The sequence below is a fragment of the Podarcis pityusensis genome (assembly GCF_964106645.2).
Source record: "Podarcis pityusensis genome assembly, chromosome: 10".
NCBI classification, from domain to species: domain Eukaryota; kingdom Metazoa; phylum Chordata; class Lepidosauria; order Squamata; family Lacertidae; genus Podarcis; species Podarcis pityusensis.
The window spans coordinates 71,189,546-71,409,572 of record NC_138035.1 but is presented as its reverse complement, the minus strand read 5'-3'; the positions used below and the strand labels follow the sequence as shown (position 1 = coordinate 71,409,572).

At 42.9% G+C, this 220,027-nt stretch overlaps 4 protein-coding genes across 28 annotated transcripts; 1 reads left to right on the top strand and 3 right to left on the bottom strand.

Annotated features, from left to right (window-relative positions):
• Nucleotides 1-7,511: 7,511 nt before the first annotated feature.
• On the bottom strand, nt 7,512-74,171 carry CD36 (CD36 molecule (CD36 blood group)). Of its 6 annotated transcripts, XM_081023734.1 has the most exons (15): nt 62,657-62,742; nt 53,707-53,833; nt 41,714-41,947; nt 27,437-27,597; nt 26,746-26,890; nt 24,199-24,381; nt 23,330-23,421; nt 21,683-21,729; nt 18,068-18,137; nt 17,133-17,320; nt 15,713-15,831; nt 14,070-14,143; nt 12,721-12,775; nt 10,975-11,139; nt 7,512-9,268 (listed from the first exon to the last, which is right to left on the bottom strand). In XM_081023734.1, the coding sequence occupies exons 3-14, from the start codon at nt 41,831-41,833 to the stop codon at nt 10,975-10,977; spliced, it is 1,419 nt and encodes a 472-aa protein (XP_080879860.1). In that variant the 5' UTR covers nt 41,834-41,947; nt 53,707-53,833; nt 62,657-62,742; the 3' UTR covers nt 7,512-9,268. The 6 variants fall into 6 exon arrangements, with proteins under 6 accessions (XP_080879860.1, XP_080879862.1, XP_080879863.1 ...); XM_081023736.1 differs by lacking the exons at nt 53,707-53,833; nt 62,657-62,742 and adding an exon at nt 74,073-74,171; XM_081023737.1 differs by lacking the exon at nt 53,707-53,833 and having other exon boundaries at nt 62,657-62,758.
• Nucleotides 74,172-75,382: 1,211 nt separating this feature from the next.
• Nucleotides 75,383-130,840, top strand: LOC308486675 (guanine nucleotide-binding protein G(t) subunit alpha-3). 9 transcript variants are annotated; one of them, XM_081023812.1, is made up of 10 exons: nt 75,383-75,493; nt 75,641-75,729; nt 79,909-79,958; nt 121,077-121,119; nt 122,358-122,499; nt 124,329-124,486; nt 126,011-126,139; nt 127,677-127,806; nt 128,032-128,185; nt 129,174-130,840. In XM_081023812.1, the coding sequence occupies exons 4-10, from the start codon at nt 121,115-121,117 to the stop codon at nt 129,362-129,364; spliced, it is 909 nt and encodes a 302-aa protein (XP_080879938.1). In that variant the 5' UTR covers nt 75,383-75,493; nt 75,641-75,729; nt 79,909-79,958; nt 121,077-121,114; the 3' UTR covers nt 129,365-130,840. The 9 variants fall into 9 exon arrangements, with proteins under 9 accessions (XP_080879938.1, XP_080879937.1, XP_080879939.1 ...); XM_081023811.1 differs by lacking the exon at nt 79,909-79,958; XM_081023813.1 differs by having other exon boundaries at nt 75,384-75,729.
• A 42,333-nt stretch (nt 130,841-173,173) lies between these two features.
• LOC308486673 (guanine nucleotide-binding protein G(i) subunit alpha-1) lies at nt 173,174-194,311 on the bottom strand. 3 transcript variants are annotated; one of them, XM_081023803.1, is made up of 9 exons: nt 193,590-193,723; nt 192,015-192,124; nt 184,355-184,397; nt 184,131-184,272; nt 182,376-182,533; nt 180,888-181,016; nt 179,730-179,859; nt 178,715-178,868; nt 173,174-176,016 (listed from the first exon to the last, which is right to left on the bottom strand). In XM_081023803.1, exons 2-9 carry the CDS (start codon nt 192,088-192,090, stop codon nt 175,826-175,828), a joined length of 1,023 nt encoding a protein of 340 aa, XP_080879929.1. In that variant the 5' UTR covers nt 192,091-192,124; nt 193,590-193,723; the 3' UTR covers nt 173,174-175,825. The 3 variants fall into 3 exon arrangements, with proteins under 3 accessions (XP_080879929.1, XP_080879927.1, XP_080879928.1); XM_081023801.1 differs by lacking the exon at nt 193,590-193,723 and adding an exon at nt 192,226-192,257; XM_081023802.1 differs by lacking the exon at nt 192,015-192,124 and having other exon boundaries at nt 193,590-194,311.
• Nucleotides 194,312-200,594: 6,283 nt separating this feature from the next.
• Nucleotides 200,595-217,886, bottom strand: LOC308486947 (maestro heat-like repeat-containing protein family member 2B). Of its 10 annotated transcripts, XM_081024177.1 has the most exons (6): nt 211,665-217,886; nt 207,025-207,179; nt 206,659-206,794; nt 205,982-206,191; nt 205,136-205,356; nt 200,595-204,097 (listed from the first exon to the last, which is right to left on the bottom strand). In XM_081024177.1, exons 1-4 carry the CDS (start codon nt 211,665-211,667, stop codon nt 206,108-206,110), a joined length of 378 nt encoding a protein of 125 aa, XP_080880303.1. In that variant the 5' UTR covers nt 211,668-217,886; the 3' UTR covers nt 200,595-204,097; nt 205,136-205,356; nt 205,982-206,107. The 10 variants fall into 10 exon arrangements, 3 of the variants coding, with proteins under 3 accessions (XP_080880303.1, XP_080880302.1, XP_080880304.1); XR_013991400.1 differs by having other exon boundaries at nt 205,136-206,191; nt 214,590-217,886; XR_013991402.1 differs by lacking the exon at nt 211,665-217,886 and adding an exon at nt 210,382-210,846 and having other exon boundaries at nt 205,136-206,191; nt 207,025-207,224.
• Between the last annotated feature and the right edge of the window lie 2,141 nt (nt 217,887-220,027).

Sequence of the window (220,027 nt, the reverse complement as noted above, 5' to 3'; positions counted from 1 at the left end):
CACCCAAGTTTCTGATCAGGTCCATAGCCACTTTGCCAACTCAGATGCAGCCCTGGTAGAAATGAGTTGCTGAAGAGAGAAGGAAGTATGCTTTGAATACTTTTAGAACAGTTCAAGTTCAGAGGTGTGATTCTTGAAACAGTCTCTAGATGGGGCTGGTGCCAAATGATTTGCCAATGCTCCAAAGCAGTTCTGAAAAAATAAGCAGGTAGATTTCCAAATAGCCATACAAAGCAGAGGGTGAGGGGATACCATCTTCATCTAAGGATCATAGGGTGGTTTACAATATAAAACAATTTTAAAGCAAATTAAAAGTGGTAGGGGGTTATTTTGGAGACATTAAATGAGCTGGTACATATATTTGCTTTGGGGATTCCAAAAGAATGAATTATGTGTTGCTTGGTGTTTGCTTGTTTGTTTTCAATTTAATGATTAAGATTACTATTACTTATAATACCGTATCATTATATAAAATAAATAAATAATAAATACCTTATTTTTGGAAGAAGCTTAAACTGCCACCCTATGCTCACTTACTTGGAAGTAAGCCCCATTGATTTCTAGCCAAACTTACTTCCGAGTAGACGGACACAGGACTTTAAAACAGGCATCCCCAAACTCGGCCCTCCAGGTGTTTTGGGACTACAACTCCCATCATCCCTAACCACTGGTCCTGTTAGCTAGGGATGATGGGAGCTGTCGTCCCAAAACATCTGGAGGGCCGAGTTTGGGGATTCCTGCTTTATAAGGATTGCTCATGGTTTTACCTCAGCCAGATCTGTATTTGGTTCTGCGTCATCCTTCATTCATTATCCAGTGTGGTGCAGTGGTTAGTGTTGGGCTAGAACCTGGGAGGTCAGAGTTCAAATCCCCACACAGCCACAAGGTTCAATGGGTGACCTTGGGCCAAGCACTGTCCGGCAGCCTGACCTACCTCACAGGGCTGTTTGGAGGATAAAAAGTGGAAGGGGAGACACATGCAAGGAAGTCTATATTTCATCCTCTATGTGCATCTTTAATCTTCAGTATGAACTTGCGGTATAAACATTTATATCTAAGAATTCAAAGAGGAAGAAATTACCTTTCTGGGGGTTTTGATCCATAAACCTCACAGCCACAGAGAGCTGCCTCAACATCCAGCTGCTTGGGGAGAGGGAAGCAAGCAAATATTGTTGACAGGCCTGTAAGGTGAAGAGAGACCTTAAGAGAAGTTTTCTAAGTGGATTGTCACATATTCAGTTTGTTTTCCTAGCACTCCTACAAAAAGGGGGGGGGGGAGAAAGCCTATCCAGATTGCTGTCTGCTGTCTTCATCATTTTAGTTCCAAGCAAAAACTAAAAAATTAAAAATCCTGGAAGCAGCTCATGGCCAAGAAGAAAAGCCCAAAACACAGGTGTTGAAACCCTTCGGCTTTGGGAACCTTTGTCCCAGGGACCAAATTAAACCTCCTAGGGCTCCCCATTTGGCCTCACCCCTAGTCCAGAACGGGCATGGAGAGAATTAGCCCATTTCAGAATCAAGACTTGACTCTGTCTGCCATGCACATGTGAGAAAGGAAGCCAGTTGCAGTTCCTGAAGAGAGTCGTACAGAATAGGTCACTGGGAGATTTGACCACCCCAAAGGCAGAAAATCCAGAAAATGTAACTCTCGCTGGAAGGGCACCAACAGCATGCTGGCTTTTAAATGGTGGCCAGCACCTGCTGTCCCAAGGCAGCTGCTTCACTCTCTCATGGTTATTGGCAGGGAAGAGGAGAGCTTTTTGAGTGCCATATAGACTGTGGGAGAAATTCAACATTGCACTCTTCCAGCAGCTAGAATCAAGGTCACTCAGATGTACTTCCAAGGGCCGTTCCTCATCCCTTTGCCTCAGGAACCTCCCACCTGCTTCCTCTCTCAAGGATGCATATCCTTCAACATTTCTCCAACAAAAATAGGGATGTCCCATTCCATAATAATAATTATAATACCCCGCCCATCTGACTGGGTTGGCCCAGCCATTCTGGGCAGCTTCCAACATCTATAAAAACATAACAAAATGATTCAGGGCTGCCTTCAGATGTCTTAAAAGGTTGTATGGTTGCTTAGATCCTTGGCTCAGGTGCCACATAACTCCATACACTCCAACATTTTTCTGATGAAAATAGGGATGTCCTACGGAAAAATGAGACATTCTGGGAGCAAATCAGAAAGTGAGGCAACGTCTATAAATCTCAGACTGTCCCTGACACTTGGAGGGTCGGAAGGATGAGGTTTTGCCTAAACAACCTACATAGGCTGAGGGCACACTAATGGAGAACAGTCCAGTCCAGGTTTCTGAGACAAGTGACTACAGTGCCTTCATTATACACCTTTAGGCACCAGGCAAAAACGTTCCTCTTCAAGCAGGCCTTTGGTTAATTGACATTCAATGCCCATTTAAAATGTGTTGAGGGTGGGTGGGTTATTGGGTTGTTCTTGTTCTTATTTTGATTATGTATTTTGTGTTTTTATATTGTGGTTTTATCCTGTGAACCACCCTGAGACCTAGGGCAGTATACTATTACTACTACTACTACTACTACTACTACTACTAATACAATGTCCCTTGGCTAGCCAGGCCAGGGCTTAAGAACCTAGGAGGAGCCTCATGGATCAGGCCAGTGGCCCATCTAGTCCAGCATCCTGTTCTCACAGGACCTGAGGGCAACAGCCTTCCCTCCCCCCTTCTAAGATTCCCACTGCCTCTGACTTATCCTCTGTGAATTTGGCTAATCCTCTTTGAACGCTGTCCAAGATGGTGACCATGATTGTCTTGTGTGGATTTTATGAAGCTGTTGTCCAGTGTCCTCTCATCACAGCCATATTTCTGAGGCATCACCTTCAGTGGTGAAATGGCTATTAATGAAATATACTCAGAGTCGCAAAGTGATTTCATGCTCTTTATTCAGCTCATAGTGGTGAGGAGGAATGAATGAATGTCCCCTCAAAGTATCTGCTTTATATACATTATTTACACAATGGGCTGCACATGATTGGCTAATTCTGGAATTCTACTGTAAGCCAATCAGGTTGTGGATTCACTTATATCTGGAGCATGATTGGGTGGTTCCTGCCAACCAATCATACTGCTGCATTGTTCTAGGACCAATCAGACTGCTGCATTCTGAATCCTATTGTTCTAGGACCAATCAGACTGCTGCATTTTGGATCCTATTGTTCTAGGACCAATCAGACTGCTGCAGTTTGGATCCTATTCAACTCAGTACATAACAATTAACTAGAAAGGCCTATTTGGGGCAGTTTAAGAAAGCGAAATTGTTTCATAGAATGAAGTTTACTATCCATAACTATCCAAGGAGAGCTATGTAGACAAGCCAATCTCAGGATTCGGTGCACTTTGCACCACAGATTGCAAGATTGTTATGTCTGTCTGACCTTATGGTTGTTACTTGAAAGCACTGCATAATCCATTCTGTCCAAACCAAGGAGGTGGGGTGTGTGGATTTAGTATCCCTTTGGGATGGTGATGCAACCATATGAAAGGGTGGCTGCTGGCCCAGTGATCCAAGTGGGCTTGTCACAAAACCCGGTCATGTTCTTCTGTTCTAAGACCCAAATCCCCTAATTCCTGCTGGCCAGTTTTGGTCGGTGTTTAAAAGGCATCCCTGTTATGAAGTGCTAATGCAGCTGTGAACACTGGGCTTGGACTTCCCCCTCCTTGCTCAGTTGGCTCAGCGCTCTCTGCAGCTGGTGTTTGCTGACGGCCGTTCTTGGAGGTGAAGAGTTTGTCCTGCACATGCCGAATGTGTTCATTTCTCAGGAATCAAATGACCACGCCAGGGCTAAACAATGTGTGGAGCGGACAATTTGTTTTGGACTCCTACTACTCCAGGTGCTCAAAGATGGTGTGTCTTGGTAAATCCAGGACTAAACAAAAGTGCAGGCAGCTCTCAGAAGGAATCAATTCTTCCCCAGAGTGTTATTTTGCATTTTAGCAAATGCCAGCAAGCAATCAGATTTAAACCACTTAGTGCCAGGCGTTTTAAGCATCACTAGCTAAAGCAGAACCAAAATATACTCTGCACTATCTCTCCTTGCCCCCAAATCAATTGGCATCTGCTTAGATAATGATAATCCATAGTTTCATCGAAGCAGCATTGGAGAAGAACGAGAAGACCATCTGGTCATTACTGGCAGAGCAGGGCATGTGATTTTAGGGGGTGAAACTCATTTTTTGCACATCCCTTCAGTAAGGGATCTTAAAAAGATGCCTTTTGGTGCGAGCGATTCAAATCTGCTTTTATTTTTGAGATTGGACATTTAGCTTGGTAAGTCTTTGTTTGGTTAGGGAGCAAATAAACTGCTCTTGGAAAACCAAAGAATTTTAGTTTTACCTTCTGAGATGTCAGGTAATAACATAACTGGCAATCATTTTTAATAATTTCTATGCAATGTTACGGGACACGGGTGGCACTGTGGGTTAAATCACAGAGCCTAGGACTTGCCAATCAGAAGGTCAGCAGTTCGAATCCCCACGACGGGGTGAGCTCCCGTTGCTCGGTCCCTGCTCCTGCCAACCTAGCAGTTTGAAAGCACGTTAAAGTGCAAATAGATAAATAGGTACTGCTCCAGCGGGAAGGTGAACGGCATTTCCGTGCGCTGCTCTGGTTCGCCAGAAGCGGCTTAGTCATGCTGGCCACATAACCTGGAAGCTGTACGCTGGCTCCCTTGGCCAATAAAGCATGATGAGCAACCCCAGAGTCAGCCACAACTGGACCTAACGGTCAGGGGTCCCTTTATGCAATTTTACACACATTTTACTTGCCAAGCAAAACTGAATCATATTCATTTAACCCAAATATCTATTGAATCCCTAAGTCATGTTACAACTTTTTAGCACCCCTCATTTTTGGAATTTGAAAGTTGAAAAATTCAACATGCCCTATTGGCAGAATAGCAAAAATCACCCAGAAGCCTTTCCCTAGATCTGAACCATAAAATGTGCTGCAGACAACAGGTACACAGTAGAAAGGTGCTTATGGAGCGATTAGAACAGAGACCTAGGAACCTAAACTCTTCTGAATAAAATGATTACAGCCAAGAACAGGCCAACTGCTTTGAATAATCTGGGGTTTGGACAAGTGTAGAATTAATGGGCCAGCATGACTTGTTCATGTTCCTCAGCAGAATTCAAAACTCTTATCAGAAAGGGAAAACTCACATTATGCCACTACAGAAATTCCAGTTGCACAACATATTACATAGCTGTTCAGTGTGCCTAAGTTTTAAAAGTAGAGTTAACCTTTAATTGCGCTGACTTCAGATGCAAGAGGTTGGCCTTCAGTATTGGGGCAAAGTTGTTGGCTGGCGGAACTAGTTCAAAATGAAACATGGAGGGACCACATACTGTTTCGACACTCACCTTTAAAGGCATAATACTTGCACGAACCTGATCTTGGATTAGATTATAATGTAGATAAAGGGACCCATGGCCATTAGGTCCAGTCGCGGACGACTGGCGTTGCGGCGCTCATCTTGCTTTACTGGCCAAGGGAACAGGCGTGCAGCTTCCGGGTCATGTGGTCAGCATGACTAAGCCGCTTCTGGCGAACCAGAGCAGCACACGGAAACGCTGTTTACCTTCCCGCCGGAGCCGTACCTATTTATCTACTTGCACTTACCTCCCCATTTATCAATCATAAACCCACACATTTTGTGGGTTTCCGCAAACTACCAATAATCTGTTTCTGCTAAAGTGGATTTGTTGTGCCAGAGTTTTAATCCATTTTAATTGCAGAACCCTGAATTTAAAGCATGCAGTTGAACTCCTCCCACAAAATACTGAGAATCTGGATGCAGCCTAGTGAGATTATGGCAGAGAAATCTGGCTTGTCCTACTGGTTCTATCCTGGGCATTTTCACTTAAGCTGTGAAAAACAGGGACTGGCTCAGCCTTAACTTGTGTTAACTACTACCTAACTACTTCTCAATATTAATCCTGTATCTTTTACTTCCTTTGGAATCTGTCCATTGGCATGTAGTATTCCAAATCTTTCAACCTCATCATTTTGCTGAGGTGATGGTGTTCAGCATTCTGGAAAATGTGCAAGATTTCATCTGACTAGTATGGAAGAAAATAGTTGACTTTGAAATGCGCCATTGCCACCTAGCGGTCATTGCTTAAGTTGCACATATTCAACATTCACATTTCCCAGATAATGTGAAAATGAGAGTTCCAATTAATTGATGATGTCATATTGTGGCTAGTTAAAAATGGAAACATGTCTTATTACTTCGCCACAGCCAAGATTTGATTCTGGTGCTGAGTGTACAAGCCACAACACACAAGCTCTGAGAATCTCAGGCAACAAAAATGAAGTCTACTTGTCCTGCACAGAAGTGAATTATAGTTGTGCATTAGCAGGACCAGGTGGAGAAGATGGGCAGCTCAAATTTCACCTTAGCCGCTAAGGTTGCACAGGTTGTGGGGAGGCATGACAACCAGGGACAGGGCCTTCTCAGTGATAGCACCCTACTTATGGATAAACCTCCTCCGAGAAGCTTGTCTGGCACCTTAAATACAGTCTTCTCAGCACCATGTGAAATCTGAATTTTTATCCCACTGCCTGTATATTGCATTTTTATTTTTATTTTAAATCTTTATTGTGGTCCAAAGATCCATAGAACAAGTACAGAACAAAATACAGTTAAGACAGCCAACCACAAGAGAGAGAGAAACCGAGGCAGTCATTTTGTTATGTCTCAAGCATGATGATCTTTGTTTCTTTTAACTTCCAAAACAAACTTTGCCACAGGCAGTGTAATATCATTGGACCTGTCCTCCAGCAGATATTTAATATGGGAGGCTTCAGACTTTCCCGGCAGATTTGCCAGTAGGGGGTTGATCAGTTGGTCCCTCGCTTGCTCGTACTGCCCACAATGCCATAAGATATGCTTCATGCAATTGACGTCCTGAGAACATAAACAAAGCCTATTCAGATAAGGGATGCCTGTCTGACGTCTACCATTTAGCACTACATTGCATACTTACAGTTCAACGGTGAACTTGGATTTAGGGTTTTCTGCTGGATATTTTTATTATGCAACTTTCTTATACTTTTAATATCCTGTTTTTATCTTTGTGATCTACCCAGATCTGTTAGTAGATGACCAAGAGAACTACTGTAAGCAAGCAAATAAAAACTCCATTCTTTATCCTCAGCCCCGTCATTTGCAATATGGCAACTGTAGCTGAACCATCACTGGGTTTGTTTTGAGGACCAGACACAAGAGGCCTGCTGCAAGAACCAAAGGCGAATGTAAGTGCAGTGTCCCACTTCTTATATGAGATGATGTATGTATATGAAAATGGATGTGGAACACTGGGCTCCCCTACCTTCCCATGCGAAGGTCTGCAGCAGCACAGATGGGGACTTTGAGAGCTAAGACACAGCTAGTCCAATGGATGCCATTTGGATACAGTCTGACATTCAATCATGAACACAAAGACAGAAAGGAAAACAAAAGCAGGGTGTTTTAAGAGTATTTTATTGAGATTACTTTTAATATAGGTGCACCTGAGGAGTAAGTGGTCTGAAACAAAGGAGGCAACAATCCTTGGCCTCAAGAGCATTTCTTAGCCTGCAAGCAGAGGGAGGGGTGACCAGGGAAAGGCATCTGCACTGCTGACACTTGCTCTTCCTTCCCTTAGACCTGCAGCCACCTCCAGATTTAATACCTCCCAATAATATTTGCACTGGCCACATACACCCAAAGGCAGGGAGAATTTTGTAAGTATTTTCCAAATCAAGCTAATTTTATTTATTTATTGCAACCAGTATATCTGGTGAAGAGAAGTTCCCAATAGGCTAGAGAGTCTACTTTTCATGGCTGCAACACAGCAACAGGGGATAAATTGGATTCCTTGCACATTTAAAGGTGAACCTACCAAAATTTGCCCTTTCTGAAACATGACACCAACTGAAACCTTTGAAATAGGCATTTCTTTGGATTTGACAATGCAGTTCTCCAGCCAGGTAATGTGTGCTAAAAGCAAATGTACATCAATATGTGTGTATTAGTGAAACTAACATACAGTGGTGCCCCGCAAGACGAATGCCTCGCAAGACGAAAAACTCGCTAGACGAAAGGGTTTTCCATTTTTTGAGTCGCTTCGCAAGACGAATTTCCCTATGGGCTTGCTTTGCAAGATGAAACGTCTTGCAAGTTCTTGCGAGTTTGTTTCCTTTTTCTTAAAGCCGCTAAGCCGTTAATAGCCGCTAAGCCGCTAAGCCGTTAATAGCCGCTAAGCCGCTAATAGCCGCTAAGCCGCTAATAGCCGTGCTTCGCAAGACGAAAAAACCGCAAGACGAAGAGACTCATGGAACGGATTAATTTCGTCTTGCGAGGCACCACTGTACATGAATACACAAAATTGCTTTGCAAAAATGTGTTACATTAGGCCAAAATTGTAAGCAAAGGTGCTTATTAGGAGGAATTCTCTGGTGAATTTTCACAAGGACTTTAAAAAAATAATAATCCACAAGCTGGTGTGGAGATGTGGGTAACTGAACTAAAATGCAGTGGAGGTGAAATGGAGAAACTGAAATTAGCAGATTTACCCATCCCCACTTTGGCGGTGAGCAGGAGTGTGGTTGCACATAGACTTGCAAGCGTGGGTACAAAAACAAGGAAATACAGACAGTCTTTTTGACAAACCCTTTACTGAAATCCATATGTTACAATTAATAGTGTTTTACATTTCTCATCTTCTAAAATCACATCTTTGGAGGAAAAAAAAAAGAACAGCAGCTTAATTTTAAAGGCTTCTTCAACTTCTTGAAGGTGCGGATGAAAAACAAATGATTGAACATGTTTGAGAGCAGGATTCTGTGCTTTCTGGACACAGTTAAGGCAAAGAACTTCTCTTCCCATTCTTGAATTCCCCAGGTGGGAAGAGACTGTGGCAGCAGCAGCAGCAGCAAGCTGCATAAACGGTAGCGCAGGTTTGATGGGTGTCTTATAAAAGGCTCGTAGAATGCCAGAAAGTCAGATTTAACGATAGTCTTTCTTCTGAACATCTTTGGGGTTCTGGCAGGCAAAGGCACATACTTCACTCAACACACTGAGGCGAGGCTTCTTCCTAAGCTGATTTGCCACATACAAAGCACAATCCAGCAATGCCATCAGGAAGGTTCATCCGGAAGGTTCATTACCCTCCCTTGCTTAAAGTCTGAAATGACTATTGCCTACATCTGCAGTAGCTTGATACCTGAAGTAGCTTGATACCTGAGAACAGAAATCACCCCAAGTTAGTTCAGCAGATCCAGGGTATCTGGATCAATTTCTCATGGAAGGCTTTAGCAGACATATCACAGCAGAGGTTGTGGTTCTATAATAGAACCATAAAGGCCTTTTGATCGTTTATCGGAAGCATCAGATAGCATCCTCTGCATTGTATTAATTGAGCTAAAGATAGAAACCCACTTAATGTGAAAAGCAACATTCCTTGGGGAAAGGAGTAACCTTTCTGAAATTTTTCGAAACTTGTATTGCACAGGGCCTTCATACCATAGGCAAACTCTGTTAAGTATGTTTCTGACTTTTGGGGAGAGGACAATGGCTGGATTTTTGCGTCATAGTAAATGTTTTCCTATGAATATGCAGATCTCTCCCACATCACTCTTCCCCGATAAAAAGCGAGAGCGAAGACAACAATTCTTGACTAAGCATTACATCTGAATTGGGAATTGTGATCTGAAGCCAATATTTGTTCTTGGCTTGCCATGCATGGATCATTTGGCACCCCAGTCCCCAGGTCAGATGTAACACTAAGCCAAGGGGGGGGGCGGGGGTTGCTTCCACTAGCTGCTAGGGGGAAGCATAGCAGAAGTGATCTGTGTATTAACAGTAAACCATGACTTAGCATGATGTGAAAATTCAGCGACAGAACTATGAATGTCAACACTTCTTATAGGCCAAAGCTTGGAGAGCTGGAGATGATCCGCCCCACATATATCAGGAGCTGGAGTCAGTGGCTGTTGGTAGTGGTTGATGGGGCAACACTGCTTGCCCGACTTCCCATCACTGTCATTGCTGTGGCTTACCAGGAGGGGGAGTGGCAAGGCTGGCACAGTGCAAATGCAATCGTGGATCTGGTGCTCCCACTGGTGCCCTTCCACCATGCCAAGCTCACTGCTGCCTCAAGCCCAGTGGATGGGAGGTCAGGAAAGCAGTGCTCCAGGACCAACTACTACTATCTATATTAATACCTTGGGTCCCCAGATGTTGTTGACTACAACTCCCATCATCACTGGCCATGCTGGCTATGAATGATAGGAGTTGTAGTCCAACAACTCATAGGGACCAAGGCTGGTCTATATGGATTTCCCGAAGGGAGTGGTGAGGGCAAGAGAGGGGTAGGTTTGGAAGCAACCCATATATCATGTGGAGGCAAAACTTGTGATTTTTACCAGCAAATCCAAATTTGCTTCAGTTTTCCAGCTTCCATTAATGTACAATCACTGGAAAACTGCAGCAAATTTGGATTCGCTGGTAAAAAATGTATTTCTTGCATTCTGTTTCTAAATGAATGCTTATTTAAAGCTGAAATTTAAGAGGATTGTGTGAAGACACACACTAAGCCTTAAGCCACTGCATAAGGATATTGGGAGCCCAAGAGGCCACTGGAAGTTTCATTTCTGAGCACCATCTATGTACAACCCTTCTAAAAAGCTATCTGCTATTGACAGTACAGTTTCATTGGATATACCACCCGGTGTCTGGAATCAGAGTAGCAGCACATTTAATGTTCACCCAAGGTATAGATTTGCTTGATAAAAATCAATACATCTTTTTCCAAGCCTTGCCTTCAACATGTGCAAAATGGTCTCATATACACAGAACTGTGGGTGCTCAATTGCTGGTATTATTTCAGCCAAAGAATCTCAGAAATAATCATCAAAGGAAATCCTGCCAGAGTCCTGTTTCCTTACTTATTTTGATTTCTGCGCTCGGCATACTAAGAACGAGACGAGGAATCCAAGGAACATCACGCTGCCGGCAATGATGAGCACCGCTTCCAACAGATGCAGAAGCTTGATCTTATTGGTCACTTTCTCTCGGAAAAACTCAGCTTTCTTATCATCAATAATGGCCGTCTGGAGGAAGAAGAGGGAGACCAAGAGCAACATTATTCCACACAGAAGTCCACAAGCAGTTTCCTCCCCACATGTGGAAACTGCAATGTCAAGTTATTTCCATCTTGGATCTATGAAAAGGAACCTGCTTACATCCCTGATTACACCCAGTTCCATTGCATAAAAATAATAATAAATGGAATGGTGAAAGGAGGAGGTAGAACAACAACCAGCTGATTGTCCCATCTTCAGAAGCCCCTTTCAAAGTGCTACCTAAGGCCTGCAAACCTGCTCGTGGCCATCAGGTTTTTACCTGCCCCACACCCGGCATCATGATGGGCAGGTGGGTTTGGCTCAGTGAATACAGCATTGAAGGACAACTGGGGAGGCTCAGTGGGCCTATACAGACTCATGTGTTGGAGATTCCCCACCCAGGAGTGCGTGCAAGAAGAGAGTCAGGGACTTAAGTGGTTATGCATACACTGCTCAAAATGTTTTACCAACACATGCTGCACATAGTGCAGTGCAAGATAAATGTCTTCTATCTTCTTGATTGAAGTTATTCCTTTGGGAATGTGGTTTCCAGGAGGCCTCCCATCTGGGCAATGACCCAGACTCACACCTGCTTAGTCAACAAAGTGATGGTCTCAAGGCCACACCCTGGGAACCCAGGTGCTCCACAGCAGCGTTGGCCTTCAGGCACTTTTGGGACTTCCAGCTAGTATGGCCAAGGATTAAGGATCATGTAATTCAGCAACTTCTGAAGGGGACCAGATAGATAAGACAGGCAGGCAAGACAGCTGGGGTAGCCAAACACAGAGGAGAAGGCTGTGGTAAACAACTCTAATAGGGTAGCTGGTTTACAACACAAAGCATTCAAAAAAGATGAGCCCCTGAAGGGAAGGGACACCATCCAAGATTGTGCCACTTCAGTTCACCCAACGGTGTTGGGATACGGCAGGTTGGATTGGAGAGGGTTAATGGAGCCAGGATGACTTCAGGCCAGGCATGGCCAAACCTGGCCCTCCAGATATTTGGGGGCAACAATTCCCATCATCCCTGACCACTGGTCTTGTTAGCTATGGCCGTGCCTGCTTTAGGCATTTCTCATGCAGTGAAGTTTGCAAGGCACATCTTCCACTTGGGAAGCAACAGAAAAGTGGCCCAAGGCGACACTTGAAGATAATGACTCAGACTTATTTGTCCATATATCCAGCCATATTGCAAGCAAGTCTAAGCAGAAAACACAGTAGAAAGAATTTTGGGAAGAAGCTTTACTCTGAGTGAGGCCTCAGAGAGAAACACAGGAGAGTGTCCTTGGGAGCAGCTGCTGCTCCTCTGGAGATCTGATGGGGAGCAGGTGGATTTGCTGTTGCCAGTGCCTCAGCTGCAAATAACCTCAAATATTAAAAACTAAATTCCACCACTGTTGCACCCATGGAACTCGTCAACACTAAAGAAGTAGGACAAGCATAGTATATAGATTAACTGTGATAGAAAGGAAGTCTTGGCCAACATTTTTTAAAGGGGTAGGAATAGCGAGTTACAACAGTACTTATATAACTAATGAAGAGCAACAGAAGAACAACAAACAGAATTTACCTCATTCAGCCACAAAATAGGAAAGAGAAATGGCAACTTGACCTGTTTTAGGGCGCTGCAATAAAACATATGAAAATATAATTAGAATGAAAAAATTGGGCAAAGATCCGTAAGTCAGAATAGCATTTATGCAGCAGTTTTTGCATGTTCAACAGGAATAAACCTAAAAAGAACTACATACATCCTGATATGTTCAGATGATCACATCTTATGAAGCAGTCTTTAATAATAATTAAAAGCCCACACACATACCCTTTTCACAGTGTGAGCCATCAAACCATAAAAACTCTAACCTTAGTGTCCGAGGCTGGTAATCATAGTTCCCTGCTTTGGACAGAAGAGGAGACTAAGGTTCCAGAGGTTTCTTGGTTTGATTGATTGTGTTGCAAAGGGAGGAGCAAAGGTCCTGTGACCAGGCAAAAGACTCATTCATCTCTCTAATAAACCAAATTATTAAATTATTTGCATACATATATGGCTATGATCATTGAAACCAGCCCAGTATGAACCAGCCCTAAAGAGAATGATCTGTATTTCCTATTGCATTTTAGACAATATTGTCACTATTGTGTGCTGTCCTAAGGATAGACCTGAATATTCTTCAAGGCAGCATGGAAGAAAAGAACTATATGACTTGTCACAAATTTCCTCACATTTTTCACCAAGTTAAAACCTAAAAAAAAAGATTCTCCCAAAATTTCACTTCAGCATGTCTGGTGGGAAGCTACAGATGTCCAGAGCACATGTGATGCTTTTCCTTTTGTTTTCCTCAAAACGATGTTGCGTTAAGCAGGAATAGAAGTTATTTCTGAAGTTTCATCTTCAGTAGAAAATCTAAAGCAGCAGGAGCCAATTGGGTACCCTACAGATGTTGCTGGACTCCAACTCCCATCAGCCCCTGCTGCCATCACAGGATGGACGGGCTTTGGTTTGTGTATCGCTTCAGAAAGTGCAACTTCAGCAAGTCTGGCTTTAACTGGAAACTGTATCTGATTTCTCTCCATTCCTATTCAAGCCAATAATATTGACTTGAATACTGTGTATTCTTCAGAAAGGAGTGAAGTACCAGGAAACTTCTGTCTTTTTCCTCGTCATCTAAACTCTACCGTAGATTGCAGGGGACCTGGGATAGAGTTGGGTCCAGTTATGTCATGCTACAAATTGGAATTAACTGTCCAGACATACAATGAGTGATAATTTCTACTGTATCCATAACATGTTGAGGAACAAAGTGTCCACCCCTGAAAATGATCAGGTTCAAGTATGCAGAGGGACTTACAAACCCAACACTGAGAATTTACAGAGAAGCACATGCACTACTTTTTAATTCAATTAAAACAGCAACTTACGTAATTTTTGTAGTAGGCCTCACCAACAAATTGATTTGCAGTCTTTTGGCAAACTGCAGTGTAAACCCTGTGGTCTAAAAAACACAACACAAATAAATATGAAGTGCCATGAACAATTGATGCTGAGGGGGCGGGGGGGGGACACTAGTAATTAGCAGCATTAAAATACAGTAACATGTTTTTATTTGGATCCAAAATTAGAGCATTTCCTATTATAAGAGTAGCTGAACAGGAAATGGCCAAAGTTACGTGACTTATCTTTAGCTGCAACTAGACATTGGCAATCACAGCACCACTGCAATTTCAGATTTCCCTAGTTGCTCATTTTTCCAGTCTTAGTTCTGGTTTTTCACATTTCCACAGCATTTTGAAACTCTCATGAATGTTTGTCAGCATTTATGTGCAAATTTCTCCTAATATACATGTTTGCATGCAATTTCCCCAACTATAATGCGTCCTTAAGATGCTTTTGGCAATATATGCATTGATACGTAGACTTAATTGTCGTATATGCATTTCTGTAGACAATACTTGGCAAGAGAACTACATTGCAAAAATCTGGAGAAGAGCTATGAAGAATTTTGAAGGAGGGCTGTGTTTCAGTCCACTTTTTCTTTTGGGAAGAGTGAAGTCCTAGCTGCAACACCTTGAACAGAGGCCATTTATCATGATTCCACATGAGTTACATCAAAGTAGCTAGATTCTTGTCTGACCTGAGGGTTATATTCAAACCTCCCAGGGCTAAATGCCTCCAAACCTGCACTCACTTGCTCCCCCCCCACCTGCCCCTGTGCAGTGCTGGGTGGGGGAACACAGGCAGTGAACCCCCCATCCCATCTGCATTGCTGGCCTGGAAGTGCTGTGACAGGGAGGAGGGCTGCCATGCCTGGTCCAGCTTGCAGGACATGGGCTTGCCCGCCCCACACAAGAGGAGGTGTGCATGAGCTCACAGTGCAAAATTCGGCCCTAAAGTGATGGCAGCCAATTTTAAGACATTTCCCTTTAAGATTTGTTTCAGGCTTTTGTTCAATATGGGAAGGACTTTGTGTGCAGGTCCAATCTCTGGCACTGCCAGTTAGGGCTTGAAATATTCCGCACCTGAAACCACGGAGAGCTGCACACAGGCGGCGTAGTCAGGACTGAGCTAGATGTCTCACTTGGTCTAAAGTAGGTTCCTATGTTCTTTGATATCAAGAAATGGGGCAGGGGAGGCAGGGGAGACCTCTGCCAAGAGTGGAGAATAATTCTCCCTTGTCTCACATGGCTGAAGCAAACTAGGCCCTGCCCAGCTTCAGAAACATCTGGCAACAACAGGTCCCTCAGGGAGCTTTTCCTGAGGCAAACACTCTGGCCACTCTTTCACGAACCCCAAAAGTTAATCCCAAGATCACATGCAGTATCCATAAGTTACAGGCTGCTACTGCAGCAGAGCGCTGGTGCCAAAATCCTGTGTGACAAGACAGAAGATGCTGAGATCCCACCTCACCCCCTTTGTGGGGCTACATTTAAGTTATGTTTAAGTTATGCATGTAAAGGATATCAGTCTGAGCTCTACTGCAAGCCAAATCCTAGTTTTTCTAAATGACAGAACTGAGGCACTTAGGGAGGGGGAGAGAGCGAAAGGGTACAGTGTGATTACTTACTGGCTCTACATCCAAAAAGGTCATATGCTCAGGTGGATTTGGGTGCAAGCCTTCAACGCCTTGAGCAATTTCTTCACTTGCGTAGAGGAAGTGGGGGAGTGTGACATATACAGGTTTTCCTGCGGAGGAAGAGGAGAAAAAACATCAGTACAATCCCACGGCAGTAAGCCCTTCTCTTTCTAGCACCTAGCATGCTAAAAACCATGCTACTCAGCCTATATGGGGAAAACTACATCTGTTCCAGGGGCCGCCACCAAACAGACCCTATTCAGCAGCATGCCAGGGGCTCAGAATGGAACTGAAGGCCGTTTTCTTCATGCTTGCAGCTGCCAGAGTGCCAACAGTGGTCAGGTTAATTGGGTAAGAGGTGGAGGGGGCTCAAAGGTATGCAGGTGGTGAGGAAAGAAAAGGCAGAAGTCCTTGAGTTATTCTCATTTTAAAAAACTGAGTTGGAAAAGGATTTTGGACTCACAGTACGCATTGTGGCAAGTATAATGACATCTCTACTTAAATTGCACAAGACGTTGCATTGTGCAACAGTGACAATTTAGATGTACATTAATTTATACTGTAAAAAAACATGATGCAACCACAGATGATAAACCTTTGACATTCAACCACAATTCAGGTCTGTTTTGCCCCCACCACACGATCAGATATAAGTTTTGAATGTGTAGTGCCAGTATAGCTCAGGATGCTAACATGGCTTAACATCAAAAAAAAAAAAAGAAAGACTTTGCAAATTATTTTCATCTCACCTTTTCTCCAGTGGGAGTCCAGGCACACCTGCAATTCTTATGAGTAATGTTGTACAGGTTGTTGTATATGCAAGCAAAACTTTTACAATGTGGAATTCTGCTCCGTGTACACATGCACACACCTATATGTAGATGTATGAATGTGTGTACATTTTAAGTATCAAAAGTTTGTGTACAGTGAATGAAATCTGTTGCATTTTAAATGATAAAAACAAAACTCTCACAAGTATTTCAGTTCTTTTTTCAATTTACACCATTGTTGAATTTTACTCAGCTTTACATTATAAAGCCTCAATCACAACGCGCCCTCGCAAGTGAGTTCAGATGCAGCCCTTAATAGATTTACTCTTAATAGATCAACTCCATTTTAGCAGTATTGCTATAGAGAAAGGGCTGTTGGTTCCCTTTTGAATCTAATGGGACAACTTAAGACATGACTTAAGCTCCAGTGAAATCAGTGAGAACTCAGTGCAAGTAACATAATTTGGACCCAATACAGAGCCTTGCCCCTGGTGCCTCCGTTCTCACCAAAGAGCTGTTAGTTGGACCACAGAGGGCACAGCCTATGGCAGGACCACTTCCCAAGTTCATATTGTCCAGACCTCCAAATCTTTATATTAACCACTCCAGTAGCTTGCTCATCTCAAATTGCAGGCAGATACCTTGTTTGCAAGAACTGATGTCCAGTGCCCCAGCTAATGTGCAATTCTGGGATATCTCTTTCTCTGTGCAGAAGCAGATGTTGTCAGGATTGACAAGAGGAGATGCAAAAGCACCTGGAGGGACAATGAAGCGATAGAGTGGGATGTCCTTCACAGTCTGTTCACTGTCAAAGTTGCTGTAGATGGATCTGGATATGAAGTGGGACAGGAAGGTAGCGTCTTAATTTAGGAGCAAACATACAGGCACCTGTAATTTCATAATTTCTATTATCCTAATTTGCTATCCATATACTTACCATACATTTGGTGGCTATCTGCAAAATTAAAATACGAGCCAGAGATTTCAACCTGCCCATTATTTTCAAGCTGTGCCCATTACTTTCAATGTGTTTTCAACACCTCTCCAAAGGCATGAGGTGACCAAAACAAGCCTGAACACATTTGAAGAGCTAATTTAAATTTGCAACCCTTATGGATGATTTTCCTCCTGGGAAGGCCTGAAGAAATATTGCTTCAGTAGTACTACCTCACAGCAGTTTTTGATACAGTGGGACCAAAAATTTGATGGGCTGCCATAAAAAATAACTGGTGAAAAGAATGGCACCAGAGGAGTTAACACACTAGTTTTCCATATGGCTAACTTTGGGGGATGGTTTCTATTGGCAAATAGCACTGTAGTTGTGTGATTTGGGGCATTCTGTGCCTGCCTTTAACTTAAAAAAATGTGGAAGAATTTGGTCATTGATCTCTCATATGATGCCCAAATTTGGCCCAAACAATGCAGAAGCTTTGCCAGATCAATGTTGGTTCTCTTCAGTGTTACCCCAAGCTGACTATAAGCCAGATTTTTTTTATATAAAAAAACAAAAACAAACTTTTAATCATTATATCCTTCCTAACTCAAGTATAGAAAAGGACTTTATGATGCTCTTTACCTGCAAATATCAGAAGAAAATAAGTCAAGTCTTGCAGTCTTTTGGACAAAAGGGGGAAAGGAAGCCCCATCTGCAAATAAAATGAGAAATATCATATAAATTCCCAGCTTGCGCTCAGGTTTGCACAACACACATGTAAGTGCAAAACTCAGCTGCCAGTTCACTTGTGTTCATCTATCTCATCTGGCCAATTTTCGCAACTGGATTAAGAGACACTGCAGACAGATGTTTCAGAGGAAGGCAAGAAAAACATACATCTGACATCTTCCCAAGGCTTTTAACATTAGAGTGCAAGATCTGAAGCTTTTTAATGGTACTTTTAAAAATATTGTCTGAGTTAATTTGGAAACCACCCATTGGTTGACCTGAAGCCAAGATACAGAAAGTCATCTAAGGTTACACAGAGTCCATGGCAAAGAAGAAATCATTCCTTGGATTTAAAAAAACACAACCCACATCTTGTTGACTAGCAAGTGAGGCTGATTCCACCTCTCAGCTATCCCAGATATCAGGGAAACAGGATAATGAACAGACCAGTTCGCATGTTATTGTAATGATTAGGGGTGACAGATATTTTCTTATTTTTCTACTTCACTGCCTTGGGGGGGGGGCAGGAGGGGAGACATCCAATGACTTGAGACATGGATCATAAAAAGTAGGCGAGATACATTCTGTCCACATAGGTAGGATCTTTTTAATAGTTTAAATGAGTTTGTGCTCTCCAGATATTGTGGACCACAACTCCCATCATCTCTGGCTATTGGCCATGCTGGCTTGGGATGATGGCGGTTGTGATCCACAACATCTGAAGGTTACCACATCTACCTCTTGTTTAAATACGAGCACAAATCCCAGCAAAACTGCAGTGCTTACTCTCAAAATGCTGACCAGCCTGCTCTTGCGTATGGCACTGAGCTATTGTTCAAAACTCCAAATGACAAAATGGTGAAAGGAGTGCAGAGGTATGTTGTCACTGTTTTTCTCACCAGCTGTTTAAAAATATCAAGCTTTGGTCTGCAACTCCTGAGGGCCTGAAGGAACAATCAGACTTCCCTCAGGTCCTCTCCCAGGGGTTTTAAACAGCCCCCGACACCCAGCTCTTCTACGTCAGATTAACCCACCCACCCACTCCATTAATTTCATATTTCACTTAATGAATTGGCCTTGCTATGGGTGGTGCGGTCGCCATATTAGCGGGGCCAGGTAGGAATTTGTCTATCAGGCGAATTGGCTATGGCCTGGAGGTTTTGCCTACCTCATAGCAATCATCACAACTTTGGCGGTTTAGGCACTGGGTAACCTTAGTCCTGGTTGGAGGAGGGGTTGTACCCTCGCTCCCCCCCCCAAAAAAATAGGGTATCCCATTAAAGGGATCCCATTAAAGGAGTTGCTTCTGTCCATATGCCCTGACAGGGTCTTTGGGCCTCAGCAGCGATCCTTGTGGGGATCCCTCTGTTTGATGTAAGTCATAGGAATTCCCACTATTGGGTTGACCCTGATGTCATTTCTGGCAGGTGGGTCAGAAATAAATGGTTACCCATTGCCTATCCCAAGCCTCTTCATCTGTAGTCAATACAATTGTGGCCTGACTTCAACTCTTGTGTCTTTTACTGGCATTTTATTTGAGGGGAAAGTGTGGGGCCTAGGCCTGCACTTAAATAGTCACAGGATAGGAACTAAAAAGACCTGTGGTAAGAGAACTCGCAACCTCCTGGTGTGTGTTTAAGAAAAGCAAGTAAAGAGTGCTTGGAAATCATTCACTGAGCACAACTACCAATTTCAAATGGTAACACCATGCAGAATGACAGAAGGGACTGTGCTACCTTCTTACCACCCAAAGCCACCCTTATTGTAGGATATAGGGAGAGCGACAGCAATTGCTCATATCTGCAAACGTTTTCAGTCATGCTATTTAGTGGCTTGAAAATAGAGGAGGGAAATCAAATGTACACCGACAAAATTGGAGGAAAGGCTATCATGACCCAACATGCACCTACAGGAAAACAATCTACAGTAGAATAAGAAAACTGATGTCACCTGATAATGCTAGGTTAATTTATTGGTGCCAATCCAAGAACTAAGGCTGGGTAATTTAGAAACCCCAAATAGGTGGAGTTCAGCCAAGTAGAAATTTCATAAGCATTCCTAGATGACTCATTCCTATAAGTGAATGGGACTTTACTACATCATTGAACTAGACTTGTGGGTACTTGTTTGACTGGAGCATTAACAACTCATAATTGGTGCCAACAGTAAGAACAATTACCATTCTCTAGGTCAGAAGTACTCTGAACCAATTCCAAGGGTAAGAAGTGTTCCTCTTTGTGATTGTTGAAATAAATGAGCTGCAGAGGTAGCACCAGCTTTTTTGACCACGTCTAAATCTGAATATTCTCTGTGATTTCACAGCAGAGCTATGGCTGCCAGCCCCATGGCATAAGGAGCACTGTCTCCATTGACTAATAACAAACACACACTCCTTCAATTCCCACAGGCTTCCATGGCCTGCAGGGAACACACAGCCAGTGCATCTGGCTGAAGGACAAACACAGCACACAGGAGCTCCCAAGAGATGGTGCTGCAATAAAATCTCAAAAAGTTTGTTTATTGGCACTTGTCCGCTTTTAGCTTAGTTGTCTTGTTGCTCCATTTTTCTCTATCCCTCTCCCCCGCCAAGAAGACATCCTGGAGGTGAGGCATGTGGGATAAGAGGCATCACCGGGCATCTAAGGTACAAACGTCACCAATCTCCCGTGTTCACAGTGCATTTCTGCACGTAATAGGAGTGGCTTCTGCCCAGGAAGACCTTTCAAAGCTTTCACCCCAGACCTTGTGTACTACTTAATATTATTTGTTATATTTTTCCTACTTGCCCTGCACCAGTGAGTCTCAGGGCAGGCCACAGCACATTAGGGACTCAGCTACACAGCTACACTCAGCTAAACATTTTAAAGGTGTTGTAATGTACAATATACAAATGTGACACTAGAAGGCGACAGTGAGCTGTGGAAGATTCAATGTATTTTTAAAAGTCTTAAAATAAAGGATCTCTGCAGCATTTTTTATGTGTGTGTGGATTCCACCAAAAACACAATGCAAGCAGCAGTGCAGAATACAAATTGACAAATTAAAAAAACCCTTCTGTGCTCATCAATGCGCTTGAATTGATCACCAGGGGAAGGCCCTACCAGCACTATTTTTTGTGCCCCTAAATCCAAAGTTGTAGAAGAGCGCTCCTGTGTCCGTACCCCCCCCCCCCGCCCATGGCCTTATTTTCAAGCAAACCTCTTCAGGGTGTGGAGCATCAGTTTGTCATGCACAGAACTGTGGGAACAGGCAGATCTGCTGCTCCACCTTCTATCTACAGAGATCCGCAGTGCAGCCCACAAATAACCCCATGGATATGACAATGCATTTGCAGGACAGAGTCTGTCTTTGCAAGGTGCATGACATGTAGGAATGTGCTTGGTGGCAACCTGAGACAGATCCATATCGAAGAACCATTAAGTGTACTGACAATGCAGAAGACTTGAGCTCTTATCCCTCTGGCTCAAGATTTTTAGTAAGAAATTGGTCCTAAATATCAGTAGTTTACACCCACCCACACTTACTTACCTGTGCCATTGATCATAGCACAACCTCCGGCCCAGTATGAAAGGGTGCTTTAAAAGAAAAAAAGAGGGATGATGCAGGTCAGGTGACAGAACTTCAAAGAAAGATCCATTTTGCTATACATTTTTCTATATTAATATAGGAGTCAGATTCATGCCACAGTGCTCTCTTTCTAGAAGGATTCTCTGACGCAATCCAAGGCCGGATTCAATTATGCAGTTTCCTAACCCAGAGTCTAGGGCTGCTACAGGATTCACAAGCCTGGCTTACACTGGCAGGTGTCAGCCATGTCAAGCATGGACAACCCGTGTCATGCTTTAGGCACAGCTAAATGGAAAGGAGTCGTGCATGTTGGAGAGCTCAGTCAGTAGAGCATGAGATGCTTAATCTCAGGGTTGTGGGTTCGAGCCCCACATTGGACAAAAGATTTCTGCACATAAAATAATATATCTTATATAATTTATTATTTATACCTCGCCCATCTCACTGGGTTTTCCCAGCCACTCTGGATGGCTTCCAACAGAATATTAAAATACAATAGTCTATTAAACATTAAAAGCTTCCTTAAATATATATAATATAATTTATTATTGCAGGGGGTTGGACCTGATGGCCCCCTTGGTCCCTTCCAACTCTGCAGTTCTAGGATTCTATGGCCTACTCGCAAGAAGGTACATATGCATCCTCACTGCCAGAGCCTTAGCATTTGGAGGCTGTGTTTACATCTTACTTGTTAGTGAGGGAAGCCACTTCAAGGCGATTATTTCCCCATTGCCCTCTACACTACTTGCTCTTTCAAGAACTGTGAAACCAGCCTAAGTGAAACATTTAACTGAACAGAACTGCCCAAACCAGTGCAGAGATTTTAAAATTAAAATCTCATCTGTATCCCTCCCTCCAAAGAAAGAACTCAGGAACGTGTACATAGGACATTTGATTTTATATTTAAAACCATCTTGTGAGGTAGCCTATGCTGAGAAGAAGTGATCCCCTTAAAGTTAATTTTTGCACCAGAACCTTGGTGGTAGCAAGTTTCATTCTCCTCCATAGCTTCAAGGCAGGGAGGCATATGGACCCAATGACAATCATCTTGGCCCTGTATCTGCTCATAAAGCCAACAGAATATATTTAGCCCGAACAAGTGTTGTCAAACACATCTCTGCAATAGAGTAGTTTCAAGCCTAGCAATCTCCTATGTTCAATCTTTCTGCACTGAAATAACAATCTGAGAAGAACCTGCTGGATCTGGCCCAAGGTCAGCATCCTGTTTTCCCAACCAGGTGCCCATGGGAAGCCTGAAAGAAGGACTTGGGCACAACAGCACCCTCCCTGCAAGGGCCACTCAGAAGCATCCGGCCTCCAACGGTCAAGGCAGGACATAGCTTTACCCCCAATGTCCAATCCTCTTTCAAAGCCACCCAAATTGGTGGCCATCACTGCCTCCTGGGGAGGAAATTCCATATTTCAACCATGTGCTGTGTGAGAAAGTCCTTTATTCTATCCTGAATTTTCTAACAGGTGGCTGCAAAAGCATGCAGAGACACGGATGTTTGCAACAGCAACGTGAGAAAGGATCCACAGTACATGATTACTGGATCTTTTACAAAGCATTGAAAAAAAATCTATGCACATTTTTCAGATATACATTACGTTTTGTTTTTATAAGCCTTGATGAGTGCCGTCTTGCTTGTGTCATTTTTCCCATTGTGGATTCTATAAAGGCCGTCCAATGTCTCATTATACTTGAGAGAGGAGAGAAAATACACAATTTTCAGTACAAACGGGTTTGATAATGAAGGTAAATCCCAGGGTTCTTTTCTATGTTCAAATAAATGTACACCATTCCTCATTTCATGCTTCTTAGCAATCAATTTATATCTCTTACACATTTTTGCATGCAGACATACCATTCTAAAGTATGGATTTGCCAAAACTATTTAAAATGGGTTAGACACCACCAAGAATTTGCATCTTTTAAAAATAACCCACAGTAAGATACTGAAATACTAATGTTCAATTTAAAGCCTCAGTCAACAGGATGACACAGAAATGAAAATCACTCTATTCATTTCTCAAGGGTGGGCACTAATGGAATGAGACCACCTGCTCCTTTTGCATCAGAATTAGCCAATGGGGTGGACTTTAGATGGTGCTGGACTACAATTCCCAACATGCTGGCTGAGGTTGATGGGAATTGTGGTCTGGAGTACGTGATCACTGTTTAGTCCAGCGGGGGTGGACTGAGGCAACCTAGTGGCCTGTGGAAGGACAATCCTTGCCGCTGCCCCCAGCAATGGCGGAACAAGCTCCTAAAGAGAAGGTTTGCTACTTTAAGGCTGAGAAAGAGCAAGCTCAGCCGAGGAAGACACAGCTGAGTTGTTTCACACTCCCCTCCCCTTCTTCGACCCTACCCTCTCCTTTTCCCCAGCCTGGTTGTAAGATCAGATTTCTAAGGGCCTTTCCATTCTCCCCCAGCACCAAGACAAGTGGTTTATTTCCCTTTTGGGACACATACGTACAGGAAGGAATACGCCAACAACCCTTTCAACTCCTGGAAGTGGAATTTTCTTCAAGAAAGGATCTTCATAGCCCCAGAGTATTTCTTTCACAGTTCTGTTTTGAAGGAATTGGGACTTCGATGACTTCACCCAAATGTCCAACAACGCTTGTATGAAGCCACTTTGATACAAAGCAGGTGCAGCCTGAGACAAACACAAACACATATACAGTCATACCTCGGGTTGAATATGCTTCATGTTGAGCGCGTTCGAGTTGCGCTCCGTGGCAACCCGGAAGTAATGGAGTGCGTTACTTCTGGGTTTCGCCGCTCGCACATGCATAGATGCTCAAAATGACGTCACGCGCATGCGCAGAAGCGGCAAAAAGCGATGTGTGCGTGCGCAGATGTGCCGTTGCTAGTTATGTTTGCTTCTGGATGCGAACGGGGCTCCGGAACGGATCCCGTTCACATCCCGAGGTACCACTGTATTCCCTCTGACTAACCTTCTTGCATTCAGGTTGCGACCAAGATGCCTCCCCTCTTTTTTGGAGGGAGGCTGCAATAACCCAGCCAGAGACCAAGCAATGAAAACTTTTGAACATTAGTGATAGGCATTACGGTTGATTGGAATCAGAGCAGCGACATGGTTCACATTTTGGTGCACTGTCTGCTGTATTTCATTTTGGAAGGAAATCTTGAAGCATTCCCCAATGTTTTAAAAGCCCACCATGTACAAAAAGAACTGGAAACCTGCCCTAGTCTTCTAGGAAAAAAATATGTCTGGATTTTTAAACACACACACAAATCGAAGATCCTTCCAACTTCTGATTCTATAATGAATCTAATTGCTTGACATGATTTCATGCTATTAAGTATGACAGAATATGGTGGTTGTCTACATTAGGGATATCTAATCTGTGAGAAGGAAAGAGGAAACTGAGGTTTAAGGCTCTAAGTGTGGAGCCACATGATACACAGCTTCACTGTTCTCTTCCATTTGCTACAGAATTTATTTATAGGCTGTACAGTATTATGAAAGTTGCTCATCATTCAGACAACGAAGGGCCAGGAGGAAACTTCTATGTTGGCAACTGCAAGGCCAGCTGCAAACTTATTTCTCCCAGGGTACCGTGATAGACTAAAGCAATGAAACTGGTTTCTCTAAAGAGCATATTCTTAGGGCCTCACAAAATTACAAATTCCAGGATTCTTTAAGGGGAAGCTGCTAGAGTCAAGATGCAATGAAACCTATTTGTAACAGAAAGGCAGCGTCAAAACTAGGCTCATTTTCACCTGGGTCAAAAACCCAGTTTGGCTGGAAGCTTCAATGGTGCTCCTCTGGAGTAGCCCCCCCCCCCCCCGTAGCTACGGCTCTGCGGAAAGGTGCATAAATCCCACCTTTTCTCCAAGAATTCTAGCCAATATGATTCTCCCCACACACTCCCTTGTGTCCCCACAACAACCTGAGAGATTGGTGAGATTGAGAAATGGCAACTGGCCCAAGGCCACAAGTGAGCTTCATAGCTGAGTGGGGATTTCAGGCTTGGTCTCCCCACTCCTAATCTGATGCAGAAACCCCCACACCATCCTGGCTCTCCCAACTATAATGGAGAGCCCACAACACCTTTCATTTCTGCCCCTAAAAATAGAATGGAGCATTATAATTCCTGAAGGGATATTTCTGGTAAATATTGGAGAAGGGAGAGACAGCCAATCAATGGAGCAACTGCACCACAGTTGACAATCCAATCTTACCTGCAACACTTAGCTACTACTTTCTCAGCCTCAGAAGAGAGAGAAGAAGGGAGGGGCCTATTACAGGGATGCTCAAGATTTCTGAGATAATTTCAAGCCCTTCACATAACTATATTCACCTAATCATCAATAACTATGCAGCTTTAACATCAGTTCACAAAGAAAAGTAGTCTCATTAGATCAAGATAATCACCAGATCTCTAACCTCAAATTCTAATCTGGGAAAATGAAAGTTATTCCCAGCCCTACCTGTTTTAGCAGTCAACTTTGGAAGAAATTAGCGCTACTGTGGTGCACTCAGATGGTTTTAGAAGGGTGAAACACTCTTCCCGTATAAAGAAACAAACAATTCAAATTGATGCAAACATGCAGTGTATCGTTCTACAAATCAGGCCCCAAGGGGGTTTGGCAATGTGCTTTTCTTAAGAGCTACAGTCTCAGTAGGGCTGGATGACTCTGGAGATGCCTCACTCTGGCACTAATTGGCACCATTGTTAGTAGCCTTGTCATAGAAGCCAAGTATAGGCTGGACAAGGGATTTGCGAAAGGTTCTCTATCCCCAGCGGCCAAGGCAAAGAGGGCTCAAGCAGCAGAGTATGGCTACAATCACGCAAACTCCACACAGTGCCTTTTCTGTGGTGGAAAAAGAAAACAAAAAGACAACCACACTATTTCTTAACTGATTTAATTTTGTAGCTGGAGGACAACTTTTGTCCTCATTACTCAACCTGTGCATTTGTGAGAAAAAGGTAATCTGAAGATGAGAAAGTTTGAATGTTACATAATTAGGAAATTTGCCTGGCTTACGTACCACAACGGCAAGGTTGACTATTGTGAAAGTGTCGTTTTCTGGCCCAACTGAGAGATCAGGCTGAAAGAGAGCAATGTTTGGCTGGTAGAAAGACACTGTGGAGTCGTTATGTTGAGTGATGTTTTCTTTCTGCAAATAGCGCACCCTTAGAAATCAAAGAAGAAATTTAACTGCAAAAGCTGAATTGAAAGAATGCCGATTTAACACCAGCCAGCTGAATCACCATTTCTTCCCAGTGCCAGAGCATTCCCTCTACCCAACACACTCAACATCTTTAGGGTTCCTTTGGGTATAAGTTTTCATTGCAGTGCTTTGTACAAAAAATATATATAGGTGGTATCCAACTAAGTTTTACTCAGAATAGACCCACTGAAAGTAATGAACATGACTTATTTTTATTATTGATTATTGATTAATTTCAATGAGTCTGCTCTGAGTTAAACTTAGTTGAATACCACCTTATGACAACACAGACATCACCTCCAAAAAGTGCTCCTATGCTTTATTTTTATTCTTACCCCGTTACGGTAACTGTGACTCATTTTTCACAGAAGACTTTTGTGTAATTGGAGAAGAGGTTTTTGGCACAACACTAGAACCAGCAGATTTGGAATAATCAGGTCTGCCCACCAACCCACCCTCAAAAAAGAACAGAAGGAGACACACATTTAACACAAAAAACCTTGCCTACCTGTAAGTGTAAGGCCCTTTCTGCTTGAGTATTGGATGCGATCCATTTTCCATTACTTCTTTTGGGTTTTGCACATCAAAGAACCAAAATTGCCTATAGACTGGACTCCCGGGTACAAGCCAGTTCTCATATGCAATTGTACCATTTTCAATGACTGTTTCCTGGAAGAAGAAAAGAACAAGGAGAAAAGGAGGAGTGTTGTGTGCTGTGCTCCCTCCAATCAGGCTAATACAGTAGTGTGAACCTTCATACATTTCAACCTGACGTAAAAAAAAGTTACTTTTTTTTTTTAAAAAAAAGGACACAAGAATTGGAAAATACATTATAAAAGTAGATTATAATTGCTCAAACTAATAATTGATTAATACATCTTATGAAACATTTTAACTAAGTGCTCCATTTATCAGTGCAGATTTAAACTCTGTTCCTTTTGATTCCAGGTCAATATGTAGGTGTGAGAAGGGAAGAAAGGGCAGGGGGAGCTTCTAGTGAAGTCAAGAGAAACTATTTCAACTACTGTACTGCATTAAGGAATAGTGGCCTTAAAATTATCTTATTTGACATGCAGTAGGAGTTGTGGTGGTTCTAGCAAGATTCTCCTTCAACATTCCCTAAAATAGTGCTCATCAATTATAAATAGCTGTTCTAGGACTGGTCTTTCCCAAATCAGAGAAACACACTTTGTCAGGATAATCCTGCAAGTTAAGAGAATAATAAGAATTACTGAAGACTCTGAACTAGTAATGTACAGATATTGATACAAAATCTCATTTGAAGAAAAGAAAGTGAAAACTTAAATCCACGATTTTCGAAGTAGACTTTAGCACATTGCCTGAAAGTTAATTAGACCTAATTTCTAAATTAGAAGAAGAAAATAGCAGATCAGAATCTTCTGTGCAGACAGAAGGGCTAATACAAACAACCCCCCAAGGCTTTGGCCTTAGCATTTTTAAAGTGATATTAAATACATAACTTTGGCGATACTCATCTTGCCTCTTGGCTTCACTACTCAAGTGACAACTGAAGCGTGGAGATAGGATAAACTATCATTAATTCTATAATTTATTCATTTTAACAACTTAAGCAGTTCATTCACTTTCATTTCCCATTTAATTCAATGGACACCCCACCAATCTTCTGTCACTTATAACTTTTGTATTTTAGATCCCATGAAATTCTGATCAAACTATTACCCTTCCGAAGGATCAAACCTGAAAAATTTCAGTCCTATTTTATATCTATTCACCTCTCCCCCTCCTGACACCATCTTTTCTGACCTGTATATAGCTGGTTTCATTTCTTCATCCCAATAGAAAAATCGGTTTCCATTCAGAAATCATTTGTCTGAACTACCATTATTTTTTTTAAAGCAACAGGAAATGAAGACAGAGTGGAAAAAAGGAAGGATTTTCACATGTCTTTTCAAAGTTTGCAAAAGAGCAACTTTTGAGCAAGTCCTCACAAGGCTCCTGTGGGAAATTGCTTCATCTTTTTTGCCAAGGACTTAACCTTCACTCCAAAATATGCAACCAAGGATTGTGTCTGTACAGCAGGCATACACTGCACTGAGCTGAACATCAGCTATTCAGGGTCAGACAATGCACTTTGTGTGCGTTTCCCAATGCTGTCAAAACCTGCTAAGCAAATGCCACAACTCCATCGAATGCTGGAACCACTGCACTTCAGAGTTCATAGTCCCTTTACAGACAGCCAGACAGAAAGGAAATGTAAGATGCATTGGGGGGGGGGGGGAGGTAGCAGAACTTGATAGAGAAGGCAACCCATTTTTGTTATTTAAAAAGCTTTGTCACAGGATCTGCCTGAAGTGCTCCAGAAGGCAAAATCCTGATGGCAATAGACTTGCTTGTTCATGTACTCTCTTACAAACTCGTGTCACCCTGACTCAACATTTGCAGCTTTTCAACCCTGAGCAGGTCCCAGGAGGCCAGGGATTATGTGGAGCACTGAGAAAGAGGAGGAGGAGTTGAAATGAAAAGTCGGGAATCTACTGGGGAAAGGTCAACATGCTTTGTCTGGGACTTTGGATAAGGCCTTCAGAGGGAAAAAGGCCATCTTTACATGACCTATGAGACACAAACATACAGAAAGTTCACTGGCACTAACTGCGGCTAAACAGCTGACAGCCGTTTTCTCCTATTGCTCATCCCATGTTAAGAGGTACAGTTAATTCCTTGAGCGGGAAGTCAGGCTGTTTGGTAAACACATCTGGCAGCCTGATTTGGGCCACAACTGGAAGGGATGGAGCAACAGTCACCCCGATGAAAATTCAACATTCAGAACCAGCCTATAGCAAAGGCCTCCTTGCCCTTTCCAGAACAACCCTTAATCTCCACAAACAGATTAAAAGGGTGTTAACAGCATCAACATGAAGCAATAAAAAGCCAGGGTGCACATGCTAGCACTTGCCATTCCGATCATATCCCTGAAATATACATCAAAGAAAATGCTCCCCACTCCCCTGCCCTGTGAGGTTGGACAGGAAATTCAAGCCTTCAGTCATTTTATTTAGAGAATTCTGTGACGGTATTCCTGAGACGCAGGTCTCCCACTTCAAGGTGCAGGTGGGACCTCAGGTTTTCCCTATGATCCACACAGAGAAAAGCAGCCTGTTAGGAAGAACAACTTTCTCCTAGAGCTTTTTCCTATGAAAAAGGTGTCTAGATTTGCATGGGGAAACCTGCAATAAGTAGCATCTCAATTACACCATGCACCCTCAGTGAGAATTTATATTATATCCTTATCAAATTACTTTTCCTCTTCTAGAACTTGGGGACATCCAATGAAGCTGAATTCAATTTTTTAAAAAACATAGTGGCTATTCTGCTTCATCTCCTGGCTTATGTAAACAAAAGCTGGGACTAGTTCTAAACTGGCCTACCAGGGAAGGAAACACATTTCAAGATGCAGAGGAAGTCAAGAGGAAGACCAGCCTAGAGAGACCCACCTTCTCAAAGCACTCTTTGTGTCAACCGTCCACTGATGTTGCACAGTGTGTCATTCCTATCCTACAGAGAGACATCATCTTTTCCTTAGCGGTCAACTCAGAAGCCTTGTTGGAGTCAGAGAACTCAGGGTGGGTGTGCAAGGCAAGTCAGAAACCAAGCAAGAGGGAGGAAGCACCCAAGATACAAGGGAACATTCCATCAGTGAATGTGGAACCAGGGAACCTGCCTTATATAGAGCCAGACCAATGGATGAGTCAGTGTTTCCTGCACTGACTGGCAGCAGCTCTCTGAGGTATCAGACAGGAGGCTTACTCAGTCTGACCCAGAGACCTTCTGCACTCCAGCACTGAGGGTTGGCCTTTGACTGAGTTGGTCAAGTTAGCAACATCCTTATTAATTCTGAACACTCTTAAAGCAGGATAAATATAAAGGCTGGATCACATTCAATGCATCACATTGTGTGTGTGTGTGTGTGTGTGTGTGTGTGTGTGTGTGTATCTGTATCTGCACATACACATGCAGCTCCTGTGTATCCTATTTTTCCTCTTTTTTCTTGAAACAGTGAAACTGTGGCAGAGGTAAGTGGGCGAGAGAGACTATTGTGTTCTTGCAATTCCTGGCAAAAGGGCTTTGCATATTCTGCAAGACCAAGCATTTTTATGTGGGAAGAAAAAAATAGTAAAACAAAATTGTTACTTTCTACTTGGAAGTTACTTATATGCCATTTTAAAATAACCTGCTAGTAGTGATGGCTATTGCCTGAAACACTTTGAGGCTTGCATTCCTGTGGCTACGCTAAATGTTGTCAGTCTCTCATATGTAATAGAAATCTCAAAGAGAAATAAACTAGGATTGTTAGGCTAAACCTGGGATGGGGAACTTGTGACCCTCCAGGTTTTGTTGAACTTTCCATCAGACCCAGCCAGCAAGCCCAGTGGTCAGGGATGAGGGGAGCTGCAGTGCAGAACACCCAGAGGGCAACAGCTTCCCCTTCCCTGAGCCAAAAAGGCACCCAGTGCCAGAAAGAGGGCTTGTTCTAAACTCACCGTATTTTTCGCTCTATAAGACGCACCAGACCATAAGACGCACCTAGTTTTTGGAGGAGGAAAACAAGGGGAAAAAATATTCTGAATCCCAGAAGCCAGAGCAGCAAAAGGGATCGCTGTGCAGTGAAAGCAGCAATCCCTCTTGCTGTTCTGGCTTCTGGGATAGCTGCGCAGTCTGCATTCGCTCCATAAGACGCACACACATTTCCCCTTACTTTTTAGGAGGGAAAAAGTGAGTCTTATAGAGTAAAAAATACGGTAATTTAGATGAGCATTCTGGGTGCCTTCCTTATTTACTCAGCACTGCCAGAAGCAACTCCAGTTCACTGTACATCTAGCTATTGACCTACACATGAGTTTTTTTAGTCTGCAGGGGAAATCCTACTGCAGCAGTCAAAAGTGGGGGATGGGGGCACCGCTAGCGCCCTCCCGACTCGTGAAGGAGCCTTTTTAAAGGCTACGGATCGGGTGCCGGGGAGAAGCGTGGTGCTTTGAGTCCTCTGCTATCCCTGCCGAGCGAAGCCGCATGCCATCCGGCGGAGAGCGCTGACTTCTTCTATTGAAAATTCGGACTTCTTAACAATAACCCGTGAGTAATTTGGAAACCGGGTTCAAAAGGAGAAAAAAAGAATTTTTTTTTCCGGATTGGACATGAGCGGGGGGGGATCCAAAAAGGAAGTCAGTCCCCCTCCCTACTGTAAACCTTCCAAAACAAGGATGGGGAAACCAAGGTCCAAAAAGATTTGTATTGCTGATAAAAACTAAGAATTCCACGATGGGGAACTACAAGAACTGTGCTGGAGGAAGAATTGAGGGAGAAGGGAAACGTAACCCCCCCCCCCTGTGAACCGGGGTGATTGAAGAGAGAGCCTGGTGAAAAGAGTCGGAGATTTTGACAGCTGTCAAAGTAGCTGTCAAAGTCGGAAAGCAGAGAGGATTTTATTATGAGAACTTTGCTGGTTAAATTTGTTATAATTTGCTATAACCCGTTAAAACTTGGATACAAAATGGCGAAAACATGGATAACAATCGGACTTTTGGACTAGAGAAAACAAAGTTACAACAATCCCCCTAGAGGAATTTCGGGACATTACAAAGATGGTCGTAAGTGGAAAAATACCATTGGAATTTTACAGGACTGGTTATCTTCTGGGAAAGCTGCAAAACGGAAATAATATTTTGTCTACAGGGTGTTCAGCTAAAGGAGACAATAGAATTTTCTATTGAAGAAAGGAAGGGACTGAACGCAAGTTTTTGTTCCTGAATAACAATAATCCCTGCAGAGTTACTAAACTTCTGAATTAGAACGTTTCAGCAGCGGAACAAGAGGAAATTGGACTACAACTTGGAAAGAACAATGGGGGGAGTTTTATTAAAGATTTGAAGTTAAATGTCTTAAAAAATAATTATAAAAAGAAAAAGCCAGCAAGGAGTTGGTGGAAATAGGTGATTTATGGACTTTAAGAATTCCAGGCAGATAACATGGTTTGGTGGTCAGGGGGAAATTAAACCGGGGACAGGGGGGGGAGAACTAAAATCCAAAGGCTCGTCAACTTTTTTTTCTGAATTGGCTCTTTCTCATCTATTATACTTTTTATTTCTTACTTTTTATATTTCTATTGTGTGGGGTGTCCTTATCATTAAAAAAAGGGAAATTGTGGAATGAAAATGGGGTGGGCCCTGGGGAGAGAACTTTTGTTTTTTATTAGGGGTATTGATGAGGAGTGTATAAATTTTAAATTCGAATAATGGTCTAAACAAATTAAGTTTCAATTAGAACTGAGAGCTTGTGGAGCCAACAATATGAAATGGGAATATGGTAGGGGTGGGGGAAGGGGGGAGTCCCGGAAAGTGGATCTATGAAAATAAGGCTTTGAATGTACTTTAATCTTTACTTTCTGTATTTCTGAAAATCTTAATAAATATCATTAAAAAAAAAAAAAAAAAAGTGGGGGATGGGTGAGAAATTTTATTCGGTTCACATTCAAATGTAGATCTATCAAATTTGCACTTGCCAAAACCATATGAAAACTGCCATCTTTCAAAATTTGCACTTACAAGTTTTGCAGTGCAGCTCCCCAACCACATAATATTTACAAAAATGCATATTTTAAGGGAAAGTGTGCAAATGTAAAACTGAAAGTAATAGTATACAAAAATGCATTATATATTTGGGGGAATGTGTACGTTAGTCAAAATCGCATGCAAAAATGTGTTGATTAGGAGAAATTTATACTAAAATGCTGGCAAATTTCCCAGATTGTTTTCTATTTTTTAAAAGTTGGCAATTGTTCAACCATGTTCACTTGGTGTATTTCCACAACACACGTAGCCATTCTTCACAGGTGAGGAGTCAGATATGTTCCAAAATGTTTCTGAAGATCTTTTAACATTGCCAAAAAATCCCTCCAGTTTTCAACAGTGTCTTGATACTCCTTGCAAAAATGTACATTTAACCTATAACTGATTGTTGCTCCGCAAAAGTTGCTTTTGTAAAATGAACTATATTAATATGTGAAACAGCAGCAAAGTTGTGCACGGTGCTCAAAGGCTCCTACAGCAATCCTGTCATGCCGCAAATGAAGCAAGCCAGAGTCTGGCTTGTTGTGTCATCTGAATTTGGGCTCATGATTGGTAAGTCAAGAACAAACCTTGGCTACTGCTCACAGTTTGGAGAGAAATGAGCCAAGAGCCCAGATTCAGTCTGTGGCTTCTTTCATCTGCAACATTGCAGCAGCAAGTGTAAAGGAGAAGCACTGCAAGAACTTCACATTAAACTGTGGCTTGTTTTAAGCTAGTTTAATGTGACAGTTGTTCTGGGCTGCATAGTAGCACTTGACTCAGTGCCAGACAGTGCAAGACTTCTCAGAGGTCCAGAGAGGCCCAGGCCACTTCCAGTCCTTAAGGTCCCTTGCCACAATAAAAATAAGAAACAATGACTCAGGACTTTACTGTAATTTTACTGATGTTAGCCACCCTGAGCCTGGCTCTGGCCAGGGAGGGCGGGGTATAAATAAAATTGATGATGATGATGATGATGATGATGATGATGAATGAAGACAGAATAAAACTGCAAAAAAAAAAAAGACTGGGAGACATACTAGCTAAGAGAATAATTATGCCTTCTACCAAATCACATCTCTTATTTGCTATAATTTGCAGCTCAAAGCTGAGAGACCGTGTCACATTTTGGTCCAATGCACATAAAAACAAGTCGCAAAACTGATCAAATGCCAAAACATTAACAAGTGTCTACATTTGAGGTCCACTTTTGAGCTTGAGGCCCTGGTCAATTGGCCCTCCTGCCGGCCACTCTCCCTGAATTGGCCCTGGATCTAAACCACAGAGCCTAGGGCTTGCCGATCAGAAGGTCGCGGTTTGAATCCCCGCAACGGGGTGAGCTCCCGTTGCTCGGTCCCTGCAGTTTGAAAGCACGTCAAAGTGCAAGTAGATAAATAGGTACCACTCCAGCGGGAAGGTAAACGGCATTTCTGTGCGCTGCTCTGGTTTTGCCAGAAGCGGCTTAGTCATGCTGGCCACATGACCCGGAAACTGTACACTGGCTCCCTCGGCCAATAAAGCGAGATGAGCGCCGCAACCCCAGAGTCGTCCGCGACTGGACCTAACGGTCAGGGGTCCCTTTACCTTTACACACCCCTAACAGAAGCAAATATGGAGATGAAATGGAGGAAGAAGTGGGGAATCACCCACAATTCCATTATATAGAACTACACATGCCATCGTATTTCTTGGATCAGGAGTCTGATGCAGGACACTCGTGAGCTGCTTTTTCTCACTTTTGTAGAACAGAGATGAGTTAACTGTTACAAGTTTTGGTAGGGGCATCTCAACTACATCCCCCCCCCCCCAGTTAAACTGAGTAACCCAAGTCAGTTACGCAACACAAGTCGTTATCTCAGAATAGCTTGCAGTCATTTTATTTATCTAGCCAAGGGCAAAGTCAGGCCACTTTTCAAATCAGTAGATAGCAGTGTGCAGAATAAGTTTTCATGAAGAACTGCATTCTTTGCAAAACAAAAACCTCACCAGATGCTGCCTATCAGATATGAAAATCAAGAAACTGACCCGAGAGTGCTATGGATAATATTGCTTGTTCTGTCTTGCTTCCTTTAGATTGTGACACTTAAACATGAGTGTCAGTATAGTGACTAAAGGGCTTGGGCCGTGTTGTCCCTGGTAATCCGTAAAGCTAGTCAATCTTCAGCAAGCCACTATTTAAAGATCAGAAGGGGAGGCCAAAACTGATAAAATAGCACCACACATTGCAATACTATTGGTATGCCTTCCAGTAGTGCTAAAGAATTATCTAGACTGACAATAAAAATTTGGCTACTTGGCTGCTCATTCTGGAGTAAGCAATTCAAGGAAATATGACAAAAATGCCACATTAAAAAGCCCCTTTTGCCAACCCATTTCTAAATGAGAACACAGGAACTCCATCCATCTAGTTTAAAACCTTTGTGCCAATTCCACTTAGCAATCTCCTACCCTACTTCCAAAACCCCAAACAAGCCCGTTTCAGTTTCCTTTACATTTTCTTGCCACCAGCCTCCGAAACCTAAGCTGGTTAAAGAAAATTACCCCTTACTGGGAAGCTTAATTGCAGTTCAGCCTCTTAAATAATAGAGATATGGGCACACCTTAGTTTCTTGGATGATACTCTATACACACCTGGACATTTCAGGTTGCCCTGGAGTCCTACGCTTTAATTTGAAGCTTCTGTTCAGAACTACCAGCCTGCTATATTGCATTTGTTTAAACACAGTCAAGTATTGCAAAGTCTCGGAGGACAGTGTTGCTTCCAGAGTTTCCCCAACACAGATTCTCAGAACAAGAATGAAGGCTGGACATTGAAGACCTTAATGCAGTGGTTTTCAACCCATGTACCTTGGCACCCTGGGGTGCCTTGAAGGTTGGTCAGGAGTGCCACAGGCAATACTGGCCTCTGTCCCTCTTTCCTTCCCTCCCTTCTCCAATGCCCTCTTGCGTCTCTGCCTCCCAAAGGCTTGCACAGCAACCCTGGCTATAAGCTCAGCAGGCAATTGGTGCCTCTGGGAGGTGCCTCTCTTTAGGGTGGGGGGGGTGAAGCTCAGAGACCAGGGATGAAAGCAGGAGCTGCCTGAAGGACTCCCAAGGAGAAGGGAGAGGAGGCTGAGAGAACATCCCACAAGGAAGGGTGTTTGAGAAAAGGTGAGAGGCTGCCAGCTCTGCAGGCAAGGGGTGACACAACTGGGCTCCTGAGCCCCACAGGGCTGCCACAGAAATAATGCAGTTGGTCAAGGGAGCCGTGGACTCAAAAAGGTTGAAAACCTCTGCTTTAATGTATGCAGCTCTATCACCATGTGTGATGATTTACAGAACATACAAATGCAAAGAGCCCAATTCCTGCTCTGCGAAGCTTACAATCTATATTTAGACATTTCCAAGATGGCGCAGAACATCTAAGCAGAAATCACACAGGTAGATGAAGATGGGGGACTGGGTGGAAGGGGAGGTGGGGGCAGAAAATCTGACACATTAGCAAAGCTGTGTTTCATCGGCACACAAAAATCACAGGAAACAAGAATAGTACAGTGGAGCCACAGATGACTTAAGGAAGTTCTATGCTGAACAGACCTCAGCTTCCTTTGGTAGAAAAGCTGATGTCCTACAAATAGTTCAAAGATTTCCCCTAAAAATACTGGGCAGGATTCAACAAGTCCCATCAGGGGAAGCCCTGTGAAATGGCATCTGCTTGAGCAATGGGGTTTCCTCCTCTCCTCACACCATGTCCTGCTGTGTCCCTGAAATTGACTTGGGGGGTTGGGGAACCCCTGGAACAGAACACAATCGGAGGAAAGCTGGGATAGTTCCATCTGACAAGCAAAAATGCTTACCTTGGCAGAAAGAGCACCTTAGGACAAAGTTGACTTCTTCCCTTTGAACTTTTTTAAAAAACAAAACAAAACCCAAAGTAATTTAAATTGCAAATACAAGAAAGCCCCAGTAGAACACAATTTCATCAGTGTTTGGGCAACACTTCAAAAGTATTGACTGAGTGACTGTTCAAGAGCACAAACACAATCAGCCAAGAGATCTGTACAATGCTGCCAATCCACTTCTGAGTCCTAACACCGAAAGACTGCTCTTCATGTGGGTCACAGTAAATATTTTAAAATGTGCTCTTTGTGGGTGTGTTCAGGTTCTAAGGTCTACTTTTTTCCAAGCACTGTGTCTCCCTGCTCATACCAACTCTATTTCCCACATGCAGTACCAAACATTTTATATGGAACCCCAGTATCTAAATGTGGAAGAGGTATAATACAGTTTTTGGATTGGCAATGGTATACATCTTAAATGGATGATTCCAGACCCCATAAGCACCACTGTCATATTACAGAGGTCCAACTAGAAGTCAGGTGTTTAGTGTCGCTGGTCAGGATCAGCCTGGCAGGTCAACTTTGACATGTGGGAGGGATCACCCACCTGTCAGTCATGTGATATCATCATTGTGTGGCAAGATTGGCATGTGGATGGGACCCTCACCACAGCACTTGGGGAAGACTGTTACTTGCAAAAGCAGTTCTTTTTCTACTTTCCTGGGGAGCTACATGCAGTAAAACTGAGCAGAACTTAACCCTTTTTCAATACATGCCTCCTAGGGAAAGGAGAACAATAAACCCTTCTGCACAGTCCAGCCTCCCCAAAACAGTTCTAAGGAGATGGTACTTCTCCTTTCTGCAATGATGTCTGCTTGCTTTCACCAGTCGCCCCTTCCCAGAGATCAGGTGCATGCAGTTAAAAGCAAGCAGACCGGGGGGGGGGGGTTGCTGCTTCCTTTGGCTGTGTACATTTTCCCCAAAGATGGCTTGGCCAAATTATGCAGGGCTAAACCATCACCTGTAGACTGCTAAGCTGTTTAAATTTTGCTGGGATCAGACACCCACAACAGTGCAGAATTGAGCCCCACATTCCCACCCACCAGCTGATATCACAAGTGATGTCAACTGATTGACAGGTGTGCGTGGTTTGGGTGAAATGACCTCACAAGCCATATTGGATCCCAGGGGGGTGGGGGCGAGACTGATCCATGGCTCCCCTCCCCCTGCTTTAATCGACTGTGCATAAGTCATTCTGGGAGCCTTCTTGGCTAAAAAGCAGGCAGCAAATGCTCTAAACAATATTAAAAACAGGTAAACATAAAATATCATGTGGATGCTTCAAAGAAACTTTAATGCTTGAAGAACACTAATCCCACAACATCCACCCTCTGGGAGCACCCGGTGTGTTTCAACAACAAAAAACATTAAACAAGTAACTAACCTGCTGAGTAACATTAAACAAGTAACTAACCTGCTGAGTAAAGCTTCCTGGGAAGTGTTCTAGGAAACATATAGTTCATATGGAGATCTGGCCAAGCTTGTTGGGCGTAACGATCACTTTGCATGAACTGAGAATGCATCCCAGAATCCTCCTCCTCCTCCTCCTCCTCTTCCTCCTCTGAGAAGACTAGTAATTATAGGCAAACCCCTTTGATATTGTCATTGGAGGAACTCCAAGCAGTTTAGAGTAAGCCCAGGGTTTTTTTTAACCCATTTTTTAAAAGCCCATTTGGAAACCACTGTTCAAAGAAATGTATTTCATATCAGGAAGGCAAACATACATCAATAGCAACAATATTCTAGCCTCCAGCCTGAATTTAGCTTTCTAAGATTTTAGGATGCCTCAATGCTTTAAAAAAAATATCCATGGCATTGGAACTCATTTTGCTCTAAGAGCAAAAAGAGTAATTGAAATCAAAAGTTCTTTATTGGAAAAACACTTTAGTAATAATTCTGCCGCAGCTAATATTGAGCAAAAACCCATTTTATATAGTATCCCACCAGCTGATTCCATCTTCTCAGAGTGAAACCCATTTTATCTGTATTTAAAGTCAAGTTCCCTAGCTTTTATGACAGTGTTGGAACCAACCACGGAGTGTTGTGCCATAAAGATTAGCTACTGATAAAAAGGTAAGTGTTATGAAATGTTGGCTCTTGAACAAGATACCAGAGAAATTCAGCACACAGCAGTACATAAACATGCACTTTACAGTGGGGTTTTTGGGGGGAGGGGATAGTTTTTAAATTGACTATAAACTCCACCCCCTAAGATCTCACATGGCTTGTAACCGGGTTTCAAAAATTTCAAGCAAACCACTTTTCAAATGTCATCTACAGCGCCATAGGTGCCAACTCCCTGGGGCTCTGGATGCCTAAGCACCCACAAATTTCAGGGCCAGGGCCATGCATGCTGCACGGCAGCCACAACCCAGGGCAGCTACAGTCGCAGGGTGAAGCTGGCACTCCGGTACAGTGCTGATAAAACGGGTCAATGCAGGCAGGCAGAAGGAAATGAAAACTAGCAGATCCCAGATTCAAATAAAGCTTCTGTTCTGTCAGTGTCTTTAGCAACATGAAATAATGCTTTATAAGGCTGTTAAATGATGATTGAGAAAGCATGTTGCTGTTGGCAACTAATATATATTTAAACACTCCATGTGATATCTAGCTGAGACCATCCACCAGCAGAATGGACTTCACCTGGTGAAAGAGGACTCTCCTTCCTCTCTTCCCCATTGAAGCCCCTTGTGTCCTTCTAAAATCAGCTCTGTAGGGGTAGCAGACCCTCCAGAAAAGGTTATGGAAAAGATAGGAAGGCAAGTCTCATTGCACAAGTGGACTTTCACTTACAGCATTCAATGATCACCCCAAGTATTCAGTGTTTGAAGAAAGTACCGTAGCTGTCAAATTAACTTTCTCAATAACGTGCTCTTGTTAACATACAATTGAATGGTCCAAGGCCTGGAAACGATGCCTTATGAGGAACAGCTAAGGGAGCTGGGCACGTTTAGCCTGGAGAAGAGGAGGTTAAGGGGTGATATGATAGCCATGTTCAAATATATAAAAGGATGTCATATAGAGGAGGGAGAAAGGTTGTTTTCTGCTGCTCCAGAGAAGCGGACACGGAGCAATGGATCCAAACTACAAGAAAGAAGATTCCACCTAAACATTAGGAAGAACTTCCTGACAGTAAGAGCTGTTCGACAGTGGAATTTGCTGCCAAGGAGTGTGGTGGAGTCTCCTTCTTTGGAGGTCTTTAAGCAGAGGCTTGACAACCATATGTCAGGAGTGCTCTGATGGTGTTTCCTGCTTGGCAGGGGGTTGGACTCGATGGCCCTTGTGGTCTCTTCCAACTCTATGATTCTATGAATGTTAGGCTGTAGTGTGTACAGTGAACATCTAAACTCTGGTGAACACTGAAATTCACATGTGAATAAATGCCAACAATCCCAAATGAATTTCTCCAAGGACCAAAAATAAAACAAATTCCTCAGTTTGATCTGCACTGATCTGGTGCCAACCAGAATTCAATGAGAGTCAACATTTATCATGGTGTTCAAGTTTCTGAACATAAGCAGAGATTGTCAGGGTTGACATATGCATGCCAACATTCAGTTGGGGGGTGGGTTAGGAATATGCCCCAGGTTCCAGTGCCCAGAAGAAAGTTGTGTGGAAAGTTTCGTCTTGTCAGCCTGAAACTTCAAATTTCATTAAATGCATTCCAAATTCATACCAAAGAGCATGGAATGGGATATTAAAGTTTTGATTTTCCGAGCTGAATTTTCCCAGAAGTCATTTTTATATTATTTTCTTTCACCCTCCTCAAGAAAAAGGGCCACTTCTCACTGTTTCCACATGCCAAAAAATGCCCCAGAATGACACTACATGGTGGGCTCCACTTGCAAGGAACTGTTGAATTTCTCCTCTATCTGGATAGATTTGGTAAAATGGTCTCCCAACCCTCTACCCTCTACCCTATCCACGAATAGAGTACTGAAGTCTCCCTCCCTCATTCATAGGTGTAGATTGATTTGGGGAAAGTTCCTTTATCTGAATATCACAAGTTACATTGGCTGTCATTACAGGACACCGCCCCCCCCCAAAAAAAACCCCATCGCTGGATCAGAAAGATGAGAGGACTTCAAGCTGGAAACCCAAAGTCCACAAGCTAAAGCAGAATGCATAACAAGGGCATAGAATTGGGACACTTCTGCATGCATCTCAATCCTGGAACTCATTTTTAGTATTGGAACAGGGTTTACTCTTTTCACACATAAACCCACTTTTGTTTTAGGTGTGTTTGGGGGATGGCACTGTAATAAGGAGACCAAGGAGGGCATTAAAACAATAGCAAAAAGTACAGGATTTATAGAAGCTCATTACCTTTTTTACTGTCTTCTCAACAAAATAGTTTCCAAGTGGTATCAAGGCACCTCCAAGGATGGCTAGAATTGCTCCAATGACTGCTCCACTCAGCAAACCACAGTTCAGCAAACCGCCCATCCTTCTGGTCTGCAATTTCTTCCACCTCTGGGAGCTCTTACAACTTTGTCGTCCAGGAACACATGCACCCCTCTTGGCAGCAGCAGCCTCTAACACAGCAAGTTCCTAAATGAGCTTTCAAAAGAGATCAAAGTACAAAGTACAGTATGAGCAACAGCTGGAGATATCACCCAACACACTCACATCAATCTAACCATTAAAAAAAATTGTTGCACACACACACACTTAATCGTTTTCTTGCAGGTTGTAGCAGAGAATTCAGTTATGCACCCTTTCGCTTGTATTATTACATTTCGCAACACAGAAAAGTAAGTACTCAAGCACAGCAAATACTCATGCATACTCATGTGCCGATTGTTGACTACTTAGTACTAAGCCCTCTCTCCACACAGGAAATTCTGTACCCAAAACTGGAGCAAGAAGCGTCAGAAAAATGAATCAAAAGATTGGTCTTAGGGGGCCAGGTTCACCTGTGGTCACTCAACACTCAACCTGCGGCTGAACATGGGGGACCAACAACACTGAAAAGGCACCGTGCTTAATAAAGCATTTAAAGCTCCAGTTTGAACTATGGTCTTATAACCTGCACACACAATTCTTCATCAATTGCTGCATTCTTCAGCAGGTCTGTATTAATTATTTATTAAATTTATACATGGTGCTAGAGGAGACTCTTGAGAGTCCCTTGGACTGCAAGAAGATCAAACCTATCCATTCTGAAGGAAATCAGCCCTGAGTGCTCACTGGAAGGACAGATCCTGAAGCTGAGGCTCCAATACTTTGGCCACCTCATGAGAAGAGATGACTCCCTGGAAAAGACCCTGATGTTGGGAAAGATGGAGGGCACAAGGAGAAGGGGACGACAGAGGACGAGATGGTTGGACAGTGTTCTCGAAGCTACCAGTATGAGTTTGACCAAACTGCGGGAGGCAGTGGAAGACAGAAGTGCCTGGCGTGCTCTGGTCCAGGGGGTCACGAAGAGTCGGACACGACTAAACAACAACAAATTTATACACAGCCATTCATCCAAGGACCACAGTATAAAGAAATACATAATACAATAACAAACAAAGCAATACCCAACAATAAAAATATGGTTTAAAACACCATATATTGTTGAATAAGCCTGGTAGGCGAGGAATGTTTTTGCCTGGTGCCTAAAGATATGTCACAAAGGCACTAGGTGAGCCTCCCTGGGGAGAGGATCCCACAAGCAGGGAGCCATTGCAGAAAAGGCCCATTCTCTTGTTGCCCCCACCCCCCCGGACATCTCCTGGAAAGAGCACACTAAGAAGGGCCTCAGATTATGAGTTCAGGGTCTGGGTCAGTTCATACGGGAACACACAGAAGCAGATATCTGCATGCTAATTTTCAAGATTACAGTTGAGAGTTTTTTCCACAGGTGTAGCGTTGCTTCCTAGCAAGAACGGAGCACCAAAATGTCTGCTGCAGAGTCAGAGGAGTTAAAATCTATTTTTAAAGTTAATTTCAAGATTCAAATGCCGCACTGGAGATTATGATTATATACACTCCAAACTGTACTTGTGTAGCTTGAGATGCAGGGACATAATTCTACAAAGATGTTTATGATAGAATCATAGAAACATAGAATTATAGAGTTGGAAGGGACCCTGAGGGTTATGCAGTGCAAGCCCCTGCAGCGCAGGAATCTCAATTAAAACATCCATGGCAGATGGCCATCTGACCTCTGCTTAAAAACCTCCAAGGAAAGAGTCCACCACCTCTTATGGGAGTCAGCTCCACTGTCAAACAGGTCTTACTGTCAGAAACTTATTCCTGATGTTTAGTCAGAATTTCCATTCTTGTAACTTGATGCCACTGGTTCTGTTCCTGGTCTCCAGAGCAGCAGGAAACAAGCTTGCTCCATCTTCCATGTGATAGCCCTTGAGATATTTGACGTTGGCTATCATATCTCCTCTCAGTCTCCTCTTTTCCAGGCTAAACATGCCCGGCTCCTTCAACTGTTCCTTATAAGGCTTGGTTTCCAGACCCTTGATCATCTTGGTTGCCCTTCTCTGCACACATCCTTCTTAAATTGTGGTGCCCAGAATTGGGCACAGTATTTCAGGTGTGGTCTGACCAGGGCAGAAAAAAGTGGTACTATTACTTTCCTTGATCTGGACACTATACTTCTGTTAATACAGCCTAGAATAGCATTAGCTTTTTTGCTGCTGCTGCATCACACTGATGACTCATGTTCAGCTTGTGGTCCACTAAGACTTCTAGACCCTTTTCACATGTACTACAGGCAGGCCAGGTGCCCTCTCTGTGCCACACCCTTTGTTACCTTAAAGACTAGATGCTGGATTTAGAAGGCAGTCTCAGGCATGCAGCCTAACCACTCTCCTAAACTCAAAACAGCAGTGGCAGACTGTGGGGGCCTCAAATTTCAGCAGCGCCCTATGTGGTGCCAAAATTTGGGGGCCGTGCCTGCCTCTCACCTTCCTTTCTACATCATAGTTGTAGCACCCCCTGTGGCACCCCAAAGTTCCATGCCCAGTGCAATCAAACCACTGATGACAGCGTAGTGCAGACGGGACCCCAGCTGCACCCAGCAATTCCAAACACAGGCAACAGACAAGTCACTGTAAGGACCACTTGTGAAGTGGTGATATGGAGAAAGGAGAGGAGAGTCCCCCCCTCAGTGTTGACCTCCATGCAGTCACCCAAACATGTGAATGAAGTGTTTATCCAGTTGCACAGTGGGTGAACCCACAGTTATATGTGCACAAGGCCCCCGTTGGATCATCGTGTAAAAGTTAGGTACAGCAGGTGTGATCTCAGTTCTCCTCCTTATAAGTGCACACCTAATAATAACTACTTATTGGGGTCCATGCTGTGAGATGCTTAAGCGGCAATTTGATAGATTAGGGAAAGAAGTCTCTATCCGCTGTTCATTTTTTAAAAAAAGTCATCTTAACTTCAGGAGAAGGAAACACCTTTTCCATATTTGTCTACCCAACACTCTCCTGAACCTGCATGGTAATATACTGGCACACAACCTCTTGAAAAACATATTGGTACTAGCAGATAACCTTCTTTTCAGCTACATAATGCAGGGCAGCCAGTCGAGACTCATCCTTCAAGTTACACAATGTTGATTAATGTTTCACAATAGTTCAATGTATTCAGATAGTAACAAGGTTATTGATAACTGCAGTTGAGGGTCAATAAGAGACCATTAGTGATTGAGCTACTGACAACACAGATAACTGTTACAAGGAGATTAAAGAAACAATTCAAAAAATAAACAACCACTGGGGTAAAACTCACAAGTATGCAAACCTTGGAAGGTTTCAGAAGATCTTACAGAAAAGTAAGGAAAGTAAGTAAGGAAGCTTTTAGTAGAGTCTCTGTATTTCCATACAGAATTCTTGTGACAAAGTCCAGAGAATCCTACATGATTTTCTATCTGGACAGATATTCATTTAGCTGCCACAGCACTATGGGGTCCCTGCCAATCATTTGAGCCAGAGAGCATATTGCAGAAGGCTTGTGCAAACCTCACGTTTCACAATATTTATGCATTAGTTTTACTCAAGAAGCTGCAGTCATCTATCCCCTCATTAGTGATATATGCTGCAGACATCCTTGGTAGAATTTCAGGGACACCTTCTCTGTCCCTTGGCTCTATTTAATAGGTACACTTGGAAATTGAAGCCTTGTAGGGTCTGATTAGATGAGGACTCCTGTACAGCTAAAAGAATTGTACAGCTGGCGCCCACCCCTTTTGACAAGTAACACCTATCTATTCTTTGAGTAGATCTATAGCTTAGTGGCAGTATGCATGCTTTGCACACAGAAGGTCACAGATTAAATACCTAGCATATCTTCCAGCCCTAGGTAGGAGACCTGCTGCCAGTCAGTGTATGAAATATGGGGTTGTGTGGACCAAAGGTCTGGCTCCTTAGGAAGCAGCTTCCTCTGTTCCTACAAACCCTGTCTTCCTTTGCACCTGAGAAAGCCAAGTACATCAGGCAGCAACAAAGGGCTAAAATGATATCTGTATATACCTTGAGTTTATTTGTTTTTCTTATAATAAGTATAAACAAGTTAAGGTGTTGCCATTTTATATGTGAAAATTACAGCAGCACTAAATGGAGTATTTAGAAAGGTTCCAAATTCTGAGCAACAACAAAAGAGTTTCCAATCCTTCCATTCAAGTTTTGGATTCAAAATCAAAGAGCTCCAGACTTCTGGGCATATCTTGCTTTAGCAAACAAATATGATCTCTCAGTTGCCAAATGGTCAGTAACAAAATGCCAGTACACATAAGCTGCCCAAAACTGAACCCAAATATCCCAGGATATTAAATACAAGTACGCAAATAAAATTGCCAAGCATTTCTTGAGTATTCAGGGAATAATCCAAACTCAAAGAAGAATTCCCTCGGCACAGAAGGTGGGGGAGTCTTTAACTGTATTTCTCCAATTGTCTAAAATCATAAAGGAACCAAGGATAAACACATAGAACAAGCCTACCGAAGCTGCTTAAATAGCCAGATGCCTTCCAAATAATGCAGAGAAACAATTTTTCCAATATATGAAATATCCTAGAAGTTGCCACAAATACTGAATATGTTTAAACAACTTCTAAACACCAGCATAAGAAACTCCTTACCTCTAGAGAGAGGAGACCCCTCCTTGTAAAGGAGTTTGAGAGAAACTTTGTCAATAGAACAAATGCATATCCTTACTAAAGACAAAAATAAAATCCATTAACTCATGGGGTAGATGGCTGATTTGACTTCTCCATTTATTGCCAGAAGATGCTCTGAATGTGCATTGCCATTTAATGGCTATTTATACCAGCGAAAAAAGCTTTACTGACAGTGTTGCTTTTTGCAAGGAGGGGGCTGAATTGGTGATCCAAGTAAGGCAAGGGCCAGGGTGAGAGAAGGGAAACTCCTAAAGCAGACCAGTTGTCCCTGTAAGAAGCGTCACACCCAAGGCTGCTTCCCTCTCACACAGTATAGTAAGATGTTCCACTTTCATGTTCCTTTCAGACAGTTTCTGGAGCTTTGTAAACATTTGTGTAAGGCCATTGTTTTGCTAGCTAAACAGAGCATCCTGCAGGCAACCACAGTGCTATCTCAACTCCTTCTTTTGTCACAGAAATGTGATCAAATTCCTCCAGAGTGAAAGAGCCAAAAAGGAAATAAGCTATTGTCTCTCTGTGTATATATCCATCTGGCTGCTGTGTTAATTTAGCTAGTCACATGCTTTTGCCCCCCACAGAAAGTTTGAACATGACAGCACAGGCTTCCATTCTGGAGAAAATGAGATTCCTCCATTTTTAAAAGTTTTGGACAGAAAAGAATGTTTTTAAAAAGCACGGTAGCAATGGGGGGGGCGGAACGGTGAACGTTTCTAGGAGTTGAGGGAGAAAACCAGCTTCTTGAAGTCACCTGGGCTGGCAAATGGCACGTGAGTTGCTATGCAGTGCAACATAGTTTGTGTGCCTTGAAGGCTATCCAGTTTGTGCAAAATGCATCCTAGTGGGCACAACTGTTCAAACTCAGACATTCTATTGGCATTGAACAAACTGCACCTGCTGCCAAATTATTTCAAAGCCCAAGTCAAGGTGCTGATGTGGATATATAAAACCTGCAACATCTTGGGACCTAAATATCTGAAGGAGCACTTCCTTTCGTACCGACTTGCCCATGAGTTAAGATCCCTCTGGATACATAAACTTTGGGATGCGAACGCGACAAACCCAGAAGTATTTTTCCAGGTTTCGCAGGTGCGCATGTGCAGAAGTGCTTTACGCTCCACACGCATGTGCAGAAGCGGTCCTCTAGTTGCGAATTCCTTGGGATGAGGCCAGACCTCTGGAACAGATCCCATTTGTAACCGGAGGTATTCACAAGGATTTTAAAAGATGTATCACCAAATGTCGCAGAATTATGGAGAATTGGATTTAAGATTGGAAAAGTGAGAAACCAAAATTTACAGATTTGGCTACCCTAACATGGACAGGCTTCCTTTGTGGTGGCTCCCTGTCTTTGGATCCTCCACCCACCTGCAAGGAGTGTTGTGTGCAGATTATGCTGCCCTTTCGCAGGCAGATAAAGGTGCAGCTACCTTCCCCATGGCTTCAGGAGGGGTTGAGGTTTTGTCTTAGAGAAAGCACTTCTGCTTATGCAAGGCAGGAAAGGGCACTCTCTTTATGCTGACCTCTCTCCTACTTAACCTCTTTGATTCCAAGGAAATGGAAACTATTTGGAAAGAATAGGTTGTGGCACAAAAAGTTGGGTGCGTGTGACAATATCAGCACATCAGATGTCTTAACTTGGGCACTTATCTGTAACGAAAACCATCATTGGATAGAAACACACCGGGGGGGGGGGGGACACCTGCAAGAATAAGAAGTGTTGACGCTGGAAGAACCCTTTGAGCAGATGTAGCCATTGTGGCGGCCCACCAGAAGTTGCTGGACTCTAAGTCCCATTGGCCACAACCAGCATGTTCAAAGATTATGGGACTGGTAGTCCACAACAACTGGAAAGCACAATGCTGAAAACCCGTAAGAGTCCACAAGAGGATAAGGGCCATACATACAAAGTCATTTCTCTCCAGTCAGATTCTACTTTACTTTGCATAGTTCCTTTATTTAAAAAAATCCCACTGCAATATGCCTAAAATATTTCCAGGTCATTGTTTTCCTGCGGTGACCCTCCCATATGCAAAAGAAATATTGAATACAAGGGATTGACTCTGCCCTTCCTAGTTTTACGCTTTCCTGTGAGTGAAAACGCTTTTTAAGATGGTAATCTAGCTGCATCGTTCAAATTACATGTTTTAAATTTACTATGTAGTTATAAGGAAGAAAGGCTGGAGAGAGAATAAAACTAGAAACAAGGGGAAAACTTTGCATTGCTCAATCATAGATTTCAAAATGGTACTAACTTTGTAGCAGGCATGTTTAGAATTGCAGCATCACAGATTCACAAAGATAGAAAAGACTGCCACTTGTTCATACACTCATTAGCTTTAGAAATTAATTAGATGAAGTCATTTAGCTCAATCGGATTAGAAACATTAGAAACAAATTAAAACTTAGAATTTGAATGCATCTATCGACACTTGTTGACCTCTTAGAGTAATTTTAAAAACATTAATGCATACATGATTACCTTCAGGCCCAAATCCAAACAATATTTTGACATAAAAAATACACCTATTCCCAAGTATCAAGAGGAGCACATAAAGTTATATGTACGTTCACGTGCACACAAGTTAACATTTTCTCTTAGGAGTCCTCACATGTGAAGTTTCCTTTCATTAGAAATTTAGCTTTCTAGATGAGTTTTGACACCTATCTCCCAGTCCACATAGCCCCTTTGTAGACCACTACAAAGCTTATCCATTAGTTGAGGGCCTGCACCATCTTTGCCTGAAGATGCCAACAAACCTGGATGAAGAATGGATGAACTTCTCTCTCTCAATAGCCCTGCCAAAAGGAGTTGTAGAGTTGCAGAAAAGCTTGCCGAGCCCTTATTCACAGAGAAATTAGGTTGCTGTAGCAACCCTATAGCAACCTAGGGCACCACAAGACTGCCCAGTTCTCCAAGAGTCCGTTGATCTTTCATCAGCCTCAGTAGGGACAAAAAAAGGCAAGTTGCAGAGACTTAAATGCCTGAGTGGCTTAATAGTCTCCAGAGATCAAGACTTACTGCCAGAAGTCAGGACAGTAAACCCTTTCCCCTACTTTTCACAACAAGCACCGACCACAGCAGGGGTGGTGGTGGAATAAGACAAACTCACACTGCATCCAGTTCTCTTCTTCCAGTACAGTGGCCTTTAACCAAAAGGCAAGGTATCAAGTATATATTGGATTGGACAATCCAGGAGAACAGGTTTGAATGAAGAAATTTCACTAATCACACTCAACAATTATGTGGCACTTTTGGTCTACAAAACTCTTCACAGATATTAACCTTAATACTTCACTAATCCTCTCCAATATACATGGGAGGTAAACAAATAGGGAAGGTACAATATTTATTTCCACACTCAGTATACTAAAGCCTGCTCAGGTTACTACTTGAGAGAGGGGGGAAGACTGAGAGCACAAGACACATGGGAAAGCAAGGTTGCTGTACTGAAAAGTTGGCTTGGTAATAGTCTGAAGCTTAAGAACTTTACACAAAATTAACACGGCTGCCATCCCTCCAGTTCCCTGGTGGTCCATTACCAACCGAGTCAAGGCTTTCCCCCACCCAGTCAGTCTTCCTTAGTGTTAGCGTACAACTGCTACTTCAATCCAGAGAACTGTGATCTCTCCTGCACCTCCCAAGAGATTTAGGCGGTCTGATAACTCTAGGGTCCCTTGAAATCACTTGGAGATATGGCTGAAGGGCACGGTATTATAGCAACTCTAGTTCTTCATGGGACAGTAAGTTTCAGAAGGCAGCACTGGGAAGCTATTTTGACACCCTATTGGAGTTGTCTTTGGTCCTCCTCAGGGTACCATTTTGTCTACTATGAAGCCTCTAGGCCAGCTTGAGGGCCACCTTCCTAAGTCTAGATGCCAGTGAAGAGCAGAAGCAAATGTGGACAGAGAAACAAATGTGAATTTTAGGCTACTTTCTAGCCTAAACACATACTCCTCTCTATCCAGAACAGCAAGACTTATCAGAATTCAAGGACACATCACAGCCATACAAAAGCACAAGTTGTAAAGCTGGACCAGCAAGGGTTGTGGTTGTGGCTGCGGGATTGCTCAGAGCCAAACTGCAGCCCTATCTTTCAGTTCCCAAGCCTGATATTCCCCACCCATGAGATTCCTCTAGGTCACATAGTTTGAAATATCCAGCCAACAGTATGCTGATTATTTCCAATGCCATTTCCCTTTTCATTGGATCTGGATGGAGCAGTGAAGTCCCTGAACATGTGCCAGAATCACTCATGCTCCAAACAACTGAGGTAAACTGAGGTTATCACACCTTGATAACACATGAATTAGATGACTGCAATGCACTCTTTGTGGGACTGCCCTTCAAGAAAGTTCCAAAGCTTCAATTAACATACCTTTTCTCTCCAGCAACTGCTTTGGCTTCCAGTATGTCTCATCAGAGGACTCACCTAGACTTACTTTTGTGTTGCAATTCTAGGCACAGGTCCAGACTTTAAAGCTCCATGTCTGAGTGGAGTGGGGCTTTTTACCCCCTCCCAGTGCTCTCCCCAGGAAAACCTGTGTTTTACCACTGTATCACAGACCTGTACCTGGAAAGCGTAGTACAAAAGGAAGTCTGGATGACCCCTGAGTCAGTTCACTGGGTCCATCTAGCATGCCATTGTCTATACCAGGCATCCCCAACTTGTGGCCCTCCAGATGTTTTGGCCTACAAGTCCCATGATCCCTAGCTAACAGGTCAGGGGTGATGGGAATTGTAGTCCAAAACTTCTGGAGGGCTGAAGGTTGGGGATGCCTGGTCTATACTGACCAGCAGTGGTTTTCCAGGTTTTCAGACAAGGTTCTCTTCCAGCCCCACCTGGGGGTTGAACTTGGGACTTTCTGCAGGAACATGTGCAGAGAAGGGCAACCAAGATGATGGGATCTGGAAATCAAGTCTTATAAGAAGCATTTGAAGGAGCTGGATATGTTCAGCCTGGACAAGATTAGACTGAGAGGGGATACAATAGCCAAGGGCTGTCACATGGAAGACAGAACAAGCTGGTTTTCTCCTACTCTAGAAGATAGGACTCGAACCAATAGCTTCAAGTTACAAGAAAAGAGATTCCAACTAAATATACAGAAAATATTTCTGACAGTAGGAGCTGTTTGACAGTGGAACCATCTCCCTCAGGGGGTGGTAGACTCTCCTTCCTTGGAGGTTTTAAGCAGAGGTTGGGTGGCCATTAGTTGAGGATGCTGTAGCTGAGATGCCTGCATTGCAGGGGGTTGGACTAGATGACCCTTGGAGTTCCTTCCTATTCCATGATTCTTGCCTTTTTAGTCTCTTTTTTGGTGGGGGGGGGGAGAAGATCCTGCTTATTGTTTCACCTTGTTGTAAAGCACTTCGTAAATTAAAATTTTGAAAATTTTGAAAATCAGTTTTTAAAAACAACTAGACGAATTGAGTACCACCACATTTTGTAGCTCTATAATGCTGCTGGAAAACATTTGTCTTCCTTTTCAAAATGGACATATTCCAGAAATATCAAGGAAAACAAAAGGATAAGATACAAGGCAGGCATATTTAAAAAGAGACCTCTATCCACCTGAGATGCCTAATATGGCAGATGGTTGGTACAGCATTTATTCCTTTTAGGCACTTTGTTCATTTGTCATAAAACAGCAGTGCAGAACTTCTTCCATGTGGGCCTAATTAGTCTGCCATTGAGTTGGTGAGAGTTTTGGGAAAGCCCCACCCCCCTGCCAAACATAAGATGCAAAGACATTACTTATTAAAAAGGGGGTTGCAAGTACTATCAATCAGCTGATCTGCACCACGGTGTAGAGTACCCTGTGTAGCTCTTTGGGAGTACAGACAAATCAGGAGATGGTCAGGGCTTGCAGAGAGCCCTGCACAGTGCTTTGAAGCCCCAATGATCAATAGATTGTTGGGCCTTCAAAGTGCCACACACCATGCATAGTTTAATTTCGAATTGCCCTTGTAAAATTCAGTCAGCATCAGATTGACAGGTGGGGCTGCCAATCTTTGCCCATGGGCAACAGGAGAGATAAGGATCTTGCCCACAGGCCAGATATAATATTCCACCTTGCCAAGCAAAAGCATGTGTTACATGTAAGCAAATGGTTGAGCAACCATGGAAATCATTCAAGAACCATTTCCTACAAACCCACAGCCAAGCTAGACTGGGCACATTCAAAACAAAATTTGCAGCCACTTACCCTTTAAACAGTTCCACTAAAGCTTCATTAATTTTTTTTCCTAAATATGGGGATGGAAGGAATTTGGTACTTTAAAAACAAGAAGGAGCATCCACAATTTCAGCAAAGGCAATAATAGGTCAGGAGTGCTCACAATGGTAAAATTAGCAATTTTTCATTGTCAAAGTTATTACAAAGTTGTAGAAAAGTCTATTTTAAGTGTCAAAACAGTATGCCGGGTCCATGAGCAGTGAGCATAGGTTCTTCTGGTCCAGCTGTTCCTTCCCAGATGTTCACTTAACCAGAGAACCTTTTTGATGTTTCTCTCTCTTTTCCATTTCCATTCATTACAGTATGTTGTATCTAACCCAAGTCACCTTGTTGGCGGAAGGACAGTCACTTGTACAACAGAATGTCCCTTCCCTTCCCCATGCTCTCCCTATACATCCTCAAATCTGTTCCAGATAATTGAGGGAAGAGACATTCCATGGTGTAAATGCCTTGCACAAACAGGGGAACTTCATTGGATAGAACCAATGCTTATATGTCACCCAAAGGTTCTCCAGGCAGCTTCCAATGCTAATGCAGGATCTGAAACCACTGAAAAAGAGAGAGCAGAAAACCATATGCAGCAAATAAAACCAGGAACACCAAAATATCATACACCTTAAGAATTCCAAGAACACCCAAAAGATCTTCAAATATTACTATAAAATGTTTCAAGATAGAAAAGATTAGAAGACTAGAAAAGGTCTTCACCATAAGTGCTAGTCTTGGAAGTTAATTGCACAGCCATGTCCTACCACTGCAAAGACCCTCTTTTCTAATTGCCACCAGCACATGTCCTTTGGTGAGAGCATCCAGAGAGGCCACACAGGTGTGCGTGGGAGGAGGTGATCCTTTAGGCAACTGGGTCCCAAGCCAACTCTCTGTTTACAGAGAGAACATTACCACTGTCTCAAGTAAACACTCTCCCTTCCCCTCCTTACAGTGTCCTCTTAAGAACCCACCAGCAAGATTGTCTCCAGTCCTCTTCCTTTTCTCCACTAACTTCACACTGGAGGAGAACTGTGGAGCTGCTGCTTCCTTCAAGGAGGCTGATTCAGTTTTGCCTGGAGACTCTGGTCCACAACAGCACTGAGAGACAAGGAAAGAGAAGACACACCTGCTCAGACCAGATGAGCAGGCTGAAGCAGCACACTTGCTAGCCACTCACCTACCTGCTGAACAGCTGCCAAAGGAAGAGATTGCTGCCTAGAGTGATAAGATCTGATGGGAGCAAAGGATGCATCATAAGAGGAAATGGAAGGAAGGAAGGCACAGCAACTCAGAGAAATGTCTTGACAGAGACACTGTACGATCCTCTCTCAGCCTGGCTGGCACACAATCTGCTCTCTTCTGCCCTTTTTTAAGCATTCAGTTAAAATGCAACTGAAGATGAGACTGTTTGGGAAAAGGGGGTGTCATTATTCAACTTCACTTTTTGAAATTATATGGGGGGGGGGGAGAGAGAGAGAAATGAGATGAAAGCATAATGAACTGACTGCTCCAGACCATAAGGTCTTGTAGCCTGCTTGCGGTGTGACAAGCAAGAGCTCCCTGTAATTACATCCCTGTTCCCAAACAGACACACCCTCTCAGGAAGCAGTGGTTACAGCCACACTTTTGCAATGGCATCGCAGTGGGGAGAAGTAAGCATGCCAGCAAAGCAAAGCTGGCTCAGGCTGTGACAGCAAGAGAGACTTTTAAGGAAAGCAAAGTCACAAGATCCCTTGGCTCTAGAGGGAGTTTCCTCTTTTTTTAAAAAAGGAAAAGGGACATAAAGCTTTTCTCTCTAGTTAGGGTTTTGTGTATGATACACCATCACCCCACTCAACCTTATTTCATACATGCTATCACAGCTGCCTAAATCTGCACAGTTGCCCTTCTGAAATTCTCTGTTTCCAATTTTAAACACACCAATTTTGCTTCCGCAAATAAGGGTGCCAAACTGGAAACAGCTGGGGTAGGTTGAAAGACAACAACACCCTAGCTCAAGAGACCTCTTAGGAACCCAAAGAACGTGGATTTGCAGTGGTGCAGCCAGCTCAGGGACTTGTCAGGCCGTCATGTCTAAAGCCATAACAAACATGCTCAACAATTACTCAGGTCATGAGAACAGAAGAGCTCTGCTTGGTCAGAGAAAAGGCAGTTCAGCACCCTGTTTCCTACGTTGGACAAAGAACAGATAAACCCAGGATACCAAATAAACACCATTATATTTCTATCACGGTTGCATACACAATGTCTGAAAGTCAGTGTTGCAAAGTTAATACGACTGCTTTTTTAACATTAACGCTATGCTATGCTGCAATTAACAGACTGACACCTTTTCCCCTACAAACTTGCCTAAATCTGGAGAACGGAATTTAAACTTGGGGAAAAATGAGAAACTGGGAAACATCAAAATTGACACATTTTCCCATCCCTAGTGATTACCCAGTATGGACACACAAATTGTGTGACTCACCAATCTGAAGGCAGCCCACCAGTCATGTGCTTTATGACCTGCCAGGGCTTGTAAGCTGTCTCTCATATTGTGATTATATCACAAACAACTGGCAGGTCATTAAATGTTGATGCTTCACAAGGTCCAGATGGGTGCATAATGAAGACTCCACAGACTGTAGGGCTATGGGGTTTGAGGGCTATCGACCAGGAAATGGCAACTACTAAAAAAAATCCACTTCCATAGGAACCAACTCCTAGGGGCTGAGGTCCCTTCACCCGCCAATAAAATATTTGAGAGGGCAGCCCCAAGTTGATGGGCACTGCCATCCAAATGGCATGCATGCGTCATGTCTTGTGATGGATTATGTTGCTCCCCCCCAAATATTTTATTCAAGTTGGCACCCCTGTCCACTTCTGTAGTTCAGGGGAGAGGAACTATTACCTAGCCCCGTGGTATCTCTGCTGTGTTCTCTGTTTTTATATTGTTCTAATCACCCACCTCTATTTTTTCTTCTATTTAAAGGAAGTTGACTCTTTCTGCAAACATCAGAGAAGCAATGAACTGTCAGAAAACTGTGAGAAGACCTGTTACCACCTTCCCTTCGAGATATGATACAAACAGGACAATGAATTCATTTCAAACAGGATAAAGGGAGCATATAAAGGTCAGCACTAGTTTCCAGAAACAGCTGGCAACCAAGAAAGGGGTCTACTTGCAGTCACACCTCTAGAGTGCTCACCCCAAGAAAGCTGACCTAACCTTATCACCTTTAAAAACCTTGTGTCTCGTGATTTTACACAATTGGTATGCTTTTACAATTTACTTCTGCTTTGTTTTTATGCTATTTTAACATTTGTTACTTCAACTGCCTGGATTTATTAGCTACTTTAAAGGCATCTCTGCTGAAAGGCAGGATAAAACTTAAACTTTGCTTAAAATGGAATGAACTTAATTCAGTGGTATAGGGACGACCAACCTGTGGGATGTATCTGACCCCCTAAAAAAATAGGCAAAGGCCATCAAGGCTCCCCCAAGCTTGTCATTTAAAAATAGTTTTATTCTGAAAAAGATTAATATTTCTGGAGATCCCTCATAGTGATACCAAAGGTGTTTTGCAGGGCCCCCAAACTGTCTCTTACAAAACAAAACAATGAGCAATAAAATGGCTTAAAATACTGTTGAATAGCTGATAAGATCTTCTGGAAGGCAGCTTTGAGAACAGCAGTTCTTGCCATGCCTGTTTCTATTCCCTGGCCACACCAACATATCGTGGGGTGTATGGGGTGCTAGGGAAAGAGTAGTACCTCTGGCAGGGGACACGTTCCCCACTCCGGATTCAGCTCTCACTTGTGGTTCTGAGAAGCTGTCAGCAGGCCACACCCTGGGAAGTGGCTTCTACTGGCCAGCTAAACCAGGTGAGGGTAGCTGATGGGTCTAAAACCCGGGGTGACTTCCCCCTACATGCAAATAAAGGCTCTGGTGGATTGAGCGGAGGAGACCAATAGTGGGTCCAAGTCAAGAAGGTGGTTTCTGAATGTGCTGTAGAAGAAATTGAGGGGCAGATGGGGCTTGTCTGCCTGAGAAGGCAGCTCAGGGACATCTTCAGGAGAAGAAAGGACTGAGGAGTAAACCCTACACAAATCCAAAGTGGAGTGCCTAAGATGGTTGAGTGGCGCCTTGCACGCTTCCTTCTGGCAAGTCCTTCAGCCAAGCTGGTGCCAAACATCTTGCTCTGCTTTCCTTTGGACCACATCAGTGAGGCTGAGGAGGGTGGGGTATCGTGTGGGCAGCCCAGGACCTCCATGCCCAGCCTTGCACCCCAAGGAGGTCACTTTGGTGCTGCTATCACTCCATTCACCTCAAGACAGACAAATGCCAACAACTTATGATGTTGCAGCCCTTAGTCCCCCAAACGTGCTAGCTACCTGTGCTTTGATAAAGTAATAAAATAATTGTCATCAGTACAGAAATTTGATCACTTCATCTTGTGCTTTTATCTTGTATTTTTATGCTGTGAACCGCCCTGAGATTTATGGGTGAAGGGAAGTGTACAAATTTAATAAATCAATATAAATCAATAAAAATTTAAAGGCATCTACCTAATTTGCACTTTTCAAAACAAGATGCAAACCGAAAAGAAGCCATTTAAAATTCACACAGCTCTGAGGCATATAATTTGGACAAGAAAATTGGCTTCCAGGTGGAAAAATCAAAATTAGAAACAGAACTGTTAGAACCCAAAACTAAGAATTTGTCAAGAATGTATAACTTGCTGCTGAAATGGAATACCCAGGATGAAACGGTGAAATCTGCTATGATTAAATGGGCACAGGATGTTGGACATAATATTATGTTTGCTGACTGGGAACAGTTATGGACCACAGGTATGACGTTTACGGCATGTAATGCCCTAAGAGAGAATATTATGAAAATGATATACAGGTGGTACATAACCCCAGTCAAGCTTGCAAAAATCTACCATTTGCCCGATAATAAATGCTGGAAATGTAAAGAAACTGAAGGTACATTCTTTCACCTTTGGTGGACGTGCCCAAGGATTAAGGTTTTCTGGGAGATGATTTATAATGAATTAAAAAAGGTATTTAAATATACCTTCTTGAAGAAACCAGAGGCCTTCCTCCTGGGCATAGTCGATCAATTGGTGTTAAAGAAGGACAGAACTTTCTTTATCTATGCTACAACAGCAGCAAGAATACTTATTGCAAAGCATTGGAAGACACAAGATCTACCCACACTGGAGGAATGGTAGATGAAAATGATGGACTATATGGAATTGGCGGAAATGACTGGCAGAATCCGAGACCAGGGAGAAGAGTCGGTGGAAGAAGATTGGAAGAAATTTAAAGACTATTTACAGAAATATTGTAAAATTAATGAATGTTAGAATGATGTTGGATTGAAGTTAAGTGGTTTCTAGCTGTAATGGTATAAAAGAATATGGAAAATTGGTTTTTAATATCTAAAAACTTAATGTTATAATATATCAGGATTAAAGATTAGGATTAAAAAGGAGGGAAAGGAATCGCTGGATTAATAAATTGAATTGGAAGGGAGGTATGAGGTGGTCTGGGAAACAAGTAAATGTAAAAGAAGTGATGAAAAGATGGAATTGTTTTTAATTGGTTTTTATTTTTTGTATTTTATATTTTGTATTTTTTCTTTTTACTGTTAATTTTCTTTTTAAGGTAATCTTTTCCTTTTGAAATTTTAATAAATATCATTTAAAATAAAATTCACACAGCTCTGAATTTTGCAATGCAGCTCTTCAGGCAAACAATGCATAAAAATGTGCATACTGAGGTACAGTGTGCATAGCCATGTACATATTAGTGGAAACATACATGCAACACTGCACAAAATTGGGGAGCATAGCTTTGCAAAAATTGTATGCATTAGGCATACAAATATTAGGAGAAACTCACACTGAAATAATGAAATTTCATGAAGACTTTTTTAAAAAGCAATTTGCAATCTGATGCAGAAATGTGGAAAACTGAAGACTAGAAAAATGAGAAACTGACCTATTTGCCCACCCCCAGTCAAGAGCAGGCGGGGTAGGCTTCTAGCCCTCCCATATCAAGTGCTAATAGAGCCAGCATTTTTTAAAATAAAAATAAAAATAATCCGTTCTATGGGAAAACGTTCTGAATATGCAAGACACGTTTCTACATGCAACCTATTCCTGTTGAATCCAAGTTGCCACAGAATAGCCCAAAGTGAAAACAAACAAGGCCATTCCCACAGAGTTCCCACCAGCAGATATGGGATTTTAGGCAACGTTTAGACCACATTCCCTTAATAGTCTGGAGAACCTGTATTTCTTACAGACACTGCTTTGACACACTTGAGTGGCTACTAGGGATGGTGGATAAATTCAAATCGGGTTTTATTTAAAGGCAAACCTACCTAATGTGCACATTCCAAAACAATAGGCAAACTGAATCTCTTTAGAGCCAGTATGGTGTAGTGGTTAAGAGCAGTAGTCTCGTTATCTGGGGAACTGGGTTCGCCTCTCCACTTTCCACATGCATCTCTACATGCGTCTTCCACATGCGTCTCCGCTCTTCCACATGCGTCTTCCACATGCGTCTCCGCTCTTCCACATGCAGCTGCTGGGTGACCTTGGGCCAGTCACACTTCTTTGAAGTCTCTCAGCCCCACTCACCTCACAGAGTGTTTGTTGTGGGGGAGGAAGGGAAAGGAGAATGTTAGTCGCTTTGAGACTCCTTAAAGGGAGTGAAAGGCGGGATATCAAATCCAAACTCCTCCTCCTCCTCCTCCTCCTCCTCCTCCTCCTCCTCCTCCTCTTCTTCTTCTTCTTCTTCTTCTTCTTCTTCTTCTTCTTCTTCTTCTTCTTTAAATTTGCCCTTCTCCTAGGCAGTTCTCCAGACATGCACACAAAAATACGTCATGTTTTGCAAAAATACGAAGATTAGAACAAAGTTGCAAATGTTTACAGGAGGAAAACTGTTCTAAAATGCTGGTGAATCTGCCAGAGAACTTTTAAAAAATAAACTGATGTGGAAATGTGCAAAAGCTGTATTTGAGACTGGAAAGGTGAGAAAGCAAAAGAAAGCAAACTAGTAGATTTGTCCATTCCTACTGGATACTGGAGCAAGTTAAACAGGGCAAGTACTATGTCTTCAGCAAGAAGGAAGAGCTGTTTACCTGTGTTGGCAAAAGGAAGAACCTTTTCCCCCAAGCCGATTTCTTTAACATAGACCATAATGACAGATATGTTATCAACCACAGCTATTCAACACACGTGTTTTTATTGGGGGTATTGAACAGCCTTTGAACTTTGGCTGGAGCCATGTGCCATTGCATGGCAAGAATTGGTACCTGAGGCAGCTTTTCTCCCCATCCAGATTTCATTCCGTATTCTGTCCATTAGACCATATAAAGTTATGTTACTTTAAACTGTGAATTGCTTTGAGCACAGACAAGCAGCATACATGAAACATGCAAAGAAAGAAAGAAGTGCTTTGACTAGGTCTCTAAGAGCAGAGGCCCATTTAGTCCAGCATCCTGTTCTAACAGAGGCCAGCAGAGGCCAACGGGAAGCTCAACAGCCCTCCTCCTACTTGTGGACCACAGCAACGGGTATTCAGAGACACAGGACCTCTGACAGTGGAGGGAGGACATAGCCAATGTGACTAGCCTTATCCCTCATGAATGGTCTTACATTTTGCTTCCCTGAAAATGCTTCCACAGCTAAAACAATTTGTAGTAACCTAAAGTAATCATTAGGGATGCGGGTGGCGCTGTGGTCTAAACCACAGAGCCTAGGGCTTGCCGATCAGAAGGTCAGCGGTTCGAATCCCCGTGAGGGGGTGAGCTCCCATTGCTTGGTCCCTGCTCCTGCCAACCTAGCAGTTCGAAAGCACCTCAAAGTGCAAGTAGATAAATAGGTACCACTCTGGCGGGAAGGTAAACGGCATTTCCGTGCGCTGCTCTGGTTCGCCAGAAGCGGCTTAGTCATGCTGGCCACATGACCAGCTGTATGCTGGCTCCCTTGGCCAATAAAGCGAGGTGAGCGCTGCAACCCCGGAGTCGTCCGCGACTGGACCTAATGGTCAGGGGTCCCTTTACCTTAAAGAGATCAGAAGGAGAAACCCCTTCAGCAGTCCCTCGGTTGACAGTATGCCCACACTGCAAGGCCCTTTTCACTTTGTCAGAATTTGGAGCTCATTGGGGAAGCGGAAACACTGTGGATATTTTCTTGAAGTGGCAATGAACGATAATCGGAGGACAGGCCAAGATTTCGCAAGAGGTCATTGAGACATGTTGACTTGGCTCTTCTTAATCATCAAATTCCAAGCATGTGACAGAAAGCAACACAGAGGCATTATTGCTTGTTATTAAAAGCTCAGAAGAGAAAGGAACAGATTCAATGAGGTCTGCAGAAAATCAAACCACATTTTTTATCAGGCGCCTGAAGAATTATAAGAAAAACATTCAGATAAGTGCTGGGGCGATAAGGCCTCTTAACAACATTCATCTTTAAGAAATCATGGAGCAATAGGTCCAAGTATCCAAGTAAAGTTACTGGTAATGAATGCATAGTTAATCTACAAATTTTCATGCACTTGCACCATCCTCAAGATAAGGAGGGAGACCTCCAACTCTCTGCTCTTCCTGGTCACCTGGAGGAAATTCTTACCACTGCAGGTTAACTGCCTATTTTTTTATGGGTTAAAGTAATGCCAATCTAAATATGCTCATTTTCCTTGCAATCCAGCCACCACACAATTGGCTGAAGTGATTTGGGTACAATATATGCTGCCCTCACTGCAGGATTTCCCATCTTTTGGATTGTTTCATACATCACATGGACATGGCAAAACCTTTGTTAGCCAACAAGCCTCTGCTTGTCGTAAACTCCCCATTTTCTGCCTCATTTACCCATGTAGTGCACGTACATACAGAACAGGCTTTTTTGTGTGCTTGCAACATCGTTTTACCGCCCACATTTTACAGGCACCCTTAAGGAAACAAACCTAGGCTGTAAAACAGCCCTCAAATATGGAGAAGAGTACACTTACCATTATACAAGTGTCAAAACATGTATGATGTGCATAGATAATTTCTGAAGAAAACAAGATGGAAAGAGTGAGCTGGATCTTATTTCCATTTGGACACATGAGAGAGTGGGGGAAAGCCAGTCGAAAAGCCAGAAGCATTTTCTTACCCCTTTCATGTCCTCTGGCATAGTCATAAGTTCAGAAATTTGCAAAATGAAAACCGGATGGAGAGGAAAGGGTAGAAGCAGAAATCCAATGCTTCCTGAACTAGAAAATGTGCTAAGTGGGACAATAACATTGAGGAACACGTTGTCCCCACCCCTAACATTTTTGGTCTAGCAAAATTTGATCTCATGAAATAATACTATATCAGACGAAGCGAAAAGGCAAGAGGGAGATTCTATCGGGGGAGAATACAGCCCAGAAACTATTTAGTCTTTCGTTAAACAGCTAAACCAAAAACCGAAAGAAAACCACCAAATGCCAAAGCTCTAGTAAGCAGCAGCTAATGAAACAGAGCACTTATTCCCTAAATGTTTACTTAATAAACTGGGCTGGAAAAGCTTCTGCAATCTAATGTGCGGAAAGAAGATGCACACAATATATCACCAGGGAAACCCAGCCAGATGGGCGGGGTATAAATATATTATTATTATATTATTATTATTATTATTTGTTCAAAACATCAAACCATCTTAGGCAAGTGGACAGGGTCACCACACCTCACCTCTCTTCTGCAGATGCTTAGTACACAATTGCAGAGCTCAGGGAATCATATCACCTCCAGCAGATCTTACATATTTCTCCCAGAAATAGTCAGAGACCCTCCAGCCCAAGGGAATACTTCATTCAGCAATAAAGTTCAAAGCCTTCATTGCTCACACAATATACATGAATATCTACTACAAAACAAGACTGTCTCACCAACTCTACAGCTCTCGCTGAGAGATCGATCAAATCTCCAAACAGGTTAATGGTCTGGTCAGGTTAATGGTCTGGTTAAAGGACCTCTTGCTTGGTCCTTTCTCTTTCCCCCCTCATGCACTACATTGGTGATATAACCCCTTCAGGTCTATTTGTTGACCAATGAAATTGCTAGCAATGTGACACATGACATGCAGTTCTGGTTCAGACAGATAATGCCAGGCGTATCAGCTAACAGATATCACCCTTGCTCATCTGGAAGTTCCTTCACTCTTAGGTAATAATCAGGTTCAGCAGAAGTCCTCTATTTCAGATAATTTTAGGCAGTTATGCAAACATTTATATAAGTTTGGCAGAACCTGTTACCTAACTAAAGTATTTATGGATTTATGGACCCAAAACATGATAGGTATGCATCCATTACAAACTAAAAGTGACAGCTGACCCCCTTTCACCATAAGTCGTTCCCCATTTTAGGATTCCTCTCCCCTCTTATGACACCCCCAAAAAGATTCCCTTGAATGGTATGGCTTTGGAGGGGTTTTGCCCCCAACGTGGGTTTGGAGGTGGGCTTTTACCCTCCATGCAACTGTTGTCTCAACCCTGCTCAATAGGTATAGGCTTTGAGACCCCAGATTATTTGCATTTCTAATTAAAACTAACCATTGCATTTCAGCCCATTTAATAACTTATGTTAAATCCCAATGTGGATTAATCCAAAAGCATCTATTCAATTAGAGTCATTTAATGAGCATGTGAGTGGATGGCGGAGAAGCTATGACTCCCTATAAGTGTAGGAAACATTCCACGTAAATGGAAACCTATGACATGCACTATCACACACACACACACACACACACACACACACACACCACACACACACACACACTCCTTTGTCATGGAGAGGCTGGATGAAGTGATGAGAGGCACCAGCTGGGGAATCCCAAAGGGAATGCCCGGGGGGGGGGGAGGCTCAGAGCCAAGGGATTGGTGGTGGGATGACAATGAATGGTCAGAGGGAGAAGAGGGAGCAGACCAGGAGGAGGAGGTGTTAGAAGCTGAAGAGGTAACAGGGTTTAGTGAGCAGGAAGACACTGTGGCAGAGAGCAGTCCGGAATCAGAAGCTGGAGAGGAGGGGGCAAAGAGGCAAAGATGAGGCAGGTTGCTGAAGAAGCCAGGGGATCTCCTCCTGCTGCTGTGACAAGCTCCCCTCCCCACTAGTCTCCTAGAACACACAGAAAAATGATGGCGGTGAAGCAAAGAGTCAAGCAAAGGAGCTTTAGGCTGCTGGGGAAGGAACCAGGGAAGAAGCCTTAGGGAGCACTGGGAAGGCAGGAACCTTCTGTCCTTGCAGCTGCCTCATTGTGAAGAGTTGCTGGGATCACTAGGCCTGCACAGTTTTGGTTAACTTCATTGACACTGTGTTTTTCTTTGATTAATCTACCATTGACTCCAGCTCCTGACATTTGCAGACCTTAAAACTCCTAAAGCAATAGCACAAATGTTTAAAGAAATATATTAGACACATACACAAGTTTAGAAACAAAAAAAAGCACCTGTTTACCAGGCCTATGGAACAGAAAATACTAGAGCTGTGCTCCTTTCCCAATCCAATGAGAGACGCAGATCACCACAACCTAACCTGGGGAACACCTGAGCTGAATTTTATTGGGAGCAGAGCTAATTAGGCTTATTAAAACCCTGCACCTCTTCCCGACATCCTAACCATGGAGAGCTGGAGGGTGCTGTTTTGCAAACTGTGAGGTTAATTGAAATCGCTTCTTACAGCGGTTTCACTTCCTGTTTTCTTTCTCCAGCTTGAGATCCTCTTTAGAAATGAAAGTTTCCAGTAAAAAATTTCTTTTTGGGTCTACAATTACTACCCACAGTGATCTGTGAAGGCAGCTACTCCTCTTATTTTTCTAGTTTGCATGCCCTCTCACTTACAGTGTTACCCATCACCACCAATACATCCCCCTCTATACTTTATTTTATAGAGTTAGCATCCTTGGATACTGAACTATCTCCATTCTGACAGGTTTCTGTTTTACCACAGAGCCACCATGAAGAAGACCTCACTTCATGTTCCCACCATGCAAGGTCTGCAAGCAAGGCCTCTGCAGCTGGTCATAGGGCTCAGATTGGGGGCAAATTCTCCACCAACCATCCAAAACATTATTGGCTATTACAGAAGTTATATAACTCCCCCAAAGGGCTGTAGTGAATTAGTTTTAAAACACCTAACAATGTAATGGGCTACATCCAAGTATGGCTGTGACCCAACAAGTTGTTGCTATACAGTGGTACCTCTGGTTAAGAACTTAATTCGTTCTGAAAGTCTGTTCTTAACCTGAAACTGTTCTTAACCTGAGGTACCACTTTAGCTAATGGGGCCTCCTGCTGCCGCCGTGCGGTTTCTGTTCTCATCCTGAAGCAAAGTTCTTAACCAGAGGTACTATTTCTGGGTTAGCGGAATCTAACTTGAAGTGTCTGTAACCCGAGGTACCACTGTATAAGATTTAAACTGCAGGCTTCCTTATAAAAAACAATTTGGGACAATTTTCCCATGACATATTCTGCCCTCTGGAACATATGATAACATAAAACAATAGACCCAGGTGTTTGAAAGCTGACAGATATGGTTCCTGGTAACCCTGAAACGGGAAGAAGGTCAGAATATTAAGTCCATTAAATAGAAGGGAACTGCTGTCTTATAAACTTTTGCAGGGACAAAACAAAGCACTGGGGTGGAATCCTAACAGTTCCTAAAGTACACAACGTCATATCCATTAAGCAATCTGTATTAAACCATAATCGCCCCAAGGACTCCACAACTTACAAGGACAAAATGTCTCCAAATGCTATTGCAAACGTGCACACCAATGGCCTTTTCAACAGAAAAATGCAGGAATACAGAAGTTCATAAAAAGAGAAACCAGCATGCAGAATGGGCAACAATACACCCCTCTCATATTTTTTAATGTTTTTACATTCCATTTTAATACAAAAACATTGGAAAAGGAAATGTGAACAATATGTTTCACTGGCCCTAAGTCAGCCTTCTGAAAGAGAGAGATTAAACTGATTTTTTGAAGCAGGTATAACTGTCTCCCTTGCAGCATTTATGTGCCATAGTCATGCTGGATGGAACTGATGGAAATTTTGGTCCCAATACATCTGAGGGGCTCCAAGTTAGCCAAAACGACAACCTACAACTAGCAAACTACACATTATAACATTATAACTTCCTCACACACACACCCTTAACCATCCCAAAAATCTTCAAAGGCTTTTTCTCCACTCTGTCAATGTAGGGGTTTAATCGCTGGGATCTCTTGTATGTGAATGCTAAACACTGTAATCCAACTGATGTGTTTATAGAAGCAAAATAATTAAACTCACCTCATCAGCCACCAGAGTACCAAGGTCTTTTTTTTCCACAAGAAGACTTCCGTGACTTAGTGGGTGAGTTATGTACCAATTCTTCTGTAAGACAACACCATCCAGCCCTATCTAAGAAGCACCTGACTATTGAACTGATAAGGAACTTATTGGTAAGAGAACTGACCAAGGCTGAAGAAAAGCGAGAGGCTTGCAGTCGCAGTTACAGGCAGCCAACATACAAATGTACAGCGACTTTGGACTTGACACAGTAAGATTGAATCCCTTTTTTTTTTTTTATGGAGCTTAAAACAAAATTTTAAAATCTTCAAGAAGTCATATAAATATGAGAGGTGCCATAGTATTGCAGGCAGTTAACCAAATTTGCATAGGCTTCATTTACAGTCAATTGACTGAACAACAATCGTGGAAATATTCAAATAGCTTGTTGTGCTCGGTCTATTTTGAACTATAAAGCCTACTAGACACAAAGAGCAAGCCACCAGCCTTTTCTTTTAACTCCTTTGCAGGACTCTTGTGCCCTTCTACAACTTTTCAACTTATCTTTGTGGCTGAAAATCTCTACATGCTTACCTTGAAGTGAGAAGTATTAAACTTAGTTGTGTTTACTTCAAAGTAGATGTTCATAGGATTGCACTGCAAATCTCAATGCATAGAAAGAACGTCACCTGCTGAATCTTGTATCATTCAGTGAACTGTCAAAGTCATTGAAGCCTTGCTGGAAAGTAGGGTGACTATCCTGCCGACTACCTCCAGTCTAAAATCTCTTCCCATTCCTCTTCAGGTGGCCCAGGGCAGGGGGGAGGAGAGATCTACTGCACGGTGAAAACTATGGCTGTAAGACGAATTCCTAAGAAACCTTGAGCATTGTGCTAGAAGGCACTCGGAGGACAATAGAAACCTTTGAAATAATTAATCAATCACTCTCCTTGCCACCATCCTTGCTGATATGGAACAGAGAAAGAATAGACCTTGGAGAAAGAGAAATAACTGCCACATTTTCCTGTTTAATCATGATACATGGCTTAAGCCACATTTACAGGGTGGAGTGGAGATGGTTTCATGGGGCCTGGAACTGCAGCCTATTAGAGGGCCCGAAGAAATGGCTTCTGAACACAAAGAAAGCTGCTCGTCACCAGGTGCTTGGCGCCAGGAAGTTCCCTGCATCTGCATCAAGTTCAGAATGGTACAACAGGATACCTCCCTTAAACAAATCAGTATGAAGTAGGCAGGAGTAGATCTTCCCAGAAAAGCTGTCAGCAGAGGGAGAATTAACCTGCCACTAAATTCTAATTTCAGTGTATTTTAAATGTAGACTCTTCGAATATTTTGTGTGTGTGTGTGTGTGTGTGTGTGTGTATCTCATATCATTTCAATTGTTACCTTCTTACCAAAGTATAAAATCCATCACTAAAGTTTTGGTTCAATGTGGTGGCCACACCTAGTCGCCTGTGGAGTGTTGTTAAAAGGTTTCACCGCACACCCTTTGATATAGGGAATAAACAGATGGGAGAAATTCCAAAATGCATGATGCACATTGACTTCCATCTTCCTCTCTTGCTGAGTACACAAAGCTGAAGTAGAAGAACAAACAGAACACAGCTGTGCCTAACCACACTTCTAGTTGTTTGGGTATGTAACCTGCACCTGCACACAAGCAGAACCCAAGAGAAAACCTGACGTGTGGCAGGGGCCCAACACAGGAGAAGACTCATCTCCTTGGACTCCCCACCACCAACCGAGGCTGAACACCACCTGAGACCAGCAGTACAAAACAATTTCCCCAAGCAGGGGAATCCAAGGTGGTAGCTGTGACCCTCTTGGGGTGTAAATGCTGTGAACCCATCCATCATAAGCTCGGGTTGTATATATATATGTGCCATGTATCATAAAGACACCATAGTCTGCATTATACCTCATTACAAAGCAAACACGAACACTGGGTAAGCACCTGGAACTGCTAGAATCTTGCACCACTGAAACACCGGGTTGGATGCAACAGTATGTTATTCTCACTAATAAATGCATTTTATGCACACTTGGCTTGGCTTGCACTTTTACAGAGGAAGAGCGAATGTCAAAGAATGGCTGCGTTTCAGTTAGCATATTGTTTCAGAAAATGTGAATTAGGTAGGTTAGTCTTTAAAGGAGAAGTGAATCGACTTCCCTGCCATCCCTAATGATATCCTTGTGGCCCCAAAATGCCAATGAAGAAAATGATGGCACTCAGAACAGGGATAAGACGACAGACCAGAAACGAGTCTTGCAGTCCAGTGCAGGAGAAGTCCACCCCAAGCACAAGAGGGTGCACTGCCAGTGCCTTCCTGGTCTGTTGCAGTGGCTCCAAGAGAATTGGGGAAAACCAGAAGCCTGCCCCCTTTCTCCCCAGTAGGATGGGTCCCCACTTGAGCAGCCATTATGTTCTGTATACAGGTTTGATATTAATGCCTACACACAGAGAGAAAGGCATTTCAGCACAAGAATTTTATAAGTTAACCTGTACACAAGTTTGGAAACCTTATCCAGCACTTATCCATGCAGAACACCATGCAGTTTAGACGCCTGAGAGAGAGTCCTCATTGGCAACAGCTGGGTAGCATTTTAAGGCTCGGTTGTTTGTTCCAATAAATCTTTAAATTATACAGAAATCGAATATGCTCATTTAGCAGGCCTTAGAATATGGTCAGGAAAAGTCCTGCAGCATCTTGGCTTGCATCCAAAGGAGAGAATGGAAGCCCTAGAAGAAGAAATCTAGACTGAAAGAATGGGGGGAGGGATTTTGTTTGGTAGAGACAGAGTCCTTTTGAATAGGGAAAACAGAAACAAACACAGTGAAATAAGTAGGGTTTAACCACTGCTTTTCTGTGGGGGTCCTCAAGGGTACGCAGTACCAGCACCTCTTTTTCTAGAAGAAAAGCACTGTGTTTAACATTTGAGCCATGTGCCTGCTGTCAGTCACAGATCTCCCATCAAAGGACTTCATCCACAGCCACTTTTGCTAGCTAGCGGTAGATGCAACCTTACTGTATGCTTGTGAAACGTGGACCACTTATAAACACCATCTCCAACTCCGTGAAAGATTCCATCAACAGTGTCTCCGAAAAGTTTTACACATCACCTGGGAAGACAGGCAAACTAATGCCAGTATACTGGAAGAAGCAAAGATCACCAATGATTCTTCAACATCAACTTCGTTGAACTGGTCATATTGTGTGGATGCCAGATTATTGTCTTCCAAAGCAACTACTCTATTTCAAACTTAAAAATGGAAAGCATAATGCTGATGGTCAACAAAAGAAGTTTAAAGACTCTTTCAAGGCATATCTAAAAAAAATGTAGTATAAACACTGACAACTGGGAAACCCTGATCTGCGAGTGCTCCAATTGGAGAACAGCCTTTACCAAAGGTGTCATGGGTTTTGAAGACACTCGAACTCAGGACGAAAGGGAAAAACAAACTAAGAGGAAGGCACGTTTGGCAAAACCTCTCCATGATCAACTCCTGCCCAGAAACCCATGTCCCCACTGTGGAAGGACGTGTGGATCCAGAATTGGCCTCCACAGTCACTTACGGACTCACTTTTAAAACCGTGTTTATGGAAGACAAATCTTATTCAGCTACGAGTGACCGCCAAAGAAGAAGAGATGCATCTGAGCAGAGGCGTACCAATTTACTAGTTCCACCCCTACGTCTTCAGCCCATAACCCCACAGAGTACAGCAGCTCCCCAGACATTTGGAACTGTGGTTCCTACTGTTGACCATTCTGCCTGGAGCTGACAGGAGCTGAGGTCCAACAACATCCAACCAGAGAGGCTGCAGGAGTCTGGTTTCTTGAAGCCCAAGCCAGGAAAAGCTTTGCTGGCTTTCTGTACTTCAGGCTGCTGTTGAGTTTAAAAAGTGGGCAATTGTATTTCTGCTGATTCATGTTTATTCCAACTCAGCAGTAAACAGTGGGTTTTCCTGGGGAAAGCAGTGGGGCAAACTGAAAAACGCTCAGAACTGTACCTAAAAAGCACGGGGAAACAGGAAGTGCTGATTTCCTCCATTTACACCTTGTTCCCAGGCCCCTGGCTGTTTAAAAAAGCCAGAGAACTTGATTTAGCCAGTCTTGCAGATGCTGCTTAAAATTTTATTCATTTTATTTTATTAAAATTTTATACCACCCTCCATCCATAGATCTCAGTGTGAATCACACCATAAAATTACAATATAAAACGGCACTTGAAGTCATATTTAGTGTGACTCACAGCACCACTGCCTTCTGGATCCACCACCTCTTGTCATTCAGCCAGGAAACAGCAGACTGCTTTTGAAAAAAGAGTTTTGCCTTTCCATTCCCGAATGAAGGCCATTCATTCTCTCCACACACACACCCCATGCAAAATGTGCACATTCTGCTGCAAGAGAGTGACGTCTTTCAAGGCTGCTTCTTGAGGGGGAAAGCAAAACTTGAAAACTGAAGAGGTTTTCACAGTTAGTAAGGCCACGTGTCTCTTCCACTGTACTCCCAATGCCTCATTATCATTTTTCCCCCAAACCAGAAGTGAAGGCATTTGCCTGGCCTGTCATTTAACAAGGAGCTAATGTTTTGCAGCTGGCTGGAGGAGAGCTTGCCTGACTCGAACGGCATGAACTCCCACGTAAGCTGGCCTCCTTCCTGCCCACAGAAACTCATTTTATTGGCACTAGAGCCTCAGAGAGCTCAAACCATACACATCATTTCCCACCTTGTGATGTGTTTTCCAAAGGTGTGGCAGAACAGCCCTGGCTCCTTTCAAGCCACTTCATAGGCGGCGCTCATCTTTCACACCCACTGGCCCTCTCAACAGAGTTCTCCCATGCACATGTTCAGTCACCTAAGCATATCAAAAGTGCTTTGCTTTTCCTTATCTTTGACCTTAACATCACATCTGCTGCTCTTGCACCCAAAATATGCTAGTGTCAACCACAAGCCCACAAGCGTTGCCCAAGCACGCGGAGAAAACTCCCCAACTTACATTGCCTACAAATGCCAAGTTTCACAACGATGTTCCATCCCTCCTGATCTTGTGGGTTAATAAAGAAATGCTCTGGACATTCAGGGTTCTTACACAGGCCAACCATCTAAAGACCAGAGTTTCCCCATCCAAATAAACATGACGAGGAGGGACACCTAGGTTCACCACAGCAGTCTTAACCCTTCCCAGATCACTTCACCTACAGTTATTATCAGAGCTTTTTTTCCCCAGACAGAACTCGACAGAACTCAATTCTGGCCCCTCTCAGGTGGGCACCATTGCCACTCTAAGAGAACAAGGGAGGGGTTCACAGTGAGTTCCAGCACCTCTTTTTCTAGAAAAATAGCACTGGATATTATGCTCCCAATCTTGCTTTGTGTTCATGGGTACAACAGCGTTCAACGCTGAGCTATATGATTTGAGTTCAAAGGTTCTCCCCAACAGTAGAATTGCCAAATTTTGTCTAAAGTGAAATTAAGAGACTATGAACACTCCCTTCACACCATTAAAAAATATCTAATGGCCTTTGATAGAGCTCTCTCCCTGAATTTGTCCAATCCCCCTGTAAGCGTCCGTGAAATCCACAAAGACCTGTACATCTGCAGAAATGGGGACAAAGTTCCAATTCCTTAGACTGGAAGTTCACTAGAGTACACTGAATGTTAACAGGAGAAGCACATGACAAGCAAGATTAAGGATGACTCGGGCTCATAAATCAAAGCTTGAATTGCATCTTAATTCCTCTTTTTTGTTTACCATTGCAGCTTCAAAAACCTTCTATTTTGTTCCTCTTGCTCTCCTAGTTACATCTTGCATTTTCTTATCCCTTCCTGTAACTAGTGGCCCGGTTAGGGCAAATCAGTCAGGCCTAGGGGAGAGGCACGACCAAAATAACTACTGGAAAGTCTCAGGCAGATAATCGTTAAATCATATCGACAGGCACCGTTCTCAGGAAGTCCACTGTACCAGAAGTATATTGCATAAGCCTTTTAATAAGTTTCTTGCATTTATGGAGCGGTTTTCCTCCCATCCGTGACACAGCTCATGTGCTGATCAAGAAAAGAAAAACCAGGAAAAGGTATTCAGCAAACCTTTTTTCTCTCCCTTCCCACCACATGTTGTTCAAGAGACACAGCTGTTGTACATGGCATTTCTGCTTATTTGCGAGCTTAACACTCCCCTGATAACTTTGCAGATTTTGATAAAGGGACTTAGAAGCAGCCTCTAAGGGGTAAACTGTCTGCAAATGTACATATTAAAGAGTCCCAGGGCTTTTCTGTCCCTGCCCAACCTCAGTCTTCATGATGTGGGGGGGATTACATTTAGAATGTTCTCAAGCTTAATATCAATTTGCTAATGGAATAAAGAAAGCGCAGGTGAGGAGGTGTTACACCCCCATTACAACTTCTCATAGGAGCCAGCTCTTAGGGCCAAGGTCCCTTCAGCCCCCAATAAAATATCCGAGGGAGCCAGGCCTGCCCCCACCCACAATATTTTATTCAATATTCAGTATTATTCAATATTTTATTTATGCACCTCTGCAACTTCTCCAGTCTCAGCTGTTCCCTCCCCAAAGAAACTTTTCTAAAGGAAAGGAGACTGTAATGAGGGCGGTATCGGTAAGTCTATTTCATTTTCTCCTTTTTTCCAATTCTATGTCCTGTTATTAACATTTCCGCTTTAGTTTGAGGGTGGGTGAAATTTGCATGAACTGTGTCCTTTACTCATAAAGGGTACATTTTTAAATGCCCTTTTGCCTAGCAATTTCTCCTAATGTAATCCATTTTTACAAGCCCCTTTCACATTTTCCCCTAGTACACGTTTCTATTTATTACTTAGGGGTTTTTTGCACTTATATCTTTCCAACAACCCTGTGAGGTAGGTTAGGCTGAGAGTGAGTTTCATGGCTGAGTGAATCCCGTTCTCCCAGGTACTAGTCTGACACTCTAACCACTATACAACACTGCACTGTTTTCATACACACTCTGGGGTCAGGGAACTCAAAGGATTACTGCATTTCAGGTCACTTATTGTTTCAGAAGCATGAATTTGGTAGGTTCACATTAAAAGGCAAACGGAATCAGATTTATCCCCCACATCTAGTGGCAAGTTGACCACTCTAATCCCTATACCTCATTTGATAAGCTCAAGAAAACTAACATTTAGTGATATTTAACCTTGTTACTTTATGCAGGCCTATAGACAATTATCAGTTACTTTGCGGCACACACACAGGGTTGTAGCCACATAAATTCTACTCAGAGTAGACCCACTGGAATAGACATTACTAATTTATGCCAATTAACTTAAAGAGGTCTACTTGGAACCCTTGGAATTTATCTCAGATGCACATCTAAAAATAAAAGAGCTTGTGAAATTGCTCTTCAGCCACTTTGTCTTTTAACTAGATAAAAAGCAAAAGTTACTCAAGACAGATTTTTCCCAGTAAAAATTGAGAACAAACAACTGCCTCTTTGATGAACTCTCCCCAAGATTTCTGACGTGTGTGTGTGTGTGTGTGTGTGTGTGTGTGTGTCAACCACCACTGTGTCCAGACAATACTATGAAATTGTATTATGGAAACAAGATGTGGGCAGGATACCCGCACAAGCACAGCAAAAGCAGAACAAAACTTAGGGGAAAGTGGGGAGGGGACCCAAAACTAGACTGTTCTCAAGCCAATGGCAACATCTACTAAGAAGAAAAAAGTGTCACAGAAGCCTCCTGGAAAACGTTCACCAAACAGTTTGCCAGGTGTTACTGCTCAAAAATAGCATGAAGTTTTGAATAAACCACTCTTGTTAAGCTTGACTTTTAACAGAGATTTATTAAAGCATAAGCATCCATAGAGATAAATCAATTACTTTGGCCTACTTAATAATAAATCTCAAAATCATACACGAAACAATGCTTGTCTTAATATATTATTAATAGCTGTTATTTTCCTAAAATGCCATTTCCCCTCGATGTGGAGAGATGCACTTTTCCAGACCTTGCATCACAGTAAGTACCTACCTTACTTCAGGCCTAGCAGGACATGAAATACACATATCACTCTTTCAATCACCAGACTACTACAGCTCGCCTACTAGGGAAGTTAGCCGTGTCCTAAAAGTTTCTTTCTCAAGTACTTAACCTCCTCCATCTGGGTCAAATGCTAATCAAGCTTTACTCAGCTGCACTTCCAAGAAATCTACAGAAAGATCAAACTCTGCAACAACTTGAGCACATCAGCTGGCTTCTCTGTTTTTTTTCTGCTTACAGAGAAATGTTTAAGGCTGCAGTCCTAATCCTGCTTACCTGGGAGTAAGCCCCATTGAATTTAATAAAAGTTTTGCCTGAGTAGACATGGTTAGGGTTACAGCCTAAACCAGTAAAGCAGATGTGAGGAAACTGACAACCGCCAGCTGCTGCTGAGGTACAGCTCCTGTTAGCCCTAGCAAGCATGCCCAGTGGTCTGGGATGATGGGAGGGCTCAAGTTTCCCCACACTTGCAGTAGAGCATGGTTAGCTAAATCTAGGGTGGCCAGGTCCAGACCCCCAAGTGCCATAGGAAGTAGAATTTCACCAGGCGGAGTTTTCAAAAACTGGAGAAAAACAGACCAACCCACGCTGAGTGCAACTTCCCCCTCTGTGTAACTCTTAAACCTGATTCTCTTGTGCCTGTTAGTCACTTGGTGACTTCAGTATCAAGTGATGATTTGTGAGAGAGTGAGAAAGTGAATGACTCCTCAGAAATCTAACCCCATATATGAAACTTTTTCTGGTTAGAAAAAAAAAATGAAGTGCTGATACTCATATCTTAATAAAAGTGCAGTGCACAAAATGGCTACCTGGGGGGCAAAATAAGAGGAGACAGTACTCTGTACTGGTGAGCACCATTGCACAAAAAAACCTCTGCCTCCCATCATCTCAAAGTACGATGCTGTGGTCCATGCATTTTGTCAGAGAAGCTGCTGGTACCTGTAGAGCAGAGACCAGGGACCATTTTTTTCATTCCCAATACAAATTTGTAACCTGCCCCCTCCACTCTCTCTCTCGTACACATATAGGAGCCAACTCCTAAGCGCTAAGGTCCCTTCAGCCCCTCCTAAAATATTTGAGGGGGGCACTGCCATCCAAATGGTGTGTCTGCGTCACGTCGTGTGATTATGTGGGGTGGGGCTTGCCTGCCTCCCCCCAATATTTTATTCAAGTTGATGCCCCTGCACACACACATACCATGACCCAATTACACACAGATAATCTCATGAGTGGTCATTAGGAGGCTGGGGACAAGGTGCTCTCAATCTGCTGATGACACTCAGCTCTGTCTCTCCATAACATCTGAATCAGGAGAGGCCGTGCAGTCCTTGGATCAGGGCCTGGCCACAGTGGTGAGATGGATGAGGAGAAACAAGCTGAGCTTGAATCCTGGCAAGACAGAGGCACAGGGGGTGAGTAGCTCCCATGCCCGAGACGGTGGTCAGCTGCCTACCTTGGGGGAGCTGCACTCCCTTTGAAGGACCAGGTTTGCATCCTGGGTCCTTCCATGGCAGTCAACGTTTCCTTTTTTTAAAGGGAAATTCCCTTATTCCGAATAGGATTCCTCACAAGAAAAGGGAAAAGTTGACAACTATGGGTCCTTCTGGAGCCAGCACTGTCACTGGAGGCCCTGGTAGCAAGATATAAGGTAATATCCAACAGTCTTTCCAATATTTCTTTTCAACTTGTAGCATCTGTTAATATTTGGTTTTCAAACCTCACTATGACTAAGGATGGGCAAATTTATTCATTTCAGTTTATTTCAGTTTCTTATTTTCCACTCTTAAGTTCCGTTCTCCACATTTCCACATCAGTTTGCAAAAAATTTTTTTTGAAAATTCATCAACATTTTTGTTAATTCTACAAAAATATATATTTCTATATGCCATTTCCGCTAATACTGCATAAATGTTTTTGCAAAGTTTCCTCCCCAAATATAATGCATCTTTGCTGGCTATTTTCACTAATGTATGCATTTCTTTACACACTTTACTTTATTCACACCATTCACACACATTACTTGACAGGAGAACTGTATTGCAAAATTCAGACAAACATGAATTTTGAAAGTTTCCTGTGTCTCAGTTAGTACAAATGAAGCAGGTTTTCCTTTAAATCTGGACTGAATCAAACCAATCTCCCATCCCTACCTGTGACAATAATTGCTGTAATTCCTCCCACTGGCAGTAGCAAGTTTTATGTTCTGTGTTCTTTTCATGTGCAGGAAGTCTATTTATGAATGTATTTGTTTATGCGATTTATATCCTGTCCTTCCTCCCGAAGGAGTTTAGTACCTAGTTTACACAGTGTATTTTCTCCCACAGTTAAGGAATACTGTCGCACGCCACGCCACCCTCCAAGCGGTGTGATATTCCAGGGGTTCCAGGCGCTTTCCCAGGACTTGTGTTTCCTTTTGATTTGATAGAATTGATTTGATTTATTGCATTTCTACACTGCTTTGCATTCAAATGAATATTTTGGAATGAGGGGCAGTGGAGGCTGTGGCGCCTTTATGATACATGGTTTATTTACACATATATACAACCTGGGCCTATGATGGAGGGCTTCACAGCATCAAGACCCCAAAAATGTATTGTTTTCACATAGCCACAGCCTTGGATTCAAGCAGAAATAAGCCATTGTTCTGCCTCTCTGGTTTTCCAACTTGCTGCTTTGTTTCGCGGTCCCATTCCTGCAAAACTCCCCTTCAAACTCTGGCTTTGTCTGTCCAGGGAGGGGGAGACCCACCCATTTGCTGTCTTGCACTGAGCTTTTGTTCTCTTAGTGGCCCTTCACTCAGGCAATCACCTCAGCACAGGAAGCCAGCCTATCTTATATTTTAACACTTGCTGGGTCCAGGGGTTAGATGAAAACAATGCCCGACCTGAAGAATTAGGAGCAAATGATTCAGACAAGAAAGGAGGCGGAGTGGCGTTATATGTCAGGGATGTGTATACCTGTGAAGAGATCCAAGATTTAGAACCTCAAAGCCAAAGTGAGAGCATTTGGGTCAAAATTAAGGGAGAGAAGAATAACAGTGACCTCATTGTGGGAGTTTACTATAGATCCCCAAGCCAAACGGAGGACATAGATGATGCCTTCCTGGAACAGATGGCCAAGCATGCAAAAGGAAGGGAGATAGTAGTAATGGGGGACTTCAATTACCCGGATATTTGTTGGATGTCAAACTCAGCCAAGAGCATAAGGTCAAACAGATTCCTGACTGGCCTTGCAGACAACTTCATTGTCCAGAAAGTGGGAGAAGCAACAAGAGGAACAGCCATTTTAGATCTGGTCCTAACCAATGTTGATGACGTGGTTAGTGGGGTAGAAGTGGAAGGATCATTAGGCGCGAGTGATCATGCTCTTCTGAAGTTTACTATACAGCGGAAAGGAGCAGCCAAGCATACTAGGACTCAATTTCTTGACTTTAAGAAAGCCGACTTCATAAAACTTAGGGAAGTGCTGGGTGAGATCCCATGGACAGTAATACTAAAAGGAAAGGGAGTTCATGATGGCTGGGAGTTTGTTAAGAGGGAGATAGTAAAAGCACAACGTCAGGCAATACCAATGAGACGGAAACATGGAAGGTGCCTAAAGAAGCCAGGGTGGCTATCTAAAGAACTTTTAACTGAGTTAAGATTTAAAAAGGATGTGTACAAAAAATGGAAAAGGGGGGAAACAGCCAAAGAGGAATTCAAACAATAGCCAGCACGTGTAGACACAAAGTCAGAAAAGCTAAAGCACAGAATGAACTCAGGCTTGCTAGAGAGGTTAAAAGCAACAAAAAAGGCTTTTATGGGTATGTTCGTAGCAAAAGGAAGAACAAAGAAACAGTGGGGTCACTCAGAGGAGAAGATGGTGAAATGCAAACAGGGGACACAGAAAGGGCTGAACTCCTCAATGCCTTCTTTGCCTCAGTCTTCTCCGATAAAGAAAACAATGCCCGACCTGAAGAATTTGGAGCAAATGATTCAGCAAAGGAAACACAGCCCAGAATAACTAAGGAGATAGTACAAGAATACTTGGCTAGTTTAGATGTATTCAAGTCTCCAGGGCCAGATGAACTGCATCCAAGTGTATTAAAAGAACTGGCAGATGTGATCTCAGAACCTCTGGCAGTCATCTTTGAGAATTCCTGGAGAACAGGCGAAGTCCCGGCAGACTGGAGGAGGGCAAATGTTGTCCCTATTTTCAAAAAGGGGAAAAGAGAGGACCCAAATAATTACCGCCCAGTCAGTCTGACATCAATACCAGGGAAGATTCTGGAGCAGATCATTAAGCAAACAGTCTGTGAGCACCTAGAAAGGAATGCTGTGATCACCAACAGTCAGCATGGATTTCTGAAAAATAAGTCATGTCAGACTAACCTGATCTCGTTTTTTGACAGAATTACAAGCCTGGTAGATGAAGGGAACGCAGTGGATGTAGCCTACCTTGATTTCAGCAAGGCATTTGACAAGGTGCCCCATGATATTCTTGTAAAGAAGCTGGTAAAATGTGGTCTTGACTATGCTACCACTCAGTGGATTTGTAACTGGCTGACTGACCACAAAAGCTTATGCTCTAGTGAATGGGTTTGCTTTTAAAGTGTCATGAGATATGTTGCTGATTTTGCTGCAAGAAACTGACGCAGCAAATTTTCTGGAAACTAAAATGGCACAAACTCAGCTTTTTTTTTCTAAAGCATTACACTGGAGTCACAAACCTGATGCATTCAGCAACTTTCCTTCATCATTAGTTGCCACAGGCATGGCCTCTGTATTAACATTATTGCTTTTATGCATCTTCTTCCTTAGTTAATTTATTGCTTGAGCCAAACTGCAGAAGGGCATTGCATGATTTGGAAACCCAAAGGAATGGTTTGGGTTGCTTTTTGTATAAACTCCCTTTCTCTAATGATTATGAGACACCCCCCCCCCCTTCCAGCTATGCACAAGTAACTCTAGGACTAAATAGTCATGAAAAATCATGTCACATAGGCTGCCACTCACTCTGGCTCCACCTGCTGTTGACCTCCTGCCTTACACTCTACCTACTCCATTGGACACCAGCCACCACAGCTGGGTTTGTACTCTTCAACTAGGACTTATGGTTTGAGAGAGTGGGAAATGTTAATCTTTATATGTGCTTTATAAGCACATTTTGAAGTCCTGCGGATGCTGCCCCCCCCCCCATTTTTCCAAGGTGCTACACCAACCTCCACGCCACATGGCCCCTCCACCTCTCCCACCCAGTAAGCAACAACAGCCCAGCTCATGGGAAACTAGTGCAGCTGTTCCACTGAACTAAGTGAGCTGCTTCTGGTTCTCAAGACCAAGCACTATCAGCACCCCAGTGCGTCTCCCCTTCCCCAGCAGTAAAACATACAACAAAAATAAATGAAACAACTGTCTATCTGCTGGCCTTCCATGACACCCAGACTTGGGTGCCCGAGGCAGCTGCCTCACTCAGCCTAATAGTAGGGCCATCCCTACTTTACTGTAGTTAGTATGATAACATGATGGGATCCCAAGTCCCTGTGTATTTTATGCACTCATCTTTCCTCTACTGTGCTTTATTATCCAAAATATTACTGTTATGTACATGGATGGTGGATTATTATGAACTGGATTGGGGGCTAGTTCTCTTCTGATGTTAGGCAGCCAGAAGATGGCTTTTTGCCATGATCCCATGGATACATATGTATGAAATCTGTTTAAAGGGTATATTGATGTATGGGCTTTCATTATGTGGCAGCAAATTTAGGTCTGCATCTCTCTCTCTCTCTCTCTCTCTCTCTCTCTCTCTGTGTGTGTGTGTGTGTGTGTGTGTGTACTGTATGCAGGGCTTTTTTTCAACCAGAACTCACTGGAACTCAGTTCCAGCCCCTCTCAGGTAGGTGACATTGTCATTGTAAGAGAACAAAGGAGGTAATAATAATAATAATAATAATATTTATACCCCGTCCATCTGGCTGGGTTTCCCCAGCCACTCTGGGTGGCTTCCAACAAAATATTAAAATACAATAGATATTAAAAGCTTCCCTAACCAGGGTTGCCCTCAGATGTCTTCTAAAAGTCAGATAGTTGTTTATTTCCTTGACACCTAATGGGAGGGCGCCATTACCCAGTTCCCTGTGTCTTCACTTCTGGTTCCCTGTGTCTTCACTTCTCGCACTGAGGGAACTGCCAGAAGGCCCTCAGTGCTGGACCTCAGTGTCCGGGCTGAACGATGGGGGCGGAGACGCTCCTTCAGGTATACAGGTATTCATGGTGAGTTCCAGCACCTTTTTTTCTAGAAAAATAGCACGGACTCTGTGTGTGTGTGTGTGTGTGTGTGTGTACACACCCACCCACACTTGACAGCACTCTACAACTGATTTCGGATCTCTTTGTACACTTGACAACATATTATAGTGGATTTTGGATCTGTGTTGAGCGTACTTAAATAATACATGTGCTATATTATGCATATGAATAAACAGTAACCTGGCATGTCCTTCCAACATGCGTGTTTCAGTTACATATTATATTTTTAGGTCTGAAATAGCCAACGTGGTACCTTTCATATGCTGATAGATTGTAACTACCAACATCCCTAAGAACGTCTGGACAGCACCTCATTGGCTATCCCTCTTCTGGGTGCACATAAGGTGGTGAGATGCAAAAGAGGACACCAGAACAAGCTGCATTTTCTGACATTTTACATTTCACTCAGCTACTAAAGGTCTCCTCTTTTGCATATCACCACTTTAGGTGCACGCTTTTAAAAAGGTATACTACGAAATGCAGGACTTTTCAGCTTACACTTGCTTGAAAGTAAATCCTGCTTGATACCATAGGACTTACCTCTGAGTAGAAGTGCAGATTGTGATGTAACAGAGCTAGTGTAGCATAGCTGGTAGGGCCACAATCCTATATACAAGGTGGGGAAAACCGTGAGTCCTCCAGATGTTATTCATTTATTCATTTCAACAGTTTATATGCCACTTCATTACAACAGTGGTGTGCAGAAACTCAACACAATAAAGATAATGTCATTGACCTACAACTCCCATCTTCCCCAGAAAGCATTATCACATTCTGGGAAGTCTCATTTACCTTCTGCCTACCTGGAGGTTTTTAGGAGGAGTCTCCTTATGCCTCAGAGCCACAGAGAAGATTCTGCTTTAATATGGTTCCCATTCTGCCCTGAGGAAAGGGAGGAGAGACACATATTAACAAAGGCTAAGCTCTTTGCTGGGTTGCTGAAGTGTGGAGAAATTCCTAGAAACTTCTGCAGAAGAAAGATCAATAACAATTCCAAGAGTTCAAAGCACATTACATGCATGATCTAGTTCAGGCATGGGCAAACTTGGCCCTCCAGATGTTTTGGGACTACAACTCCCACCATCCCTGACCACTGGTCCTGTTAGGAATGATGGGAGTTGTAGTCCCAAAACATCTGGAGGGCCAAGTTTGCCTATGACTGATCTAGTTGTATTCCTTACAGCAAGGGCTACCAAGCTTTTGGTGACAGTGGGCATGTTTGCAACGGGACAGGCTATTATGGGCACCAGAAACACAGAGACTGCAGCCAGGCACACTCCAAAGCCTAGTCCAGATGTTTTCAACTTTTTTGCACCCATGGTTCCCTTGACCAACTGCATTCTTTCTGCGTCACCCCTGTGGGGTTCAGGAGCCCAGTTATGTCACTCCTTGTCTGCCTAGTAGCCTCTCACCCTTTTTCGAACACCCTCCCTTGTGGAGTGTTCCCTCAGCCTTCTCTCCTCTCCTTTCTCCTTGGGAGTCCTCTGGGCAACTGCTGCTGCCGTCCCTGGTCTCTGATCTGCCCCCCCCCACCCCAAAGAGAGGTTCCTCTCCTTCACCTGCGGAGCTTATATCCAGGGCTGCTACAAGAAACAGCTGTGCAAGCCTTGGGGAGGCAAGAGGGCATCAGAGGAGGGAGGGAAAGAGGGACAGAGGCCAGAGGAGGGAGGGAAAGAGGGACAGAGCCCCCCCCCCGGCATACCTTTTTTTAAAAAAGTCACATTTCAGCAGGGGAGGGGGCCAGGCAAATGCCAATGAAGGACTCTGTGAGTGCACTTGCGCCACCACACTGGCAATCTCTGCCTTTCAATAACCGTGAAAGGTAAGTCGATATGATTATTGCAGATGCAAGTGAGTGAGGCAGCTTTCCTGAGGTGGCAGCTTGCCTTTGGCCACCTACTAAGTTGATGGTGGAGGTAAGAGTTGAACCAGGGCTGCGTCCAGCCCCCAGTGTCCCCATTTGCACCTCTTCCTACAGCAGCAGAGAATATCTTTTATAATTTTATAATTTAATTTAACCCTAACCCTTGCAAAGGTTTTATGAGGACATCAAGCACAATCTCTAACAGCACCCTAAATGGAAACTGTATGCACCCTAAATGCAACCATAGCAGGCACTGAGATGAGGTAAGCAGAGCAGATCCATTCTGGCTCCTGGAAATCCATGTATGCAGAGACCATCCAATGTTGTTACTACATCTCCCATCATTCCTGAACGTTGGCCATGCTTGCTGAGGCTGATGGGAGTTGAAGTCCATGACATCTGGCGCCATATTATCTTTGTTGTTTAGTCATTTAGTCTTGTCCAACTCTTCGTGACCCCATGAACCAGAGCACGCCAGGCACTCCTGTCTTCCACTGTCTCCCGCAGTTTGGTCAAACTCACGCTGGTAGCTTCGAGAACACTGTGCTGTCCAACCATCTCGTCCTCTTGTCATCCCCTTCTCCTTGTGCCCTCCATCTTTCCCAACAACAGGGTCTTTTCCAGGGGGTCTTCTCTTCTCATGAGGGGGCAAAAGTACTGGAGCCTCAGCTTCAGGACCTGTCCTTCCAGTGAGCACTCAGGGCTGATTTCCTTCAGAATGGAGAGGTCTTGCAGTCCATGGGACTCATAATTCAAAAGCATCAATTCTTCGGCGATCAGCCTTCTTTATGGTCCAGCTCTCACTTCCATACATCACTACTGGGAAAACCATAGCTTTAACTATATGGACCTTTGTCGGCAAGGTGATGTCTCTGCTTTTTAAGATGCTGTCTAGGTTTGTCATTGCTTTTCTCCCAAGAAGCAGGTATCTTTTAATTTCGTGACAGCTGTCACCACCTGCAGTGATCATGGAACCCAAGAAAGAAAAATCTCTCACTGCCTCCATTTCTTCCCCTTCTATTTGTCAGGAGGTGATGGGCCAAGTGACCATGATCTTCGTTTTTAATGTTGAGACCATATTATCTACCCCTGCTCTAATGCTTTGCATCTGCAGTCTGGTCACAGGAAGCCACTCTAACCCACACACACCCAGAAAAACCAACAGGCTCCAAATTTTATTGTGTACAGGAAAAGAAAAATAGCCCTTTGGGGGGTGGTTTTCTGAGCCCATTTCAGAATTAAGAATTCGCTCAGCACTAACAATAGAGAGAAACTGTAAATGTGTGGTGTGAAAAACCAGTATTTTTAAGTGCCTCTGGACTAATCTGCTCAGGTTGTATATGACGATTTATACATCTGAATACTGTTCCACCAGGGATGACCCACACTGTCTCCTGCCTGAGGTGAAATGCGAATGTGCCCCCCCCCCCTTTGTAGCCTCACATATTGTGGTCATGTGGCAGCAGTGAAATTTTGCTGGAAGCTGCAGCTGCTGCCACTGCCACCAATACCATAAAACTCTGGCAGCAGCCAGGGTGGGGTTTTCCTGTGGGGGCACTGCCCCATGGGATCCTGCCACCCAAGGCAAACTGCTTTGCCTCATGAGCCAACTGGCCCTGTGTTCCATACAGGGCATACAGAAAAATAGCATACAGAAAAACTGAATACCAAAAAAAAAAAAACAAGTCTGGAAGAAGGTGGACTGAATACTTCTCTGTGGCAAGCTATGTACTTCCTGTGAGAATGACCCAAAACTGATAAAGCACGAAGTAATATATTCCATAAAAAGCCATCACCCACCATCATTTGGACAGCCAAAGCCCCCACCCACCTTTGTCAATAAGCCCTCTTCTTTGGGGAGGTATGCGTGTAAATAGGAAGTAATGACAATGTTAGGAAATTGCCTCAGGTTAATAGCGTGCATGCTTTTATAGAACAAACGTTATTTTCACCACCTAATGTAAGTCGAAGTGCAGAGACTCTGCAAAAACACTATCAACATGTTGGCTGTAGTAAGCAAACAAAAGAGAACAAGCTCAAGTTAACCATGCCCATTCAGCAGTCAGAAAATTCTGATCTAATAAATATAATGCTTTAGGGTTAATTCATGGGAACTTTTTCTGACACACACCTTTACAGAGAGTAAACCCTTTTGCGTTGAGTGGTAACACAGCCATGTTATCACACCAGAACCAGTGGTTTCTAACTTGGCCAGGGGGTGGGGCTCAAACGGCTGATCAACCTTTCTGTTCACTTTGTAGTAATGGATGCGCTACTCCCCTCAGATCTGAAGGCAGCCCAACACACACCTCCCACATCCCCTTTCCTCCATCCACCAATTGTTCAACTTTCATTTCAGTCACAACATACAACTAAATACCTAGTGACTCCCCTTCCATCCTTTTCCTGGTTTCTTTACTTTTCTACTAGTTTCCAAATTTGTCATCTTCAAATTTCTTCCTCTGTTAAATTCTACTAGCTCCCATTCTGCTGGATTTACTCAAGGCCCGTTATGTTATTTACATTTTTATACTGGTTCTTAAAATAGTCAATAAACATTTTCCAATTCTCCTTATATTCTTTATCATCCTTTTCTCTTATCCTATTTGCTGTACCTGCCAATTCAGCATATTTAAGCATTATAAACTGCCGCTCTTCCTTAATGGGTACTGTACTCATTCTCCACTTTTGTGCCAGTAAGATTATAGCCGCAGTGGTAGCATATAATAATAAGTTTGGTTTTTTAGGGACTTCTGTTGTTACCATTCCAAAAAGGAATGTATCAGGCTTTTGTGGGAAGGTGTTGTTTTTTTTAATATCTTTGCTTAATTCATTGTAAATTACTTCCCAGAATTCCCTGATTACTTTACAGGACCACCACATGTGGAAAAAGGATACCGCTACTTCATTGCATTTCCAACATGTATCTTTTTCTTTTTATCTCTAGTTTGGGAAGTGCTGAGTAGCATCTGTGTGTCATTTTCATCATATTTTCCTTTAATGCATAACATGCCATAAAATTCATGTTTACCGTCCATAGATTCTCCTACAGCTCATAATCAATGTTATGGCCCACATCCGGTGCCCACTTAATCATAATTGATTTCACAAATTCCTCTTTTGTATCCCACTCTAGCAGCACTTTGTACATTTTTGATAATACTTTTAACTAATAAATCCCTTGTAAATTGGGAAAATCCAATTTTTTATGCATCTTAAACAGTTGGTTAATCGGATGTATCTGTAACCAATCTGTTAGTAATTTTTTTAATTCCTCGGGATTTTTCTTTTTTCTTCTCTTTAAAAATATTTTATTTTTTACCAACCACCAAAACACAAACAGTGAAACCTCCCAGGCAGCTGATACATTGGGTATACAATATTCAATAATATACATATTCAATAATATTCAATAATAACATATTCAAATTAACCATATGCTCACGTCTATATACCTTAACACTCCTCCTTCCACAAGGTTTATTTTACTTTTAACATTTTAATTGCCCCAAATTGTTCCAACCTACTCAAATAATTCAATATCTTCTCAAACCAATCCTCCTCTTTCTCACTGACCTTAAACCCTTTCATTCTATGCATCTTCACAGTTAGGTACAGTGGTACCTCGGGTTAAGTACTTAATTTGTTCCAGAGGTCCATTCTTAACCTGAAACTGTTCTTAACCTGAAGCACCACTTTAGCTAATGGGGCCTCCTGCTGCCGCTGCGCCGCTGGAGCACGATTTCTGTTCTCATCCTGAAGCAAAGTTCTTAACCCGAGGTACTATTTCTCGGTTAGCGGAGTGTGTAACCTGAAGCGTATGTAACCTGAAGTGTATGTAACCCGAGGTACCACTGTATTCTAAAATTATAATATTATTCACTTTTTTCCTCCATTGGTTCACCCCTAGCTCTTCTGCATTTTACTCGCTATAACCTGTCTGGCTGCAATTACTATCAATTTTACCCATTTGCATTCCTCTTTTGTTTTTAACTTGGTACTACTCAGGGTAATAAGAACCATTAATTTAGTTATTTCCATGTTCCTTCCCACAATTCCCAATATTTCTATACCAGTCTGTTTCCAAAATTCATTAACTAACGGACAATCCCACCACATATGACTGTACGTTCCCATCACTCCACATTTCCTCCAACAATTCTTACTTCCAGATTTTGTAATATGATATAACCTTACTGGTGTATAATACCATTTTTGTACCAGCTTCAACCCCTGTTCCTGGATTATCCTAGAGGTTGCAACAAAGGGTGGTTCTCGAAAGATTCTTTCCCAATCTTCATCTAAAATCTGTTCCTGAGTAGCTAACCTCAAATATTCTTACAAACTTTCCTTTGGTGATTTTCCCTTGTTTAATAACACCTTATACTGTACAATTTTGAAACTATTTTGGCCCCATCTGTCCTATATCCTTTCACTAATTCTTCAAAGGATGTAATAATTCTTTTACTACATTTTTAAACTTCTTTTTCCTTTAGCAGAGAGGAAATTTGTCTTTTCTGTAACCAATTCATTTTATTCCAAATACCACTTTCCTGTTCCATTGTACCTTCTATTCCCCAACTATTCTCCATCTCTATTCTCCATCTCCTCAATTCTCCATCTCCTCAATATCTCCTTTAATTTATCCCCTACCTCCTTTGGGACGAGCTCCTATAATGGGGCCATTTTATCATAATACCACATTTTGGTAAGGGAAGAGAGGTCAGGAAAAAGCTCCCTTTTCCAGTTCTCCCATACCCAGATGGACCCCGTAAATGTTGATATTTTATATACTTCCCTTTTCCTTTTCCTCCTATCAAATATTCTTATTTTCCCTCCTACTACTTCCAAATTATCCCGCTCAATACACCCCAAATCTTCCCCCTGTTCTCCCTCCAACCAAATCATAAGATGCCTCAGTTGGTAGGCTTTGTAATATAAAACCAAGTTGGGAATCCCCCATCTTCCATCTTGGATCCTATGATACCTATATCTACCTGCCGTCCTTGGTTTCTTAGATGCAAAAACTAACCTATCAATTTTCCCTTGCCACCCTTTCAATATTCGTTCCACTATGTGCCAGGATAATACATAAAAAAGATACATTAATCTGGGTAATAAAAACATTTTAACTAATGCAATTCTTGTACTAATTGATTCCTTCCTTTTCTCCCATATTTTCAATTTTGACTGAATAGCACTCCAAGTTTTTTTATAATTATATTCAAATATTTTCTTCACATTTTTAGTTATCCTTACCCCTAAATATTTCACCATCCTATTTGCTATAGGAATACCCAATAATTTAGAGGCTTCTAGTTGAATTTTAGGTTTCACATTTAAACACATCATTGATGATTTGTTAAAATTAACTTTTAACCCTGATACTTTTGAAAATCCTTGCAAAATTCTTTTTAATGGCACCATTGCGGTCCCCAGGTCCCTAACCGTCACCATCATGTCATCCGCATACATTGTCAATAACTCCCCCTCTGTTCTCCCTTTCCCTGGGATTTCAAATCCTTTAATCTCATTATTCTTTTTGAGTTTAATTGCTAATGTTCCAGTGCTTAAATAAAGAGCATCCTTGCTTTGAAAGTGGGCATCCTTGCTTTGTACCACTTAAACAAAAATATTATGAATTTGAAGGAAAAGGAGGGAAAATATTGGCAAATAAAATTAAGAATTATCAGGTAAGGAAAAATATTAGAGCTATTAGAGATAACAAAGGGGAATTGGAAAAAGACCCTAAGAAAATATTGGAGACATTTTTAGCAATTTTGTGAAGGATTGGAACTCCCAGAATTAAATGAAGAAAATAGAAGGGAATTGGATAAGGATATATCAGAGGAGGAAGTTAGATCAGCAATTGACTCTGTGAATGTGCAATCGGCCCCAGGACTGGATGGGTTCAATGTGGTGTTCTATAGGGATTATAAGGATATAATTGTTGCCACATATGACTGTACTGTGTTGATGAACCCTACTCAGCTTATTTTGCTAATGCATTACCTTTTGAGAATGGGTCACACCCACTCTGATATGATCTTCTATTCTTTGAACTGGAACTTGTTTTCTGCTTGACACACCTATATCCTGAATGAGGATCTGACCTCACTTTGTAGATAATATGTGTCTGTGTATTGATCAAATGATGGATCTCCATGAAATATACTCGGAGTTAAGAGTGGATTTCATGCCCTTTATTCAGCTCATAGTGGGGAGGAGGAATGGAAGTTCCCCCAGAATGTCTGCCTTATATACGTTATTTACACAATGGGCCCCACGTGATTGGCTAATTCTGGGATTCTCCTGTAGGCCAATCAGGTTGTGGATTCCCTTCCACCTGGAGCTGGATTGAGTGGCTCCTGTGGACCAATCAGACTGCTGCATTCTGGATCCTATTGTTCTAGGACCAATCAGACTGCTGCCTTTTGGATCCTATTCAACTCAGTTTATAACACTCCAGCTGCAGAAAACCCATCTGTCAATGTTGGCACTATCCTACAAAAACTTATGCTTTGGTATATTTGTTAGTCTTAAGACTCTATGGGTGCTTTGTGATGGGCATTTACTGTTTATTGTTGGATCAGTGCTCATCACATAGATAATTTTTTGCAGTGTCCATGATGGATAAATTTAAAAGGGGTTCCTAGACTGGATGAATCCTTCACAGAAACCCCAAAGAAAAGGGCACAGGCTCCAAGTGAAAGAATAGGCCTTTATTGAATACAAATGTATGTAGGATCAGCTTCCTAAAATAAATCAGAAAGCTGCTGCCAAGAACCATATCCAAAGCAATGATCCTTATTCACTCCCAGATTACACATGTAAATTCTATTCACTAATCAAAGGGTCACAACAATCTTCCCATAGCAGTTGTAACTCAGTATCATCATCCTGAACCAACTAAAATCATTTAGCTCTTCAGATAAGCTCTTATCATATCATATGATTACATATAACCATTTTCCAGTGTTTTTCTTTATTAATACTTTTTTGCTTTGCCTCCCTCTTCCTCCTGCCTGAAAGCTATGAGCTCTGGGCTCATCCCACCTCTGGGCTCATTCATGGCTGTCTGTACCTAGTTCATCAAAATCCCATCAAATATGCCGAATTTAGCTGGGGCCTTGGCCTAATCAGGGGCCCAGCCCCAGTAAGTGAGCAAAGGGTATTGCTACAGTCCTAGCCACAAATATGCCATTCTACTTTTTCTTTTTTCTTTTTAAAGTTCCTCAGAGGGGTGGGCCTCATGTATTTTGGACAGGAAACACATTATTCCTGCATCTAAGCATTCAGGGAGGCATAATGCAATGTTAATTGTTTTTAGGGATAAGTGGTAAGCTTTTGTTTTCATCTGAAGCTGCAGTGTAACACTTGTGGGCGAAGGCCCCCCTGAGAGGAAATGTTTCCGTCATGTTCATTGTCATGGTAGATGCTGTAGACAGGAATGTGGGAAACATTCACTGGGATCGGGGCCAGGGATGTCCATTTTAGCAGGACTGGAGCAAAGCCAAAGTGGTGACACTTGCACCCTTGGACAGCTGCCAGGGCTCACTGTTGATGCTTGCCCGGCTCTCCCTTGAAATATACAGATATGAACTCCAAACATTGCCATTCAGCTGGCTCTTTCTTCTCTCTTCATTTCCCTCAGGGTCTCTGATGTAGCACTGATATGGTGAGTTGTGGGAAATGAAAAGGGTGGCTAAGCACCCTTTAGTGAAGCTTGGAACGATGCCACTGCAACCAGGTAATCTCATCTGGGTTCACCATCAGAGGAAGCGGGTCCATCAGAGGATGCGTAATGCTTTCTTAGATCTCAAGCTGACCCTCCACAGGCCATGGGCTCCACGGCAGAGCATCAGCCTTACCTGCGGAGGTCACAGGTTGAATGTTTCCTGCCTGAAATCTTAAGAGAGTAGCTGCCAGTCATTGGAGACAATACTGAGCTGCTGAGGCAGATAGGACAATTGTCTAGCTCATTGTATGGGCCATTGTATGGCAGCTTCATCTATTCTTAACCAGGCAGGAGTAAAATGGGAAACCACCTTTGGCAGGGGAGAATCCTGAAAAGGGATCTGTTTCAGCAATTCAAGGCTGTGTGTTACACTGTTGCCTTGAAAATAATTTGCTTGTGGACAGTGTGAGTCACTGACAAGGATGCCCGCGAGGGATAAGCAAGACCAGGCTTGACCAAACTACCAGCTTCACCTTCCCACGTCAGCTTACAAGAGCTGCCAGGAGTCTATGGCCAACAATACCAGAATGGTTCAATGGGTCCCAGCTGTAATTATCTACATGCCAGCAGGAAGGCAGAACTCATTATTCCTGGCTTGAGGAAGGTGTGGCAGGGATAGAGAGAGAGAGTTTAATGCCAGACAATGGAGAAGGCACACCTTTCTTGAGGTTTTGGTGGCCCTGGACATGGGCGAGGGAGAAACAATAATACTTGGCACCAGTTCAAAGTGTTTCACATGCACTTCTTAAGAATCCCTGCAAAAGCCCCATAGATTATCCCTATTAAATATGGAAGGCTGGAGCTGCTTTATGAAAGCACTTTATGTTTTTTTTTTGTTTTTTTTTATAAGATATTTATTAAGGTTTTCAAAATATTACAATATAGAAAAAGAAAAAAGAAAAATGCAAAAATGAAAATAGTTAAAAACACTTCATTCTTTCCATTACTTATCCTTCATTTGCTTATTTCCCGGACTTCCTCATGCCTCCCTTTTTTGTATTCCAATTCAGTTTGTTAGTTCAACAAATCCCTCCCCTCTTTGTATATCCTAGTCGTTAATCGTAAAGTATTATAATTTTAAATTTTTACCTATTAATAATCCATTTTTTTCATATTCCCTTATAACATTTCAACTAAAGACCACTTAGTTTCAATCCAACATCATTCTAACATTCATTAATTTTGCAATATTTCTGTAAATACTCTTTAAACTTTTCCCAATCTTCCATCGACTCTTCTCCCTGGTCTCGGATTCTGCCAGTCATTTCCGCCAATTCCATATAGTCCATCACCTTCATCTGCCATTCTTCCAAGGTGGGTAGATCTTGTGTCTTCCAATACTTTGCAATGAGTATTCTTGCTGCTGTTGTGGCATACATAAAAAAAGTTCTATCCTTCTTTGGCACCGATTGGCCGACTATGCCTAGGAGAAAGGCCTCTGGTTTCTTCAAAAAAGTATATTTAAATACCTTTTTCAGTCCATTATAGATCATCTCCCAGTGAAAGCACTTTATGAAACCACCTGCTAAGTTCACAACTAAGGTGAGGTCTGAATCAAAATTTCATGGCTCATACAGCTGGCAACTACCATATGCTTGCTCTGAGAAGGTTTGCCAAGACATGAGCACGATCCAGATCCAGTTGCAGTAGTGAGTTTCCCTGTTTATTTACTTATAAAACCATTTCTATGCCATCCTGCCACAAAATATCATGGCTATTTGCAATATTCAAACATAAAACACCATTTCAACAACAACAACAACAACAACAACAACAACAACAACAACAAAGTACAGGTCATTAGGTCTGCTGACACAAAATGGTATTCAAAAGGCACCTGAAAGTCAAAGGGGAGGCAGCCTGCCCAATCTCTGCCGGAAGAGTGTTCCACAACATGTGAACAACGTTGTGAATTGCCCAAATTCTATCTGAGACCAGTTGGGCCTCCACAACAGGAGGAACCACTAACAGTGCACCTCTTGATGCTGAGGTGGTCCTTAAGTGGCCTTGGCCCACGTTGTTCAGGGCTCTGTGGAGCAACTCAGGAGTCTCAGATATGTCCCAGGAGCATAAAGGAAGGGCCCAATCCCTTTTATTGCCAGGGCAAAAAGTGGCAAGGGATTTTTTTTTCCAAATTGAGGGCCTTCAGGGAGCTACATGACAGTAGTGGGCAGGGACACTTCCACAGCAGTGCAAGTGGGGTGCAAGGGGGCAGTGTCTCAGCCTCTCACACCACTTGGATTGCTAGCTTTCATTTTTTAAAAAGCATGTTTCTAGCATTTGTGGAACCTGAGATATGAGGGGAAATGTATAGGCACTATTCTTCTCTTCTTCTTTTTTGTAAAATATTAGCCTGTGTTACCCTTTCAGTGTATTACTGACCTTCCCACAGGAGAAAAAAATCCCATGGATGCATCTCTCTCTCTCTCTCTCTCTCTCTCTCTCTCTTTCTCTTGTACCCTTCCCACATGCATTCCTACACATTCACACGCAGTGCATGCCCTCCAACATTTCTCTGATGAAAATAGGGACATCCTAAGGGAAAGCAGGACATTCCAGGATCAAATCAGAAACCAGGATGGCTTCTCTAAATCAGGGACATCACTGGAAAATAGGGACACTTGGAAGGTCTGATAGTGTTCACAGAAATCCATGCTCACGCAAAGCCATGTTCACACGTGTGTGTGTGTGTGTGTGTGTGTGTGTAGTGATCTTTGTGGAGATGCCAACATAGTATTTTCCTATGTTTCTATATATGCTGTAAGCCACCCAGAGTGGCTCGGGGAACCCAGACAGATGGGCGGGGTATAAATAATAAAATATTTATTATTAATATTATGTGGGAAAGGAAGGGTTAATCCATTCCTACTAACTGTTCTCCTCAGAGCTCCCCCCACCATTCATGTGGCAATTAAATTTGAAAACAATTGCCATGAATATTCAAGCCTAATTGCCACCCTGAAGGGGGTGGGCAGCGGAGGGTCGCAATGCATACGAAGGAAGGTGTAATACCATTTAAAATCCACCCCATGCTCTGCCCTCATCCAAATGATCTGCATGGAAATTAGGTTTAAGATCAGCTTCCAATGGAGAAGCCTCATTGCTGTGCCCGGAGCAAGCTAAGAAGGGGAGTCTATAGGCTGGATTGTGGGTGGCGGGCAGCTGTATAAGCCGCATCCAGCCCCCAGGACTGAAGTAAACATAAATGTAAAGATGAAATAACTTCTTTAGATATGGAGAGCAATGAATGAGCTATGCCTAAACAGCATACTTAGAAATATTTGTGCCCATTTCCCCTCACGTTATTGGAGGAAAGGTAAGAAGAGGAAAGGCTGTGTTCTTATTGTTCCATTTTGTGTACCAAAGTACGGTGGGGGGACTGATGGATTGCACAGCCTTAGGTGCTACAATGGGAATGGGTGTATTCCGGAAGTAGATGTTCTTTACACGGCCCTTTCCCACCGCCCTCTTGTAAATATACCAGTTAACTGCAATCTTGTCTGAAGGCTTACACCCAGACCTGCCGCAAATACAATGCAAATGCGAGCCTAGGAGGATAAATGCTAGCTACCTTGAAGCAACAGGAAAGGCTCATTTCCCTCCTCTCAAAATAAGACCGGAAAACGTACCTCAGGAGCAGCACAGCAGCTAATGGTTAAGGCCCAGCCTTGATCATCTGGTCCAAAGGTTAGTGGCTTTTTCCCTCCATAAATGTCCTCAAAGCTATATGAGGAGCTCCATTCAGAACCTTTGCCACAAATTGCCCTAAATTTTATGTGTAAACCAGAGGAGTTCTTCTTCTTCTTCTTCTTTTAAGTTGTTGACTAAGGTCACTTCCAAGCAGCCTGTTTATGGAATATTCCTGCTGGTTAGTTTGCACAAATTTGCAGGGAGGTTAAACAACATTGGGTATTTATTGAGTGTTCCTTCTGATTTGTTTGTGAGGAGGTTATATGATAAGGCATCAAACAATCATTACCCCATAATTTCCAGAGCATTTCCCCCTTCTCTTTCCTCTTTGTGAAATGTCAGAGTGTGGGGTCGGGGAGGGGGACAGTTTTGCTGTGTAAGATGCCAAATCAATCTTAACTGAATGAACTGAATTTGTTGGCATGAGATTGAACCCAAACCTTAAAATAGTGACTGCCTGGAAGCACCCTAAATGCAGGCTTTCTGTGCATGTGTCTGCCTTTGGATTGCTAGACAAACTTCAGGGGATCCAGAACATGGCAGCAAGTTTGCAGACTGGTCAGTATGAAATTATTGTGACAGTACTTGGACATTTTCATTGGCTTCAGTCACAGGTGGCTGGTGCCCATCAGAACTGGTAGGGCATAAGGCAGAAAGATGGAGCTAGAGTCAGTGACAGGCAAAGCCAACTAATTGTAATGTTGTCCCCATTTTCATAGAATCATAAAATTGTAGAGTGGAAGAGACCCCAAGGGTCATCTAGTCCAACCTCAGGAATCTCAACTAGATCATACATGACGAATGGCCATCCAACCTTTGCTTAAAAACCTCCAAGGAAGGAGAGTCTATCACCCCTTGTAGGACTCCGTACCACTGTCAAACAGCTCTTACTGTCTGAAAGTCATTCCTGATGTTTAGTTGGAATCTCCTTTATTGTAACTTGAATCCATTGGTTCTGGCCCTAACCTCATGAGCAGGAGAAAACAAGCTTGCACCGTCTTCCATGTGAGAGCCGTTGAGATATTTGAAGATGGCTATCTTATCTCCTTATCAGACAAATTGCCTCAACCATTTCTCATAAGGCTTGTTTTCCAGAACTGTCATCTTGGTCACCCTCTGCACACATTCCAGTTTGTCAAAATCCTTCTTAAATTGTGATGCCCAGAACTAGACACAGCATTCCAGGTGTGGTCTGAACAAGGCAGGCAGAATAGAGTGGTACTATTACTTCCCTCGAACTGGATGCTTCTGTTGATGGTGTTTAGAATAACATTAGCTTTTTTTTTTTTGCTGCTGCATCATGTTAAGCTTGTGGTCTACCAAGACCCCTAGATCCTTTTCACATGTACTGCTAGTAAGTCAGGTGTCCCCCATCTTATATTTGTGCAGCTGGTTCTTCCTGCCTAAGTGTAAAACCTTACATTTGTCCCTACTGAAATTCATTTTGTTAGTTTTGCCCGGCTCTTAAATCTGTTAAGGTCATCTTGAATCCCAATTCTGGCATTGGCTCTCCCTCCCAGTTTGGTGTCATCTGCAAATTCGATAGGCAGCCCCTTGATACCCTCACACTAGTTATTTATAAACAACAACGGGTCCAAGGTGGAACCCTGCGGCACCCCACTTGTCACTTGTTTCCGGGATGACGAGGAACCATTGATTAGCCAGTTCCACCCTCTGGGCTGGTTATAAGAAAAAGGCAGGCATGTGGGGTCTGAATGAGGCCAGAATGACGTTGGTGTGGCAGTGCCCCATTGCTCTAGTGAACCAGCCTCTTGACTTGTGTGCTTACCTGAACTTTTGTAGAGGCCTGCCCACCTGTCCCTTTTAATATCAGCTCTCATGAACTGAATGAATTTAGGCCTATTGTCCCAGGAGAAGCTGCAGGATCAAGAGTGGGAAGAATCCATAAATGAAAGCCTGGCTAAATCCAGATGGTTACAGGAATTAAGACGGCAAGAGGTTCGTTTCAGGGAGTTGCGTCTCATATACATAATGCTTTGACCTATTTCCAGCAATAGCAACTACTGCTGGAGGAGTGAAACCAAAATACAAATAGGATTCTTGAAGATATTAATTAGATGAGGTGGAGAGAATATTCTGGGCATGTGATACTCTCTTCAGATTACTGTCTGGGTACTGAGATGACTGCTACTAGCAACTACAACTGGCTATATCATGCAGTGGGTATGTTCATGGACTGTAAACTGGAAAAAGGGATGGGCAAATCTGTCAATTTCACTTTATCTCCATTTCTCATTTTTCCAATCCTAAATTCTGTTCTCCACATTTCCACAACAGTTTGCAATGTTTTCTCTTTCATTTTTAAATATATTTGTTAGAAAAGTCCTTTTGAAAATTACCAGAATTTGATGCAAATTTCTTCCACAATGCATTTTTTTGCATTTTAAAAAAAATAATATTTATTACTTTTCCAACAATTTAAACACACAAAAAATAAAAATAAAAAAGAACAATACAATACAATACAATACAAAAACACTACATAACACATTAAACTAATAGAACAAAACAAAAACAGTTTAAACGACATCAAACAATTTCAATATCTTATCTTTCATTCACTTATTTCAGTGACCTCCTCACACCTCCCTTTTTGTCTTCCACTTCTGTTGGGTTGAAATAAGCGACAGACGAATGGCAAGGTGTCATACGGGAGGCATCTCTCGAGCATGTGCTCGGGAAGTCCCTTTTATTGAATATTACAGCATTTCCACGTATGTGCTTGTTGCTGATTGGTTAACATGAATACAATGCAAGGGCATTAATCATGAAGGTTGGGAAAGGAAACACTAGTGATTGATATTGCATGACTTGAAAGAACATAACAATCGCAGTCTGTAGATGTGGTCAACAATGCGTTAAGAACAGGTCAGGGTACTGAACTCAATGTGAACTGATCAGAACATTCTCAGACTCATGTGCAGAGGCAAAAACTTCCCAGCATCTCCCCCTTTCTTTTCTTATTTGCGAGGTGTTACTATATGATTTCTGGGTGAATAAGACAAAAATACTTCGGGATACGTGGTATGCCAGCGCATGCCCGAAATAAGTTCTGCCAGGGTGGACGGGACAAAAATACTTCGGGATACATGGTATGCCAGCGCATGCCCGAAATAAGTCTGCCCACATCTCCCCTATCATTTACAGTTGATGCTGTAATCATCAAAGAGGATTCCTTCTTTGGCCGCAGAGAATTTGGGTAAAATTAAGCCTGCGACCTTAGGTGGTAGTGGGCCCGCCAAATGAGTGGGCATGAGCACAATTTCACCAGGTAAAACAGTGTCTTTGGTTTCCTGATTAATTAAATCAATGGTGAAATCAGAGGGTGTATCATTAGAAAAGGTCTTAACAGTGGAGACTAACGGTGGAGGGCTCTCTATTTGTCCTGGCCCGAGAGCTGGGCCCCCCATGGAGTTTCCCGAACTCCTGCACTGATTTGCCCAATGATAGCCTTTACTGCATTTTGGGCAATTCTTGGAAGGCTTAGCCTTATTGGCATCACCATTCCTGTTTGCTCCCCCGCCAGGGGCTCTGCATTGTTTAGCAAAATGACCTGGGCGTTTGCAATTGAAGCAATTGCCCATGGGCTTATTGCTAGCCTGGATTGCGCCGGCAAGCAAGGACATCGCATGGCTCTGGCTGCCAACATCTGCACAGGTTTGAATCATATCAGCCAGGTCATATTTAGGGCGATGTATGATTGACTGCAAAGCCTTCTTGCAATCGGTGTTTGCATTTTCAAAAGCCAATTTTTTAATCAATTCATTTTGAGCTGTAGTGTTATCAATCTGCCTAGTGATTGATTCTTTCAGTCTATCTATAAATTGATGGTAAGGCTCCGAATGTTGTTGCTTAATATTAACAAAGGAGCTCAGCGGTTGCCCTGAAACAGGGACTTTGTGAAAGGCGTGTTGTACACAGGTCGCGGTGCGACTAAAATGTAAAGGTGTCAATTGCGCCTGGGCTGGTATATTATCATACGGACCAGCACCAAAGAGTTGGTTGGCTGAATGCTGTGGATCAGCCAGGGCTACTGCGCTATGCTTAAATTCACTCTCAAAAACCACATACTGAGCCGGGGATAAAAGCATGTGCATCAGATCCTTCCAATCTTGAGGTAGCATTGTATAACCAGTTGCGATCCCCTCCAGCATCCCCAGCACATAAGAAGATTTTAGGCCAGAATCAGTAATGGCTTTCCTTAATTCTCTCAGAATAGAATAAGGAAGTGTCTCATACATAACTTGTTGTTGTGCCGTGCCGGGGTTTGCATAGGAGATAGGGAAAGCAGATGGCATTTCACCAGCCCATTCAGTCTCTTCCTCTAAGGACAGGGTGCCTTGCTGCCTAGCGTGAGTAAGAGCGGCGCGCACAGCTCCTGTAGGAGAGCGCACAGGGGCTGAGGCAGGTGAAGGAGGGAGGGAAGGGGGATGGGGGGTGGCTGTGGGCTGAGGCGTAGGGGGGATTAGGGAAGGTTGCGATGGGGGCAGAAGCTGTGGGTAAAGTGGGAGATTGTCTGCAGCGGCTAGAAGGGCAGGGGCCGACGGAGACGCCTGAGGTCCTAATTTAGCGACGGCATCTGCACATTTCTGCCAAGTGAGCAGGCAATGAATCGGAGCCCTTGGTTCTGCGAAGAGGGTTTTTCCGATCTTTTGCCAAGCCTCTATTCCCAGAGAGCCAGCCTCCGGGTACCAGGGGCATTGGCAAGCAATCTGACATAACAATCGTTCAATTTCTTTTAAAGAAATATGCGCACCCACCACCCTCTGTCTGACCAGATGGAGCAGCTCCTTGGCATGCTCTTTTTGGGACCTAGTTAGTCCCCCCCCCATACTCACGAAGTAGCGCACTGAGACTTTTCCAGTCGAGTGAAGTATCGAGGCTGCGTAAAGGGATCTGGCACGTCGGGGTCACCAGATGTTGGGTTGAAATAAGCGACAGACGAATGGCAAGGTGTCATACGGGAGGCATCTCTCGAGCATATGCTCGGGAAGTCCCTTTTATTGAATATTACAGCATTTCCACATATGTGCTTGTTGCTGATTGGTTAACATGAATACAATGCAAGGGCAGTAATCATGAAGGTTGGGAAAGGGAACACATGGTTACTAGTGATTGATATTGCATGACTTGAAAGAACATAACAATCGCAGTCCGTAGATGTGGTCAACAATACGTTAAGAACAGGTCAGGGTACTGAACTCAATGTGAACTGATCAGAACATTCTCAGACTCATGTGCAGAGGCAAAAACTTCCCAGCACACTTCTGTTGATTGTTTCAGCAATTCCTTTCCATCTTCCTCTGCTTTCTATTCTTTAATTATCTTAACAGATTCTAACCTTATTTTTCCCTTTAATACTCTATTAATCTATTTATACTTAATTCCTTATAACATTTCTACTAAAGCCATATAACTTCATTCCAACATTTTTCTAACATTCATTAATTTTACAATATTTCTGTAAATAGTCTTTAAACTTTTTCCAGTCTTCTTCCACCGACTCTTCTCCCTGGTCTCGGATTCTGCCAGTCATTTCCACCAATTCCATATAGTCCATCAATTTCATCTGCCATTCTTCCCGAGTGGGTAAATCTTGTGTCTTCCAATACTTTGCGATGAGTATTCTTGCTGCTGTTGTTGCATACATAAAAAAAGTTCTATCCTTCTTTGACACCAATTGGCCAACCATGCCCTGGAGAAAGGCCTCTGGTTTCTTCAGAAAGGTATATTTAAATACCTTTTTCATTTCGTTATAGGTCATCTCCCAGAATGTCTTAATCTTTGGGCATGTCCACCAAAGGTGAAAGAATGTACCTTCAGTCTCATTACATTTCCAACATTTATTGTCGGGCAAATGATAAATTTTTTGCAAGCTTGATAATGCAAAAATGATAAATTTTTGCATTTTTGTCCAATATGCACTTTTTAACAAGCAATTGTCCCTAATAATGCATTTTTGGTATGTTATTTTACTAATATATGCATTTTATGCACACCTTATTTGGCTGGAGAACTGCAGTGCAAATTTTGGAGAAATATGAATTTTGAAGATGACTCTGTTTCGGTTTGCTCATTGTTTTAGAAAGTCCAAATTAGATAAGTTTGCCTTTAAATGCAAACTGAATTGAATCCCTCCACTCACTCCCTAGCTGTAAATTCCCAATTCAAATTTCACATCAATTGTAAATTGAACACTCAGATTCTTACTAAGTACACAGTATGAGAGTAACAAAATTAGCATGTTGTTGTTCTTAAAAAATTAAATACTAGTTGGAGGTGGTCACTAGTCTTCCCCACAATATGAAGGGAGAAGATGTTTAAGTTGTCCTTCTCCTTGCCACTGGTGCCGTATCATGCAGGGAGAGAATATTTATTACTAAGATGAGGTGAAGATAGCGACAAGGAAGCCTGCTTGTCTTTGAGGTTTGCCGTCTGTTCTAGTTAAATTTGTTTTTTAATAGTTCTAGTTGCCTTAGCAGTGTTAATTGTAACATACAGGCAAGGAGTGTATCAGTTTTATCTGTTTTACTTCTATGTGGGTTTAATGGCCATATATTTTAAATGGAGAGGTGATGGGAAAACAGCTGCTTCAGCTCGGTGTTCAGCTGATAAGGAACGCTTAACCACCCATCTTGCCTGAAGGATACGCTGCAGTTTTGACACTTTCATCATGATTAACATGCTAGCACAGACCTACAGTGCTTCAAACAAGTCTTCCAGGACTCCATTGCCAAATTTAATACAGAAGTTTATGCTGAACTATGACTCAGCAGCTGGAGCAAGGAAGGCAGTGAGTGGTATCTGCAAAGCAATTGTGGCAAAAGGTACTTAACCTGTTTTATATGGACAGCCTTGATCCTTTACATTGGCAAGTGTGCAAGGAATGGGGCTGGAGGTGCCTTATTCAAAATAAGAGGATTTGCTACATACTCCTTTAATGAAAGGTTAGCTAACTAGTCAGTTGATCTGGATTTATTAGGAGCCGATACATATGTTCCCAGGCAAACGCCAACTTATTCCATATAATGAAACATCAACTGTGTGTAATAATAAACTTGGCACAACAGACTTGGCCACAACAGAGACTGAAACTCCCTCACTATGGGAAGTTTTATGCAACCAGTGTCTCCTGTCTAAACAAACAGTAAATCTTTAGCAGAATGAACACATTGGAAAAAGAAGTTTCAGGTTTGAATGCCATAAATGGTACATTGGCCAGGTTAGTGGAGACAACAAATTATCACTGTATCACCACAGCAAAGACCTACCAGCAAAGAAACTGAAGTTAGTGAAGTTTTGAAGGTACATCAAGATGGGGATGGGTCTGAGCTCGGTAAGTCCCTATGAAATACAGTAGCAAAACAATTAAATGATATCTATCAAGATCTGAACCTGAACTCGGAAACTTGCTTTCACATCAGTATGAATGCTCAAGAGATGGGCTTGGAGGAGTCGCTTTCCATTCTTAACCTAACCCCTCTGGATCCAAGGCTATAGACAGGAGAGGAGTAAAGTGACCACCCACTTGCTACCTTCCAAGGAAATGATCTCAGCCCTTCACCTAATCTGATTTGTTCAAGCCCCAATCAGGCGTGTTTTAATGGAACTTTGGGGATTTCAGATTGACACACCTCATTTCCTGCCCTACAGTGAAGACTGGAGGGAAAAGCAGCAAATGGTGGAAGAATAAACATACTTGGAAAGGAACTGAACAAGGGGGAAAGTTCAAATTCCAATGGTGATTCTTCTAGGAAGAGGGCCCCAGATGATCTCGCGGTGATCATTCATAACAGGCCAGTGAAGAAATCCAGCAGAATAATGAAAACAGAATCTGAACTGATGAATGGAATAAATTTTGGTTTCTAATTCATATGTTTGCTGACAAGATTGCTCAAATAACCCACCCACCCAATGGCAAGTTGTACCAACTAGAGCAGGGGTCTGTAACCTTTAAGACAAAAAGAGCCACTTGGACCCGTTTCCGAAGGAAAAAAAACTGGGAGCCGCAAAACCATTGCGACATTTAAAACAAATATATCTCCGGAGCCGCGATCTGACAGCGGGCGGGAAGGTGACGTCGGGACGGTGCGTGACTAACGCACGCACCGTCCCCATGCGACGTCACAGCCAGTACAGCGCCTGCCACAGTGGGGAGTGTCGGGGCGCACAATGCGCCTCCTCCCCTCGCTAGTATCCGCCCTGGAGCCGCGGCAAAGGTGTAAAAGAGCCACATGCGGCTCCGGAGCCGCGGGTTGCAGACCCCTGAACTAGAGAAAGAGAATTGCAATCTGGAAAAGGCAACTTGAGAGAAAAGAGCAGGAGGTTTTTGAGCCATAAGACTCCTGAATTTGTTACCCATCCTAATAATATCCAGATATGCTCCAACAGAAAAGAAGGGAAGATTTGTGAGATGGATAGATGATAGATATAGATAGATAGATAGATAGATAGATAGATAGATGATAGAGAGATAGATAGATAGATAGATAGATAGATAGATAGATAGATGATAGATAGATAGATAGATAGATAGATAGATAGATAGATAGATGATATAGATAGATAGATAGAAAGATAGATAGATAGAAAGATAGATATATATTGAAATATATGTGGGTTTTTGATAATTTTATATATATATAACTTAACCATACTTGATGTTCCTGGTTTCGGATCTTCCCCGGCAGTTTCACCATCTCTGCGTACTCCATCAGTTTCATCTGCCATTCTTCTTTTTTTGGTATTTCTCCTTCCATCTCTGGGCTAGTAGCATTCTCGCTGCCGTTGTTGCATACATAAAAAGTCTTTTATCTTCTCTTGGTAACTCTTCACCTGTTATACCTAGTAAGAAGGCTTCTGGTTTTTTAACAAATGTATTTTTAAACATTTTCTTTAGTTCATTATATAACATTTGCCAGAAAGCCTTTACCAATGTACATGTCCACCACATATGGTAAAAAGTAACCTTCTTCTCTTTACATTTCCAACACAATTTTGAACTTGTTTTGTACGTTTCAGCAATTTTACCAGTGATATATCATTTTCACATAGTTTTCTTTCAATGAACAGCATGCAGTAAACTTTATTTCTTCTTTCCATAGCTTTTCCCAAGATGAAAGTTGGATATTATACCCAAAAGCTCTAGCCCAATGTATCATCACTGCCTTGCCTTCTTCATCTTTTGTATGCCATTCTAAAAGTAATTTGTACATTTTTGATAACACTTTGGCATTATTTTCCAACAGATCTATTTCAAACCTCAATCTCATTGTATCAAAACCATTTTTATCAACCTTAAACACATCATTTAATTGGTGATACTGAGGCCAGTCCATTAACAATTCTCTAATATCTTCAATTCCCCCCCCCAATTTTAATTGGTTTCCTGCCTCTTTTAACAACTCTCTATAGGTGGCCCACTTGCCTCTCATGTTTACTTTTTTTACTGAAATTGCTTCCAATGGAGAGAGTCACTATGGTGTTCTCCATTCTAATAAATTCTTATACCTATCCCATACCTTGTAGATCAATTTTCTTATCAAATGGTGCAGGAATCCTTTATGTACTTTCATTTTATCACACCACAAATATGTGTGCCACCCAAATCTATTATCGTGACCTTCCAGGTCTAGTAAATCTGTATTTTTTAACAAAATCCATTCCCGCAACCAGCAGAGGCAGGACGCTTCATAATATAACTTCAGATCTGGCAGGGAAAAGCCCCCTCTTTCTTTAGAATAAATTAGTAATTTATATTTTATTATTGGTTTCTTCCTCTGCCAGATACTTTCTGCCATTTGTTATATTGATCCAAATGCAAGTTTTGGAAGAAGTATGCCCAGGTTAGAAGCCCTACACTCCTACCCTGCTAGCAATTTATTTTCCAGAAATCAAAGGGATTATCCATTAACAAATGCCCAGGCCTAGGGATATTTATAGAAAAGCAAATTATTATGCCTTCGGCTGTCCTTTAAGATAACATAACTGAGTAGTAAATATCAAGAAAGGTCTTACTGTTCTTTCCTGGAACCGTGTGGGTTGAGGTAATGAAAAGGCAGTCAATGATTTTATTTGTATTATTCAACAATTTTATATAATATGTTTGCAAGAGACTTGGTCCCTCTCAATATTTGTTTGAATGTCACAGAAAGCTGCCCTGGCCTGCATGGTGGCAGGAGATGCTGCAGAAACCAGCACAGCCTAGCAGAAGGCTGCACCAGCCTACACGAAGTTGGGAGACATGTGTGATGTCATGTGATGCATTTCGCACATATGATGTCATACATGCACTACATGTGCTGGGCCTCCTCAACCTTGGGGGCAACCTGTCAACCTGATGAATATCTTGTGTGCACACATCCACAAACCTGATATTCAATTTTTAGAAGACCAGTAACATGTTTGCTAGTCCCATAATATACAGTTACAGATGCTTAGGCCCTTAATGGCTCTGGGCGAAGCATACTCTTCAACTTTCCCCTTTTATAAGGTGGTGTTAAATTTGAGCCACAGGGTTATCATTAAAAAGGGCTTAATAGGTGTGAAGTACTTTGAAAGTTATATAACTGCATAGCCTGCAATCCAACACACACTTACTTGGGAGTAAGCCCCACTGAACTCAATGAGGCTTGCTTTTCGGAGTAGGCATGATTTATGATTGCAACGCACTGTTGATTAAAATGTGAATTGATGTGGGGATTAAAATTAAGTTTTTAAAGAAAACGGTTAAAGGGGCCAAAACTCTTTTAGGGTGGAGGTGTTTTGTCGCAGGACACAAAATGTTCCTGTGACAGGAAATTCATGTCAAGCAATTGAGAAAGGCGGGGCCTCTCTAAGACTTCGTTTAGCTTCCTGAGTCCTCATTTCACTAAAAGCTTCAGTTGCCAATTTTCCCACTCATACCCCAGAGAGATGGGGCAGCTCTTCCTCCTCTCCTCAAACCCACAAGTCAGATTTTTTGAGCTCTCAAAAGAGCCACAAAGGAAAACAGGGAGCAACAAGGGATTAATGGTGGTCCCCCCCCCCCCGCGCAATTACTAAATTCACTTCTCCACATTCCACATCAATTCATGGTGTTTTTTTATTTAAAAAAGGAAGTCCTCAGTAATAATTATAAGAATCTTGTGCATATTTCTTTTAATATACACATCTTCGCAAGCAATTCTCACCGATATAATTTATTTATTTCATAAATTTGCACACACAAAAACCTCAAAGCGGCGTACCAGGGATGAAACAGCAAGATCAAGAAAAAAATCACAACCATGCTTTAAGACATACAAAAGTCAAAATACTAAAACAAATGAAAATTACCTCAGCTTTCTAAGTGTCTGGGTAGGCCTGTCCAAACAGGACTGATTTTAGCAGGTAGCAAAAAGAGTACAGTGAAGGCACCAGCTATATCTCAATAGGCAGGGTGTTCCAAAGTTGATGCACTGCCACACTAAATGATCCAGTTCTTACAAATGCAGAAAGGGCAGTGGCGTAGCGTGGGTTGTCAGCACCCGGGGCAAGGCAAGTAATTTGCCCCCCCAACCCATGGATTTTAGCACTCGAGTCTCTTCCGCGCCCCCCCCCCCGATGTTGCGCCCGGTGCGGCCGGCCCCCCCTGCACCCCCCCCGCTATGCCACTGAGAAAGGGTATTCTGTGGCATCTGCAGTCGTGCCTGTTCTGCGGATTGAAGCGGTCAACTGGGCACATGCAGAGTAAGGCGATCTTGTAGGTAAGCTAAGGGCTTTGTATGCTAATAGTAACACCGTGAAATTGGCCCTGTAGCAAATTGGCAACCAGTGCAGCTCTCTGAGCACACGTGTTACTCACTCACAAGGCCTCACTCCTGTCAGCAATTGTGCTGCTGCATTCTGCACTAACTGAAGCTTCCGGACTGAAAACGAGTTGCACCTGGTAAAAGGCAAAACTCTTTTAGGGTGAAGGTCTTTTGTATCAGCGTCTTTTGAGCCAGTGTGGTGTGGTGGTTAAGAGTGGTGGACTCGTAACCTGGTGAACAGAGTTCGCTTCCCCGCTCCTCCACATGCAGCTGCTGGGTGATCTTGGGCTAGTCACACTTCTCTGAAGTCTCTCAGCCCCACTCACCTCACAGAGTGTTTGTTGTAGGGGAGGAAGGGAAAAGGAGATTGTTAGCCGCTTTGAGACTCCTTAAGGAGAGTGAAAGGCGGGATATTAAATCCAAACTCCCCTTCTTCTTCTCCTCTCAGGACAATGTTCCTGCCTAGAGCTGAGCCCACAGATAATGTTGCAAGATTTGGAGCCAGGCAGCATCTAATGGTTAGCTGCATTCTGTTTTTGCATTAGTGTAGGAAGTAGGGATCAGGTGAGAGTTGCACAGAGGAGAGTTTCTGCAAGCTTCTCTATGGTAAACACATAACCACACATAAATCCCTTTGCTTTATTAGAGCAGGAATGTTGTGGTGCAAGGAGGACGGGCAATAGCACAGCACCTGTTTTGCAAACAGAAGGTCCTAGGTTCAAACCCAGCCTGAAATCCTTGAAAGCCACTGCCAGTTGTTGCTGTTGGCATCCCTCTGTCTTGAGAGACAATGGAGTGTGCCTCTGGGGGTGAAGTCAAACCAGAAACCAAAGTGACTTCCCCGGGGCACAAGCCTGGGCAGCGGGTATGGAGGTCCTAGGCTGCCCAGACAGCAAGACTCCCTTCTCGGTCTCACTGATGTGGTCCAAAGGAAAGCAGAGTAATCTGTTTGGCACCAGCTTGCCTGTGGCAGGCGTACCAACCTTCTTAGGGACTCCACTCCAGATTTGTGTAGGGTTTACTCCATGGCCTTTTCTTTTCCCAAAGATTTCCTCAAGGCAGCAGAGAGATAGGGATGGGGTATATTCACAACGAGGGGAACTCATGATGTGAACGTTCTGAATTCAAAAAGTCTGACACCGGGTTGAGCTGGGCCCATACCCCTCTGAACGGAAATATGCAGTTCAGACATTCTTAAAGAAGGCTGTGCTGTATTCTGTCCATCTTCTTTTGCTGTCCTTAGATTCTGGGTGACAACATATACCATCAGCAGAAAATATACCCCTAGAGGCCCAGAAATACATTCTAGCCTTGGAATGTTAATGTTGTTGGCACTGTGATCCCTGAAAATTATAGGTACAAAATAGCTTTAAGTAGTGCGCGCATGTGCGTGTGCACACACGCACATATATATTTTGCACTGTTGTTTTACTATAAGTGTGCAATCTTCCTGTTTAAAAGACTGTGGAAAGCAAATCCTGTTGCAACTTGCAAGCATCTATATTCAGTTCAATCACCTAATGGATTGAGGAACAAATTTATGGAACATTCTGTATCAGGCATTGCCCCACGTACCCACGCAGTGATTCTTGGAAACAGCATGTTGCATTGCCCCAGATGCTGATCACTATTAACACTTCCTTCAAAATGGAAACTTTGCACTGTTTGCCACCCATTGTGATGGCCTGGGACCCGGGCTCAGACTCAGAGCCAGAGGAGTCTCAGTCCGCACTGGATCCTTTGCCTCAGGCGGCAGCTGAACCAAGTCTGGGGCCTGATTCTGAAGAGCCCCAGTCTGCACAGGTTCCCCTGCAACAAACACCAGCTGGGCTGAGTCAGGGGCCTGAGCCTGCCCTGACTCCAGATGCGGGGATGACCTCGTTGCCTTCAGCTGGGCCATCACTTACAGCTGCTCCACTACCGGTTGGGTCAGGGGAGGCTGAGGCGGCCTCTGGGTCTAGTAACCCACCGACATCTCCCAAGCTGCAGAGACGCAGGTCTGAGAGAAGGAGAGACCTGAGTACTCACAGGAGGAGTGCTCGTCTTCAGGCGAGACAGGAGGTGAGTCACTGGGGGATCAGGACCAGCTGTTACCCTGACAGAGATAAAAGGCTGCTGGACCCTGCCCCAGGTTGCGGGAGCAGCGTTGCTGTTTGCCAGAACCTGCCTGTGAACCTGTGCCTGACCTTGCCTGGTTTTCTGCCTCGTGTCCTGCCTTGGCCCTATCGGACTGACTCCTCATGGAACCCTTGGATTCGGGTCCGGACCTGGACCGTGTTGCTTGGGTTAACCCCGGGCCTGGCACACCCTTTAGCTTTTCCTGTGTACCTTATGTAGTTGCAGCCTTAGGGCTTACCTAGAAATGAGGAGAATCATTTGCACTGGGAGGAATACTCCAGATTTTCACCGGAATTAGCAGGACAGAGTGCACGCCCCTCTGTCTACTCTGAAATAAATCCTTTAGAATTCAATGGGACTTACTCCCAAGTTGGATTGCAATCTTCACCCTTTACCTCCAACAGCTCAGGTAGAAAACAGAGGGCCAGATCCTTACTTCTCTCACTGACAAGCACCAACTTTGGCAGGTGGGTGGGACAACCCACCTGGCAGTCATCTGACATCATAAAGGCATCAGGTAAAGGTAAAGGGTAGAGGGACCCCTGACCATTAGGTCCAGTCGTGACCGACTCTGGGGTTGCAGCACCATCTCGCTTTATTGGCCGAGGGACCCAGCGTACAGCTTCCAGGTCATGTGGCCAGCATGACTAAGCTGCTTCTGGCGAACCAGAGCAGTGCATGGAAACGCCGTTTACCTTCCCGCCGGAGCGGTACCTATTTATCTACTTGCACTTCATGCTTTCGAACTGCTAGGTTGGCAGGAGCTGGGACCGAGCAACGGGCGCTCGCCCCATCACGGGGATTCGAACCGCCGACCTTCTGATCGGCAAGTCCTAGGCTCTGTGGTTTAACCCACAGCGCCACCCGTGTCCCAAGGCATCAGGTAATTGACAGCCATTCCCAAACGCCTGGCACCCAGCACTGCTCAAAGGCTGTGCAAGCCCTGTGCTCAGTGCTTGGGAAGGGCAGAGCTCCCTACCTGCACCTGATACCAGGTGGCTCAAATGAAAAGACACGGCAGACCAAATGGTGTGGAGGTTTTCCACATTCCAAGTTAGATATAGTTGTGTGGGTTGCCTGCTGTTCTTGTTTCAAAAAACAATATGAACATTTTGAGTGAATTTAAAAGCACTTCGCTCAGATAATATTTGTATTGCAAAATGCATATATGTCAGTGATCTGGCTGCATACAGTGTGTCAGTTTCCGCAGCAATTATCTGCAGGTGTTTATCCTGCCATCTAGTGCACAACAGCAATATTTTGTATCAGATCTTCAGATGACAGACTTAAGTTATACTGTACAATTAAGTTGGGTTTGGTGCACTTGTGTAGCAGACCAACTAATGAAACGAAACATGGATGAAAGTGGTGAGAAAAGAGCTGGGAAAGTGGGAGTGATGGTGAGGCTGTATAACTGCAGTACAAACAAATCAGGATGAAGGCTGAGTAAACCTGAAAGAGCTCTGACTTTGTTTTTCATGGAGATCAGGACTGTCTCTAATTCTTTTTTTAAAAAAAGACTCTTCTTTTAAGTAAGGCCACAGTAAAAATAGGAAGCCGCTTTAAACTGAGGTAAGCCATCAGTAAAGTCATCCAGGACTGTGGAGGATGCTTGGCAAATTCAATCTTTGTGAATTCTCATCCAGATTGATGGGCAAAGGTAGGGTTGCCATACGCCTGGAATTTCTTGGACACAGCTGGGATTCAGTTGTCGGAAATAATGTCCGGCCGTAAATTGCTCAAATGTTCGGGTTTTCACTTTTTGGAATATGTGTCCGGATTTTCACTTATTGAAGGATGGCAACTCTGGACAAATGTGCATATCAGAACTTTGTTACATACTGTTCTAACCCAGTTCTTGACCCAAATGAGCTCTCAAAATGCATTTGAAAATGTGTATTTTGAGAGAAAGCAACATAGAAAAACACAGTCTCGGGGGCTTCCAACACTTGGGGCTCGTGGGCACATTTGCAAACCAGAGAGCATGTTGTGGGCATCATGCTCACTCTGCAACCACACATTCCCACTCTCTCGCCTCTCCCAAAATTAGGCTTGAAGAAAGCTGAGGTTCTAATGCTGTTGGGCCAAATCTGCCATGTAGGGCTCCTGAAAAGAATGTGGCGAAGGCAGGAGACCAGGGGAGTGACCCAGGAGAGGGGACCAGTCATACCACCCACAAGGCAGGAGCCAGGGGAGGAGGGAGAGTCAGGGCAGCCCAAGGCAGAGGAAGACGCGCAGGATGTAGCTGAGGAAGAAGGGACAGTTCAAGCAACGGATGGGTCAGTAGATCCCCCACCTTCCCCCGCTCCAGTCTCCTGGAACCAGGAGGGGCTTGAAAAAGGCAGAGCAGCAATGACTTCCATGCAGGAAACGTCTCAGGTGGGTGGGCAAGGAGCCCATCGGAGGAGGGTATATAAGCCAAAGGAGCAAAGGGGCCCCACTGTTGCTGCAACTGCTCCATAGGGCCCAGACCTGCGGACCACAGGCGAGAAGCAGGCATGCGTCGTGTGAATCTGGAGCACCACGGAAGCTGCTGCAAAGGTTTCTCTTGCCAATAGACTTAAATATCAGGCGTGTGCTTCTTCTTTATCTGGGATGGGCTGTGACATGCCATCCCACAGGCACTCTATCCTAAATGATGACATCCCAGGATCTCCAGGCCCATACTGTCATTTCAATTTGCTTAAAGTGAAGCCATGGAAAGATTTTCCAGTGTTCTGCTTTCAGTGAAAACCACTGAGTTCGCACCTGTGGCTCAAAATGGCTTTTGGTGCACCAGCCACCAAATGCAAATGGAAGAGAATAGAGTCATCATTTCAAAATGACATTTGTTGTGTAGGGTTTGGGGGGGCAGGGTTGTATGGTGTTTTAGATTTGCATGTTTCAAAGATGATAAATGTTGGGTTTTTTTAAAATGGTATCCAGATAATACACCAGCATTTCTGATCAGGCACCACGTCTACAAAAAAACCAGAAACATTTGTTCCCAAAGTTTGCCATGTGAAGTGACAGGGTGACTGAGAGTAGCGGGGGGGGGGTGAGGGGGGAGCTCTTTTGACTGACAGGATTAACTTCTAATCAGAGGAAATAATTTTACTGGGGCTCTTTAACTGCAGAAGTTTGGGGCAAAGTTGTTGAAGCAATGTATCACTTTGGACTCAGCTAGATTGATAAAGAATAGGCATTTTATGTGTGATATAACACTGTGACACCAGGTGGCACTGTGGAGTCCCGTCTTTCCCTACTGGATTTCCCTGTGTGAGTTTACAACGCGTTTAACTGAATTGCTTCTTTGACATGGTCTAAATCCAGCCTTGTTCTTGTCTGTTTTGTGCTCTTTGCTAGTTCTGCTCATGGTTTGGGTAGCACTGGGCTTTCCAGTCCTGCCTGGGTGCCAGAGGCTCACATTTCTGCTCCTGTCAAATCTGCAATTTAGTTTATGTGATTTTTGGTGCCAGCTGAGCAGAACACAATCCTGAAGCTGTTTTGTTCCACTCATTTTAACTCCCTGGTCCCTGCCCTCCTCTTTCTGAAATATTGCAGGTTACTCTTCCGGCGCATCTCTTCATTGAATGCCATGTTCATCACAGAAAACCTTTCGCTCCCCCAAAAAACACAGGGAGAGAAGGGATACCCCCAAAATCCACTTTAAAGCACCCACCACAGCCCCCTTTCATCTCTTTGGCAGGATTATTTTTTTCTATAGGGGCACTTCTTGGATGTATATTACTATACAAATTGCTAAGAAACAATAGGGAAGATTAAGTGAGTCCTTTTTTAACCATCTCCAAACTTTAAAGGCTGTCCTTGTGAGAAAAATCACTAGAGTTATCTTTCTGAAACTTGACAGGATCCATATCCTCCAAAGAGGCAAATTTCATTAGTTTCTGCCAAAAATGAAAGAATAATAAATAATAAAAGTATAGCAGTTCATGGAACAAAAAACCCTGGACCTATTTCTCGGACATTTGGATGGATGGAAAGGCTACTGTGCCTGCAAAGTCTATCTAACACTCTAAAAGGGGGGAGGGGTATAGTTGTTTCTAGATTTCCCTATAGTGCATTGGGAAGTCACCAAACTTTGCTTTTCGAAACTAGGATTTGGATGTGGAGTGAAACCAAACCAGGCAGCTTCTGAAGCACCAGACCAAATTAGCTGTTTTCTGAAGAAGTGAGGTCCAAACCAAATCTTGTGGTCTGTTTGTAATTTTGAAAAATAAATGAAGCCCCCAGATATGCTTATCACTGCACTGTGCTTTCAAACAATGCAAATAAGGATGCAAAACCTCAGTGGCGTAGGATGACTGGAAGCAAGGCAGGCAAGGCATGGGCAATTGCCCCTCACAGAGCCGGCTGCTTGTATGCTGCTGGGGTTCCAGGTCTCCATTCCTGTGCAAAGGCCCAGCTCCTGCTCTTGTTGTGCACTGAATATTGCCTTCCATTGACAGCAGTGGCTAAGAGGGTCACTCTGATTCTAAACCTCTCCTGCCTTGTGGGACATCTTCAGGAGAAGAAAAGGCTAAGGAGTAAACCCTACACAAATGCAAGACGCATTGTACGCCTCCTTCTGGCAACTCCTGCAGCCAAGCTGGTGCCAAACAGATTACTCTGCTTTCCTTTGGACCACTTCAGTGAGGCCGAGAGGGGGGTTGTGTCATCTGGGCAGCCCAGGACCCCCAAACACACTGCCCAGGCTTATGCCCCAGGGAGGTCACTTCAGTGCTACTGACCCAGTGGTTTGACCTCACCCCAGAGGCACACTCCATTGCTTCTTGAGACAGTGGAATGCCAACAACGTCAAGTATAGGTGTTGGACCAATGACGTTGTCACTTTCCCACATGAATACCACCTTTTCTCCTTCTGGATGAGATTTGCAAGAGAAACAACTGCCTCATTCGCCACATGCATGCAGAGCAGCATGGGCAGGAAGAGTTTTGGGGGAAGACAGAGCTCCCACCCTGTTGTTGTGTAGCCTTCTGCCATAACTGTGAAGTTTAATGAGCTGGCCTCATTGAACAGGGAGACACCAATGGAGCTGGTTTACCTGCTGACAGAGAGTGCTATTCCCCCCTCAATAGCAAAGGACACAACCAGACAAAGGGACACTCCAATCACTTTAAAGGTCCCACTGACTTCTGTGGTCTGACAGTTGTTGTTGTCATTAGTGAACCATCCAAGTATGTATATGACATTAAATTCCCCAAAACACAAATCCCTGCCCCAAAGAGCTTACAATAAAGAACCAGTATGGTGCAGTAGCTCTAGCGTTCGACTTCGGTAGGGGGGCCCAGGTTCAAATCTCAGCTCAGTTATGAATTGCATTGGGGCGATTTTCAGCCAGATATTATTCCTGCTCAGTCAAACCTGCCTCACGGGGTGGTTGTGAAGAGTACATTTGGAAAAGGTAAGCCTTCTGTGTCATGGAATAAAAACGCGGCTGAATAAAAAGCAAAAATGTGGGGGTTATAAAGCCAAAAAGGGAGGGCAAGGATAAAAAGGCATGGAGGTGAACACATTCAGCTACATGTTCTTCAGCTTCATGTAAGTTGTTTAAAACTTCTGTGTTTTAATGTTATAAGCTGCCCTTAGATAAATCAGCAGCAACAGAAGCATCTGACATGGTCCCTGATTTTCTCATTCTGTTAAGCATGTGCCTAACTGTTTTGCTCAATGGGAATAAAAAATACTGCTTTACTTTGGTTGCACCATATTTCCCCCCTCCCCTAGGAAATTGCTCTGCCCTGCAAGCCCCGCTGGTGTCACTCAAACACCGAGTCATTGCATTCGTTGCTGTGCTTTTTACACATGCTTTTCCAAAGGTAAAGCAGCATTGTGGTACATTTACATGTCTGACATCATAGCAAGCTGACTTCATAGGCATCTACAAAATCCCTTCTGTCCTGTCCTCTGAGACATGTGACAGACCAGAAGCCGCTCTTTGGAGTGAAGGCAGCCAGAAAGAAGGCTGACTAGGAAAAAACTAAGCTCCATTGTAACTCTTCTGCGCTAGGCTCCTTGTGATTAGACATCACCAGCTTGCTTGGACAATAAGCTAATAATTTAGCTCCACAGTTATGGGCAGTGGAGTCAGCTCTGAGTCTAAAGAATCAGCCAAAAGGTCACGGGAACTTGAAAAAAGACTCCAAGAAGATGCCGTGAGAGATGCCAGGACAGTCAAGTTGCTCTTGTTGGGTAAATATGTGTCATTTCATTCATGAAACGGCTACATTAACCTTTGCATGAATGGGAGATGTTGTTTGACAGTCAGAAGTGTTCTGAGCTCCTACTTTGGGCATGCCACTTATTTTAATCATGAAATCGAATGATAGAGACTGATAGAACTGGAAATGAGTGGTTTTTGTTTTCAGATATTGGCTGCAAGTCACAAGCCACTCATCAGCCTGGAGATGATCCAGTCACTCAGACCAACAATGGAGGTATTTGTGTGGATGCAGCCTTCACAGGTGCGCTCCCTTGTTGGATCTGCATGTGCAGAATGGACGTGGATGCACAATCCATATCAGCGAGTGTGACACTGGGGGTGGCATTCAACTAGGTTTTACTCAGAGTACACCCACTGAAATTAATTGTCCTTAACTTAGTCATGTGCTGACTTAGGGTGAAACTGAGTTGAATAGCATCCTTGACATGGAAGATGTCTATTTAAAAAAACCAAAAAACCGCTTGTGGTATAAATGTGCATTTCCTCCTGCATCACAATGGGCTGAGCACATGATAGTGCATGGATGATTCTGGGGACAGGGCCACAGAGTTCAGTTCCGGAGAACGTTCAGAGTGGACGGCCCCTGTAGCCTTGATATGAGATAAATCAGGAAAAGAATGTGCACACAGGAAAATAAACAGTTTCAATAAATCTAAAGAGACTTGCTTGCAGATCATGTTAGCCAAATTGTGGCTGTTGATTTATATGGTTTCCTGTGTGCACAGGTCTGAAAATGTGAATTTGTGAATAGAACAAATTGTGAACAGTATACTGTCTGGATAATTATCTGATAGTAAAACTGTCTGCTTTTGGGGGGAATATATAGCATATCACCTAAAATACATTCTAAAAAGTTAAAAGCTAGCACTTGTAAATGTTTTTAATGGTTTCTCTGATTAATAATAATTTAAAAAAGCACCAGATGCTACTGGTTAGTTTTATAGTTTTACAAAGCTGTTACAGTTTGTTGAATCAAACACTTAACAGATGATATAGTGAGGGGAAATGCACGTTCTGCCTGCAGCTTAAAAAATCTTCAGCTCAAAATATTTTGCTCAAAAGTTGCTAACTGCAATCCTGAAAATCTTTATAGGCATGTTCAGCCAGGAAGCATTCAGGCTGGAGCTCCATGGAAATGAATGGGAGTGCCACATGTGGATCAGAGTAGTGTTTGTTGATGTTTCAGTAACTTCAGCTGATCTGGGGTCATTATTTTTTTCATTTTTTTGCTGCATTTCACTCTGATTATCTTATTGCTATTTCTTCTTAAAGAGTGCATATTTCCAAGCAAGGGTTTGGTACTTTTATGCCCATATACTAAGGATGCAGCACTAAGGATGTGTGGAAACCTTGTTGTAAATTTCACTAGTCTTAGACCTTTGGCTTCTTTAGAATTCCCAATCAGATTTGCCTTGAAATGTTTGCTTTATGTGAACCTTGGTGGGATGGGAGAGGTGTGTATTCTGTGCCAGAGAAAAATGGGTTTGTTGGGCTATTGAAACTCTTCTTGCGTCCTGTGAAATTTCTTCCATTTTTTGCCAGAGTAAGAACCTCCAGATTTAGGGGTAGCTCTGGGACACTTTGTAGATGGTAATTATATTTCCTTTAGACAATTTGTGGTTGCTTCTGATTTTTTTCTCCTGTATTTTTTTACTTTGTGGTGGGTGGACACCAAAGAATTCATACTCAGTTTTCAATATTGCTTGCTAGGAATGATCTCAAAGCCAATTTATTCTGCAATAGTTTCACAAGGATTATCCTGAGCTTAATGCAGAAGGATGATTACCACACTCCCATGTCTTATTTTACCACCGTATTAAGGACCAGATGTCAGTATTGTTCCTGTAGCAGCAATAAAGCACCAGGGAGAAAAGATCAATGACTATTGACTAAGAGTCCTGGTATACGTAAGGAAAACAGTACACTGTTTATATTGCTTCTAGTTCTGAATTTATGAAAGGGGTCATTTGTAGCTGTATTAATTTCTGTCATTAGCATTTTTTTATTTTTTATTTTACTTCAGATAGGTTGGGGGTTTTTTCCTGCAAAATTTAGGGAGTCTAATTCGCCAGCAATCCATTGTCTATGGTAGACATGACTCGGAGGATGGAATCGCACCCCAGGGATTTGAATAGAATTATCACAGCTACCACATGGGAGCTTGACATTTGATGTTTCTTTCAGGCAGCTCACACAGACCCTTTTCATCACACCAAAATGACGCCTGTCAGTGGAAAGGGGAATTTGCCTGTGGAATATTTATTGCCATAAAAAAAGTGGAGTGATTCCATCCTGAACTTCTGGAGCAAAAGATAAGGAGGAACTATACAGCTGTCATTTTATGGTTCCCTAAATTTTACAGGACAGACAGCTGCTTCCTTATCACAACCTGAAGTTTGGTTGACAGGTGCAGCAGAATCAGGTGGTAGAATCCAGACTCTACCATTCCAGGTTGCAACATCATTTTTAAACCCTCCTACAAAATGGGGTTTGTTTGTTTTCTAATCCCTACAGCTAAAACAGGGGTAGAGAACCACATTCTCTCATAGAGAACCCTTGGGGGCCACTTTCCCAAAGGTGGACAGAGACCAAGGCAAAAGTGGGTGGAGCCAGAGGCAAATGTGGGCAGAGTGCCAGAGGTGAATCTTCCCCTTGCACTCTAGGCCACATTCCACCCACACTAAGCTGTGGCCCTTCCCCACTGCGCACTGAGAATTTCCCACTGTTTCGTTGTTGCTTTTACTTCAGTTCTTTCAGCTCGTTTATAACTTGCCCAATTTAATTCAAGGATGTACGTGTGTGCATCAAATGAGCTCTGCAAAATTAAAATTGTAATAAAGGTGATTGTACATATGGCTGTAGCAAGATTCTTCCTCTGTGGTGGTTTGACAAATGTGGAGTGCATCGGCACACCAGAAGTGCACAAAAAGTGACATGAGCATAATCATTCACTGTTCTTCTTCGGAGGGACTGCTCTGCAGTCTCCTGCCTTGAGGTAAGGTGTGTGTCCAGCTGGGAAACAACCTTCCCAGTAATTGCTCCAATGCTGTAGAAATCCATTTCCTGGGAATCCCATTTATCTCCATTACTTCCTGTTCTGCACTGCAGATGGTACCCAGCAGCTGGCAGGAGACATAATGTCCTCTCCTATTGGCCATTGGGAATTCAATTTTTTTTGCCTGCCTGAATTTGGCCAATCATAGGCAGGCCTGGAGATGGGCTTCTGGGGAGCGGACCTGATTGGTCCAGAGTCAGAGTCTTCACTCAGGTCTGCTTAAATTCAACTAAAATTTGGCTTAAATTCAACCTGCCTCCTCTCCTCAGTGCCACAGTTGTCATGTGATCTCCCACCCACACCTTTCCTTCTTTGCTTGTATTGCACCCTCTCCTCAAAGGGCGGTCTTTTGCTACAACCTTGATATTCTTCAGCCACCATATTTTGGAGCCAGGGAGGATTCCCCCCCCCCCCGCCCACAGACTTATTGCCTCATTCTGCAGGTTTTGCCTCCCTCATCGCAATTGTCACAACTTTGGCAGGGTAGGCATTGGGTATGATCCTTAGCCGAGGAAGGAGCGGAGCTTGTATACCTCTGCCACCCCTCCAGGTTGTAGGGTATCCTGCTAAAAGAATCCTAGGAGAGGTACATCTGTCCAAATGCCCAGGCGAGGCTGAGGCCCATAGCATTTGCTAGCGAGGTGATCCAGTCAAGATTGCACCTACCTGATGTATGTCATAGGCTAACCTCATCCCAGGATTGACCCCAAGAAATCTTCTGGCAGGTGGGTTGGATGATATGGGAGATACCCAAGTTCCTCAGCCAAGCAAACCTCCATCTGTAATTGTTAAAACTGTAGCCTGATTTGAACCAAAACAAGTGTCAGTGTGTCCTTTATTGCTGCAGACACAGCATTTGATGCCCTTTGGGGCTCATGGCACCTGTGCACACAATCTCATAGCACATTCAAGAGCTTCGACACACAACCTGGGAATTACCAACATAAGACTTACTGTAGTTTAGCGTTGCTATTCAGATGCCCAGGAAAGGGCTTCATTTGCTTATAATTTTTGCTGTGATTCTTCAGCCTTCCCTGTACTTTGCATGTATATGATGCTCATGTGCTCTTTCTGCTCCACAGTAAAAACATTGTGCCTAATGGCATTTGTGTTTATTCAGAAATGCATTTGGGAAATAGCAGGGAGCAATTCTGAATTTGCAAGTCCCAGATGCAAAACTTTTTTTGACAAAGTTGTCATTATTTATACAAACTTGGCAGGCAGGAACTTTGCATAATCATGGAACCTGCTGCTTGTGTTTCTCTCTCTCTCTTATATCGTGGGTTTTAGGGATCACTTTCCCTATATTTGGTCATTTGTCATGATTCATTTGCTTGAGGTAGGGCAAGCTACATATTACATGCAAATTCATATCATGAAGCTCAGCCTTTTAAAATGAATGAATAAATAAAAGGTAACCTCAGCAGCCTCATATTTGGAGTGAAGCCATTTTTCTACTCAGTGCCTCCCTTTCACCCCTCAAGCTGCTCTCACCATCACCGCCACCGGATCATAAATATGCTCACTCCTGTAAACACATGCCTGGAACTCATGGCGAGGAAATAAAGCTGGAGAGATGGAATGGGCTGGCAGGGAAAGGGTTAAGCATCACTTGACTTTCCCCCAGCTCAAAATCTCAGCCTCCAAAAGGTTTTTCATTTAAAAAGAAATAATACCGTTTCTTTGTTACATACATTTTTGTAACATGGATCATTTGTCCCTTCATCACTCACAGCTGACTGTTGCTAAGTTGCTGAAATCTGTTTTCAACAATATTTTTTGAGACTGTTCCATTCTAACTAATGAGGATGCAGGGCTGAAAACGTTTTGGAGGTCATCCACCCCAGTCTCCTTTCCCTACAACTTTAAACTAAGTGGGTCCTGAGCCTGGGTCCCTTCCACTAAGAGTGAGGTCTCACATACATGCTGCAGTCCTTGAGTGATGGCTTGCTGTGTTTGAAAGCAGCAGTGTGGATGAACACCACCTACAGAACTCCCATATTGCATCTCATTCAGCCATTTCCGGTGGAGGCAATTCTGCCAGAAATTAATAAGTGATGAAACACTGGATTGTATCTGACTAACTCATACTCAGAGTAGACCCAATGAAATCAATGGACTTAATTTCATCATGACTAACAACCCATAAAGTACCTGTATGTGCAGGTGAGTCCTAAGTTTGTGGTTGTAAGTGAAAACACTGGCAGCATCAATTTCATGGTGCTTTACAGAGTGCCATAAACTGAGATCTATCAGCGAGAGATTGAGAGTGAATGGTCATCAATAAGCAGACGACACCCCGCTCAATCTCTCTGTTCCATCTGAATTGAAGGAGGTGGCTAAGCTGTTAGACCATTTCTAAGATGTGGTGATGAGCTGGACTTGGGGCAATAAACTGAAATGGAATCCTAAAAGACAAAAGTGTAAGGGTTAGTTTTCTAGTCCAGGAGGTGGAGAGGCAGCCTGTTCTGGATTAGGATTGCACCTGAAGGAGCAGGTCAGTAGCTTGGGGATAGCCCTGGTGACTGGGAGTGCCTTTTTCCAGCTCTGGTTGGTTTGCCAGCTGTGGTCTCTTTTGAACAGAAATGACTTCGCAGCTGTACTCCATGCTCTGGTAACTTCCAGATTGGCTGGCATTCCACCTAGATGTCCTCTGTCTCCAAATTTAAAAATTACATGGCTGCCAGTTCATTTCTGGGCCCTTAGCACTACCCTAGTGTTTAAAGCCCTAAAGCATTTAGGCCCCAATATCTGAAAGACCATCTCCTTCCCTACAGTTTAATATCAGCAGAAGAGGTCCTCCTGGTAGTCCCACTGCCTTATAAACTTGGGGGGGGGGGTGACTTGGGAAAGGGCATTCTTTGTGGCAACCCCTAAGTTGTGGAACTAGTTTTCCTCAAATGCTGAAGATGCACCTCTTTATCCTGACTTTTGAAACATGAGATGTCTCCCAAGGAGACCATCTAAACAGGAAATAATAGGGGAGACAATGTACTGTAGTACTGGAAGGTACTGTCATGGTACCCTCCAGATGTTGTTGGACTACAACTCCCATCTTCCCTCACCTTTCGCCATCATGGTTGGAGCTGATGGGGCTTGAAGTTCATCAATATCTGGAGGGTATTTTTCGGACTACTCTGACATTCCTAAACTAGAACAGAAGGAATTTCCTCTTTTCCACTGCAGTTCTGTGAGTAAGGTCAAGAGATCTCTTAATACATATGCTAAATAAAAATGTGCTCAAGATTTTGCATTAATGTCAGATTTATTTATTTTTTTAAAGAAAGAAATCTGTACTTAGAATGAAATCCTTAAACCTGGATTGCCACATATGTCTAAAGACTTGGGGAGTCTATGGTGGAAAATGTTTAGATGTGATTATCTGAGATTTCTGGCTCATAATATGTGACAATTTAGGTTGAACAAAATGAGAAATCGTTGCCGTGCTTTTTGATTCTTCAGCTCCATAAAACTGCCGTTGCAATGGTTTCTCTGCCCAATCATTCTCTGTTTTGACTGCTTATGGCTGTCTTTTCAGCTACTGCAACATATAAATATATATATATCACTAATATTAAAGTGGGTTTTTTTTGGGGGGGGGGAATCGATCTGACAGTGCAGTGAAAGCCTTTCCATTTGATCCTTATCTACATCCACCCCCACAATCATATCAGAAGAAATCTAGGGAGTAGTAAAATAAAGACGCTTAGATTTCTGGTCCAGCAGGTCTGCACTTTCCCCATACATTCGCCCTGTAAGATCAAACACTTTTATTTGATGCTTATCAGAGCTTGATATGCTCACAGTGGCTTCCATAAACTGAGTGCTTTTGTTTGGAGTAGCTAAATGTGTTGTAGCTACAAATCAGCATGTTTCTAGAGGCAACCCATACTCCTCTAGGGTTTGCTAAATACCCTGGTCCATAAACAAATGTCCCCAAACCATGGCTAGCGCAAGTTGCCCATTTGGCTAAAGCACACGCACTGCTTGAGGGACACACACAAAAGCCTTTGTTGGACCAACATGTGCTGGTGAAACAGAATGCCTCTTTTCCAAGTAGAAGTGTTTTTTTATTTTAAAAAAACAAGCAAACAAACCCACCACTTTTGCATATTTTTATGTGCTTTTTTCCTCCATCACTTACTTTCTTTGTCTTGTTTTCCCACTTGGCTCCTTTTTAACAACTTTAAATGTGACCAATATGTGCATGTTCTTTGTCTGCAGGAGCTGGAGAATCAGGGAAGAGCACTATTGTGAAACAAATGAAGTAGGTGCATCAATATTCATGTCACATTGGGTAGCACAAAGTGCTACGTGAAGCACAATGCCAAAGGGCATGAGGTGGGGGAGCGATCAAACAAATCAAACTTGACAATCTAACCCTAACAGATACTGTACATGGGGATGTAAAAAAGCAATCCTTTATACCTCATTCACTAACCTGATGTTTTACCCAATATATCAATATGTGCTTGGCCTCTTCTATCTGAAGCCAAGGATGCCAGTTTAAAGACAGAGGGACAGCTAAAATAGGTATCAGGGTGGAGGGGAAAGGCGCCACATACACAAACACATAAGCACACACACCACACCCTTTCCTAAAAGCTTTGCAGTTATTTTCCTGCCATTGAAAGTCATATTCACTGCTCAATGTATTTATCAACAAAAACAAATATGCCTTTTTCTTACACTGGCAGGACTTTCCGATGTGTTCAATGGCATATTAGTTCACATCTGAACACTGTAATGCTTGTTCTCATTAAAGCACATGGAAATGTGCATATGAGTACATCCTTCCCTTGGATTATTTTTTAAAAGGAGTGGCACAGGGCCAGGAAGTGTGCAGGTATCAGCAGTGGCGGAGCTTCATGCTCTGGCACCGGGGAGCGGAGAACAGGCAGGGGCGGGGCTGGCATACGTCCTGGGGCCGTGGCATGCCACCTGTGGGGGCGTGGCACCCAGGGCAGGCGGGGGGCAGCCGCGACGGCACCCGACTGGGATCGCGCTGCCAGGGGAGGTGCGCTCCCCTGCGCTCCTCTTTCTCCACCAGTGGGTATCAGGGCTGGGGCTGGATGATGTGGTTCTGCTCAGCACTTTTCTTCTAGGGAAAAAGGTGCCAGTACTGGGTACCCCTGAGTACCTCCAGAAAGCAAGCCCTGGTCCTGCTGACTTTAAGCATGGGCAGGGCTCGTGTTCCTCCCCAGTGACAGGTGTGCCAGATGTCATTGCTTAGAGCAGGGGTAGCCAATGCGGTGCCCTCCAGATGTTGATCGAATACAACTTGCATCTGCCACAGCCAGCATGACCAATGGTTGGAGATGGTGAGATTTGTAGGCCAACAACATCTGGAAGGCTATTCCTTAGATAATGGGACATTCAAATCTGATTATGCAGCCATGTCTATGACTGCCAGTCTCTCCCCAGTTCCAGTTCTCAGAATCCTGCCCTCTCACTCTCTTCTTATTTTAGATTATTGTGAGATTTGTCTCCTTCTTTGCTTCCTAGGATCATCCATAAAGATGGCTATACAGATCAGGAATGCAGAGAGTATAGATCTGTGGTTTACAGCAATATGCTACAATCCATTCTGGCCATTGTCAAGGCAATGTCCACATTAGGAATTGAATATGGGAACTCAGAAAGCAAAGTGAGTATAATGTCTCTCTCAACTAGTATTATTTTGTCTCTGAACCAGTGTCACCCCAGGACACCAGTTTTGAATTCTCACATCAGAACCTCAAGATGCTCTAACATGGGAAGATTGCAGCCTTGCTCTCCTCCTGCACAAACTTTTCTTTTTTCTTTTCTTTTCATTTTTTGGTCTTTCACAGCAGTGCCATAATTCAATTCACCTCTGGGAAGCGCAGCTGCCATTCTGTTGAATAAGGTCCGTTTCTGTTTATTGGCCCTCATCCAGCCATTCAAGCACATTCTCCCATTCACAAGCTTGCCTGAGACATTCTGCCCAGACAGTAACAGCCTCAGGGTCGCCAAGTGACCATTGCTCTGAAAAAACCTTCATTCTCATATGTATATATTTCTGTATATGAGAGCAAAGGATGTCATAGTCCTTGTGCAGACCTTTATTCTTATGCAATATACAAGAGTTAGGGTTAGACATGGGCAGACATGACCCAACTCCTTCAAATGAAAATGTGAAGAAGTTGTGGCTTTGAACAGACCTCATATTATTGCAGCAGAGATAAGACATCAATGAGAGATTTCCTTATCCTTTTGAACACTGTTTTGAACATATCGTATTTTTTGCTCTATAAGACTCACTTTTTCCCTCCTAAAAAGTAAGGGGAAATGTGTGTGCATCTTATGGAGCGAATGCAGGCTGTGCAGCTATCCAAGAAGCCAGAACAGCAAGAGCGCTTGCTGCTTTCACTGTGTAGCGATCCCTCTTGCTGTTCTGGCTTCTGAAATCCAGAATATATTTTTTTCTTGTTTTCCTCCTCCAAAAACTAGGTGCGTCTTGTGGTCTGGTGCGTCTTATAGAGCAAAAAATGCGGTAATTTCAATTATTCACATTCGGCTATGGCTGTCAGTTTAATCTGAAAGACCCATAAACCATTCAGATAATGAGTCAGAGCTGTACAAAAAAAAAACAAAAAAAAACAATGCTAAGAAAGGATTGTTGCTTGCAGTCACAAGGTGACAGAGTACTTTTAGTGACCTCATAGATTTAGATGCAGAACTGTTAAGGGTGGCATTAAGCAAACCTGGTAATTGCCATGACCTTTCTTCAAAACAACTGAGGAACAGAGGTTCACAGCAGTCATGAATAAGGCTGACAAGATGTTGTGTTGACTGCCAGCTTGGATGGCTTTAAAAGAGAATTAGACAAATCCGTGGAGGTCTGGACTACCAGTGACTACAAGGCCTGATGACTATACTCAACCTTCACTGATGGTGGCAGCATCCTCTGAACACCAGCCGCCTGGAATCACAAGGGGGGGGGGGAGATGGCAGGCTTCCCATGGGCACCTGCTGTGAGAACAGGATGCTGAACTAAATAGACCTTTGGCACAATCCAGCTGGCCTGTTATGTTCTTATAAGTTTATGTATGCCAAGATGTATGCTAGGCACCAGGGTGGGCTATGGCCCAGAGCCATATATAGACCACTGTTTTTCTGTGACCCCTTATTTATCCTCCCTGCTGCTCTTCTGAACCTGAGAAGACCAACGGAAGCAAGAGATAGCGCTGTGGCCCAGAACAACAACAAAACCACAAGGATATCTTCTTATCTCTAAAGATAACAAAAGCAAAAAATGAGCTTCTGCATTTGAAATTCCCTGATGAAGAACCTGATAAATGTGTTGGATATTTAACTTTTCTCCCTGCCCTTTTGCTTCCTGCTTCCCTCTCCCCACCTCCCCATATTCATAACATGGTAGATCATTTTTCATTACTTAAAAAATAAAGTATCAGCCCCAATGGTCAAGCCTGATTCACAGAAATCTCGTTTCAGGAAGATGAAAGGCAGCTTTTGGCAATTGCAGATTCCATGGAAGATGGCACCATGTCTTCTGAACTAGCTGGGATCATCAAACGTTTGTGGAAGGATTCAGGGATTCAGGCCTGCTTTGAAAGAGCATCAGAGTACCAACTCAATGACTCAGCTGCCTAGTAAGGGGCCAGTTTACAACTGAATTCTGTAATCCTAAACCGTGTGTGTGTGTGTGTGTGTGTGTGTGTGTATGTTTAATGCCTGTTGCTTTTCACAATATGCTTAGAACTTACGTAATTGATTCTGCCTTCAGGGTGCTGGCTCTGTATTTATGGTATTAAGCAATTGTTATGATGCTATTAAACTAGCATAAACACAACAGAATTACACAAATAATTATCCTCTTCTCCAGTAGAGCCTTGTAAACCACCCTCCAAACATCCCAGTTTTCAGTTATCAACTGCACTCTTCTTTCCTTCAACAACTCCTCCTCTGTCTTCATCTTCCTCACATTGTATGTGCCTGTGGCAGGCAGCTAAAGATGACACCTAGCGCAGGAATCACAAATCAAATTGTACCTATAACCTCTCTCCCTCCCTCCTTCTCTCTCTCTCTCTCTCTCTCTGTGTGTGTGTGTGTGTGTTACTGAATACATGTATCTCTGTATCTTTGAGACCATTTCCATTATGGTTAATGCTACTATTTTGCAGGTCAATTTTTTTATTGCTTATGGCCAAAGGCCTTTACAGCTGCAAACATTCATACAGGCCAAAAGGCATACAGCACGAGCCCATGCTGAAATACCAATGTTGTGAGTTGAATCCAAATTGCATGAGAAGACTTCTGCTCACACAGTGGGGCTTCACTTTGCTCCTCCCCCTTGCAGCCCCCTGCACGTCTCCCAAAATCTTCTCCAGAGAATCCCCCAACCCTCCACACTTGGGAGTGCACAGGGGACGGCAGAGGGAAGGAGAGGAAGGTAGAGTCTTCTTGCCTGGATGGAAGTCTATTCTCCTTGGGAATGACCAGGTTTGATACAAGCCAGTGAATACTGAACACAGTAAATAAACTGCAGAATTGAATTAAATAATAATGAGGAGGAGGAGGAGGCAATGTGAGAAGGGATATGAAAAACAAAGAATAAAAAGCAGTAAAAAAAAATATATTTTTGACATGACTTTGCAACTGATTGTTAAACCTTTCTGAGAATTGTAGCTCTGAGGGGAAGAGAAGTCTCCTAACAACTTTCAGCACCATTAACAAACCACATTGCCCAGGATGCTTTGGGGGAAGCTATCACCATTTAAAGTGGCATGGCACTGTTTTAAATGGAGAGTGCAGATGGGCCAGTAACTCAGAAACAGATCGGATTTTTTTTTAATGCACAGATGCAAGGTGGATCCTGGCACTATTACATACCCCTGGCATGAATGTGTATTTTCTATACGTGACTTTCCCCAAAACTTTTGTCATGTAGAACCATCCAGTTGCATGCAGATTTGGTTTCTTCTTTCTGCTTGTGCCCTATTTATGGCTGACTTGTATTGGCCTACCCTTATCCCCCAAGCCATGGCGTTGGACTTCCAGATGCTGCCCTAACCTCACCTCCTCATGCACAAGAGTGTCCCTGTTTCCACCTTGCAGGAAGATGGAGCCTGCAATGCTTTGTCTCTCTCTCTCTCTCTCTCTTTCTGATTCTGTAGCTATCTCAATGATCTGGAGAGGATAACAGCTCCTGGCTATGTCCCAAACGAGCAAGATGTCCTTCGCTCACGAGTAAAGACAACAGGAATTATTGAGACACAGTTTTCATTCAAAGATTTGCACTTTAGGTATGACAGCTGTTCTTCCGTGTTTCTTCCTAAGTATGATAGATATGCATGTGGTTTGAGATTAGAGGCCAAAGCAGTCTACCTGATTCAGGCTGCTGGATTTCTGACATTTTAAACAGCTTAAAGGGCAGTTGGAGGCTTTGGTATGGCTATGGTCACAGCCAGCAATCTGAGCCTCCCACATCCAATGTTCTACCAGGAAATCTTGCAGTTTCCCCAGCTGTATTCATTTTGTAAATGCTCTCTCTCTATTCCACCTATGGAAACTTTACAGCTGTACACAGTCAGCTTCCATGATGTTGGCGGGGGGGGGGGGAATAGTAATAGAATTAAAATTGTGGGTTGTGGCACATGGGCTACTGAATTCGGAAAGTCTCTGAATCTCCGGCTGTTCTCTTCTCAGCTGCTTTACATATTATGGTTGAGCTGCGCAGATTACTTTACATCGGGCCAGTCATGTGGATCAGTTCAAGATGCAGATAGGTGATTTTCCTCCAAACTGCTGGAGGATTTAGCTGGTAGGATTTGATGTAACATGGTGGAAACTGCCCAATTCATGAACTAAGATGCTGCACATAAACAGCTCACATGCAGAGCAGTCTCAGTTAGCTTATTTGTGGTAGGGAACAATTTAAAAGCCCGTGCTCAGGAGAAACTCAAACCATTATTGGAACTGCAGGCTTGCACCTAGCTCATTTCGTCCCAGTCTTACCTCTGTACTTGTCCATAACTTGCAACTGTTTATGTACACCTGTGCAGCCTGGTGTCATGTGCAAATCCATTCCCTCCCATCCCCTCTGATTTTTGCCTGGTAAGCTCCATGGAGCAAACTGTTTTGCCTGCTGTATCCATCATGCTGTGTGAGAGGCATGTTGGATTTCATGCAGAACGTATCATTTCCAATTCTAATATTTGAAAAGTGGTTCTTGTTGGAGGTGGAAGCAAATAAATATTTGTGAAATGCTTTGCATGCTATTTACAAATCTAGGCAAGCAAATAGCAAAGAAACAACAAACTGCCATGCAAGAGGCATGGATTGGTTTGACAAAAGCTCCACATTTGAGTTTCAATAGCACTTCACATAGATGATTTGTGATCAGGAGTCCCATATTCGAGATAGAAGGATTTCTTGGCTCACTGTGTACAGTGGTACCTCGGGTTAAGAACTTAATTCGTTCTGGAGGTCCATTCTTAACCTGAAACAGTTCTTAACCTGAAGCACCACTTTAGCTAATGGGGCCTCCCGCTGCTGCCACGCCGCCGGAGCACGATTTCTGTTCTCATCCTGAAGCAAAGTTCTTAACCCGAGGTACTATTTCTGGGCTAGCGGAGTCTGTAACCTGAAGCGTGTAACCTGAAGCATCTGTAACCTGAGGTACCACTGTATACAATACTTCTCATGCAGACACCACACAGCAAATCTCTGAGACTTGTAGTGATGAAAGAATCCTGACACACACACCCCACATGCCCAACATAACTAGTGTCAGAGATGCAGTGAATGGACGTACATGTTTATCTTTGTTTCATTTCCTAGGATGTTTGATGTGGGAGGACAAAGATCTGAGAGGAAAAAGTGGATTCATTGCTTTGAAGGAGTTACTTGCATAATATTCTGTGCAGCTTTAAGTGCTTATGACATGGTCCTGGTGGAAGATGAAGAAGTGGTGAGTCAGAACAGCAAATGTGGGGGGCAGGCGGGACAAGGGAGTTGCAATTTGTGGAAAGCATTTAAGGTAACCTTGCATGGTTCCTTAAGAACATTATTCACATTCTCTGCTCTGATAACCACAACCCACTGAATTCCTATTTCGTTGATTAAAAAAGAACATTGGACTTTGCATGTCACCAGGTAATGGGGCCTAATAGCCACATTTCCCCGCCTTTTACAGAACCGAATGCACGAGAGTCTTCACCTGTTCAACAGCATCTGTAACCACAAGTACTTTGCAACCACTTCTATTGTGCTCTTCCTAAATAAGAAGGATCTCTTCCAAGAAAAAATATTGAAAGTTCATCTCAGTGTCTGCTTTCCAGAATATGATGGTAAGTTTAGAACCTGTGGCCCTCCAGATGTTGTTGAACTCTCATCGGTTCCAGCCAGCAGGGGCAATAATTAGGGATGATGGGAGTTGCAGTCCAGCAACATCTGGAGGGCCACAGGTGAGCCAGTGCTGGCTTACACATCCCACTTCTTTGGTTTCTGAAGACTGCTCATGAGGAACATAGTCCCCGGATTGAAATGATTTCCCACCACTGAATTAAGATACATGTTATTGAGACTGCTTTCTTAAGCCCTTGGTAAAGGTAAAGGGACCCCTGACCATTAGGTCCAGTCGTGACCGACTCTGGGGTTGTGGTGCTCATCTCGCTTTACTGGCCGAGGGAGCCGGCAGACAGCTTCCGGGTCATGTGGCCAGCATGACTAAGCTGCTTCTGGCGAACCAGAGCAGCGGATGGAAACGCTGTTACCTTCCCGCCAGAGTGGTACCTATTTATCTACTTGCACTTTGACGTGCTTTCAAACTGCTAGGTTGGCAGGAGCAGGGACCGAGCAACGGGAGCTCACCCCGTCGCGGGGAATCGAACCGCCAACCTACTGATCGGCAAGTGCTAGGCTCTGTGGTTTAACCCACAGCACCAAAGACTAGGCTGTGTCCAGCTTGGTGAGTCCAGCTGTGTGGGCCATCTCTGGACACAGTTGTGCATTTTCATGACTCCCATAAGAATAACGATTAAAAGAATGCAAAGGGATAGTTTTGGGAAAGGGAAATAATTTTTTAATCTTACTCATGGTTCATTTCTATATGAATGAAAAAGGGATTCCTTGCATGCAGTAAATGAGAATTGTAGAGACAGTTACATGTGCACTGAAGATTTCATGCACGCCATACTTTTTGTTTGGGGAGGAGGGCAGAGGTCAGTGGAGGCTGAACTCGACAGATTGTGTGCCAAGGGAAGGGAAAGGGCTATTTCTAACAAATTAATTAGTATGGCATTTTACTGACAGTTCCTTCTGTCTTCCTCTGACTAGGATCAAACACATTTGAAGATGCAGGAAATTACATCAAGAACCAATTCTTAGATCTGAATTTAAGAAAAGAGGACAAGGAGATCTACTCCCACATGACCTGTGCCACTGATACGCAGAATGTTAAGTTTGTGTTTGATGCTGTGACAGATATAATCATCAAAGAGAACCTGAAGGACTGTGGGCTCTTTTAGCTCTTCACCCTGTGCCACCTTCATCCTGCTGTTTCTCTCTTTCATTTGTAGGATGTTTCTGGTTAAGGATGCCATCTTGCACATACATTCCTGAAAGTAAGCTTTCATTGCAACCTCTAGGGCTTACTTTTGAGTAGGGATGGATGGATCAGTCTGCTACTAATTTGTGTCAGTTCCCCGTGTGTGTTCATAAGTCTCTTTTATGCCATTTCTCAAAAAAAGTGATTTTTTAAAATATTGAAAGTTCATAAATATGTATTTGAACATGTATATTATCACAAGATACATATTTAAATACATCATCTATCTCAAATGCACACCTTTCTAATCACATATAATCCTAAAATGTGCTCTTTGAGCATTTTTCAGCTGACCTAGCAAAACTCAGAGAACTGAGAAATCTGAAGGATATTTACATTCTGATCCATGGATTAATCTGGAAGGTAGGTTGATTTGCTTAAATATGTGAGTTAGAATTTTTTTCTTCCATCCCTAAAAGGTAACGGTAAAGGTACCCCTGACCGTTAGGTCCAGTTGCAGACGACTCTAGGGTTGCGCGCTCATCTTGCTCTATAGGCCAAGGGAGCTGGCGTTTGTCCGCAGACAGCTTCCGGGTCATGTGGCCAGCATGACTAAGCCGCTTCTGGCGAACCAGAGCAGCACACGGAAATGCTGTTTACCTTCCCGCCAGAGAAGGTATTTTCTCTACTTGCACTTTGATGTGCCTTCGAACTGCTAGGTTGGCAGGAGCAGGGACTGAGCAATGGGAACTCACCCCGTCGCGGGGATTCGAACCTCCGACCTTCTGATCAGCAAGCCCTAGGCTCTGTGGTTTAGACCACAGTGCCACCCGCGTCCCACTTCCTCCATCCCTACTTCGAAGTAAAAATGCATTGGTCTGAGCTGCAAAAGCAAAAAGACAGCAGTAGACACAATATTGCAAATACTAGTCCTTTTTGACTTGCTAAAATGTTTGTGTCAAATGACAATTTAACACAGCCAAATTGGGTAGAGTAACTTCATTGCAGGCACAATGTTCTCCCTCCCTTCTAATTTAATCTTCCACAATTCTTTCGTTCTTACTGAGAATTTTTGTTTGCCGGTACCCTACTGCAATCTGAAATTCTAAACGTTTCCATTGGCAAATTTGCTTACAATGCCAGAAATCTCTTTCTAAAATGTTGACACGGAGTTGTGATTGGCATTGCTTCATGGGTGTCGATTAACTGGTGCTACAAGCTTCATGATAAGTTGTGGGGAAGCAAAATATATAAAGAACACAATTCTGCCAAAGTTAAGCACTGTTAAGTTCAGTTGATCACAGTGGAAGACAATGAAGCCCGTGCTTAACTTTCCTGGTGAAATCCATTGGATCATGTCCTAATTTTTTTCCTTGCAGATGCTGAAATAAAAATGCCCTTGCTATCACATCAGTGGGATTAATAGAAAAATGATAAATAAAAGAAATTCTTCCTGTTTGTGATATCATCCTCTGGATAAGAGGCAGCTGTCTTCTGCCCCCCCCCCCCCGCCCCCCGACCCCCTTGTCTATCTGTTGGGTTAAATTTCATAGCATGGTCTCTCTTAATAGAAAACCAAAGCAGTTTTTCTCAATAAAATGTATGCAAATGTTGCTCTATCACCAAAAGCTTGTTTGGTTAAGTAGGTTTTAATTTGCCTACAGAAACTCTGTAATGCCAGAGCCCGTCAGAGGGGATCATAGAACAGGGAGCATGATAGATAAAGTTGTGCTTCCTGCTTTTGCTAAACTTACAAAAACTCATTGGCTGAATCTGAAACAAGCAGGGGGTCCCTCTATGGAGAAGTCAGCACTAAGCTGTGCAAGCATTAGGCTGGTTTAAGGCTTCAAAGAGTTAAATTGAGTGCAGAAGCTCATAGGAAGTCAACATGACTTGAAAATAGATCTGATTGATTCACAGCTGTTGATTCACATCAAGAGACAGATTGCTTCATTCTTCACTTATTGCAGTTTCTGACCACTCTTGAAGGACAGCCTGACATAACATAAACAGTGGTACCTCGGTTTAAGAACAGCCCTATTTACGAACTATTCAGTTTACAAACTCCGCAAAACAGGAAGCAGTGTCCCGGTTTGTGAACTTTACCTCGGTCTAAGAACGGAAGCTGAATGGTGGAAGGGCACTGGCAGCAGGAGGCCTCATTAGGGAAAGCGCACCTTGGTTTAAGAACGCTTTTGGTTTAAGGACGGATTCCCGGAATAGATTAAGTTCATAAACCAAGGTACCACTGTATCACAGTAGTCTATTACTGAGGTTACAGATGCATGGACAACAGTGGCCAGATCCTCGTCTTGTAGTAAAGGTTGAAGATGTAAGATGATGTATAATTGGCAAAAGACGCTTGGAGCTACTGCTGCCACACAGCCTTCCATATACTGCACCAAAACCCAGATCACCTGATGCTCCATAGGAAGAAAAGACCTCATAGATCAAAATTATGTCTCCTAAGTCTAAGGATCCTAGAATTACCATAATTCTTGACTATATTGAACTCAAGGCTGTTTTTTCCCTATCCAGTCTATTAGTAACCACACCAGAGATTGGGAAATCCATGGCCCACAACCTATTGTTGGGGTACAACTCCCATTATCCCAGACCATGGGTAGGCAAACTAAGGACTGGAGGGGTGGATCTGGCCCAATTGCCTTCTAAATCTGGCCCACAGATGGTCCGGGAATCAGCGTGTTTTTACATGAGTAGAATGTCCTTTTATTTAAAATGCATCTCTGGGTTATTTGTGGGGCATAGGAATTTGTTCAATTTCCCCCAAAAAATATAGTCTGCCCCCCCCCACAAGGTCTGAGGGACAGTGGACCGGATCCCTGCTGAAAAGGTTTGCTGACCCCTGTCCCAAACCATTAGCCATGGTGGCTGAAGCCAACATAAATTGTAGCCCAGCAACATCAAGGAGGCCATAGGTTCCCTGCCCCTGCCATATACAACTTTAGGATGGTGTTATGGAGACCAAAAAGAATAGAACTGGTTGTCATCAGCATGGAAATGACAGCTCACTCCAAAACTTCAGCATATCTCTTGCAGCAGCTTCATATAGATAGAAGCAGCAATGGATATAGATGACAACCTGTAGAACACAATGTTGCACAGCAACATATTGCAAAGCAACTGCATGTATGGTCCTTTGGCTCTCAAGGAGGACCAGACCACCTGCAGAGCAGCCATCAGCATTAACGAAAAAATCCCCGAGAGAGTTCTAAAAACCAATCAGATCTCTCCATCTCTGGTCATTTACCCCATGGATGCATTGAGGGGACTCTAATGTCTGCGACAGAGGTGATAGCATAACACTCTTCACGTCCTGCAGGCTGGTAGAAAATAGTTCATATTGTCAGTTTGCCCTGGAGAGTCTCTGTGGGATGAACTTCTGCTCTTCTTCCACATGCAGAAGCCACCTCCAGCCAGGGGAGGGAGGAGGAAAGACATGCCCCTTCCAAGAAGGAATCAATCCCATCAGCACCCAGGTCATGACACTTACGTGGGAATTTCAACTGGACAGAACAAGTCCCTCTACCAGATTCAGCCGATGAGCAGTTGGGATTGGGACAAGCTAAAGGTGGTCAACCTGAAAGCCTTTATGAAATCAGTAGTCCCATTTACAAGCTTTCATTAGTGCTCAAAGGGCTTTGAAGATGGGCATAGCTTGGGGGAAAGGAGCTCTGTCTTCACAACCAGGGGGCAATGCCAGGGCATGTCTCTCTCTCTCCTTACGTTCTTCTGCAGTTTGTAGCACAACGATGGGAGAGTTATTCAGCCGACTGGACAGAGAGCTCTCCCACTCATCTGGTACAGCACAGTGTGAGTTGCCCGGTTGCCAGGCAATTGGGTGACCCCTTGTCTCTTTCAGTGCTGTGCTGCCTGTCTCTTCTTCTTCTTTGGTGGCTGAAGAGTTTGTGAACATTCCTAGAAGAAGCAAGTTTAAAGGCAGTGCAGGTGCTTTGGGGGGCATTTCTGTGCCCCCCCTGTGCCCGTTTCACTCCTGTAGAAACTTAAGCTCAGCCATAGTGTTACCTGACCAGCTGTGGACAACACAAACAGTGCCGGATTTACGTATAAGCTAAACAAGCTATAGCTTAGGGCCCTACTCTCTTGGGGGCCCCCAAAAAAATTAAAGGGAAAAAAACTGGATTTACTTTGATAAAATACATATTTTGTTATGTGCAATTGGGTTACCCATTAGGTCCACAAATTACCATATAGCATATATTCAACACAAAAAACAGCGACAATTTGTTGTTGACAAAGGACAGCTGGACATATAAAAGGCCCCATTGCCTTCAGTAGCTTAGGGCCGCACCAAACCGAAATCCGGCCCTGGACACAAACAAGGGCCATGTGGCTAGTTAGCCTTTCATTCCTTGCTGAGGTGGTGATGCAGAGGCAGAAACCCTGCCATTCTTTCAGTCTCTAGTCCAAGACCCAGCACAAGCTCTGGTCCTGACACATGCACAACAGTGGTGAATTGATAGTGAAAGGGCATGGTATATGCTAACCCAAGTGATCTCTGCCACATCCGCAATATGCACACCTATGAGCTTTTGAAATCCAGCACTTTCACTGATTTATTATCTGCTTTGCTGAATGCTGTTGTTCGATTAATTATTTCTAAAGTAAATACTGTCAATAGGAAGTTTCCTTAAAAAGCCTCCCAGTATAAATATTTGAATACCACCGTAGCATAGCTCAACAGCGTGTAAAAGGAACTGCAAAACCCAACATTTTGACTTCCTACTGCAATGCTCTTAATGCAAAAGAATGATAGTCGGGTTCCATCTACATTTTCATCATTGTGTAGCAAACTGCACTCAAGTAAATCTTTATTAAAATAGCTATTTTAAAAAGGAAAGAAGAAAGAAAGAAAGAAAGAAAGAAAGAAAGAAAGAAAGAAAGAAAGAAAGAAATGAACAGCAGCCTTATTCAAATCGTTACCACATTTTGTCAAAGATAAGCATATGCCCAGAATAAGTATCTGCCTAGTTATGGAAAACACATTATAATCCTGTTTGCCAGGAGTGCAAAGCATGACAGGACTGCCGTAGTCACTTGACCTCTGGCTGGTTGCTTCACTGGTGCTCACTAGGAGAGAGATGGGCAAGGTGGCTGTGAGGTTGGTGTGCTGCGAATGCATGCCACGAGCAGTGGATTGGCTCCAGTGGATTGGCTCCAGCAATGCATGGTACTGTGCTGACCAAGCCATCAGCTCACCCTCACCCCTACTTCTCAGTAAGCAGCAGGAGCGACAGGACCAACTGGAGGTCAAGTGAGCATCACTGCAGGACCACACCGTCAGCTGCTGCTCTGTGAAATTTTAGACAGCTGACCAGTGGGTCTCACCCGGTTTGGAGATTCCTTTGCTTGTTGTCTTTAGTAGTGTTCATAATCATGCCAGTTTTTTCCACCAAAGCTCTGGGGGGGGGGGATAGGTGAGAGCAGATCTTGCCCACTGACCCACCAGAAGCTATGAGGATGTTCAGACAATGTCCTTAAAGTATTAAAAGCAGGCAGGAGAGGACCATGGGGCTGCTGGTGCCCCCCATTAAACACCCCTCCTAAACCATATGCATATTGGTCAACTGTGAGAAAGGACCCTATGCACGTACCAAGCTATGTTTGTAGAACTTCTCCATGTGAGGGATCAGTCCATGTGTGCACAGGAACTCTTCACTCAGTCCTTATATGAGCAGCTGGCAGGGCCTTGGCTAGTAAGCCTGCTGGCACAGGGGGTGGGGCTAATCCGTGCCATCCTGCTAATTCCTCATGTGTTGGGTTGTCCCATGGGAGATAGACTCCGAAGGTGAAGATGTCTTCCCACCTTCTAGGTGAGGCTAACTGAGAAGAAGAGCTCATCATACTCTGTTAAATAAAACTAGAAATAGTGTATTTGCTGTACTATTTAAATTTAATTTGAAATGGCATCAGAAGGCTGCAGAAAAGTTGGGTTTCAGAGAAAAGGAAAACCTCATATAAGCTCTTTATTAGTACAGAACACTGATATTGTGAAATGCATTTTCTGGATAATGAGTTCAAAACCTTCGATTAGAGAACAGTCAACAATGGCGAGATATAATCACTGGTGGAGGAAGGCAAGTGCGGTGCGCACTGTGTGTCAACCATGAGGGCAGGTGACATTGCCGCGCCACCCCACCCCACGCTCATTGCACGGGCAGTGCCCGCAGATGCTCGCTGCACGGGCGGCAGACCGCTAGGGACATTGCTGCCGTGGGCAGCTAGTGGTGCCCCCCACGCTCTCTGTGAGGGACAGCAGGTAGCTAAGGATGCTCACCGCAAAGACGTCGAGCGGAGCCCCCCCACGCTCGCCATGGGGACAGCTAGCCCCGCCCCCGCGCCATTCTGGGCAGGTAGCTCCGCCCCTGGATGTGATGAACTAGGCAGGAAGAGTTGAGTTTAATACTTTAATTAGTTATCCATACTTTGACCTATTCACACACTAATGTACATCAATTAACTTTTCTGCACTTGATTACTAAAATAATAATGACAAGCAGCTGAATGTGTTAGGGTACTCCTTTGGAAAGCATTACATTTTAGGATAATGAAGTGTCTATAGTGTAATATCTGTGATATCTCATTCATATACACATATATTATCTGTTGTCACTGTGGTCTTTGAGCCAGCCCTTATGCAGGAACATAAAGGTAAAGGTAAAGGGATCCCTGACAGTTAAGTCCAGTCGCAAACGACTCTGGGGTTGCGGAACTCATCTCGTTTTACAGGCAGAGGGAGCAAGCGTTCGTCTGCAGACACTTTTTCTGGGTCATGTGGCCAGCATGACTAAGCCGCTTCTGGTGCAACAGAGCACGAAAAGCAGAGCAGCGTACAGAAACACTGTTTACCTTCCCGCCGGAGCGGTACCTATTAATCTACTTGCACTTTTTGGTGTGCTTTCGAACTGCAAGGTTGGCAAGAGCTGGGACCGAGCAACAGGAGCTCACCCCATTGTGGGGATTCAAACCACCAACCTTCCTATCAGCAAACCAAAGGCTCAGTGGTTTAGACCACAGCGCCACCCACATCCCTTTTTATGCAGGAACATACACAATTGCAAATTGCAAAGGAAATGTGGAAACCTGAATTAAAATTTGGAAAAATGAGAAATGTAGAGATCCAAAATCAACAGGTTCATACATCCCTACACAGAACCAATATATGAGTCTAGTATTTGTCCAGGAGGTCTGGGCCAAGAGCAGGCCACAATTTGGTGAATTGGTACATGCTAGGGAAACTCCAGGAGGGGTACCAAGCACACAGAAACCTCTAAGAGCACATCATTTCAAGTTGTTACTTGCAGGAAAACACATCCAAAACATGTCCTGCATATCATAGATGGGGGAAGAACAGGAGCCTGTACAAATGGCAAAAGACAGAAAGCGAAATTATAAGACAAGATTCTTTATCAGTATGGATGAAGTTACATGGTTCAGCCACAGGAGGGCGAGCTGGCATCATCCATGTTGCACACTCTCCCTTAGATTTCTCAATTGTTTTGGTAACACCAGCAGTTATTCTAGGAACCATGCAGTGAAAAAGATCACAAAAAAATAAGCCAATCAACAGTTGGCTGAAAGCTCCCCCGCCCCCTTTTGTCATTCTAGAAAAACAGATCATGGGCCTCCGGAACAGACCTCCGGAATGAATTAAGTACTTAACCCGAGGTACCACTGTATAAGGAAGCTATATAAGCCCTGTATAAGGAAGCTTTTTAATGTGTAGAAATCAAACTGCAGACACAATAAAAACAAGAAAAGAAAAGAAAAGAAAAGAAAAGAAAAGAAAAGAAAAGAAAAGAAAAGAAAAGAAAAGAAAAGAAAAAGAAAATCATCTCCTTCCACAATCACATTTAAAAGGACATACACTGTTATGAACATTTCCGCCTGGAGCCTAAAAATATATAACAAAGGCACCAGGCAAATTTCCCTGGGGAGAGCATCCCACAAATGGGGAGCCACTACAGAAAAGGCCCGTTCTCCTGTTGCCCCCCTCCAGACCTCTTGTGGAGGAGGCTCATGAAGAATGGCCTCAGATGATGATCGCAGGGTCTGGGTTGGTTCATATGGGGAGAGGCGGTCCTTGAGGTATTGCAGTCTTCAGCCTTCTAAGGCTTCATAGGTCCAAACCAGCACTTTGAATTGGGCCCGGAAACTAACTGGTAGCCAGTGCAGTCAGACCAGGATCGGTGTAATGTGACCATGCTGTCTTGCTCCGGTGAGCAACCTGGCTGCTGAATTCTGCATCGGCTGAAGTTTCCGAACTGTCTTCAGAGGCAACCCTACGTATAACACTTTGTTTGAAATAAGCCCTACTATGCTGAATGGGTATTATTCCATCCATGTACATGCAGGACTGTTGCATGGAAGTCAATGAGACTTCACTGTATCCTTAAATGCTTAGGTCCGGTTGTTTTCTTTGGCATACAGGTTCTTTTCTATCCTACTGCAACTGTCCCCAAAGTCCTGCTCCTTAAACTCTTGCTCCAACCTGTTGTCCCAAAGAGTCCACGCTAGTCCACCCAGGAGGCAATGTGAAGATCCACAAGGACAGCAGGTCCCAATGTAGAGCTTTATTCCCCCCCCCCCCGTTTTTGTTGGTGGGGAGGGGGAGGCATTTTGCAGTTTCCTCAGGTGCCAACGTGAATGGGTCCGGCCCTGAAAAGCATGACTTTGTTCTGTTTTGTTGTAAAGCTCCCAGAGAAAGCATCCCCACCTCTTCTCAACTGGGGTCTGCCGAATGCATTGGTAGGCAAACTAAGGCCCGGGGGCCGGATCCGACCCAATCACCCTCTAAATCCGCCCTGCGGGCAGTCTGGGAATCAGCGTGTTTTTACATGAGTAGAATGTGTCCTTTTATTTAAAATGCACCTCTGGGTTATTTGTGGGGCATAGGAATTCATTCACCTTTTTTTCAAAATATAGTCTGCCCCCCCCCCCAAGGTCTGAGGGACAGTGGACTGGCCCCCTGCTGAAAAGGCTTGCTGACCCCTAATGCAAATTGCCCGTCCCTCCCGGTGCTGCCCTGTAGGCAGGGACTCTTGCTTGCTTGCCTGTGTAAGCTGAATCCTGAATTTCATCTATCCATGGCTAGATCTCCTCCCAGTGTGTAGGTTCATGAGAAGTGGACTTGACAGGCCCCAAAATGTCACAACAATGGGGAAACTTTTCAGATCCCACTACATTCATACATCATTTCCTCAGGTTCTGAATTCCCCCTCCCCGACAAGACTTCAATGTTGACATCGGTCACCATGGAGACGAGAACCTTAATACTCCTCTTTAGTATCAAGCAGAGCACTCAGGCAATCAGATTCTTTTTCATGGTGGGGTAAGCAGGGGGGTACCTCCTGCATCAGATACAAGATCAGGTTTTTCTGGAGAGTCATTGTGAACTCAGCTGGGGAGATGAAATAATAACCTTTTTTACCAGCGTCAGAACAGCAGGCCTGTTTTGTAAGTTCAAGTGAAAGACTGTGCCAATTCCTCCAGCTTTCTCCTGAGCTGCTCTGACAACCTGAAGGGCAGATCTACACCTTTTATTTCACACACACACACACACACACACACACACTGCTGGATTTACGTATAAGCTAAACAAGCTATAGCTTAGGGCTCCACTCTCTTGCCCCCCCCCCCAATAATTAAAGAAAAAAACACCTGGATGTACATTTCCAAAATATAAGATAAAAAATAAATAAAATAAAACCTACATACAGCAACTGTGTTTTGTGTTGTGTAGGCTCCTATGATGTAAGAAATGGGCCCCGCCTGTCAGCCTGCTCCCTGTGGGTTAAACCACAGAGCCTAGGACTTGCCGATCAGAAGGTTGGCGGTTCGAATCCCCATGACGGGGTGAGCTCCTGTTGCTCGGTCCCAGTTCCTGCCAACCTAGCAGTTTGAAAGCACGTCAAAGTGCAAGTAGATAAATAAGTACCGCTCCAGCGGGAAGGTAAACGGCGTTTCCGTGTGCTGCTCTGGTTTGCCAGAAGCAGTTTAGTCATGCTAGCCACATGACCCAGAAGCTGTATGCCGGCTCCCTTGGCCAGTAAAGTGAGATGAGCACCGAAACCCCAGAGTCAGCCACGACTGGACCTAACGGTCAGGGGTCCCTTTACCTTTACCTGTGATGGCCTGGGAATCCGATTCAGAGGCTGAACCGGAGGAATCCCAGCCTGCACAGGAGTCCCCGCCTCCAGGGCCAGCTGAGCTGGGGCAGGGCCTTGATTCTGAAGCTGGGTCCAGTAACCCACCGGCCTCTCCTGAGCTGCAGAGGCTCAGGGCAGAGAGGCGGAGGGAACTGGTTTCTCTCAGGAGGAGTGCTCGCCTTAAGGCCAGGAGAGGCGGGTCACCTGGGGCCCGGGACTGCTCCTGGCCTCAGAGAAGATAAAGGCCAGTCAGCCTGGTCCCAGGTTGCGGGAGCAACGTCATTGAAGAGCTGTTTCAGCCAGCACCCAGTCCTGTTCCCCCAGAGTTTCTGTCCTTGCCCGGCTCCTCGCTGTGGACCCCGCTTCGCCCGTGGAGGACTGTCTGCCGACCCTCGACTCAGGTCCTGGACCTCGCCCCACGGTAACCTCCCCCCTGGACCAGCACATTACCTATATTTGGGTGCCTACATTCTGCATGGACTGATTGCATGCCAACATGTGCAAATGGCTTTAGAAACCTATTAGGTCCATAAATTACCATATAGCATATATCCAACACAAAAAACAGCGACAATTTGTTATTGACAAAGGACAGCTGGACATATAAAGAGCCCCATTACCTTCAGTAGCTTAGGGCCTCATCAACCCTAAATCTGGCCCTGACCCCATCTCCCAAGAATCCTGAGAAAAACTTCTCCCTCACAGAGCTACAATCCCCAGCACCTTTCACAAACTACAGTTCCCACGATTCTTTGGAGAGAGCCATGAATTTTAAATGGGCATTTGATGCGCTTTAAATTTATGCTACAGATCTCCCCATTGACTCACGGTTTAGAAGCCCTGAGGGCTAGCAAGTTATGATGGATGGAGAGTCGGGTTTGGACCAGAGAAACTCACCAAATCCTAAAGATTGTTGAGTGTCTTTCAGCCACTCACAATCTCTCAGCCCAACATCCCCATCTGTCCCCACCCCACCCCAGGCAGTTTTCAGCATAAAATGTGAAAACCTGTTCAAGAGATCCTGAGCTGCTGTGAACAAAATGTTGGGTACAAATCTGATAAAGTAAGAGTGTTACCTGCGTGACAGAGAAGCCACTTCTCCTGGAACAATCGCATTGTCTAAGCATATTGGATTGTTTCGTTTCTCCGATAGCCTGCTCTCGCTCAGAGCAGCATATAGCAGACTTTTTTAAAATATGAATAGTTTTCTTGCCCAGGGCCTCACAAGGAAATCAGATGGTTTGATAAAAGAGACCAAATGAACTTAAATGACACTATGAACATTAGATTGTTGACTATATATAAAATATATAAAATATTATAACCAAACAGTACCAAAAACCCACCAAAGGACAGCCCTTTTTCCAAGCAACTACCTGTTTATTGAAAAGGTGCTGCATCAGAGCAGTATGGGCTGGCTGGGGAGCACAGCTCAGTTTTATGTGAGGTGCTTATTTTATTCATTAAATTTCTATACCACCCTTCATGCAAGATCACAGGGTGGTTGGTGGTGTTTCTGAAGCTCTGCTTAGGAAGTAGATTGAAGTGGGAAACTTACTGGCCTTCCAGGTGTTGCTGAACTACAATTCCCATCATCTCTGACCATTGACCATGCTGGCTGGGACTGATGGGAGTTGAAATCCTACAATACTTGGAGGGCCACAGGCTTCCTATCCCTGAAGAAGATGGATCCCCATCCCCAGACCCTGGAATGGTTTTTTCTCTTCTGCAGCAACAGTGTTGACATCAGAAAAGGTGGCACAGATTTAATCAAGCAGAATGGGGAGCAGAAGCAAAGCGGTTTGTTTCCATGCTAGTGCCTTCAGCTCCAAGAGAGATAATGGTGAAGCAGCAATATTAGGCATACCATCATTGCACCATTGAACCAGCTATAGTGTGATAAAAGAAGATCAGCAATGTCCCTGCCAGGCCATCAAAAAAATCAATGCATATGCGTGCACCTTTGATTCAAAAGTTAATTCTGCTATGATTATGGTAGCTATAATTGTGTCCTATATGCAACATTTAGGGAGAGTGCTGCTGTTGCACTCAAGCCCTGCTTGTGGGCCTCCCATAGGCACCTGGTTGGCCACTGAGAGAACAGGATGCTTCACTAAATGGGCCGATGGCCTGATACCTGGGAGCTCCCAGAGAGGAGCTGACAGGTACTTTGCTCCTCTGTGGTCTTTCCTGCTGCTGCAGCGGCTGCATTAAGCCAAGCCAAAGTTTGCCTTAGCACGTCGACTGTCTTAGTCCACAGACTTAGCAGCGAACACCCACCTGCTAGGTGTTCGGAAACATCAAATGACCCTTGATACAGAAAAGCATTTTCAAAGGCTAGCTTCAGTGCTTTGCCATCAGTAGTTACATAAGGTTTTTCCCAGACCAAGTTGGCACCTGAGAGTTTGCCCTTGAAAAAGTGGCTCGCTTTCAACTTTAGCCAGTGTTCTCCTATACTGTGATTTTTATAGGGATATAATATCCCATTTTATATCTCATTGACTTTCACTATACTTAGGGAACTCATATGAAGTTTATGTCTCCATTTTAATGAGAGAGTCCAACCATTACAGATCACAGGAAATATAGCAACATTCCTCACAGTAGCCATCAAAACCAGGTCACAATTCTTAAAGGGAAGATTTTTGAGTCATTTTAAATATATATTATTTATGGATTTTGCTATGCTCTCATTTTAAAAGACACCAATTGTGTGTGCGCATATTCTCCCCCTCCTCCTCCAATAGCTGCCTTGAAAACACTACACTGTATTAGATGTTTATGGTCTGCAGACCATAAACTGAAATGAATTTATTGGCCTTTGCATTCAAGGACAGCATTGCATAAGCTACTGCAAATCTAGCTTCTGTGGTTTTATTTTTTCTCTTTGAGCAATGCTGCTGATTGAATTCAGAGTTACTCCCCAGTCTCAACAATGTGATGCACCCGTCTGAGTTCCATGCAGTCACAGCAGTGACTAAGGATGGCTGAATCTGTCAATCAATTTGGGTTTCTCTCCATCAGGGCAGGTCCACCCACAAGGCAAGGTGGGGCACTGCCTCAGGTGGCAGGATCCACAGGGACAGCAGATTTGGCTTCCATGGAATGCATCACCTTCTGCTGCCGTTGCCATGGTGACAGTGACAGCTGTGGCACCCTCCCCCCGTGTTGCTTCTACAACAGCCTCTTGGTGACTAGAAGGCGCCGCTGGTCTCCTCCCAGCCTGGTTCCCAGTAGATCTTTATTCCCTCCATGTTGCTAATATAGATCTCACCCCTTCTTCCTTGGCAGTGGGAGGTGGGGGCACCTCAGGTGCCAAAATGTCTTAGGCAGGCCCTGCTGGCCATTTCTCATTTCCCCCCATCTTACGTTCAGTTACTGTGGTACCTTGGTTCTCAAACTTAATCTGTACTGGAAGTCTGTTCCAAAACCATAGAAAGTAAAGCAAAATGGATTAATCCGTTCCAGACTTTTAAAAACAACCCCAAGACGGCAATTTAACATGAATTTTACTATCTAACGAGACCACTGATCCATAAAATGAAAGCAATAATCAATGTACTGTACTATAAAATAAATAAGACAGTGTTGTAGGTGATAAAAATTAAAATTAACTTTCTTTCTTACCTATACTGATGATAGTCATTGTTTGGATGGGAGGCTTTTATCCATTTCCACAGTCACACAATCAATCAATCAATCAATCAATCAGTAGCTGAACTGAGTTCCCCACAGTCACAAAAACAAATTAATCGAAAAAGCCTCAAAAACACAAAATACATAGCAAAAACAAAAGTGCCAAACTGAATCAGTTCTGGAAGTCCATTTGAGTTCCGAAATGTTCAAAACCAAGGCACAGCTTCTGATTGGTGCAGGCGCCCCGGAAACAATACCTGACAGCCGCACCGGATGTTCGACCTCCGAAAAACATTCGAAAACCAGAACACTTACTTCCAGGCTTTCGTAGTTTGAGAACCAAAGCATTTGAGAACCAAGGTACCACTGTATTCACATTTCCACTTCAGTTTGTCAGTTTTTAAAGTCCTTGTTCATCAGCATTTTATGTGCATTTCATCTAATAGACACATTTTTGTATACAATTTTGCCTACTATACACATTTTTGCAAAGCAATTCCCTCTCATTCGATGCATTCTTGTATGTTATTTTCACTAATGTATGCATTTACATGCTCATGTAACCCAAGTGTATGCATTTTCCTACACATTACGTTGCTGGAGAAATGTATTTCAAAATTCAGAGAAGTTGTCATGTTGCTGGACTCACATGTGCACAGTCAGCACTCATGTCTGGTCATATGCTGAGAGGTTTAGGATCTTTTGCTGGAGTTATAATTTGCACTTGTTAGAGATGTGTGTTAACCCTTGAATGGGGGATACATAAACTGAGGCCAGGGAGGGGCCTCTCTGTTGCTGCAACTGGGTGTACACCTAGGAGTAGCTGAGAGATGAAGGGCTGATGGACATGCCTTTTCCTAACTTGTAAGTGTACTTTTGACAACAAAGAGTTTATTCCTCACGCTGGACATTTCTTGCCTGACATTGCCGTGAGAGTAGTGCAGATTTTGAAGGATAGTTGTGTTTGGCTCATGTATTAGGTAAGTTTGCCTTTAAATGTGAACTGAATTTCTCTCTGATCTCTAGTGACTGAGAAACTGCTTTGGCTACTGCCTAGTAAATGTGTTTAAGAAAAGGCACCTGGGTGTGTTCTCTGAAGTTTATCTGAGTATTGCAAGAACATCACCACTTCCCTTAATTGTCAACAGGCAAAAGCCAAGACTGGGGGTGGGGGGACTTGTAACCAAATGTGTTTGCTGGTGATCAGTACTTTGAATGAGTATATTGGTCCATTAAAAGGTAAAGGTACCCCTGCCCGTACGGGCCAGTCTTGACAGACTCTAGGGTTGTGCGTTCATCTCTCTCTAGAGGCCGGGAGCCAGCGCTGTCCGCAGACACTTCCGGGTCACATGGCCAACGTGACGAAGCTGCTCCGGTGAACCGGCACCATAGCAGCACACGGAAACGCCGTTTACCTTCCCGCTATAAAGCAGTACCTATTTATCTACTTGCACTTAAGGGTGCTTTCGAACTGCTAGGTGGGCAGGAGCTGGGACTGAACAGCAGGAGCTCACCCCGCCGCGGGGATTTGAACCGCCGACCATGCGATCGGCAAGTCCTAGGCACTGAGGTTTTACCCACAGTGCCACCCGCGTCCCGAATCGAATTGGTCCATTGTAACCCACCAAATCAGAAAAGTACTCCCTGGGCCAAGATCCTGATAGAAAAGAAAAAAGAGCACAGAGGGGCAAAGTACTGTTGTGCCCCAAAACTAATCAGAGCTAAATCACCCACCACAGGAAGTCCTTCTGTGAAGAGTTTCCTGTTCCACTTCCTCTATGAGTTGTCAGCATTGCTGGGTGGGCCAATATGTAGACACACTTGTAAACTCCATCACCTGTGAGCAATATATTCTGGGAGCCTCTCTCTCTTTCGCTCACCACACACGCAAACAAGCAAATGCAGCTGGTATCCTACAGGCATAGGTTTGCTTTCCCTGCTGAGTCACTAAGGAAAAACACAAACCATCTGCAATAGATCTTTTGTCCCCAGCTCATTCGTTAAGTATAACGTATCATTTGCTGTAGCCACAAAAATTATAGTATGTGCAGCTGGAAGCTGCTAGCCCAGAAACATGCATGATATGCAGCTCTGGACGCAAAATATTTTGAAGATTCGTCTTAAATATAGCTAAGGGGTTTCTCTCGTCTCCCTTACCCTATAATAAAGAGCCCAGCTTTATGTTCTCAAATTGCAGAGTGGGCTTTCAGAGGAACAGAGCTGTTGATTTACTTTATAACATTCTATTTAGGTCTCTTGTCTTGCATAGCTCGGAAGCATGCAGCCCAATCCTATGCATGCTTCAGAAGAAGTATATTGCATTGACTCCAATGGACCTTACAAACAAGTAAATGCATGCCCTAAAATGGGCCAATTTACTGGTGAGCAGAGTAATCCTAGATAAGGGCTGCGGAGGACGGGAGCAGCAGAGATGCCACCACCACATACACATTCTGGCTTGGGCAGAAGGCTCAACATTTGAATTGCCTGAGGGTCCCCCCCCCACACACACACCATGGGTGTCAGCAGAAATGATTAGGGGGTGGGGAAACAAAGTCTATGACTGGTAATGACAGGCTGTTTACTATGTGCAGTCTTTTTGCGACTGAACCTCACACACCATTACATTGTGCCAAAGAGAAGCGACAAGGGACAGTGGTGGGCTGCGCCTGTTGGTGATTTACTGTATTGTATTGTACAGGGCTGTACAATGGGACGTGGGTGGCGCTGTGGACTTACCAATCAGAAGGTCGGCGGTTCAAATCCCTGTGACGGAGTGAGTTCCCGTTGCTCGGTCCCTACTCCTGCCAACCTAGCAGTTTGAAAGCACAAAGTGCAAGTAGATAAATAGGTACCGCTCCGGTGGGAAGGTAAATGGCATTTCCGTGTGCTGCTCTGGTTCTCCAGAAGCGGCTTAGTCATGCTGGCCACATGACCAGCTGTACGCTGGCTCCCTCGGCCAATAAAGTGAGATGAGCGTCGCAACCCTAGAGTCGTCCGCAACTGGAGCTAATGGTCAGGGGTCCATTCACCCTTTACCTTTACAGGGCTGTACATTTCAGATCTAACTTCTCACAAATTGCTTTATTCATCAATTTAAAAATAATGGAGTGATGTACAGGGTTGGGATGGAGGACAGCCTCAATCTGTCCATTGAACAACAATATAGTAGGTCTCCAAACAACATTTAAAACTCCTAAGGCTGAATTTCACACCTGGGTGTTATTAAAAGAAATGAATACATTCAGGATTCCAGGAGTTGCAAGCACCCTCCTTGACCCTGTGTGGGCACCCAGGCCACCCATGGAAGGTGGTCCACTTCTGGGTCTAGCACTCCTTCAGGATCCAGTTCCTCACCCCTGCTAGAAGTTCTCCCCAGAAAGTGGGAATAGATGTAATATTTCCTATGAAATTGTGATATTTCTCTTCTAAATGTTCCTCCCAGAGCCTTAAGCACTAGGTGCAATTTAGATTTCCTTTTACTGTTGCATAGCTCTCTCTGTTCCTCCCAGCTGACTGAGATAAGGGAAATAAATGCAAGGTGCACTTGGTTCAGAGCGAATGAGGAACTCTAACTGGCTGACCTTAGAGCAGTTAAATGACAGTTGGACTTTCAACGGCAGGGTGAGGGACAGAGATCTGGAGGAGTTTGAGGGAGATCATGTCTCCTGATTGTGTGGAGAGCCTATGCCTTTTCAGCTGTGCATGCATAGTCTTCCATTTCAGGTGTTGTGCTAAACTAGAGATAGGCAGCAATGGTACCCTCAAAGATGTTATTGGACTACCAGTCTCAGCCAACGTGGCTGGTGGTCAAGGATGATGGGAACTGTAGTCCAACAAATATGTGGAGGCTACCAACGGGCTCCTCTGTGCTAAACACTTGGATCGCAGAGGTGGGACTGACCTGGTGGATCCTGTCAGGGATGATCCACAGGGACAATCCTACTCACTTTCCACAGGTGTGCTGTGACCATGCAAAAGTGCTCCTGATAATCCTTCTCCAACACTTCTTGGCCCCTTTACCTGGCCCATCACCATCAGGAAGATCTGGTTTGCATGTCCTCCTGGAAGACTTGGTGCATTAGCAAGCAATTGGCCCTGATATGGCCTCCCCAATTCATCGCCTTGGTTTGCAGTTGGCAGTTGCTTTTGTATTGCTATGGGGATGGGTACTGAAGTGTAATGTTCCCTGGCCTTTGTGAGGGAACATGTCTATTTGTGTAGATGGCAGCTTTCTTCTTCCTCCTTGTTTGACTTCACCCCCAGAGGCCCACTCCAGTGTTTCTCAAGACAGGTGGATACCAACAGCCGTTAAAGCTTATACTACTTTAACAGTCATGGCTTCCCACAAAGGATCATGGGAACTGTAGTTTGTTATGAGATCTCTCTCCCTGCTCCTTCAAGCCTGCACAGGGAAAATGTGTTTGCTAATTTTTGAGTTGTGGCTGCTTGTACAGTGGTACCTTGGGTTAAGAACTTAATTTGTTCTGGAGGTCCATTCTTAACCTGAAACTGTTCTTAACCTGAGGTACCACTTGAGTTAATGGGGCCTCCCGCTGCCGCCGCATGATTTCTGTTCTCATCCTGAAGCAAAGTTCTTAACCCGAGGTACTATTTCTGGGTTAGCAGAATCTGTAACCTGAAGTGTCTGTAACCTGAAGCACCTGTAACCCGAGGTACCACTTATTGAGATCACTCTCCCCACTAATTCTTTTTTTAACCCTAGCATGCATCTTTTGCTTTCTTTTCTCTTCTATTTCTGACAAGAGGCTTGATCGCTGTGCCGGGGCAAAGAAGACCTTTCAGAGTGTTTTGTTTATTGCTTTGAGGTAATCTTTGTGACTCACCCAGAGTTCATCTCTCCAGTTGATTTTCTATCTTGAAGATTCCTCTGTTTGCACAGCAGAAGGTAGTACATTTTTCATTATCTAGGAGGTAGCGCCTGGAACTGCGTTAGAATGCCTGGCAAAACCAAGAATCATGGACAAGCAGTTTGGTTTAAGCCAAGATTCTTCCTTCTTGTTTGCTACAACAGGGATCCGCTTCTTATTGAGTATTAGAAATGGGTCTCTCCACTGGTTAATCTAGATTTATCTTTAGGGTTGCCAGCTGACCAGAAAAAGCCAGCCTGGCCTGCTCTTGACTCTTTAGTAGGCTCTTCATCTGAAGAAACCAGCAGCCAAACTTTCTCATGGTATAGAGATGAGCAACATTGCAGCAATTGTGAGTGTAGCTATAGCTGAAGGGGATGTAAATAAATAATAAATAAATAAAAAAGTTGGCACCCCGACTGATGTTTTCCAATCCCACATGAAAGTTAGGATGATTGACAGATTTTGAATTCAACTGACTCCATTTCTGTCAGAAGATCAAGAACAAAGGAACTTGAGGGTGTGGCGCCACGCCGCTCTAGTAGCTTTGCAGCCTTGTGCCTTGCGGGGCTAGCATGATGGGCCTGGAAGCTGCTCTCTTGCTCAGATTTTCATCCAAGATGAAGAAGACCTTTAATGCACTCACCCACAGGCTCTCTCACAAGCCCATCCCTTGCCTTCACTGCTGCTCTAATAGGAGTTTCCCTCCTTCTCTCTCTAAAGCCAACTCCACACACCTGCAAAACACACACAAACACACCTCTGCATGTTCAGTAGAAGATCTGTATGCAAGTCATCGCCCCATCATTCTGCTGAAAACAAACCATGAGAAACAGCTGCATTTCCCTGGAAACAGAGCTCGCATGATCATTAGATCCTTACACAGCAAGATTTATTAACATATGCCATCAGCAATGAAATAATACTTTAAATATATCAGTTGTACATTTTCGTCATCACAATTCCCCCCCCCCCCCATTAGCACTTAAAATATGCCCTTGGTGCTATTTTGGAAATGCCTTTGTGTTCAGGCCATAGCATTTCCAAAGGCTATATTTGGCCTGTGTCCGTCATGGCTGAATTTCATTTAAATCTCTCTCTCTCTCCCCTCTCCCCCCGCATCCCATTTAATTAAGGCATCTTATGATTCAGCTTTCTTTCTTTTTTTAAATTCCATGATAGATTTTATAAGTACATGCCAGAAGGTCTTCAGACAGAATACACTAATTATAAATGGTTCAACCTAATTACAGAGGATTGCCAGTGTTCTTGCTATGAACAAACAGGGTGTATTAAAAGTGCCTGTAAGAGGCACGTGTTTGGTTACACTTCTTAGCCTTAATGAGAACCAATTAGGGCCTTAAAAAAGCATTGCTGAAAAGTATTTTCATAGCATACAAAGAATGTTTTTGAGACTTGAGTGTCTCAAGTATATTTTGTCCTCTACAGATCCTTGAGAGGTTGCTTTACAGACTCCCACAAGAGGCGGAGGACTCTCCTTCCTTGGAGGTTTCTAAGCCGAGGTTGGATGGCCATTTGTCATGGATGCTTTAGCTGAGATTCCTGCATTGCAGGGAGCTGGGACTAGAAGACCTTCAAAGTCCATTCCAACTCTAAGGTTCTATGATTCTTTCATCCAGTAAATTCCCCTGAGAATTGCAGGTGATGGCTCTTTTTATCGTAGAACGAAGAGAAGGGTTAGAGTCCTGCACTCCAAAAATGCTGTTGCAGTAAATTTTGAGTGTTTTGAGTGGAAGGACTATTATTATTATTATTATTATTATTATTATTATTATTATTATCAATTAATTAATCACCTGCTACACAGTCATTTCAAGGTGATGTGCAATAAAACAGCCGTAAAAAAAGCAGTTAAAACACAAACAGGCAGCTGATGCCGTTAAGATAAAACTGAGACAGTACAAAATAGATACTCATGACCAAGAGCTGCAAAATCTGGTCAGAACAAAAATGTATTCAACTGTTTCTGGAAAGTGAAGATAGTGGATGCCTGCCATATCTCTGTTCGCAGAACTATATCCCTATTCACAGAACATATCAGTGTAAGGCAACATGGTAAGGCTGAGATGGGGCAGAACTTAAGTACTGCTTGCATTTTAATCAGAAATTATCTCATTTGCACTTCGTGAACCAGTGCAGCTATCTTTCTACAAAGTGCAGCTATCTTTCTACAAGCTTTGGGAGTTCTTCAGCCAATGTCTGCAGAAGTGCACCTATGGGGGGGAAGTGTGTGTAGATATACACATCTTTATTTTTTAAAAAACAAGCAAATATGCATCTCATTATGGGAAAGTGCTTGGGGAAATGTGTATATTGCCCAAAACTGTATAAAAATATGCATATTATAAGGAATTTGCACTACACACTGATGAATTATGAGGATTGGTTTAAGGTTGATGTTTAGATTTTAGTTTAACTCTTAGATACTGAATATCAGTTACCCAAAACTCCTAGAAACCAACTACAATGTTGTCTTCGTTTTACATGTAAGATTGCAGTTTAATCCATCTTGTTTATCGGAACTTTTCATTATCAGCATGTTTTAGATGTCCTCCTGGCTGCCTACATCAATGAAGTTTGACAGTGAAAGAAATTAGAAACTGCAAGTCTAGACAGAGACCTAAACACACAGGAGATTAATGCCCGAGCTGTGTGCTAACAGGGAACAGCTAATGTGCAGTGAGAAATGATTTCATCAATGAATGGCTCCTGGTAGACCACTGGACTCCCCCGGAAAATAAGCCGCCTGATGCAGCTCTCTGTGATTTACTGCCCAAGCTTTGCCTCCACCCAATCAGCCTGTGATAGGGATAATGTAAATCATTCCATCTCTGCAGCATTCGAGTGACTGGAAAGTTCAGTCGCTAGAATATCCATCATAAACGCAGTAGAACTGCCCAGGTTCAGAGAAGGCGTCTCCAGAACATGTAGGGAAATAGGAGTAGCTGTGATTCCCAGCAATGAGACGTCATAGGTATCCTGTCAGTAGAGAAGATGGAACACAGTGCATGGCTAGCAGCCATTGACAGCCTTATTTGTCTAATCCTCTTCTAAAGCAACCTGAAGATTTGCCATTTTAAACCAGGTTTGGACCAGACAGCCCTTAAAATAGAGGACTTTTTTAAACACAGGACTGAAAAGCAGAATGCATGGCTACTCTGTTCCAGAGCCACACAGCATTCTGCATATCCATTTGTCACAACTTGGATGGGAATGGCATTAGGTAGGATCAAAACATAAGGGGTCTTGAGAAGGTGTCCTAGTTCCAGCCTTGAGCTCCCGTGGGCTGGACCTGATGCCACTCATTTCAGGTTACCAGGCAGATTCTAGTCACATGACATGTACCACGCTGGGCCCTTCTAGGCTGGTCCACTACTATGGCATTCCCCAGCAGCCATGCTGGGATGGTCTATTGAGTTTCAGATCAGATGTCTTACAGATTCTGACCCAGTGCCATGCCACCCCTTATTTCTTCACTGTACAGTGGTACCTCTAGTTACGAACTTAATTTGTTCTGGAGATCCATTCTTAACTTGAAACTGTTCTTCACTAGAGGCGTGCTTTCGCTAATGGGGCCTCTTGCTGCTTCTGTGCCGCCGGCGCACAATTTCCGTTCTCATCCTGGGGCAAAGTTCTCAACTCGAGGTAACTCTTCCAGGTTAGCAGAGTTTGTAACCTGAAGCGTTTGTAACCTGAGGCGTTTGTTACTCGAGGTACCACTGTAGCCAATAAAAAGTGGCCAGTCTTCCCCCACACCTGTCCTGAGTGTTATTTACTCACACTTGGCTCAGGTACCCACAAGACTCCTGTCACTCACAGTTACAATTTGACTGAGCCGCTGATTGCAACTTTCTAGAAATTTGAGCACAGCACTTCTTAACTTCCACAACTACACTGCAAATAGAACATAACTGTGTCAAAGAAACTATAAAGGGTTTTGGGTTTTTTTCAAAAAAAAGTACAATTGGAACTTTGATATGCTTGTTTTAATTTCTTGATAAAATTACTAAGGTGTTTTTTCAAGGAATAGAAAACATTAAGTCAGAAAGAAAGCAGATGGATTGCTAGTTGTTTTTAAGTTGTATACACACACATATATGCAGAGCTTTTTTCTGGGGGGGACACGGGGGGGATGCATACCCCTAAACATTTTGTGAAGCTAAGTTTGGCCTCATTAAGGAGTAGTATTTCAATATGCGTAGGAAAATAAGAGTACCCCTAAACATTTTGTACACATTATCCCCAGAGCATGATTGTCTTCAGAGTGCCAGGAGCGCACAGCCCATGATAATAAAGATTATGCATCATCTCCATTACTAGCAATACTGATTCTATAATGCCAACTATTCAAGAATGAGGAAATGTGTTCTGAAGAGCAAACTAATTGCCTACAGATGGGTTACAAGGGAGGCTGTCAGATTCAGAACTGTTTAAAATCCTTCATTTGGAAAGAGAAATCGTTTCCTCCCTAAAAGAGGGCACGTGTTGCGGTGAGACCTGGAGACTGACACCCTGTGTTGTGGGTGGGTTTATTGGTTAGCCACAACACCCGATTGGCAGGTCCCTTGTTGCTGGGTTTAATCTGGCCAATGGGGTGCAGTCTAAATGGACCGAGGGACCTATATATACCTATGCACGTGACCCAGAGCTTCTTCTTTCGGCTTGTGCATTTGGAACACCCGCCCACCTCTCCCTACTTTTCAGGCTTTGCGCTTGACTTTGTTATGCTGTCGTCTGTCGTTGGGACAGGGGCATGGCAGGAATTTCTTCATTTCGCTGTTGCCATTTGGGTTTTGCCTGCCGCGCAGCAATTCGTCACAACTTGTAAGGTTGCGGATAGGCACTGGTTCAGGTGATAGGGATGGGAGAACGCTTTCGCCATCCCTATGTGAAGGGTATTCCATTAAAGGAATCCAGGGACTCAACTGGTTTGGTGCCTGTGCCTGAGTCCAGGGGGGCATCTGGGTGGTGAACATAGTCTGTTCCCAGCTTTTTGCCTTCCCAGGTGTTCGCCCTTGGCTGACCTATGATAGAGCTCTGGGTCAGCGCTGCCTGTGAGGGTGCAGGGAGCTAGTCAAACTAGAGCCTATGCAACCACTCACTCTCTGTAATCAATAAAGTTGTGGCCTAAATTCTGCCAAAAACCAAAACTAAAATTTGAGTCATGTGTGAATTTATTTAGGGGGGAGGTCTCTGGGTCTGAACACGCAAAGCTCTTTAGGAGAAACATAGACAATGCATGCCTTAAATCTGCGGTGAGGAACACGCAGCCCTCTGGATATTGCAAGATTACAGCTGCCCTAACGTCTGGCCATTGGCTATGCTGGAGGGAACCAATTGGATAAGGAGTCCAGCATCATCTGGAGGCTCCAGGCTCCCTTTAAGTAACTGCTTTTAGTTAGATTTTTGCAAATGGAATATTTATATGGATTGGGATAGCAGTCCCTAGCTATTACTTGTTTCCATTTCATGATTATTATATTTTGCTCAAGCTATGGGCATTCTTAAATCAAAGGGCAGAACCACACAGTGCATCTCCCATACAATCCTGGTAACCGTAGTTAAGGGTGCTGAGAACTGTAGCCCTGTAAGGGGAAACTATGGTTCCCAGGCGGAAGTTGTGCCCTGGAAATGTGCATTGAATGTGCTTTAAATGTATGGTGTGGGCCTGCTCTGGAGCAAGTTGAAAATGAAAAGATCCAGGTCTAAGATAAACTTTTCCCTTTCCACGTGCTTACTTGGAAGTCAACACTTTTGAAAACATTGGCACTTTCTCCCAAGGGAACTTGACTGAGAGCAATATAGTATGCATATTGCATATCGGTTCAATAAGTGTGCATTAGCTTCTCATTAAAATGCAAACAAAATCCCATTTGTCCCTCATCCCTCGTTGTGATGTCCAAAGGGCACCAAAGTTACCCCAAGTGTTAGAACGTAAAACTGGTGAAACTGCAGAACTCCCACCCCAACACCAGTGGGCAAAGATGTCATGCAATGCCACGTCCTCAACAGCAAGCTATGCCACACCAAGCAATGCCAGCTATCTTCTAGCTATCATAAATCTGCATGCATTAAATGGCTGGGGCAGTGATGCAAATTCTTAGGAAGCACATTAACTATGCAAATTAACCAATGCCTGCAAAACTCTTTTGTCACTCACCACTTTGTGCACACCGGATAAAATGGATAGTTTTCCCCCTAGATTTCCTAGTGCCATATCAAGAAAATAGGCATGCCCAAGTCCCTCTGAAAATCAAGTATACAGTGAAATCCAAGCCTCTCGTGTGATTTGCTTCCCCTTCCAACTTGTTTCCTCTTGGCCATTTCATCATGAAAGCTTCACTTTTACCTGATTTTGTTAATTGCACAGAACAGTGCAGATACCTGCATTGTGAACAAGTTGCAGACCAATGTCCCCTTGTCATTCAGTCCCAAATTCACAAGGTTGTTCAGTCCATTCACCGGCCCGCGTTGAAAGAGCAGAAGGCAATAATTCCATAGTGAACACAGAGGTCTAGTGTCAGGATCTGGGGCACTTCTTTTATCTAAGAAACACAGGGCATATTCCTTTAAGAATTCAGGCGTGAAAATATGCTTGTCCTGAGGGCACTTTCTCGATCACACTGAGAACAAGGAATGATAATGTCCATAAAGTGATCTTATGAATGTCAAATGAAAAGCCAAATGTATCACTGCCTCAAGCTAGATAGAAAATAAAAATAAATATACAAGTATGTTTAGCCAGAGAGAAAGTATCTTGAAATGACTTGCAGTATCACCATCTGTTTATTAAGGAATTCTTTTTCTACTAATTTTGTGTGCCTTTATTGAGTTTAGAAGATTTTTTTTTAAAAAAAAAGAGTGGTGCAGTGTCTTCCTTCCACTTACCGCTTTAAAAACACTAGAGAATTTTGGCTGAGTGAAATCTCTTACCAAGGTTCCAGCTACATTATACATTTTTAAAAAATATAATACCACTTTAAACAGTTGTGGCTTCCCCCAAATAATTCTGGGATCTGTAGTTTGCTAAGTGTGCTGAGAGTTGTGCAGCAATAAAACTGCTAGAACATTTGCAAACCTAATCAGAGTCCAAAAATATTTTAAATTGGATGGGGGGCTGTTATGTACTGAAGTTCTCACCCTGGGCCAGCAGGGGTATACTGTAGATAGTTATGCAAATGAAGGATCGAAAAGTGATGTTCAGTGATTGGATAGTTTTGTATGCAAATGAAGGATCGAAAAGTGACGTTCAGTGATTGGATAGTTTTGTATGCAAATGAAGGATCGAAAAGTGATGTTCAGTGATTGGATAGTTTTAGAAAATGGCAACAGTTGCATTGTTCTGGAGCTCTATATAAGCAGGCTGACTGAGCTCCTCAGCCTAGTTCTGTTCTGGCATCTGAATAAAGAAGAGCTGTTTGAAGAATCGCTGTGTCGTCTGACATGTTCGCCCACAACTTAACAGGGATGGTGCATTGCAGGTTGGGCTGGATGGCCCTCCAGTTCCCTACCCAATCTACAGTTCTATGATTCTATTATTCTAATCTCAGAGAACTACAATTCCCAGAATTCTCTGTGAAGAGGTATTTGTTAAAGCACCCTGAGAACTGTTGCTCTGTGAAGGAACTAGGTGTCTTCTAGTCACTCTCAGCACCTGTAACAAACTACAGCTGCCAGTGAAGGAGCCCATGACTTTTTCAAAGTAATATGATGATGATGCTTTAACTGCATAGTGCAAAGTCAGTCCAAGACACTTTGCAGCCCAAGCCAGAACAGCAAATGCTTTCTCCCGTCTTGGTACCCAGGGCTGGTGAAGTCATTTTGACTCTCGAGGCAGAAAATTCCCACCATTACTTCTCTCCTGCATAGGCAGGGAAAATGAAAAACAATAGCCCTGTATTAAATAAAGAACTACTTGCTGCCTTTCCATGACACCCCAAATCATTCAAGTCTAACAGCAGGGATTTCTAAGCGATTTCAACATATCAAGTCAGCACTTCTTGCTACACAGCCTGGTATATGCTTTTCTGCAATCTTCCTGTTTTAGACAGTGCTGTCACCTTTATATAAATCAACAGAGTTGTCTGCTTTAGTAAAAAGAAAGAAAGGTGAAGGCTTATAAACCAAGTCAGTTTGCTGTATGCAAGGAATAACATCTGTCGCTTCAATGATACTGCGTTTCTTGAGGATTTTCAAATAAAAATCCATGCACTAAGAAAAGCATCTTTCACAATTTTGCAGAGAAGAAAAGAAAGAAGTTATCAAGTTCTTTGCATGTTGCATGCACATCCCTTAATTTTTTTTTATCTGGCCTTGTATGGACGTGTGTGTGTGTGTTTGGCGTGTGTGGCGTACCCGTGCATTTAGTATTGGGAGCTCTTAAAACTATGCAGTCGGCAAAAGCAGAGTTCCTTCTCAGATGGAGAGAGCCCTCCCTCCACATGACCAGCTGCCGAAACAGAGGGTCTTTCAGACCTTACAATGCAAATGGGGCGTGCCTGATCCCTCTCCCTTGTGCACACAATTGGAACGAGCCACCTTGGTAATTGTATGATTGATGTCAGTCAGCTGAATGCATGAACCGACAACATTGTAAGGCATTGTGTTTGAGGTGATGCAGAAATGTTTTGCCTATCACGCTGCATCTGTGATGGCCCATTTCACACATCCCTCGATGTCTGAGTTATTGTGATGACCATGAACCACAGGAGACATTTTCGCAGTTTATGAAAATGACTGAGTGTGCCATTTTGAATAGACCTGGTCTTGAATTCACGAAGGAGTCTTGTGGCACCATAAAGGCTAACACTGAATGTCTTTTCATGGGGACGCAGAATCATACCTGTTGAACTGCATGTCTGCAGACTTTTGAACAACCTTAAGTTTATCAAGATTGAAAAAAGAGCTTGAGGATCCTTGCACGAGAGTTGTCAAACCTAATCTTGGCACTTAAAGGATCCTTTTTAAAGATATGAGGTCTAAGCAGTGGAGTAGTGACAGCTATTCATGACAGGCTGCTGATTTCGGTGTTCTTTTGAGGATTAAAGGACCTATTTCCTAAATAACTCATCCCCTAAGCTAAGCTGGTTTTGTACTTGCATGCAGTTAAGGTATAAATCCTGGCCCATATAAATATTTTAGAGCACTGTCAGCCAAAGGTGAAGGCTGGTCAAAAACGGTTTGGTGGAATTAGATGCAATTTAATCATCTCCATAAAGTTTATTGTTGCCATTTTGAAGTATGAGGCTTTGTGTAGATCTAATAAACAGAAAGGGCCCACAGTATATCACAGGGCATAGTTTACGAGAGCATATAATACTCTGGAAATAAGCCTTTCCCAAACAGAGCCATCTTTTTACACTTTTTTATGGCAAAGCAACTTGCAGAAATGGTTTTTTAAATCACAATTGTAAAATATGCAGATATATACTAACTAGTGCTGATACAGATAGTCAAAATACTTTTCATATTCAACAGAATTCTCGTATTAGTTTTCCCACTGCCCCAGATTCAAAGGCAGGGGGTTGTTTAGATTATATTTGATACCCCAAGCCGCAATGATACCCAAGGCCTAGCTCAGAATACTAACTAGTCTAGCCTGTAATGCTGGGAAGATAGTGGCATTTGCCCCCCAATGTCCTTCTGAAGCTCTGCATTAAACAGACTGCCCAGATAATATGGTGGCTTGAGCGCTGCCCAGGAAGTGTAGTTCTTAAAGGCGACTGAGTCCTTAAAGACCTCAGGTGCACTGGAAACTGCTTGCCCCAGAGCACCTCCTGCCTTGAATGCTGCCTTTGGCGTATTCAAAGTATCAAGGGGGGAGGGAGGAACAGAGAGGCCTCCAGCCTGGCTACCTGCACTGCTAGGTAAAGAGGAAGGAAAGCAGGCAGGGTCCATAAATTTGTAAATTGGGGAGGATCACAAATCGCGTCCTCCTCCCAGAGAGCATGCATTGCGGTGAGATAATCAAGACTCACCTCAAACTATGCAGTGGGTGGGAGCGATTGGATAGCCACAACAACCTGATTGGTGGTCCCTTGGTTGCTGGGCAGATCTGACCAGTGGGATTTTTTGTGTATTAACCGAGGGACCTTTATATATACTGCTGCACGTTGCGTAGAGCTTTGTCTTTTCACTTTGTGCACCGCATCACCTGCCCACCCTCCCTATATTTACAGTTCATTATGACCTTGCTCTGCCGTTGTGGGTCATCTGTTCTTGGGACAGGGGCCTGGTAGGAATTTTCCCATTTGGCGGATTGGCTGGTGCCACTTGGGTTTCACCTGCTGCTTAGCAAATCATCACAACTTTGTAAGGTTTGGCGGTTAGGCATTGGTTCAGTGTGTCACACTTGTCCCTCCAATGCGCGAAAGGGTATTCCGTAAAGGAATCCCGGGCCTCGCCTTTCTTTTGTCCGATCCCCTTCCAGGGGTTAGGGCCACGCCAGAGCCTCTGGGAGCATCTGGGGTGATCTTGAGTCTGAACCTGGCCCAGTGCTCCCCCAGGATGTTTTCCCTCACTGACCTCTGCCAGAGTCCAGGCGTCAGTGCTGTCCTGCTGAGCTCAGGTGCAGCTAGTCGGGAACCGATGCCTAAGCAAACCACTCACGATCTGTAATCAATAAAGTTGTGGCCAAAATTATGCCAATAACCTTAAACTAAATTCCGTGTCAATTGTGCCTTTATTTATTGAGGGAGGTCTTGGGATCTTAACACACAAAGGGTGGGAACAAACCTTTTCATGCTTCTAGTATCAACAGAAATACAACAGGTTTCAAAGTTCATATAAAAGGAGAAGGTGCTAATGACTTGTGGTGGTTTTCTTGTGTGTGTGTGTGTTGTGTGTGTGTGTTTTTGAGGGAAGGGGAAATTTGCCAAATCCAATGCCAAATTGAATCAATAGAAGTTTACCCATTGCTATTCTCAAGACGGCAGTTTTCAAATGTTCTCCTTCCATGAATCTTTTTCTTCCCATCAGGATTTGAACTTTGGCCTTTGAGTTTTCTTTTCAGTGCCTTCGCTGTACGACCTGGGCATCTGACTTTTAAAATGACTTCACTTTTTCCACTGCATGTTGACATTTGAGGATGAGTGTTTTTGCAGGCGTTTCCTTGTTGTCTTTCAGGATTCTATTTATATAAGTACAGTGTGTGTGTGTGTATGTATATATATATATATCAACAACAACAAAACAACAACACTAGCTTTACCCCCATAAGAGCATTCCTACATTGTACTAATAGTCTCACATGCATGTACACACACAAGCTGTTATTTTGCATGTTTAATTTGAAATATGATCCAATCTAAGCATAATTTGGAAACCTGAAACAAATTGCAAATGCAACACACACACATATGGAATTGCTCGCTGTAGCTATTTTTCTTCTTAAAAGCTCTTGGTTTGTCATCTCTTCTCTCTCCCCCTCCTCCATTTTCTTCTGGCTTTGTCGAAGGCAAACAGCCAGGCTCTTCTTTGCAGAAAAAGCTTTTCTGGAAAAGACACAGAACGGGGGCGGGTGGTGGTGGACAGGATAATAGCATTTATTAACTAGCAAAAATGTGAGGGAAGCTTTAGGCCGGAACCACACTTTATGAGGAATGTTTGCCTTCTAGCACTAGTGTGAGTTTGGGAAAGCAGTTTTAGTGCAGAACATGTTTCATTTTCCCCACAGCCAGATCCCAAGACTAGGAATAAGGCTGGTTATGGGGGAAGCCTGTGTGGAAGAGAAACAGAGTGCATGGTGAAGAATTGAGACTATAAGGAGAGTTCTGCAGGATCAGACCAAGGGCCTAGTTAGTCTATCATCATATTTCCTACAAGGCCAGTCAGATGTTACCAAAATCACCTATACCTCACACCCACTGATTCTCTGTGCAGATGCTCTCTCACTCCGGCCCCACTCAATTCAAGTATTTATAAACCATACTCATGTTACCCTGGCAAACATGGTTTGTGGAACTCATACTTGCTGCGGTAATGTGTAGCACTTGCCTCAGTTTTGAGAGACTTGACTTACCTGTCACTAGATTTCATGCCTAAGCCATGGGCACCCAAAGCCATGCCTTCCAGATGTTGTAGACTCCCATTCCCAGCAGCTCCAGCCAGTATTGCCAGTGGTCAGAAATGATGGAAGTTGCAGCCCCAACATCTGGAGCGTGACATGTCAGCTACCCATGGCCTAGGCTCACTGAAGGAGAAAGGAAATGATTGGCCTTCTGAGGCTAAAGCCTCGTTTCAGCACCTACTGAACATTAAGCATGTGAGTTGTCCCACTGGCTCATTAGAGAATGGCACCCAGGCTTGGCTAGAACTGGCTCTTCCATGTGCTGCCATTCCCATCTAGTCTGACCCTCCTACAATGCAAGAATCTTTTGCCCAAGTTTTGCCACCTGAAATATACTCAGAGTCGAGTAGTGATTTTGTGCTCTTTATTTCAGCTCATAGGAACAGTCATTGAAATTCCCCCCAAACCTCTGGCTTTATATACATTATTTACATAATGGGTCCCGTGTGACTGGCTGATTCACTTCCTCCTGGGGCCTAATTGGCCTGCTCCTGCCGGCCAATCAGGTTGTTGCATTCTAGGAGCCTACCTGTGTATTGTTCTGGGATTAAAGCTCAGTACATAACACTACCCCTTGGGTTTTGGGGAGGGAAATGTGATGATTCTGCTACACCTCCTCTGCTTTGGATGCTCATAGAACTTTCTGAAAGGAGAAGGGAGACTGAGATGCCCTGTGGCCATTTGCCTCCTAGAGCAGGGGTGTCAAACTCAAATTCATCGGGGGCCGCATCAGCAGTTTGGTCACCCTCAAAGGGCCGGTTGTATCTGTAGGACTATGTGTCCACTCTTTATTATCATAAATTACTGTCACTGCATTCAATTATTACTGTTTTTTGTAATAATGTAAGTAATCACATTAATCACAAACATGTATTCACTTTCCCATCTCTCCTGAAATTGCCTTCCCTCTGCATCAACTTTTCTTTTCTTGGACATTTTTGGGTTATTTGATTGTAGTTTATGGTCCCTATACCACTGTAAAGTGACACGGAAGTGGTCAGTATATCCAAAGTTTACTGCTCAGACTTTTAAGCAGAATAATAAGCAGACCCCCCCTAATAAGCAGACCCCCTCCCCCCCCACATACATCATATGTACTTACAGTACAGGAGAGAAGGGTTCAGGCAGCCGTTGGATCTGTCACATCACAGGATGGCATGCGCTCAATATAAAAACAAGTGGAGGTTTCCTGAATGCATGTAAAGTGGAGGTTTCCTGTGTAGAACGGCCGGCGCCGCTAGAGGGCAGATGTTCTCTGGCTTGTAGGCTGCTGCGCATGCGCTGAAGAGGCGGCTTTCTTGTGTCAAAAAAAAAAAAAAGCGAGAATAAAAGGTGAAGGCTGGCAGCCGGCGGCGGCTACACGGGCCACATGACGAGGTCTGGCGGGCCGGATTCGGCCCGCGGGCCTTGTGTTTGACACCCATGTCCTAGAGGAAACACTAGGAAGCTGCTCTGGCCAGGGAGGGGCTTTGGGAAAGTGTGTGGGGTGGGGGTGCTGAGCACAGCATTATCAGAATCGCCACCCTCCCCCCCCCCACTTTATTGTTCCCAAGTTGTTGCTGGGGTTTGTGGGGGGGTGTAGAGAGCCCAGTGCAGCCGCAATAGCATTTTTATAACATTTCCCCAGATTGTTCGGGGTGGGGGGCATCCAATTCGTAGAGGTCATTATTTTCATTGCCTGGTCCAGTCAGGAATTGTTTCCAATATTTTTTGGGGGAGGGGAACATTATTATAGTCACATTTATTCTGCATCTCCGCTTTAGCCTATTAAAAGAAAGCTTGGCTACAAGGAAGCTGCTGGGAGATTGGCTACGTAGAATGACACATTAAAAAGGAATAAACATGGCTTGGGTCTAAATATGCCCTGACTTTAAGAGATGCTATTCTGAGACTTCTTAAATAACTAAAGCCAAGGCTGACTAGAATACAAGATAAGGGCACAAAAACCAAGAGCTTAATAAAGAATGACTCATGGCAAATGGCTAAAGCTTGTCTTGTCTGAGTTTTGGGATGCAACTGTAGAGGATCCTGTGTGGGGCAGCTGGAGCAAAACGTTAACAGCAGCTCAACTGGAAAGAGTCACCTTTTAATAAGTTTCAGGAGAGGGAAGTCAGAGCAAACATTCAACACAAAGCCCTATCTAGGGCTGGGACAACCCTAAGCAAGAAAAGGGGAGATATCCAACCACAATTAGTAAAATTAATCCCACAATAAAGAAATATTATTGTAAAAACTCATTTGAATAACACAGTCTCAAAATTACACGGGGTAACTGATTATAGACATTTAGAGAAGCAAAACAGAAGCCATTCTCTGGAATTTAATGCGATGCTTGAATTTCAGCCAAACTTTGACATGAGTCTTCTCTATTCAGTATGACAGGATACAATGGGGAAGAGAAGAGAGTCGTCCATTATCCATTAAATGGGAGTCACTCCATATTCACTGTGGCTTCTGTATCATCTAAGCAACGAAAATACACCCCAGTATTATGGCAGCACTTTACAGCTTCTTTTCACAATATACTAGATTAGAGGGGGAAAGAAGCAAAAGCTTTTACGGAAGTCAGTGGATATGTGCAAATGACACATGCACATTTTACAGTAATGGGACCATGTGCTGGTGGTGGGAGGAGTCATTTGGTCTTTATCAATGTCAATGGAATAACGTGCAGAATAACTGGCTTTCTTGCCAGTGCTAATCAACGATTGAATCATAAGAGGCCAGCAACTTTATGAATCAGAGAATCTTCTGCCGCTTTGGAATATTCCTTTTCCATAGAAATTGAAATCAACTCTAATTTATTCCTGTGCACCGGCTGTCAAGAGATGATTAGTCTGGGGAAACAGATGCAACCTCCCCTTAATTATTAACATGCCATTAGCCCTGATTTGTTAGTTTGATCAATGTACAAACATAATGGGCAGGAAACTTGTTGCAGCAAGAAAGCAGCTCCTAATTGAAGCCACTGCCACCCTATTCCTGGAGGAGCAGATCAAATATTTACAGTCCTTGAATGGTGGAAGATCAGGTTCACCCTCTTCCCTTCTTCAATGCAATCTCCCCTTCCATTTTTGATGAAATTAAGCATCTGTGTGATTGGGCATTCATGTGGAATGCTAACATCGTCTGTGATGTTATGTGCATGTGTGGTGCATGGGAAAGTCCTTCATATATATGAAGACTCTTGCCAGCCTGCCTTTAAAAATGCCATAACCAGGCCACAGAATTTGAATGAGATGTGAAGCTGGCCAGTTTAAAAGCAGCTTTTAGAAAGGAAAAACAAAATTTGTAAAAATAAATTGGTTTATTTTATTTTATTTTTACTGTGCCTTGATTTAACATTTGAACTCCAGAACAGAGTCCAAATGAAATTGTAATGCATGCCACTTCCCCCTTTATCTCAAGCATGGATGAGTGTGTTCCTCACAGCAAGCAAACAAAAGACAGAGGGATTTGTTGCTTTAAAAATGGTTAACAGAAATTTAAAGGTGCACAAATATCTTAGGTGCTGGGAATGAAAAGAAACAAGACATGAATATTAATCAGCAGCCTAAAAGGATAAAACACTGCCAACAGTATAATTAATTCCTAAGACTCTTGCTGAGCAAAGACTTTTCGTTCATCCATCAATTGTGTGCAGCAGTTTCATTGATGGGACTCCTTCAGAATACTGAAATGAAGTTAATCACAAAAATCCAGCCTTTTAAATAATAATAATCAAAGTTATGTCTGAATTGTTAAAATAGAGAGAGGTGGCAAAACCTTATCCAGCAGTGATTATGATGGATTCTTGCCAAGAACCTCCAGCAACTGCAGTCTACGCTATAGCAGTGCCTTTAGACATGACTAAAGTAGTATGAGCCATCTAGGAAGGATAATTAGAGGTGTGATTTGGAGACATTAATATGATAGGATTAAGTTCCTGACTTTTCCCTTGTTTCTTATGCATCAGGTTTTAGCACTGTTACTTTTAAGGCTATAATGTCAGAGTTAATGGTCCAGCAACAATGCAAGTCAGACCAGGTAAACAGGGCAGCAAGCTAGGTGGAGGACATAGAATTACAGAATGGTAGCGTTGGAAGGGACCATGAGAATAATCTACTCCAACCCCCTGCAATGCAGGAATATGCAGCTGTTCTATACAGGGATTGAACCTGCAACCTTGCCATTATCAGCACCATGCTCTAACCAACTGAGCTAATAATAAACCTGTTTTTATCTGTTGCATTCATGGAATTGAACCTCTGTGTCTGCCTATGTTGGGTGTAGTGAAGGGTTAACCTTCTATGCCTCGAGCCTGAAGGGACGGGCTTACAAGGGAAGTAAGCCAGGACATGACGAAAGGAGTGGAAATCGAAAGCTTTCAGTACAGACGCTGCAAGGAGAGAGAGAAGATGCAGCTTAACACGGATGGCTGTTGGAGATTGTAAATACGCTATTTGTTTCCAATAAAGAGATATTAGGATAGAAGAAACGTCTGGACTTATTTACTGCCCTTTCGACACACGACTGCTGTGTAATTCTGCTAATTGCTTTACGACCGCTCCAAAGCCACACTGTGTAAACAAGAAGCTTCAGAGACTTGCAGGGGAAGCGTGGCTGGGCCCCAAACAATAAAGCAATAAAACTATCCAAGAGCCTACGTACTTAAATGCTGTGCAGCATTTGGCTGGATATTTGGCAACTGGCTTTTTAGTTTTTATATGAAGAATTCAGGTGCTTCTGCATTCCTAGAGGGCGGAAAGAATTAACATTAAGGCTCACTTTGGGTCATAGCAGTTGATGATAATTTTGGCTGAATTCTTACGGAGAATTGTCTGCAGGTCTAAGTTAGTATTCTACAGTGCAATCCTAACCATGTCGACTGAGAAGTAAATGCTATTGAACCCAAAGCTCTGTTGAATTCAATGGGGCTTACTACCAGGAAAGTGGGGTTGGATTGCAGCCTTAGGGAGGGATCCTTTTCAGCCTCTAGTGTCCTATGCACACTTCTAAATGATGCTGGTGCATCTTCCACCAGTGACAAAACAGGACTTAGAAAGGCCCTTCGGTGGAAAAACATAATGTCCATTGGTTGATTGCAAGTTCTTCTAGATTGGCAGTTCTTTGAGTGAAAAACACCCATTGTTTGCAGGCCTTTCTGGAAATATGCAGAGACAGCTCAAGTCCATCCAAAATGGAACTACAAATGAAAGGATTTCTGCATCTGCACTCCTCTCTGGATCAGATGTGCATGGGAAAGCTCATGCCAGTTTCTCCAGTCTGCTGTTGCCAGCCGCTCTTCTGCTGCACAGCTCAGCTAGTTCTGATGTCCCTTCATCAGTGTGAGTTGCTGGGGGAATTCATGGCCCATATAATGTTCCTGCTGCAGTCCGTGATGAAGAATTGGGGTAATGAAGTGGTGGACAGAAGCAGAACCAAGCTACAGGCTGGAGGAAGAAAAGGGAACAGCAGGGAGATGAGGGACAAAGTAAAAACACGGGAAGTAACAGAGATGGAGCTGCAGAAGGGCCTGTGGTGGTACAGAGAGAAGAGAAAGTGTTGTGTGATGCAGAGTGGGGAAATGGATTGAACTGGGTTACAGAGAGATTGAAGCAGAGAAAGATCTGGCAGAGGGAAAGAAAGAGGAATGGCTGAGAGAGTAGAAGGCTGCAGAGAGATGTGGAAGGTAAGAGGAAAGGGATATAACAGATATGGGGACAGAGAGACCTGTGGTGGAACAAGGAGAAGGGAGGGCTCTAAGATGGAGTGACTGGGAGATCTGGCTTCAGAAAGATGGCTGAGTCAGTAATCCAAGTTTGTGGTGTTAGCAAGAGATGACAGTCATGGTTTCAAGAGAAATGAACACACAAGAGGAGAGAGTGAGAGAGCATTCTGCAGTGGAGGAAGAAAGTGATGGGAGTTTTAAAAGGAGATGGTTCCAAGAGGCCTGGAGCAATGCAGGAAGAAAAGTATGAAAATGCTGATAGAAGTGGGGAAGAAAAGAGGGTTAAAAGAGGATGGTTGAAAATGAGTCAGAGGCTATATTCATATCATTTAAAGCTCCATGATACCACTTTAAACAGCCATGGCCTGCTCCACAGAATTCTAGGAGCTGTAGTTTGTTAAGGGCACTGAGAGACGCCTATTCCCCTTGCAGAACTACAGCTCCCAGAATTCTCTGTGAAGGATTGTTTGTTAAACCATTCTGGGAATACTAGACTACTAGAGTGCTTTAACAGTCAGTCCCTCTAGTTCCACAGCTGCATACTCATCACCTGATAACTGCAACTTCAAGTTATGACTGACATGGCTGAAGAGATCTGACAGATGTAATGTCATGGCTGGTACACCCCACATTTTCTCAAGCACAACACTATTCAATGGAGTTAGCTCATCTGGCAGATCTCTCACATATATAGCAGTCAGTTTAGCACTGGCATCTCGGCAGAAGAATGGAACTGAGATTCAAAAGGTTAATCCTAACACATTTTGCAAAAGATTCTAGAAATGACTGTGACCTTTTTGGTGCGCTTGGTCTGATTGGAACCACATGGCACCTGTTCCCTGTGGGTTTGTGACTCTGTTACGGATCATGTTATAGAACACTACAAAGGTCAGGATTACACACACAGAGGCACTGGCACATTTTCACAGTGCAGGAAACACTACTTTTCTGGTTTTCTTGCAAAAACAATAAAGCTAGTACCTGGGGTGCTTGCAGAGGGCGACTTCATGTCACAAAGTTCAGATCCAAATGGCTTGTGAGCAAAATATGAATGCACTAGGACTCTTAGATCCTCATCTGAGGCCCTTTTCTGGAGCCCTGAGACTCAGAGGGTGATAACAAGGGAGAGGACCACCTTAGTACTGATGTTGGGAAGCTGCTCTAAGAGCCTTTTTGGCTAAAGGGTGGGGACTAGGTGCCTAAAACAAATAAGCCATGGTTTTCCCCTTCAAATGAATGGAGAAGTCCTTGTAGGTAGGGAATGCAATGCAAAGAGTCTGTGGTTAGATATGAAGAGCAACAGTGCATGTTCCCTTCCCGCGTTCTTTACAAATGGACTGGGCTGCGCTTTCTAGAGTGTCTCCTTTATAGCAGCTCAGGGTCAACTGCAGGATCTATATCTTGGCTTGCCCGGCCATGCTCTGCACCTGTTATGCCAGTGACCCTTGTTTTGCTTTTGTACCATTCTTATCTGCGCAATAAGGGAGGAAACGAGATCTGAGCTTAAGTCTTTCATTCAGAGTCAGCTGGAACAGTAGGTGTCTACAGTGGTACCTTGGGTTAAGTACTTAATTCGGTCCGGAGGTCCGTACTTAACCTGAAACTGTTCTTAACCTGAAGCACCACTTTAGCTAATGGGGCCTCCTGCTGCTGCCGTGTCACCGGAGCACGATTTCTGTTCTCATCCTGAAGCAAAGTTCTTAACCCGAAGTACTATTTCTGGGTTAGTGGAGTCTGTAACCTGAAGCGTATGTAACCTGAAGCATATGTAACCCGAGGTACCACTGTAGTTCCCTACATATTGTTATGGGCCACCCCAGTCTCTGCCAAGCAGAGCACAAGATTCAAGGGGTCTTGGCACTTAACCCAGATTTGTGTTTCCTTCAGAAAATTAAAACACAATGGAGGCTAGTGTGTTCATGAGATATGGTTCATTTACCCACATCTACAACCTGCATCTTTCAGTGGAGGGGGTGTAGAACATTACATATCAAGAGTAGCTCTTGTTGGCAAAGGTTTTGCAGAAAGCACATCAAGGGATACATGAAGCTAGCATTCCAAGGTTGGGTGACCCTGTGACCCTCAGGTTTGAGGGTCTATTGCTCCATTTGTGCGGCACTGCAAAATGTGGGGTTTTCACTACTGCAAAAACTTGGCACCATTTTTGAGAGGATCCCATATTTGGGGGTTCATAGTTAAAGAAGCTGATACAAATTTAAGAGTCCCGTTAAAGCACTATGCTCAAATAGGGAATTAGAACACAACTAAGGGGCATGGTGCGATGCGGTGGTCTAAACCACTGAGCCTCTTGGGCTTGCCAATCAGAAGGTCGGCGGTTCAAATCCCTGCAGCAGGGTGAGCTCCCATTTCTCAGTCCCACTCCTGCCAACCTAGCAGTTCGAAAGCATGCCAAAAAGTGTAAATAGAAAAATAGGTACCGCTCCAGCGGGAAGGTAAACGGCGTTTCCGTGCGCTGCTCTGGTTTCACTGTTCTGTTGCACCAGAAGCGGCTTAGTCATGCTGGCCACATGACCTGGGAAAACTGTCTGTGGACAAATGCTGGCTTCCTCAGCCTGTAAAGCAAGATGAGCGCTGCAACCCCAGAGTCGTCTGCGACTGAACTGTCAGGGGTCCTTTACCTTTACCTTTTTAAGGGGCATGGGACTGTGCACATCACCTCTGCCCCTAGGATCTGCATGCATACCAGGCCTACCCCTAACTTTCCTGTATTAAGCTGGAAGGTCTGAAGGGGTTTTCTAAGTGTGTTAAGTTGAGGCAGGATTCCCAATTGCAGGGAGGCTTCTAAGTCCAGGGTGGAGACAGTGCACAGGAAACAATGGGGGCAGGGATGGTGCATGCATCCCCCCCTCCATGAGTTTAAAACTGTCATGCCTGAAGTGGGCTATCTTTGGATCATTCACCCAATTCAGCTCTGGTTCCAGATCAAAGAAAGTGATGTGCACATCTTGCCTCCCATTTAGAGGGAATACGGAGCAGATCAGCTACAGCTTCACTCAAAAGTGCAGGAAAAATATGCCCAATTCATCAAGCGATGCACATAGGGAGGCCTACCTGCAATTACAGCTCTCCTTTGACAGAACAGTCTTTTTATGAGCAAAAAATGTTTTCCTGTAAAATGCCTAAAATAGCCCTTCTCTAGTTTGCTTTCATGCTAACATCTATTCAGTCTGCTAAATGCATCAAAACAGAGAGCTGCCCGATATCTTATCTGGTTCTATTTTTGTGCATGATTGTAGCAAAGAAAATAAACAGTCATCTTCTGATGCCCTCGCCCACATCTTTTATGGATTTGACATCATTGCAAATTCCGTGAGAGTTGACCAAAGAAAGATAAAGTTTCCTGTTGAATGCCATAATAATCAAATTTTCAAACCGTGTGCACAGGATTGCACAGGGAAAAGATGTCCTATTTATAGAAATGACCTTGAGCGTCTTTACCGGCAGGCATCTCTATAGGCAAACAATGCTTTGCTCCTGCTCTCTCTCTGATTGATCTGACTGTTTTTCATTATCAAAGAGCATTTCTAAAGTCTTATACAATGGTCCGGCCAAGCACACCTGGATAAAACCTAGTCTAATCAACCTAATGTTTTTAAAAGGGATGAAGATAAAAAGAAATTGAGGTCAAGGCTTAACATTTCCATCATCGCAAACTCACAGCTGGAACTGTGCAAATCTTGTCTTGCCAGATCCCGGTCATGAAGAGGTTTTGCAACCCAGGATTCTGAGCAGATTCCCAAGGGCAGCAAAGAGGAGTCATCTTAAGTCAAACTCAAACAAAAGACCTCTTTTTAAAAAAGTTGGAGGGGCCAAAGCTGGGTGGTAAAGCACGTCCTTTGCTTGCAGAAAGTTCAGAGTTTGATTCCTGGCCTTTGCAGTGCAAGGATAAGGCAACAGGTAATCGTAAATATCTCTGTCTCTGTGGAGACCTTGGGCAGCTGCTGCCAGCCGATATGACATTCTAGAGCAGCCATTATGCGATTGTGCATTCCTAGCCAGGAGATGCTATCGATTGTCTGCAATAGTTATGTGCTTCATATTGTCATGATGCAGCTAGGGGAAGAACTTTATGAGCATCAGCACATACCAGACATTTGAGTGTCTAGGTCAACACAGAATCTACTATGATTAGGACTGGTGCATGCCAAATACTTCCGGCTCCACCTATGAAGAATTAGCTCTTTTGTAATTGCATTGGTAGCCAGATGTGTGAGTTCAGAAACTATGATGGAAGGTCTTACAATGGGTGAAAGCACCAGTCTAGAGTGAAATAAGAATGAGAAAGGTGATCCGAAGTATAACAGTGGCTCAGACAAATGGGTTCTGCTGAAGTTCTGCTAAAAGAGACTTCTCAGCAATGCAAGATAAAGAAGGCATGGCCTACCACGAAGTTCCAGTGTGTATTTACATGTGAAATTGAGATATATACACAGTGTTGTTTTCTTGCACTCTTAACAAATCTAGGCCCATCAAGCCACAAAGGCTTGAAGCTGACAAGTGCTTATGCTGTTGTATGGGCTGCCTTGCTGCACTGAGGTAGTAAGATGCTTTCTGATGAGGTGCTGAAAGTGCACAAACTTATAGGGCCTCAGCACAAACTTACAGAATCTGATTTCTGCATTCAAGCCACTCCAAATCTAATGCCTATGTGGGATGCAACCTTTTCTTCCAACATGAAAATATGCGTCAAGTTGCAAATCTCATTGAACTCAGTGGGATTTCCTGCTAACCATTTCACTCATTTATTAAAATTCTATCCTGCCCTCTCTCCCAAAGGAGCATGGGGCAACAATGAGCAAAACAGCAAAACATAATCAAAAAGTAAAAAATCAACTTTTTTTTAAAAAAAGTCACCTCTCATAGCTAATATTATTCAAGGATGCCAGGAACAGGATTTCAGTTGCAAAACAAACAAACAAATTTCAGTGAAGATGAAGTACATATGAATAACATGCATATGGATCTAAGTCCTTGAGCCTGAAATCATGATTTTTACATCTTCTAATTTGCAGCCTTAACATTTAAAAAAGCCTTTTTGCTGGAAATAAAGCATTATATACTTTTTAATTTTATTTTCCCAGAGCTGTGACTGTCTACAAAACATGCAATAATAGATACTCAAGTAAGGATGCAGTCTGTTCCCTCTTTCTTGGGAGTAAGCCCTATTGAGCTCAATGACACTCACTTCCGAGTAGAAAAAAGTTGATGGTGCAGTCAATGTGCAAAGCTTCCACCTACAGGCTTGGCTTATGGAAAGACAGAAGATTTCAAATAAAAATGCTATAGCCCAATACTCAAAATAAATGGTACAACAACTTTCATAAATTAGAATAACAAAAAAGCCTGCATTGCAATAGTTGACAGCCCATTAAAAAGAAAGAATTCACTAGAAACAGAAATACTCAAGTTGTGGTTTTTGCTTTGACTTCATCCATAGATAATATCCTTGAGTGCATTTCACTGGACCACCATTAAATATTTTATTGGCTTGCATAAACACCAGAGTACTGTTTCCAGAGCTGGCATTTGCTTTTATGAATATTTTTCTTGAATGGCTGCTTCAAAGAACTGAGGACATTTTATATTGTCTGCTTTGAATTTCTTGCACCCCACAAGAGTGACTATTGCAGTGAATATTCAGTGAATATCTCTCTATATGCACCTGGAAGATCCATGCTTTTCAAACGTTAACAGTGCACCAAATGTTCACACACACAAACTGTGACTCCCCAGCCTACCCAAACATTTGTCTCTTTTCAGGCTTCTTCCTAAGCAAGCTCTGCTATTTCAGCAACTTCCTCTCACCTCCTCAATGCTTCTTCCCATGATCACTGTGATCCTGGTCAACCAAGGATGACTGAGTGAGCAGGATAATGGCACAGCACTGCACACCATATAAGATCTGGTGCTTTGATGCCACCCCTGAAGGCAAACAAAGCCAAAATAATGCCTCCAGCAAAAGCAGTGCTTCCTGCATCACATTACCTTCACTCTGAATTGTCTGGGGGTGGTGGAGAAGCAAGATTACAGCCTGAATGGGAGGAATGCCAATGCCTTGATCATCAAAGCTAGACCAAGCAAATGCTTCCACCCGAGTCTGCCTCCCTCCAATTAAAATGTTTTCCAACCATGTCATATAAAACGAATGAATACTCCTGCTCATTTTTTCTACAGAGGACAAATGCTTTACAGAAAACTGCCTCCGATATATTTCTTCTCCTGAGGAGCTGGATCCCCAGTAGATGAAGAGATTACAGCTCAGTTTCTATCAATACAATTGCAAAGGTGAAAGCCATACAAATCACTTGAATGACAGATGCTGTGCAAAGCAAGCTGGGAAGAGATGTGACTGGTACTCACTCAGCTACACCCAATCTTTACGTGGTCACAAATACTTTCTGACTATTTGGTGGGCAGCATGAGAGTATTTAACAACTACAACACAGCACAAAATCAATTCTGAGGCAAATTGAAATTAGAACACTTTTGGCAAGCTCACATAGCCTAATGGCATGATAGTCAGTAATGTTACTTAAATAATTCTTCAAAATCACTCATACTGGGATAATGATATGTAAGTCATCTATAGTCATGCAGGCCTATGAGTATTCAGATGATTACTATATAGCGTCTCCTGAATATCACTGCTCAATCTATGAGGCCCTTTCAGACTTTTCATGCTCTGTATTTCCCCACACATTCTTGCAGATCCAGTTGTTGGTATGTGTCCTATTAGGGGACATAGGGTAACAGATATTGGCAAGTGGTCACTATCTGTTCATTCTAATACTTCCAAGTGTTCACAAATGTGAATAATGAAGACTATAATTTTTTGCTAGCTCTTCCCCCATGTTTGTTCAAATAAGTGTACCAACCTTTAGATATGTCTACAGAACTACCGTGAAGAGTAAATAAATTAGGTTGGGATACGAATTCCAACCATTTCAGGCCGCATGCGTTAAATTTCTTATCCAAAGAACAATGCGGGGTTAGGAAGATACCTTCTAAGCCTAAAGGGAATCCTCCGCAGTTGCTCCAATTGGGGCATAAAATCCCCACCAAGGACTACAGACGCTGTGGGAAATTTATGATTGAACTGCTCCACAGTAGGGTTGTTAGATCTGACCAAACCTGGCTGTCAGTGTCAGATTATAAGTAGAGGGGAGGTAGACATTTATATGGAAAAGAAAGATTCTTAGGTGTGGAGAGAATAGTAACAAGTGTAACTGCAAAGCAATCGCCATTAAGATATACTTATCTTTCCAAAACAGCATTTGAACTTACTCATATTTTTATTTTGTTTGCACTTCACTTATGGTTACAGAAGGCTTTTCACTAGTTGTGCTCAATGAAAAAATATTTCTTTCGACAAGGCACAAATAACTTAAATTGAAATTTTCTTGTAGTTTAATCTTGTTTTAAAAAACTGCAGTAATGTACAAAATCTAATATTAAGGATATAGATACATTTACTACCAAATACTTCAGTGACAGAATTAAACAAATAAAGCATGATGATGCACAACTCTGGGAGTACACAAACCACTTTTTTGGGTGCTAATACTTCAAGTCTGTTTAGACTTGTTCCGTCCATTTCCACCATTTCACTGCCATTTTGTTTTCTCTATTAAACTTGTGCTTTCAAGCACATGTACACTGCCCTCAGTTTCTTAGAGGAAAGGCAGGATGCAAATGGGATTTACACCAATAATTTAAATATTCCCCAGAATGGAACATGGATGGCAAGGTGACTATTTAGATCAATACTGAAAAACAGTAGAGATCTTGTTATGTTTGGGCTAAACCCTTCCGAACATAACACTAAACAGGACCATGTTCAGAGTTTTGTTTGATTTGGACAGGGGAGAGAGGAATAGACAGAAACATAGAACACATTCTCTGTGGGAAATCTACCAACATACCAAAAGAAAACAATATTTGCAACTTGGCTACATCAATATTTTAGGTGACAGAATGATAGAGAAAGCCAAGTCAACGTTTATTTACAAAGCTCCTTATTTCATGTTTATGTGTGTTTAGAAATCTGTATAGACATTACAATCAGCCTTGTAGCATAAAGCAATGTAAAATACAGCTGCAATTCAAAGTAACCTTTTAGTTATCAGTAAGGCACAACATAGTAAGTTGAGCCTGTTTTTGAGACTCCTCCCGTAGCAGCTCTAACTGCTAAAAAGGCAGGCCATAATGGTTTGCCTCTTTGGGAGCAGAAGCAAATGATGATGAAACCTCCATGGGATCTACACAGGCAAGGATTCAAAGCTCCCTGTGCAGTGCACCACTCATATATGGGGACTTGCCAGCTTCTCCCTTCTAGCAGGAGCACTCTATGCTCCACAAATGTTAACTCTGAAGGTCGGAGGCCCTCAAAAACAGCACCTGCAAATAAGGAACCTGCTGCCATAAGGGAGGGGAAAAGATGCCACATCTTGTCCCCTTGTGTGGATGGAAGTGCCTTGTACCTGTGTATGGGCCTCTCTGGATCCCAGTAACTCTGCATGTTACTGTATGACACAAATGATACTTGTTGGACAATATTTTCTTTCTGAAAGCATGCAAAAACCCCTATTTGCATATGTATTTCAATTACAATGGATAATGTGCCCACTGCTCTGAATGAAAATTTCTTTGTGTTTAAAAAAGTTGGCATTAAGCTTTCATGGAACACATATTAAAAGTAGAAGGCCGTTCCCCTGAGAAAAGGCAAAGAAAATTTACATTGGTAAAACTGCATGAAGCTTGAAATGTTCATTTCCATCCTTTGGATGGTATACACAGCAAATTCTACTCGGAGTACGCTCGAAGTTAATAAACACGACTATCTTAGGTTCATTCAATTCAGTGTGTCTTCTCTGAGTAAGACTTGGTTGAACACAACTCCTTGATTTTAATTCAAATACTTTTTCTTTTAGTATGTCTCACGAGACACACAAGCTAAAAGGAACCAATAAAATATAAAACAAGTAAAAAAATATGCTTACATCCAGGGAGACACAATCAATGCTATGGATTTCTTCTAGAAGGAAATCTAGAATGTCTTGGGCATGTACTTTCTGAGGATCATGATTCTACATGCTGAATCACAGCAAGAATTCTCCTCTAACGGTTAAAACATTTGGCATAGAAGTATGCAAGATGGGAGAATGGCTTGTTTGCTGTAAATCTGAAATGTTCAAAAGTGGTTCTCTAAAAGTTTGGGAGAAAATAACTCGGGGAAATCCATTGGGGCATTTCTTATTTAATCCTGAGCAAGTGTAAAGGATCCTATAATCAAGAAAAAGCCTACTATGCTAATTACAGGGGCATAAATAAAATCTAAGAACAACTATGTCACATGTATTATATGGAAAATTAAGGGTTTCTGGGGTTTTTTTAAAAAAGAATTGTTTGAATAATGAAAAATCTAAAAGGAAAAACATTTTCTCCTACAGAAAAAGCAGTCCTTAAAACATGAAAATTCTACAGGATGTATTAAAATATTTGTTCAATGTTTACATAAACAACACACAGTCACACATAAACAGTCAATCATGGTGTGTTGATTGCTATTCAACACTATTTAAATCTATACAACAAACATAAATAAAACTGTTTAAACAAGCTAGTACAATATTGGTCTGGCCAATGCTTTTTCATGTTACCACATAAACCTGTAGATTTGAATTTTATGCTTCAACCTAATCAAGACCAGGAAAATCAGATTACATAAACAAAAACATAGGGTGGTAGCCAATGTTAGTCATTCTCAGAGTAGATTTGTTGAAATCAATAAATTTAAGTCCAATAATTTAGAATGTCTAGTCTGAGTATGACTTAAGTATCACTCATGAACATATTTATGGTCTAAAAAAATGAAGTTGTGACTCATTTGGTTAATGCAAAAAAAGGTACAATTTGATATAAATGTTTAGAACAAACCACAGTCTTTTAGGTTATTCTTTATGATAACATCAGTTACAGCATCAAAGACAAACTGAACATTCTTAGTATCTGTAGCACATGTGAAGTGAGTATAAATTTCCTTTGTGTCTTTTCTTTTGTTCAGGTCCTCAAATTGACACTGGATATATGCAGCTGCCTCTTCATATGTATTTGATCCTAAAAAAAAGAATAAGATGAAATGCACAAACAAAATTCTAAAACAGAAGATTGTAGCACATGCTTTATAACAACAGGGACAATAACAGAAAGATTGACTAATTTTCATCTGACTTATTTGAAAGATCATCTTTATACCTGCTCAGGTAACACCATTAAGAATCTAATAACATCAGCTCTAGTAACTTCAAAGTTTAATTTATCTGCTATGTCTTCTAATGTTATTTAAGCTAATACCTATCAAGAATAGTCTTTTTATATGGCAAAAAGATCTCTCTTTACCTTAGAAAGGGCAACATTCAGAAACTAATGGGGAAACATTTCAATCTTCAAAAGTGGCAATTCTACAGCAAACACATTTGCAAAAGAGACTATAGGATGAAATTGCAGAATTAGAACTCAACTAGAATGTTGAACTAAGATGATGATTTTCTATCCCACAACAGTAATTTAGCAATGTTAAGATCACCATTGTCAACAAAATATTGACATTGTTACTGAGCTTATTTTGCATATTTAATTTTCAATTGAATTGTATGAATGTAAATTTCTATTTCATGACATCTGGCCCAATGCTTCCCCCCCTCTTTTTGTATGTGTGTCTTCTAATATGAATAGATCAATATTTATTTATTTATTAAATTTATGTACTGTCCTTCATCCACAGACCTCAGGGTGGTTCACAAAATGCATGATAAAAACAGGAACAAAACAAAAAAAACTTCCTGTAGCCAAGGAAGTGGGCTTTAGTCCACAAAAGAATTGTCATAGTAGTCTTGTTAGTTTTTAAGGAGCTAAAGAACTCTGGGGAAAAAAATCCAATATTGTGCAGATAGACTTCTGAATGCACAATGCAGCCCCCTACTTTCTTCATTCCTCTCCCCAAATCTGCTCTAGAGGATCTCTCAACCCTCCAGTGAACATTTGGGGTTGTTTGTGTGAGGGGCATGAGGGGCTGCAGGAAGAGGAAGAGACATTCTGGTTCTGCCAGCAGAAGTCCATTTCACTAATGGGTGGTCAATCCCAGGATGTCACACTTTGTTTTTACTCATGCACAGTAAATGGTAGAAAAATTGTAATTTAATTATTTCTAGAATGCTTAATACATACCAGGGGTGACTAATCCCTGGGTTGGAGCCTGCATCAGGCCCTGCTGATTTCAGTAGTAAAAAGAAACAAAAATTAAAGTAGACATGCTGCTGTTGTGGATGGGTAAGTTTAAACTTCTCAGCCCAGTCTAGCAGCCTGATGGGCATACAAATCACTTCTTCCCCGATCGTCATATATATCATTTGATGAGCAAGGTGGGGAAATAACTGCCCTCCCTGAGGGATGGGCTGTGAGCCTTTGTATGTGTGCATAAGTGTGGGTGTTTGTGAGAGTATGTGGTGGCCATACCAACTGGAGGTATGTGGCCGCTGAAGGGTCAAACCCTTGGCTCTAAAAATGTTAGCCAACCCTAAAACCATTCAGAGCGATTAACTTGTAAAACAAATAAACTCTAGCTGGTCTAAGGTGCAATCCTGTTTACTCAGAAATAAGCCACTCAGGGTTCAATGGTGCATATTAGGATTATTGCCTAAATCAATAACAGTTTTTACACTTATCCTTATCTGGCATAGCATTTTTCAGAACATAAAGTTCTCTCTGAATCATAGGCTTTGTCTTAAAACTTCTGAAGTGAGATATGTCATTTGAAATATGCAAAAAGAAGAAGAAAGCTTGAAGAGATCTACGTGAATTATATCACTGCAGGTTTTTTTTCCCCGTCATAGATCAGCACTCTGAAATAAGAATTTGGTAGTGAAGATTTAGCCTGAATAAATTTGGATTATCCGAGATGTTGCTGTGGCAGTCAAAATTACGAATGGTAAACAGTCATTATAAACTTAACATGTTTATAAAATTTGTATATTGCCTTCCTGCTAAGTAATGTACAAAGTAACCTTCCTTGCCACACTTGTTCATCTAACATTCTTTTTCAAACATTCTACTGTCACAGAAAACTTCCCATTTCATCTCTTCTGGTGCTCCACCTCCCAAGTTGCTACCATGAAGCTCCTGCACGTTGCAAAGAATTCTGAGTCATGGTCTACAGTTCACATAGTTTTTGATGGGGCACTGCAACAGGATTCCTGGGCTTACCTCTGCTCTGCCTTAATTGAGAGTATACACAATAATAAAGTCCATACTTCCTTACAGCCGTGCACTAAAGTATAAATCTGTCACTATTACTTTTCTCCTCACTACAGAGTCTCTGATGAGCTGCTAAAGAGAGATATAATTTCTTGAAAGAGTTTGATAAGCACTGCTTTTTCATATAAGAATTTGGTTCATTATTATTATTACTTTGAAGCATCTCTTTTTCTGGGTATTGAACAAAACAACAACAACAATGCAGTCTCCGTCATCAGGCTTATACACAATCAAATTTTCAAACATTGATTATACAGACTGCAGATAATATTCTCATTTAATCAGACAGCAAAACAATACCGATTATTAGAATACTACACTACTTTTTGTAAAAGGTTAGAGTGGGCTACACGACCTGCACAGTGAAAGTCTCTGACTTACAGTAATCTGGTACTTATTTACAAGTATGGTTTTCTCAACTGTTATAACCTAAGGTATCAGATCAATACATTCTCTTCTCTCTTTCAGTTTTTGTTTCTTTTGGAAATAAAATGGTAAATACCTGGATATTCTGGGTAGCAAATAGTGAGGGGACTCCTTTTGATTTTTTCTTCAAAAAGATCCTTCTTATTTAAGAAGAGGATAATGGAAGTGTCTGTAAACCATTTATTGTTGCAGATACTGTCAAATAATTTCATGCTTTCATGCATCCTATTCTGCAATGGAAAAATATGATATATAAGTTTAGCCCCCTCTCTCCTACCCAATGAAACCCAAAAAGCCTACATCATGGTTTTTTTTGGAAGCTTGTGTGTCGGGACATTTTCCAAGTTACTGAACTCTCCAGGAGGACAATGGATTAGGTGAAGAAGGGCAAAATAATAATTTCTAATGGATGATTATATGTTTCAGGCAACGGCCTCTATCAATCCAAAGTTAAACACTTTGAAATTCCATTTATATGTTTAGTTCTCCCATTGGAATTAAATGGGCGTCTAAATCTGGATGAATTGAGACCTATTAATTTACAGTAACTTTTTTTCTATATTCTTGGAGACTTGCACATTTTGCTTTCAGTGGGATCTGACTCTGGAAAAGGTTGCATTACCAGTTTACAAAATCTATAAACCATCATCTGCTTAGACATGGTGATTACCCCACTCACATTCCCTATCTAATGATGATAAATAACGGGACAGTATTTAATTTGGAAGTTTCACAGAATACAGGGGCTCCTTCCACGATTAGCTTTGGTGGGTAAGAGCTACGTGCTACGTGCTCTCGCTTCTGCAGCACACAATAGTTTTGGAAGATCTATAAAATATAGGAAGAACCCGTTACATGCCTTTTTCCATGCAGAGGAAACTGAGCAGTGCTGACATTGTTGAGTCTGTATAGGTGACCTAAATTGTTCAGTATTACAAAAGTGGCACAGGAAGCTCATATGCTGTAACAGATCTCATGCTGCTGTCATTGTCAGAAGGGGACCTAGGACTACTGTGTAACACAAAGAGCTGTACTAACTTGGGTGGGCCTGGCCTACCTAATGTTCCTTGTTTCAAAGTGGGTTTACTTGCCATTTCCTCATCTTCAGCAAGGACCAAATCATAATCACTCAGTGCAACACAAAAAATTATGGCTGTTACTCCCTCAAAGCAGTGAATCCATTTTTTCCGTTCTGATCTTTGGCCCCCAACATCAAACATCCTGGGGGAAAAAAGGGAAAAAATGTGAATGATTATTTTAAGACGGGATTTCCCCCCAAATTCAAGAATGATTCTTCTGATTAGGTCAAATGTAGCTGAAGATGTAGGCTATTGCAATTTTAGCCTCCAAATTTGCCTCCAAACACTGTTATGTGGGAGCAAAATTTAACCAGATAACATTTTAAATTACAGGTTTCTATGCTCATTAATCTATGCTCATTATCAGAGCCTGGCATGCTCTGGTCCATGGGGTCACAAAGAGTCGGACACGATTAAACGACTAAACAACAACAACAACAACAACATGCTCATTAATGCAGATTATCAATAAATCCACATTTTAGAATATGAGCCGAAGCGTATCATCACAGTAATACTACATATACTTGCCTACAGAGCAGCACTATATTTGCCTGCAGTTTTCTCTAATCTTACCTGACAATTACATATGTCCCCGCCTCTCTTCCTCAGATGTTAACACCAGGAAAGAGAGACGGAAGGGACTGAAACCAATCACTGGGAAATAGGGTGGAAAGTTAGTTGTGTAACTGATGTGCTGTGAAGCTTAGTGCCCTCTTATTATATCACATTCAAATGCAATGATTTTTTTCAGATTGCTTTATATTGCTAAGTAAATTCTCTAATGTAACCCACCCCTCCTCCTCCTGCAGAGCAGCAATACAAAATTAATATGAAAATTACAAGATTCATGCATTTATTGGTTTTTGGGAGATAAAGAAGAATTATAAGTTATGAAGAGCAAACTGAAAAATGGCATGTTATAGAAGTTAAGGATATCCAGCAAAGAAAGTAGGAATTAGAAGAAACTCTTGGAAAAGAGAACTGTTAATATATCTCTTTGCTTGCTATAGAATGCCTCAGAACAGATAGTAGGATTTTTCCAATGGACACCAGGAAAGTATCTACATTTGTAAAATGTAAGTAGCTTTTACTCTTTGAAAATATTAACATTTTATACAAAATAGTTACACAAAATATATACATATCGTATTTCCTGAGACTACTCACTTAAAATGGAGATCCTTGAAAGTAAAATGAGTTTCCACTATTCCTGTGGTTTTCACTCTAGTCCTGAGGACATCCTGCTGTGTCGGGATATAGCTAGTCTGGGCTATCCTGTCCAAGTCATTCAAGTAGCTAGAAGTATTTTTTTAATGTATAAAATAAAAATAAAAATCAGCTGTTTGATACTTAAGCATAACATGCGATTTAAAACAAATGGCATGGACAGTAAATACCAACTTCATGCTACTCAGGTATTGGTAGGGTACAGATAAATTATGGGCAGTTTCGAATAACTCTATTCTACACCACCTGACACATTTAGGTAATACAGTAGCAAAATTTTTACCTTTTCGGAAGTGATTTAAAAACATGATTTAACAAGTAAATAAACTCAATAACACTCGCAGTAAAATCCTATGAATGTGTACTCAGAGACAAGTCCAACTGTAGTCAGTAGGGTTTCCTCCCAAGTAAGAATGCACACAACCTGAAACTGTAATCTTACACACACTTGGTGGGCAGCCTCACCAAACTTAGTAGGACTTGCTTCTGAGCAGATATAGAATTGAGCTCTAAGGTTACATTCGTATATATGTTCATTTTCTTCAGGGGATGTCCCAACAACATCAGTGGGATTCACTTTTAGGTACAATTAGTAGGATAGTGATTATAACCTCAGAGGAAATAAATATGTTAGATGAAATGCCAACAGGAAATTAAACTAAATGTTGATTTACCAATTAATTAAATCTAAGGTTGATTCTACATGTAAAAACCCACTGGAAAAAATAAGGCTGATTTCATACACATTCTGGCTTATCATCATGCGGAGATGGCAAGAAATACTATTTGCTTTATTAAGTTTGCAGAATATGTGTAGTATGTAATAGTAGATTAAAAGCAAGGTTATGTTTATTTTACCACCTTGCCAGGTTAATCTGACTCCACTATCCAGGTGTAGCCATTTTGTTAGTAAATATAACCTATGGATTTTGCTATCTTATATTACATACGTGTGTGTGTGTAAGTAATGTATGCATAAATATGTATTGAAATTATTTAACATTATCAATGGGTCTACTCCGAGTATAAACAATGTTGAATATTGTATTACCCTATGCATATATGTATAAAATGACAACTTCAGAACATTGTGATTATTTCTATCCTGGCAAAGTTGACAGCAATTCATCATAGACTGACAGTACTATTAATTTGAGATGTATTTCATCTATTTGGCAACATCTTTTTAAAAGAACAACAACACTATACTGGAAATAAAATGTATTGCTATACTTTGCTCAGCTAGTTTAGGGATTTAATCAGAAATATAGTGATAAGAATGTGCTCATCTCAAAATCGCTTTGGACTTTTTTTTTTTTTTAAAGAGTCCCTCACTTGTATCCCTCGCTTGCTGCTTCTCTTTTCAGCAGCAAAATGAATTCGGCAACTGTGCCATCACAGCAATGCTGGTTCTTGTTTTAAGCTTACTATGCTGCTGAGTCATTAAGCTGATACTCTCTTGATCTGTTGAAACAAGCTTGAACGCCACTGTCTCTCCACAGTCTCTTGATAACTCCAGCAAGTTCTGCTGTCATAAAGCCTTCCTCTGCTGATCCAGCAAGAACGAAGAGTTGACGAGCATCATCCTGTTAAAAAAGAAACAAAAACTGTGAAGGTTCCCAGAAACTCTATTCAGCTTTCAAACTGTCATTATAGCAAAACAGCTGTTTACTTTTCTACAAAGTTGACAATCAATTCACATAAATAAAATTAAACAAAAAACATTTAACGTCTGTATTACAAGAAATCTTTTTTTAAGAAAATGGGGATTTCCAAAATGTCACAGAATTGTAGAGTTGGAAGGTACCCCAAGGGTCATCTAGTCCAACCCCCTGCAATGCAGGAATCTCAGCTAAAGCATCCATGACAGAGGGCCATCTAGCCTCTGCTTTAAAACCTCCAAGGAAGTAGAGTCCACAACCTCCTGAAGGAGTCTGCTCCACTGCTGAACATTTCTTACTATCAGGAAGTTCTTTCTGATGTTTAGTTGGAATCTTCTTCCTTGTAACTTAAAGCCATTGGTTTGAGTCCTACCCCCTAGAGTAGAAAACAAACTTGTTCCATCTTCCATGTGACAGCCTTTGAGATATTTGAAGATGGCCATCCTATCTCCTCTTTTCCAGCCTAAACATACCCAGTTCCTTCAACCATTCCTCATAACACTTGGCTTCCAAACCCTTGATCATCATGGTTGCACTGCTCTGCACACGTTCCAGCTTGTCAAAACTCTTCATAAATTGTGGTGCCCAAAATTGGACACTGTATTCCAGGTGTGGTCTGACCAAGGTAGAATAGAGTGGTACTATTGCCTCCCTTAATCTGGACACCATACTTCTGTTAATGCAGCCAAATTATTTAATATACTACTTCTCAAAAGCTTTATACAACCATCTCATACAAGTTGACTTTCGAGGAGAGGTAGGGAACCTGTGACCTAGCAGGTGTTATTGGACTCCCATAAGCCCCAGCAATCATGGTCAAAAGTCACAGATGATGTACTCTAATGGCATCTAACTGGCTTCTTCCACCTTGTTTAGGCATGAAGGGGGACAGATTCTTTGTCCTGCCTTAAATTTTCCACAGGTCTTGAAAGTAACTGACTTTTTATTTATTTATTAATTATACTTTTTGTTAGTTTTCAATTACAATCCAATAATAGCCTCATTATAACAATTCCAATTTGTAATACAATTATTAATACCAATCGTTCAAATATCAGATTATATAATTTAGATAAAGTGGCCCTCCACATGCTAGATTTGATGGTTTGGTTATTTTCTTTATTTCTGCGTTCAAGAATCTTATTAATTTCCATTGCATTCTGGTCATAATAATCCTTATACAACAACTGCAATATTACTAGCTTCTATTTGTGTTGGCACATTAAATGATTTATAAAACTGCAAGTGAAGAACTCAAAACTATATCCTCCTTCCTGTGTGTGGCAATTAATCTTTCTTTGCCGTTTCATCTAGTATTTTACTTCTTTCACCCATGCAAAGATTTTGGGATATGAAAACTTGCCCTATTTTGCAAGCTGACTCCTTGTCTGGTCAGAGAAGATGTGTTGAAAGAAAAAGATTAACTATTTCACACAGAACATAGTTCACTAATTCTTGTAAATGGATTTCAGAAGTACAGCAATGAAAGTGAACATTAAGTAAGGAGTACATAAATGCTTACAGCTCTGGCAGAATCCCCAAAGTCTATCTTCAACCTCCCCATTGCTCTAATGATAGCAATAATGGATTGAATTGTATTACTGTAGACAACAGCTTTGTACTGTTTACATTCTTCTTCTGAATAACCAGCTTCATGGATAATCCTAAAAAAAGAAAGAAAAATCAGTCTTTGTTTTAACTAAAAGTCATCTATTAACTTTGTTTTCACTCCTAAAACATACTTACTTCATTTGTTTGACAATTGTGCTTTTTCCTGATTCACCAGCTCCTATGAAAAACAACACCCAAAACATTGTTAACCAAAAGCCTGTTGCTCATTCCATATATCAGCACTTTTCAAGCTTTATTTCCACTGAGGTTGAGAGGTTGTGCAAACAAAGTATCAGTAATAGTAGTCCACATTCCTTTTAAAAAACCAAAATAGTTTGTCCACCACTACTGATCTGCACTTGCAAAGCCCAGCTATAGGAAACTATGGAGCACATTCTATGTTGGTGTCTCAATTAATGCATGAGGCCTAAGCAGGCCTTGCCAGCACACTATACAAACTGTATATAATACAATGCAATATTTGGAAATCAGTGTGAAACTGATTGTGGGAAGTTTGAATTCTGTTAAATGTGTTTTACAACATTTTATGTGTGGAACATTTTTAAATCCCTTTTTTCTGTACATTTGGGAGTTTCAATTACTTATATTAACGATTTCATCATTAGGAAAAACAAGTGGAATTCGTACAAATACTAAAAGTGTATCCCTAGGAACACTCCTGTTAAACAGGTCATCTGGTCATAACCCCCCCCCCCCCGAAATCTGAAAGAGGCCAGTTCACTCTCCCTGTTTCCCATTTCTCTGTTCCAACTGCATGGTTCCATGACGCTTCTTCCGTGTTTATTATATTGTTTGGAGTAGAGTAGCCCTTTTAGGAATTTTTAAATTATTGGAATGTCTGCCTATCTCAGGTTCCCATGAGCCTGTTGATACTGCCCTCTTGTCAGTGAATCTGTTCTGATTCCTAGACTCAGTACTCAACACACTAGAGTTTGCTATTAATGGAAATAATGAAATTTACACCACTTCTGCCATTAAAACAATGGCATTAAATCTGCCCATACAAAAACCAAGTTACTAAGTAAAGGTTGAACCTATTGGCAATCTCTCTCCACACACCCCACCACACATTATTATGGTTATTAATAGTTTCTTTTCACATTTACACCATAATCTGATTAGTTGCAAATTACTTCCTGGAAGATAATGGAAGATAATATTCCAACCTGGGTGTGAGTCAGGAATATAACTCGAGAGCCAGGATAATTCAAAATACCAAAGAATGAACACAGAACAAGAGGATATCACCATCGTACAGGCTAGAGGTGCCTGGCTGCTTGCTACCAGAGAAGCATTGAGGTAGGCAAACTACTGGGATTATTGGCAAGCTTCATATTCCAATATATAATTCTAGGAAGCTGTGGCTCCATCTTGATCAGTAGCATCTACACCAACTGGCAGCAGCTCTCCAATATTTCCAATCAACTCTTTCCTGGACTTGCCTGGAGACACCAGAAATTGAAACTGGGATCTTCTTCATGCAAAACATATGTTCTGTTACCAAGTTACAGTCTCTGCCTGAACAGACATAAGAAACAATTGTATTGCTACAATATTTACATGTGAACATCCACACACTACTATTCCAATGCAGTCATACCTTGGGTTAAAGACACTTTGGGTTAAATCTTTTCAGGTTGCGTCCTGTGGCGACCCAGAAGTAACGGAACGGGTTACTTCCGGGTTTCGCCGCTCGCGCAGACGCCAGTGATGCCACACGCATGCACAGACGCGACGAATCGCAACCTGCGCGCAGACGCAGGTTGCGTTCTGCTCATGATGCGAACGGGGCTCCAGAACGGATCCCGTTCGCATCCATAGGTACCACTGAATATGTTAAAGTTGTTGGAGAGAAGTATTTTAGTACTTTAAAGTTTTTCAGTAAATTTGAACTAAATTAATGATTTATAAAACTAAGAGATCTAGCTATCAGTTCTGACATTTCATGAATTTGAACAAAAGAGGTAAACAATTGTTCTAACCTACCCTGGGACCTTGCAGTAAAACACAGGTAAGATATTGAATAAAAACATATATAACTATGGATTCCAATTATGCTTCCTTCTCATGAATACATCTTACTGATGAAATCACATTAAAAACTTGGAGTGCACTCTTGGAGTGCTTCTTTCCTTTGAAGCTGGGTCATCTAACATCATGACGACATCAAGTAATTGACAGGTGAGCAGCCCAACAGGAGGAAGATGCACAAGTCTGATGCTTGCTTCTAAACCAGAGACAGCCTTCCAAAATCAAGCTACTCAGGGACAGACAAAGTGATGTTCTCCAAATGTTGTTGGACTATCATACTTGCTTGTTGGCCATTCTGCTAGGGAATTATGGCAGTCCAACATCTGGGGAGCACCACATTGGTTATTCTGGGCTACTGATTAAGCTTGGGGTGAAACCAGTATTTTGTACCTAAGCACCATTTGATGGACACACTGCAAGCCTGAAGTCTGTCCACACCAGGTTTTCCCCATGAATTACTTCACCACTTAAGAAAAATTATGCGGCTATATTCAAATTCATTGGGATGATTACATCACATGTTTCCATCCTGGCTTGCCAGGGATGTTTTCTTTCTAGTAAATCAGAGATAAATGTAGCAGATTTCAGTATCAAGTGTATGTGTGACCTGTGTATGTGGGGGGTACCCTTAAAGAGCTCTAATCCCCAGAATTCCCTAGGAAGATGGACTCGTTAAATTTCTCTGGAAAGTGTAGCTGTGTTGTCAGGGGAATAGGGGTCTCCTAACAACTCTCAGCACCTTTAACAAACTACAGTTCCCATGATTCTTTGGGGAAAATAATGATGGTTAAAGTTGCTTCCTAATAAGCCAAGATCAAAAATCATGTTTTTTTGAAATGTGAATTATCATATGGAATTGGCGGAAACGACTGGCAGAAATCCGAGACCAGGGAGAAGAGTTGGTGGAAGAAAACTGGAAAAAGTTTAAGACTATGTATAGAAATATTGTAAAAATAATGAATGTTAGAAAAATGTTGGAATGAAGTTATATGGCTTTAGTAGAAATGTTATAAGGAATTAAGTATAAATAGAAATAGAGTATTAAAGGGAAAAATAAGATTAGAATTTGTTAAGATAATTATAGGATAGAAAACAGAGGAAGATGGAAAGGAATTGCTGAAACAATTAATAGAAGTGGAATACAGAAAGGGTGGCGTGAGGAGGTCGTGGAAATAAGGGAATGAAAGTTAAGATATTGAAATTGTTTTTGTGTTTTAAATGGTTTGCGTCTTGTTTTGTTAATCTTATGTTTTTTCTCTTTTTTTTTCTTTTCCTTTTTTGTTTTTTCTGCTTTATTGTGTTCAAATGGTTGGAAAATCAATAAATATTATTTTTTTAAAAATGAAATGTGAATTATCAAAAACAAAACAAGTCTCTATAGCTGTACCATTAAGATAAAAATTAGTGGAAGACGATAGATTAATGTAGTATCTCAAAATTTAAAAAAAGTTGATACAGCTTCATTCTCTAGGTCTCTAGGAAGACCATCTAGCCACATACCAAAATATCAAGTATACTACTGATTTCAAACCACAAAAGAAAGCATAAAATGGCTTCCTATTGTTATTCAAGATCATATTGTCTTTTTAATTTTATGTAATTTCATGCAGAAATATTGTTTCTCTTTTTTAAAAATCTTCGCTTTTTTTAAAAAAAATCTGGCAACAATTTTACTACCCCAGTTTATTCAGACTATCTCAAAAATCAAATATAAGCCCCATTCTATTCTAATTTCCAAATTATCTGCCACACATTTCATCTATATCACTTTCAGGACCTTGAGCATTTAATAACCCACACATTTCCATAGATCTTTTTGTTATATTAACTTTGCCAACAGATTTTGGTTGGATCCTTCTGTAGTCGTATCCAATGACATACTAATATAGTGCCCTATTGTCCTTAATTAAATCAATATACAGACAGTTGATTTAACAAGTAAGAGTAGTTACTGGTTGACTTAACAAATATATTTGTAAGAGAAGTTACTGGTTGACTTAACAAATATATTTTCAAGTCTGAATTATTTTACGGTACTTGTGTTCCTGTTCGCTTCAATTTGAACTCCTCATTCTGTTACCTGGAAACCAGCTTGCATTTACATTGAACACATTTGTCTTTTCAGAAGGCTGCAAACAAACATATGGGCCTATTTAATGGAGAATGAGTATTGTGGGTCGGAGGTGGAATCACTGAAAAATCACATCAGTGTTGCAACTGAGAAAAGAAGAACCTTAGTTCCTGTTAAACCATGATTCTGTGACCACATATTTGTGCGTTTTAAATTAAATCAGAAACTAACACCCCCAAGTAATTCACATTAGGAAGGAGTGCTATTAGTACCCTATTACACAGGGTAAAAGGTAAAGGGACCCCTGACCATTAGGTCCAGTCACGGACAACTCTAGGGTTGCGGCGCTCATCTCGCTTTACTGGCCAAGGGAGCCGGCGTACAGCTTCCGGGTCATGTGGCCAACATGACTAAGCCGCTTCTGGCGAACCAGAGCAGCACACGGAAATGCCGTTTACCTTCCCGCTGGAGCGGTACCTATTTATCTACTTGCACTTTGACATGCTTTCGAACTGCTAGGTTGGCAGGAGCAGGGACCGAGCAACGGGAGCTCACCCCATCATGGGATTCAAACCGCCGGCCTTCTGATCGGCATGCCCTAGGCTCTGTGGTTTAGACCATAGCGCCACCTGCGTACTCCCTGTGTAATATATATAGTTTAACTGAGACCCCCTGCTCCTCCTGATATTTTAAAATAGAATTTTCAAGATTTGGGGCAGGGGATTTATTAGCTTTATAGGGTGGGGTCCTTAGAGGGGGCAAGTTTCTTTCTTTGGTCTTTTTTATTTGGGCTTAAATAGGTCCATGGGTCAGTGGAAGACAGGAGTGCCTGGCGTGCTCTGGTCCATGGGGTCACAAAGAGCCAGACACGACTAAACAACAACAACAACAACAACAACAACTGGTCCATGGGTCATTGCCCCTGAGAACCCTCTCCCACTTCATAGAGCCTGCCTGGCTCCTTGATATACACTCAAGAGCTTAGGGCAATGAAACAAACTGGAAAACTGCTTGCATGCAAGTGAAGGAAAACTCTAGTTGAATGCTATTGAACACTAGTGAGGGCTCATTGTTGAGCCTAACTAGTGACAGTGAAGGCAAAAAGAAGGCATACTTTCCTGCCTCCATTGCATCCTTATTATGTCGTCCGGCAGACATTTTCTGGGAAGTGTGGGGTCTTTTACAGACTGGCTCGAAGGCGACGGTAGCTCACCATGACTTGTTTGGAAAGCATTTTGAGGGTAAAATTGCTTGCATCCACAGCTCGCCTGGCACCCTCATTACATATCTTTAAGCCTCTTCAACCAGGTTTTTGGCTGCTTGAACAATCTATGGTCTTTTAAATGGGTCTGGGGAGGTGGTGAAGCTTCATATATGAGAAAATGTGTACAGATTGCCTCAAAGCTGCTGAGGGCTGTCACCTGGTGAGTGTCCCAAGGGCCAGATAAAGAGTCCTGGAGGGATGTGTTTGGCCCCTGGGCCTGAGGTCCTAATTTACAGTAATTCTAAAATATGGTTAAGCATGAGATTAGGCATACTTTGAATGAGAGGAACTTCCATGATAATATTCCATACACTTTGAACTGTTTTCAACAGTAATTTATTACAATGATTTGTAAACTGTAGTCCTTGTATGCTTTCAGGCATCCGTTATTGTTGTTGTTGTTGTTGTTAGTTAAATTTCTATACCGCCCTTCATCTGAGGATCACAGGGCAGTTTACAATATAAAAACACAAAAATGCATACCACAGTAATGAACAAAAACAATACCCCCCACCCACCCCCGTGGTTAAAAATGCCATAGGTTGTTTAATTAGCTAAAGGCTTGGAAAAGGAATGTTTTTGTCTGGTGCCTAAAGATATGTAACAAAGGCACCAGATGAGCCTCCCTGGGGAGAGCCACACAAAGTAGCTGGGAAACCCCAACCCAAACCTCCCTGCTTTTTATTCTGTAAGCAGGGAGCCACCAAAGAAAAGGCCCACTCTTGTGTTGCTGTCCTCCATATTAAGCAGTATAAATAATAGAAGAACATTGCAAACTCCTTTTTCAACACAGAAAGAATTTCACTAAACAGGAGTAACTTGGGCAACAATTCTAGCCCAAGTTACCTAGAAGCCCCCACTGAATTCAATGGAATTCACAATAGAAGACATAGGAAATGAGAGCTGGACCATAAAGAAGGCTGATCGCCAAAGAATTGATGCTTTTGAATTATGGTGCTGGAGGAGACTCTTGAGAGTCCCATGGACTGCAAGACCTCTCCATTCTGAAGGAAATCAGCCCTGAGTGCTTACTGGAAGGGCAGGTCCTGAAGCTGAGGCTCCAATACTTTGCCCACCTAATGAGAAGAGAAAACTCCCTGGAACAAACCCTGATGTTGGAAAAGATTGAGGGCAGAAGGAGAAGGGGACGACAGAGGACGTGATGGCTGGACAGTGTTCTCAAAGCTACCAACATGAGTTTGACCAAACTGCGGGAGGCAGTGGAAGACAGGAGTGCCTGGCATGCTCTGGTCCAGGGGGTCACAAAGAGTTGGACACGACTAAACAACTAAACAACAACAACATGGTTTCTAAGACACAAATTAGAGCACTCACAGTTCGTATCTCACTTCTACTATTAGTTTATGGCATGTCCTTAGGGCAAACTACTTTACTGGATGCAACCAAAAACCTCCTCCATCTGCAATGTGGAGATAGGGTTTACCCACAGAATAGTTTACATACTATTTGCATGTTTGTTGAACGGTTAACTAACTGCCAACCTAGCAGTTGAAAGGCATACCAGCGCGAGTAGATAAATAGGTACCACTGAAGCGGGAAGATAAATGGCGTTTCCATGTGCTCTGGCTTCCGTCATGGTGTCCTGCTGTGCCAGAAGCAGTTTGGTCATGCTGGCCACATGACCCAGAAAGCTGTCTGTGGACAAACACCGGCTCCCTCAGCCTGAAAGCAGAGATAAGTGCCGCACCCAATAATCAAATCCGACTGGACTTAACCATCTGAGGTTCTTTACCTTTTACGTTACAATATAATATATTTGAAGTGTTTTGAATGCATGAAAGCATTATATAAATGGCTATTATTATGTTCATTGTCCAAACTATGGATAATCACAATTAAATACGTAGCCTAACAAAATTAAGGGTAGAGTTCCATCAGCACAAGCATTTATCTGCCATATGAAACAACCTCTCACCCTGGTGTGATGTTGCAGCAGTTCTAAACCTCCAGAGCAGATTTGACAAAGGAATTGGGGGAAGGAGGAGGGAACCCCATTATGCTACTGGGAGTCCTTACACTGGCTTCTGCAAGTGCACCAGGTGAGTTGAATCTGGCCCTAAGTGTCAAAATATGGAAATATAGGCAAAACAGAACAGTATTTAGTTAAATGAGGAATTGCAGCGCAAATTAAGACTTTTATTTGTGTAATCTGTATCACTCTCCTATTCTATCCTCGTAACTTGAAAGTGACCGGCTTTTAAAATACCCTATTTGAATACTCTAGATATGTATATATGCAGAACAACCCTATGCATATTTATTCAGTTCCAGTGAATTCAATGGGATGTACTTCCAGGTAAGATTGTAACCTTACGCACTCACATGCAGGAGCGAGATGCACTTCTCGGTAAATATGAAGATCATGCTATAATTCTATGCACACTTACCTAAGGGGAGGGGCTGTAACTCAGTAGTAGAGCACATGCTTTGCATGCAGAAGGAACCAAGGCCAATCCCTTGCATGGCATCTTGATGCAGGGCTGAGAAAAAATCCTGTCTGAAAACTTGGGAAGTTGATACTATCAGTGTTGACAATATTGAGCTAAAAGGACGAATGGTAGGATTTAGTATAAAGCAGCTTCCATTGTTCTTATGTACCTAGATGACAGTCCCATTGAAGTCACTCCTGAATAAATGTAGTCATAAATGCATAGTCAATCAGGCTAAAAAGGCCACAATAGCCAATGACAATTTTCCTAGACCACAGATATCACTTCAGCATAGAATGTACTATTGGGCTGCAATATAAAGGATAAATATATTTGTATTTATCACACATGACAGATTTACACACTTTTACCAACACATAAACAATATCAATATAGGAAAACTAGCATGCATGAAAGTGCTCTGAAATGCAGTAAGTTATCCATGGTGTGCAGGACAGGGGAATATGTATGAAAAATAAGCAGCACAAGCTTTATTATCTGGTATAAACTTTCATAAGCAATAGCCTAATGCAGCAACACACATTTCTGGAACGGGGGTGGGGCACCCAAGTATTTTCCTTCCATACTAAACAACAGAAAATATTAAGAATAGTAAACTACTGTAAAGTTTTCCAGACGAACCTTATTTAGAATGATTTTCATAAAACACCAGTACCCAAACTACCTTAAGTTCCATAGTGTGTATGTGGACTTGTTTACTTTAGGGAGGGGTGTTTCACTTAGCAATCCTAAGCCATTTCTTATTCCTGATACCAGTCATCCAACTATTCTAAGAAATTTACAGCTCAAGCCCATGAACATTCCCATCCTATTTGCCAAGAGTAAGTCCCACAGACCTGAGTTCAAAGGATTTTCACATTCAGGTCTGAATTGCAGCCTTCATGCTAGCAGCATTTCACCTACACGGCCCTGTAGTTATGCTTTTGCCATCAACAGAAGCAGACCATTCAGGCAAACAATAGGAGCCCAAGTGACATACTGCAGTAAGGGCTACAAATATGGTACCCGAGAAATATGGCTTCGTTCAACTGAAAATGCCTTTACAGCTGACCACACATCACAGGTCTCTCAACACAGAGGTGTTCTATCTTACCGACACTTTACCCACCACCACCCCAATCACAATTAGGATGCTCAGAAGGCAAATTCCTTCCCCTGCACCTTTCAGCTGAGATCAAGAGGCTGATAACTTGTTAACTGGCAGGACAAAAAGTGGAAGGCAGCAGGCGAGGCCGAGGGTGCGATCTCGAGGATGAAGTCTCAGCCCTTTCAGCCTTGCAAGCCCTTACTGGAGAGCAAGTCCCACCAAACTCAGCAAGGCTTACTTCTGAGTAGACGGGCGTGGGACTGCCCTGTCAGTGCCGCAGAGGAGGGAGGAACGTAATCTGACACGCAACTGATCATTCACACGGGGCTAAAGCAGCGCCTTGTTTTCCTGCTGGATGCTGCCGTGGAGAATTCAATTTCTGGGCAGCAAAGCCAGAGAGAAGCAGCCTCTCCCGCCGTCCTCACCCAAGAGCAGCAGCTTGACTTCGCGGGCCGCCTTCTCGCCATCCTCCCTCAGGTTCCTGTCGATCATCTTGCTCCTCTCCACCGCCGCCTTGTCCTCGGCGCTCAGCGTGCAGCCCATCCTGAAGGGGCTTCGGCCTCTTCAAAAAAGCGAAAACACCGAGGGAGGGGGAATCTCCTTTGTCTTCAGGCTCAGCAGAGGAAGAAAGCGGCAGCCCCGCTGCTTGGGTGGGGAGGGGAAAGCCCTCAGGAAAAGACCGAGGCGCCTGAGGTGGTTTCAGTCAAGCGTCTTAATAATATCCAAGGCTCGGACGGCGGCGACGAACTAAGGCGCTCGTCAAAACAAAAAGCCGCCAGGCGCCCCCCAACCCACCGCCCTCCAGCCCCGCGCGGCCTCCTCAGAAGCCCAGGTCAATGGCTCTGCCTCAGTTTCCCCCCGCACCGCGCGCGCCCGCGACCCCCGCCAAGGCGGGACGATGCCCAAGCCGCGCGGGCAGCCAAGACGCTCCTAGGCAGGCAGGCAGGCAGGCGCGGCCGCCTCTGCTCCCCTCGCCAAGCCAGCCGAGAGAGGGGCCTCGTGCGCGCGGGCGTGCGTGCGTCCCCCGCCTCACCAACCCGACGGAACTGTTGAGCCTCGCTCGGCTGGCGCGTGCACGCGCGCACCTCTCTCTCTCTCTCTCTTTTTAAGAAAAGGTGGGGAGGGGGAGCGGGCGTCAGGCGCGCATGTGCAGGACTGGGCGTGGCGGCGCCGGGGGATAATTGGGGCGGGTGGTAGTCCGGGAAGGGGAGCCGCCCGTTGGTGGGGGGGGGCGGTGGCTGCGCGTGACGTCAGCGCGCGCGATGTTTAAATATGCGAGCCGCGCGGCGCGGCAGTTGGCGCGGCCAACGGCTCTGGGGCGGCTGAGGCGGGGAAGGGAAGGGAAGGGACGGGACGGGCGGGGCGGACGACGAGGTGGCGGCTGTTAGTAGCGAGGGGCGCCACGAAGGACAAGTCTTGGGCGGGTTAGGGGGCGGCAGCTCTTGAGGGGCCTGAATATTCATTAGGCTCTTGTGAGGACAAATGCTGGGGGTCTCCAGAAAGAGACGCCCGTGCGCTTGAAGGCTCTTCTGGAGACCGAATTGGCTTGCGCTTTTTCTCCTGACGCGTTTCTAACTAGTTCCGTGATCCGCGCACACTTTCGCCGCCTTTAAAACTTGCAGCAATAACAGCCCTACCGCTCTCTAGGTTTAGTTTGGGTTACGAAAAAGTGGCGGTTTCCTCCATGAGGCACTTAAGGCATCCTCGCGATGCCCAAGCCCTCCACGGCGCAGGCCCTTCTCCAAGGGGACCTTCCTGGGTCTGTGGCCCCGGGGCTGGACTCGGAGGCATTTTGCCACCTGAGGCGAAGCGCAAAATCAGTGGTCTCTGCTCCTGCCAGAGAAAGGGGCGAGTGACGATCAGGAAGAAGGCGGGGAGTCAGGCTCTACCTTGGGATTAACTGCCCTCCCCTTGCTTCTTGGGCGGGCTGCTCCTGTGTAGAACCCGCCCGTATGTTAAAAGCGGGGAATGGAGGGATATCTCTAAAGCTGTGATGTGCAAGATGAACGCAAAGTACGGAAGAGAAATTAAAATAACGCAAGAACCTGAGGGAGCTTTAAGGTTGAAATCCTTTGCAGGGAGAGGAATGCAGGAGGGCTGTTGGCTACAAAGGTGGCCGCGAGGAAGGTGCTTTTTAATGCAAATAAAATTAAAACGACAGGCCCCTATGGTCAGAAACTCTTGGGTGTAATTTGAATTCTTTTGAAATACAGCTGCACCATACATTCCTTTTATCCTGTTAGCTATTGAACCTCATACTGGAACAGTGTCGTGCCTTTTATGTGGTCGGCAACTAGCAGTAGGTCACTTTGAGAATAAATTGGGGTGGGACAGATAATGCATCAAAAGGCAACTCCATAATAACAACTTGTAGTAAATGGGGTTTTTTTTGGGGGGGGGGAGATCAGACAGCAATTCTGTGGGTGCATTTTTACATAAAGACCTACTAGTAGCTGACTCATACGGTGAAACGGTGGAAATAATAAAGCACTGTTTTATGTAACTGCTTTGCAATGCATATTTTTCACTGTCCTTTATGCAGAACTCTCTCACTAAGTGAAATATTGACAATTACAATATAATTTATGTGAAATGAGCTACTGAATGAGAAATCTCTGGGTCTAGCATGGGCTCTGTCACAGCAGGAGTTTTAATTAGGTTATTTCTGGTCTTTACATTTGATGACCTTAACCTAACATCAGTGTTGAAATATTTTATTTAACAGTTGCCTAATTATACAAAACACCTGCAGTCCTCTGAACAATCTAGAGTAGCAAGTTCCAGTAGTTTTAATCAGTTTTGTGTCAGCACAGCATTTTGAGAAGTAGGTGACCTATAATTAGATAATGCCAAAAAAAGAAGAAAAAAAGGTGGAAGTCTGTTGGAAATTCAAGTTCTTGACCTCAAATTTGCCTGCAAACTTGTACAAAAGCAGATGTAATGAAGCCTGGAATACCCATCAGTTACCTCAGGCTATATAATCATCCAGGTGTCAGTTGGTGTCAGTTCATTAATTGCAGCACTCAACCAGTATCCACTTGTTTAGACATAATGGCTCACTAAGGGATATTTCTTCAAGTAATGGATTTTGTTCCCTGAATTGATCTTGCAAGTTGTTCCCATGACAAAAGACACGAAGTAAAGAGGCCTTTGCATCTACCTTCTTACAGATCACATTGATTGAAATAAGTCAGAGGCAAGAAGCCTGAGGAGTGGGGCCCAAATGTGCTGCTAGTGTTTGGTGGTGACCACCTCCTCAGGGATGCCCAGAAATTAAATCCCCTGGTAATTTCTAGTATAAGTGCATGCTCATGAAAAATAAAGCATCATCCAGTGCACAATTTGCATTTTCATACCTTAGTCCTTTTTTAAAAAAGATACTGATAACCTTAGTCTTGAGCAGTGCTTTTTTCCCCCCTAGAAAAAATAGGTGCCAGTACTCACCATGAAGTTGTTACAGCAAGTGTCACACTTTTTAACAACAAAAAGATGTGCCGGTACCGCATACCCTTGAGTGCACCCTAAAATCCCCACTGGTCTTGAGTTATATTTTGAACTGTTCTGCTGGTAATTGTGTCTTGCAAAGTACAAAATGACGATTATATTCATGGCTTTTAAATTGAGAGCTAGTTGCAAAGTAAATGCATATGATATACACACAATGGATTAGAATGTTCAACCATATGCAGGAGGTGGATTTAGAAGTGATGTTATTCTTTAAGGTGCCAAAAAACTTCCATATTTCTTATGCTACCTTAAAATGTGTATTAGAGTAACAAAACAAGTGATTATTTCTGTCACTTTGTGAGCCAAAAGTATAGTGTGAAAGGATTTAAGTTTACTCTGAACCTCACTATTTAGGTGAACTACCGGTAACTCATTAGATTTCTCCTTTAGGGAACCCAGTTAATGAGCTAACTATCCTTTTAAATCCAAAATAAAAAAATCCTTCCAGTAGCACCTTTAAGACCAACTAAGTTAGTTCTTGGTATGAGCTTTCGTGTGCAAGCACACTTCTTCAGATACACACACAGTGTGTATCTGAAGAAGTGTGCTTGCACACGAAAGCTCATACCAAGAACTAACTTAGTTGGTCTTAAAGGTGCTACTGGAAGGATTTTTTTATTTTGACTATGGCAGACCAACACGGCTACCTATCTGTAACTTTTAAATCCAGTTTTGGTGTGTTAAATGAGCCTGGAACCAGTGAGCTACCTGAAAAGAGCAGCTTTTTAACCTCAATTCTCCAGAGCACTGGTGACTGACTTGTCAGGGTCTTAAATGAGAAACACATGCATGTGAAAGATCTCACAAAACACCCATTCACTTATATAATATCCAAATAGCACATTTAAGACTTAAGGACATTCCAGATAGTGTGAGCAGATGAGATCAGAGAAGTTTTGCTTTGTGCGATGAATGATTTCACCTGAATGCTTCAGGACTTTTCAGATTATTGCTTTCTAGCAATGATAGTATTTTTGTGACTTAACTATTTTACAGAACTAAAACACCCAACACAATTTTGGAAGCTGGATCTCCACCCCCATTTTGACCATGACTATTCCAAAAATAGTGGTAGGATTGTCACAGTATCAGCACAGCTAACCAGTTTGCTGCTTCAATCCCAATGCTAGAAGTTCCTTTCATCATGTGTTGCCACCCTTATTGCTGGAAAGCTGCAGTCTGGAGGAATCTGAATACAATAGCAGCTGGCTGATAAATGAATAATTTGATCAGAGCTGGGTAAACCGACCTTCAGGCAGCAGCATTGCAGGCGTGGTGATGGGTGCATAGGCGAGGCCAGGAAGTCTGAATGGTGTCTGAGCAGTGCAGCAATGCTTTATTATATCACAGTACTGTTTGTTTATATGCTGCCTTTCAGCCAAAAAAAAGCCACCTAAGGCAGCATACGAAGAATAAGCATCCAAAATCAAGCATGAACAATGCATTTAAAAAACAAAAACAAAAAACTTGACATTTCAAAACAAAAACCAGAGACATTAGGATCCTGCCAAAAAGGCAAAGGACAGTCTGCACAAAAATGTTAGAAAAATCAGAAGTAAATATTTAAGCAACAGCTCCACCCTATGAGTCTCAGGTGGGGATGGGCCAAAGTAGATGTCCCTGGATGGCTCCAGCAGTCTCCCCTATAGACGTCCTAACTGGGTATCATTTGCCCCATTTCGGACAAAAATAGCTTGGGCTTGTACTGAATTTGGGCAGCCTTCAAGGGTTTGTTTGGAGAGTTCTGGCCCTGCGACTTCCTATTTTCCACTTGTGCTTTACAGTTCTTATCTGAAAGCATGGAAAATCACAATATGGTTAAACCAGATGATTTATTTTTTACAGATGTTAATGTTAGTGGGGATACTAATACAATTATACAAAAAGGGGTAAAGGCGGTATTCATTATAGAACACAATTCAAAACTGCATTCAAAAAACCATGGCAAAGTCTTTGCTTGTTTGATTCCTTCTTTACTTGCAGGTGTAGGGTGTGTTTCTTTATGACTTCCCCTTGCTCTGCGACAAGTTCCCCAGGCTTATAACTACTTTGAAACCTTCTTTACAAGCAGGGTTGTCTCTAACAATATATATATAAATATTAATTTATATTTTGTCTTGTTACGAGTTAATGTTTTTTAATGCTTTAAATGAAGTTCAAACTACTTTAAAGTGTTCGTTCTATCACTTTAACCTGTCCCTTTCCGGGCTCACGGCTTCAGTAATGGCTTTTGTAATTCTACAAATGAAATTACATGCCGTCTAAACTACCATGAGGCTTTCCAAAAATACCATCCTTATCTTCATCAAATAATTGCACATAATCTTTCCAAGTTACTGACAGCGAGCAAGCTCTAGACTAAAGGGGGCATGGGTGGTCTCTTACACTTAAAAATACACTGCAATCTCAGGGTGATTAACCCCTCACATTCTAAACATTAATCTAACACTGTTTTTGTAAAGAATCAAAATTCAGTGTTGAGACCTGTAGGTTCCAAAGTTTTAAATTGTAAAATAAAATGAGTAGGGATACTAAGGCCAGGGCTTCAGAAAAACTCTATTGTCCATTAAACTTTAATTAGTTTAATGTTAAGTAAATGTCCAGTGTGCTTCCAACGCCATAAGTCTTATCTCAGAGAATTTTGTGCAGCGGTTGAAGAAGGCAGGAGAGTCAGTACCTTTCAATGAAGAATCCTGGAGCAAGCACTTTGGAACTCAGAAAAAAAACTTTATTTACAAAAGAAAAACCCTGGCGATAAAGCACACATGCTTTTATCTCCGGCATAAAGAAAACTTTACTCTAAACTTAACTCATACTAGCAAACACGCCCATGACCACAAACTGAGTCTGCGAGTCAGGTCAAGGGGGGGGGGGGGAGAGAGAGAGAGAACACAAGGGTGAACTGACTATACAAACTAACTCACATTCCTGGATGCTTAATGACTTCCAGCTGCTCAGTGATTAGAGCGACTTGTTACCTCTTAACCCTTTAGTACCAACACCTATGAGAACCAAAACGTTGCCACCTTGAAATTCTATCTCAAAAAAATTGCAGTGCAGTTTTCCAGTCACACAAAATATACAAAAATGCATATACTCCATTTAAGCTGCTCATGCAAATGCACATTGTGAAAATGGCTTACAAAGATGGATTATTTTAGGATACATAGCTTTGCGAAAAAATCCTCTCCTCCCCACTCTGTTTGGGATTCCAGGTTTACAAGGGTTATGCAGCTGTAACCCTGCAACAAGATAAAGCAGATAGTGTGTTGAGCAGGGAAAGAGTTAAAATATTTCCTCCAGTGAAGCCTATAGCCAGCTAAGACGACAGGTCAAGTAAAAAAATTGACTGACCTTGTTAAACACTTCCCATAAGTCATGGGAATATGCAGAGTGGATATACAAATGACAATAAATCAATTTCAAGTAACAAAACACATGTAGTACAAGAGTAATTTGCAACATAGTTCAGAAGGTGAATTGTTGGTTTCTTGGTATCAAATTACCTTGGTAAATTTATTATTGACTAGCACAGTATTTTTATATCACATCAGTACTTTTTCTCAGCCATATTTAAGGTGTTTAGAAAGCTTGCACCATGGTAAATGTGTTACTCTTTAGGATACCACAAACTTATTTTATGGTGTCCTATTTCTCAAGTTCCTTTTTTAGGGGAATGAGGGGACCCTATTCTGGGAACTGTACCATGGTCCCATGTACTACATCAGGAAGATTTTGGGCATCACATGGCAAGTCAGTCTCAAAGATGTGCTCTACTAAGCCCACATTCCCAGCATGTTCACACACTGCTCTCAGTAACATCTACACTGGCTTGGTCATGTTCACAGAATGGAAGATGACAGGCTCCCCAAGGAGGTGCTTATAGAACCTTGCCTGGTTCTGCTGGAACCAATTCCCATGTGTCACTCTGCTTTAGGGAAACTAACTCGGCTTCCATGGCGTTTAGCCAAGGTTCAGCATCCTTTGCGGATAAATTTTGAACCTCTTTGTAGTTGGCTGGTTCAAAAACTGAATCTGAGTTGTAGTAACAGCAGCTTTAGCAAACTCTTTGGAGTACTGCTTAGGTGGTTTGGCCTTAGTAGCTCTTTCAGATCTACGAAAGATTCTCTGGTCCTCTGGGTCTGGTGTCTCCTCCTTGGGAGAATGAAGATCTAATGTAAACAAAGGTGCTGTGTCTAAATCAGTGTCAGACTCATCTGATTGTTTAAGAGAGGCTTTTGCACTTTGATAATCTGTGTCATCAGAATCTGCATCAGCATTATCATTAGCAACAACAGGATCTGCCTCTATCTTAATTGCTTTCGCATCATCTGAAATGGGATGACATTGAAAAATGCCAACTGTGTCCCATTTTGGGTTACAATCCATGCTTCTGGTCAACCTTATCACCTTTGTGTCAGTCATTAACACACGATAGGAACCTTTTTCATAACCCAGAAAAATGCCAGGTTTGCTCAATTTGTTGTTCTGCAAAGTGTGGACCCATACTTCTGAACCGAAAATTCTTAAATGTTTCGCATGTCTTTTTGTAAAGCATTTCATATGGGGTGCAATCAATAGCAGATTGGTATCTGCAATTGTATACGTAAGAAAAACAGGATAGGGCTTCTGCCCAAAAGGGATTGGATAGGCCTGAATCGTGCAACAGAGTTCTTACATCTTGTTGCAAGGTTTGGTTCACTCTTTTGCACAAACCATTTTGCCATGGAGATCTGGGCATTGCAGTCATGTGCTCTATGTTCTGTTCAGTAAGGAAATTCATACTGTTCAGAACAAAATTATCCACCCCTATCAGTAAATAAACAACGTACATGCTCATCGTGTACATTTCTAAGCCATGCACAAAATTGTTGAAACCTGGAAAAAGCTTCAGATTTCTTTTGCAGTACATATATTCCTATTCCATATATGTTTGGGTCAATCAGTACCATGAAGAAACGTGAGTTGCCTTTAGAGTGCTAGAGGTCCAACCAAGTCAGCATGTATAACTTCATAAGGTTTCTTAGCTTCTCCCAGATTTTACACCTTTGAGAGCTTGCTTTGCTTTGTTTTCTGCACAAGAAAAACACTTCATAAGTTAAGGACAATTTTTCAATTTCATGTCCTCAACCATGCTTGGCATTTCGGCTACTGCCTGGAAATGCAAATGGCCAAATAGACGGTGGTACACATGTATACACTGGTCATGCAGTTTCTCATTCTGTTGCAAAGGGTTACCTAAATACCTGATACCTGTTCAAGGTGTGCTCAAAAATCACAGACAGTAATGGAGAAAAAGAAAGTAAAATTTTATTGCTGACAGCGGAATGGTGTCCAAAGACTGGGTGCTAGAGCTCTGGTGCTTTGGGTTTATATACCTTTTTCCAAACAGCTTTAGGCATTACATATTCATAAATTGCAGCAAAATCAAACCAATAAGTGTGGACACAACCCTTCCTAAATCCTATGTCCATTTAACATTTCTCCAACTTACATGTTAAGGCGAAAAGGGTTTCATGGATGTTGTTCAGAAATGACTCCTGGATATATATTTAGCGTTAGTACACTAACAAAGCCTCCTCCAACAGCACCTATGGAACGGGTCAGGTAGATTTCATCACTACACTGTTCCCCTTGGACTTCCCTCCATTTCCTGTTTCTAGAGGCATGGGGAAGGAAAGTCTCTACAGTCATAGGGAAAGTGAAGGCTCCGATTCCCACACATTACCAGGGTGGTAGTTTGTAGCAAGCCAGGAACCATAGATTCGGATCCTTAATCATCCATCCAGAATAGATGGATCCCTGTCTGGTGAAATTGACTGTATATTGGGGGAAGTATGGATACAAATCTGAAGGTGTGGTGTTTCCTTGGTAGGAGGTATTGAAGGAACCCCACAACCAAAATTTATCGGTGCAGTGTGTATAATTTCCTAGCCAACTTTTATGTTGGTGGCATTGTACCTGGTGCCAATCTTTCCATTTGGAGTTCCATGCCTCAGAGGCATGGCAACAAAAACACAAGCCTTGGGTGGTTCTGGAAAACTGGAAATACCGGTAGGAGGTGCCATTCAATTCAGAAGGAGGTGTAGTAAAAAGGCCACTTTGGTTATATAGTAGGCCTGCCAACACAATATCAGGATCCTTGATCAGTCCTGGAATGAGGGACATGTCAGCTACCTTTCTAGGATGTTCATAGTAAAGGGTGACATTTTCTCATGCTTTACAAAGACATTTCCTTGTGTCACACTGGGGTTCCCCAGAATCAAGATGCACATCAGGATTAATATGGACTTCATTCTCAAATTCTAATTCAGGATCCAGGGATCCCAAAGATATCAGGCATCATTTAAGGGTTACAAAAGAGAAACTAATTTGTCAGACAAATTTACCCTCTTACCTGTCAGTTAAGGCTGGAGAGGAGGACAGAAACTATCACCTTCTGTATACCAACAATTACTCAATTGTAGGAGGTCCGAGGTACACAAACTAAACTGGAGGCTTTTCCCTGCAGTGCCCCTGGTGGCACAACTGCACATTTCTCCTGTTTGAGAACTGCATTGAGAAAGTACAGTTTTTTTGTTTCTTTCCCCCCAGAAGACACAGACCAAACTTTATGAAACATTCAATAGTACTTAACATAGAAAAACCACAGTATTTTTTTTCTTTTTCCCCCTTTTTTTATTGAGCAAAAGAAATCTTAAAATACATACAATACCAACAAACATTCACTTAATTGTAGATTATAAAGAATATAGATAGAAAAAAGGACAGAAGGAAAAGAAAGAAAAAGAAATGAGTGTATATAGAAAAAACAGTTTTAAAATACATATTAAGAAGTAAATTACAACCATCAAATATAGTAAACACTATGTGCGAATCTGCAAAGAAAAGAAACTTCCGACTAAACCCGTTGTGCTGATTTACAATTAAACTATTATTTACAGTTATGTAAAGTTGCTTTTCTTTAACATAATTTAACTTTTTCTAACAGATACTTTGTATTGCATGGCTCATTCAATATCTGCCAGGAAGCTTTTATTGTCGCAGTACCCTTTGAGATACTCCTTAATTATTTATTCCTTATTTACTTGTGTTGAGTTTCCTCTCACTATCCCCATTCTCCTTGCTAATTGTAAGTAATCTATCAGTTTGCCTCGATCTTTTAATTGTTTCCAGAGATGTCATCAAAAACCATCACTTTCTTGCCATTATACAACAGTTTATCAAGTCTATCAAAGTCTTTCATTGCCTTGAATACCTGCTCTCTCTGTGTATCTCCCAAAGCACATTACCACGTCTCTCGGCCAAGTTGACTCATTTCTCAGCTTCCCGACCCTATGTATGCGGTCGAGCGCGTCTTTCAAAATTCCCAATTCTGGCAACAAATTGGCCATCCACTCAATCACTTTCTCCATATCTTCTGACTCTGGAAAAAAAAATTAGACGTAAATCCGACCTTCTGGCTCTATTTTCTAAGTCCATTAATTTATCATTAACATACTTATTGTGTACCTTCAGTTTCCTGGTCTGCTCCTGCAAAGCCTTAATTTTTTTCTTTGTTGGCCTGTGCCATTTCCCATGCAGCATTAACATTCTCTGCCATAAGTTCCACTGTCTTGGCCAATTTAGAGAGTTTGTCTTCTACTACAATATCTGGCACATTAAGCTTCTGTTAGATGCTGTGCTTTCTACCATAGGGCTGCATCCACATCCCGACAGCAAGGCAAACAACCTACCAGTAACTCTTTTTCACTGCCATTGGGATTGTTTAACTGGTTATACTTTTCTACTGTTTCGTTTCTTGTCTGAAGCACTAAAAAGCAGTTACGAGGAATACTAGCTCCATTTGTATGTCTTAGAATAGGGATGTTTTTAGACTCCAAATCCCATGTTCAATAGCCAATGGTGATGGGATTGGGAGTCTAGTAACATCTGGAGGGCTACAGGTTCATCACTGACATAAACCACACTTACTGTGTGCAAGCGAATTGTGCCTGTTTCACTACTCCTGGCTCACGGGACCATACTCAGTAAACTAAGAACAAACCTTGCCTACAGAATTGGCTACAGAAAATGTCCCTATTTTCACCCGAGGAATGTTGGAGAGTATGAGTGCCCCTGGCAAAGAAAAGGACAACGAAAGGAAAAAAAAACAGAGCAACTTTGTGCAATTTTGAGCTAAAGGCGGAGAGGTTGCAGCTAATTGGCCTGACGATCTTTGGTGCAATGATTTTGGTGGATTTGCTCTGAGGATGGCCCTTAGTTAATGCCCGCTGCCCTCAGTTCATATCCAAGGGCTGTAGAAATTGCTGCCTCAGGCAGAGTGCAGGCCTGCCAGCCCTAAATGGTGCCTCCCTCCCCCCCTCCACGTGACCTTCTCACACCCTCTGCTTTCCTTGCCTGCCTGGGCATGATTGTTTCAAAGCAGGAGCGCCTGCAGGCATTCCCTGTTTTCGACCCTCACCTCCAAGTAGAATGCCATGCCAATGGCTCTTTTCTTAGAGTTAGGACGACGCATATAGTCACGTGCCAGTCTGGAAATGGGCTTGAATTGCTCCTGGGATGATGTGAACAAGGTCCTGAAACATCCCTATGGCTTTTTTCTTTGAGTTGGGATGGCGCATGTTATCTCTGACCAGTCTGGCAATGCTCTTGTAGTGTTCAACGGAGGATGTGAATAAGGTCCTGAAACATAAGAGTAAGAGACAAAGGATGCACAAGCCTGAAGCTGGCAGGAAGAACCGCTAAGTGTTCCTGCACAACAACCATCACCACCAGGGTTACTTGCACCCAGCCCACCTGATTGTGTTGCCCCAGTCACTATCCTCTGCTCCTCCAATTTCACCCAAGTCGTATCCCAAGTCATATCTAGCTCTCTCTGTCAAGGAAGGGATGCATGAGAGTGCAGGGCAGTATCTTGCAAATCAATCTCCAGAGCCAGCAGAGTTTGCTGAATATGATTTCCAGTGCTCCTGCAGAACTCGGAGCTGGCAGGAAACAACCCAGATATAAATTGTGCAAAACAAGAGTGGTTCATTTGCCTTTCTTTTTAGCCAACCCCAGTATGCAGATTTCATTCCACCCTCCCTGTAGACATTATCTGCTCTGCCCTGTTCTTATGAAACAATGATGAATGCAAATGGATTTAGAGAAGGGTGGTAAATTGTGGAGTTCGCTCCCCACATAGGTGTGTTGCATGCTTCCCTCACCCCCACGAGACCTTCTTACACCCTTTGCTTTCCTTGCCTGCCTGGGCACAGTTGTTTCAAAGCAGGAGCGCCTGCAGGCGTTCCCCATTTCCGACCCTCACCTCCAAGTAGAATGCCATCCCTATGGCTCTTTTCTTCAAGTTGGGATGACGCATATAGGCCCCTGCCAGTCTGGCAGTGCTCTTGTATTGCCCCTGGGATGATGTGAACAAGGTCCTGAAACATCCCTATGGCTCTTTTCTTAGTGTTCGGATGGCATATGTTATCTGGCAGTGTTCTTGTATTGTTCTGTGGATGATGTGAACAAGGTCCTGAAACATAAGCGTAAGAGACAAAGGATGCACAAGCCTGAAGCTGGCAGGAAGAACCGCTAAGTGTTGCGCTGAAGGTGCACCTCTTTACCCCGGCCTGTGACGCCTGAGATACGTATTTTCAGGACAGGAGAACGGCATTCAGCAGAGGTCATCATCAGATCAAGATCTCCCAACTCTCTGCAGGATGCAACTCAGGACCCTGGTCCATCTCACTTAGTGTTGTCCACACTGACTAGCAGTGGCTGTCTAGGGTTTCAGGTGAGGGACTCCCCAACATGGAGATGCTGGGACCCTTCTGCATACAAGGCAGGTGCTCTGCCACTGAGCCTCACAGCGACGGACCACTAAGATGCTGCTAGGCCAGTTATTAAGATGTACCCCCCCCCTCCCAGCAAGAAGCCCCTACCCCCATCCAGCTCCCATTCAAGAACAATCCAGGAGAGAAAAACTGAATGGTTTTGTACCACTATCGGAGTTTGTGACATGCGGCATCGCCTGTAATTGGGGTCTTTATCCTGAAGCCTTTGGAGGATGGGTTTTATTAGCTTGCTGCTGGAATAAGGATCGGCAGCTAAGGCTTTCCATATCGCTGCGGCACTTCTGCAATTTTTCAAAGAGAATTTTTCTTTTTTTCCTTAAAAAAAGTCAGGCTTTTTTTTTTTTTTTTTTTACTTTATATCGCACATGCATTAAATTCAGCTCTCCCCATTTCCACATCACGAAAACTTTGCACACTGGCATATATACCTTTTGCAAAGCAATCTCCCCTGATTTTATGTCTTTCTATATGGTATTTCCCCTTAACACACTCATCTCTTAGAGGCCCTTACTCATCGCACTCTGCTGAGCACTCCAGCAAGCTGTCCACCACCGGGCTCAGATGCTTTGTGGCGAGGCTGACGATTGCTGAAAGTGTTTCTTCTTTGGTGCTCGAGTCTGAGATCCTATGGAGATGGTGGCAAACCTCCTTGACAATCGTGGGCAGCTGGAAGAAGATAAAAGAAGACCAGGATGAGAAAGTGTGGTGGACCTGAAAGAAAGCAAGGGATTTTGGAGAAATGATATATGACGAGATAAAAAGGATATTCAAAGTGATTATACACCCTCCCCAAAGAAAAACAAACAAAACAAAACTGAAGCTTTTGGGGTTATAGGGTCAGAAGTTCCAGAAAAGATGGTTAAGTTACTTGTGTATGACTACAGCAGCTAGGATTCTCTATGCACAGAAATGGAAAAATGAAGAAGTTCCCAGCAGAAAAGAATGGATAAGCAAAGAATAGATCTGCAAAGCTGGCAGCTAAAATAACAGAACTTAACCATGACTGTTCTATGTTTAATGGAAGCCTTTCTAGGACTATTTGAAGAAATATGACAATATCACGAATTCGCGAGCAGGATTTGAACTATGAGCAATGGAAATAATTAGAGACTGTTGTATTTTTGCTGTGATACAAAAGAGTGACGTTAGGGTGCAGCAGTGCGATAGAATAAAATAAACACCATGGAAAACGGGATGGAAAGTAGGTGTCGGGGTGACTTCAGAACACTCTGAGTCCCTTAGCATACGATACCCCAGTGAGGCTGAACTGAACAGGCAGCAGCAGGAAGAGATAGCAAACCCTGCTACCGAAGATGAAAGAGAGCCAGGAACAAGCAGGGGGTTTTTTTGGATTTACGGCCCACGGAGGGGGAGGGAACACAAAGAAAAGAGACGCAGGAAAGTGAACAGGCAAGTTCACAGACCGTGCAAGGGTTAAGTTCCGAGTCAGAGGAGTCCCCTCACGCAAGGCGCATTGGGAGATTACGTGAACGTAGGCGGAAGGTCGAAAAAATTCCCCACTTTAGCTGTTGGAAAAGACGCCGTAAATCAGTGGGACCAACTGACGAGAACGGCACAGATTGAAATGCCGAGTTGTGGAAATAGCAAGAAATAAAAGCTATAAAAACGACAGACCTTGCCGCTACTGTTTGTGTGTGAAGAGAGCAACTATGCGACCCTGATTGGGGGGGGGGGAGGGAGAGGGAAATTTATTATGTATTGGAATTTTATGTGAAATTGTGGAAATTCTTATAAAATATATATTGTTTAAAAATACCGGGATGAGAAAGAAATGACTATTTGTTTGTTTGAAAATGTGTATTTAGATTTTCAATATAGCTTACAAAAGGGAACCACAAAAGAAATATAAAACAGATCAAAGAGCCGGCTTGGCTCATCTCTCCTGTTAAAAAGCTGCACCCTAGGAATAGCAATGGTCCATTGACCTCAGTGGTGTCCACATTGTGTTTCCTTTGCATTGACATGAACAGGGTGGAATAATGTACCGTACATTTCCTCCTGGTGCTGGTGTTCCTGTCTGTTTGGGCTCATGTGAGTACTGAGCATTTTTAAATACTTTCCCATCAACTTTTTCTGAGCGCAAGGATTTTCTAAAAAGACACCGGGTCTCTGCATATGGACTTTATAAGTGTCAGAATGCTATGCTCACATGTGATGTGAACTGGAGTCCTTTATATACATCTACATCAGACTATAGATACCGTTCAGAAGTCACCAATTAATTGAGCTAATCTAAATTCATTGTTTTGGAACAAGGGTCAAATCATGGTTTCATTATTTATTGCTATTTATTGCTAATGAAGCCAGGGAAAAGGATGTAATGCATTCTGATTCTTCCCTCCATGCAGCAAAGTATGAATAAGCCGTTGCATGACTCAATGGTGCTCTTTCTGTTGCTATATTAACGTAGAATTTGCATTAAGCTGCCATTGTAGATAAACAAGAAACTAATCACTCAGTGATCATTGTATAATATTGATTCACTAATGATTTAAGATAATTAGCAAGGAAGCTATTGTGATTGGGATATTCTGGTAGATGTCACTAAATTTGAGCTCCATTGCATCGCATCAGTATATTTTACCAAATCTTGTACAACTAGAATCTGAGGAGAAGGAAATAGGTTCCTCATCTTCTCATGTTCTTGTCTGCTGCTTCTGTAGAGACCTAAAGTCTATCCACTGTACATAGCCCTGTTTGCAGTAACCTCTTCATGAACGATCTTCAGGCTATAATACCCAGCATAAAATAAATATGTTTGTTTTTGAGGAGAAAAACATGCTCATCAGAGTGTATTCAAAGAAAGAATAAAATTATATTCACAGATTCTGTTGAATTTTTTTTATCAGGCATTGTTATAAACACAGCTTGTGGCAGAATAGAGGTAGCTGAGAATAATTCACTGGAACCATTAAATCTTATTAGCAGAATTGTTTGCAGACACCAGGACTGGTGTCTGTCTACAGCAGCTGTCCAGGATTTTGTTTGCTCAGATTTCATTCTTAAACAGATTTGATAACAGTGCATTTGTCAATGTGAATATGTGTGTGTGTGAAGTAAAATTATTAATACACTATATATACATGGATGTAGCCAGGATTGGGGGGGTCATAATCCTCTGTCTAGCAGATTTGGAATGAAATGTCTCAACAACAGTTGTTTTAAATTACTTTCATTTGACCCCAAATGCTTAGAAAAATCTCTCAAAATCTTTATATAATTTCTACTTTTAGTTAAATATTTTTATTTATTTACTTGATTTGGGGCAGCTGTTCTCCCCTGGCTATGCCCACGAGTTTCCAAGAAGCTGAACAATATATCATATGTGGTGCAATTGTAAAAAGATCAAAAGCTTTTGGGAAATTATTTATAATGAACTTTATAAAAGGTTTAGATTAATTTTTACTAAAAAAAGGAAGCCTTCCTCTTAGGCATTATGGCAGCAGACATTCCAAAGGAAGGAAGGAGTATACAGTGGTACCTCGGGTTAAGAACCTAATTTGTTCTGGAGGTCCGTTCTTAACCCGAAACTGTTTTTAACCTGAAGCACCACTTTAGCTAATGGGGCCTCCTGCTGCCGCCGCCGCGCGATTTCTGTTCTCATCCTGAAGCAATTAACCTGAAGCACTATTTCTGGGTTAGCGGAGTCTGTAACCTGAAGCGTCTTTAACCTGAAGCGCATGTAACCTGAGGTACCACTGTATTTGTTTAGGAACATCCTCTCTCTTCATAATATGGAAACTCTGGCCATCACCAAGATTGCTGCTGAGGCCCTATAGGCATGTGCTGTTGTGGAGAAGGTGACTAAAAATCGGTCCTCCTGTCAGGGAAATATCTTCTCACTCACCCAGTCAAAGATATTACACCTTCTCCTTCTTTAGCAGGGTTTGTCTTTTCATCCAGTGAAGTAAACAGCTCATGTATATATATATATATATGAAACAAAGCTTTAATAGTAGAAAAATGTAACGTACTGACTGAAATGAAACATAATGAGGCAAGGAACAGCCTTTTCTAACTGACAACCTGAAGGGAGGGGCTGATTCTAGACTACAGCACAAAGCTCTGCTCACTAGAGGCCGAGTATTCTATTAATCATATTAGGCTCCAGTGCTTTTCCTACAATCCCCTTCTCACTGTACCTAATTTGAATTCATCACATCTAATTTAGCACATAAACTCTCAAAACTTTCTTTTGACAAAGGCTTTGTTAAAATATCATTTTCGTTGTTGGACAGTACAGTGGTACCTCGGGTTAAGTACTTAATTCGTTCTGGAGGGCCGTTCTTAACCTGAAACTGTTCTTAACCTGAAGCACTTTAACCTAAACTTTAGCTAATGGGGCCTCCTGCTGCCACTGCGCCGCCGGAGCACAATTTCTGTTCTCATCCTGAAGCAGAGTTCTTAACTTGAAGCATTATTTCTGGGTTAGCGGAGTCTGTAACCTGAAGCGTATGTAACCTGAGGTACCACTGTGCTGTATTTCAATAAACCCCTTCTGGCTCAAATCTCTTACCACATGGCATTTTATGGCTACTGTATGTGTATGTGTATGTGTATGTGTATGTGTATGTGTATTTGTCTTCTCTGTTTGCACCGATTTAAGACAATGATTATCTTCCATAAGCTTTATGGGCTTAGAATCTGGTATTCCCAGATCCTCCAAAATCTTGTCAAGTCTTTGTGATGCTTTGCATGTTTCTGCAACAAAAACATACTCTGCTTCTCCTGAAGAGTGAGCTACTGAATTTTGTTTATGACTAGCCCAACTTACAGCTCCATTCCCATATAAAAACACAAACCATTTGGTGGACTTACAGTCTGTTATGTACCCAGACTGCATCTGAGTATCCCACTAATTTGTGATCTTGTAAGTTCACATTCTTGGTATTACCCTGTGCCCTCCATTTTTATTGTATGGTAACTTTACAAATTTAAAGCACACATATTTACAAGATGCCCCCAAGAGCCCATGAGGATTGCCTTTTGAATACTCAAGCACAGGGTTTCATTGTAACATGTCAAGACATCTCTTTATTGCAAGTCAATTGTTTCAAATACGGAGTTGTGTCTTTAAAGTACTTTTTATTGAGATTTGTAAAACAAAAGCCAAAAATATCTGGTTTTCACCATTGCAATTCTGGTGCCAATGTTTTGCAGTTATTCTGCAGTGTCTTGTGGTGCAATCTCCATGTTTGGCAATCATTTTGCCAAATATATATCGTTTCTACAACTTGATGTCATGGTGATATGGTTGGTATTAGGATCCAAGATCCATTGCTTTTTGAATTGATACATGAATAGATTAACCATGCTAGGGGTGAATGGAGAGCCCATTGAGACACCTCTAATTTGATAATAAAAATCATGTTCAAATCTGAAATAATTATTTTCAAAAATTAGGTCCCTAATTTCCATTAGAAAGAAAGTAAGGGGTCAAGAGTATCTATCAGAATGATCCTGTCAGGCTTCAGGGAATCTGATCTACCTCCCTCATGGCAGGCTGCCAGTAATGGAACAAACAAGAAGCTCTTCCCAAACTATTTTATTCAACATTCACAGAGAGAGACTTAGGATGCAGTCTCTCGGATAATGGTGGTTGCTCTGAGTAAAGTCCCACCCCCTCTGTCTCTCCTATTATACATCACCCCTGCGTCAGCATCTGTGCTTTCTGCCTCTGAGCTTTCTGTTCTCCTACTCTCAGTGCCCGCCGTGTCCTGGGAGAGGGGGGATCTGGAAGGCTTTCTAAAGACACGGAGTCTGTCAGCTGTTTCTCCCCTGGTTGTTATTCTTCCTCCTGCTCATCTCCCAATATTTCCCAGCTTCTCCCCTCTGCAGCCTCTGAACTATGACCTTCTGCAACCCACTGTTGTAAATCTATACTGTCTCCCTCTTCTCTGGGAAGTGCGGGGGGCAGTGGTCCCCGCCATTCCTCCTCAGACCAGTCCCTGACAGATCCTGGCCACATCTAGGAGAATGGACATATACAAGGAGTGTGCATCCATGGGGAAGAAAATGTCTGATTCAGTTTGTATGAAATGAGTAGTATCCTTGATAATAGGTGTCTATTTTTGTAACGTGTGGCTGGCTCAGGCAGGCAGCATGCGGCGGGGAAAGGTGAGGTGGGTGAGAAGCCATTGGCTCCAAGGCCCAAAAAGGCGGTGGATCTTTGGGTTTGCAGTGTGCAAGGCTGAGCCAGAGCCCAGCAAGGGTTGAGAGCAGCAGAGAGGGCCAGGTGGGAGGATGCCAAGCGCCGGAGGGCTCCTGACAAGCGGCCCCAGCCTGGAGGAGAGGAGGGCAGGCTGGAAGGGCAGCGGCTGCTACTCTGGCAAGCTGCCTGCTTCCTTGCCAGCCCTGGGGAACTTCGGCATTCTAAACTAACTGCAGCTTCAGATCAAGCTCAAGGGAAGCCCCACATAGAGTGCACTGCAACAATCCAGACTTGAAGCACCCAACACTTAACTGCTGTGGCAGGGCTTTGCTGGTCTTGGAACGGCTGTGGTTGTTGAACCAGGTGCAGCTGGTAAAAGGCACGGAGGCTATCTGGGCCTCCAGTGATAGATCTGGGCACAGAAACCCCCACAAACTGTGAACCTGCACCTTTAAGGATAACATAGTTGCTGATGTTCTGATGTTTTAAGAGAGAATTTGTAGCTGATTTTCTGAGGAACCCTTTACTCTGTTGAGAACCCCATTCCCTTAAGGGTGATGCACATGCAGGACATGAGGACTGAAACCCAAAATGGGTCTGCTGAAGTCAAATGTGGCCAGGGCACCACTTTCTGCATGCTGTCTCTGCCAGCCCCCTTCCTCCTGTTTGCCCCTCCTTGTCACCTACATGGAATTAGGCCAAGGGCAAAATGCAGCCCTTGGGGCACAGACTTACACCCCCCCCTTTCTCTAGGGCTTGATGCCGCCTGTGTAACAAGAAGAGTAGCACTTTTGTCTCCAAGAAAATTAGCTTGATGTTTATATTCGTTTTCTAGTGTCTCTCATGGATGAAACCTGTTAAATTGTTAATCCTGGTCTGACTCCCACAGAATTAATGCAGAGTATTCACAGCATGACTGTGACATATGCTTTCCCTGAAACTTTGACTAGTAATACATTTATATATGTGTGCTCAGGCAACAGTAAGATAAATCAATAATGAATCATAAGTATCGGGGGCATTTTATATAGCCAGTTCATCTCTAGGGTCATGTATCTTCCTATTTATCCAACAGCTCTTTGGTGTTGAGTGGCCTTCCATGTATACGGCTTAGAAGGGAAAAGAGTTAGAAGGGGTGTGGCCTCCATGCCTTTTGGGGTGTGGGTGTTAGGGGAGGAGTAATAGCTCTGGTGGGATGCACATCATGCTCCTGGGGTAGTTTGTCCACCTTTAGTCCCCTCTCTGCACTCAGCTCTCACTTGTGTCTCCTAGAAGCTGTTAGCAATCAACAGTGAGCACACCCTGCGAAACAGCTTCAACCAGTTACCTAAACCAGGTGAGGGCAGCCGTTCAGTCTTAGTGAATTAGGGGCTTCTCCTGCATGCGAAGTTGATTGAGCAGACAAGACCAATAGTGGGTCCAGCGGTCAAGAAGGTCGTTTCTGCACATGCAGTAGAAGGAAGTGAGGGGCAGATGGGGCTCGTCAACCTGGGAAGGTGGCCCATCTAGGAGAAAGAAAACTGATCTTAAACCTCCACTGCATTGCAAAATATCTTCGGAAGAAGAAAGGGCTAAGGAGTAAACCCAACACAAATCTGGAATGGAGTTCCTAAGATGGCTGGATGGCACCTTGTACTACTACTTCTGGCAACTCCTGCAGTGAAGCAGGTGCCAAACATTTCTCTTCTTCCTTTGGACCACATCAGCAAGGCTGTGGCGTTCATACAGAGCCCCGGTCGTCTCACAGACTATTGACCCGTGCACCACTAATCTACTGCCACCAACCAGGTCTTCCCCGGTAAATCACTTAGTTTCAGTCAGGTTCTTAAGTTAACAAAGAAGAGTGTAGTTTATTGCAAACACAAATAAACTTTAACTGCATTCAAAACGTCGTTACTCTTTACCTTCTTAGTCTTATTTTTGTCCTGTCTCTAACTCTTCTCCCTCCCCTCACACAAGAACCAATTGCATTAACTGTCTATTTCCAACTGCCTGCCAACTGCTTTCCCAATCAACCAACCCAAACCTCGGGCTAAGCCCTTTTATAAACAGGTGGGCTCCGCCTCTGGCTTTTCTATTGGTCTACCTATTAACTCTTTCTCTCCCCCTGTACAGACATTTTAAAAAAGAATGGGCAAACGCCACAAAGGCAAAGAAGGGGATCTTGCTGTCTGGGCAGCCCAGGACCTTCATACTCACTGCCCAGGCTTGCACTCCAGGGAGGTCACTTTGGTACTGTTAATGGAGCATTTTGACTTCACCCCCCAGAGGCACATTCCATTGTCTCTTGAGACCAATGGATGCCAACAATATTCATGTATTTTAGATTGTGTAAGCTTGAGGACAAGGACTTGATTTTTAGGAGCTATTTCAGCAGAAGATTACAGTAAATTGTACAGTGGTGCCTCGCAAGACGTAAAGAATTCGTTCCGCGAGTCTTTTCGTCTTGCGATGTTTTTCGTCTTGCGAAGCATGGTCCGTCGCAACTGCGCCTCTTCAAGCGGCTTTTAAAAAAAGCGCAAGACGTTTTCGTCTTGCGAAGCAAGCCCATAGGGAAATTCGTCTAGCGAAGCAACGCAAAACCGAAAAACCCTTTCGTCTAGCGAGTTTTTCGTCTAGCGAGGCATTCGTCTTGCGGGGCACCACTGTATATCCATAATCCATAGCTATATAGTTGTGTGTACTCTACCATTTAAATTTTTTTTTTTAATGCTACACAAAATTCATTTGAATTCTGTGCCAAGGAAAATGAAACCTGTGTAAACAAAGTCAATTTGCATACTTTATTACTACAATCTGAACAGACGCTGCAATTACTACAGGGAAAATGTTCAACAACAATCCAGTTATCTAATGTTCTGTTAGACCCCTGTGATGCCTTCAGTCTTGAATGTACTAATAAGTCCACTAAAATTGGGTGCACGTTTGCATGCAAATGAGGGATAATTACTGCGTTTGTGGAATCATTTATAAGGTGCCAAAGCGGTCTGTAGTAGAAATGGTAAATGGGCAAGTTTGCCAGGTCAGTCTTTAGTTTGATACGAGGTATGACAGGCCATGAAATAGCATTCAATGTCTGCATTGAACCAGAGCCAGTAGATGTAGTGGATGGTTTTGAAAAAGCCAAAATGTCCAGCAGATCACCTGCCAGGGCACAGTTGTAGCACCTCTCCTCCTGAGCCACCATTTTGTATCTTGCTCTGGCTGATGAACTTCCTGGGTCTAATAAAGAAGAAGTGGCCTTCACTCCCCAAAGACTGAAGTCTGCCCACCTTTATCCTATAGAAGTGTGAAGTGTGTACAGCCTTGATTATGGGGTGGGTCAGTGAGAGGTATCTGAAGGTGGGTTTTAGTTGGATCTGCCTTTGTATACATGCTATTGGTGAGCGTTTTAGATAGCTTTTTTTAACCCTTTTTAAACGTTTGGTTTCTATACTTTTAAGTCCCTTTTTACGAGAAAAAGCAATACATGGAACAAATAAATAATGTACCAAGTTGCAGAAAACAATGTTACTTGCAAAATGTAGTCTGTCTTGATTGCTGAAAACCATAGTTCAATGTTCAAAGCATAAAACCAGACAGCAGAACATCTGGATTCTGCTCCTGACTTTTCCAGTGACTTCGCTTGTGGCGCAGAGATGGGTAACAAATTACCTCTCATCCAAATTGAAACAGAGCTGTCTCTTTCTTTTTTTTTAAACTATTAACTTTCACTGAATGCAACAAAACAGTCTCTGGGAAGAAAACACAAGTTGGCTCTCAGTAGCTTGACTGTGTTTTTTAATATATAAAATGGAAAACCAGAGCAGCTTTATAATAAAGTGAGAACTCACACTTTGTCATCTACTAACCAAATATTTATCCTGAGCAACGGGGTGAGAGATTTTGAATAAACAATCATAGGTCAAACTTCGTTGCCTGTTCTGTCTCTAACCGAAATGGGACCATTCTCTCCCATATCTGCAATAAACTGAAATACCAATTTCTTCCTATTTAGTAGTCCTCTGTTCTCTCTGTGCTCTTAACACAATGACTGTGTTATACCTGCTGGAGCCAGCCCAATACATTTGGGCACCTGAGGTGAACCACAAAAGGTCCCCTGCCTGGCCAGGGAAGAAGGGGTGAATGAAGATTAGCAGTGGCTTAGCAGACAGGGGAGGGGGTGGCTGCTGAGGAGGAGGCAGATCTGACCTCCAAGGAGTGTCCCGCAGCTTTCTTTTTATATATATATATTATATTTTTATTGGTTTTCAAATACAAAAAATTTATACATTCCATACATCTTAATTACATCTTACTTCTCTTTCTGACTTCCCTCAATTTGTCTGCCATTCCTTCCCTTTGTTACCTTTTACACATTTCTGCCCTTTTAACCATTTCCCCTCACAGAGCTTCCTTAAAACTTACAAGCGTAATTTATCACTCAGTTTTTGCATATATTGGATAAACTTTTCCCAATCTTCTGTAAATCTTTGATCTCGTCGATTCCGGATCCTTCCTGTCATTCTATCCAGTTCTGCATAGTCCATCATTTTAGTTCTCCATTCTTCCTCCTGTTTAAATTTCTGGGCCATCAATATTCTTGCTGCTGTCACTGCATATAAAAATAACTTCTTTTCTTTCTTATTTATCTCATTACCTGTAATGCCTAGTAAAAACGCTTCTGGTTTTTTAACAAATGTATATTTCAACATTTTCTTCAATTCATTATAAATCATTTCCCAAAAGCATTTTACCTTCTTACATTCCCACCACATATGAAAAAAGGTACCTTCTTTTTCTTTACATTTCCAACATTTGTTACTTATCTTATACATTTTTGCTAACTTCGCAGGTGTTACATACCATCGGTACATCATTTTCATAACATTTTCTTTTATAACTGTACATGCAGTGAATCTTAAACCTTTCCAGAGTCTTTCCCAATCCTCCATTTGTATATTATGCCCTATATCTTTGGCCCTGTCAATCATAACTGATTTTACCTCCTCAGAGTGTCCCGCAGCTTTCGCTGCCACCAGAGCAACAGCAGCAGTGGGCAATTCATTCCTTGCCATGTAGATCCTGCCAACTGATGCGGTTGACTCACCTTGTGTGATAGCCTGGGAGTCTGATTCAGAGGCTGAACCAGAGGAATCCCAGCCTGCACAGGAGTCCCCGCCTCCAGGGCCGGCTGAGCCGGGGCAGGGCCTTGAATCTGAAGCGCCTGCACCTGTGCCGGATCCTCAGGAGCAGACACCAGATGTATCCGGTCTGGCTCCGGAGGGGGTTGAGGACACAGTGCCTACAGATGCGCCTCTCCCAGCCCTGTCAGGGGAAGGTGAGTCTCCCCCTGGGTCCATTAACCCTCCAGCCTCTCCTGAGCAGCAGAGGCTCAGGGCAGAGAGGCGGAGGGAACTGGTTTCTCCCAGGAGGAGTGCTTGCCTTAAGGCCAGGAAAGGTGGGTCTCCTGGGGGCCGGGACCACCCCTGGCCTCAGAGGAGATAAAGGCCAGTCAGCCTGGTCCCAGGTTGCGGGAGCAACGTCGTTGGAAACCTGTTTCTGCCAGCACCCAGACCTGTTCTTCCAGAGTTTCCGACCTTGCCCGGCTCCTCGCTTTGGACCCCGCTTTGCCCTTGGTGGACAGTCTCCAGACCCAGGACCGGACTCTGACCACGCCTTGTGGTAACCTCCCCCCGGGACCAGCAGACCTTGCCTCATGGGGGGTCACCCTTGCAAAATGAAGAGGAAGCTCTAATGTGATTTTATGTTACACCACATTTATCCTTGGTTAAGCAGCCAAAATGTGGTGTTGGAAGTTTTCTTCTTAAATGATGGAATTAATCGTGGCCTCCATTAATGAGATTCCATAGTAATAAAAATACATTATTTTGTGCCCTTCGTGTCAGCGAGTGCACGGGTGCCACTTCTTCTCTCAATGGCCCTTGCCCCGTGAAAGACACCAGGATGTTATTGCAGTTAAGACCCTCGTGTGATGGCCCCCTTTGGGCGCAAAAAAACAGTGCAGCTCTATGTAGTAGAGTATAGCCATTTTGCTCCAGTACTGCAAAAAGCTAAGGTTGTGTGGACGGAACCCCAAAGATTATGTGAGTCACTCCTTCTGCATTGGTGCCGCTACCACAGCATACAAATGGGGCTAGGGGCAGAGCACGTAAAAACATTTCGACCCTTGAGGTCTAGAGCATATAAGATCTATATACATCCATACAGCCCCTCTCTTAATGCATCCTTTCAATAATTTCTCTTTCTGGTAACCCAGGCAAGGATGTTTGGGCCGCAGTAATGACTATTGGGCGCAACAGCATGCTGAAGCGTCATCCTGGGATGTGCGCCTTGACTTTCAGCCCACTGCAAAGTTTACATGGATGGGACACCATGGCTAGCGGTGGGGTGCCCTTCCAAAACTAAATTGTGAAATTGCCATTCACCACCAGCTGGGCGAAAATGATTTGGGTCTCTATGAGTTCTGTGGTCAGAGCTCCTTCAGCTCATTTGCAAGAGTGGTGGCGAGCAAATGAGCATGCACATAGAAATTATTCTCTTCAGGAAATCAACAAGGCATTGTGGCATCTGACCAAGCATTGTGGAGGCCAAGCCATTTCTCATTTTGATATCAATTTAGATAAATTAGACTTTTGCAGACCTGATGGCATTCACCTCTCTCTCTTAGGGAATGAGTGCTGGTTAGCTGATATGTTTCAGGGTATCTGAATGCTTGCAGCTGCAGGTGGTTTCACAGTGAGCTGTCTTAGGGAACCACCTCGCGTGGTGGTTAAGGTATTCAGTGGGGAGACCATAATCCTGGCACGACCCTGTAGCCGTTCCATCCCTCTGGCAGTAGGGGGGGAATGGATATACACCCAATGCCTGAGCCAAAACTGTAATCAATAAAGTTGTGGCCATTTTTAATCCAGATTGTTGTCTGCTTTAGTTGTTAATCATGTTTTGTAGACACTGACCCAGCTGGTGGGGGGGGGCAGTGCACTTCTTTTTCTCTTGCCTTGAAGCTGGTCATCAGTGAAAGCAGCAGAAGAAGCAGAAGAAGAGTTGATGGACATATTTTGCCCATCCCTCCTCTCCATTAGCATCCAGTGCTGGTTAACAGCATGACAGAACACGGGACTGTGGGAGATGTTGTTTTCCTGAGGGCTCCTGAATATCACAGATTATTTTGAAGCTAATTCCAGATGAGATATGGGAAACTCACCCTACTTTAATGATTTGGCCTTTGGTTCTCTCAGTTTCTGCTAATGCTTCATGTTCCCGGATTAGCCATTTAAGAGTAGAATGATTATTGATAAGGTCCCGGAAATATTTAATATTTTTTACTCTTAACATCTTC

What these genes read in the sequence shown, in the direction of transcription:
- CD36 (XM_081023736.1), bottom strand. Translation starts at nt 41,833, where the DNA reads ATGGGCGGTTTGCTGAACTGTGGTTTGCTGAGTGGAGCAGTCATTGGA. An exon ending in AAAGGGCCTTACACTTACAG is followed by an intron (nt 26,891 to 27,436) that starts GTAGGCAAGGTT and finishes TTGATTTCTAAG; the next exon opens with GGTGCGCTATTTGCAGAAAG. An exon ending in TGCTATGATCAATGGCACAG is followed by an intron (nt 18,138 to 21,682) that starts GTAAGTAAGTGT and finishes TTTTATTTGCAG; the next exon opens with ATGGGGCTTCCTTTCCCCCT.
- LOC308486673 (XM_081023801.1), bottom strand. An exon ending in ACAATTGTCAAACAAATGAA is followed by an intron (nt 184,273 to 184,354) that starts GTAAGTATGTTT and finishes TTCTTTTTTTAG; the next exon opens with GATTATCCATGAAGCTGGTT. An exon ending in TTCAAGGATCTCCATTTTAA is followed by an intron (nt 179,860 to 180,887) that starts GTGAGTAGTCTC and finishes TTTTTCCCCCAG; the next exon opens with GATGTTTGATGTTGGGGGCC.
- LOC308486675 (XM_081023808.1), top strand. Translation starts at nt 113,649, where the DNA reads ATGGGCAGTGGAGTCAGCTCTGAGTCTAAAGAATCAGCCAAAAGGTCA. An exon ending in ACTATTGTGAAACAAATGAA is followed by an intron (nt 121,120 to 122,357) that starts GTAGGTGCATCA and finishes TTTGCTTCCTAG; the next exon opens with GATCATCCATAAAGATGGCT. An exon ending in CTGCTTTCCAGAATATGATG is followed by an intron (nt 128,186 to 129,173) that starts GTAAGTTTAGAA and finishes TCCTCTGACTAG; the next exon opens with GATCAAACACATTTGAAGAT.
- LOC308486947 (XM_081024176.1), bottom strand. An exon ending in TGCTCAGCAGAGTGCGATGA is followed by an intron (nt 206,795 to 207,024) that starts GTAAGGGCCTCT and finishes GAAAAATTGCAG; the next exon opens with AAGTGCCGCAGCGATATGGA. An exon ending in TGTCACAAACTCCGATAGTG is followed by an intron (nt 206,192 to 206,658) that starts GTACAAAACCAT and finishes CTTATGTTTCAG; the next exon opens with GACCTTGTTCACATCATCCA.